This window comes from Talpa occidentalis, unplaced genomic scaffold, assembly GCF_014898055.3.
Source record: "Talpa occidentalis isolate TD23 unplaced genomic scaffold, MPIMG_talOcc4v2.1 talOcc4.9, whole genome shotgun sequence".
Classification (NCBI taxonomy): domain Eukaryota; kingdom Metazoa; phylum Chordata; class Mammalia; order Eulipotyphla; family Talpidae; genus Talpa; species Talpa occidentalis.
Window position 1 is genome coordinate 101,922,371 of NW_023605305.1, and position 222,063 is coordinate 102,144,433.

At 35.3% G+C, this 222,063-nt stretch overlaps 1 protein-coding gene and 1 long non-coding RNA gene across 3 annotated transcripts; one reads left to right on the forward strand and one right to left on the reverse strand.

The window, feature by feature from the left end:
* Positions 1 to 13,377: 13,377 nt before the first annotated feature.
* On the reverse strand, positions 13,378 to 193,680 carry OLFM3 (olfactomedin 3). 2 transcript variants are annotated; one of them, XM_054691848.1, is made up of 6 exons: positions 193,294 to 193,680; positions 46,727 to 46,873; positions 40,044 to 40,199; positions 35,420 to 35,639; positions 15,690 to 15,796; positions 13,378 to 14,692 (listed from the first exon to the last, which is right to left on the reverse strand). In XM_054691848.1, exons 1-6 carry the CDS (start codon positions 193,360 to 193,362, stop codon positions 14,015 to 14,017), a joined length of 1,377 nt encoding a protein of 458 aa, XP_054547823.1. In that variant the 5' UTR covers positions 193,363 to 193,680; the 3' UTR covers positions 13,378 to 14,014. The 2 variants fall into 2 exon arrangements, with proteins under 2 accessions (XP_054547823.1, XP_037354242.1); XM_037498345.2 differs by lacking the exon at positions 193,294 to 193,680 and adding an exon at positions 56,957 to 57,314.
* On the forward strand, positions 69,684 to 74,892 carry LOC129145220 (uncharacterized). Its single transcript, XR_008550445.1, has 3 exons — positions 69,684 to 69,712; positions 73,493 to 73,713; positions 74,847 to 74,892. It is a non-coding gene; the product is annotated as an uncharacterized LOC129145220 (long non-coding RNA).
* Positions 193,681 to 222,063: the final 28,383 nt, after the last annotated feature.

Here is a 222,063-nt window from a genome sequence, read left to right on the forward strand (position 1 = left end):
CTATAATTTGCCCCAAATTATTTCCATCACAAGAAAGTAGGATACAAAAAATAAAACCAGAAAATTGTATTTTATTTGTGCTTGAGTTTCCCATGAGTCACGAAGAATTAAAATTGCCACTGCTCAAATCACACACAGAAGTGAGATTTGGGGGAAAAAACACAGATACTAAGAGATGGTTGAGCCTCACTATAAAGAACAATCTGCCTGGGATTTCAGCATTTATTTTGACCTCCACTCCTAACTCATTGTGTAACCATAGGCAAGTGAGTTAATCTTTTTGTGACTTCATTTAAGCCTTTGTCAAATGGAAATAATAACACCTACTTCATGGGAGTATTTGGAAGTTTAATTAAATTAGTGCTTTGAGCTTCTTAGATGAAAGTTGCTATAGAAATGCAAAGTGCAATTATTGAAGTCATTTTTCCTTTTCCTGTATGGAACATGATGATTGAAATACATTTATTTTAATTGGAAAATTGACTAATTGCCTAAAGAAACCCTTTCTCATGACATGTGATACTTGGTACAATAGGTCAAGCCTCTTTATAATAAATTGGATCATAATCTAATTCTTTACTTAACAAAGACAAATTAATCTGTGGCAAAAAATTGGTTATTTGAAGTCATTCATATGTAAAAATTGTAATATTTTGAAGTAATAGCTGTGTAATCAGACTTATAGTCTGGTCCATAAATGTAGTATCACCATACCACCATCTATAAGGTTGATTTAATTCCTTGGCTCTTTTTCTGATGAATTGATTAATTTTTGCTTTTGGTGCAAAACAAGTAGTATTTCAGTAAGGAGGAGGCCAACTTTCTGAAGAGAGGATGTTTTCACCAGAGAGTTTGTGTATCTATATTCATGGATATAACCATAAGCAGATCATAGCATAGGATAAGGTCAAGGGTTGAGATCAAGTCAAGGTACTGAAAGGCTTCAGTATTATAAAATCACCTAGAGGAGTAGTGTGGAGAGAATGATGATGAGTCCATAAAATTTTGGAAAAGGGAGTAAGATCTGAGGGTCTGTAGTGAGAACTGATGACAACAGATTGAAAACTAAACCGTGGAACTGTCGGAACAAATGGACAGTACATGGCAATGCAGAGCAGAGAGGTCCCAAGCTACTTCCAGGCCAAGGTGGATGATAGTCATTGGGGGAGGAAATAGCCCTCTTGGGAGAGGAGAAATCGTGACCTTCAGAGAGAACCAGGTTTCCATGAGACTCAGCACAGGTTCTCGGCACTGATTGTGACCTCCAGTCTCCTCAGAAATGAAGCAATGCTTCTGTTTGACTCTATTTCAGACCAATTAATTCATGCTCTTAGAGGGTACGTACAGAGAACAGAATGAAAAAGCAAACAAAACCTCAACATCTTTGCAAGAAGTTGAGCTAGGTTTAAGAACTGGTACACATGCCAGTGAAGGGAACACTGAGAGCAGAGGTTAGAAAGGTAGATTGTGTTTTGACAGATTTTGGGTTCTAGAGCATACTCTGAGTGGGAGTCAGACATTGAAAGCAGATGTGCGTTACAGTGACTTATGCATCCAGGCTTCTTGGACTTGAACAGGTTAGACTTGATGACCACAGCTGAGAATCATGGACAGTGGGGTGGGGCACTGGCAGTTCTTGTCATGAGCAGTCTGGCGTGCCTTTTACTCTACCATTAAACCAAAGGAGGGTGGGGAGATGTGGACTTCTAGTGAGTCTGAGACCTGGGACATGACGGTGAGGGAAATCAGACGTGGGGGACTGTCATGTCCAGCATGCAGTAAATCTTTATTGTCTTAGTGCTCATTATATACTATTTTAATTGCAGCAGGTGTAACATCAAAGCATACCATATAATGATAACATGTATGAATTATTAGTCTACTTTCTTACAATTATCTATTTACTTCAGACAGTAGGGTACCAGGTGGTTAGTTCTCACGCACATAATCTTATCGCCCCCTAGTCAGAGCCTGGGAAGTTCGCTCATTATTTTTGTTAGGCTCAAACTGTGGAGATGTACGCAAGTCACTTCCAGGCTCTCAACACCAAGTCCTGTCACCCAGAGGTTTTCCTCTGAGACGCATGCATTTTCACATGCCTTAGGGACTCGGGTCAAGGCCCTTCTGCTCACTGCTCAGGGTCTCTCCATTTGTTATTCTCAGACTGGAGATGTAGAAGCGTGACTCCACACAGGTGACTTTCCAGGCTCTCAACACCAAGTCCTGTCACTCAGAGGTTTTCCTCCAAGATGCATGTGTTTTCACATGCCTTAGGGACTCGGGTCAAGGCCCTTCTGCTCACTATGCGGATGGCCACCTCCAACAGGGAGGGAAACATTTTATTCTTAGCAAGCAGTGTTCTCATTTAGCCCCAGCCAGTGTTGAGTGGTGATAAGTACAACCCAAAATCTAGATTATCTTTTTAATATTTGCTTTATTATTTTTTGGCACAGATGCCCAGAATATCAACCTTGTTGTCTATCTCTGTTTTCTTTAAAATAGCATTAATTAATATAACTCATAAGGAATTGTGAATTTTTGTCTCAGTGTCATTTCGGATGCTTAGCAAGCTTGTATCTCATGCAGGTGAGCTTTGACTTACAAGGATTCAGTACTAGCTAGTTTATACATGACATTCAATAAATGTGAAATCATCTCGACACAGGCTGCCTGTTAATGACTGGAAAGACAGAAGCAGATATCTCTGCTGAGAGCTAAAACACAGCATGATTCTTCAGAGGACTCTGGCCACTTGAATATTTGTAAGTTGCTGGTAAGATGAGGCATCTTACAACTGCTGTGGCTGTGAGGATCTAAGTTATCAAAATGAAAACTCCGCATCAACCTGAATTGAGCATTCTATATGGCTTGATTTAAGAATTTGGAAAGTCAATAAAGTGAACATAGAATTTTTATGCAGAGGATAGCTTTTTCAAATTTTTATTATTTCCTTTTTATACTATAGTAATTCAGTGATGTTTAGGGAAATAGAACTTACACAGAATGGAAACGTTGGCAAATGGCCCAATACATCTAATTTAATCAGAATCAATGCCTATGTCATACACAGCACTACAAACTTTATACCCACTTTATTCAGCTGTATTCTGTTCCCCTAGACCATTACATCACTCCACAAGGCATTCCTTTTATTTTTCTGGCTGAAGCTGTGGGCGTAGGCAAAGCGCCACAGGATGTTCTGGGAAGGCTCTAACGGCAAGTTACTTATGACTGCAACAGATGTTGATGATTTTTAGGGAAATGCTGACTTTATATTGTGAATCTCTATTCCTCTTAGGGAAAAATAAGGAATTTCTAACTGCCTGCTAGCTATAAGAACAGAAGGGCTAAACAGCCTAGCCATAAAAGTGAAACACTAAAGTTCTGACAAGGAAAAAAAATGAAGACATCTCAGTTTTCATTAAAAGCTTACTTTTATAATATTTATTTTATTTATTTTATTGAAATTCATTTTTCAATAGTCTACTATTTGGTAGTGACTCCACAGATTATTATTGAAGGAAGAGATAAAAATTAAACCCTAAATTCTCAAAAATTTGTTTTATTAAAAAAAAGACTGGCTATAGAATTGAAAGCAAATATTAACTGATCTTCCACATTGTTGTCAGCCTAGCATTGTTATTGTGATTGCTATTGTTTGTTATAGTAGTAGTTGTAGAAAGTCTTGTAATAAGCATATGATTTCAGTGTTATCTCTTCAGACTTAAGAAATTGAAGCAATTGACTTGTATTATTGCAGAATCAGGACTTGGACTTTCTTTTATCCAGTCATTTAACCACTGTGTTTAAAACAAACATTTAATCTTTTTATATTAAAAATATAAATATAGGGGCCTCCCTGGTGGCAAAAGAGGTTAAGCACTGCACTATGAAGCAAACTGCAGCCTCTGCAGCACGAGTTCGATCACTGACCGGCCAGGGAGCTAACCCACATGGTGCAGCAGACCTCTCCTGACTCACCCGCTGCTCCCCTCAGCAGTGTATTTCAGTCAATCTACCTGTTCTGTTCCCCACTCTGTCTCTGGTGAATCAATCCTCTCACCTCCTGCCCCTCTGACCTGTACCCCAGCTCTTGTATGCGTAAATAAATCTTTAAAAATTATATAAATATAAAAGGTCCAAAGTGATTCAAAGACTCTGGAAGAAATAAGCATCTAAACAACATCAGTTGAGATACACAATTTGGATCTCTAACTGAGATCATTATTGATTTTATTAAACGATTGCTTCCTTCCTTCATTTATTCAATAGTTATTTATTAGGCAACTACTACATCCAGATACTACATTAGTCACTGCACATAGCAATACAAGACAGCAATGAGAACTGCCATAATGGAATTTGCTTACTGTTTGGCAGTGTAATAAAATTAGAGAAAATAAATAGATTCAGGGATGTGAAATTGAATTTTGCAGGTGACTCTGACCAAGATCCTTTAAAAGAGTGATCAGCATCTACATCTTGTTCTTAGAAGTCCCTAAGCCTTTAATTTCCCACAGTAATTTGTACCTAGTTTATCAAGTAGATTTACTTGGCATTTCATAGTTTACCATAACTATTTGTTGAGTAAAGGAATGGACAGTCTCAGCTCAGAATCAATTTGTATATAACCTAAATTTCTTGTTTCCCTGCTGAAAGCTTTACTTTGTCTTCTTGCATTACCTGGTTTCTTTCCTTCCTTTCTTCATTGCATATTCTCATTTGAAATGACCTTCTTTGTTTTGTTAGAACTGAAATATTAGGGTTTAAGAAGCTTTCACTGGACATAAGAAGCTTCAGAATCAGCCTGAAGAAAGCCACAGGGAGATTAAGGGTCCCAAGGAGAATTTTCAGTGTAGTCCAAACAGATTTATACTGCAATAAATATTCTAGTCTCCTTGGGGATTCATTAGAAGAGGCTTTCCATCTATTTCTTAGAACCACAAGAAATTATATCATTCCTCCACAGTAATATGCCCGTTGTGAGTTGACGCAGTGAAATGGTTCAAGTATGGGTTTATTTGAGGTAGTTTTATAGCATCATTAGTCAGTTTCTGACAGATATTGGTCTAACAACACAGTTCACACATACTTGGAAAAGTGATTAATTGGAATATAGGGTCAAGGGCAAGGTTTTATGTCTATTTGTTTTATAAATAGGTGAATTAGTCCTTTGAAAATCATTTCGCCAAAATCACTGTATATGCCTGTATAGAATGTTTCCTTGAAAATTACTCTGACTCCGATTTTCTTTTGCTTTTTTGATGCTGAAACTTCCTATGGGATTATTTGGACTGAGAGGTCTTTCTGTTGGGCCAAGTAACATAAGTAAAGATTTTGATAAGAGAGGAAAAAGGACATTTAGAATATGTATGTTATATTAGAGAAAAGAAGAATTGAATTATACATGTAGACTAAGAAGAGGACTTTATGATCAGACTTGAGGAATTATGTTGAGTAATAATGAGAAATAAAGTTGTCAACATCAGATGAATTTAGGCAGAGCAACCTGAAATTAATGTAAGGGGAAACAGAAAATCATGGTTTGCTAAAGAAAGGGAGAGTCAAAATAGTTTATTAAAGTAGATCTGATGAAAGAATGGAGGTTAGATTTTGTAAAGATTGGGGAAAGATATTTGCCACCAGCATTTTACTGTATGTTCTGCAGATAGGTGATAATTAGATCTTATATCACGTGTAGCAATGAAATAAGTTAGTAAGATGGAGGAAAAATTCTTTGGAAAGAAAGGAAAACATTATATGTATATAATTTTTAAGAGATTTATTTATTTATGCATACAAAAACTAGGGTACAGGCCAGAGGTGTGGGGGTGAGAGGATTTACCAGAGATAGAGTGGGAAACAAAACAGGCAAATTGACTGAAATACCCTGCTGAGGGGAGCAGGTGAGTCAGGAGAGGTCTGGTGAACCATGTGGGCAGCTCCCTGGCCAGGGATCAAACTCGTGTTTCAGTGGCTGCAGCTAGCTTCATAGATTACGTCTTAACCCCTTGTGCCACCAGGGAGATCCATATAAATAAATTTTAATGGTGTTTGGACATGGAGAATGAAAGCAATGGAAGAGTTAAATATCTCTAGGGAAGTAGTGAAATTAATGATGAAATATAATGGCTGATCAAGCCAAGAACATAGAGAACTTATAATTAACCAGGAGATGCTATGCTAATGTAGATGTCACATATCCCTAGAGACTCCAAGTCCCCGGTTAGACGCAGGCAAGGAAACAGATCTTTATAGTACAAGAGTTGTGACTGATGCAAGTAGAAAATAAAACGAGTACAAAAAGGGGACACGTAGCACAACTGAGGGAATAGTTAGAAAAGTTTCCTAGAAAAAGATCTCAGCTTGCCATTGAAACCTGAAAAGAACTGACAGATATGAAAGTTAATAGAAACAGTGCCATAGGGAGCAGGAGTAGCAGGGAAAAATGAGGAGGAATAAAACCTAAGTATTTGTTGACTAGGGATGATAGAGGTTTTTGTGTATTGTCTGTATTGTGGAGAGTAGACTTCATCCCCTAAGGAAGAGCGGTGTAAGAAAGATTAGTTCTTTTATGAATGTCTGCCTTTTAATCGATGAAACATTTGCATTTAGTATCGCTTAGATAGCTAGAAATTCTGAACTTGGAGACATGAAATGAATTTGAAAATCGTTCAATAATACTTGCCACGAGAGAGAACGAGTTCTTAAAAGGAGTGTGAAGAAATGTAGAGAACCTAATAAGCGATCGGGGAAAAATATAATAAATTAAAAAACAAAATTAACAGGTAACTGTAAATCAGAGATGCTCTGCAGGGAAGAAGGAGAGTGTGGGATCAAAATAGGGGTGGAAAGAGCACAGGGACTATGGGGATGGTTCATGGGTGAATTGGTGGGAATTATAAGGGGTCTACACCTGAGAGGAGAAAGCATGCGTTGTACAAAAAGGAAGAATGATGTAAAATATATATAAAATAATAATAAAAAAAACCTGAGTGTGAAGATGGCATTATGGAGAGGGGACTCCCCTGTTAGGTAGCAAGTTAAAGAGTCAAGCGGCAGAGGACGATATGAAATGTTTGTTTGTTCCTTTAAGATACTCTTGGAAATTCTCTAGAAAATACCTGAAAACTTTTTGAGACTGAATTCGTCAACTCTCCTTTTGAGCTCCCCTCTCCCTGTGGTATTTTCCTAAGCTATGCAAGCATCTGAGTCCCAGTTCATGCACAGCCTTTATTGATATTTTAGATTTAAAAAGTTAGAGCTGAAAGAAACCTTGAGGACCATCTCATTGAGTGACTTTTATAATTATTTTTTATAACAATAAACATGTTTTCTGACCATGAAAGCTTAACATAGAAGCATTTTAAAAGTGGATAAAAGTGAGGTGGTTTTTATTGGAGGTAGTAAGTGAAAGTTTGCAGTTTATTATCCCACCTAAATTAGATTGCTCTCTTGCTTCATGGTGGATTCCGAGGACCCCAACAGAAACCATGAGCTCCAAAGGTCTGGTTTTGAAGACTATGATTAAACTCAATACTTTCATTTATATAAACCAAGAATATTGCTCAAGACTTGTAGTTAGATCTAAGTTTAGAACAAGTATCCTGCCTTCTGGAAGAGATGCTTATCCTATAGGAACAACTAATGTTACTTAGAAGGTGTTATCAGATGAATTTACTTAAAATCATTGTGAGATTAGTGAAAATTAGGTATCTTGTTGATGTTAACCCTTCAAAACATTGGAAGGGGGTTAAGAAATGAAGGGAAAATGACTCCTCTGCCCTAACCTGGAAGCACATGCCTGTTGGAAAAAAAAAAAAAAATGTAAGTTCTGCCAAAAACAAAGTGTATTTTATTTTTTAAAAAGATTTATTTATTTATTTATGCAAGAACTGGGGTACAGTCCAGAGGCACAGGAGGGCGAGAGAATTCACCAGAGGCAGAGCAGGGAGCAGAACAGGCAGACGGACCTAAAACACTGCTGAGGGGAGCAGCGGGCAAGACAGGAAAGGTCTGCTGCGCCAAAGTGTATTTTAAAGAGAAGTGTGTATATGCAGAAGACAAAAGGCAAAATAGGGTACCTAAAATAAAGTGAGTGAAAATTAAGTGCTTTTTCCCTTTACAAAATAGGTGGTAAGGAAAGAAATATGCAAATAATTATGGTAGCCCTATAAATAAAATTTATTGTATATAATTCTGAAATGAAAATTACTGTATCATGGAGAAACCTGCTCACTCAAGACAGTAAATTAAACCCAGTTTAAGCTCCTTGACACTTTCTGTATTTAGAATTTTAGTAAGAGAAAGACATTTATTTCCATAAAATAAATTTGGAAAAGTTAATTACTGATACTATTATCCATATGGAACAAAGTTTTTTTTTAAAGATTCATTTATCCATGCATACAAGAGCTGGGGTACAGGCCAGAGATGCGGGGGCTGAGAGGATCCACCGGAGACAGAGTGGGGAACAGAACAGGCAGATTGACTGAAATTTACTGCTGAGGGGAGCAGCAGGCGAGACAGGGGAGGTCTACTGCACCATGTGGGTAGCTCCCTGGCTGGCTGGGGATTGAACTCGTGCTGCAGAGGCTGCGGATTGCTTCACAGTGTGGTGCTTAAACCCCTGAGCCACCAGGGAGGCCCAATATGGAACAGTTTTTAGTGCCTTTAGATGTGACCTTACCATTCAATCCTGTGCTTCCGTGGTTGCTAACATTTTGCTATGGGATTTGTCTGTGTGGACAGTATGTTAGGGTACATAGAAAATACACATTGCCCTACTCTTGAGAAATCTGCACTAACTTGGAGGAAATCAGTAATTTTGCTGTGATAACTTTGACAACATAACATCAATACTTTGGGAACACAAATAATGGCATAGGCTTCAGAAATGACATGATGAAGAATGAATTTTAGGTGATGGAATAGATATTAAATGAAAGAGAATAAAGCGTTAGTCTTGATGTGAATTGTGAGGGAGGGTATAAATCTTATCCTTTAACCTGACTTGGAAAGTGGTGGATTTTCTTGGTTAGGGAACATTTCATAAAGCCACAGCTGATGTAAGTAACCTTTGTTTAAAGCAAAAGGGAAAAACTGATGATATAGGAGAAATGCTACTTAGTATAGCCCTAGAAGTATATCTTTGAACTCTAAGGTCAAAACAAAATATAAGAAAATTATGCCCTTCGAAATATTGATCCATTGATTTCTAGGAACAGAAAGGAAGATACCATTTTTTTTATTTGATCAGATTGTAATAATGCATTCATTGAATTTACCAAAGCAAACTGCTTATTAGAGACCTCCCTCCCTTAAATATTCCCTCTAAGTATCACCTCCTACCCCTGCTTCCCCTAGCAGCACCCAGTTAGTTACTCTGTATAATACAGATGCACAACATTTAGTACAAACAAAACTTATTTTTCATTAATATTTTTGTTGCTGATTGTTCCAATGAGAATGTAAACACATAAAAACTATGTTGCAATAAAAATCTTCTAGCAATTAGTTTTGCTCAAGGATTATTTTTTGAATAAACAAGAAAATAATGCAGTCTTATTTCATTGGAAATTCCATCAGCAGCATGTGAATTAGTGACATGAATTCATGTGAAATGAAGAATGGTAGACAAAGATATGACTGGGTATGTATTACTGAGATCAGCAGCATGATAAATTTCTCTAACAAGCTAAACATAAAACAAGTAACACTTTTTTAGTCAGCTTATTTCTCACTCCGTTTTCAAGACCTTGTCATATAAAATTTCTTTTCTGGAAATGTCTGCTGATATGTACTATTTCTGAATCTAAATTGTGGTAGGAAAAGCTATACCATAACTATATTTAGTTATTTTTAAAAATGGTGCAAACTCTTTTTGGGCAGACTATACTTAGGTGGTGATATAATTTGGTACTGAACAACACAGATGTGTGTGCTTTACCAGGAAACTTCCTGCAGCACTAAAATATTCCTGAGGATTCTGCCATATTCACCATATTGCTTTACATCTCTAGCTAGGAATAATGTTTTAAGATGGTTATAGTTATGAAAGGTAATATCTATTCTTGGCAAGGCACAACTCTATGTCCTTTGATAGTATGCTCAAATCACACTTAATATTGATTTATACTTGTAAAACTTATTTGGCAATTAATGAGCTGAGTTCCAAAGGGTATAAGTTTTCTGCCTATCAGTTTGACATTTTAGAGGAAAATCAGATTCCAAACAAGAGTAAAATTCCTCTAAACCTGATGGAATACTTTAACCAAAAAAGATAATTTGAAGATGTGAGTCAGATAAATCAGCTTAGTAAAATCAGTTTAGGGGAAATTTCTTGCTGATTGGTTAAATAATAGAGGAAATAGTTTTCATTCTTCATTTGAGAGCTTGTTATCAATTGAGTCATTATTACACTAGGAATAATGGTTGTTCTTCTATAAGTTCGTGTTCTCATATTTTCTTCTAGTGCAGATTTTAACAGTTCAACAGAACATATTCAGCCCAAGACCTTCTCTGAAGTGTCACTAATTATGGCAAATTATTTCCAATAGATTTATGCTGAGCTTTCTTAGTTTTAGAAACCATTCTATAATCTTGATTTCTTATGGATACAGCTTAGGGAACTGTATGATCTTAGTGCCTCTGGGCCTTTCTTGGAAAAACTGCTTCTAGCTATGAACAGTTGGAGATTAAGGATTTGTACAGCATCTGCATTTTCTCTTAATTGAGGTAACTCTGGTTTATACCACTGTGTGTAATTCAGAACATCTGTATTTTATGAATAATCTCTGCCTATACTGTTAGGTAGATCTCTTTATAGGCCTCTTCTCATGGCCCACTGATGTGATGTTTGAGAAGCCAGTGTATGCTTTGCCTGTAAATGCCCATTCTTTTACGAGGTCTAGGGTCTCAGGTTATACATTTAGTCAAGGTTATAACCTTACCTACCTTGTGAAGTCAGCAAGATGCCATCTTTTACTCTGTTTTCAAAAATCACCCATATTTTAAAAAGACTTGGCTTTTAGAGACTATAATGTCTATGTTTCATATCTGTATTAACTTGAAGGAATGCTTTTAATTTTGCTACCAATGCATTAAAATTTAGTATTTATAGAAACAATTGTAATCCTGAGTGCTAAAGAGGTTAGATAGGGTTGTGTATTTTTTTTGAAAATACATTCTTTAAGGAGAATAAAGTTGAAGAATTATTATATGTAAACCTTACCTTAGCAGGAAAATAACTGGTATGTTTTTAGGTAGTACAGTTTTCTGTTCGAAAAGTTTTTCCTTACAAGTTTGGTTGTGATTTTTTTAGTAAGAAATTAACATTTTCTGAAGATATCATTTCATCAGAGAATACTAAGATATTAAAGAGCATAGTGATAAAGTATATATAGTGATATACTTTGTGCGTATAGTGGTAAAGCAGCAAAGGTACTGAACTTTGATAATATTATCAATAATATAAGTATCTGACATTGTTTTCTCTTTTATCTCTACATGTTAGTGATGAATCAGAATACTATAATTTTGTGAATTTATAGACGTAAGTTTACATGCAAGTAGTAAGTGTTATGAATTATGTACCACAAATACTAATAACAAATGATCAGAAACTGATCATATGGGGATTTGTTCAAGATCTGGTTAATTCAGAAACACCAGTTGCACAATTCACGTAGATGAAAACTCTGAGTTTGAATTTCTTTACTGATTGGATTATGTGTATGATTTTGAAATAGTATTTCCCTCATAAAATTTATTTGACATTTAAAAAAACAGTAATTAGAGTAAGTTCTTATTTATTTCAGGCACAAAACTGATAATAATTTACTAAGAAAAATGCTCTTAAACTGTAAATGTTTAATGCAAATCACATTTTTAAACTCAGGTTACCCCCACTTCTAGCGACAATAATAAAATCTGTGCCTGCAGTAGCAGGTCATACACTATAAATTGGATGTGGTGATGAAACCTTACATAGAAAACAATAAAGTGCTTTACAAGCTGCACATTTCACAAAAAAGCTTTGATCATCCAGGTTTTGAATGTATATTATACCATAGTACATCATTTTTTTTAAAAAACAGGTAATGAAGACTCAGATATCCATTAAAGGCCATCTACTTAAAAATTCATTCACTTCTGAAATAGACTTTCTTTCTTCATACAAACTCTTGATATACAAAGTATTGACTGATTGTTTAGTGGTGTGTGTACAATGACAAGTGAAACCCCTAAGTTTTCTAATTCTTAAAAGCAGAAGAAAACTTATATAAACATTTGAAAAGAAAAGACAACATTGCAAAAGGACCCAGGTTGGTCATGAACTCATGCTAACTTTTTGTAGGCAAAAATGATAACAATCTGTAACAATCTCAAGATTGGGTTATTTAATCCTACAATTTTGACAATGAGATATTGGAGAATGATGGGATATTTGAAAAGAATTACTCTTAAATGTTAGCATTTCTTTACACAATGTTATCTGAATTATTATATCCTTACTTTACAAAGAAAATTATGATATTCTGTATATGTGTGAAACTAAACATTTATAACAATTTAAGTTATATATCATTTATTATAGAATATACTTTGTAAATTGTAAAATCAACCCCTAATTGTGTCTGTAAAACTGTCTTAGGTATTTTTAATACATGGAAAGTACATCCAAACTCAATGACACTTTTTATATATATTGATTATATTTTTAGAATTATTAACATAAAATATTTTTAAAGCTCTTTTTTGCTACATTGTTTCTATGCACAAAATGAATCCACTGACAAAGACTTGTCATCCCATCTGTTTTGCAAATTGACTACATGTACATTACACCATGTGAATAAGTCCATTCCCCTTCATTTTCTTTTGCACAAATCTTGCTGTTAAATCTCTAGAGCTCATAATAGAAATCTAAATGACATTAAGAAATTTTCTTTTTAAAAAAATTTTATATGTGCTTCCTGTACTTCTAGAGTCCTGGTACAAGGAATCACATTATTGCAAGGTGTGTGTGCAGTGTAAGTTAAAACATTAATATAGTTTTGAAGAGCACAATTTTGTTTGACTATATTATAAATGAGTAGAGTCAACTCAAATCCAATATTTTGTGACTTTGCTGCATCTTTGCAACCAACTGTGTGGATTGCTTTTAGTGGAATGAACATAATATCTCATCTATATTGAATCTGTTTTAGCATTCAGTGTCAGTGGTTCAGTAAACTTGGGGTAAAATAAAGATTCTTTGTAAGGGATCTGGCTTGATTTTCTTTTTAGTTCATAATGTTCTTTAAAAGGGTAAGTTGAGAAGATACTTTCTTTTTGACCACACTTGAAAGTTGACTTATAATAATTACTGAGATTAAACTTCAGTGTATTTTATAAAAAATATTACTTGCTTTCACAGAAGTGAAGAGATACAATTGCACAATGGTGGTTACAATGATAGAAATCCATATCGCCAATAAAATGTTAGCAAGAGATTTAAAAATGACTGTACAGCACCGCATAGGAGAATTGTATAACAGCAAAATGATTAATATTACTTTTCAATATAAATAAAATCCTTAAATCTTTTGTAGAAATAAATGGGGGGAAAGTGCTTTGTTTCCCTACTTCCTACCAAAATATTTCCTGATATGGAGCAAAAGACAGTAAAAAATGACAGTTAAAAAAAAAGACATTCATGCATTTAAGCCACCATTAGTCTCTGACTCTAATATAAGGCAGATCATTAATCTTTTGCAAAACTATGACTTTAGCCACTTAAGCTCTTTTTAGTGCTTTTCATGACAAGGACATGATAGGCCTTGTAAATTTAGGAATTAAGATGTGTTTCGGACAGGTTCATTTAGACAGGCTCAGCTGTTTTTTTGAAACAACCACTTTGCAATAAAAAAATGCTTTGGAGAAATGATGTAATAAAGAAAAAACAGAAGGGGTCCTATAGAGTTTATCATAAGAGACACTATTTAGATCAATGAAAACAAATTACATTTGCTTATGTGTCATCCTCCGTCTTAATGATGTGGAAAAGGGTGACATTGAACAAGACCTGGTGACCATTGTTCCAGGCGTAAAGAGCTCTATCTCTTGCATTGTAGTCAAGCATGGATATGTGAAAGTATTGGTTATGAAAGGGAATGTCCGTATATTCATATGTGGAGGTTTTGGTAGAATAGGAATAATACACCTTGGCTCCAGTTAAGTGGGAGTTGGTGACATAGAGGGTCCCACAGATCATGAAAGATTCCCCTGCACTTCTTTTGGGATAGCCAGTGCTCCAGCTCTTCATCACCTCCAGGGTATCTTGGTTCAGTTGACTGATGACAATATTGCCCTCATTCTGGTTAGTTGCATACACAGCCCACAGTCCGATTTCATCAGCCATTAGGTCGATGTCAGAGAATCCACCCCATGTGTAGGGGTAAACGTTGTGAAAGCCAGCATACTCCAGGCTTCGTTGGGCAAGCACTCTCCCCATGTCGAAGCTGTATTTGATGATGATGTTACTCTGATACTTGTTAAAATAGAGTGAGCCATTGTAGACAACATGGTTAGTTCCTGCCCATTTGAAAGGGAGGTTGTATGTCCTCGATTCAGCTCCACTGACAAAGTCTGCAATTGATTTGTACTCACGGACAATTTTATTGTTAGTGTAACTGTCCATGTACCAGACCTGAGAAGAAAGACAGAATAAATGGAGTGACTGAATGCTGTACTTTTCTAAGAGTTCCTAAATAAAGACAGTGAGAGTCAGCACATTTATATCACTGTTCTCAGGCTCTGGAAGCCACATTATCTGACTGCTGACCTGCTGCTATGTGATAGGACTGCCAGCTTTTACAAAAATAGTGGCATGGTCTATGTAAGAAAGGAAACAACTGAATGGACTGCCTTGAAATGGATTTTCTTTGTGTCCTTTTTAAATTTATTTTTAACTTTTGACCATTTGGTATCAATCACTGGGTAAACCAAATATATATCAAAGTAAATCACATCACTTTATTCAGTTACCTGATAAATCAATGAGGTTAATGATAACTGCAAAAAATAGCACTTTCAGCAAATATATTCCACCCTTGCTCGGAAAATGTATGGTTAATTTTACATGTTCAATTTAGTCTCCTTTATGGATACTATAGAACCTTCTAGCAAAACTTGCTCATTGGATCAGTTTTAGGTACAACTACCTTTTAATGAAAACATATTACTAATTAAGGCACAAATCACATTTGGATATAATCTTAATGTATGTAAGTTTTGTAATAAAACATAAGTGGAGTTTATGATAATTTTCCAGTGTACTGATTTGTATAATACAGACATTGCCAATTTATGAAATTATTCCCCAAAAGATTCAGTTATTAATGCAGAGACTTACTTGTAACTTGCCCTTTTGAAGCATAAAATAAGACTAATCCCAGAATAGTTAGACTTAATATACTGGTGAAATGTATCTGTGTGTGTGTGTGTGTGTGTGTGTGTATTAGAACATAGTAACAAATAAGTTTGCCATATATCTGTAAATGTTATGTTATCATACTGAAAGATTTGCAAATGATGTAACACTTTGGAAGTTGAAACTAATACCCTGAGGATAATAAATAGTCCAGGAGACTTAAAGTGTAAATAAAATATAATTATAAGCAAAGTGGTTTGTGGAAGCAACATACTCTGTTATTTTTTTCAGAAGCTAAAGGATCTGTCATCCAGGCACCAAACCGAGTTCCAGATGTCTTGACTGTAATTGGGCCCGTGATTTTCATCAATTTGCCACATGCTGAAATTAGAGAAACATAAACATGTTGGGCGAACATGGCCAATGATTCCTACACACATATCACACTAATAGCAAAGAAAGAGATCCTAAAACAAAGCAAATCTGTGGGATTAATTGCGCATATTCTAAATGATTCACAGTGGGCGCATTGAACTATAATTTGTACCATGAATAGCTGCTCTTTCAATGCTCTAAGACTAAAGTATGGAATTATAAAATGGGAAATGATTTGTACAATCTGCAAAGAAATAAGTGAGAGAAGTCATCATCATTATACCAATTCAGCAGCTGCTTCTCCTAAGTAAAGAAATGTGAAAAATTAAAGAAATTGCCCAGTACTTGTTTTACCTGGTCACCAGCTCCCCATCTCCCAACCTTCTTCAACCCCCATACTTCCAGACTTTGGTGAATTTATACAAGTTAGGTAGGAATCTGTAAGGTGGCCAGTGTGTACTGGTATATGAGTAGCTTCTGTGAAAATATAGAAAACTAACAATTCAACTGCAGTCTACCTGCAGAGACAGAATTTTGAAAGGTCAACAGGGTCTGATAGAGCAACAGGAGGCCCAAGGAAAAATGCCTTAACTTAACCCCTTGGTCCCTGTAGTCACATGCAGTGAAAGAGGTAGTCAACCAATTGTTAGAATAAATGATAGAAAAATCAATGGTTATTTTGAAAAATTGTAATATTTCATCACCTCAGCTGTGCATAAGATTTTAGGAAAACCTTGATTTCATAAATGTCAAAAGTTAAACTGAGAAGAACCCAGGCATTTTGTAAGATTTTTTAAAAGCATAATGTGTAAGTGATTTATTCTCCCCATTGTGAAAGGCAAGGTGAGTCACTATAAATGCTGACCATTGGTCTGAACAAAGGAATATTCTTTCTTGTCCATTTATATCTATTTTCATTTCTTAAAAATTTTTGGCCTATTTCATGTTTTTCCATCCTCCTTTGCCTGTCCTTTAAATTGACAGACTTCTGGGTAATTCCTGTTAGTTCCTGTGTGTTTGGAAGGGAAAGAACAGATTCCACAAAGCAAATCAAGGACAAAACTAATTTTAGCTTGGAGCTTATTTTTGGCCCATTTTTCTTTATATAAGTTCCTCAAGAATAATTTGTAACTGGCAGAATACTAAGCTATGCAGTTAGGAAGATGATGAATGATATAATTATGTTTTGTACCATTACTTCAGTGATAAATACAAATTTAGTAATCTAACATTTCACAAAACCTGAATTTAATACATTTTTTCTCCTTTATGGAAGAAATTAGATGTGATGGCATCTTTATATATGGAATTACTTTATAATTTCCTTGAATCTGATAAACTGGTTTAATAATTCTGAAAACTTTATAGCATTTTCTACATTGAATAGCAGTACCTTAGGTTAAATGTATTTAGAATATGTCAGCTCTGCTTTGTATAAACACATGAACAATATATGAACCAAGTAGTATCATTTGAACTAGAAAAATGTTAATGTATTCTGGGTGGATCTAGTTGGGTATATTTTTGTGAATGCACAATAAGTGAAGATAATATGATCTTTCATACATATTTCTAAAATCATAGGCAGTGATAAATGCATGCAAATTTCAAATACAAATGTATTGAAATAAATAGAAAGACATCCTGACCCCTGAAAACACCATAAAACAAATATGTGATTTTTTTCTTAGGTCTGAAAAATAAATTCTTAATTGAACAAAATATAAATAATAAAATTAGATAGAATATGAAAAGTAATCCAAGTTTAAGATGATGAGATAATACATACTTTCATTTCCCTTCTTGCCCAAAATGTCATTACAATGGTAAAGAATTATTTTTGCAGGACTCTGCCAGTTTGTTTTCTGTGGTTATTTATATTTCATACCAAGTATCTTTCCTTCACTTTCTTAATGTCAGTTGTTCTGTCTGTGTGAAGGAAACATCTCTATATTATAGTATATTAATTTTACAAACATTTACTCTGAGATTTCACTCAATGGACTTTTAAATTCAATGTAAACCATTTTTGAAATATGCAAGTGATAGTATGTGAGCTCTGGTTTTAAAGAAAGGTATTTTCAAATTGATTCTCTAGCCAGGTCAGATCCTCTGAACATTTATGAAGTCACGTTTTGCATTTTTTTTCATTCTCCTCTGTGTGTTCCCCTCTTTGTCATTTTCCTCCATGTCTGTTATCCATCAGCTTTCTCACCTTTTCCACGGTGGCTCACAATATGCAAGGTCAGCCCTTGTCTTCCTCTCACCACTCTGGATTTGCCTTTGTTCTGCTACAACTTTCTATCCCAGAGCTTCATTGAGTAAATTAGTTTTTGTAGTATTAATCTAAGGAGCACACTTTGAAATGAAGGATTAATGAACTAAAGTATTAGCAATTTAAAAATAGTATTTTCATCTAAAATGAGTGCTACAGCTTATCTGAAATAGTATATTGACAAGGTTTGTTGGACTCTGTGCCAATCAATATGATGAAAACAAAAACTAGAGCTGTGATAATTATGTATGGATATGTCCTTTACTCTTTGTTGAGTCATGGATAAGGTGTTTTGCATAAAGTTCTTCCATATTAGGTGATCATGGTGAGTGGTCTACTGGCTAATTGATACTTTCCACTTACCTTGTTTGGTGAGAGTACTTGATTCTTACTCCAGTTAAGTCTATCTAGAAGGCACACCCTTAAAAGAAGAGCTTTGGGATTTGGACTTCAGACAATGGTGTTTTATTCACTCATTCATTTATTCACTGATTCAGTTAAGACTTAGTGAGCACAAGCACTATTTTTTGGAAATAGAATTGCTATGGTGAGTACAACAGGACACCTTTTTTTTTTTTTCTGGTGAAGCTAATGTTTTGATGGGAGGAGGGGATAAGTAAATAAGAATGCAAGCTAAATGTATCAGGGAGGAATAAATTTAACTCAGATATTAGATAGGTCAATTTGATGAAGTATGATTGGGAGTGGCATTAGATTGAGTAGGGAAAACCTTTCAGAGGGTGATGTGTAGTCTGAGATCTGATTGATGAGTAAGTCATGGACTGTAAATTTATGGGAAGGACATTCCCAGTGGATCAACCAGGGCATCTTTTAGTCACTGGGGCAGGTTAAAAAGAGTCTGACTACCTAGATTTGAATCCTGATCTATCATACTTTCTAGGATTCTGAAATAACTTTTAGTCTCTCAGTATCTCATGGGTAATGAGATTAATAATATTTATCTCACAGGGTTATGGGGAAGATTAAATGAAGAACATAGGCTAAGTGTTAAGAATGGTGTTTGATACATAATTAAGCATTTACTAAATATTATCTATTGTTGTTGTTCTTGCAAAGGCCCTAATACTAGATGGACATGCTTGGTGAGTGAAGAGAACATAAATAAAAAGATAGAAAAGCAGTCATTGAATGCAGTGGGGGGCGGAGCAACATGGCGGCGAGGAGACGCTGCGAGTAAGATCTCCCATTAAAAAAAGTGAATAGGGAGGAAAAGCGGCAGGTCCCAGTGAGAACTGGGACACGGAAGATAAACGGGTGACGCCAGCAAACTGCCCAAAGAAGAAAGTGGCCATAAAAGAGGACTAGAAGGGAGGGAAGCCCAGAACCCTGCTCCCCTCCCCCGCCCACAGAGGCGGCACTCTCCGACCGGCAGAGAGGAGGAAACAACAAACCAAAACGGCCAACAAGAACAAAGGACACAGCAAGCAGGACTGTGAGTGGAAAGGAACTATTGCAGCCACCACACCCCGTGAACGGGAGCTGAGGCGAACCCTGCAGGATCCACCGCGGCGGTGAGCGAACGGCTCCGGGCGCCATTAGAGAAGAACAAAGACCCCGGGAGACACGCACACAGCCCGGGCTGCCGGTAAGCCTGCGCGGGAAACGCGGCGCGCCTAGCGCGCTTGAAAAGCAAGTGCAGACCGGGATCGCGGCTGCCCAGGTCCCCGCGCCTGCGACCTAGGCTTGCGGGGAGACGACCTAGGCTTGCGGGGAGACGCACGGAGGTCCTCACTGAGGTGAAGGTCCCTCCCTGAGTAAGCAGGAACCAGGCGCCCAGGCACGGGAGCCGGGTGCAAAAGGCGCCATTCCCGCGCCACTGAACTGGGCTACAGCCCGCGTCCTGGACCTGAGGGCTTTGAACTGAGACCCGGGGCACGAAAATTCAGGGCGTGGGTTCTCCACGAAGGTGGGGCACAAGGCAGACACAGCACCCCAAAGCTGTTGAGGTGTACCCTACCATTCCCGCTCTGTTCTCTGTCCCACGGGGTGGGGGGAGGCGAAAAACAGCCCCCCAAGGACAATAGGAGAGATCTCTGGCGCCACCTAGCGACCAGGAAAAAAAAAAGTCACTAACACCCTATAAAACAGGACATTTCTTAAGTCTGCTTGAAAAGGGCAGAAGGTTTCTGGAGGACCCAGTGGCCAGCCGGGAAGTTATTCCACGCCAGGCCCCTTCCGACCAGCAGTCTGAGCCCACAGAGGGAGCAGGCACCCACGTCCGGGGCAGACCGGGTGCGCAGAAGAGTGTGCCTGAAACCGGAGGCGCAGGGACTGCATCCCGCTTCGCCATTTGAGAACAGGGACATTTCTTCAGTAAAAACTGCCTAAAACCAGCAGAAAGCTCCCCCAGAAGACAGAGATGGCTCCTGGAAGAGCCAGAGGGGAGCGGAGAAGTTCACCCAAGATGTCAGTCAGTCCGAGCAACACAGTGTCCCAACGCATACGACAAATTAGAAAACAGACAGTAGGGAGTAGAAGAACCACACGCAACCTAACAACTCCTCAGGAAAGAAGCACACCACAAAAAGAAAACCACTCCCCAGATTGCAACGACAGCAACTTGGAAGAACTTCTGAGCCTTCCAGAAAGAGAATTTAAAATTGCCATGATTAAAAAAGTGATAGATCAGAAGAAGGAAATTGAGTCCCTAAAGAGGGAAGTAAGAGAAATGCGGGAGATCAAAGAATTAATGGAGGAACTAAAGAACTCTGGGAAAAGCAATGAAAGCAGAATAGATGAAATGGAAGAACGAATAAGTAATCTTGAAGACACAGAAATAAAAAGAACCAAAACAGAAAAGGAAAGAGAAGTACGAAGGAAAAAGAATGAAGAAAGACTTCGGGAACTATCTGACTCCATGAGGAAAGGAAATATAAGAGTTATAGGAATTCCAGAAGGAGAGGAGAGAGATGTAGGAACAGAGAAAATATTCATGGATATAATTGAAGAGAACTTCCCAAATGAGAAGAAGGAGCTGAAAATTGATATACAAGAAGCAAGAAGAACACCAAACTTCCACGACGAAAGGAAAAACACAGCAAGACACATAATAGTAAAGCTCCCAAGAATCCAGGACAAGGAAAAAATAATGAAGCTGACAAGAGGGAAGAAACAGATAACATTCAAAGGAAAACCAATCAGGCTGACATCAGACTTCTCTGAAGAAACACTACGGGCAAGGAGAGAGTGGAGGGACATAGTCAACAGACTCCAAGAAAACAGATGCCAACCAAGAATACTCTATCCTGCAAAGCTCTCTTTCCTCCATGAAGAAAGAATATGGACCTTCCCAGACAAAGAGAAACTCCGGAATTTCATTGCGACTAAACCCCCACTCCAAAAAATACTACAAGGAATCCTAAAGCCAGAACCTCAGAGGGACGAATAACAATGAAAGAAGACCAAAAAAAAAAAAAAAAAGTTATTAAAAGAATAAATAAATAAAATCAAAGGAAAGACAAACATAATGGCAAATACAGATGCTAACATATCAATATTAACTCTAAATGTAAATGGACTAAACTCTTCAATAAAAAGACACAGAGTTGCAGCCTGGATTAAGAAACAAAACCCAACCTTTTGCTGTCTCCAGGAAACACATTTAGCTACAAAAGATAAAAATAGGCTCAAAGTCAAAGGATGGAAAACAATCCTACAAGCAAATGGGCCAAAAAAGAAAGCAGGAACAGCTATACTTATATCAGATAAAACAGACTTCAAACTCAAAAAAATAAAAAGAGACCCAATGGTCACTACATTATGATTAAGGGGACAATACTTCAAGAAGAAATAACACTCATTAACATATACTCACCAAACGAAAGAGCACCAAAATATATCAGACAACTGTTGTCCTCTCTGAAAACAGACATCAGAGAAAACACATATGTAGTGGGAGACTTCAACACACCACTATCAACAATGGATAGATCAACAAGACAAAAAATAAGTAAAGAAACTAAAGCTCTAAATAAGGACCTAGAGCATTTGGGCTTAACAGACATCTATAGAACACTAAACCCAAAAAAAACGGAGTACACATTTTTCTCAAGCGCACACGGATCATTCTCCAGGATCGATCACATACTGGGGCACAAGACAAACATCAACAGATACACCAAGATTGAAATCATACCAACCATCTTTTCTGACCACGAAGGCATCAAACTAGAAATAAATCATAAAAAGAAGGCAAGGAACTATCCTACCTCATGGAGATTAAAAGCCACACTACTGGAAGACCACTGGACTAACGAGGAGATCAAAGAAGAAATTAAAAAATTCTTTGAATTGAATGACAAGGAGGACACCAATATCCTAAATGTATGGGATGCAGCAAAAGCAGTAATAAGAGGAAAATATATAGCAATAGAAGCTCACATCAAAAAACAAGAAAGAACTCAAAGAAACAACCTAATCTCGAAGCTCAAAGATCTAGAAAAAGAACAACAAAAAAACCCCAGAACCAGTAGAAGAAAAGAAATAATAAAAACCAAAGCAGAAATAAATGAAATTGAAACTAAAAAAACAATCCAAAAGATCAATGAAACCAAGAGCTGGTTCTTTGAAAAAATAAATAAAATAGACAAACCCCTAGCCAGGCTCACAAAGGAAAAAAGGGAGAAAGCACAAATACACAGAATCATAAATGAAAGAGGAGAAATCACAACGGACACAGCAGAAATCAAAAGAATAATCAGTAACTACTATGAACAGTTATATGGAAACAAGTTCAACAATCTAGAGGAGATGGACAAATTCCTACAACTCTACAATCACCCAAAGCTAGATAAAGAAGAAATAGAACACCTAAACAGACCAATTACAAGCAGCGAAATTGAAATGGTAATTAAAAACCTCCCCAAAAACAAAAGCCCAGGACCTGATGGATTTACAAATGAATTCTACCAAACATTCAGAGACGAATTAGTGCCTATCCTTCACAAACTCTTCCAAAAAATTGAGAAGGAAGGGACAATACCAAACACGTTCTATGAAGCCAATATTACACTAACACCAAAACCGAATAAGGACAACACAAAAAGGAAAACTATAGGCCAATCTCCCTAATGAACACTGATGCAAAAATCCTCAATAAAATTTTAGCTATCAGAATCCAACAATGTATCCATAAGATAATTCACCACGACCAAGTTGGATTCATTCCAGGGGCACAAGGATGGTTTAACATCCGAAAATCAATCAACGTTATCCAACACATCAACAAAACGAAATATAAAAACCATATGATAATATCAATAGATGCTGAGAAAGCTTTCGACAAAGTGCAACACCCATTCATGATAAAAGCCCTTGAAATTCTTGGGATACAAGGAACATACCTCAACATCATAAAGGCCATCTATGACAAGCCAACAGCCAGTATCATTCTCAATGGTGAAAAGCTGAAAGCAATTCCATTAAGATCTGGAACAAGACAAGGATGTCCACTCTCACCACTGCTTTTCAATATAATACTGGAAGTCCTAGCCAGAGCAATAAGACAAGAGAAAGACATCCAAGGCATCCAAATAGGAAAAGAAGAAGTCAAACTATCACTATTTGCAGATGATATGATAATATACATAGAGAACCCCAAAATCTCCACAGAAAAACTAATTCAACTCATCAATCAATTCAGTAAAGTGGCAGGATACAAAATCAACACGCAAAAGTCAGTAGCCTTCCTATACACAAACAATAAATCTGAAGAAGAAGAAATCAAAAAACCACCCCTTTTATTATCGAAACAAAAAAATCAAATATTTGGGAATAAATCTAACAAAAGAGGTAAAGGACCTATACAAAGAAAACTATAAAACACTGTTAAAAGAAATAGAAGAAGACACAAAGAAATGGAAAGACATCCCCTGCTCATGGATTGGAAGAATAAACATTATTAAAATGGCCATCCTACCAAAAGCAATATACAGATTCAATGCTATTCCAATCAAAATCTCAATGGCATTCTTCAAAGAAATAGAACAATTATTGATGAAATTCATATGGAATCACCAAAAACCCCGAATAGCCAAAGCTCTACTGAAAAAAAAGAAGGAAATGGAGGCATCACACTCCCAGACTTCAAACTATACTACAAAGCCATAATCATCAAAACTGCATGGTATTGGAACAAGAACAGACATACAGACCAATGGAATCGAATAGAAAATCCAGAAATAAACCCACAGATTTATGGTCAACTAATCTTTGACAAAGGAGCAAAGACTATGCATTGGAGCAAAGAAAGTTTGTTCAATAAATGGTGCTGGGAAAACTGGGTCGCTACATGCAAAAGAATGAAGCTTGACCACTACCTCACACCATACACAAAAATCAACTCAAAATGGATTAAAGAACTAGACATAAGACCTGAAACCATAAAATACATAGAAGGAAATATAGGCGAAACACTACATGATTTGCACATCAAAGACATCTTTACAGACACATCACCCAAAGCAGTGATAGTGAAGAGAAAGATAAACAGCTGGGACTACATCAAATTAAAGAGCTTCTGCACAGCAAAAGAGACAATAACAAAAACAAAGAGAAACCCCACCAACTGGGAGAACATTTTTGCACCCAACACTAATGATAAAGGACTGATCACAAAAATCTGCAAAGAGCTGATGAGACTCAGCAACAACAAAGAAAATAATCCAGTCAAAAAATGGGCAGAAGAGCTAAAAAGAAACTTCTCTGAAGAGGAAATGAAAATGGCCAACAGACATATGAAAAAATGTTCAACATCACTTGTAATCAGGGAAATGCAAATCAAAACTACCATGAGATACCATCTCACACCAGTGAGAATGGCACATATTAAAAAAACTAGCAACAACAAATGTTGGCGAGGATGTGGAGAAAAAGGAACTCTTGTGCACTGTTGGTGGGAGTGCAAACTGGTCCAACCACTATGGAGAGCTGTGTGGAGATTTCTGGACCTACTAAACATAGAGCTTCCATATGATCCAGCAATTCCACTCCTAGGTATTTACCCAAAGGACACAGAAACATCAATTCCAAAGAGCACCTGCACTCCTATGTTTATAGCAGCACTGTTTACAATAGCTAAGCTTTGGAAACAACCCAAATGCCCAAAAATAGATGACTGGATCAAGAAGATGTGGTACATATATACCATGGAATATTACTCAGCATTCAAAAAAGATAAACACATGCAATTTGCAGCAACATGGATGGCACTGGAAGGGATCATGCTCAGCGAAATAAGCCAAAAAGAAAAAGAAAAATACCGGATGGTCTCACTCATAGCAGGAATCTAGAAAACTTAAATAAGGGACCAGGAAAATGAATATAAGAAATGAAAATCAAAATCAACAAAAAAACTATGAACCAGAGACACTTTTTGGGGGTGGGGGGCGGGAGGGAAGGATTGGGGTCAGAATGGGGCGTTTGCAATTGTATGGGGAATATAAAAATAAAATTTAATATTTAAAAAAAAAAAAATGAACAAAGATGTAAAAAATATATATAAATAAAAAAAAAAGAAGGAAAAAAAAAAAAAAAAAAAAAAAAAGAAAAGCAGTCATTGTGTCTGAGTATACCTGGAAAAGCAGAAGATAGTGAAAGCTTTGTAAAATCAGTGAGTATTGGAGTTTATTCTAGGTATGAGGGAAAACTATTGGAGAATTTTAAGAATATTGGGAAGTGAGAGAATTGGAGCCACATTTTTAAAAAGATCACTGGTGCAACTATGTGGAAAATTATTTGTAGGGAAGATAAAGTGTAGGCAGATAGACCAGCTCAAAGGTTGTCATTCTGGTCCAGATGAGAGATGATGGAAGCTGTGATGGAGATAGAGAAAAGTAGATAGATTTGGGTTATGTTTTTGGCATAAACTTAATAAGACTAAATTTTGAATTAGATATTAGGATGAAAAGAAGAATCAAATAAAATCTCAAATAAAAATAATATAGAACACTATCCAGATATTTGGCTTGTTCAGCTGGGAAGATTGTGGTCATTCACTTGGGTGACATTATTGAGGAAGGAATGGGTTTGGCAGGAAAAAATATCAAGAATTCAGCTCATTATTTTAAGTTGTCTATGTGTCTTTTATATGTCCAGAAGACAGTAGAAAAATCTAGAGAGCAAAACCACTTCTGAGACACAGCTTTAACGGTTCTGCACATAATCATGGCAGTGAAAGTCAGAGGCTAAGTATTGCCTTAGAGACAGAGGACAACACAGAGCAGGGAAAAGCATCCAGAACAGAGCTCTGAGGTATCACAGTTACTTATAGGACCCAGCAAAAGAACCCAATAAGAAACTAAGGAAGGGATAGATGAGTAGTATGGTTGTAAGAAATAAAAATAATTTTTAAAAAGGTTGTTTATAGAAGAATGAAGTACCGACCTGTGGGGAATATTACTAAGATACCTGGCAAGATAAAATTCCAAAAGTGATCGTGGAATTTGGCAGTGTGACATCACTGGTCATCACAGAATCGAGATCAGAAGCAAGATAAGAGTTGATGTAGAGACCATAAAACAAAGCAGCAATTACAGGCGATACTTTCAAGGAAAGAAAGCAGGGATAGTAATATGGAGAAATACAGCATTTTAAGATATTTGTATTGTGCTGCTGATGTTGTTTAAGTGAGGCTTGTGTGCCTTTTGGAATAATCTAGAAGATAGGGAGAAAATGATTAAGTGAAAGAGAAGAACTAAAGGGACCTTAGGAGGAAACTGTAGTTTAATTTGTGCAGTCATCTTGACTAATCATGCTTCTAATTATTCTTCCAAAGCATGTTTTTCCTTTGTTCTCACAGTTTTCCAGCATATTTCCAAGGAAATGTTCTTTGTGTAGTATATTCCATTCAGGTTAGAATGCTGAAGTGGATCCGTTTCCTAATTCAAGCTGCAGCATTAAATCATATATTGGATAATGCGCTTATTCTCTGGAGTGAAGTTTCCTCATGTCTAAAATGGAAGTTCTGAAACTTGACATTTTGTTATTCTAAGTACAGGAACAGTGAATGGATATGGTGTTAGCAAACTTTTGTATGCTGACATGGAGAAGGGATATTTATTGTGGTAAAATAAATACACACCATCAAGATGGTCAGGTAATATCATCACCTACTCTTACTGTTGAGATGCAAAAAAAGAAGATAAAGGGCTTTTAAATATAGTTATTGAATCCCTAAGCTAACATTTGTCTTATCAAATGAAATTAGTAAAATTACACTTGCAGGAATCTATAAAAAATGGCTGCATTTTCAAGTATAATTTTGGGGGTCTTGATAGTAAATAGAAGCAGGTATTCTCAGATCTGGGTGGAGCACAGACATTGTAAAAATAAAGTGAAATAAACAACGAAACTCATTTCTCTGACTTAACTCCCCCACACTAGCTTCTGTTCAAATAAATCTTTATCTTTCTCACTTTACTTTTACTTTCTATGAGGACAAAGGAAACCAGACAGGAAGGATAATTTCCCCAAATGCCTGGAAGACAAATGTTCCTGCAAAAGTGGATGGCAAAGAAGGAAGCTAAGAGTCTTGCTTCATTGATTTTCTCCTGCTATGCTCTTCTGTCTTCAGCAAGACACATGAAATTATTAGCATTTTTTAATATATTTCATGTGTATGGCTCAGTATATTCACAAAATATACTGAATAGACAGTTGAGGAAAGTGGCCCTGTTATTTCTCTAATGACTTATTAGACATTGTATTTTTTGTGAACAGTCATAATCCATATTTATCAATCAGTAACTCAGGAAAAGATACCATTTAAGATTCAGCAGGAGGATAAGTTTTTGAATAAATGAAGCATAAAAACCATCTGTCTTCTCTTTCATTTATTTCTGTAATCTATAATTGTACTTTGTAATATCTTGAACTAACAGTTTCTGGATTTGAATCCTAAGGCCATGCCCATATAAGTAAATTAAATGGACTAGTGAATGTGTTTATGACAGAATGTGATTTCTTTTTACTTAAGGCCATTGAAGAACTCATGTAGCAAGAAGTAACTATGGTTTGATCTTTAAAGTCTGTCTACTAAAGCTATGAAAAGTAAATTATCTCTATCATACAATTGATAATAAAATCTTGTTTTTTAATATTTACCAACAATACTGTTTAGGGAAAGGTAAAGCTAAGGATGGACATAATAGATGTATTGTGTGGGGCACCAGAAAGGGTTTTTGGGAGGTGTCTGGTAAATGAGAGCAAGAATAGTAGGAGTCTAAGTGTACCCATTTCTCAAAATTAATATAATTTTACTTTTAAATTATTTTTAAAGAAATCCTTCAACTTTTTTTCTGGGATAAAGGTTATATTATAAACATATCTTAAGTTGAAGCCCATTTAACATCCAAACTGAAAGGAGCAGAAGTAATTGTATTATGAAATCACAAATATTTTGGCAATTCTTGCTTGCCTTTGAAAACACAGGTTTTATGTTCTCAAAAAACTTGTGACTTAGCTGTAATTTAGAAAATGTGGGACATAAAAATAAAACATAAATGATGAATGAATTTATCATAAACTATACCAAATACCCCCAAATGCTAATATAACTAGAATGCCAGGGTTCCAGAGAAACAAATCATCGTCACTTGCATGGATGCTGGAGAAAGTACCATTCTATATTACAATCTAGAATTTTAGGGAAAGAAGGTCTGTCTTTAATATGTGACTTATTTGAAGATCTTCTCAATTTTATTTGAGGGAGTGTTCTTATAGATTTCCCTTACTTTGCCAAGTTAAGTCTAACTCCCAGACACCCAGTTTGACTTATTTATAAATTCCTGTTTTTATTGACATTTTCAGTACTTCTTGCTTTAAGTGCTAAGTAGAGCAAAATATCGGGTATTTTGGAATGAAAATAGTGCCATTGAAGAAAGAACAGATGGCAACAAAAAATGTAAAAAAAAATGTGATTTTGTTGCCTTTTTCCCCAAAAGACTTTTGATTTTGTAAGAAATAGATGTGTCACATTTGAAATGCATTGATTCATTCCTTGAAAGCAACAGTTTTTTATTTTAAAAATAATATTTGTTTTCAAAGACTCAATCAACACTAATGCTTAACTATTATATTTCAGGTATTTTATGACAGCCTGCAAGGATTCAACTGGAAAACCATGGTCCCTGACCTCTCAGAGCAGAGATAACACACCTAAAAGAAGGTAAGATTTTTTTTAAAGGAAGCAAATGTGCGTTTTTTGTACAATGTGCAACATGAGGTAGCCAAATGGGGTTCTGTAAGAGACCATAGCAGGGGACCCAACCACATTAAGGAGCAATCAGAGAAGACTCCACAGAAAAGTTGGCGTCTGGTGTGTGAAATGGGAAATCATTGAAATTCGAATAGGTGTGAAGGGGAGCAAGATTGTTCCATGAAAGATGTAAAATGTGCACAAATCAAGGAATAGGAAGATTAGAATAGCTAAAGCTTAGGGCACTGAAGAATTGGACTGAAGCCATGTCATCAGGACAGACTATGCAAAGTTACTTAGATTGAAGCTTAAAGGAAAGTCACTTAAACACATGTATAATAAGATTAGCATTTCCTTTGAAGATGATTACTCTGAATACCTAGTGTGGTGCAGGCATAGCTTCAGGTCAGGGGAGTGGTTAAGAGGCCACTGTGGTAATGTAACCAAGAGATGATGTTCTGGATTAGAGTGGTTGGAACTGAGGATGCAGGAAGGCAGTGGTGTTGCAAGATCTGTGAGAGAGGCAGGGAAAGGTTGTGATTGCATGTGAATGAGGTTCAGGGAAGAATCAAAAATGATTCTCTGGCTTGTTTCTATAGCCATTGACTAGATGTTGGTTCTAGTCACTGATCTCAATGAGGTGTCCAGAGCATTTCTCTATTATTTTATATACCCACCAAAAAATGCCTTGTGTGGGGAAGAAATCTTATGCATTGGGTTTGAGTTTGTTGCTTCTAGGGAGAGTGGTAGGAGAGGAAGGTGATCGGGCTGTGGCACTGATGCTTTGTTGAGGGCACATTTACATCTGGAAGTGTCAAATTGTCCTCTCAAAATGAGTTATGCAAATAATAGAAAATTGATAAAAGTCTAACAAAAAAGAGTTTCCACCAATATGTACCTTTGACAAATTAATTGAAACTCTCTGAGCATCATTTTTCAATAAATTGCCAATAATAACGCTCACTCAGCACAGTGTTCTTACAGTGATTAGAACGAACATGTGTAACAGCTGCCCTAGCGCCTGTCAAGCAACAGGCTCTCACTCTCAATGCAGATATTTTGTTTGTCCCCACTGAAATGCCAGCTTTTTGGCAGTAGAGGGAGACTGTCTGTTGCTCACCTTTGCATCCCCATCCACTACCAGGCAAGATGCCAGCATACACTGGGGACTCAAACATATTTGTTGAATAAACAAATAACTGCTGCTACATAGAGAATTGGTTTGTTTTAAAAACTAGGTTGGCATAAACATGGTAAAGACAGTCATCCTAGTTTTTTGACTTGTGACCTCAAGTTTTGAACACAATTGAGCTTTCTGTTAAACAGGAACCCTTGAAACTCTGTTCCTAGAAAGATGCATCTTTTGCCTCACTAGATGGCACCAAACCATTGTCCTAAGATTGAACTAATGGGGGTGCAGATGGGGGATGTCACAGGATCTGAAAGCTGGAAAGACTATTGGTGATCTCAGGCAGCATGTGAAAACTTTTCAAATTCTCACATGCATGTGGTTTTATTGTGCGTGTCTAGGAATGTGATGTGATTTAATTAAGCACAGGGGATTTTATATAGTCTCTCATAGGAGAACATTAAGCATTTAGGAAAGAGCTTTACTGTACCTCATTCATGCCACTGAGGTACATTGCTGTTGAAGCAGTTTTTTTTTCTAATTTCTGTTTCCTCCAAAACTTTAATTTTCTGGTAGAAATAAGCTGAATGTTGCCCTTGTGATCATTGATGTGTGATTTCATTGGTGCCTTCTTTACTCTTGGGGTATAACTTAGACCTTGCAGGCAGTGAGACTACTTTGTTTTCTGGTGTCTTAAAATTCATGTGATGTATATATTGTGACATTTTCTCCTGACAGTAAATCTGCTGAAAAGGTGAGTGGGAATACATTGATCAGTGTTACAATTTTATTTTCCTTGTCTGCTAATTGGTCATGTGTGTTAAAAAACCTTTGTGAAGAGTGAAATGGCATCGATGAGTTTGTCTTTTTGCTACCATTACTGCATTGCTGTTGCCTTAACCTGTGTCCTTGGCTAGACGCAAGCTTGTAGCAACTGGGCCCTTTAGGAACATTGAACTCCTGATATGATTTTTTTTCTGTATATCTTCTGCTGACAGTCCTAATGTTGATTAGCATCTCTATTCTGTGTCCTGATATTTTGCTATTTGGATACTTACTTATGAGATAAAAATCGACATAGAATTAAAAAGTGTTCTCAGAAATAATTGGGTCTGATCCATACCACTCCCAGGAAGTATACACACTTAAAGTGTTAACAACTCAGAGTGGTGTAACTCAATATAGTGCAATCACTATAACTTAGTTTCACACTCACTCAAAACTGTATGCTTATATTTTCTTCTGCAAGTATGTATTTGTGTGTGTGTGTGTGTATGTGTGTATAATGTGCATATATATCTTCAATGCCTCCTTTCAAACTGGAGTAATTATTTTAATGGAAAATATAAAAGAGCCATTTATTTATTGCTTCAGGGATCACATGATTATATTCTTTACTATATTGGTGCTGTTGGTCTCACCAGAACAGACAATTCTAAACTACAATTTTGACATCGTAATTAAGTCTTGTGGTCCAATTGATAATTATCCTCTCTACCTCACTAAGTGAGCAGGAAAATGAGGGCTGCTAATAATCTATGAATGAGTTTATGTGATATGAGAACTGTTTTTTAATATTTTCTAAGGTACTATCAATTAACTTTAGCAACCCTGTCATTAAGTAAGAAAGTTGAATTCTAATCTTATTGCTGTTTGATATTTGTGTTGGTCACTGGATTTTATGTTTTTGATTAGTTAAAATAAAAATCAGGGTTAAGGCAGTTTACTTGACAATCACATTGTTTCTAACTTTGTGATCCATGGAGGGGAAATTAACAAAAAGAGGTTGATGTAAAAAAAATATGTAATGTGGATCACAGCACTAAGACCAAAGGATGGCATGGAAGATTATCCAGGTTTCAGTAAAAGGAATAGGGTAAATCTGTGTCCATTTATTTTATTTTTTAAAGATTTATTTTTATTTATACAAGAACTGGGGTACAGGCCAGAGGTATGGGGGGTGAGAGGATTCACCAGAGACAGAGTGGGGAGCAGAGCAGGCAGACAGACTGAAGATACTGCTGAGGGTAGCAGCGAGCGAGACAGGAGAGGTCTGCTGCACCATGTGGGTATCTCCCTGGCTGGCCAGAAATTGATCCCGTGCTGCAGAGCCTGCAGATAGCTTCATAGCGCTGTGCTCAACCTGCTGTGCCACCCTGGAAGCCCAGCCTATGTCCATTTATATTAACTCTCTTTGTTCCCAAAAATATTTTTAATATTGGAATTGGTTATATGGGAGAATTATATGTGGACTACGAATAAACAAACTTGGGTTTATGAAAGAGCTGGAGAAGTGTAAAACTACTTAATTCTGCAGACATTATTTCCAGGTAAGTGAACTTGGAGGTGAAAGTTCATTTTTAAAATTGAGCCACCTTTAACAGTTTTCTATGCTAATCTTTAAAAATATAACTGGTACTCTTTAAGGTTTAAGGTATTTACTAGCTAGACCAATTCTATTGCCTGTCCCTGCTTTAATAGAGCCAATTTGTAATTAGCCAGATGCCTGGTCTCAGCATACAAAGCCTACAGCTCAGGTTCATTGTAAGATACTGGAAATGACAGAATGAATTGATTCTCTGAATGTTCCTCTACCACAAAGGGAACTCTTCCAAAGTAAATCAAAGCCTTATACAGGCCAGTCCTATGTACTGTTGTTTGTAGAGAATCTTTAACCAGTCATTTCTTAAACTCATAGAATATGCATTTGGATACTTCTTTGTAACTCCAAAGTAACTTAAATAGGAGGAGGGCACTCAAACAATTCTTGGTTTACAAATTTTTCTTGTCTTATTTGGTGGAAGCATCTCTGGCAAGCTATGTAACTAATACATACAACAAACTAAAGGTGTTTCTTGATTTAAAAAGAATAAAACAGTAAAATTTCTTTTTACTAATATTGAGCTCCTGAATAGTATCAATAAACTGCACAACCTGAGTTATAAAATCAAAGCATATAAGAGATACGGTATTTAAGTACTATATAAAAAAAAAAAAAACAACTCTTCTTCTGCTTATTCTTAATTGATCCTATGTCATCTTGACTAAAATATGTGGCTAATAGAGAGCATTTTTAAAAAACAAATAAAACAAATTGTTCTCTACTACTTGAAATAGTTAATATTATATTACTCTATTGAAAGTTTAGAAATCATCACTATGCTTCTTACTCGGCAAATATTTATTGAGTAATTTTTTTTAGGGACTTTTGTAGGCATTGGGAGATATGAGGTTTAGAGTGATCATCATAAACATTGTTATTGTTCTTTTGGAATAAAAGTTTAGCAAGAGAGAGACATCCAATTACAGGTGCAATGACAATGAAGCACAAAAAGTCCAATCACTGGGGAAACATCAGATTTGGGGAACACCTAGTAGGAACATTCAGAACACAAAGAGAGGGCAGTGAAAGATTCTGGAAAAACTTGGCATTGAAACTGAGGCCTGAAGAATGACTAGGGGGTTCTCACATGTGACAGGTGACAGTGCAGTGATAGAGAAAGAGAAAACAGTGCAAAGAGAGTTTTCAGGAGAAGGAGCAAATGGCATCTCAATATGGCGGCGCTGGGGTAAGAGATTGCAAAGTACGTGTTACAGAGTATGTGAGGAGAGAAGTGGCAGGACCTAAAACAAGTAGGGAGGCCACATGGAGGGGTCCACATTAGCTATGGATACTTGGAATTCATAGGCTACTTTAAGCAGAGCAAAACAAGTTAAGCTTTGTAGTTCAAAACCTCCCTTTAATGATAATGTGGACAATGGGTAGAGAGGACCAAGAATATTTGGAATCTTCTGGAGTCATGATTGTTAGGAGACTATTTACAGGTGAAAAACTGGATCTTGCCTGTGGAAGAATAGGGAGCTGAGGCTATCTATGAGTTTAGCCTTAGGGTTTGCAGTATTGCCTTCTGATTAATTTTGTTGGGTTCTCTTGGAAACCTCTGGAGTAGGGAAGTAAGGCCTCTAATATGGCTACACCCTGCATTACTTTCAAGCTGTGATTACTGGATGCAGCCTTTTTGTATGTAAGTTCATATTTTATCATTTGAATTGTTTGTAAAATACGTTGTCTTTAAAATGTTCTTGTAAGCCATTCAAATTTTAAATGTTTACATTTCTTTCTTAGAAATTCTTTTATTTTTTCAAATTCTTTCCTGCTCTACCCAGTTCATGTCCTATTCCAGAGAATTTTTTCCTTTCCTTGAGAGAACACTTTTGTGTTATTAAGAGAACCACTTTTGTGGTTATTAAGTTGCCCTCTTTGTCATGCCACATCATGTCAACAACTAAAAAACTGTTGCTAAATGGACTTACAGCCCCCAAGCACCTTATTTGATTCTTTACCATTTATTTGTTTTGCATTGTGACAAACAGTGATGGCTTCTGTTTAATAATTAGCACAAGGAGGCTATGCAAGCATTTGAAAACTGATTGCGTTGAAGCACATATTTTAGCAATCAAGATCTAGAGTCTACAACCTGTGTGATATGTTGGCTCCTTACAGAGCAGGCAGTATCTATTTAAGTGCCTCCTTTGCATTTCTTGAATCAATCCAAGCTGCTGCTGGTCACTTTGCATAGTAGAGGAATTGTTTTGGCTTACTTTAATCCTTACTATTTCACATTTCGTTCCAGGGTAATTCTTTTGCCCTAGCCTCTTTCTTCACTACCAAAAAATCTCTACTTGCTTAGCAATTATTGACCATTATCTGTTATCCATCCACAATAAAACTGAATTTCCATGAATAATGTCAACAGAATTGACTGAATTTTCCAACTACTTCTTGCAAGTCACCAATGGTAACAGGATGCTCAGAATATCAGGCCACTTGTTCAAATGACACCGAGTACTCATGCATGCTTAGGTCATTAAGAAACAATTTACACTTAGAGAGTAGGTACTGGGTTTTCTTTGATTAGGTATTTATGACTCTTTGCAAAACTTAAGAATGCAGTTTTTATTGGAACTACTTAAAAATATAACTTAAATAAATGAAATTGTTCTACTCACTTAGCTTTTTCATGCAGTCACGAAGTCTGGTTTCCAAACTGAGCACCCTTTGGTGGAGTTCCTCATAGTCGTAGGCACCTATTTCTTCCTGAATCCCAGTGAGAACAGCAGATAGGTTGCGGATTTCCTCCTTGAACTGGGTGATCAGCTTGGCATCTGTTTTGTACTGTTCCAGCACAGGGATCAAGGGCAGAAGCTCATCCATCTTCTCCTTCAACTCCTGTGAAGAGCAGCCAATCATTGCTGAGAGTTATTTAACCAAGAGGCTATGTTCTTTTTTAATATACTACTTAAAGGAGATTATTAAAACTGACTCCAAATTCCTTGATGATTTTTGTTTTGAAATTAGTTATTTTGCAAGAACGTAAGTAGTCATGATCATTACTTTAAATCCACTTATCTCAGCATTTCAATGTAAGGACCTCTCTTTAAATGGTTTCATGCTTTCCTACAAAACAAATGGATAGTTATCATAATTAGAATGACTTCTTATGGTAGTAATTATGGATTTATGTCATATCTCTCTGGTAGCTTTTTATGAAGTGAACAATACATTATTTAGTGACGAAGTATAAGCAGGATTCATTTTCTAATAATGAATTATTAGATTAGGTTAAATATCCTATGCCTGTGCAGTTCAGTCTAGTTACCCACTTACTGGTTATTCACATTATAGGAGGACTTATAGAAATATTTGGATTCTGGAACAGCTTTCCCCTAATGGAATTTTTCCAATGATGGCTTTCTACCTTTCTGTCCTTCCATTGTACCTAAGACACTCCTTGTTCTTTTTAATATCCATCTTAGCACAGCATCATTAGGAAAGTAAGTTCAGCAAGTATAATAAATCATGCAAAGCTTCTCAAAGCTCAAAGAAATGTATGTTGCTGTTTACCATTTTGAATTATTACTCATAGTCTGACTCCATTTGCCTTAGCATAGATAATTTAGAATTCTTTATGTAAGGCAGAACAGCTTACCCGTGCGGGAAATTAACTCTTCCAGGGACAAAGGTGCTCACTGTTTATGTTCCAAAAGAGTCAGTTAAACAGAATCGTCTGAAACGGAAATGTTCATTTTCATCTAGAGAACAAGAGGTGTATGTTGCAGGTTGTGCCTCACCCCTGCATCGCAGAACGAAGTCACACCTGCAACTTCACTTTCAGTTTCTAGACATGTCACCTTTTCTTCTTTTCCTTTAACGTGGTTAGTGAAAATATTTTATGTTTGATTCAGTTGGAATTTATTGCAGATGATATCACTTTTGGAAAGAGCTGTTGCATGATGATCATTTGAGATCCATAGGTGCTGTCAGAAACCATGCTGTACACTAATTTAAGGAACTAGAAATTGCATTTTAAAATTACATTTAGAAGATGTTATTACTATGGGTGCATTAAAATAGCAGGAACTCCCATTGCTGCCCTGATTTATGGGCTTATGTTTCTTGTGAGGAAATTTCCACTCACTCTGAATTTGTCTATATGTCCATGTTGAGTGGGAGGGTAAAGAGAGTCTGAATAATGAGGAAGATTCATAAATATCACAGTCATAAGATGGAATTGCAGAGCTTTGCTCATTTTGGTGGCTCATTTTGAAATAAACTTATTAGTTTGAGCATCTTGTGGCATCCCTAAAGGAAGACACAATTGCTTCATTAGGATTTTAATGAGAAGAGTTCTGTTGGTACCGTTTGCTGCATATTATAGGAGCCATTATAATGAAGAGTTTTCATTTGACTGAGGGAATACTGAAAAGAGAGCAATGTAATGTCAAAATTTTGGTGGCATTTTCACCCATGGACTTAGAAATAACTAGACATTTGTATTTTTGAACCTTTTTAAAATTTCATAATTAGATTATTAGCAGCCGATTGTGAAACTCTGAGTACTTAGCAGTGGAAAGTCTAACCAAAAAAAATGTGAAACACTTCAAAAGTTAAAGTAGAACAGCGTGGATCTGTGTTTGCTAATGCCTTTTAGAATTTCATGTTTTGCTGTGTTGCTCTTACAGCAAATGGTGTGGCTAGACTGTGTCCCCCATTAATGATCTCTTCACATAACAATAATAGCCCCAAGAATGAGGACTAGAACAAGATTTTCATCTTAAAGAGTAGAAGATAAAACCTATTTAGTGCTTTGAAAAGTTGGAAATGGTGTATCAGAGGAGATTTTCTTCTGATTTGAAAGTATTCTTTGATGTAAAACTCACTTCTGGAGTGTTCCATTTATTCTTCTTAACTGTGGCACCTTAGTGCCTAGAGCAAAGTCGGATTCACGGTCATAGTCACTGAATAACTAATTCAACATATGTTAAGCATCTTATTAGTATTATTTTTAATTCAGAAAGCTAACATCTGGAGGGAAAATGCAACATTGGTATTTGGAAATAAACTTATTAGTTTCTAATAAGCTAGAGCTGGACTTTGTATGGGGGAATATAAAAATAAAATTTATTATTTAAATTAAAAAAAATAAATAAATACATGACCTGGACAAATTGTTCAACCTCTTTGTGTATCAGTTTTCTCATCTGGATGATGGGTATAAAAAATACCTTCTAGGATTATTGTTAGTTTTGTTAATATACAATATATTTAAAGTTCTAGGAACTACACATTGAATATATGTAATTCTTAAGGAGAATAATGTTATAATCATTATTGCTATTTGGATTTTGACATTTAATTTCAGTATCTAGTTAGACTACATGAATTACATTTCTTTTTTTTAATCATTATAGGGTGCTGCCTGAAAATTAGATTTTCTTGTAGAGAGCCTGGGTGCTATTAGGAAAACTTACAGAATAGGCAAATTATACCCTTGAGTTTCCCTCAGATCAGTATCTTTTCTGTTTGTTTCCTGTATTCACCAGGCTATCCCATATGCACATTTTGTCATGTGTTCCTGGCTCTGCCAGCCCTGGCACCCTCAAGCTGCCCATTGGCATCCCAGAGTTCCATATCATCCAACTGAGCTTGAGTGATTTTCACTTTGCACCAGACCCCCTGAGCTCCTTTCCTTCTGTCCCTCTTCCTTTTTGGTCATGCTCCCCAGGCACCTCCTTTGTTGATGGCCCCAGGATCAGACTGTCACAGAATTGCCTGTAGTCCATATCCTTAGCCTGAATGTTGAAAACTGACGTTGAAACCTTTGTGTGTCAGTCACCTCTATGCTTTAGTGTGTGTTTGTTTCTTAACAGGGGAGGATGTGAGTCTAAATGTCTTTCTTAAGTATTGTCTAATATTAGAATTATTCCCCTGATGTTCTCCACACAAAATCGATCAATCTTCCCTTTGTGCTGCTTGGTGCTGTTTATGTCTTTAGTTACTATCAATTTTATCTGTTGTCTTTCATAGAAGAGAGGTGATGTATTATGTATCAGCAGATGACCCAATGCATGTACAACAGTACATTCTCAAAAGTATTACTTAAAATTAATTTGCTTTCTAGTCTTAAATTCTTCTCTATTATCACTCCCCACCCCCAAATTCCCTATTCTTCCGGTTTACTCATTCTGTCATTTGGATAATCCCTAACATTTATCCTATCTTCTATGTCTTGCTCTAATTTGTTCTAATTTTTTAGCCTCCTGAGCTTGTTTGAGTCTTTCTTCACCATATAATTACTGGGTCATCTTTTTAGTCCAATTTCTCATCAATACCCTCAAGTTGTTACTCTCTGTTACTTCTGGTGTCTTTCTTATAGAACTTAAAACTGGTCCATGGAAGACTGTTTTCTATACCTCTTCTCTGCACCAGTGAAGAAAATTACAAAACCATGAAAATTTCTGCCATAGGAACATGCTGTGAGGAGACCTTGCTGCATGTCACTACATCTCTTGCTTCACCATTTATGTGAAGAGCACTTCTCCTGCTTGACCTTACTTTCAGACCCACTCCTACTCCACTTGCAGTGATTCTCACTTCCAGTTGGCAGGGAAAACAGAGGCTATTATGTTTATAAAACCACAGTGCAGTTTATAAACTGCTAAGACTTTGTAACATAGACATTTTTAATAAAGGTTTAAATAGCATTGTCATAGTCAGATTTTCTCTATGACATTGTCATCATTTATAACATCATGTCATCAACATCATTTATATCTTGATAGCATACTTAAAAGCACTTTCTTCATTGTCAGTGTGTCTAGAGAATTGCCAATAAACAACTGAAGGTCTTAAAAAAACTATAAAATTATAAGACCCTCCTTTTACAATGCTATTAGTAATGGTATTATTTGCCTTTTTTAATAATTTAGATTAATATTATTTATTTTTCGCATTAGCAGGGTACACATTTATCAAAAAATTTTATTAACTTGACTTATTCATTTTCCATGATTTTATCCCCTTGTTATAGAAATTCAAACGCTTGTAAATCTATCTATCTGAAACCTCCGCCTAGCTATAGGAGGGTGAGGCTCTTTTTATAGCAAGCATTCCATGCATTCCAAATACCAGCTAATGGTCAATTCCAGTGGAAAGATGATTGACGTCCCCGATGAGTCTTTAACATTGCATGCATGGGCCAAGGCATAGTTATTTCTAGCTGAGTGCCACACTGGCTGTCCATTGCACTCAATGTCTCATTTGGATTGACAAGATTGTAGAAGTCAAACCTACTTGAAAATGCTTGGTCATTAGTGTCTTCCGATCATCTTCAATCTGCCGAAACTTGGCCTTCAGCCCTTTCATTTGGGTTTCCATTTTTAGAACATATTGGAAATCTCTCTGAGTTCTCAAATTTAAGACTTCAATAGACTGGGACATGTTCTGAACCTGTTAAACATGAACATTGACTATACATTATTGTCTATTTACAGGTATATTCATTCACTACTGAAGCAGTAAAAATGACATTAAGAACTAGCAGTGCCAAATCCACAACTGCATTTCTACACATTTTTTTAGTAGTAGGACAATTCTTCATGATAAATATCCACAAAATTCAGCAAGAGAAAATTACACCTAGGCAGAAAATAATAAAAGGGGCATTCTAGCATTAAAACTGACTGACTCTAAATAGGAATCTAATAAATAAGAAAAATGAATTCTTAAAATAGATTTTTCATTCCCAGGTTTTTTAAGCTTACAATGCCCCAATTTGTTAAATGTGAAAACAAATAGTTTCTGTGTACAAATCTGACATATTAAAGAGCTGGGATGCCTAGCAATTATGGATAATAGTGAGTATTCAGCATACTTAGAGATCATTCGTTCTAGTGCATTTTTTTTCAAAATGCATCTCTGAAGTAATCCCAGGGGTGAGAGACCCAATTGGTTAAGACTGGTGGTAATAGTTCTGGGATACCTTCTAACTCAGGGAACATACTGGAGATCTAAAAATGGCAACTGTAGCAAGTGTTTGGCATGTGAGCAATATGGGTATCTTAAGCTGATGGCACTGGCCCAGGTTTGTTTAGTCTCAGGCTACTTAGTAGGAAGCGGGTGACCTCTACAGGCATCTTGAAATGAGGAAAGAAAGGAAGTTTTAATGTTTGTGGCAGCAAAAACCTGAAAACAAAGTGAAAACTAATAATTATAGGAGAACTCATAAATAAGTCAAGGAATGGAATGTGAATAAACAGCTACAGAGAATAAAATGGATGTCTATACCTCTGGTACTTAAAATATTGTCTGCAGAGCAAAAACTTTGGCACCACCTGGGAGCTTGTCAGAAATGCAGAATCTTGGAGCCCATTACAGAGTTACTGAATCAGAGTCTGTATTTTATCAAGATCCCCAGTTGATTCCTATGTTGATTAAATTTTAAGAAGTAATGTTCAACACAGAGGGATTTCCACGAGAAAACAAACAAATGAGAAAAGTAAATGGAATTGTCTTTATATAGTTAGATCTTTTTATTCTAGATCAAATCTCTCTCCCACACACACACATATGCACATAATTACATGTACATAATTACATGTAAAAGAAAATGGAGTATATAAACAAAAAATAAGGGAGAAATGTAGGAAAGGATCAGGAGAATATATTAGGCGGCTAATACTAGTTTTCTGGTGTGGAGTAAAGTGTGGTTGAGAACTAATAAAATAAATATTATAGAATGGGGTGCCTAGTAAGTTAATTTTTTTTTTGTGGGACCCTCACCGGCGACCGGGGAACGAACTGGCGCTGCAGAGGCTGCAGGCAGCCTCACAGCCCAGTGCTCAACCACTGTGCCACCAGGGGAGGCCCGTAAGTTAATGTTTTAATCCATTTGCAGAATCATATTTTATTTGCATAATTGATACATGAAGTTATGGGCACCAAAAAAATAGTTGTAGAATTTCAGGTGAGGTTTACTGTTTTGTATACTTTTATGTGTTACTGCATTTATGTTTGAACAAATATTGCTTATGGAATAAGTAAGGAGTTATTTTCATTACAAAAACTGTGAGTTACAAATAAGAAAGGGTTGATTTATTTAGAGACAAATTTTTGTCATCAGGTAAAGTCATGAAGCTTAGTGAGCCAGCTTGCTGTAAAGAGTCCATTGTTGATATATTCAGAACTGGGACAAGCAGAAAAGGCAGAGAACTCTGTCTTGGCTTCTCTTAGTTCCTCTACTTTTTCTGTCAGAGTAGATCACATTTTCCTGTTTCATTTTTTGCTGTCTTGATCCATAGTCCTGCCCTTTACAAATCCTGTCTTTTCAGGAGATATTGCTTTCTAGCTTATATTAAAACTAATTGTGTAAAGTGTATGATTGGTGGGGGCAGGGAATTGCTTTTATTAGCAAGACCTTATGAGAATAATTGCTTGATAAGTATCTCTTTGGGTAAAATTATCTTAGTCTTCCAAGAGAATAGAATAATAGGTAATTTATATTTTAATATTTTAAAGACAGTTTCCTTCACCTGTCACTAGCTAGGCTATAACACTCCATGACTTCCACATACTTCTTTACTTACTTTCAGACTTTCAAAAAGTTTTATTAGGGAAAAAAAAACTTTTAACAGCACAAAATTATTGAGACAACACCGAAAGCATGGTAACAACATCTTAGATAAATGCAGTGCTTTAAAATAATTTTCAATTTCATTATCGTTATGTATGAATAAAGAAAAGCTAAGTGTGTTAAAGAAACTGTGTGTTTGAATATGGCATTTGTCTATGAAGACAACCATCACTGGCATGGCCAACATACTCTGGTAGGAATTCTATGTAGAAGGGAGAGTGTGTAATTAGAAAATGATAGGCAGGTGAAATATTCTGGATAAAATTAAAACAGCCTCCCTTTAATTTTGTCACTGACTTACTCTATCAAGCTCATTTTCAACCTTATTTGTGATGTGGGAAAAGACATTGGATTCTTGCTGAGACTCGGTTGTGACTTTTCTTTTTAAAGATTTGTTTTATTTATGCATACAAGAGCTGGGGTATAGGACAGAGGTGCATGGGAGAGTGAAAGGATTCACCAGAGATGGAGCGGGGAGCAGAACAGGCAGGTTGTCTGAAATACACTGCTGAGGGGAGCAATGGGCAAGGCAAGAGAGGTCTGCTGTGACATGTGGGTCAGCTCCCTACCTGGGGATTGAACTTATGCTGCAGTGACTGCTGATAGCTTCATAGTGCTGAGATTTAACCCCTTGTGCCACCAGGGAGGGCCCTGGTTGTGGCTTTCTAAAAGCAGAAGCCCACATAATTGTAAGAACTGCATTTGGGGTAATGGCTAGAGATGGGGGAGTCTAATTGGCAAGGATTTGGCTCTGGGCTGCCTTTTGCTTTTCTTGATAGCTGCACTGTGCATTGTTTAGTTTCTCACAGATTATAGAGACCCACTGAGAACCACTGTCCTGATGATACCAGAGACTAAATTCCCAATTACGCTTGTAGGAAGGAGGCCTGTCTGCTGTGGTTCCTCTCATTGTCTCTTTGTCTCTGATGCTTTACAACTCAGCTTGGTTCTTTGTGTAAAGAAAATATCTGAGCCCTTTCTGAGCTTCAACACAAATTAACTTTTTTGTTAATTTGTTATCCACTCTCATGCTTAAATACTGTGGGAGCTACTTGGGGGAAAAAAGCCCACAGCTCAATATGTTTGTATAACCTTAGGGTTAACAAAAGAAACAGAGATTCCTTTGTTGTAGGGCCTCAAAGAACCTTTAGTATTCAATTGTGTGATGGAAATCTTTAAGTGAAATATCACTGCTTTGTTTTTCAAAATTATTTTATTGGTGAGGATGATGTCAGTATTCTATTTCAAAAAAAAAAAAATCACTTTAGAAATAAGTGTGACCTAGATAATGCGGGTCATCTTCAACTGTGTAGGAAGGCTACATAATTAACACACAAACCTTTTTGGAACTGAACAGTCTTAGTTTGGGCACACTAATACATAAAATATTTTAAAACCAATTATAATTTTTCTAATATTCAGTAACATGGATACTTAAAATGTTTGACAAAGGATTACTTAAATGAGCATGAACACCAGCCATGGCATTCTGGACGACATTAACAACATATTGAGAAAATACAGAGCTGACCTGGTATAGCGCCACAATCTAATGGTTGAGAGTGATTGGTGTTTTGTTTTGTTTTTTTAATCTCAAAAGCACTAGTTTCCTTTTAGGTAAACTTTGAGGGACAACTGTCTGTTGTGATGATTGAATGGAATGGAGGTAGATAAAATAAAGGGGAACTGTTATTATTAATATTCTTACTAACAGCAGTGTTTCCTTGTCATATGACTAAATGAATCCTCTGGTTACGGTGAATAAGCTGCTTTAAGGTTTTGTTCTTGTCTGTCATCTGATATCATTCAACTATATGAAACTACAGGGGTGACAGCAGTGGCTAGCTCAGTCAGTGTAAGGGATGTTTGTGTCAAATATCTTTATTTTTCAGGGAGGTTGGGCAGGGTGGTCATTGCAGTCACCAGTGATACTGACTCCTCTTGGGCCACTTATAGGTGTACGCTCAATTTATTCTTCAGACTCTGTTGGCTTAATTACTACCAAAAGATAAATTTGAAAATTGGTAAATCAAATTTGTGGTGACCTTGATTTTGTTAATAAATTTTATTTGTGTCTTTGGTACTTAGGTATTGATAACCTTTTAAAGGTGTGTTTTTTCTAGAATTTCTTTAAAACATTGATCAAATTGCATATTGGATGCATCAATTTGAATTGATGCATATGAATTGCAATGCTTGCTTTCAACCAACCTCCTTGGTTGTACTTTTTGTGCTTAATTCATCCTTCATCAATTCTTGGTTTTATCATAGTTCTAGACTACATTTCACTTTAGGCTTGTAGAGGATATTATCTATTTCTTTACTTTACTTGAATTTTTTTTAAAAGATTTATTTTTGTATATACAATAGCTGGGGTACAGGCCAGAGGTGTGGGAGGATGAGAGGATTCACCAGAGACAAAACGGTGAGCAGAACAAGCAGTCAGACTGAAAGCACTGCTGAGGGGAGCAGCGGGCATGACAGGAGAGGTCTGCTGCACCATGTGGGTATCTCCCTGGCCGGCAAGGAATTGAATCCACGCTGTAGAGGCTGTGGACAGCTTCACAGTGCTGCTGTGCTCAATCCACTGTGCCACTGGGGAGGCCCCACTTTATTTGAATTTTTACAACTGTTTTTAAGAATTTGAGTTTTTGTGTGGATTTGTGTATGCATTGCTCTACTGAAAGATAGTAACACAAATAAGATTATATCTAAGAACATATTTATCAGTATAGTTGATATAGAAGAAATGTATTTCTGAACAGAAAAGAAGATTGGAACAGAAAGCTAGCAATCTGGGGGGAAATATAATTTAATCAAAAAGCAACATTAGATTTAAAAGATTAAGTCTTTTTACCAATGTAATTAATTTCCCTACTCACCAAACATTATTAAGCTATATATTTGGATTTTTTTATAGAAATAAACAAAATCAAGATTAGAAAATGAGCCCTAAGAATAATCATCATAATTCATATGTCATGATTTCTAACAGTTAAGAGGCATATTAGCTAGACTCATTAACTGAAATGTAAATGACATATGTTTCTGTCTGGGGGATGGATTTGGTGGAGCTGGAAAAATGAGATCTTATATCAAGAGAATTAAAAAGAGAGAGTCAATAGATGATGATAGCTCTTTAGAGAAGGGGGGAAACAGACTAGTCTTGGTATGAAAAATGAAAAATCTCCTTAAAATTTGGAGCATTGATTGACTTCCAAATAATGGATGCAAAGGAAACATTTTCATTACATGGCAGTGGAAGAAAGTTATTATGACTAAGCTTGAAATTGTATAAACTAAAGATCCTGTATTAACTAATTCAGTGCTCTCATTTTTCTAGCTGCTCTTTATTTTTCATAAAAAGTTGCTATTCAATGCCATAATTAGGTAGATGATCATGGAAATTATATCTCACAGAATGAATTGTTGAGCATGATGGGCTTTAAAAAAATGCACCTACTTTCTAATTTATCTTATTATCCCTGATGGTATTTAAAATTCAAACATGTTGTCATACTCCCATCAGTCTGGCTGTCCCAGCTGTCCTATTAGATTCAGATCTCAACATACTGAAAGTCTGAATGAGAATAATTGTTTTTTTTTCTCCCCATACTAAACATTTTTTTCTCCCCATACTAAATGTTAATAACATTTTGTAATCTTTTATCTTTAAAAGAGAATAAATCAAGGGCATTCCACATTTGATTCTAACAGATCTCGCTTAAATAAATTATATGAATAGAATGCTACCCAATGAAATGGAAGAGCTTAATGTTCAAAGGAATAACTTACAGAATGATGATAAATACTTGGAATTATTCATTATCTGTCCAGATAGCTTGCATATTTCATGCCTTTATTTTAACTTCTTTCTACGGTTGTTAATGGGACACAAAAGTATGAGTTCAAAGGGTTTAGTGTGAGATCCTGCAAGTTAAGGCTCATTTTCTGACATTGAAATAAGACTTCATGTGTTTTTTTTCTCTTAAGGAGACTGACTTGGATATTAAGATGTAGTATACAGAGTCAGTCTTAAGAAGCAACAGCTGGGAAAAGTAAGTTATGTACACAAAGCAAAGTGGAAACTTGAGATACTTCTTTCAAGAAACAAGTCTATTTGTAGTCCCCATAGCCTGAGGGGAGTTGGGGGGAAGCAAACATTGCATAAAATGAACAATGATGTAAAAAATATATTAAAAGAAAGAAAAGAAAAAAAAGAAATAAGTCTATTGACAAGGCAGACAAAAATGGGAAGGACCCACACTATTACTGCTTTCCCATTTCCTTTTCAAAGAACAGTACATTTCAATAAAAATCAGCACAGGGGACACAGGACACCTACCTTTTCCAGCAATTGGCGGAGCTGCCTGCTTTTGGCATCCCGGGAACACAGGTTTTGTTCTGGAGCCACCACTGTGCAGATGCATCGTCCATCAGGGTCCTGGGCCGAGCTGTATACTTGCCAGCCTTCTTTAGGACTAATCTGAGTCTGAGGAAATTGATGGCAAATGCCCGTTATAGGATAAAGAGAATGTGGATTCATATCCTTTTCAGCAGACATCTGTTTTTGATCATTAACATTCTGTGTTTTATTCTTTAAAGTTCAAAAAGAAAAAAAAATGATTAAATAATTTCTATAGAAAGCACAGCTTCATTAAAATATACCTTCTTTACCAATGCCCCAAAAGAGAATATTTCTCTTTTGTTAGTTTCCATATTATTAACTTTGTTAACCTACCTCCCCAAGTATGTGTTTTATCATATTTGGATATTTCAGTGCAACTTTAAAGTATTTGATAATCAGATGCTTAGTTATTAGAGTTATCTGATAACTACCTACCTAGTTATCTTAGTCACTCGTAGGAACTTACCATGTAATAAGGCTGAAAATGTATCATGTGAGACTCTAGGGTAAAAATAATTAGAACAAGATTGTTTTGCAAAGGATATAGAGTTCTAGAAGAGTTGGAGTATTTTGGCATAGTCTTCTAAATTACCTTCCTAAATTACTGCTGGGTAATTATCATGTTCGCTCCTTGGAACCTTAAAGTAGCCTTCCAGTTCTTCTGCAACCTACTTCCTATTTATGCTTCTAGTTTACCCCCTTGTACCTTCTTGTATGAAACTTTTCTTTAATCAAATTAGTTTATGTCCTGGATTCAGATCTTAGTATGCTGCTCAACTTGCTACTCTTACTTGGAATACCTCCTTTACAAACCTTGAATTTACTTACCCCATGGTTATTACCTGTTCTGAAGGATTGTCTGTACTATTCATAAAACATGTAATATGTGTTATCTGTTGCCTTAACAATTTAGACAAAGTATTGTCTTTTATATGTCTTATGTCAACAACTAGTTTATATCCTACTACTAGATATTTTAGATATTTCCAATTTGCCATATGAACTACATTTTATGAAAGTACCAAATTAAGTATTTTATTTTTAGTCATTTTTCAGGAAGAACTGTTCTTTGAATATGCAATCTTCATTGCACAACCAGAAATAGTGGTGAATACTGTGTGCACTGTCCAGAGAGGACTCACTTGTTCCTCTAGCTACCAAGAGTATTGGTAGCTTGATGCCAGTTGAGTTCCCCTTTGGGGACTGGTGAGGCTGAAGAATACAGATGCTCAGGGTGAGGCCCTATTCCAAGGGACAGCTCATGTCCATTGGCTTGTTGGTGCAAGAGCACAAAGAAGCACCTTAAGAAGTAAGAACTGGGCCTTCCTGGTGGCCTAGGGGTTAAGTCTCAGTGCTGTCACTGCAATGGCCTGAGTTTAAACCCTGGCTGGGGAGCTGACCCACATGGTGCAGCAAACCTCTCCTGTCTTTGCTTGCTGCTCCCCTCAGCAGTGTATTTCAGCAGATCAACCTGTTCTGTTCCCCACTCTGTGTCTGGTGAATCCTCTCATCCCTGCACCTTGTGCCTCCAATCCAGTTCTTCTATGCAAGAAAAGAAAATAAAGTAAAAACTATTATTTCCATTTCACAGAAGAGAAAATTAGTTAATCTGCTGATCATGCCACTTGGATGTAGTAAGAGAGCTATGTAGGCAGGAAGGGGACGTACTCCAGGGCATCACCAGACCATGGAAAGATCATGAGAGCCACATGTGTCATTCCAAATTTGGGGTAGCCAGATTTTAAAATGTAGAAAGAAGTGAAATTAATTTTAATGATATACTTTATTTAATTCAACATAGCCAAAACACAATCATTTCAACATGCAATTAATATAAAAAGTACTCATGAGAGTACTTTTATTTTTTCTTCTATTTTTGTATTAAATATCTGAAATTAATGTACATTTTATACTCTGTCACATCTCACCTTGAACTAGTTACATATCAAGTACTCTATAGCCACAGGTGCCCTCTTTCTTAAACAACTTAGTTCTAGGGTCCTGCTTTGAATTCCAGTGCTACATAGCCATATTATGACACTAAACATACAGATCATTGTTTTTAAAGGTCAATCATATGGATGATGAAAAAAATGACTTAACAGATTTTACATAGGCAAGCTATTTGGTTTGCATCTTAATTTGTTTTTCCTTAGAAATATCAGTTAAATTAATGTGTCCTCTTCTAGCTAACTGCAGGGATCTGAAATTCTTCAGTTTTCTCTCTGTTTATGATTTCTGGAGTTTCAGATTCAGAATACAGAAAAATGTTTCTTGTATGATCAGGAGAAGAGGGAAATGAATTCAGAGTCTAGAAAATAAGGTATTTAATAAATCAGGCTGGAGGGACAAGGGCAAGGAAAGAGGAGAGAAAGGCTTAAGGTTAGGTGCTGAGATGGTTCTGGAAACAAAGAGGTGAATGGAAGCCATCAGTGAGCTCTCTTGCACAATAGCCAGTGTTATTGAGATGTTCTGTTTGCCTACAGACTGGAGTGCTTTGCTAGGTTGGAAGCAAACTCTCGTAAGGATTAAACCAAGCTGACATCTCTCTTTGCAGATTGGGCATAGTCTGTGAGATCTGTCTCTGGAATTCACAGCAGAGCAGATATACTCTTTTATCAAATCTATCCCTGGCCCCAGCTCATCACATACCCTTAGCTAGCATGTAGTTATTTTTTTTTTTCTTTTCAAGAGCTTTAGTGATAAGTACTACAGAGTACTTATAGGCAACCCAACAAAATCATGGGGCAGATATAAGTTAAAAACTCATAAAGATCATTAAGAGTTCATAGTCTTGGTCTTTGATCTATGATGAAAATCAAATGATGCCAAATCTGTCTTTTTAGTTGCTCTTTTTAGATAGGTCATAGAAGATTCCTATGCTGCCTTTTATTTCAGTGGTGTTGAATTGGCTATCATTTCTTTTTTCATTCTCCTCACCCATTCTTTATAGAATTTTTATCTGACTACCTAATTAGGATAGTAAGTTGGACTTAGAATTATGTATTATTAGAATCGATTAAGATCCTAAAAATTATATTTTTAAACTTTTTGTATTGAAAAAATAGAAAGAGGTGATCTATAGAATGGAGATAGAAATAGCTTAGCAGAGTATTTTCAATGATGTAAATAAAAATTAAGCTGAGTTACAGTACAGGTTTAATATATAGCCACATAGGTCCTGTAGTTTCAGCGATATATTTCTTCTATCATTGGACACAAATCTCAATTATGTTAGAAAATTAAGGCTTGTCCCTAGAATAAATATGACTTTTGGAATAGAGAACAGGAGACACCCAATTATAATATGAAAATATAGGTACAGCAATGTAAACACTGATTATTAAACTTGGCAACATTCATATTGCTGTCCACCTGCTAGGTGTTTGACTAACTAGTGAGGACTTTATCATCATAGGGCAAGGTGTCACTTGTTCTCTGGATGAGGAAAGCAGGAAAGGTGAACTGGGTTTGATGTTCATTTACAATTATCCCTGAAGTGTCAGATTAATAAAAGTAAAGACTCCAGTGTTGTTTGTACTTCCAATTATCTTCTTGTAAGAATCATCGAAAAGAGTCATGACCTTCTCTACTACAGAGTTAGTTTGAATGATCTCAACTATAACAAGTTACCTCTTTGGCAAAAAAAAAAAAAAAAAAAAAAAGTAACTCAAAATAGCAAAAATCTAATATAAAAAAAAAGGGTTCCTGATAGTGCTGTGGGTTTTGATAGAGTCCTGTGTGTTAGGATCAGCTTAAAGCAACCTTTATAAACATGCCTAACACTCTCTCTTAAGGTACCTATACTGGCAGAAAAAAAAAAAAAGGATCAGAATAAAACCATCTAAGACGTCAAGTGGAAGGAGATATGGTTTATAGATTTTAATGGTTTTAAGGTACCCATGAGGAAAAGTTGTTCCTATTTTATCTTCTAGGAGATATTATTCATGTATCAATAAAACTCATGTAATAGCAATAGTGACCGTGTGTGGAACTCTGTTACTTGGCAGCTCACGGTGAGTTATTGCCTTTGATGCACCCCATGGACCAGGTGATGATATTTTGCTCATTATAGATGAGGAAACTGTGACTCAGAGAAGTTAGGAACTTGCTCAAGGTCATAAAAGGGGTAATCAGCAGAATTTGTACTGCCGCAGTCTGATTTCAAAGCCTGAAAGTTTAACCACCACACTGCACCACTGATTATCTGACATTTCCTTTTATTTATGAGGCAGATAGCCTATTGGATTTTCTGAACTACTCTCAAGTCCAGAACTTGGATCTGGAAGGTGTATATTATTTATTGCTAGCCAAACATTGCTAATCACAGTGATTATTGGTACAATTCTCTCGGAAACTTTTGTGTTAATTAGAAGAATTGAATGAACTATTTAGCTGTTTTTAATATAAAAGCCATGAAATACTTATGAGCACTATAAATAGGAGAATTAAAATTATAATTTTGACATCTGGATTCCCAGTTTAGATTCTTCGCTTACAATTTAGTTATAAAGCTGCTGTGTAAGAGTTCTCCTAAAACTTCAGGTGCTTTGTACCAGAAAAGAAGAATCCTAAGAATGGAGGGAGGTAAATATAAAAAGAAATAAAGACATCTTGCATTTCATTAGTTTTTTTGGTCTATAAATTCCCTTCCCTTATATTAGTTTTACTTCTCTTGAATCAACTAACCTTACAATAGACATTCTTCTATTTTACTTATGAGGGAACTAAAACTCAAAAGACTTAAGCATTTTTTTTTTTTACAAATCACCTGGCTGGTAAATGTCATATATTGGATTTATTCCGTTTTTTTAACTTTTACCCTGAGCTCTTTATTCTTATCCTCTGAAGATCACATAGGTAGATGGTCTGTGTCTGTTCCATTGGCCATTATTCAAAAATCTCTACTTTAGGGATGTATCAAGGTATTTATCTAAATAGTTGGAAACAAGTAGCAACTGTCACCCCACAGGAATAGGTAGCAGTAAAGGCACAGCAAGACACATGTGGATATTCTGTGTAAGGCACTGAAATAGTTTCTCAGGACCCAGGCAGAGAGGCAGGTAAAAGGACAAAATTCTGATCCTTTGAAGAGATCAAAATCAGCTGACTGAACATTGCTAGGTCTTATGTCCTATGCTGAGTTGCTGGGCATTTCATAAAAAGTACATGCTGAGGAAAAAAGAAAAAAAAAGGAATCTAGATGGTGAAAGTGGTGTACTTTCAGGTAGAGGAAAATAAAGCAGAAAAAAAATCCATTTATTAAAATCTATTTGATTTAGAGTGGAGATCCTTGAGTGATGAAAACTCCTTATAAATTTTCTGTCTGAGGATAGGTTTGGTCTCAGAGAGTGAAATGTGGTTTAGCATGTTAATGGCTTTAGTTGTAGAGAGAGGAGAGATGTGAGGACAGAAATTAGAGAGATGTTGACAGAACACGCTAAAAGAAGCTGTGTTCTGTAGGATGTGTTAATAAAGATGTCACTGTATAGCATTTTTCTTCCTCTTTCTTATGAAGCAACTTGGAACAGAAATAAAAGGTGCATATTCTCCACTCAAGTATACCTCAGAGCTGTAAAAAAAAAAAAGAAATAACAACAACAAATAAAATAACCAAAGACCTCAGCAAATTTAGGTTGGGTGGTCACTTCTGCTCATACTCTGGTAATCCCAATGACTGAGAATTGAGAAATCAACATACTTGGCCCTAAATCTTCCTCCCAGGGACACTTCTATTTATTCTCCCTGGGTTTCCACTGGAACTCTCCACGGTAGGCCTTTCACTGCCCCTTCCATTGGTGGAAAGCTGAGGGAATGGATCTTAGTTTCTCTTTGTTTTGACCCTCCTTTGGCCCCTCTTCTACTTCAGCTACTTAAATAAGAATAAATCTGCTCTCTTATCCATGTCACAGTTCTACTAAAAAGCAGTTATTGGATTCTCTGTGGCTCTCAAGATTTTCCACTTGTTTCTCTCATTCATCTCCTACTCCTTACTTTGTTTAGTCGTTCTCTCCCAAAATGAATATGGGGAAGAAAAACAGTCCCATAAAACCATGAAGTCAGATAGCTTCATCCAGGACTGAAAGAAGTTGTTTAGTTGAGGATAAGAAACTATAGAACATTGAGAGTTTGTGTCAGGGTATCCTCATATTACAGAACTTTTTTTTGTTATTATTTTAATTTAATTTTATTTTATCTAATTTTACATCATTTTTCATTTATGCACAATGTATGCATTTTTGTCATGGTTATAGTCCCCATACAATACCTACCCTCCATGTTTTCATTCTATTCCCTTCTCTTCCCCCCTGTGATGTGTCTCTGGTTAATAGTTGCTTGTTGATTATGATTTTTACTTTATTATAATTAGTCTTTTTCCTGGTCCTTTCTTTAGGTTTTCTAAATTCCTGCCATGAGTGAGACCATCTGGTATTTTTCTTTTTCTTTCTGGCTAATTTCGCTGAGCATGATCCCTTCCAGCGCCATCCATGTTGCTGCAAATGGCATGAGTTTATCTTTTTTGATTGCTGAGTCATATTCCATTGTGTATATATACCACATCTTCTTGATCCACTCATCTATTTTGGGTTGTTTCCATAGCTTAGCTATTGTAAATAGTGCTGCTATAAACATAGGGGTGCAGGTGCCATATGATCCAGCAATCCCACTCCTGGGTATTTACCCAAAGGACATATTACAGAACTTCTAAGTGACTAATGTACTGAAGTAGCTATTTATGAGGAGAAGGGAGCTAGGACTTTGGAATTGTAGCAAAACAAAGTGCTTAAGCTCTCAGGCCCCTTCAGGGCCTCTTCTCATCACAGTGGTTGGGCTGACTGAGAACAGCTGGTATCTGCTCAAAGTCCTCTGTTTGTTTAATTGCTCTTTTCGGGGTTCTTCCTGGTGTGGAGTCCACAGTGTGGGGGATTTCTCAGAAACTCAGCCTCAAGGGGAAGTTACTCCTGTATTACAGAGAAGTGCCTAAGGCCTGAGAATTCTGAGTTGAAACTTTGCCTCTGCAGACACCAGCATCTCCAGAGGTGGATGGCCCTAAAAAAGAGGGAAGCAAAACAAAAGCAAATAAAGAAAAACAGGGCCAAAGAAGAGCCTAAAGGAATGTTTCATGATGCTAAGAAAGATAAGAGGAGCGTAGTCCCCTGAAAAAGGAGATATATTTAATTTTGTAACAAAAATATCCTAGAAATTTAAAAACCTCTTTCATCTTTGAGATAATCAAAAGTACATACTTGTTTCAGAGATACTGCATTAAACAGATTTTATTGCCATTTAATGGGTAAAACCCTCTCTTTCCTAAATTTGTAGGTCCATTGAAATTATCCTTCTAAAGAAGATTTCATATTTCTATTAATGTATTTTTGGCCATTTTTATATTCCACATCCCACAGTCATACATAAAATTTTAATGTGTTTTTTGGTTTCTTTTTGAGTCCTAGGGCAAGTTAGGGTTAATTAGGCAGTCAGGAACAGTGTAGGTAGGGGTTTGGGGAGAGTTAAGAGGCTTCTGAGATAAGGGAAACAAAAGGTCAGTGCTGCCACTGCAGCCTGGGATCCATTCCTGGCTGGGAGTCTAGGCCTGAAAGCCTGAAATTACGGTATCATTTACAGACACACACACACACTCACTCACTCACTCACAGTTGCACGTTCACTCCATTCATGGTGTCTAAATTGAGAACACAGAGAAAGTTGAGAAGGGCCAGTCTTCCTAACTATTGTAGGGGACTAGGGAGCTTTTAACCCTTCCTTCTAAGACCATTGGAGTTTAGGCCATGGGATGCCACCTGAGCAGGGACAACAGAACCTTCCAGGGCTCAGGAAGGGCAAGGACTGGCAAAAGCAGGTGGGGTGATTCCCAGACCAGAAACTGCAGTAGGTGATTTGCTTCCATCTTGATTTTGTCTTTAACCAGTTGGAGGAAACCTGTTTATTCATTTAGAGATTTGGACTCAGTCTTCTTACTTGCAGGTTGAGGAGGTGTATTAGATTAGTTATATTTCCAATTAGGCTCTTGAGAGCTCTAAGTTTTCTGTGGAGGAATTTTGACTGGGACAAAGGGTTAATTTTGTGGAAAGGGAGTAGGTGGTGGAGCTATATTGAACTTTGTAACAAAGTTACATCATTAATTATTTGATCTATGACTGATTTTACATACCTGATTTCCACTTGAAGTTTCATTCAACAAAGATTTAGTTAGCATGTATTACATAAGATTAAGTTAAAAAAGAAAAGACACTGCTGCCAAAAACATTATAAAAATAACTAATTGGGATGGTTTCTAGGATTTTAAAAACATTTTATGAGCTTAAAAAGAAACACAGATTCCTATATATTTCACTGTGGGACTCCTATGTGAGCAGTTATCGTGAATAATCAAGGCAAGGAAATATGATAGTCTTTCTATAAAGCATACACTTTGGTCAAACATTCAGAAACAACTTTTGCAACCTGATTTTTCCATTTCAGTGAACACTATAGTTTTAACTTTCCAGAATACTCTGTTTCTAGAATTTTTTCCAAAGTCAGGTCATCCAAAGTAACATTTGATTATGTCAAACCATTCATCAACCAGAGAAGTGCTTTATATTTTACAACAGCTTACCAATCACAAAGAAAATGAATTAACTTTAAACTTAAAAGGTAACTAAAATTCCTAAAAAATCATTCACACTTCTGGAAATTTGCTCCAACAACAACAACAGGAAGAAACTAAACCAGTGTCAATAGATCCCAAAATATACATCTCCAAATCAACATACCAAGTTTAACATACAACCCATTCATGGATTTCTTAGTTTAGATTCATTTTCAGAAAGATTTCATTGAACAATCACATTGTTGGAAACCATCCGTACTTGAACATTGAGAAACTTTGGTTCTGTAAATAAATTTGTTTTGCAGTTATTTGTTAATAACATACCATACTTTCTAGCTATAAATCTCTTTTACATCCCTCCTACCATATACATGATGCAGGCAAAAGGGGAATCTCAGTAACAAAGACTCTGAAATACCGAAAGTGCATCAAAGGTGAACACACTAAGCCAGTCAGAGTGCCTCACATGTACTCTGGTGGTGCCTCTAAGTAGTGGGTGAATCTGACAATTATGTAATTAACTTGGTCTGACTCTACTCAGTTAATTGCACATTGATTGATAGCTTAATTGTTAGTAGTAACTGCAAACAGGTCTTGAAAATGTAGGGTTACTTTTCTTTTAGAAATTGCTTTTTTCACATCCACTGGAGTGGTAATCCAGTGGTAAAAAAAGAGAAAGAGAAAAAAGTAAAGTCCCAAATACTAATTGTTTCTATGCATTTTATTTGCTAGCAGGGTAATTAATTTTCCCAGGATATCCCTTCTGTTTGCATCTGTCAATTGCTATTTAAAAAACAGTAACTTAACATTTTTATCTTAAAGGTCTTAAAGTATTGCTGCTTAAACCATGCTTTAAACTATCAGAAAAGTCTATTAAAATGGGGAAAGGGTTAAAAAGCCATTGATTTTAGGGGGATGAAGATGATAAGAGTTAGATTTGTGATAGGTAGTCTTTATAAAAAATTATATGAAGAGATGATTTTATCAAGTTAGTGCTCTTTTGTTCCAGTTACTTACTTCTTTTTGTCAAGCTTTAAGTTGGTGAGGGTTTGTTTTTTTTTTTAAAAACTCATGTTTTAAAAATGTTTTCTCTGACTGAATGCATTGCAGTCACAGAAATGAATTCCAAGGACTATTCTGCTGTAGTAAAACTGGATTAGATAGAATATACTCTGTAACATACCCTGTAGTAAAAGTTGGGGGGACATTACAGATATTAGAAAAGAGACAATAAGAAATGAATCATTTCATTAAGAATCTGTGCAAACCTTAGATTGATATAGTGATATAAACCTTTTCATTCTTAAGAATTTAATGAGTCAAGTATTTCCTTTCACAGCTAAATTTTAGGCAGTCCATTTATTTCTTGATGTGACTTTAAAATGTTCACAAAGAAATATCCAGGACTTAAACTTACCATATAAATATTCTGTCTTTGAAGCAGACTTGTACATAGAGAAGCACAATCTCAGCCTTTGCTATTTACAGAATAAAGCCCACCAGTTTAATGCATTTACTTTCCCAAGATGGCCAAACCCACCCGAGTGACTTACTAAGGTATCAGCCGTCGACAGCCTGGTGGTGTTCAGTCCTACCAAGGATGGGAGCGTTTGGGACATCCAGTTTGAAATCATTGCCATGGTACTAAGCATAGCGCCAAGCTTCAGCAGTGGAGGACTCATTGCTGTGGAGCTAATGAGTTTTCATAGTGACTGATTAAGATCCTGGTGCTGGGCTGGCAGCGGCAGGCGTGACTGCAGCTCGCCACATCTACAGCATGAAAAGAGATCAACTTCCCCAGCTCTAATCACCAGGGAAAGCTCACAGAACCTCTTTCCCCACCCTCATGGGGAATGCCCTGCCCTTCCTTTTCTCACTTACTGGGCATTTTGCTGGATCATCAAAGGAAATATTCTTGCTAGGGCTTGGTTGGTAATTATCAGAGCAGAGGATGGAGGGAGAGAGAAACTTGAGCTTTTCCTGCTCCACTAGTCAGTTATCATCAACAGAGTTCATTTCCTCTGGGGTTTCTGTGAATATAATCAGCTGCTCTTTATCCTTCATAAAAAATACACCTTTAAGTGGAGATCTGCCAAAGTGCACATTTCAAACACCAAACTTAATATCTACAGATTTCTCTGGGCATGGACTAAGTGCTTTTAAGCAGAGCATGAAAACAAAGTCTGCAAAGAATTTCCAAGATGATCAGATATAGAGAGTAAGAGAACTTTTTTTAAAAAACAGTCTTCTAAAATTAGCATTGTTGCCTCTAAAAAAATAGTTAAGGATTAAAGCTACTGCCTGTGGAGAATGTTAACCTAGGTATCTTACCTACCTGTAGATAAACAGAATGGCAGAGAACAGTTTCAGTTGTAGAAATTTCATATTGTTCTCAATTTTGAGAATGAGTGCTTCATAGCTGCTCAGGCACAGGGCAAATTCTTTGAACTTTGTTTCCTTCTTTTAAGGAATGACAGTGATACCCAAAGTCTGTGACTTACTGGACAAGAACATAGGGCTTGGAGTCAGGAATTCTGAGGGTCTAGTTCTCTTCTGGTTAGTTACATGACTGATCAGTAAATTAAAAATCTTTGACTCCAGTTTGTTGGACTCTGTTCTCCAAGCCCCTTCAAACTTTAAAATTCAATAATTTGCTTCTTATTTCATTGGCAAATGTGTATATTGGATTTAGGGCTTATGGGAAAGTTTATTATATTATTTTAATAAATAATGTAAATTTCCCACATACAAATCTCTGGTCCTAAATTAAATAAATCAGAGGCTATTGTCTTCTGTAATATATGTGGTTTAAAATAAAAATGTAGAGAGACATGAAAGGAAATATGACAATGAAAATTAGATGAAAAGGAATCTGTTATAAAAAGGAAACATATTGATTAATTAGGAGAACTCTGAAATGGTTTGTATCTGGAATTTTCCAGCTAATGACAGATATTTTTCTTAAATAGTCCTGCAAGGAGAACAAAGAAATTGTCTCTAATAAAACTGAAGAGATATATATTTGTAAAGGCATGTGTGCCCTTTATCCTCATAAGAATCTTTAACCTGGGGTGAATACTGGGAGAATACTCAAATCGTACTTGCATTTATTTAGCTTGCAATCAAGACTTTTGTCCTTCAGTATATAGTGAAATTTTTCCAGTTAATTCCTATTTTTTTCTAGGACCTGAAAAACCAATATTACTTATTTTCTCTTTAAAAAAAAATCTGTCATATGAGAAACCAGTAAGGATAAAGGCACAGCCATTTATTTATTCAATTTAACACTGAGTAACATCATTTATAGAAGAAACTGTGAAATTTTACATTAGCACCACAAATGTGGCAATAATAAAAAAAGGCGGATTTACAAATTTAATTGTTTGAAAAATACACTTGAAACTCTGACTTTAATAAAGAAGGGGGAAGGAGGGAGAACTGTCTTTTCAAGAGCTTAATTTCCAAAATTGAAAACTATTATACATGCAATTACTGGATAATTAAGATGCAATGTGACAGGTGGTAATTATACTTATTAATGAACTATTAGTCAACAAAATAATAGCATCTTTAGAAGGCTATAGGATTTAATGTCAGGGGAAACCAGTACTCTTATTTGCAAATTAAAAAGAAAGGAGGAAATAAAAATACAATACAAATGGGATGCTTCTTGCAGTTTCCCAGAAATGCAAATAACTACACTAAAGAACTGAAAGAGAACAATAGTGAAAGTTTATTATTTGATGATGTTTATGAACACCATAAAACTATAATGTGTTGTTTTTAGAACAGGTTTAAATGGCAACATTGAAGTAGAAAAGCTCAAATCATAATGATTATTAGTTGTGGGAAATAAAAATAGCTACAATTTGTACAGAGCTAAATAGTTTGCTGTGTTCTCATAATTTAGTGAAGTGATTATCATAATCATTTTCTTTTTAGAAACCGAGTTCTAGTTTGCAAATGGGGGAGGTTGTTTTTGTATGTAGAAGTAACAACCTGTGTTCAGTACCAAAAAAAAAAAAATGATTATGTAAGTCCCTCAAGCTTATAGTAGTGTGAATGACAATGGAATAAGGGGGCAGAGATGAGAGTTGTGATACTAGCAATGACTATTTCCCAGAGCTTCAAGATCATCCAAAGATGTTTGGTGTTTATTTTTATGTCACCCAAAGCTTATAAGCAAAGTGGTGAAGTCTTTTTTTTATTTCAAATTATTACTTTGGCATTTTTATTATACAAAATAGATTGGGATAGATTGGGGTATGTGTGTGTGTGTGTTTGAGGGAAATCAAAACAGGTAACTTAAGGCATATTCTCATAGTTAATGCAAAAGATGGTAAGGTCCAGGAATAAGAAGCGTTCAAAGGGATTCAGAAGAATGGAGTCCATAAAGATTTAAGGCAGAATGGATAGTGTTAGGTGATTGATTAAATATGAGAACTGAGGGAGAGAAAATTACCTGAAGGAATTTCTACCTTTGGGGTTTGATAGTTAATATTGTTTATCAGGATAAAAAATACAAGTGGAAGTATAACTGCAGGGAGAAGGTTAGGTTGATTATCACCTACCACAGGCTGCCTGTGGGAGAGAGAGTCCCTGGATGGCAAAACACTCACACATGAAGTTCAGAGGAGAGTTACTTTACAAGACCAAATAACCATAATGGCGAAGTAAAAATAACGTGTCCTACATAAGGACCAAATGACTAATTTAGAAATACTCAGTCTTAAAACTTCCCACAATTTTGCTTAGATTTTAATTCAAGATAATTTCTAGATTTGACTGCCTATATGTATTTCCTATACATTCTTCTTTATATTGAAGCAGTAGCTGTGATCATTTTGTTATTTTAACATTTAAATACAGAATGTGATCAGCTTTTTTGAGGTGTAGTACCCTATAAATGTTTAGTGGTCTGTCTGGTCTAATCCTTATTTAGGGAATGTTTCCTTGTTGATTTTCTGTTTAGGTGACCTGTCCATGATATAAATAGGGTTTGAAGTCCCTAAGTACTATTATATTGCAACCGATGTTTGTTTTTAGGTTTGTTAATCATAATCTTATATATTTTAGTGCTCCTTTGGTGCATATAAATTGATGGATATTATGTCTTCTTGCCATATTCATTCCTTAATCATTATATAATGTCTGTCCATGTTTTGTTAACTTTCATAGTTGGAAATTTATTTTATCTGATATAAATATGGCTGTCCATGCTTTTTGGAGGGTTTCCATGTGTTTGGAGGATTGTTTTCCAAGAAAAGAAATTAAAATACCAGGAGACAAATAAAAATGAAGACACAACCTACCAGAACATATGGGATAGAGCAAAATCTTTACTAAAAGTGAAGTACATAATAAGAGAGGCATATACAAGAAATAAAAAAGAGCTCAAATAAACAATCTAACATTACACTTTAAGGTATAGAGCTAAAAAAAGAAGAAGAAATGAAACCAAAGCCAGCAAAGGAAAAAATAATAAAAATTAGAGTAGAAATGTATGAAAAATAAGTAAAAACAAACAAACAAACAAACAAACAAACAAACAAAAAAAACAGTCCAAGAGATCAGGGAAACCAAAAACTGGTTCTTTGAAAAAAAATAGACAAATCTTTAGATAGACTCAATAAGAAAAAAAGGGAGAAAACGCTAATAAATCAAATCAGAATTGAAAGAAGTTATAGCAGACATCTCAAAAATACAGAGGATTTTATATCAAAAAATTGCAAAATCTGGAAGAAAGGTACACATTCTTAGAAGGATACAACCTTCCAAGACTGTATCAGGAAGAAGTAGAAAATCTGAACAAACTAATTACAAGCAGTAAGTTGAAACCGTAATCAAGTCTCCCCCAAAACCCAGAGCCAGATTGTTTGACTAGTGTGTTCTACCAAGGATTAAGAAGATGTGATATATGGACATGATAGAATACTACTCAGTTATAAAAGAAGATGAGTTCTTGCCATTTGCAACAACATAGATGGAACTGAAGACAATTGTGCTAAGTAAAATAAGTCAGGAGAAAGATAAATACTAAATGATTTCATTCATATGTAGTATATTGATAAACAAAATAGAGGACTGAAAAAGCTAAGCCAAACCAAACCCTTGAACTATGACAATAAAATTGAAGCTATGGGGGTGGGGGGGGTGGACAAGGTAGGGGTGAGAACAGAAGTCCAGTGATGTATGATAAAAGACTGTTTGCTTTGGTGGTACATGTGGTGTGGTGACATACACCCAAGGATGTGTGACTTGTTTCTCCTAATCATATACAGTGTTGTAAAGTAGTGTTACCACAATAAAGAGTGAAATAAAAAAGAAAACATTCAAAACAGTAAACTTTTAAATAAATTTTTATTATAGTAATATTGGTTTATCTCATATAAGTTTCATGTGTACATTTTAATTCAACATACATATATACTACATCATGAACACCACTAAAATTCATCTCCATCTGCATAATACAACTGACCCCATTACCAGTTTTACCCTGGCTTATTTCACTTAGCATAATACCCTTTAGGTACATCCATGTTGTCACAAATAGGAGTAATTCTGTTTTTATAATAACTGTAATATTCCTGGGCCTCCCCAGTGGCGCAGCAAGTTGAACGCAGTGCTGTGAAGCTGTCTGCAGCCTCTGCAGCGCTGGTTCGATTTCCAGGCGGTCTGGGGAGATGTCCACATGGCATGGCATACCTCTCCTGTCTCACCCACTGCTCCCCTCAGCAGTGCTTTCCATCGTCTGCCTGTTCTGCTCCCTGCTCTGTCTCTGGTGAATCCTCTCACCCTCCCGTGTCTCTGGCCTGTACCCCAGTTCTGGTATAAATAAAAATAAATCTTTTAAAAAAACTGTAATATTCCTATATGTATGCGTGTTCTTTTCATTCTTCCATCAATGGGCACTTAGGTTGTTTCCAGACCTTAACTATTTTAAATAGTTCTGCAGTAAACATAGGAGTGGATATATCTTCTTGAATTAGTACTTTTGTATTCTTTCAATAAATACCCAGAAGTGTAATGTGGTATTTTCACTTTTAATTTGGAGGAATTGTCATACTGTTTTCCACATTGACTGTACCAATTTACATTCCCACCAACAATGTATGAAGGTTTCCTTTTCTTTGTATCCTCACCAACACTTGTTTATTGTCTTTTCTAGATTGGCTGTTTGTTTCTTTGAGTCTCTATTTTCCCACTTGTAAAATAAGGGATAAATGTATATATATGGAAATATTATTTGAAAGTCTGAATGAGAGACTGGGTTTGAAATTGCCCATAACATGTCAGATGCTCCATCGATGGCAGCCCCATCTTTGGTAAGAAATGATATTATTGGGACAGGCCATCAAAGTAGATCAACTAAGGAATAGTATGCCCTGAAAAGGTAGGAAGTTTTATTGTGTTGCACAGGGTAACTGAGTTGGGCTTGGCATATATGCTTTCAACTTATCTAGAGTGAGTAAAGCGAGTAATATAATATCTAGGTAACATGAAGTCATTCTGAATCTCAAAATGAAGTAGTCCAATCTGAAGTAGAAAAAAGGGCTGATGTTCTTGCTTTCTTTTTCACAGAGTAGATGAAGCAATTACAGGATCACTTCATAAGGTTGGAACCACTGATATATTTACCTACTTACTTCACTTATTTTTTTTTTAAAGATTTTATTTTATTTATTTATACAAGCACTGGGCACAGTCAGAAGTGTGGGAGGGTGAGAGAACTCACCAGAGGCAGAGCAGAGAGTAGAGCAGAGCAGGCAGACTGACGAAGTACACTGCTGAGGGGAGCAGCGGGTGGCAGGAGAGGTCTGCGCGCCATGTGGGCCCCTCGCCTGGTGGCTGGGTATCGAACCCGGTATTGTAGAAGCTCCGGGAAGCTTCTCATCCAATGCTCAACCGCTGCGCCACCGGGGAGGCCCCTACCTACTTCACTTCTGCTTACATAGTCAAACTTCTCTCCTGTGCCACAAATAAATTGTGTTTGTAGGTAAGGTCAATCACGGCCCTGTAATCAGTACCTTTCAGACTGTCACACATAAGAATTACCTGTAAAGCCTATTAAGACCCAGACTTCTAGATCCCCACTCTAAGAGTCTGACTTTTTAGCTCTATTAGAGGTCCTAATAGTTTGCATCTCAACCATCTCCCAGGTGATGGTCACTCTGCCATTCTTGGCCTACCTGCTATATAGTGCTCTATAGTGAAACTACTCCCAGACCACTTTCTTAATTTTTCACTTTCTTTCTAAATCAATAATCTTCCTTCTTTAATGGATCTTTCCCAGCATAATAACAAACCCTTATGCCTCTTATTTTAAATGCAAAAAAAAATAACACTTTCTTGATCCTACTCACGCCCCATCTCTTCTATTTTCACCATGCCTTTACAGCATATATTCTTGAACATATTGTTTCCATTCATGCATTTTCAGTTTCACCTTTTCTAATCAAGCTTTTGTACACACTTTCGCACTCCACCAGTGCTACTTTAATCAAGGTTAGTAATGACACCACATTTCTAAAACTAGCAGTCAATTTGTAGTCATCTACTTTCTTGACCTATTAGCAATATTCATCAGGATTTACTTTCTTTTCATTGAAATAATTTCTTCACTTAGCTTCCAGGATACCACCTTCATCTAGTTTTCCTCCAACTTTCTGACCTGTCTTTCTCAGTCTCTTTTGTTGATTCTTCCTCATCTATATGCTAATGACTCTTAAATTCATTTCTTCCTCACAGACCTCTTCTATCATTTCAAACCTGCATATCCAATTATCTACTTGACATCTCCACTTGGATGTTTAATAGACATCTTAAATTGAACATGTTAAAAAATGATCTCTTTATAAGCCTCTCCGATCTCCAACAAATAAAACAAAACATGAGGGAAAAAACACAAATAAAAGACCATATACATGCAGGCATTTTAGAGTCGCCCATTTTAATTCCATAGTTCATTTAGTCAAGTCAAAAAGTTAGGTTTTATCTTTAACTGTTTTTTCCCCCACATCCATCAATTCTATCAGCAGATCTTATAGTCAAAATACATTCAGCATTCAATAGTTTTTCATATCCCTACTGCCAGTACTTGACTCCAAGTCACCATTCTCTCACATCTGAATTATAAAAGCTACCAAATATTGACCTATTATAATTTTAATGCACTTTGAACTTTCCAAGCAAATTGATCCTGTTAACATATGTCAGATTATATTATACTCCTGCCTAAAATTCTTTAATAGATTATCTCACTCAAAAAGTCAAAGCATGAATGGTAAAGTTTTGTATAAACTGAGTTCCTCTTATCTCTCTGATCTCATATAGCTTTCTCCTTTTTTACCTTCACTGGAAGCTCTGTGACCTAACAGTTCCTCCGAGATGCAAAGTGATCTTCCATTTCAGGAATCTTGGACTTGCTCTTCTCTGATGGAATTCTAATCTCCTAAATAACTTGGTACTGTCTATATTGTTGAATTCAAAGATTGCCTTCTCTTCAGGTCATTTCTGACCAAACCATCTCAAATTTTTACTCTCTTTCTCTGGTTACTTCATATTGTCCTTTGCCACTTTACTTTTTTCTTCTTAGAATGTATTGTAAGTTGGCATCCTATATATTCATCTTACTAATTCTGTGTTATCAACTAGATAAAGACAGGGTTATTGCCTGTTTTGTTCTCTGGAATGCCTACAAAGTGCCTAGGATCTTAATATATATTTATTAAATAGTGAATAAATAAATATGAATGTTACTGTTTTGTTCCTTACCTGCCTTCAGTTTAAAAAGTAGACCATTTTCAGTGCAAATTACAATAGAACTTTCTTTGCAATATGAGTAAATGTAGTAGATTACACTTTTCATGTATGTTTTTATGTGTGCTTCATGGATATCTATGGAGTATTGTATGTATATGGATATATATATGGATAATTCATGGAGTTGAAAGGATAGTATAAAATATTGAATGATTGTGCTTATAATTAGAATACTTTTTCCTTTCTAATTTCAGAATTGGAGTGCAAGTACTTTTGGTCTAAGCCAAGAAGTATTGCTTCCAACTCTTGTTCTATCTTTTCTTTGTAAGCCTCAAGTACCTGGATCTACAAATAAATATGGAACCAATCTTCTTATTGCCTTTGAATAATGTTTGCCTCTAATTACACAAGGAAGCTAGAAGAGAGTGTGGGCTATGGAAAGGATGAATTTTAAAAAATCAATTAGAGGGCCTCCCAGGTGGCACAAGGGGTTACAAAGCTATTCGCAGCCAGTGCAGCATGAGTTCGATCCCTGGCCAGGGAGGTGACCCACATGGTGCAGCATACCTCTCCTGACTCTCCTGCTGCTCCCCTCAGCATTGTATTTCAGTCAGTCTGCCTGTTCTGCTCCCAACTCTGACTCTGGTGAGTCCTCTCCCCCAACCCTTTCTGGCCTGTACCCCAGTTCTTGTATTCATAAATAAATAAATCTTTAAAAAATCAGTTAGGGAAGCTTGACACCTGAGTGTTCATTCACCCTATCTCCAGTTCCCATGGCTCTTGACAATCAATTAGGGACTACGATTAACTCTGAGGATTCACTGCTTTGCCATTCTTGCCTTGAGGTTTCAGGGTTGTCTTAAAAGTGTTCACTAAGGAAAGTGAAGTTAGAGTGAAAAACATTAGCAAAGTTCTTTAAAGGAGGGATTTCTGTCTTCTCATCTTTGCCTTCATCTGTGAAGCTGACTGATGGTCCATAAGCCCCGGGGGATCCTCTGTTGGCAGCTGTTGTTGCTACTTCAAAGGAGAAAAATGGATGTGTGTGGGAGGAATATATTTAGGGCAAACATGTTTTTCCCTCTGACTTTCTACTTAAAATTGAAGAAGTAGGAAAATGTAAATCCAGGATTAAGCTAAAGAAAAGGAAGATGCACGGTGGGGCAACAGAGGTACCCTCAAACAATAAAGGAAAGTTGGGATTTTGCCTGAGTGTAACACTACCCTGCTTAGGTCCTGCAACTGGGAAATGATGCTATTAAACTCAACTTCCTATATAGCTCCTTTTATAATATAGTGCCACACTTGGCTTCTGTTCTGGCATTCACACAGATTCCTCACTACTCTCTCATCTGATACTACAAGACTGCCATCTGTGTGACCATCCATTGCCTCAGTTTCTCCTTGTGTAAATTGGGGATAAGAGAACCTAATTCTGTAGGTATTTGTGAAGATGAAATACATGGATACATATAAAGCATTTATCACAAGACCTGACAAACAAGGAGTTGTCAGTGGACATTGAGCAACATTATTCTGGTGTAAAAAATGGAAGAAAAAAGAGAGGAAATTGTAAGTGGGAAAAAAAATTTCATCAAACTTTGGGGTGAATCGCTAATATAAAAGCTTTTACTTAAGAATTTTGAAAATGCAAAGTATTCATCTTCTAATGTGGTTGGTGCTTAGGGATTGAATGCTAAGAATATTCTAGAATAGGATAGAAAATAACACTAATTCCACAGGCAATCCTTGAATAACAGCCTATGAAAATCTGCCTTTCCGACACTGTTTTAAGATTTCTAAGAACTTTACTTGTTTGAACTTGTTTAATCCTCATACAAATCCAATGAAATCAGTATTGTTACTTAACCAGCTTATAGATCAGGAACTGAGGCACTGAGAGGTTAGTTAAGTCAGCTGAGGTCACACAGGTCATAAATGGCAAGGCAATATTTGAACTCTAATAGTCAAGTATTCTAAGTATGGTTTTAACTATTACACACACATATACACACACACCCTCAAAACATTATAGCAAATATTAATGTCACATTTTATGTTTTTCAAATAATTAGGATTACTTGGGTAAAGCATTATAGTTTAGTCATTGTATGTTCTTGATAGATAAATGTTTAAAGCCGAGCACAGATATTAAAAGTAACATGTCTTCATTTGTTGAGTTTATCTCTGAATGTGACTGAGCAAAGTTCTCACCAGGGAGACATTGACTCGGGTAAGTGTTCAGTACCAGCTTCATTTTCTTTGGAATCTATTTTCAAATTTTTCTAATTCACCCACCTCACTAGGACAAACTAAAGTGTTAAATCATTTCCAAAACTTTGCTGGAAGAAATTGTTTAGGAAGAGAAATTTCAAAGAGGTGGGGAAATTACTGGTGATCAGAAAGGGGACTGTTTTAGTGGTAGCATGAAAGAATAAAATTGGATCTTCAAATGTGCAATTTTCTGAAAAGTTGTTGAAAGTTGTTTCATAAAACCTATCTCCCTCATGTAATTTGAAATGTATGTTTAGCAGGAACCAAAAATGTGGTGGTAATAAATAACCTCAGACATCAAAGCATGAAAGAAGATTACATTTGTAGTCTTTTTCTTTTTTAAATCCACATAAGTGGCAGGAGACCTGCAGTTAATTTTTATGTAATGACATTAGTTATACTCGCAGCTCTGTCCACTCATCAGTACATGTAGTCAAGGTTGTTTTGTGATTTCAAAACTCCAGGCAGACAAAAATGGTTCAATGTAAATGTCTAAAAATCTGGATTTGAAACAATTCATATGTATTTTTTCATTGAATATGTCATGAGAATTATGCAGTTTTATAAAAGGACATCAGGAAAACAATGAAGACTAGGTCATTCAAACAAGTGCCTTTATATGAAACTGTCTAAACTCATTACTTCATTCCCTTATCCTTTTTTGTTTCATTGTAATTAAGAAGTACTAGCCTTTTTTAGATGCCATTTTAAAATAGTTTAGTTTTGTGAGTTCTTTATATATATGTGTGTGTATATATATATGTGAGTGTGTGTGTGTGTGTGTGTGTGTATTAGATATTGGTGATGTGTGATTTGCAAATATCTTCCTCCATTCAGAGTTTGCCTTCTCATTTTGATGGTAGTTTCCTTTGCTGTACAGAAGTTTTTTAGTTTCCTGTATTCCCATTTTTTAAATTTTTGCTTTTGTTTCCCTTGTGAAGTGGGTCACCAAATGCATCTCTGTGGTTGATGTCAAGGAGCAGATCACCTATGTTGCCTTATATGCATTTTTTTAGGTCTTACATGCAAGTTTTTAATTCATTTTGAATTAATTTTTGAATGTGGTGTGAAGTAGTAGTTTAATTTCATTTTCATGTGAAAATCCAGTTTTCCCAACATCATTTATTGGAAAAACTTTCCATGATCCATTGCATTCTCTTGGCTTCTTTATGTGGTGACTCAGTTGCCCATATCTATGTGGTTTTATTTCTGGATCTCAGTTCTGTTTCATTGATATAACAGTTTTAGGACAGCACAAATAAAGTGATGTTGAAACAGCTTTCTTTGTGAATACTTAAAGGAGTACAATGATATAGATATATTAATTAGGCAATGGGTAGATAAAGAAAAAATATATAGAGACAAAGAAGGTCTCTTGCTTTTAAGTAATTGATTTTTTCTCAATATTTTTTTGTTCTCCATGTTTTCCAGCTTAATTATGTGTTACTTTCTGTTGTCGGGGAACTACAAGGAGAAATATGCTATTATTCTCTCATTGACCTTTAAAGGCATTAAACATTTATTAATTGCATTCTTTGGGTCAGGAACTGTACTATACTGAAATTTGCAAGATTAATATACTGTAGCCTCATCTTTTGAGTAATTTATCAATCTTGGAAGGTAGCATAATAGAATCAATTATATACATTTGAGATGCATTGTTCGAATCTTATAAATATAGGGATACATGAAAGTGTAAAGAAGGGGATATTAACATCATGTAGTGAAATGGTCTGGAAAGACTTCATTGGAAAAAGATAGTACTTGTGCTACTTTTAGAAGTTCAGCTCTTAATTCCCAATTTCTGACTCACTTGGGGTAAATGGCAATGTAATTTACAATTGGCAACAAAATAAACTTTCAGTTTTAAGGAATTTGGGCTTTTGCTTCAAATCATAGAGCTTCAGCCCTTCCTTTGTCTGTATGCATCTTTTGTCCTAGTACTTTACCTTTTGACATTTTTTGATTAATAAAATGAAATCATGATATTTACCCAAGCCATAATATAGGGCTACTGCGTGTAAAGAGACTGTGAAAAGGAAATGAACATTATTATGAAAACAGCATTTTCCTTGAGAAGGTAGGAAGACAAACAGAAATATCAGAGCTCTTAAAGGACCTTGCATAATCAAGAAAATAGTATTCAGAATTACATGCATCTGTCAACAAGGGGCCATTTAAATTCTAGAATCTACACATAATCAGAGTCACAAAGTATGTGACAAAAATCTTAATTCCGGCATAAAAACTTCTTATCCAGTCTCTGCACAAAGGTCTGTAGATACATTCTAACCTGAGAGGTGTTAAGATATTTGCCGCTATTACAAGCGGATTGTCATTACAATGCATTTTCCCTCTATGCTTTTTCCTTCTCTCTCTTTCCACCTTTCTTTCTCTTTTCCATTCGTTTTCCTTTCCTAGCTCTGTCTCCTTTCCTTTTTTCCCTCCTTCCTCTCTCTTTTTCACTTTCATCAAGCCTAATTGACTCTTTCTAGGTCTCCTGCACTGAAGTAGTATTGGAATATGGTTTATAAGGACTCCCTATCTGATTCTGATGTATCCCCTATTTGTAATTTTTCTTTTAAAGATTTATTTATGCATACAAGAACTGGGGTACAGAGCAGAGGTGCTGGGGGGTGAGAGGATTCATCAGAGACAGAGCGGGGAACAGAACAGGCAGACTGACTGAAATACACTGCTGAGGGGAGCAGTGGGTGAGTCAGTAGAGGTCTGCTGTGCCATGTGGGTAGCTCATTGGCTGGCTAGGGATTGAACTCATGCTTCAGAGGCTGCGGACAGCTTCACAGTGCTGTGCTTAACCCTTTGTGCCACCAGGGAGGCCCCCCTATTTGTAATTTTTGCCTAAGCTATGTGACTGCAATTTTAGCACAGATAATTACAATGCACTGCACTTCATATTTGGGTGTTTTATTTTGATTCATTTAATACTACTTAAAACAAAGTTAGTTTCCTTGTAACATTCAAGCATGCATGCTTAGACTATAATTTACCTCTTACTGCTATTCATAAGGTTTCAACAAGTTATTGGGTATAAAACTGGGGACAGTTATACCTACTGTTCAATAATGGTGGCATATCATTCATTTGAACCTCATTAATAGCCTTCTAGGATTTATTCATAATTATGTCAGTTATAAAAATAAATTTCCTCTCATGTTTTTCCTTTCAACAATGTGTTTATTAATTTCTATCAAAATAGATATATGTTAGTTAACATTTTTATGTAAAATTACATTTAGAATTATTTGAGAAACAAGACTTAATTTGTGGTAAATCATTTATGCATGGAACAGTGATTTATTGATTATATTCTATAAGGTAGATACTGAATGCTGGAGAACAAAGATTAATAAAATTCATTCAAGATCTCATATTCTAGTGAGGCACTGGCAGAAACAATGGAGAATAAACCTGTAACAATTTTAATGTAATATTTTATGTAGTATATACAAAATACAGTGGGACATAAACAGGTTAGCAATTAATTCTTTGTGGATGGCAAGAAAAAACTTCAGGGGACAGAGGATTTATTTGGACTTAGTAGAATTTTCTAAATAAATCAGGAAGGAAAGGACATTCTGCCCTGTGGACAACTTATGAAAATGTATAATGGAGGTCTGAGAGATGACGTGTTATTTAGAGAGCTCTAAGTAGCATACAGTGGGGCCAGTGAAGAGAGCATGATAAAGAGGGGGAAGGGTTCTAGATGTATCAGAGACCAGCAGGTATGTGACATGTCAGGGAGATTAGCTTGCAGGGAAGGGGGTGATACCATTCTTGCTTGTGATTAAGAGGACGACCATTCAGGAAAGATGCAAAAAATACTAAGGTGGTGAATGATACTGGAAAAACAATTAGGAGCTATCTTGGTATGCTGATAGTGTTACAGGGCAAACCCCTCTAAAATGGGTTGCCTGACTGTGGGTCCTCACCCATGCACTTAAAAGGGACTTACACTGCAGGTACACACAAAAGGTTAACAAAGGTTTATTTATAAGGGAAAGAGAAATGAGGAAATGTACAACTCAGGGAGAAAAGAGGGAGATAAAATCTTAAATGTGTCCTACCCATTCTGCCAACCTGGAATCCCGTCACCTGCTGAGACCAAACCTGCCTGGCCAAGAGCATGAGCCAATTGAGCCCTGACCCCACTATTATGGCTGGTTTTATTTACAAACAGAGAAAATGGCTGCTTAACTCCACCCTTAGGTCCTCGCAACTTCCCTTTGAGGATCATGGGATTGGTAGTTCCCAGTGTCTTGATGGAGTGGGGGTGGCATCCACAAAGCCTGTGTGGAATTCGCTCAGGACATCCTTTCCCCCTAACAATAGGAATTAGGAGAAAGCTAGATAAAGGATAAGACATGGGCTAGACATTCTACACAGAACTTCATAATTATTAGATGTGGAGGTAAGAAAGAATCCAAGAGTGACCTTTAAATTTAACAAAACACAATATTATAGAAAAAGTGCTTGAGAACCTGCTTCGTAAACATTCTTAAACATTAAGGTACATATGAATCATTGGGGGATCTTGTTAAAATGTAAATTTAACTTGAGAATTGAGGGCAGAGCTTGAGATCCTGCATTTTTGCCAAGTACCTAGATGAAACATGAGTGGCCTATAGACCATACTTGATTAGAAGTGTCCACCAAAGTCAACTTAGAGAGGGTAAAACTAAGTGAAGGCCCATGTGTTTGGACAAGATGGAGGAGGCACAAACAAACCAAGGAAAGAAAAAACAATGAGCATTGTAAGGAAAGTGAGAATGAGGATTCCCAAACACATCCATGTTTCTTACGAAGAAAGGTGTTCACACCACCAGGAGACAATTGTTAACAGACAACAGACTTTTAAAATTAATCCATGTGTAGGGTAAATGGTTTTCCAGGCTTTTCTGCCCTCCCACCACTAGGATTGCCCTGCCTGATGGGGCACCTGCAGTTGTTATATTGTTGCAAATTGTCTTGTTCACTTCTGTGGGCCATGGGGGGAGTATTTGAGATAGTCAACAAGAGAAGAGAAGCAGGAGAAGAAAGAGAGGAGAGAGGCAGGAGAGAGAAGGGGAGATAGAAGCCAGAGTAGCCCAGAGTGAAGACTTGCCGGGGGCTTAGAGGCCTGTTGGCTGTGTACCTGTTTGCCATATTACATGTACAGCTCAATAAAAGCCTGAGAAAGCCACTGAGGGCTCCAGGACTCTCCTTTACCCATCTGCTGGATCAGAAAACCTGCTCTGAGCCCATCCTGCCTCTACATCACATTAAATGGGTCCTAAAATTTCTTAGAAGTTTAAAAAAGTTCTAGTTGAAATTTTGCATTGTGAAATATCAACACAAAACAAATTATCTTTTAATTGTGAGATTATATTTGCAGCTGTGCATTAATTCAGCACGAACAAAGAATAGGTGAAGTGTGTATGTATTTATGTGATTATTTTTAAAACTGATCGTTGGGTTTCATAGCACAATCCTAAAGAAATGTGCTTTTCCCAAACTTTAAGGACTGCCTTAAATTTTTCAGAACCTCTCTTTATCCCTCTTATTCCTTTGATATTACCATTATTGTCTTTTGAAGAGCCCATTCCATAATTTCTCTCCAATTGTTGGAGTATAAACCTGCCAGCTCCTCTTTAAAAACCCCTTTGCACTTGAAAGAACAGTTCTTTTATAACTCTTCCAGCAATTTCATGAACTTAGGTGTCTTGCAAGATTTTGACTACTTTCCATTATATTTGCATTGAGAGCAATAGATGAAATATCCAAAATCTCAAGGTGGCTCAACATGGATACCACTGTTAGGATATTTTAGGGGATTCATTAAGTAGGTGTTCAAATTCGTGGATCTTTCTGAGTTTTGATAGCTATAGCTGCCTTACTCCGCTTCATGACAGCAGGATTTGGTGAACGCATACTTAGATAACTCAGACTTGACTAAAGACTTAGAACAGATGGTCCCCATGTACTTTGATTTTTGGGATGAAGGTAGAAAAGGGAAAAGAGGATGATGTTTTTACATAACTTTCTTATTTTAGGGAAGCAACCTATTATCTATATCCTGGACAATTGGTGCATTATGTTTCAGCAGCTGTGAAAAATTCCAAACGTGTTAGTTTGCTGTGATTACAAACTTATCTGTCAAGAAAAGGATAATCAGGAAATATCTGGAGTTCTGGATAACATTTGCAGTTGCCAGTGTTAGTCTAATGAACACTCCAAAGAACTCCAAAAGTCCCATGAACACAGTGGGTCAAAGGTAGGTACAAGAAAAACCAAAGATCTGAAAAGTTGACAGCTGAATGAAAACAAAATATAATGCTGTGATGGTGAGTTTGGAGGTAGAATACTTGGATTGTAGTTGTAATTTTCCATTTTAAAGTTAGGAGAATGGCATGCCTCAGTTTCCTTTTCAGCTCTAATTCTCTGATTCTGTGTGCTTAGTGGTAAGAGCATTGACTTTGAAATCCTAAGGATCTGGGCGGAGACCCAGTTCTGTCACTTACTATGTGATTCTGAGTAAGTCCTTCCCCAACCTAATTTTAATAACCTTTAAATTAATGATTATGTTATCTACCGATGAAGTTCATTTGATAAAGAATGCTAAGGACATACATATAATCCAGAAATTTTGGGCTTACTCATTTGTCACATCAAGAGAGATTGCATATCAGAGGAACCATGTTGCATTACACCAAGCACAGGAAGAGGCCAGGTTAAAAATAGAACTTAGGGAAAGGATGGAGTTTAGACATTATTTAAGTGGTACAGAATTTTGATAATGCCAAAAAAAGAGTCAGACTCTAAAGTAAAGGAGTTAACATCAGGCTGGAGTTGAGAAATGGACTCTGGGTTCTGTTCCCTTAAGAACTATACAGTTAAGACAAATGTTGAACATTCTGTCCAAAAACCATTATCTGAAGTTTTGCAGCTGCCCTAAAAAATGGAAACTGCTTCTCAGTGTCAGTGTGACTCAAATTCTCCAGATAAGCGTGGACTATTTCATTGTTAAGTGATCTGATTTCAAATAGCTAAGTTTCTGATAGTCTGTGATTTCAGAGAACAGAGAATCTTGGCACTACATCCTTCAGTGAAATGACAAAAAAGCAATGTGTCCGGGTTGATCTCTTAGGCTGGCATTAATAAAATTAGACAAATATATGAAGTGCCAAATACCTTTACTGTAAGCAGTTACTACTTTACTGTTAGTTTTGCTAGTACTTGCATTTGCTTAAATGTACTTTCACAAATGGACCTTCCCATAATAAAGTTGATTGTTGAGCTAAAGTATCTAGTCTTTAGTCATCAAAAAGCAAAATTTTGAAAACCTAACCAGCTAGTAAAGGTATGTAATTCATTGTCTTAACCTTAGGAATCCTATATTTTTGACAGGGGTCTGGATGCTGCATGCACCTGTTGTCCTTTGAAAATACAGACTTTCTGGCCACACTTCACCAGAAATACCATTCAAAGGTCTAGAAGTGGAACAATATATTTGATACTTTACAAAAAGCTCCTGATTTTTTTAATGCCATGTTTGAATTTATTTCTTTTTTTTTTTTTTTTTTTTTTTTTTTTAAAATTTTTTTTTTTTTTTTTAAATTTTTTTTTTTTTTTTTTTTTTTTTTTTTTATATAGACGCATGTTTTACTTATTTATTTATTTGTTTGTTTTGTTTATACATGCACTGGGTACAGTCAGAAGCGCGGGAGGGTGAGAGAATTCACCAGAGCCAGAGCGGGGAGCAGAGCAGGCAGAAGGACCGAAGTACACTGCTGAGGGGAGCAGCGGGCTGCAGGAGAGGTCTGCGCGCCATGTGGGACCCTCCTCCAGTGAATTTATTTCTGATAGAAGAATGCAGCTTAAGTCACATAAGAAGGCAGAGGAAAATCAATATTACCTAAACACCTAGTTCTGTTCCTACTCTCCCCCTCTCACACTCATGCATTCAAGTACATATGGCCAACTACAAAGATATGCATAAGGAAAGTGCCTGGTAATGCTGCTCTTATCACAAAATTTATTCCAGTAAGATGACTGTGTTGTACAGTGTCCTAGCCAGAACTTTACTGGTAGGTTATAAAATTGAGCCAATCAAAAGCTCCTGATTTTTGAGGTGCAGTCAAATTACAGAAACACTGATATAATGAAACAAGCATGGGGAAGCATCATCGTAATATACATGCTATTCCCAGATGGTTAGGAACAAAAGTTTAATCATATAATAATATAACTCAAAGGTCATCATATCCAGATTTAAGTCAATATTGAAATGCACTTTGTAACATCCTTGAAACATTGATTTTTTTCAACTCAGATATTTTCAGTGTTAGTAAAATCAATCCTATGCAATTAGATGCTTTGATAGTGAACATTTTCAATCACAAGTCCCTGTTATACTCATTTAATGTTTGCTGTCCTATTTGTGCTTCTGATGTATCAACCAAGAAGTCTACTTTTGTTACCTAATGGCTCTTTAATATAAAGCTCCCTAGACTTGTCTTTTTCCAAAAAGAATATGCCTAGAAGTTTTTACTCTTCATCTGATGGCATATCTACTGGACCTCTGCCTTTCTGGGTCTTCTTATCTGACACTGGTCCATATTACTATTATCTTTACAATGTACACTCTGAAATACTCTGGGTTGTTTTGATCAACCTAGATCAGAGAAAAGTAAAAGAGTTTATTAAACAAATGAACATTATCACAACTTAAATATATTATTTTTTCCTTAAGGAATGACAATTCTAACTGACAAAACCCCCCACATTTTCCACTCTAATCCAACAAATGGTATTTCTTAAAGTCAAGTTGCAGAGAACATGGTAATTTTGCATTTTTGATTATATATATATTTATATATATACAATATATATATATAAAACAACCCAAAATCATAAGTACAAAATATATAAAATCATATGAAGTTCAATACACACACACACACACACACCCCTCTCACTGATGAATTCGGTTAAAATTTTCTCATCAGTCCACAGTATAATATATTGTATTTTTAAATCTCACTGAAGAGTCATATGTCAAGGTTTCTCAAATAATGTTGACATCTACAGAGAATTTTGGAATCTAACATTTTGAATCTCTAATCAAGTTGCTGCTTCAGAAGCGTATGGAGACTCAGCAAGAACAGCTGAGACATAACTCAGGCCTCTTCTCTTACTTTAAGACTTTGAATTTTAAGTTCAAACTCAGTTCTGTCCCCTATTAACCTCCTAATAAACTCAAACTTATTGAATTATTTCATACATAATTAGTTAATTGGGCAATTATTTCTCTATAATGTGAATTCATTCACCTTTTCCCACAAATCATTAATATTTTGCACGAAAAATAGCAGATGAAATCAGGAAACTGCAGAGCTATATAGTATTTTACACAATGATTCTTCACCTAATGTCATTTTTCCTGACTTCTTGTGACATGTACTTTATCTCCTTTGCATTGATTCTCCCCATGAGCCTCTTGTCTCTGTAACTCAAAAATCTCAATAGATCCCTCCAACCCTTCCATCTGGCTACCTTCAAAATTTCTTGAAAGTTAAAATCCTACATTTCCTGACATGTTTCCTTATTATTAGAATCTAAGCTATTTTAAAACTGACACAGTTATATTATTTTTGTTAGTTCTCTAACAAATTATATAGGGTTGAAAGACCTGATAGAACTCATTTTCCTATAACCCTTCTTGATTTGTAGTGCTGGACTTCTGTGAAAAAATGATATTTTCCTTAAGAATGTATATTTTACATTTTATTTGCAGGGTGATACATACTGCTTCAGCCAGAACTGGCTGAGGAATGTGGTTTTGGGGGGCTTTGGGGGCTGGGGGCTTTTGAATCTCACTATAGCTCTTCCAGCTTGCACATTTGCAGTCCCCCTCAACGTGAGTGCTAATAAGATGAAGTGATTGTGATAAATTGATGACTCGATTGATGAAATTTTTCTTTTCCAGGAATTGTAAGAAACTCATATTACCACATACAGAGTTTGGTCATAAAAACAATTTCTCAGGATTCATGCATTTCTGTCACCATCTCAGTGACTTCCTGCTAACCTGTTCTACTCAGTCTTATTTAACATGATCTTGTTTTCTGGTCCCAGATCTCCAAAGTTGATTAGTATTTCTGTCTCCTTAGTTTCTGGAACCGTTTTTCCATTGACTTTCTGTGTGGTTTCTTCTTGTTTATTCCATTTTCCCTGCTCCAATTCTAAACCTTTGGAGCCTTCTTCCACAGGCTGATTTCTCAGCAGTGTCTCTGGTTGGAGCAGGCGACATAAGCCAATCTTAAGAGGAGGTTGATGTAGAAAGACACCATCATGGGGGCATCTAATGATATTTTCAATTTAGGGAGCTTACTTTCAAAGTCACTATTACTTCCCACTATATCTGTACCTTTTCAGTCTTTATATCTGCCAAAGCAAATCTATTTACTAGAACATGCCCAATGTGGAATTTAATCGATGCTGCAGAGCCCTAGGCCTTTGCATCTTCTTTTATAAGATTTTTTAAATGTAATTTTATATTCTGGTCAATCCTCCAAGATTTTGATAGTATTCTATATGTGAAAGGATATGATTATAGAAGGTAAAAGGCATATTAATTTTTTGAGAGCAGTGACAGGTCGTTCAGTAGGGTTTTGTTATAATAGTACCATGTATCAACTTCTTACTCAGAAACCATTAGTATCTATTCTGGCATATCTAATAGCCCATAAAATAGCAGTCTGCACAAATCCTGGGAGACAAAAGCCATGGTGCCTGTAGTTCGGGGCTAGTAGCACTCAAATTGACTCAGAATCGGCAAGTTCAAGGACTACTAGGTTAAAGCTATGCCACTCTGAAACATTTCACTCTACTAGATTTTCTCTTAAAAAGAAAATTAAAAAGGTTTTATTAAAGTCTTTAAGAGTTCATAAAACATTTCTAGTTGGTGGAATGTTTATTTGGTGAAAATCTTTATCAGAGATATATAATATGTAGCTCAGCTGTTTACAATTCCATATGTATATTAAAGGGAAAAAGACAATCGTATTTCATCAGCTGGAAGAATCTATCAAAGTCCAGAAGAGTAATGACCATTCATATGTATATTTAAAGTATAGTAATATGAAATAAAATGTCTGTAATTCCAAGAAAATGGTTTCATCATCCAACTATATTTTAGGAAACACCATTCATGTTTGGCAAATACAAATGAATATAATACAATTATTTCTACTTTAAAAATGTAATTTCTCTTGGAAGAAAAAAGCACAGTACTTTTTTCTTTTATCTTAGTAAAATCATTGATTTGCCTTAAAATGTATTTTTTTTTAAGATTTATTTATTCATTTATACAAGCACTGGGTACAGTCAGAAGCGTGGGAGAGTGAGAGAATTCACCAGAGCCAGAACGGGGAACAGAACAGGCAGACTGATGAAATACACTGCTGAGGGGAGCAGCGGGAGCAGCAGGAGAGGTCTGCTGCACAATGTGAGACCCTCGCGGGCCAGCCGGGATCGAACTGGCGCTGCAGGCTGTGGATGGCTTCACAGTGCGGCACTCAACTGCCTGTGCCACCAGGGGAGGCCCTTAAAATGTATTTTTGTGCTGGCATTAAATTGAGTATTATTTCTTTGTTATATTCTGGTTTTTTTTTTAAAGATTTATTTTTTTTTATTTATACAAGAGCTGGGGTACAGGCCAGATGTGTGGGAGTGTGAGAGGATTCACCAGAGACAGAGTGGGAAAGAGAGCAGACAGACTGATGAAATACTGTTGAGGGGAGCAGCGGGTGAGACAGGAGAGGTCTGCCTCGCCATGTGGGTTGCTCTGAGGCCGATGGGGATGGAACTGGCACTGTAGAGGCTATGGACAGCTTCACAGTTCTGCGCTTAACCACCTGCACCACCAGGGAGGCCCCTATTCTGTTTCTATTTTAGCACATAAAATACTTTCAATGTCATTATTCAAATACTGTAATTTGTGTGTTGAGTCAATATATAATGCAATTTTAAAATACATAATATGATGTCCTTTTGCTCACAGTGATTAGTACCTTAATTTAAATGTTTAACTTCATAAAATTATGTTTGTTAAATATTATAGTATACTAGCAATGCAACCTGCACTTTGAAATCTGGCTAATATAATTTTTTAAGAAAGCTATAAAATAACTTGAGGAATTAAAGAACATTTAATAGTACTTAAAATAAACTCAGTAAATTATGCAAATAAGCATTCATCTATTTATGTTAACATTTTATATATGCATTTTGCATTACATTTTTACAAATTAGGTAATCATTGAAATGTTATATGTAATGATCACTTATCATTTATTCAAATATTTGAATTTTTTTATAAATAAACATGGCTCAGTACTGGAATATAGTTTCATTAATTTTAAGTTTTATGTGTGTATGTGATTTACCATATTTATTTGGCTTTACTATGTGTTTCTCTGAGAGAGAACAAGCAAGAATATTGCATTTTAATGAAGTTAGATGAATTTGATGAATTTGAAATTCAGGCAGTTGGCTCTTTGCTCACGTGGTGGTGGTTATTTCCTGGGTGTCACCTCATACTGTCCATGGGGACAGCAGTATGACAGTCCCTCCAAACCAGCACTTTCATTTATAAGTCCTAATTATCAGTTGTATTACCCAGACTTTACAGTACAATTTTAAGGTTCGTTTCTTTTGTTGTACCTATTTTAATAAAAAAAACTATTGGAGATCCATTGAGGTTAAAAACACTCTGAATATAGTAAGATAGCAAAAAATATGAGCCTGATTCTTCCAACATGAAGATTATAGTTACTGATAATTTCTTTTGTGATTTAAAACTAAAGTGTTTTTGCTACCATCATTAGCCTAAAATTGATAGTCTAGATTTTTAATATAAAAACTATGGCAGTGGTCTTAGCACCCATGGAGAGTGCTACCAAAATATCCTGACACTGTTCTGACAGCCACACATGTGGATAAAAGGAATCTAACCTAGATTATAAATAGAATGTTTATATGATATACAAAGAGATATGATCTATGATATATATAAAGGTATATTATATTATAAAGAAATCTATACTAGATTCCCCAGTTATTTTATGTTAGGTAATATTTTCTTCCTTGAAAAAGTGTTAATTTATTTATCCTATCCATCAGTAAACTCTGAGAAGGAACTAATGTGTAGAGACAATCAGATGTGAGTGTACCTCAGCTGGCTCACCTTTATAATACTAGCATTTATGGATAAAGCTGTTGTTGGGATTTTTATGCAATAATTGATCAACTAAAATGCCAGCCTAGTCTCTGAGATATATTAATATTAAGACATACTAGCTGTTACCAATATTAATATTGTTTTTATATTTTTGGGTAAATAATCTCAGGAAATGTAGTCAGTGGATTATCATGAAATTTTTATTTGGTCTATTATAAAACAATTGCTTCACCTTCCCAACATAGTATGGATATTACCTCTATTCCTTAGTCAGGTAAAAGGGCACAATGGTTTGGTAAAGGGTAGATTTATACTTTTATTCATGAATGTAATGTAGTATATACACATGTTGATTTTTAAAGATACACACCACAAACTCCTATAATTTTATAATGCAATAATATAAATAAAGATTTCAGAGGTATCAGCAGTTCCAGAAATGTTGCTCATTGCCTTAAAAGTCTTCTGTCATTCACCAGCAACATTGTGTTCATCTTCCTTCCTCACTATCCTCTTTCACAAAGGGTTTCAGCTATAGTACACTGTGACAATCTCAGAATTCTCATATTTCCTCACTGGCATCACTGAGAGTAGTGTGTGTGTGTGAAATTACTCGTGTTTGAATTAGCTAGAGTCAACACAGTTGTCTTACCATACCAGTACAAGATTTCCAGCTCCTCATAAATTGTATGAAGTCCCTACTCAATTTTCCTACTATTTTTCGTACTTCATTCTTATACACTACAGTGTGAGGTTTGCCCCAGTTACTAAGATTCCAGTTCCTCTGTGTCCTTAGACTCTAGTTCCTTTTTGTAGCATGTTAGTGGATTTATATCTTTTTTATACAGGAAGAATATATAAAGATTATGAATATTTAAGAGTTATTAACAAATAAATTCTTTTTTATTTTAATTTTATTTTTATATTCCCCATACAATTACAACCCCCTTATTTTAATCCCTATCCCTCCTTTTCCCCACCTCCACCCTCCATAGAGTGTCTCTGGTTCATAGTTTGTTGATTTTGATATTTTCTTTCTTATAGTTATTCTTTTTCCTGGTCCCTTATTTAAGTTTTCTAGATTCCTGCTATGAGTGAGACCATCCAGTATTTTTCTTTTTCTTTCTGGCTTATTTCGCTGAGCATGATCCCTTCCAGCGCCATCCATGTTGCTGCAAATTGCATGTGTTTATCTTTTTTGAATGCTGAGTAATATTCCATGGTGTATATGTACCACAGCTTCTTAGTCCAGTCATCTATTTTTGGGCATTTGGGTTGTTTCCAAAGCTTAGCTATTATAAACAGTGCTGCTATAAACATGGGGGTGCAGGTGCTCTTTGGAATTGATGTTTCTGTGTCCTTTGGGTAAATACCTAGGAGTGGAATTGCTGGATCATATGGAAGCTCTATGTTTAGTAGGTCAAGCAATCTCCACACAGCTCTCCATAGTGGTTGGACCAGTTTGCACTCCCACCAGCAATGCAGGAGAGTTCCTTTTTCTCCACACCCTCACCAACATTTGTTGTTGCTAGTTTTTTTTAATATGTGCCATTCTCACTGGTGTAAGATGGTATCTCATGGTAGTTTTGATTTGCATTTCCCTGATTACAAGTGATGTTGAATATTTTTTCATATGCCTGTTGGCCATTTGCATTTCCTCTTCAGAGAAGTTTCTTTCTAGCTCTTCTGCCCATTTTTTGACTGGATTTATGTCTTAAGTCTTAAAAATTTAAGTCAGATTTGAGTTAGATCTTTCTGAAGGTTTTTCAACTTTGACCTTCAAGCACGCTTAGGGTGTGTGTGTGTGTGTGTGTGTGTGTCTTTCTTACAGTAGTTCCCAGTAGAGGTGAAACTCACAAAGATCAGAGTTACCTAGGGAAGGATTTTGTTTATTTATTTATTTTTTTTTAAATACTCTTAGGCTGGGAGCTTTCCTTTCCCTAGATGCTGTGGGAATACACATAAGAAAATGTAATAAAAAATTTTCCTGAGTGCTGCTGATAAATTACCCACTATTCCCCCTTCCTATGGCCTTCTGAGAAACACTTGTTCTTTATTTTATATCTCTTATTCTACTTGGCTAGGGTGCAGTCATATTATTTTATAATTTCTTATTTCTATATTTATCAGTTCACCAAACTTTTTGAGGACTTTCCCCCACCATCTTAATCCTGGAAAAGATAGTACTAAGCACCTGATGTAATTAAATGCTTTTTTACTGATGCATAAAATCAATATATTTTAGGAGCATGTTACTTGTTTCTGAATAGAATAAAGAAATGCATATAATTTTTTTATATTCAAACAGAGAAAGAGCAGTATAAGAATTAAAGTACAAATATTTTGTTTCATAAGATAGCCCCAGACCATAATCTACTTTTACTGCACACAGAATTTTAATAAGGTTAGTTTTCTTGTATTCTAACTCACAGTAACTTGAATAAAACATTTGAGTGGATTTGGTTTTAATCTTCTGCAGAAGGATAAACCATCAGCAGCCAGATCTGAAAGTCTGACAAGCTATAAATAGGCACAAGCCCTAGAATAGACATTTAAAAATAGCTGAAAAATTTAGTGTGTTTAAATTAAACAGCAAAAATCTCCATAGATATCATTAAGGAACAACAAAAGTAAAACAAATGCATATTTACAGCCACTTGCAGTTGTATTCAGAAGGCTAGATGGCTCAGGATGTATTGGGATATAACACATATGCAGATTTTGAACTGTAGATTTGAAAATTTGTTGGGAGAGATTCATTTTTACCATCTTCACTAAACTGAGTGGATGAGCACCAGAGAAACAGCAGAATGAAAACAAAAGTGATGATTATGGTTCCCCTATCTTCCTCCTGTAAGTGAAACCATCCAATATTTTTCTTTTTCCTACTGTCTTATTTCACTGAGAATAATTCCTTTTAGTTCCATCCACATTGCTGTGAATGGCATGAGTTTATCTTTTTGATTGCTGAATAGTATTTCATTGTACATATATACCACATCTTCTTGATCCAGTCATTTATTGCATAAGTGTAAAAAAATAGTAACTACAAAACATGACAAAACAAAAACAGACAATCATAAATCAGAGACATCCTGCAGGGGAGGAGGAGGGAGAGGGATCAGAGGGAGGGAGGGAGGAGCACAGGGGACTGTGGTGATGGTGCATGGTGAATTGGTGGAGGAAATTCTTTTTTTTAAAGATTTATTTATGCACACAAGAACTGGGGTATAGGCCAGAGGCACGGGAGGGTGAGAGAATTCACCAGGGACAGAGTGAGGAGTAGAAGAGGCAGACTGACTGAAATACACTGCTGAGGGGAGCAGCGGGCAGGACAGGAGAGGTCTGCCGTGCCATGTGGGTATCTCCCCGGCCGTCTGGGAATCGAACCCACACTGCAGAGGCTGCAGACAGCTTCACAGCACTGCACTCAACCCGCTGCGCCACCAGGGAGGCCCTGTGGAGGAAATTCTATGGGGACTATACCTGAGGGGGTGGGAGAAAGCAAACATAGTTTAAAATTGAACGATGATGTAAAAAATAAAAAGAAAAATGATTATGGATGGAATGTGGAGAGAATGGTGTGGTGTCACTGTGTCCCATGTTGCAGAGATTTGGGGTAGAAGAAGCTTATTCCAACAAATGCTGTAGAAGCCACTCATTACTTTATTTTATCTCCTTCAGTGCATCAGTAAAGCTAATCATCTAAAGTGTAGACCAAGGGGGAGGCAAGTGCATCAAATGTCCTATTTGCAGAGTTTCACCTTGAAGGGACTCAAAGAAAAGTCAAATGAAGTTACATTATATTTGGGAATATTCGTCTGATAAATACAGAGTTCTGGGTGATTTTGTAATTTTAGGTCTTTCAACAAAGTTTCTTATTCTGTAGTTCATTCAGCTGTATTAAATATATGTCTGCTTGAAGTAAGTGCTATACTTTTCCTTAAAGGGGATTTGTTTTCAAAAATGAAAATTACAGCTTTCTTTTCACCTTTTAAAAATAGAAGTGTCTGCAAAAGCTATTTATCACTCTTCTCTGGGAAGATCTCACTTGTTCTAGTTTAATCTCACTTTTCTCAGAAGTTAGATTTTCCAAGTTAAATGATGATGAATGATAATTATTCTTAATGAAGACTCAACTTGGCATCAACAAGCTAAGCAGCATGGAATGGGATTAAGATGTTGTATCTGATTACTACATGTTAATTAACATTAAAATTTTGTTAATTTTTACAATATAAAAGCCTTGTTCTATCATTTTTCTTTATATATCAACTTGATCAAAGATGATCTCTCATGGGTATCTTAATGGGTATAATGCAAAACAAACAAATAGGTCCCAGAAAATATAGAAAATGTAATGGTTTTCAGAATCTTTTTTTCAAAGCTATTTTCAATTACCACAGGACCACAGCCCCTGATTTGAATGAATATGCCGGTTATATGATCCTAAGACAGTCATATGCTGCTATCAGCTGGAAAGTAGTTACAGTGAAAACTGGAAAAATCTTGAGATTTTCACAAACTAAGAAAACTGCTAAAAAGAGATTATCAAAATATCACTATAAAATATGATGTTTTACTATGAATAAATGTTTAGCACTTTTAGTATGAATGAACTTGAAATAGGACTGAATATCTTCACAGAATGAGATAATGTAAATATGAACAATGACAGCCCCACGTCTACCATGTCAACTGTAAACTCCCCTTCAGGTAATCTGCAGGCAGCTGTTGCTGTGGTTAACTTCTTCTGTAGACCTCCACTGTGTAGAAAAATTCAAATAATATAATAATGATAATAATAGGACAAATATTTATAGAACATCTATCATATGCAGATACCCTATTAGAAATGTTGATACAAACTGTTTAAATAATATATTAATTATATTTTGAACTATCCTTCTGAGAATGTGTATTCATTTATTGGGGTGTTTTGGGAAAATAACAGCTTCAGAAGAATCCTAAAGTCACCTAACATTGTGTTCCTGCTGCTTTATACATCACTATTTTGTACAGGAAACATAGTCTTTGATATGTTAAGTTCAGACTTGGAAAATGACAGACTAATGCCAATACAGGCTTTATTATAAGTAAAAGAAAAAGTATGAATAGAATATTCATATAAGCCATTTGGAGAATGGCTTACCACAAACAGCAAGAGGTTTTAATAATAAATGTCAAATTGGAAACTTTCCAAATTTTTTTGTGTGTTCTGAAAAACTTTATTAGTTTGTCAGTAGTTTACAACTGACCTTAATAAATCTAAAAACAATTCCATAAATATCTGATGTTGAGTCTATACGTTTATGTCTCCCAGGTATTTCTTTTTTTTTTCTATTTTTTATCTATTTATGTGTTGAAAAGGATCGATTCCTAGAGGCAATTGTGTACATTCACATATACACATAAATGTGCACTTGTGTACAGATGAAAATCACAATAGTTTCAAGCTTGTTATGTTCTTAAAAAAGACACACTCAGAGTAACCAGAAATTCCAAAAAGTTCCCTTCATTAAAATAAATAATATTGTGAAACCCTTTTTCTTTCAGATTTCAAAGTTCTCGTGTTTAGTCCTCAGAGTAACTCTCTGAGGTCTTTGGAACCCCGTTTTAATAGAACTAAAAGGAGCTTCAGAAGGGTTGTAGTTTTTCCATGGTTGTGAATAGCACATGTTAGATCTGGTTGTTAGATCTAATTCTTCAAATCCTAATATATTTTTTTTCTCTAGAATGAAAGAATAATGCTGCCTAGTTTGTCGATGCCAAGAATAGAATGAAAGTTACTAGATCTTTTTCAGTTTTCTCTAATAGAAAATGGAGAAAATAATGGTACTCAAAGAGTTACTATTTAAGTTAAAAGACACAATGTTTGTTAAGCATTTAAATTATGCCAGGCCAATGAAACATCAATAGGTATTAACTATTATTGTTATTCTCTCCAATTTACATTTTATTTATAAAAGTAAGCTGTCTCCAAAATCATGATTGAGCAGTGAGAAAGTATCTTGACTTTTAAAAGGTAAAATTCCTTCTCTCATATTTAGGTTTTTTTCCTTTCAAAATTATGTTTATTGAGGTAAAGTAGGCTTACTTTTTTTTTTAAGATTATTTATTTATACAAGCACTGGGTACAGTCAGAAGCGCGGGAGGGTGAGAGAATTCACCAGAGCCAGAGCGGGGAGCAGAACAGGCAGACTGACGAAGCACACTGCTGAGGGGAGCAGCGGGCGAGACAGGAGAGGTCTGTTGCGCCATGTGGGGCCCTCTCTGGTGGCCAGGGTTCGAACCGGCTCTGTAGAGGCTGCGGGCAAGCTTTTCAGCCCAGCCCTCAACCGCTGTGCCACTAGGGGAGGCCTGTAGGTTTACATTTTTGTATCAGTTCCATGGATTACACACATGTATGCTTTCACCTCCTGCCTACCACCAGTACCCCAACTCTCCTTCACCGTGTTCCATTGGGCTCCCTTCCTCCCCTGCACCCACCTCACTGCTTTCCCTCTCTGGTTGCCTCAGTTTGCAGTCAGGTATTAAAACCTTATTAATGGCTTGTTTTTAACTAACCCTGTTATGTTACTCTACATTCCACATATACATGAGACCATTGAGTATTTCTTTCTTGTCCTTCTCACATAATTCTCTTAGCTTCAGCACCTCCTGTTCTTTCCATGTTGTCTCAAATGGCAAGAGTTTCTATTGAAGTGATGCTGCTTTAGAGGATCATGTAGATTTCAGATATACTATTTAGTTTTTCATTTCTTCTTTTCACCCACACTGATTAATATATGCAAGCCATCCTGGAAACATATATCATGCCCCATCTTGATAATCACATAATTTCTATAAGTTGGTAAAAAGGATTTGAAATATATTTTTACTATCAATGGTTGTTTTCATAGTGTTTTTTTTTCTTCCTGTTGACCATGTGGATTTCAAAGATTAATTATATTGTGAACTATTCTGCCACTAGACAGTAAATAGACATATATCAGACTAACCCAGCAGGTAGCCAGGAGAAATTCCAATTAACATTTCCTATACCGAATGCCATCTCAGCCACTAATATGCCCTATTCCACCGGCTATCCAGCTAATACTATCCATATCTAGGCTGGAAGGTTTGGTATAGCTCTTGATCATTTTTGATGGTACTGCCAGCAGCTGTTGCTATGGTTAATTTCTTTCTTAGACCTCCACTTGTCATAAAAATTCAAATAATATAATAATGATAACATTAGGACAGATAGTCATAGAGCACCGATCATATGCAGGTACTCTGTTAGAAATTTTGATACATACAGTTTAATTTGATGATTGCAGAAATTCAGTGAATCAAATGTCATTTGATCTTCTAAAATAAGGAACTTGAGGCTCAGTAATATTAAATATCTCATGCTGGATCACACAGCATAACTGATCATTTTTCCATCTCCATTGTGATACAGCAGGAGGTAGGAATAGAAAGAAAAGGCAGATTTTCTATAAGCCTATCTTTAAGAAATTGGGACAGAGTTCTGGTCTAGTCTCCCCAAATGCCTATGTAGTTTCAACTGGTCAGCCAGTCTATAAAATTTTCCAAGCTGATTTAAGTAATGAGCAGACATTAAATTAAAAGTTATTGCAAAGCTTTAAATCCCAACTTCTTGTATTTGTGGATTAGACTTTCTGAGTCACAGTGACTGTGAATCCCCTCATGACTGACAATTTCATTAAGTAGAATTATTTCTGACCTCATTGTCCTGGGTGAAATCCATTTAAAGAAATTAGCTTATGAAACAAAGTAATTAAATTCAGTATTAATGAAGAAAAATGGAATGACTGTATACACCAGAATTTAAAAAAAAAAGATAATCTTCCTTAGTTTGGAAGGAAATGTACGGAGATGGCATTTGGTGAGCACCTTGTAAAAAGAATGAAAACATAGATTGTATTAGAGCCGTGAAACTATCCTGAATGATACTATAATGATGGATACGTCATTATATATTTGTCAAAACCTATAGGATATACAATACAAATGATGAGCTATAATATAAACTATGGATTTTCATTAATAATAATATATCACTTTTGGCTCATTGATAATTACAAATGCACCATGTTGTGTCAGTCATCTGAGCTGTCATAACAAAATACCACAGTCTGGGTGTCTTAAACAACATAGATGTATTTTCTCACAGTTCTGGAAGGTGAAGCCAGAGATTGGGGTGCCAGCACACTCAGGGGCTGGTGAAAATTCTCACCCTTATTGCAGATGAGTGCTTTTTCACTCTGTCCTCATGCCAGAGACAGTTCTGGCATCTCTTTCTTTTCTTATCAGGCAACTCATTGCATTAAGAGACAGAGCCCTCATGCTAATCTAGCCTCCCAATCAAAGCAGATCTTACTTTGACCAGGCGTCAATACCATGACATTGAATGTAGGGCTTCAGCATATGAACTGAGAGGGACACAAATCACATCATAGCATATACCAATGCAAGATGTCAATAATAAGGATAATTGTACATGTGTATGTGTGTGGTGTATACCTGTGGATACTCTGTACTTTGTCCAACTTTTCTCTAAACCTGAAACCTCTAAAATTTTATTAATTTAGGAATCTAAAATACATATTACAAGGCTCAGAAAGAGTTAAAGGAATAAATATAAGGTGTAAACAAGAAGTGGCAATTTATCATCCCTCTATTGAAATTTATAATATTGTTTTTTTATTCTCTCACTAGGCTATTTGTCCCCATTTTGAAATCATATCAAACCTTTACCCCCTGCCCCCAACCCCCACCCCCAGATTTCTTGTATGGAATGGGAAAATATCAGTTCTTATGCCATATTTCCAATAATATAGCCCAAAATGATCTTGCTAATTATGAAACAGTTACACGAAAAGGCTTTAACACCACCTTTTAAATGAGTGTCACAAACGAGATTTTAGTTGAATAGCAAGATGATTTAACTTTGCTTAAAAACAATTTGTACAAAAACGAGGAAATTATTTACATAAGTGACTGGTTCGCATACGCTAAAGAGAATTTATCAGAAATCTCTGGCAGATTCAGTGTTGCTCTCCTAATTTATTTACTGTACTTCAAATTAAAGGATTTTAGATGTAACACAAGGAGGTTGTAAATATTTAAAAAATGGTGTCTTAGATCAGCAATTCCTGAGGTTTTCTCTGTTTAAAATATATTTTTCCCTTATACTTAAAATGAAGATTGGGATCGTTCATAAATATTCATTTCATGAATATCTTTTCACAACTCTCTCCCTACAGCGGAAGCCACCTGCTTTGAGCAGCCTTAGCGTGCAAAGCATATTAGAGGGAATTGGCAAATGCCAGAGGCACTGGTGCCAAATGTTGGGAACGTTCTCAAGTGCCCTCTTCCATGCAGGAACTCCCAAGGCACCCGGGCAGTGAATACTCCACGAGAGAGGACAGTTGTGGACACTCAGTGATGCTAGACTCTTTAAAACACTTTTTGAAATTCATGTTTACAAAAGCATTTTTATATCCTCAAAAATGAAGAGTGGCTGAAAATTAAATGTTACTTTCAGACATTTAGGGCCATCGATTCAGTAGGTCGACCTCTGTTGTTTTAGCATTTCTTTGTTTTCAATGAAAACGACTGTAACCCTGGCCAAAGTGAAATCTACTTTTATTGTCCAAATTCCAACTTGAATATTTTCACTTTTCTAGCTATCTAAGTAAGTGTTTGTACTTTTCAATTTCCCATTTTTTTCATAGGAATCCCTCTACAAATCTTTTAGGAGACCTCATTGTTTGTCTCAGGATTTCACTGTGGACTGTGACAAACCAATGTAATCACATAATTGTTTTCATCTTACCTTCTCCATGGTAGTATCGTCTAGTGGAATGGACACAGAGTATACAAACACCATGTCTGGTTTCCAGATATAGCTCTGCCTACCCTTTTAGCTGTGAAACTTGGGTCAGAATCATAGTTACTCAATATCTCAAAACAGATTTATTGGTGAATGGATCTCTCACTGTGTAATTTTGAAGAACAAATGAGCTTATCTGTGCAAGTTCTTTGTGAACATTACACTTGTAAGCAAAGATTAATTATTATGTATGTAGATTATAATTTCACTAATAATTGCTAGCCTGAGGCATGTTTATACCTAATTTGTTGACAACTTAAAGCAGTCTAGAATTAAGACAGAATCTTGAAAATGTCAACCCTCCTGTTCATTTAAGATAGACATACAAGATGACACTATCACTATTCTTTAGGGAAAAACTAGATCTCTTCCTTTCCATGAAGGTTCCCCCTCAGTCCTGACATACTTCTTCATACTGGTATTGGACTTGTATTTGTAAGTTGGAGATCCATAGATCAAATGACAGAATATGCATTTTGTTCTGGTTAAAGATGTTCAGATTTTATTGACACCGTTATTGTGTCTTAGAAACCAGTTTTCCAAAGACCGTATTTCCAAAATAGCTACAATAAATAAAACAAAAAGCACCATCAGAAGTTACCTTTGCATATTTTAATGTCTATGAGAAAATGCTGTATGATCATTTTGGAATATGACAAGGAGGAGAGAATGATAAAGAGGTAAATTATTCTGGGATATAGTAGCTTTCAGTGTTATTTTCAATATCAACACTTTTTATTAAATGTGAAGAAGAAATTATTGTATGTATATCTTCCCACAACATGTTCTTGTATTATTGTATGTATATCTTCCCACAACATGTTCTTAGTTTAAATATCTTAAGGAAGCTGGTTACATGGCCCTGAAATACATAGACTTTAATGAAATACATCTTTTTTTCAGATTGTATTTATTCAACACATTTTACTAAAGCTAATTTTTAATATAATTATCAGAAAGTCTTGGAACTGTTCAGATTTCTTCAGAGTTTACTGACTTAGTTTTCTCTATTTGATAATTATGGAACTGGCTTAATGGGTATATGATAGTTGACTCACTTTCACTACAGCTCAGAAGTTGAGAGTATTCCATGGGCATGCTCATAAGCCACATTGGGTACTTCAGTCTTTTCCCACTGGATAACCCTAAGAAGCTACAATTGAACATCAGGACTGTTCTTTCCATGCAAGACAATGAGCCTCTATAAGTTGAAAACTCTTTTGGAAAGCTCTGTAGTTGGATTTTATACTTTAGAAAGAGACAAATGTGGTATTATCTAGAAAAAGAAGCCTAGTTAATAACTTTAATTAAAGGAATGATACAGAAAATTGTTTCATCCAAATTATTAGATCGGTGGTCATGTTTGATTTTTTGCTAAGGCTGGTGTGCAGTAAAGTACCACATACCTGAGCTCTGTCTAGACAGTTCTCCTACAGACCTTGTCAGTGTCAGTGGGAGCAGATATAAGGTTAGCATGTAGAATCTACAAGGCTCATAGATATTCATATACTTTGGCTAGCCCATTAAGCTGGTACACCAGAGGGAAGCAGACTGTAAAAAGGGATATTATTTGTATCCAGTGTCAACTACAATGATGAAGAATGGCTCTAATCTGTAGCATTGAGACTTTAACAATGACTTTAGATTAGAATTTATAGGTAGCATCAGTGGGGGTGATAATAGAGGCAAAATTACATTTTCAGCCAGGGCTCATGCCAGAAGCTATTACCTGTGAGCTACTAGTATACTTAGTAGATCATATTTTTTGAGTCAATCTTTTGAGCCTTGGTCAGAGAATTCTAGGGGACAAGCTTATGATGGTAACAGAAAATCTTACTATAAAGGTTTAGGGAAAAAAAGTTAACCAGAATCCCTGAAAACTAATTCAGAATTAGCCTTGATATATATGTGTGTGCTTTCAGGATCCACTGTAGTTCAGTTAGCAAGCAGTATGTGGACTTCATCATGGACTTGAATCAATTACTAATCATTGTCCCTCGGGGAAATCATATGAGCTACAAAATATATATGGTTTCACCATATTAGTTGATATGTTGATCACAAAGATTGAAAAGTTCTGAGGAATATCACCAAGGGAGGAAAATATAGAAACAGGTTGATTTGGAAAAAGTTAAATTATGCACTCAGTCTATAGGTTCTAACAAAGTTAAAGGAGAGCTATAAAAACATTTCAGGGGTGTTATGGGGTCATGGAGAACTGTGGTTCCATTTTTTTTTTTCTTTTGTCAAGGACTAATGAGAATCCATTTTTGTATAAGACACAAAAAGTCTGACTTAAAGTTTGTTTACAATTACAATATTTTCCTTTAAAAAATCTGTTTTGGGGGGGTATTATATGTGCTGCTGATTATACAACATAGTTAGAATTGTGACCCTCTGACTTTAGTCAGTTTTTTTCTATTTTTGATAATATTTGTGTATAGCATAATGAGAAGCTACTCAAATAATTTCTTGCAATATTTTCACTGTTTTGCTATATCTTAGTTCATCTATTCTTTGTAAAAGATTTGTTTGCTATTTGTAAGATAACATATCTTTTTGGATTTAATGAGCTATTTTGCTATTGATGCAATACATTGGCTCTGCCTCCAAAATCCTTTTTTCCTATCTTTCATCAAGGCAAGAATATTATTAACACATAACAGAAGTAGTTTTATATAAAGGCCTAGATTTAGCTATGGCTTGATTGAATGCCATTTTGATAAACATAATTCTGAATAGCAAATAGTCAAATATTTTCTGTTCCATATTCAGAAAGTATTAACTTACAGAATACTGATACAAAGACTATTAGTAAATGTATTTTCTGAATTTCTCAAATATTCACAGATTCAGCAGTAGCATAAATTTGTCTGAGGCAAACTCCTTAAAAATTAAGTTTCTTCTAAATCACACTCTTATTGAAAGGAAAAATAGTGTAGTGCATGAAAAACTTGGAATACGTTCCCTATCCCCAAGATCTGAGATTATAAAAAGAACAGTTGATACAACAAACATTCAGACCTCCTCCTGTCACAAATCCCATCTGTTTTTCTATACTTCATGCCTAAATATTTAACATTATGTCTAGCCTTCTTGTGAAAACATGAAGAAATTATTAACTATTTCTTCACTGATTACCACTTTAGTCATGGTCCTTAGAAAACTCAATTCTACATAGTATAGTTTCATTATATACAATGTGAGGAAAGCTGGTCAAACAAAACTTTTTTGTATGTGTGTTTGCATTTGCTTTTAAGATATCATTAAGTTTAAGATCCAACATTAAGATTAATAGTGTTTTTTAAGAACTATATTAAACAAATATTAGTTGCAGAATAATATATTTTTCAGAAACATTATGTCCAAAACTAGATGTATGTTAAGCTCAACAAAAATAGTCAATATTATATCTACTCTTAATACTGGTGAATAAATGTGTTTAAGAGTATATGGGTTCTGATTATTCCCATATTTTATATCATTACATATCCAGTATACATATATGTTAGATGAGGAAAAATCAAGCAAACTTCCAACCAAATCTCCTTTCACTTCTTTGTGAACCCTCATGATTACAGTCTACCAATCCTGCAGCCATGACTGCCTCTAAGATGGTATTGATCTGGCACTGTGGGAACTCCTGGAACCTTATCAGGATGACACTGATGTAAGCAGGTAAAGTGTGAGATTCTGGTTATGAGTTTGACATCTGCTGCATTTCCATGCGGATGACAACAATCTAGACTATCTGGACAGTACTAGAGGAACCCGAACAATTAAAGTTGTCTATAGTGAGCAGCCAGATGAAAGTTGACCTATCTCAACAGAGAGAGGACAGTTCCCAAGGACAGTGAAATCCAGGAAAATTTATGAAGAATTTCAGGAGTCCCGCACTCTGAAGGAATCCAGTCACCCCTTCAACAGCAGCACTAGTGAGGATCTTCCCTACATTAATCTCATTGTAGTTCAACTATTGCTCTATGAAAGTTTGAATGGTATAATACCTGATCTTTTTTTTTTTTTTGAATGAGTTAAGTAGTTCATAAATCAACATAGTGCAATGGGTACTGATCATAAGCTGTGACAAAGTCTTCAAAAGAACGTTTGCACTATCTGTATTATGTCTCCATAGAACCATCTTTTGTCTGAACCCACTCACTAGTATTCTGGTTGCCTATAAATTGAACAAGAACTTAAAATACACCAAACCTATGCATTTCCTGGGGAACCAAGAGATTTTCATCTTTTTCTGCCTCCATGTCAATATTATTCTTTTTTTAAATTGATCTTCTTTATGCTCTTTGTTTCCTGAATTTTTAGAAGATGCACATCTTCTAATGCATATAGATATAAGAGACAAAGGAAGAAGCTGAGCCCTTGTCTAAACACATAAGTGAATTCTTGTGAGAGGTAATATAACACTTTAGTTGAATTTTTTAACATTTAGTGAGGTTCCAAAATGTATTTCAAATGTGGGCAAGAAAATATTTCCCTGAGAGTGCATTAAAAAAATGGGAATAATCCTCCTTACTTCCTTAAGATTTGGAATGGGACAGAGAGAGAGAGATAAGGGAAAGAAAATAAAATATTTAGAAATGAAGGATAACTGGTACTCAATTTTAAGTTGTTTATTTTGTGGGGTTGAATCATACCTTTTGGCTCAGATATTATGAAAACGCCCATAAAAGTATTGGGAATGGGAGAAGCTAGATAATAGGTTTGTGGCAAGTGGTGATAATTTTTGTGTCCATCAAATAAAGTCATGGCAATTTACATCTGTTTCAGCCTCAAGGCAGAGAAAGAAAAATTCATTTAAACTAGAAAAAGAAGAAATAGATTCAAGGACTTGGAATGATCTTTAGGATGGTACTTTCTGGATCTTATAGTGGAGGAAAAATTCAGCTGATTTTGGGGTAGTTACTCTCCAAGATAACAACCCCTCCTTCAGTGAACACTAGTTAAAATACTAATATTCTTGTATATTCCCCTGCCAATCATACTGAGCTACCCATGTGTAAATAAAATAAGTGGCAAGTATTATGGAGAAGTCACCTTGAATAACTTCACCTTGAAGGCACCATCTAATTGCGACTGCATGAGAGATCCCAAATAAATGCCACACAGATGAGGCCCATCAACCCACAGAGCTATAGGAGATAATAAAAAGTTATCTTAATTTATTTAGATACTACAATGAATAGACACCAAATTTTGGGGTGATTTGTTACACAGCAATTATAATATACTCCTATACCAGTTTATTAATGAGACTATATTTTCTCTGTGTTGTTGATTTCAAATTCATTTAACAAACATTAAATGTCATATACTATGAAAGAATCTAGGTATAATAAGTAAAATAGCATTTTCTCTAGGGGACTGCAAACACTGTAACCTTGATTATGTAATTTCTTCTTTTAAGAAATTTTGAGAAAATTAATATTTTTTATTTGTTATTGGCACAAATAAGCTACTTTTCTGTAATGTTAATTTAGATTTTGTTTTTCAAATTATCTACAGAAATATTTAAAAAACTCTAATGCAACAGGAAAATATAAATGTAGATTGAATCTTTGTATAACTTCCTTATAGGAGAGGCTTTAATAATCAAGACAGAAAACCATAAAACATGTCATAAGATTTATATATTTGACTCCAAAATGACAATGTTAAAAAATTCTTAATATGTAAATAACACCTAGATTTTTATGCTAACATTTCAAATGATTCAGTATGAGGATTTTTAAGAAATATGGAAATGTAATTCATGGAATATGAGATGGAAATTGGAAATAAACATGATAATATATTTAAACTCACTTATAGGAAAGAGAAAATTTGAAGAAAGTAACTTCTCTCCTTATTAAAATGATAGGATCTAGAACAGTTCTTAAGTTAGTTTAATGTGAGATAATGACAGTCTCTTACAGAGCTTGGTTTACAATGACAGGGAAGAGAAGATATATTAATGGCTAAAACCTTTTGTTAGTTTAGACCTATCTATTAAAATTCTACCAGTCTCACAATTGAATTTATTATAGAGGATAAAAGCATCAGTACATAAGGATGTATGTGCTATTATTATTGCTGCACTCTTTGAAACAGCATTAATATCAATTAGTAATAAAACAAATTACTGTATATCTGTACTATGTACTAGCATGCAGCTATTAATGTGAGTGTTCTATGCTAATCATTGATTTGGAAAAATTCTAATGTTATATATTTTTAAATGGAAAGATCAAAGTTAAGGATAATTGTGGAGTTATTTATTTTTATTGGTTAAAATAGAAGAACTAAAGAGGAAAATGCATATATAGTAAATTTGCATAAGTGTTTGGCTATACTGATCTAGCACAGGAAATTTATATAAAAATAAACATAATTATTAGCATTAATTAAGGGATAAAGATTAGATGGAATGGAAAGGTGATTACCTATTTTCTTTGCATATCTGTAGTATTTCACTGTATTCTATAGTTTTAAATATCTTTTCATATTATTTTAACTAATAATTCTACTTCTCATAATCTATCCTAAGGAAATAATTGTAAATCCAGGGGGAAAGTATATAGCACATATCTTTATCTGTATTACTAATAACACCTAAATTAGAAATGTGACCTAAACCCAAACAGTGGGCTGATTAAATTGTATTGCAATCCTAAATATATTTATGGATATTAAAATTTTCTTTCAAGCAGCTTTGTGTGATCTTAAAAATAGTTATGATACAATACTAAGCAGAAAAGGAGGATAATTTTTGCATGTAAGCAATAATTTTAACACTTAAACATTCTTACATATTGTGTGCGTAACAAATACACACAAAGGAAAGCAATCTGGAAGAAAATTACTAACTGATATAATGAAATGTTTTGATAGGATTAACAAGGATGTTTTCATTTCATTTTAAATTTTTTTTTTCATTTCTTAAATTTTATAAGATCTAGTGATTTTAAAATTTCTCAGTAGAATTCATAGCCAACATGAAAATACGAGAATGTGTTAGGAATTTTGTGAATTGTTTAAATGAAAGGTAGTTGATTATCCTTTCAATCAAGATTAAACTTTGTTTCTGAAATCTACGTAAAAATCATTTTACCTGCTTATGCACTATACCCATTATACAGAAAACAAAATTAAATAAACAATAAAACTTCATAAGGTTTGTTTTCATTTGTGATAGATATACGCTGAATTCTAAAACTCAGTAAAAACAGAAACACTTGATTCATTGCTCAAATGTTAAAAAAACCTTCATTCAAGAATTTGGCAGAATGATAATTCTGTACTAATGAAAAGAGTGACTGGTTCAGTAAAACCAAAACAACTGAAAATATTATCATTGTAGAAATAAATTAATCTTCAAGCAGCAAATATTTCCAACTCCCAGCTGATGGTGTGGGTCTTTCAAGCCTTATTTAATATAATTTTAGCCTACCAAAATATTTGGATACTCTGGAAATTTTATTTAATAAAGCAGCTTCTCTTCCAATGGGTATAACACTGGATTTCACAGTTATGTAGCAAATTTATCTTACTAATTATTCTGAGTGAGCTAATGTTAGCACCCTGCAGGTAGATATTTTGGGGGAGAGTGTATTATTTCCACCCAGTTCTGAGTTAGGAAGAATTTATCAGAGATTTCAAGTTTGGTCTATTGAATCACACTATGAGTCAGTAACAATTTTATAAAATATGCAGTACTTTCCTGTTTGAAATAGGTAGAGCAATTAAATCTTTTGCAGATATTGAAAGAGGAAATTTTAAAATGGTCATTAATGTGGAAAGAAATAACACACTTTATCAAATATCGCATAGAAGGAAGATAGAGATACAGTATGAATAACATGCTAGTTATTGCTAATGAGTACATTAAGATAAAAGCTTATAATAAACTTTATGAAACTGATCAGTCAACATGCATAGCTTTTAGTAAATGTAAGATGAGAGCACAAATAGAACAAAAGAACAAAAATATTGATGAGCTAGGGGGGTGGGGAAAAATATTGATGAGCTTCTGACCACTATTAGAGGAAGCACAGATTTTTAATATTTGGATCAGTTACTTGTATAGAATTCCCATTTTAAATGGGAATGCCTATTTTTCACTTCAATTCACAAGCCCACTCAATATTTTCATGATGTCATAAATAATAAAGACCAGTATTTATATGCATTAGATCATCTACTTTAATGCCAACTTCATTTATGTAAAGCCAATCATGGTGTTTGACTATTAAAGAAAATAGATATTGGTGGTGAAATTGCTGATGAGTATATGCAAAGCTATCTATATTTAATATTCATTACTAATGTGTAAATTTTCAGATTTGGTAGTGGCATTATCTATACTGAAAATCATGTAATGTGATTTCATTGGGTGGTAACTAGAATAATATGGAATTGCCATTTTTTTAAAAGCTATGCATGTTGACTGATCAGTTTCATAATGTTTACTATAATCCTATTTCTCCCCAATTTTAAATGTACCTTTATATTTGCTCTCAACATTTTGTATTTTGTCCCCTCAGTGACTCAGTTATTTATTCATTTTCCTAGTTTCAGTATATTTAATTATTTTAAAATTATTTCATTAAGGTAGCACTGGTTTACAATACTGTATATGATTCAGAAATATAGGATCCCACCTTTTGAGATGTATGTTGCCATGCCACACCCACCACCAAGGCACCCACACAAAGTTCATAGCTCATGCTTCTTATTTCCTAAGTCCCTGCTGAGTGAGAATCAGACTCCATCCTGAATGTCTCTATTTTTTTTATAATAAATGATTCTGTGACTTATTTCTCCTACCAGACTACACAGATGTACCAAATAAGAGATACATTGCTGATTTCAGTTCTGCACCGTTTGGAGAATCCCAGGAGGGGGGTGATGAATTTCTGTGTCTCCTCTCCATCACTTTTCTAATAATTAGCAGGTAAATATAAGAGACCCACAGCAGATAACTCATCAGATTTATTGTTCTATTCAAAATCTTCATAAATATAAGCTTATGAGATATTAAACTGAACAACAGACTTTAATAGAAAGTTGGACATATATCTAACAATCACTCTTTCACGAATCTGTCGTGCAAAATACAACCTTTAGAGGAAAAGTGGTATTTTTTTTTAGATGAAGGAAACTGAAAATTTTTCTTAGAAAAATTTGGTTTACAATATGTTCATATGTATGTCTTTCCTTTTTCCTCCCCTTCTCTTTCTTTCCCATCCTTCTTATTTTATTTCTCTCCATACCTTGTCTCCCCTCCCCTACTCCCGCTCTCTCCTCTTAGTTTTAATATCTATGCCTACTCATGCTTTTCTAATGGAGAAATTTTACTTTGCAAACAAAGTATAGCAACTGTTTGACTGATGTCCAGACCTTCTTTGCTAATACCCATGAGTTGCTCTGGGCATTGTCATGGCCCCAATAAAGAAACCACAGGGATAAATACAACCCGACAACAGAAAACTCTGTTTATAATAATATTAGTCATGCCTGCTCAACCTTTAATTATTTAACATAGTGAAGGTAGTTGTTTTTTGCTATCATTTTCACCCAATATTTTTGGTGATGAATAAGAGAAAAATGGGACTTGAGTTTTTCCAAGTAGATTATTTGGTAGACTGTTCATTCATTCATTCCTACTACTGATAGATTTTTAATCCCTGAATGCTTGATCTCTTTTGTAGTAAAAGAATCTTTAAAGATCTATGTAAATCAATTTTGATTACTAAAGATACTATCAAACAAATGAGGATGAGCACAGCCATCCAATGATTTTAAGTTTGGTATCTATAGTTAATAGAACATAAACCACAGAGACCCAGAAATACACATAAACATGTCAGAAAGGAGATGATTATTCCTAGTTATTATTTGGTATTTTGTAAAACAATCTCTTTTGAGATATTAACAATCTATACTGAGACCTATAGTGGTAGGCATACCTAAAATATCTGGTTTAGTAAACTAGTGTTGATATGTAGAACAGATAATTTAAACTCTTAAAATATATTTGTAGGTAGATTGATTTTTATTACATGCTTTGTAAACTCAAAGAAAATTGCACTCTCTCAGAATGTTGCTTAATAATATACATTTAAAAAAATAGTTTGCAGTATAACAAAAGACTGTTTACATATTTTCCATTGTTACATTTGAATTCTTTTAAAATTCATTTTAAATGTTTCACTTCCCAAAGAGTATAACAGTACTAGAAATTATAAATGTATTTCAGCAACTTAAAGAACTTGTCCCAGAGCAGTGTATTGCTGGCATCTTTAACACAAATCACACGTATAGCTGCCTTTTTCAAGCTTGCCATTAGTATATATGGAAATGTTTTTTCAAAATGGAGCTGGAATATTATATTGGTGTAGCAGCACCTGAGAGATTTCTTTTATTCAGAAAACTCAAGATACAGATGATTTGACCCAGTATTGAGCTGTTTGCTGTTCAAAGAGAGGATGAATATGAATACCAATAGATGTAAATTCCCTGCTTACTTTCAGGTCAGCTGGGGTAGATCGACTAAATAGACTAATGGACACAGGGTTTTTAACATATTTGTCTTTAGGCCTTCTTCTGGTTGTCATTATGCCCTCATACATGCTACCAACATTTATTTTCAACCTCATTTGATCAGATTTATTTCTTCATCAGTTTCACCATAGCCCTAGCTCAATTCTCCTACATACTTAATTGCATGCAATCTATTGTCTTATTTCTGGTGGATTCTGTTACAACCCAACTTTCAGTTCAGTTGCTGGGGATGAATTATGCATATCAGTACATGATGACCAAATTATTTTTTATTCAAAGTAGGATTTTTTTTTAACCTTAGAATCACTTGCTATTCTACTTTGGTAAACTTTAAGGAAATTTTTTATACTAATGTAGATCTCAATTTCATTCTCTGTTCATCATTTTCCCTGAGTCTTTCCCCAGCAATATATATACTAATGATGATTTTTAACAAATTTTTTTCTTGCATTGATAGCTCCTTCCCCTCCTGTTAGGCCCAGCTTTGGACCTTTGATACATAAAGTTACCTCTTAAGGGTGCTGAATTATTTGGAGAGTTTCCTGGAGCTGTGGTTTATAAGGTATATGGTTTCACCATTATTAGTTATTAAGTTAATTCAATGAGTCATTAATAGCTTGGGAAACTGAAATGAAAGAAAATGTCAGATTGAATTTCATTATTCTTACATTTGTAGTGCAGATTTAAGAACTGTGAAATTTTCAGTGCTGTATGTGCATTCTTATGGTAAGGGTATTACTGTGGTTTGTGTTTGAAAAAATTTAAATTCTAGGGCAGGATTTCTCTGGTGAGAGTCATCAAATGAACCCAATCAAAGGTAGATAATAATGCTAAAAAGTAGTAGTAATAATAATAATTAAGAAATTGTAGAAAACATTGTTTAATAGGTTTACTTTTGTAATATAATATAACACACATACACAAACATATGCAATAAATATGCATAAAGATTAAAAATAAATTTATTATTTATTTTACACCTATATAACTAAAATAAAAATTACAAGTAAAATTTTAAAATATAAATTGGTAAAATTTATTTTATTGAGGTAACATTTAAATTTATAACACTATGTAATTTAGCAGTATAAGTTAAACTTCATACACATGGTATTGTACCACATAATAAAATTTAACAATATTAATATGGTATACAAAATTGTTTTCATGACTTTAAACTGACCAGGTTGGGTTTAATAATATGAAGATATATATCATATTTTAATTTTTTCATTGGCATTGATTTTATCTTTTACTTTTGATAACATGATATCATCATTGAATCACTTTTCAGGTCATTGCAGTTATTTTGCACACTTACTATGATACTACTCATCAACTGTTGTAAGTTGGAATATTCTAGAAAGTAGCTGAAGCTTGTTCACGCACAATTTGCATGTTTCTAATTGCCATGGTACAGGACTTTTTAAAAATTTGGCTTATGTACTCTGTCCTCATACGAGGTCTCCATTCTCTGATCACATTTTTCCATTTGAATTCATGAAAAACCTTTGTTTTATATCATTCCTGAACTTCATTTGGCTTTTTCTGAGAACAAATGCAGTAGAAAACAACAAAAATAAGCATAGCAATAAAATCCTGGGGTCAAAATCCTGGATAAATGATGGTCACAGTATGATCCAGAACATGGTTGGATATAATACCTTTCAACTTACCTTTGAAAGAAAGAATATGAAATCTGAAATGTGTCGTAGAACTTTGCAGACTACATTCATGGTACAGTTCAAGAAATTCATGCTGCCAATAATGAAAACTTAACTTAGAGAATATCTCTAATTATTTTGACTGTGGATGTGTGAGTGCATGTGTAAATATGTGTCCCAAATTGCCTGCAGAATAATAATCCATGATAACAAAAATATTGAAAGAAACAAAATGGTAACAAAGTATAAATTAGCATGTTCAATATTAATAATACTATCAGTTATCCAAAAATATATTTGACACTATAAAAATATAAAAAGTAGATAACCACTACAAACACAGGACTACAATTATATCATCGCCTACATAACACTTGCTCAAAAATATTGACTATAAAATTTTATTTTTAAAACTTACTATAATTTCAATAATCTTCATTTACATACATGCACAATGAACTTTGTAACATTATTATTGGGCAGGAGAACACTAATAGCAATGCTAAGTCAACTCCCAAATTTTATTTGTAATTGCCAAATTATAATAACTACTATTAATGATTTTAGTAAGTTAATAGTATATCCTTCATATGAATATGAAAATGAAAACTAACAGAAAATGTATGGAACTGAAAGGTGCATTTTAAAAAATCAGTTTTCATTCATAGGAGTCCACGTGGATATTGAACTATATGTTAGAAAACAAGTATAATATTAGAAATGATTATAAATATTCTAGCACTTAGAGAGGTAAAAAAGATTGTTTTAAATTAAAAAATGCTGGTCAGTTAATTCTGGAACATACAGCTAAAGAAACAGATTGACATAATCCAGATATCCCACCTGATGCAAGAAGAAACATCATCATTTCTAGAAAAAATACTTCTACAGTTATGATCTGGAGTATAGTTTATAAGATCTTAAAGACAAAAACAACTCTCCTGCTTCTAACAACTTTCTGAAATTTCTTTTGAATAAATTAACTGTTAATACATATCAATTGAGTATTGACGTTTAGCTTGAAAAACTATTATGTACTTGAAAGAGAACAAATAATTCTAGCGTTGATTTATTTTTCAGCTTTATTTTTTTTTAAAGATTTATTTATTTTTTTATACAAGCACTGGGTATAGTCAGAAGCGCGGGAGGGTGAGAGAATTCACCAGAGCCAGAGCAGGGAACAGAACAGGCAGACTGACGAAAAACACTGCTGTGGGGAGCAGCAGGTGGCAGGAAAGGTCTGCACTCCATGTGGGACCCTCTCCGGTGGCCGGGGATCGAACTGGCGCTGCAGAGGCTGCAGGCAGCTTTGCAGCCCAGTGCTCAATCTCTGTGCCACCAGGGGAGGCCCTATTTTTCAGCTTTAGATAGGAAAATTTTTCAAAGAAAATATATCACTGTCTCCTAATATTAATAGATATTGGACATTTTTTCATATGCCTCTTGGCCATTTGCATTTCCTCTTCAGAGAAGTTTCTTTTTAGCTCTTCTGCCCATTTTTGGACTGGATTATTTTCTTTGTTGTTGTTGAGTCTCATCAGCTCTTTGCAGATTTTTGTGATCAGTCCTTTATCATTAGTGTTGGGTGCAAAAATGTTCTCCCAGTAGGTGGGGTTTCTCTTTGTTTTTGTTATTGTCTCTTTTGCTGTGCAGAAGCTCTTTAATTTGATGTAGTCTCAGCTGTTTATCTTTGCCTTCACTATCACTGCTTTGGGTGATGTGTCTGTAAAGATGTCTTTGATGTGCAAATCACGTAGTGTTTCGCCTATATTTCCTTCTATATATTTTATGGTTTCAGGTCTTATGTCTAGTTCTTTAATCCATTTTGAGTTGATTTTTGTGTATGGTGTGAGGTAGTGGTCAAGCTTCATTCTTTGCATGTAGCGACCCAGTTTTCCCAGCACCATTTATTGAACAAACTTTCTTTGCTCCAATGCATAGTCTTTGCTCCTTTGTCAAAGATTAGTTGACCATAAATCTGTGGGTTTATTTCTGGATTTTCTATTCGATTCCATTGGTCTGCTACCATGAGATACCATCTTACACCAGTGAGAATGGCACATATTAAAAAAACTAGCAACAACAAATGTTGGCAATGGTGTGGAGAAAAAGGAACTCTTCTGCACTGTTGGTGGGAGTGCAAACTGGTCCAACCACTGTGGAAAGCTGTGTGGAGATTTCTGGACCTACTAAACATAGAGCTTCCATATGATCCAGCAATTCCACTCCTAGGTATTTACCCAAAGGACACAGAAACATCAATTCCAAAGAACACCTGCACCCCTATGTTTATAGCAGCACTGTTTACAATAGCTAAGCTTTGGAAACAACCCAAATGCCCAAAAATAGATGACTGGATCAAGAAGATGTGGCACATATATACCATGGAATATTACTCAGCATTCAAAAAAGATAAACACATGCAATTTGTAGCAACATGGATGGCGCTGGAAGGGATCATGCTCAGCGAAATAAGCCAAAAAGAAAAAGAAAAATACCGGATGGTCTCACTCATAGCAGGAATCTAGAAAACTTAAATAAGGGACCAGGAAAATGAATAACTATAAGAAAGTGAAAATCAAAATCAACAAAAAACTATGAACCAGAGACACTTTTAGGGGGGCGGGGCGGGAGGGGAGGGATTGGGGTCAGAATGGGGGGGCTGCAATTGTATGGGGAATATAACAATAAAAAAAAAATCCTCCCCCCAAAAAAAATACATATTATAATCCATTTCAATAATTAAATGTACTCAGCTTCTAAAAAAAAATAGATATTGGAAATATCCTTAATTTGCTTAAAATATTTTAGAGAAGTTTTTCTATATTTTCTGTTTAGGAAGGATTATTTTAAAATAGTCAACATTTTTAAGCAAGTTTTATGTAGGAGATGATATCAAACTGACTATCTCATTTCCTTTGTCAGAGATTTTAATATTGAGTCATATTCCATTGCTTCCTTAGTGTAATTTTACTTGGAAAAGAGCATATTTACTTCACAAGTAGGATTTTCTCCTTAGGTTTGCAGTTTGGAAATAATGGATCCTTTTCCAAGAGAGAAACATTTCTTAACTATGTAATAACGTTTTCAAGTTATGCCAGGAGATAGGAAAAAAATGACAGAAAAGTAAAAATACAGTTGCTTGGCATTTTCAGATTGCATCATAATTTCAAAGTGACTCTTTATGAACTTGATGAATAGGACATTTCAGGTGGGAAAAATAATGGAAATTCTGTTGGCTTTGGCATTTCTGCATGCTATAAATAAAACAATTCTGTTTCTCTACATCATAAAGCTTCAAGGACCATAAACAAATAAAGTAATAACATTTAAAAATGAACAATGTTAAAATATTTCATGACAGTTCATCTTCTTTAAGTTCTAACCTAAGTTTGAGATTTTATGCTCACTTATTTTGTTTTTTTTTTTTTTTTCAAATATGACCTGAATCAGTACAGGATAAATTGGTAAAATTAACATATGATTGAGAGTCTTGCAAATTTGATTCTGTTTAAGATATGTCATTGGATCCTAATTATAATAGCTTCACTTTGCTTATTATTGGTCAAACATTTAATTTTCACAAAAATGTTCCAAGATTTAGAACATTGAGGCAGTTTAGTGAAGTTAAGCCACTCATCCAAGGTCATATAACTAGTAAGTGGCAGATCCAGGATTTGATTTTTCACTTATTCCAAACACATGCAATAATTAGCAGCTTTACTTGTGAGGTGATTAGAAGTTTTGCAATTACATTGGATGATTAAATGTAATTCTAAATGATACTCAGATCTGACTTCTCAATGTTTAAGTAATTATATTTAATACTGAGTAATTTGGGGAACTAATTTATATCAGCAAATATGATCACTAATAAAAGAGGAAAAAACAGAATTGGATAGTATAGCAGAAAATCATGAGCAGTTAATTCATTTATTCAACATTTATATGTTTGCCATAAAGTATAACAAGTGTAAAGTACCCCTTTTTCTTTGTAAAGTACCCCAAAACCTAGTTTCTTTAAACAACAACCATTTATTATCTCATAGTTTTAATGTATCAGAAATTGGTACATCTCAAATAGGTACCTCTTTCTCAAGGTCTCTCAAAAGGCTATCACTGGGGTTGTGATCACATCTGATGGCTCAGATGGGGTAAGATCTGCTTCTGAGTCCATTCATGTGGTTACTGGCAGTTCACAATTTGTTTAACTGAAGGTGCCATTCCTCACTAGCTGTTGGCTGGAGCTGCCCTCACTTCTTTGTTATGTAGACCTCTCCTTAGGGCAATTCACAACATGGTAAATGTAAGGAAGGGTAAATGTAGTAGAGCTGGTGAAAAAGAGAAGGGCTTGCAAGTCTGCAAACAAAGTCTCCTCATAACTTCATACTGAAAGTGTTAATCTATCACTTTTGCATATGTTGTTCATTAAAAGGGGTCCTATATGGGGTCCACAGTCAAGTAGATAGAATTGCAAGTAGATACCAAGTAGGGAACTTTGTGAGCTTTCAGAAGCTGCATATCACACCAAGCAACATTTTTAATTGCTGGTTAAGATTTAGCATATGAACTGAATTCTGTAAGTTAGCATACCTTTTATCTCATAAGTTTAGAAGAATCTCCCCAAAGGAAATAGTTATTATAACAGTATAGTTTATAATTACAAAAAATAAACAATTTGAATATTCAATAAAAATGGATTGTATAAGCTGCTTATGTTTTTAACATGTAAACTAGATAATATTAACTTAAATATACATTTGTTTATATATTTTACTTAACATTTATATATGATTTTTAGAAATTATTCAACTTTATTCCAGTCATTGTTCTAATGTTAGTTCTTTAGAGAGCATTTCTCTATCATATTATGGTCTTAGAATCCTAAGTTGCAGCATAAAAGTTGAATGGTCATAAGCAATTTAAAATTTCTCATTTGAAATAGGATACTTCCTTACTCTATTTTATTTCTACTGCTTGTTATAGCCTCACATTATATTACCCTTAATTTGCTTATGTGTCTAATATTTCCCTCACCAGAATGTAAACTTCAGGATGGCAGGAAGTTTGTCTGCTTTGTTCATTCCAATGAACCAATCAAAGAGACAAGTCCATGGACATAGATTTAAGAAATATTTACTGAAGAAATTAATGCAGTGTATGCATAGATTGCTATTGGAACATGAAAGAAAAGCACCTAACTAGCCTGGAAGGCTATGGAAAGTTTTATCAGAAAAATTTTGCCAGAGGCAATACTGCTTGAGCTAAGACAAAGTATATTTAGAGGAAAGAAGACCCCGAGTCAATAGATAACAGTCTGTATATATATATATATATATATATATATATATATATATATATATATATTTGATCTTGCCTAGAAGCTCATTATCTGGGTGATGTGGAGAAAACACTCCAAGTGTTGCAATCAGGCTGTAGGAGATAAAGATGGAAAAGCAAGCAAATTGCATGAAATGGCAAGACTGTATTTGGCCTGGGGCAATCATAGTGGTGTCAAAGCTAGATAGTGGAAAAAAGTGAAGCCAGTAAGGAGCTGGTAATATGGAAGAAAATTGTAGGGGAAGAAGCTCAATACAGTAAAAAAACAGTACAGAGAATTGACTGAGAATTGAAGTGTGGAACATATTTGTGGTGGCAAAGTCAGAGTGGGTTATGGATGTGGATGGCTATAGTGGGTTGGGGATAAAGGTTAATAGAACCTAATTTTGAGGACATTCTAAATTATTAACTTTATAGATTTAGTAGAAATTTAGAAATTCCTTTCAGAAGTGGATGCCTGCATTTTAAAAAGTTCTCAAATGTGTTTAAAAATAGAGTGAAATGCAATGGTTGGTCATGGTATTTTTGCATGTTCTGTAGCCTTTCCTTCTTTATATCTTTGGCCACATTCCTATAAATAGCACATTTCAGCAATTCAAATTATTATTATTCTTTAGAACTGAGCATATGGTATGAGATATACAAAGATAAATACTATAAAATATCTTCTTTTAATAAACTGGTTAAAACTAATGCTGATTAATACATGCAAATCACATCAAAAATTTACATTATTTTGGGAGGGGACAATACTATGACTGAGCCACCAATGCTGCCTGCATTAATTTGAATGCACAAAATAAACAGATTTCATACCAGTTGGAAGTATTGGGGAAGGTGTCAGGAAAATTATATTTAAGTAACAGTTTGAGAAATACATAAAATTTCTTCAATAGCATGAAATTAAGTGGAATTTCAGAAGAAAACAAAAACCTGAGTTAAAACAGTAGAGATCATCAAACGTGGCAGGTATTTAGGGAAAAAAATGAGCTGTCTACATGCAGCATGGCATGTCCCTACACATGAGGTTTAGAGAATAGAGTTGAAAAGGTTAGGCAGCGAATCAGACAGCAAGAATAAGAGTATGATCTTGAGTCTCTGAATCATTTCAAGATAACTAATGACATAATTAGCAAAATGTAAAATGGGTATGGAAGTGGACGAGTTGTGTGAAAACCAATTAGGATGCTATTGTAACAGTCTCAAACAGGACAACTAGGAGCCTGAACTAGAATCATGAAAATGTGTGTGGAGGGAGATGTGGATGTGAGAAATATATGATTTGTAAGACCTGATAAATATTTAGTTGTGGGGGCAGCTGGAGAGAAAGACATTAAAGGTAGCTCCTGATTTTTTGGGAGAATGGTGGTACTTTAGTAGAAATAAGAAAGTCAGTGGAAAAGTAAGAGGTGGACTGAGTTTGTTCCTGTCTAATTTAATTTAAAATGCTCCAGGTAAATCAAAGCAAGGAAGTTCAACATGTTATTTAAATCTTGAGTTGGGAATTGAGGAATGAGGCCATAATTTAGGATTTCAAAATGTTTATTTTTTATTTTTTGCAAGATTTATGTATGCATACAAGAACTGGGTGCATAGCCAGAGACAGAGTGGGGAACAGAACAGGCAGATTGACCAAAATGCACTGCTGAGGGGAGCATTGGGCAGGTCAGGAGAGGTCTGCTGCACCATGTGGGTAGCTCCCTGGCCAGGGATCGAACTCATGCTGCAGAAGCTGCAGATAGCTTCATATTGCTGTGCTTAACCTCTTGTGCCACCAAAGAGGCCCAATTTAGGATTTCAGATTCAGGAATCTTCTTCAAAGAAAGTTGAGCAGTGTAAAAATGCTTCTTGTACCAGTGCAGTGAAATAAATATCATGCCTCTGAGTGAATAAAAAACAGATAACAGACAGGCTAAACAAAATATATCTTTGACAAGAGTGATTGCTGTTGGGGGATTGGAAGTGGAAGAGGAGCCTGAATTAGAGACAATCAGGGAATGTTTGGCAAGAAGAGAGGTGAATGTTGACTATATAGAACCTGGAAATCATATGGAGGGAGATTTCAAGGGGGGGTGCATATTAATGATTTGGAGGTTAGTAGCTCTCTGGAGAGAATATTTTCAATATAATATTCATGGACATATATTATAGAAAAGATTCACAGTTATTCCTGATTAAAGAGATAAATTTAGTAGCAAATGAATTTTGAGAAAATAGAGACATCAAGATTTGCACTATTCCACAATTTTATCAGCAATGTAATGGGACAGATGGTATGGAAACTTGAAATACATCTCAGAGAGGAAATGAAGAAATTGAGCATATTTGCCACCCAAAGAAGAAGGAACTATGTACCAGAGAAGAAAGATTGAAGATGGAAATGAAATTAAAAGGAGCTAGGACATTTAGAAAGGACAGTGGTCAAGATTAAAAGAGAAATTTTTATAAGAATACATTGTGCAAAAATGAAAAATGATGTAAAAATATATAAAATTAAATAAAATTCAAAAAAAGAATAAGGTCACGGTTACCAAATATACAATAGTAAGTAGAAATGTCAGAAATCATATATGTTAAGGGCCTGCAGTTGGTTGTCAATAGAAAAATAATTGTAGTAATCAATAGAAAAATAATATCTGTTTAGGGATTTATGCTTAATAGTTTACATGCACTAACTTATTTCATTGTTCTGAGAGCTCTATGGAGTATGTTCAGTAAATACTCTCATTTTAAATATAGGAGACAGGATCTTTAAAGACCGTAACTTGGTCAAAAATCTCAGTAAGAGGAAGATGGTTCTGTGAATCAAACTTAAGACTTTGACTACAAAGTCCTGGCCCACAGTACATCCTGGTGACAGCTTGAGGATACAGGGGTTTCCTAGCAGTCATAAAAATACAATCTGGCAGCTGGCTTGGAAATGTATTATATTTAGATTGGTTTTGTGATTTCTTCCAGCACAGTTTGGTAGCTTTAGGACAGGTTAGATAGAAGAGAATTTCAGGAATTGCAAGACAAATATTGCAAAATGAAAAAGAGGAGGAAAATTATAAGGTAAGCATTGACATGTATTTGAAATGACTGACACTGGGTTCAGTTGGGACAGAAAAGAGAATCTCCCCAAAAAGTAGCTATTTGAATGCAAAGGGAATAATCAAGGACCTGAGAATTACAAGAATATAAGGATAGAGTTAACAGATATAAAAGAATGAAAAATTGTGTTAAGGGAGTTTTAGTTCTTCAAAATATTTCAATGCCAATTTGATAAGCCCAGATGTATGAAAGTTAATTAGATGTCGTTCTGTCTAAGAGAAAAGGTTTAATGTGATTGAAATAGAATGGAAATCAGGGTCACTATAGTCACGAAGCTAAGGGATTGAGGCCAAGGATAAGCAGTAATTGTAGTCAGTGCATGATGTTAACTATTGAGTTGGAAAAATTCATAATGTTGCCTTTAGGAAGGTAGAATGGTCATTCACTGTGTAGTTTTCTTTTGCTATTTTATACTTTATATTTTCAGTGATGCTTAAAATCTACTTTCTTATAGCTCCTGCTGGAATCTATGAATTCTCTCAAAAACAAAACAAAACAATACTTGAAACTATTTTGTGAACTTAAGTTATAGATATTTTAATATATGCCTTTTAAGGGAATTTTGTAGCTAAAAAACTCTTTAAAACAAATCATTGTAATAGATTTGAAAAGATAAAAGTTTTTCACAGTAATAGTTCTTATGTGTTACAATAAATTTTTTCTAGTTATTTTAAAATGATTCTCTGTTATAATAAATAAATATGATTATGTCTTATTTATGAATGTGCTACCAGATGTAACTACATTTTGCTCCACTTTTCTTCTGTAAATTCCTTTATTTTTAACAAGACTCAATACAAGAACAAGGTATCTCTTCTATTTCAATAAAAGCAAGCTTTTTCAAACCTTTTGCTTTCTATAGCAACTGTTATTTTCTAGAGAATATGGGCAATTGTGCAGCAACTTCTCTGTGGATTCAGTAATCATTATAGTTTGCCAAGTTATAGTTCTGTATATTGTATTGTCTACCCCCACACTTGATGAAACAGCTTTGGAGCGTCAAAAAATAAATGGAAGAAGTTAAGAAGAAAAATCCTTGAGTAATGAAGAGGAGAGAGGATATGGTTGGAGTAAACAAGAACACAGCTTCAAAACTAATCATGTCAAGCAGGAGGGAAAAAACGACTTTATTTTAGGATCCAGTCAGAAGTTATTTGTAATATTTAGCTGGATAGGAGAAGAAAAGAATGTTCCATTCCTCATTTCTGAAGATGCAGCTGCTAGCTGCAAATCCTAGTGTGACACACAGCCCCCGATTTTATAGAAAGAATAGCTGAGAAAGGGTTTGCAAATTCTTATAAGTAACATGGAAGATATTGTTGGTATATTTTATCCTTTAATGTGTGCAGAAAAGTTCAATCTGTCTTAGCGCTTGAGTAAATGGTTGACAGGTACACAACAACTACACTACACCAAAGTGTGCAGAGAATTGCCACTAGCTGGTGGCTAGCTATATAATTCAATGATGACAAATGACTTGTTCCTGAAGTTTCTTTTTGAAAGCTGAAAATTGATGGCAAGCAAACCCACGGTAAGTAACTTTCTCCCTATCACTGCAAATAACTTACAATTATGGGAATCAGTCATCTAGAAAAGAGTAAAACTGCTGACATTCATCCTCTTACTTTTTATCTCTGGTCTCCACAACCTTCCCAACTACTACTACCACCATCCAGCCAGTGTCTCAAATGTGTGGTGGACACAGATAAAACCTGTGGTCTTTGCACACAAATGTATATGAAAAATTAATTGCTCTGAGGTTGGGATTACAAATGCTTGTGCAGTAGTAAGGTAAATGGAACCTTTCCAAAGACTTTCAAAAGGTTTTGGGTAATGAGTTTGTGCCAGCAAGGATCTGATGGGTGTGCACATAATGCCGCATGCATTTTGCATATTTCAGCATTTTGTTTTTCACTAATAAGGCTTCAATGAGTTCCTCTTACTCTTCGTGTACACACTTCTACTTTCTATGCCACATTTCCTCCCAGATCATAACATTCTAATGCAACCATGAAGGAAAATGCCTCCAATAATTTTTAAACAGAGAGTAATCTGAAGACAACCAAACATCAATGGATTGCAGTTGACTCCAACTAAGCTTCCCGGAACATCAAAATCTCATTAAAAGCAGCCATTGAATAAAAATATCACTTAAGATACACTCATTGATGGACGCAGGCCAAATGAAATTTAATACTGTGTATCCAGACTGAGTAGGAGAAACTGTTAACTTGTGCCAGTGTTATATTGCCAAAAGAGTTATTTTACTTTAGATCTATTTACTTCTTGGGGGAAGCCTACAATTTGCTCTGTAAGGGTTCCCCTGCAGATTTAAGAAAGCTGTAAAGTAAATTTCTCAGTGGGAAGTGATCATCAAGCTCACAGCCAGTTTCCAGAGAGTAAATAAAGCCTCTGAAACTGTGATTGACTACATCACAAGGAGGAGGCACTATAAAAATTGTGATTGGCTATTAATGGCTGAAATCATAGCTGCAGTCAGTGTTTTCAAGACAGAGTTACTGGCAGCATCCAGGATCTATGACAACACTCAACAATTGGCTAAAAGTTACCTTTAAAGTTTAATGAATAATTCAGAACCAGAAATTACTTGCCTCTATCTTGGAGCAGAGGACCTCAATTCTCAGTAGTGCAACCAGGGAATGATCTATTCTCATCATGTTAGCTTTGTATGGTTCCTTTTCCCTTTACTGTCTGGCTATATCAGTTGTAACCAATGAGAATCAAGGGAAAACTCATAATCCCACATCTCTGCCATTTTGTAAGCAGTGTGGGAATAGATCTGAATTTAGAATACTTTCTCCTTGAGGAGCCGGGGGAGAAATAGCTATCTTTCTGCCCATAAATCGGAGGTGTTTCCCTGACTGATAAGTCAATTCCACAGAAACTGTGGCCTAGGCTCTTTTGAAGAAATGTTTTTTATAGCTACACTTCCTCTTATTACTTTGGAGTTAAATGCACTTTTATCCGATTCCTTATATCATTGTTAAGTTATTGAATTGAAACAAACTACATTTATAAGTGACATGGGTCTAAGTTTAATGCAAACCCTAACAAGAGCGAGAAAACTCAACTACCTGAATACAAAGAAAAGTGTCAGCATTTCTAACTGTGCATTGCCTAGTAAGTATTCTCATAGCTTATCTCATGGATTTTATATTGCAAGGACATCGTCTTGGTAATATGTAAAAAACTGAGACCCAAAGAAATCAAATAATTCTCCATGATGAAAAAAGATAAAGGAAAGCTGGGTCTAAGATGTAGTATACTCTGATGTTAGTCTAATACTTTTCATAATTATAAGTAATGATCCTGCCATATTTTAAAACAAAACTAAAAATATGGAAAAAACATCACTCTTTTAGGTCCCACAAAATTGACAAGCAGAAATGGGATGCTACCTTGATCATTTAAAAATCTGACAGCTAGACTCACATGCTTTACTTCTAACAATCTTTACTGCTATCAGTGACCAGATTGTAAATACGATATATATTGTTTTATATATATATATATAATAAACCATACATACACATACATTTAGAACATGATATCGATGAATAATACATACAAATACATGGCAACATTCATGCATGCATACATATATCTATACTGTTTTTAAATTAAACTAGTATGCACTGAGATATTCAGTATTATTTCTCATATTCACATTTCAAGTTTTTCAAATTTAATTAAGCTCCTTATTTTGAAATAGGAATGTTCAGTTTTCTAACCATTGTCTGTGACAAATAAAAAAATTAAATAGAACTAAAAGATAAATGTGACTATCTGACATGTGATCATAGACTAGTTTTCCCATTATAATAGCAATTGAAGCTTTTAGTTTATTTCTTTTCAATTTTGCCATGAGTTGATTGAGAATCAGTCATAAGCTGATTGAGATATTTAGACCATGACTTCAATTTAGCAGAATTCTCAAAAGAATTTCAAGTTTTTCATCTCCACAGAGAATATAGTTACAATTAACTTCCCTCACCCAACACACACATACCAATCACCCATCAACTATTAGGTTCAATTAGTAGGACTATTTATATATGTCCTAAATGCAAAATTATCCTGATGACATTGCCATTCTACCCAGGTGGTGTAAAATGCAGATAATGGAATATTGGTTTTAAAATCTGCATTACTCCTGCTGACTGCTTGACTTTACTTGACCTTATTTGTGCAAACTGTAAAGGAAAATAACCCCAGTCACTGTGACTTTGATAGTAGTTTCTGTGGTTTTAATTAGCAGAATTGCAGGAGTGACCCAGCCCACCCAGAACACCAGCAGGACTAGCAAAGGGAGGGCGAGGGTCTGGGTAGGGGAGTTCCAGATAGATTTCAAATAACACGTTTTTAAGTGTTCATCTGGAAGTTTTTTTTTTTTCTCGCATCACATATCATTGACATTGCTGCAATGTCAAAGCCTTTTTGGAGCATGTATCTGTGCCTGTTCTAAGGCTACTTTCTAATAAAAAAGGGCAAAAAGTCTTTGATCCATATGGGACATTTTGTGGTTACCTATTTTAAACTAGGAAGGTTCTTTTTGCAAAAAGAGGACAGTTGGAATCTATAGAAAGCTCAGTGTCATTTAAAAGAAATACTTGAAAGCAACTAAACATTTTATAGCTTTTGTCTATGTAGTGAGATTTTCTACATATCTGTCAGCCTCCATGCACATGTTACTGATGCTTTACCTATATGTAGTCCCAAAATATAGTCATTATGAAAAAATGCTAGATTGAAATACAATATTTAATATCTCCAAATTTAATCTACTTAGAATTTGTTTTCCTCACCAAATATGGAGATATACAATCTAACATTCAAATACCATTTGTTTTCATGGCATTGTACATGTTAAAAACTGATTTGCCTGCATAATTTAGTTAACCTTCACACATGCCTTGAGGGAAAACACTTTATGCTCATTTTACATACTGAAAAAAGGAAAAAAAAAGTCTTAGATAGTTTTAGTGATTTGACCAGGAAAGTGATAAAACCCTTCAATAGGAAGAATTAAGTATTCTCTCAATGGCCTTGCTGGTCTTCATTGTGCCATGTGTTGGCACCAGAAAAACATCTGTAAGTACAACAGTGAAAGCAGAATATTGTGAAAAACAGTCTAGAATAAATCAATGAGTAGTGAAAAGAAGGTGTGCTCAGAACTCTTGAATAGTTTCATACCTTTTGTTGGAAGAAGATAGAGAAATAAAACTCAGCCAGTGCAGGTGATTCTCAATGACCACACATGGGTGTATTTTGCTAATCTGTACAGGAGTTTTGTTTGAGACAATGAGACATGACAGAATTTGTGTCTGGAACAGAAAGAGGTGTAATAAGCTGAATGATCATTCCTGAAATGGCAAGTCTATGTCTTAAGCCCGGGAACCTGTTAACTCTAGGCCAGGCATAGCGCCCTTTGAGGAAGAACAGACCATGTCTGATCTTGATGCATATCAACTTTCCTTTTCTTGTTCCTTGCTTCAAAGAAGCTTCAAAACTACAGTTAAACAATCCTCTTCATCATCACTAGGTATTTATTGAGTAACTAGCATGTAAAAACACATTCTGAAAGGACTATAAAATGTGTTTGTTCCTCTTTCTACAAACATCTATCAATAACATGAACTGCAAGACATGTACATGAACGAGACTTAAAATTATGGTCCACTTTCCTGGATTTCACTCTGGTTAGTATTTTATGTATAAAAAAATTAAATTTTTTTTCTTGCCACTATTTTCTTAGATTGTGGACTCCTGAGGGCTTGGGAATTTAAATAATTCTCTTTGTACAAACCCTGAAATAGTACAATGCAGAATTACTGCTTTAAAATTCTTTTTGGTGAGGGAGTGAAGATATCCCTCAATCCCTGACAGAAATCACTGCTATTTCCAAATCACATAACTGCTATTTTAAAAGCTTCTCAAATAGAGAAATTAGTAAAAACTAAGATTCAGTGATGCCTCTGGAAAACTTAGAATTCTTTCGAGCAGTTTTCTTTTAGTTACAATCCAGAAAGAAGATTCTGCTTTCCAGAGTTATTGGCATTGTAATGTTACAATATTTGAAAAGAAAATAGCAAAATGGCACAACGATTCATAATGGTAATATTTTATGAATCTCGTTATTATTTCATGTTTAGCTGCCCTATGAGTAGAGACATTATAAGTCTAGTCAAAGGTTTGCTAGGAAACTCAGTGGGGTATCCTTTGAACAAAAGGGAAGCAAAATCAGTCAGGGGAAGAGATAATCTCCTGTTACTTAAAATAAACAATGTTCTCTTTGGCAAATGGTAAAAGAAAATAGATGAGAAGCATAGCAGAGCATTAGAAAGTGAAGCAGAGAATAGAAAGCAGAGATTGTTTAAGTTACAAACAAAAAATTGATAACAGAAATACCAGGAAAGTATGAATACCAATATTCAAATCTGGAACTGTGGATTAAGGCTTTGTGGCATTGTGTTGTAACGCACGATGACTGGAATTGTGTGGATCTGTGTAGGGTAAATGGTTTTCAGACTTTTCTGCCCTCCCACCATTAGGATTGCCCTGCCTGATGGGGCACCTGCAGTTGTTAGATTGTTGTGTTGTTTACTTCTGTGGGCCATGGTAGGAGTATTGAGATAGGCACCAAGAGAAGCAGTAGAGGAGCAGGAGAGAGGCAGGAGAGAGAAGGGGAGAAAGAAGGCTAGAGAAGGCCAGAGTGAAGACTTGCTGGGGGTTTGGAGACCTACCAGGCTCCTGGCCCCCCGGCACCCCTGCCTGCCAAGAACCTGTTTGCCATACCACATGTAAAGCTCAATAAAAGCTTAAGAAAGCCACCAAGGGCTCCAGGACTCTCCTTTATCCATCTGCCAGATCAGACAACCTGCACTGTGCCCATCCTGCCTCTACAATCTGTTACTTCACCTTGGTAGGGAGAAAAAGGATTTACTTTAAGGGCTCTGATGACATGTCTGCCTATATCACTATAAATGGTACTGTAATACAGTAGAAGGAAAGGAAGTGAAATTAACATGCTCTGGGTTTTTATATTTATACTTGTCATCCAACTTTAACCTCCCAACAGTGCCCCAAGGATGTCAAGGCAGTACCAAATACTAATTGCACACAGTTGTGAACAGACAGTGACAAATAATAGAAACACAGTTACTTTTTTGAGGAGTGACTGCAAAATATATATATAATTCCCAGTTCATAGTGGGGAAGAAATCCAGGCTAAATCAGATTATGGAGTCAGTGCAAAATTACCAATCTGTAAATTGCTAAGAGAAGATTTTCATTTGACTCTGAGCTTTATCTGTCTTCACAAACTGTAGAATAAGATTTCGTATTGACTCTTTCAATGTTCTCCCAAACTTTGAATCTCTAACCTTATTTAACTAGATACTTTCAAAGGATGCTTTATTTGGACGTTTTAGTTGCATTATTATTTTCATATTGAATAATAAGTTATTAACATTAAAAATATCCTAAGTAGTGGCAATGAAACTTTATGAGAACTTTGACGTGCAACTTTATGAGAACTCAGCCAAGAGGTAAAGGGGGCTTATTGAACCCCTCTTGGTTCTGCTTAACAGTCTCTTGACCCACATATTTATCTTAGTTATTGCACTTGCAATGAGCTCTACAGGCATGACCAGACAGCACCTTTCCTTGTGCATCAAATGACTTATGTATGTATGGTGTCTAGGCTTTGGGGCTTCTTCGCAGTTTTATTTTTTTGAATGTTCATAGGCACCTACTCAGACAGTTGGACTTGGATATGATATGTGCAAATATGAAAGTGCAAGTTTAACATTGCAAATCTTAACCAATGGGGGACCTTATACCACAGTGTAAATAGTCCCCCCTCCATCACTTGTATTAATAGTTTGGGCATAGTTAACATGGATTCTTAAAGGGTCTTCAGCAAGATTAAGCGCCAGTTGCCATCTATTTAAACTTCACAACCCTGTGAGTATATTTTATTATTATCATTATATTAAAGATGAGAAAACTGAAGTTTAGAGATGTAAAACAAAATGCCCAAAGTCATAGAGTATCTTAGTGGAGGATATGGGGTTTGAACTCCTATCTCTTTGATTTCAAAGTCTACATTTTTATTCACTGAAGTAGTGCAGTAGTACTGAGTCTGTTAGGTAAAGGGATTTAGGAAGAGGAAGGTGCCCAAAACAAGAGGGAAAAAGGAGCAGAGAGAGAGAAAGAGAGATACAGACAGACAGACAGAGATACAGAAACTATATAAATGAGGTGCATCAAAACTTGTGTTGTCCAATTTGGTATAATTGAACAAAATCCAGATGTTGCCTTCTCTTCATGTTCTCTCATCTGCCACTATCCATGATTCTCTATTTTTTTTTCCCCTGGATAGTTATTAGATCTCCATTATCTATTAAAATGCAAGTACTACCTGTTAGAAAGTCATTATAAATTAAATTCTAATTGGGGCTAGTTATTAGCAATGAAAGCAATAGCATTGAGAGTGGAATCCAGTAGTTAGACACTAAAAACGTAGCTAAAACTAAAATATTTCACTTTCATTTATTTTCTTTAAGGTTTGTCCTATCAGAAACTATTGGGAGTATGACATTTCAAAGCAAAGAATCCATGGAAATTGCCAATTTCTCCTTTCTAGCACATAATGACAATCTGAAGATCAATTCGTAGGAAGGTCTTTGGATTTGACATCTTGAAAGTGTTCAAGGAGCAAAGCACTTTCTGGAGCAACACTCCAAGTTTAGCTTTCTAACTTTAGTAAGGATATAAAGAAATAATTATATATCTAGCTTAGTCATAATTGCACCATCTCTCTCTCATGAAATGCTACAGATTATGTAACTGCAGCTATTGATTTTCCACATCAGACACTTTAATTGAAAGGTTAAGAGGAAGCTGGATCAGCAAAGTTTGAGCTTACTAATTCTGCATTAAATAATTTGGGATTTAAGCTCCCTCAACAGATAAGAGGCCAATAATTTTATAAGAACAATTTCACTTCTAAGAAAAGGAGTATTACTATTACCAATCATATTGAAAGCCTGGACTGAAATGAAACACTTCATATTAAAACTTTAGCTTATGAATAGAGGTGTTCTGGTATTGTTTGTTTTTCCTGATTGTGATGCAGATTACAAAAAGCTCTTTTGCCACTTTACAGCTGATGTGGCTTTGCAAGGACATTGAGATTGACATTGTGGTGTTCAGGTGAATAAGATGTTATCAGGACAGGCTTGCTGTCAACTTCCAGAGGTTACAAATTCAATCCTTAATCCTAAAAATCTTAAATGAAAAACGATAAATACCTATTAGTCAACTGCGAAAAATACTGATACACCAAAATCATTAAAGTAGCAATAGAAAGTAATAACTTCTATCACCATTAGGATTGAATATCATCTGAAAATTCATCACCTGAACAAAAAGTCAACACATTGCTAAATCTAGACATTTTTAATAGGACTGCATTTGAAAATCCAGCTATAATCCTTGAATATTGAGTTAGTTAACACTATATTTATGTGACACATAAATAATTCTAATATTTTTGTCAATATTTCAGGGAGGCTGTACATTAGCTATATCATTTCCTTTTCAAAAAATAATGGAACATTTAGAAAAACTTCAGTAAGTTGCTTAGTCCACATCATGGTGAATTGACATGTAAATGCTCTTAGAATCCTGCAGATCTGCCCCATGGATGCTTCATCATGAAGCTATTTTGATACCTTTGTCTGAATTGAATTTTTCACATCTTGCATCTAGAGCACACTGCTGTACTCAATTTCTTAGGATTTACTGTACTGCTCTTGAAATTGTCTGTTTAAAAGTCAATGTCCTCCAGTTGCCCAGATGCATAATTGACAATGATGACCATGATCTGTACAACTTTGTAGTAAACTATTGCCTCAGTATTGCTTGTTAGATGGCAGTGTCAGGTATCTGTAATAATTGTTAAACTGGACTGAGTCAGAAATTCCATCCTTGACTACCCAGATTTTAAAATACAATTTCAATAGAATTGAATAGAATTCAATAGAATTGCTTTGGGATGTTATTCCGGTGACCCTGACACCATGGGTATCATTTCTAATAAACCTATCATGCTGGAAATCACTCATGGGTAAGACTATGTTGAAAATCACTAAGGGGTAAGACTATACTGAGGCAGGGATCAAATGACAAGACTTATTATTGTGTGGCCATAGCTCAGGGCTGAAAGTCAGCATGGGGCTCCTTCCAGCCTTTATTCTGTTGCAGTGGTGAAAACAATAAAATAGTTTTCAAATGGTCTGAAGAAAAAGCAAGGAAGTTTTATGCACATATGCTTGAGTCCAGATATAAAAACACATTTGATAGAAGGGCAAGATTGGGAAACTCCTTTGTAGAATAGTAATTTATTCTACTGTTCTATAAATAATGTTTGGCAGTTTGGGTAATGTTTGCATTATTCATCACTATGTACTCAACCAGCACACTTCTTTTTCATCTTGACTTTATTAGTCACCTGATGTGCTAAAGCATACATACATACATATATATATATATATATTTTAAGTAAAATCAGCAAACAATAATATTAAGAGTTCCCAAAACTATATATTTACCAACAATACATACATAAACTAGGTTCATAGTATATGGTCTACTCTGTGGATTCTATATAAGAAACACTTGTTGTTAATTGACAGAATGTGTTAGAATACAAAGCACAAAATTCAATTTATAAATATGAGAAATGTGGGTAAATATCAATATTTTACATAAAAATAGACCAGAATGCTGTCACGGTTTTGCAAATAGTTGAATTTTCATGTGTCCTTTATTTAATCAGCCCAAATTATTTTAAAACCATATAAAACTTTATGTAGCTTAGATTTTTGAATACTTGATATGACTAGTCCTTACGCTGTAATTCTCTTAGAATTTGAACTGTCCAAAAGAAGCATTTTTAGAATAACTAAATGATGCTAATAAAGAGGGTTCTGTTTTCTTGAGGTAAATAACAAAGTGCATCTTTGAAACAATGAAACACTTTATCTTCAAATTAATGGCTTATTTTTAAAAGGCTGCTCTTGAAGATCTTAGAGGTAATATAGCAATCATTTTATAAAGTAAAAAATACAATAACCCACCTTTTGTAGAAATAGCTTAAAACCTCTTCTAGAAAACAAGTTGGCAAACATTCAAAACAGGAACAAACTGATGAATGTTAAATGAAGTAATATTTTGCAAGGTGGAATAGTTTTACATACTTAGCTGGAAACTGCATGGTGTTGAGGATATTCCAGCCTTGGCATCATTCCAAGAGTCTTTTTCTATATACTTGCCAATTCATTGGGAACTTTCTATCCTGAAAGTAGATCATTGTTATGTCCTCAGTAAGATGATCCATTGTTGTAAATTAATGCCAGATTTATCTGTGCTATTAAAATTATTATGAGTATTAGCACAGCTATTAATACCACCACTTTGTAGCCTTCAAAGGACTTTCATTTGTATTGCTTCATTTGATTCTTTTAGAAGATCTTAGAGGGATAAAGGACTGCCTATTACCTTTACTATAAACATGGAAAACTGAGTCATAAAGTATGAATTGACCTAGGGAGTTACACAACTAGCAACTGTGATTTGTAGCTCATGACTTTTTCTAATTAAAGAAATGGAGTATTTATTAGGTATTTGTGCTGGGCTGTTACTCTTATCTCCTAATAGTAGTTAGTATATGTGCTATATGTTTTCCATTTTTTCCCCTTTTTCAATTTTTACTGAAGTAGCATTGGTTTATAAGATCACATAGGTTTCAGTACATAGTCGTTGTCCTCCATCAGACTTAGTATATCCGGAATTCAGTTAGCATAATACCCTAGGTCCATCCTGTTGTCACAAATGGCAAGATTTCCTCTTTTTCTTAAAATTCTTTTTATTTATTCATTTTTGCATAGAAGAGCTGGGGTGTAGGCCAGAGGTATGAGGGGTGAGAGGATTCAGCAGAGACAGTGGGGGGCACAACAGGCAGATCTACTGAAATACACTGTTCAGGGGAGCAGTGGGCGAGACAGGAGAGGTCTGCTGTGCTGTTATGTGGGTTAGCTCCCTGGCCAGGCGTGGTTGTGGTGGTAGTGCTGAGATGTAAGCTGTAGGCCACCAGGGAGGTCCAAGATTTCCTCTTTTTTGTAGGTGAATAGACATTGATTTCACTCATGTAGAAGATAAAGAAATAAAACAAGAAAATAAAATAAAACAAGAAGAACCCCTTAGATTATAAGAATGAAATAGCGGTCACTAGAAGGGAAGGGGGAAAGAGGTGGTATGTTGGATAAAAGGGGTCAATTGAATAGTTGATGGTGGAAACTAGACTTTTGGTGGGGATTACAGTGTAGTATATATAGATGATGAATTACAGTGCTGTGTATTCCTGTATTTGTTTCTGTACATTAAAAGGTAAAAGGTATTGAACATAGGATAGAGCAGTCATACCCTGTCATTAAATGTGTTGTTTCCTATGACATTTTTCCCTCAGAAACTATTGATAGGTAAGCTGTTCTTTTCAATCAAGAGCTATGAAAATGTGAGGAGTAATTTGTGAAATAAAATAAGAAATAATAGCTAATATATTGAGAACTTATAATGAGAACTTACACTGTCCAAGCATCTGACATTCAATTATTCATTTACTCCTCATGGAAATTCCAAAATGTAGTTACTGTAATTTCCCCAATTTACAAATGATAAAACTGCAGCTCTCAAAGCAACAGGCTCAAACTAGTAAAGTTATAAAGCCTGAATGTTACTCAGGCTGACTTACAAGCCCTTAATCTTCACTTCAAAAATCACAGGGTCTGATCTAGGCATTTTCTAGATGCCAGGTTGTCTTATGAAGGACACAATGCTTGTTATTTTTTCAGGCATATTTTTGTTTAATGACCGACCTTAACCTGATTATCCCAATGGATGCTAATTTTAAAATTTACACAAGGATATGTTCCTGTGTGACTATTCCTTTGCTTTTGAATTTTTGCTCCTGAATATAAGGTGATTTGGTAGAATTATATAAGCAATTTAAGATTCTCCTGTGGTCATGTCCTTTTAAATCTTTGTATTATAATCTCAACCTAATTACTTATTTTTAAGTTGTGTTTTTGTACTAGATTCTTCAGGTAAATTTCAAAAACACTTCATCATTTCTGAATATTGAACAACCTGGAGATAGGAATGTCTGAAATATATTCTTAGCCTCATCTTGTGAGTGGAGTAATTAAAGCATGGGTAAAATCCATTTAAAGTTTATATAATTAGCAAAGGTTGGGGGAAAGTCCTATTTCAAATCTAACAAATGAAATACATATATATGTGTATATTATGCACATGTAAGTCAATTATCAGAAAGCTCTAAGATTCTTGAAGTTCTTAACTTAATCATCTGAATCTTCTCTACTATCTCTTTGATAGTTTCTTTGATTTTCTAATTCAGTTTATGACCATAAGTACAGCACTTAGACAGCTTTAGTTACTGTGGTTTTGTTCAGGGTATGTTGGGATCATATTAGCTGTTAGTTCTACTCTAGAATATTTTATCCCTTAACATTTAATGCACATTTAAAAAAAAAGTCTACAAATTTTTCTTCCTTTTCTCTACCTCAAGACAAAACTGTAATCATAAAAATTTAGAAAAAATCTATTGCATTTATTTTATTGAGAACACTTGACCTCCCACTTGATCTCTTTTCCACAAATCATTCTCTTTGAGGTCTAATTATTATCCTAAGTATGGTAAACCAATGTTCAAACTAAAAATCATTTCCATTAACCAAAGAAATTATACCAGAAGCAAATGATAAACCTCCATCCACAGTCTTTGATGAGAATGTTTGTACTGAACATATTTAACTTAAAATTCAACCAACTTTGCTAAATTTAAACATAAAAGGACACAATTCTAATAATTTTGCATTGTCCAGTAAAATGGTTATAATTAAGTCTTTGCATGGTAGTGGATATCTAGTATCTTCATTGAAATTCCAGTAGACTTGCAGGGAAGCAAAGCCTACTATTAAAACCAAAGAGGAATGCATAATTTTTTAAGCTTTTCTTTCTACAAATAAGAAATCAATTATAATATCTTTGTTTTAACATCCAATCAATAGTAACAAAGAAAAACTGAGGCAAGAGTGACATGGCAGCCTAATGTGAATTTAAGCTGTGTTATATATGTTCACTCTGTCATTATTTCAGTTTGGACTCTGGAAAATCAACTGCCATTGTATAAATCATATTTGTGTGGTAAGATATTGTATGTCATTGCAAAATATACTTGCTTTTCTCATTACCTGTTACTTGTCATGTTGACAGTTCTGTATAATGTTATAATAGTAAATTGAGTGAAGTAGTTCTGCTTCTACATTCCAAGTCATACTCACAGTGCTAATTCTTGGATCCATAAATTTAATTCCCAGGATAGTTTATTTTAAATTCTTGTAGTTATTTATTTCATCATCAAAATTGTGTCAAGGTAGTATCTCCGATCAGATCCTAGCTCTTTAAGAACAAGAGTCAACCATTATAAATGTGGTACATATTTTTGAAATTTCTGGTATAAATCAAATAAATTGCTAATTTGCTGAGAATTATCAGATATGTAAAATACTCAAGAAGTTTAAAGTAAATTCGTATACTGATTATGTATGGTGTATACAATGTGTGGACTCACAAGGGAATGAAAAAACGTTTTAGAATAGAAAGTTAAGATATGTCATATAAAACATGAAACATTCAGTTTTTCTTCAATGGATGAATCTGAATTTCTTCTGAGTAATGAAGAGAAGGTAGAGAATAAGAACAGGTTATGGGTTTTTACAGAAATGACTTGCTTGGGAAAGGGTAGAATTGTGGTATGTGGTTATAGGTTGCAGAAGAGGAATCATGGAAAATAATCTTACATGGATGGAATGTACTCAGATAGTATAGGGTCTAAATTTTTTCCTTTAAATATTTATAGTTACATTGATCTATATTTTGTAGAAATGCTGAACATCTATACAAAGCCTTATAATCTCCACCTATAATTAGATACCTTCTTGCTTATGTTCAAATTCTATTCTGTAGTTAGTTCTATCATAGTATTTACCACACAGCATATTTTAGCTTTATAATTTATTTTTTAATAACTATTACTTTCAGAGAAGTTTTGGGTTCACAACAAAACTGAGAGGATGATACAGAGATTTCTCATATACCCCATCCCCACACTTAATAGCCTCACCCATTATCAACATCCCCCTCCAACTGGTACATTTGTTAGAACTGATGAATCTATCCATATGTTGACATATTATCACCCAAAGTCCATAGTTTACTCAGGGTATATTTTATGGATTTCACACATGCGTAAAGTCAAGTATCCAACATTATAGAGTAACACAGAGTATTTTCAGTGTTCTAACAATCCACAGTACTCTATCCATTCATCCCTTCCTCCCTTGCCATAGAGTTTTATAAATATAAATATATATATATATATATATATATATATATATATATATATCAAAGTCTGGATTTGAACCCAAGTGCTTATTATTTTAAAATAATGGTGAATATGCCAGATTCTTGCTCATAATAAATAGTTCAATATTCAAAGACAGGATATCTTAATAAAAGTAAACCATAAAATATTAGCTTTTTCTAACAATAGGCTTAAACCATGAAGCCATATATTCAGCCACATTGAGCTAGTTGGTCTATGAAGAGATGGTATTAAATTAGAGGAGATCTCTAATCTTGTCTAACAGGGTAGTATATGCCACAGATAAAATCATGTTTATAGTTCCTCATCTTAAATCTCTTATCTCCAGCAGTATGGTTTAGTAGCCCAAGCCCCTCTGCTATTCTATATTCATATAAGCCTTTGGTTGATCAAGGAAGCCTGGTAGAGCAGAAAGAGCTCTATATTAAGACAGAAGTCTCTGGGGCCCCCCTGGTGGCACCAAGGGGTTAAGCACAGCACTGTGAATCTATCCACAGCCTCTGCAGCAAGAGTTTGATCCCCAACTGGCCAGGGAGCTACCCACATGGTGCAACAGACCTCTCCTGTCTTGCCTGCTGTTCCCCTCAACAGTATATTTCACTCAGTCTGCCTGTTCTGTTCCCCACTCTGTCTCTTGTGAATCCTTTCAGCCCCTGCACCTCTGGCCTGTACCCCAGCTCTTGTATGCATAAATAAATAAATCTTTAAAAAAAAAGAAGTCTCCAGCAAAAGCCTCAGTTCTACAATTAAATCATCTTATGACTATGAACATGTCATCACAAACTGGGACCATGGACTGTGATTTTAAGTTGGTTATCAGATTTACATGAGGGAAAATAAAGAAACTTGTAGAGTAACTGGCACATTGGGAGCATTGTTCCCTCTGGTCATCTCCCTGAGTGTCTTCGCTTACTGAAATAGGAGGGTTAATTGCAACCATTTCTGATGTCTTTATGCATCTATAAGTGTATAAAGATAGACTTTAAGAGGAATTGTTTCCATTTTCATAGTGTAGACGATTGTTTTTCAAACATGGAAGGACATAAAAAATAGAAAGTGAACAAAGTTTCATACCATGAGACTAAAAGAGTTTTCTATCTGTAATGTAATTTTCAAAGGAGGTCCCTTAATTCCAGTATTGCCTTCTGGAAAATGACAACAGCAATAAGAAGAGAATTAGAAAAATCATGTGATCATTTTGTCCATTGATAAGTGAACACCACAGAATTCCTTGGAATTGAAAAGCATTTGAGAGTCACACTTAATCTAAAATCTTTTTTAAATTTTTTGCCTTATTACTAAGGAAAGGTGGCTTTCATTTTTTTTTATATACACCCACTTCAGTTTTTAATAAAAGTAGATAGAAGAACAGAAAATTACAATCTTCTATAACTTTATGCTTATAGAAAGGAATTGTGTAGAAAGGAATTGTGAAAAAAAAGTAGAATCTGCCTGAAATGGTTTGATATAAAATGGAATTTAAAAAATGATTTTGACTTGTCTTTCACATTTTTTTAATGCCACAGAAAGGAACCAGTTTCCTATTAATCTAGAAAAAAAATCTTTTGAAAAATAATCCATTCAAATAATTCTTGGCACTGTGAAGGAAGAATTACCAAATCACTGAATAGTTTCTTTAAGAAAGCCTGTCTGAAAAAGTCAGTCCATCTTTTAAGATTTGGGGAATAATGACCATCTGGTAAGATGGTTAAAGCTGGCAGGTCTATGGAAATTTTTCTTTCAGGACTCTACAGGACTACTTGTCTTTTAAAAAGGCTAGCATGTTATTCACAACCTTGTTTGTTTTAAAATTCAAGTTAATTCAGAGTCTGCAAACTTTGTTAAGAGTAAGTATGTTGAGAACTACTATGACTATATGAGAATCACACTTAATCTAAAATCTTATTTGCTTATTTGCTACATATTAAAGGTTTATAATATAGTATCATTTTTTGGAAAGTAATGCTATGTAATATAAATATAGAGAGGTTAGAAAAAGAGGAAAAAATTATACCAGAGTATTGATCATGGTGATCTTGCAGAGAATAGTATGATTAAATTTTCATTCAATGCTGTATCTTTTTCATTAAAACAAATTTCATTGAAGTAACATTACATTAAACATAAAATTTCAGGTATGCATCATTGAGAATCAAAATGCATATATACTGTATGACGTTCACTGCTGAACATCCAATTCTGTCCTACTCCATGTGAATTTTGCATGAGAACATAATTGTCTTCTAGAAAACAATTGTCTAACTAGAAAAAGATGCCATTAAAAATTAGTAATAGTCCAAATTAAGAGAGTAGGTTGTGAAGAATTTATAAACTTGTAAAGACAGGCTCATTTCTGTGTTTACTATTGTGTTTCGTAGTGCCTGCCTCACAGAAGGGACTTAATAAATATTTCTTAATGAATGAATGAAAACATTAAAGGAAGCTGCCACAACTAATTTTGAGGCTGTCTTTAGAGACTACATGAAATCTTGGCTCACATGGGAACATTTGCATTGTTTGACTAGAATAACATGCCTTAGGCTATTGCCTTGGGAAATAAACATATTCAGAATACTTACAGGTGCAAGCCTTTGGAAATACAGTTATTCAACAGGGGAAAACAAACAAACAAAAACTGTGTTCATTGTGTGTTCTAGAACAGCTCCTTTTGCAGGACTATAGAGATTTATTGTATATGACTCAATACACATTGAATTTGGCAAGATCTACTGGAGAAGAGAAATAGACCCATCCCCCCTCATCTACTTCTGTCTTCCTTTTCTGGGAGAATGTTTTACTGGCAATTTTACCCAGTAACATTTGCAAAGGGTATGTGTTTCCTGTTACATAATTCATAAATACATCTCTACTTTCTAACAGAGAAACCTTGAAAAAATCCATTGAGTTATAGAATCTCAGGTACTCCTGGTGTTTTCCTCTGGCACGAGGATTCTAAGGTATCTTAAGGAATAACTGTGCAGGTACTTATATGTACAACTACAGATTAGCAGCAACTACTATGTTTGAAGGCCTGTTATATGCTTGCCACTATATTCATTTTCTGATTTAGTTAGTTCTAAAAACTCCTAATGGTAGGTAATACTGCATCCATTTTTACCTGGTGAAACTGAGGCTCAGAGATATCAAGTTGATTCCTTTGAGGTCTTTATGGAAATGAATGATCTAAGATTGAGATTCTGATAGTCTGGCTCTAAGCATTAGTGCTTTCATTAGTGGTGTCATTTTGTTTTGCTCTTTAATTATCCATTGTCTTCATGTCCTCACTTGCCAGCAGCCCCTTCTCTATAAAGATCATGCACACTCTGAGAAATTCTGATGGAAATTAGAGTACAGTCCTGAAATGCCAGGGCTCAGGTTGTACTCAGGCTGCCACATGCTTTCTAGCTATGATGTATGGGCCTGAGCTCATTAGTGATGGATTCCAAGTAGCAGCAACTGTGAAGGTAAAACTTCTTAACTAAGCAGATAGTCCATCATCCTGGCACTGTAAAATGTCACAAGCGTTCCCAGTATAATCATCTTTTTCGTTTCTTTGCTACATTTGGATGCATAAAATCAGGGAGCTTTAGAATAATGCCAAGCCCTACCTACCAAAAGAGTAGTCCAAACATGGTGGTATCCTAGAAATCTGCCTCTTGCCTTCCACTGAGCTTTTAATTTTGAAAGTACTAGTTGAGTTGCCATCTTGTTCATTTGAATGCAGAAGAGTAAGTGGGCTGGACTCTTGTTATAGGTTTACCTTTATCTCTGGCCTCTACATACTGCCATACCTCATCCGTCTCTACCCTTCGGGCTCAAGGAGTTTGGCACTTAGCCAGCTGTCAGCTCCTGAGACAGACTAATGAAAGTTAATGGACCTCCAATTCAGGTAATTCACATGAATTAAAAATAACTTAGGAAATCATCTAGAGCTCTAAAATCAAATTTAAAATACAACATGCAGAGGTCATACTAGTACAATTGAATCAGTATGCCACATAAAACAAAGTTTATTTGAAATGCATCTGAAATATCCAAAAAATATTAGCAAATTGGAGAGAATAAAATTTTCCTAGTCTTTGGGGTTTATTATTATTATTTTTATTATTATTTACTGAGGCAACACTGATTTACAACTTGCATTGTGTTTTAGAGATATAGGATCTCCCCATTAGTGTGTTGTTAAACCACATCACACCCACCACCAAAATACCCATATTCCTTGGATATTGCAGTAACCCCAATTATGTATTCTTGCTTTTTTCTAAGTATTCTAAGATCTTATTTCAAAATTGCTTACTAACTATAAGACCATCTAATAAAGAACTTCAACAGAGAATAAGATTATGAGAAATGATCTCATGGTTTCTAATAATTCTGTGAAAAATGTGGGACTCAATATAATACATAGACTATGGAGAAAAATATGCTATTTGTACAAGAAGCACATAAAATTCTATGATGGATGTAAGACAACAGGAAAATCCTTGAATTTCCTGTAAAAGAAGCATAATTTTCTTAATGTTGTAAAAATGTTTAATTTTTTCCTTTGCCACAGATAGAGCTGTGTAGTTAAATCAATTCAGAAGGTCTGTTGGGATCTCTCTAGAAAGTTAAATTTCTAAATTCTACAATTATTTATAAATGGGCATCTTGAATTCATAGACAAAGTCAGTAATGTGAAGTCTTGTCCCTAAGGAATCTATACTTTACCTAGTAGGTAAAGTCAGTACTGAGACCTACAATGTGAGGAAGAATAGAATAGTGGCAACTCGCAAAACACAAAATTCTCTGTGAACTTTCTGAAGGAAAACACCATCTTGTTACAATATGATGATAGAGTAAGGAGACAGATATTTAAATCCTGGTTTTTCTACCTTTGAGTCTGGGTCCTAGGCAGATTAACCCTTTGGAGCTTTAGCTTATTTATCTATAAAATGTTGATAATACAATGAACTTCATAAGAGTTTATCAAGATTTTTCTCATTCTTTCATTCACACACCAGTATGTACTACATTTTTTTTTTAAGTACTTCTTTCTAGATTTTTTTTTTAAATGTTTGTGTAGAACTGGGATGGAGGCCAGAGCTGCAGGGGGGGAAGGGGTTTGAGAAGATTCACCAGAGACAGAAGAGGGAGCAGAACAGGTAGATCTACTGAAATACACTGCTGAGGGGAACAGAGGGTGAGACGGAAGAGGAATGCTGTGCCACTAGTGGTTTATCTCCCTGGCTGGGGATCGAACTAGGTCATAGCAGTGATAGCACTGAGACTTGACCCATAGGCCACCAGGAAGGTCCCTGTACTAAGTATTCACTGTTTGCCTCATTGTACAGCTGTATAATGTACATGTGTGTGTGGCTGGGAAAGAGGTAGAAAGTATGGTAAGCATATAATAAAAAAGGACTTACATGTTTCAGGAGGGCTTTCAAGAAAAAATTAATTCCATTCAAGAAAGATACAGAATCATCCATAGAAGAGGCTGCCATTCAGTCTTTACATATCAGAAAATGAAAGCTCAAGACCTTCAAGTAATTCCCCAAGGGTGTACAATTAGTACATGGCTAAGCCAGTAACCAAGGTTTCTGCATTTTATATGAAATGACCAAGTCTGTGTAGCTCTGAAGGGGGTTTTCAAAGTCAAAGTACTTAAAGGAATCATTAATATCAGGGTACCGTGCATATTGCAGTATCTCAGAACAGTTTATATACATTGGTAATTGGTTTTGTAGCTACCTTTTGTAATTAATGGTGGAATTTAACATCTCAAATAACTTCCAGGCAAAGCATACTTTCAAATGTTAGAAACTAGTAGTAGAAAACAAAACAGTAGAAACTAAAGGTCTCCTAGTTTTAGGTTACTCTTAAGGAGGTTTTGTCTCTAAACCATATCATGGAAAATGAAATCCACTATCTCTGTATTTTAATAATTCATGGTCCACAACAAACTCATATTTTTATCTTACATGAAAACATGGGGTGCCAATAAATCTGCAGAAGACCAAATTTTGTTTATTGCTTAAGACCTTCAAATAATCAACCTTCTTAAAGGGGAGAAACCTATCCTCCTTTCTTTTTTTTTTTAAAGATTTATTTATTTATTTATTTATGTATTTATTTATTTATTTATTTATACAAGCACTGGGTACAGTCAGAAGCGCGGGAGGGTGAGAGAATTCACCAGAGCCAGAGCGGGGAGCAGAGCAGGCAGAAGGACCGAAGTACATTGCTGAGGGGAGCAGCGGGCGGCAGGAGAGGTCTGCGCGCCATGTGGGACCCTCCTCTTCTGGCCGGGGAGCAGCCGGGGATCGAACCAGTGTCGCAGAGGCTGTGGGCAGCCTCACAACCCAGCGCTCAAACGCTGTGCCACCGAGGTGGCCCTATCCACCTTTCTTTTTCCCTTTCAAAATTGCTCTTACAGAGTCTTAAAAGGTATCCCTCAGTTGGTGCCTCTGTTCTTGTCTCCCCTTCTTTGCCTGCAGTATCAGTGCAATAAAGGTTCATGTACTCCTGCACCACTAGCAATCACAAATAGGATATATGATAATTGAGTTGAAGTCATAGTTCACAGAGAAAATGAGATAAAGGTGCTTATAGTCATACCCAGCAGATGCCTGGTTCTTAATGAGAAGTGGTAAAAGATCAAAGAATGATCATGCATATTAGAATCCACAGGTATTTTGACTTGTGCCCCCAATATAGCTTGTGGGGACCTCATCAATAGCATCTTCAAATAATAGCTGGAAATCCATTGGGGTTACCTGAGTTCAGCCTATCTCAGGAAAGTAGTCACAGTAAACTTTCTGTAGCTCTGTAAGCAGCCATATAACCAGACTCAGAAGACCTGGAGCAATTTATCCTTGCCAGAAAGCAACAGGAGGCCTATCACTTGGGGACAAGCTCATCTTCTTGTTCGCACATGGTCAACTAAGGGTAACCTACAGCAATAGAACACTTGTTTTCCACAGGGCATGAATGTTTTAAAGAACTTGGGGAATCTCATGAAAAATCTATGTGGCATGGATTGTTTTACTTATATGAAAGGTGGAGAGAGTGATTTTATTTCCCTGCTGTAAAGCTTTCAAACACCCTGATTTTTGATATTTCTTTTGTGATAATCTTGTAGTCATTATTCATTAGTTGCCATGGTTTGCAAACTTTTCTGTGCATAAGAACCTCCTAGAATCATGTTTACATTGTACTAGTGGGTCTCCCCTTACATTCCGTTTCAGTAAGTCTGTGAAATATGGAGGTGTGCATTTTTAAATAGAATCTGAAGTCAAAATCTTAAATTTTGTTTCTAACTTTGCTTCCTATTAGTTGCATATGCCTGGCAAAACATTTCACCTCTGTGAGTTTCAATTTTATATATATATAGATCAAGTTGGAATAATATTCACAATTTCACAGTATAGCTGAGCAAATAAAAGAATAATATAATAATAGCAGTGAGCATTCAAGGGATTAATAAGTGCTTACTGCATTTTCATCAAGTTATGGGAACTTTATGTGTTATATCTTCCTTATCAAAGCGCAGCCCTCTGAAATGAATACTGTTATTCCTGTTATACAAGTGAAAAATCAGACATACAGAGGTTAATTCATTCTTCCAAAGTCACACAACTAGTACGTGGTAAGCTGGATCCAAACCCAGGTTATCAATCTTCAGATTTGGAACCTATTTTTACTATATTATATTTCATTAATGAAAAAATAGATGGGGCTATTGAAACTCTATATAAATATAATTTTAATAAAATTAAATACAGTTGGCAAATATAGTGACCAGGTGTACTTGGCTTTTTTGGTTATTCCTCATCATAAATATTTGAATCTATTGTTCTGGTTACTATGATTACACAGCAAGTTAATCTAGAACTTAATGACTTAAAACAATCACACTGTGTACAGTTGTTTTTGGTGGCTATAGATCAGACATGTCGATAGGTTACAGGGAGGATGGATTGTTTCTGCTCCATGTCATGGATCTCAGCTAGAAGACTGAAAGATGCGGTATGGAATCCTCTGGATGGTCTTTTACTTGTGATATTGCATAAAATAAAATTCCTTTCAATTTTACTTTAGAATAGTATAAAAACATTTTTTTTCCTCAAAGTAACCCATATTTACAAAGTTCTAGTATTAGTACACTTGTATACTAACTTTCCATAAAATAAATAGGAATCATATGTCAAGATGAGATAGTTAGAGAAAGCATAGCCTGCAAAATCCTTTATGTTCTCATGTTTCTAGGTCTTTTTTCATATTTTTTCCACAGTGTGAAAGCACTGTTTTTCCTTAGAGTATTTCCTACCTATCTCCCAAAATATTTCAAATTATGTTCTCATGTTTCTAGGTCTTTGTTCATATTTTTTCCACAGTGTGAAAGCACTGTTTTTCCTTAGAGTATTTCCTACCTATCTCCCAAAATATTTCAAATGTGGTTGTGTCTTAGAATGCATTTCCTTAGACTCTCCATCCCTCATACGAATGTAAGAACATTTCCTCCATATGTTCACCTCCATATAAGAATTTGAGAAGTATCTACTATATGCTTACTCTTCCCCTTGTTCTTTCAACTACACGGGAAGACTTTACCCTTCAATAGAGGACCTCAAGTGCAACCCTCAAGAGTAGCAATTCAGCTATCATAACTTGTTAGAGGTTCTGTAAATTATCTAGCATGAATAGTGTTTATTCCAATTTTTCCATCACTGCTCAAATCTCAAGCTCCTTATACATTGCTTCCAAAATTGCATTCCTTTCTTTGTGCCATACTGACCTAAACCTGGAACAGATTTCTATCTCCTTCAATTACCCTGAATAACATTAACACAAAACCATATTGACTAGGATCATCGATGAAGGTTTGTGGGGTGTGCGCTCTGCAAAGCACAAAACAGAAGAAATAAAAATGAATATTAGAGAATTTCCTGTCTAAATTTGCATCAGCAATATCCTTTCCTGGGGGAATTTCTTGTTTTGCATGTTGTTCCTTCAGTTTCAGCTTCTTCTTGTCTTCTTAGACATCTCTCTCTACCACCGTCCTTATACACCTCCTGGTTTCCAAATCACTCATTATTTGGTGACATTCTCAGATTTATATTACTTTTCTAGAGAGAGAAATACCTCTATATGTTATTTTACTTTCTTTCTATACTAAATCATGTTCTAGTCTATAAAGTAGAGGAGTTAAAGAGAAAATCCAGATTTCTTTTATTTAAAGGAAAGTGATGACAGTATTTTAAAACAATATTTGATCTAATGTTAAGTGGGTGAATAGATGGATGGAAGGTTGTAAGTATGTATGTATGAACTAATGAATGATCATTTCCCCATTTTCTGTTACTTATATAATTTGAACGTGTGCTTGTATTTTACCATTTTTATTCACTTTAACCCATTTAATAGAATATCTGGGTTGTTTTTGCATTATGATTATGATATTAATCATAGATAATGTTTATTGAGCACCCACAATATATACATACATTAAATGAATGTAGGCAGTACTCACAACCAAACTATGATTCAGAAGCTCTTATTATCCCAATTTACACTGAAGGAAATGAAAAGCAGAGAGGTTCACATCTTGTCCAGTGTTACCCAACTATTAAGTGGTAGACAAGTTGAACATAGTGACTCAGAACACCAGATTTATAATTTCATATACTTATTTCCACATACCTATCCTCACACCTATTTCACACGCATAATTTTATTCTGTATATTCCTGTTCTATTTCCTGGTGACCTGTTTTAGACTCAGTGTTTACCTAACTACTTGACTTTTACATGGTGACTTGACTTTTGCTTGTCCCATTGCCAGCACAAATGTGCTTTAATGCTCTACACAACACAGCCCGTGTTGCTCTTGCTGAAGAAGAACAACTTTAGCCCATTGTATTAAAGGTTATTGAGGTCCCTGCTGAGTTTTCCCACTCATTCAGTTTCTTATATTGCTCCCTAGAATATATTAGAGGCAATTCTTATTAGGTCCACTCTCTCAGTTTCTTACAGCTTCACTCTCAAGATATTTGTAACAAGCTCCCTTGAGACTGGAGAGAATTGGAGTGTCTCCATCAAGTATTCACCTAAATAATCCCACCATGCTGAGAAACAACATATCTGTCACGATAAATCTCAGGTGCCTTGTTTCTCTCTATCTAGAGTAAGTGCCCCATCACCTCGAATCCTTGTTGAGAGACTGAAACTAGAGAAAGGGTACTTCTATTTTTTTTTTCTGTAGCCCTAATTTAAATTTTTAAAAATAAAATATTTTAAGGTAGGCCTTAAACTCTCTGTAATATCTCTACAATGTTTTAAAGAAACCATCAAACAAACAAACCCCCCAAATCTTCTTTAGAATATAACTGTTCAAAACTGACACAAGAATAATCCAGAACTATAGCCAGATAATGAGAATGATATCAACCCATATATTAAATCTCTTAGAATTTTTATTTCTAAGAAACTAATTCATTGGCTTTACAGTTTGTTTATAACATTCTTTGAAAAATAAAGTTGGATGAAAAATCCTGTTCTATAGGGAAGTAAAAACCTAAAGGTAACTTAGAAGGATGTATATACATCTATAGGTAACATAGGTATATGATTCAGAGATACAGGATCACAACTCTTTAGATATGTGTCACCAAATACATTTTTCATTCAGCTGTTCATGTAACAAATGCATTCATACTCATTAGTGGCCAGACACCTTGGGCCTGCACAAATGATTATATATGGTCTGTGCTCTGCAGATCTCACAATAGTATATATAAATCTAAATCACATACTTTAAAACCTTATTGACTAACTTGAGTATATCTTCATGTAGGTGATAATACTTTTAATTCTATTGGAACGGTTGAGGGAGAAGATAAACTCAGGAGACAGAGGATATCTGTCTTCAAATATTTGAAAGGCTGTCACTTAGATAGAGGAATTAACTCACTGTTTGTTGCTTCAGAAGGAATGGTTAACGAGAGGCAGACTTAGCATTATTGCAAAGATTTATGTCAAGTAGACTATTAAGAAAAGATGGGCAAATCTATCAACATAATAAAAAGATCAATGGTTGTCAGGTGTTGGAGGGGGGAAGAGAGTGCTAGGCAGAGCAAGGAGAATTTTTAAGGCAGTGAAAATACCCTGTATGTTATGATGATGGATATATACCATTATATATTCGTTCAAACCAATAGAATGTACCATACCACGAGTGAACTCTAAGGTGAACTGTGGACTTTGGGTGATTATGATGTGTCAATGTAGGTTAATTCTTGGTGAAAAAAAAAAGTACTATTCTAGATATTGATGCTTGATGCTTGATGCTTGATGCTTGTCAGTGGGGAGGGTCCACTGTGCATGAGTGGAGCAAGGGGAAAGTCTATGGAAAATATTTGTACTTCCCTTTTGATTTTGTCATAGACCTAAAGCTACTCCAAAAAAAAAAAAAAAGGCTTTAAAAAGAAATGAAAGTCTTCCTTAAAAAGAAGAAAGCACCCAGTGGTGGAAATTTTCAAGCAAGATTGTAACAGAAGTCCTTTGTTTTTGCTGTTGTTTCATTTTGTACATTGCACTTAAATTACTTTTAGGGAATTTTGGATGATAAAACTTTATAATAACCAGGTGTTAGCATAACTTCTCTTCATATAGTGCTTATCCTTTCTGTTATAAATTTTCATCAGTTTCTTAAATCAGCCACAGAACATTATTCCATAATCTAAGAAAATCATGGTAAAATTAGTAAGAATCAGGCAACTGATTCAGTAAAAAATATATAACCTGCTTTGCATTTTCCTTTCAATTTGATTTAACTTCATAAGCAAATACATATGGATGTAGGAACTTACATGGGCTCAAAGGAATGTGGTAGAAGTATTCTCCCTAATTGTTCTTAAATAAGAAGTTATGGAAAGATGTTTCCAGCCAATAACATAGAATAGTTAATTTGGGCTAATAAAAGACCAGATCAATAAAACATAGTGGGACTTTGGGATTTGCCTTGTTTTTTCACATTTGTTCATTTTTCAGAGGTATAATAAACCTGTACTATTCTCAGCATCCAGAGTGTGTGGACATGTCTGCAGGAGAACATTCCTTTTTAGCTTTGCACTAAGGTCCTTCTCACATTATCTTCTTCTTGAGCTTTGGAAAAAATCTGAATTTTGATTTGAGGGGGTGAGCCTCTACTTCTAATACACAAACAACAATGTAAACCAATGTTACAGCAAAAAAAAAAAAAAAAACAAAAAAAAAAACATTGAAAACATTCTGTCTGTCTATCTGCCTAGCAACCTTTTTGTGCAATAGCAAAATTAGCTATAGTGGAGGCAAACGCAGATCTGTTTGGTGACACATAGCTCTTGACACTCCCCAGATCCCCATCAGTAACCAAGATATCTCTATCTACATTATTTATACATCTATATATTATATTTATGTGCCCATAGCTATATCTTTAACTACAGTTATATCCATATCTGTATATTATCTACCTTATTTTTTAAAGATTTATTTATTTATGCATACAAGAACTGGGGTACAGGCCAGAGGTTCAGGGGGTGAGAGGGCTCACCAGAGACAGAGTGGGGAGCAGAACAGGCAAACTGACTGAAATACACTACTGAGGGGAGCAGTGGGCAAGATAGGAGAGGTCTGCTATGCCATGTGGGTTAGCTCCCTGGCCAGTGATCACACTCATGCTGCAGTGGCTGCCGATAGCTTCATAGTGCTATGACTTAACCTCTTGTGCCACCGGGGAGGCCCTATTATCTATTTTATATTTATCCAAATAGGTCTATCTGGCTATCTAAGCCTAGTAACCGGTGATCTAAAATCGCGGCTATAACAGTGTATTTGATTCTGAATCTATGCTAGGGGCTACATTTGTATCCTGGGAAACAAAAGGCTGTATGTGAAACTCAAAGAGATGACTCATTAAATTCTTCTATGTTTATGGCATCCAAGGTACCCTTCAGTGAGACCATCCTAATAGAAGGAAGTGTATTTTTTCTCATTTTACTTTGAAATCAAAATTGTGAAGGACAGAGATATGCACAGGCTGAAAGTCCAGGTATCTTTGGGCTTGATGGGAGCCTGCCTCTGCAGAGAGATCAGCCACAAGGGCAGAGTTGCTGGAGTGACCGCTGCAGAGCCTGAGGCGTGTCACAGGGAGAGTGACACACAGTATCCCAGACTGTGGCACAGCAGGCATGGTGAGACAGTGGGTTGTCCAGATGGAATCACTGGCTGTCAGAACCTCACTGGAGTCTCCTAGAAATACACCAGTGGGGAGCATTTTCTAAAGGGAGAGCTGAACGATCATGCTTACACTGGTCAGGGAAAGTCAGCTCACGAATGTGACCTTATTCATGTCCACAGATGAGGCTGGTGAGACAATATAATATTAAGTTCTCTATTTTCCTAGTTATCGTCACGAATAATGAGGCTGACAGAATTCAGTACATGCTATTCCAAAATATGACACCTCAGCCTGTACTTTAATCTGAAGGTGTTTGAGAAATGGCATTTGCAGGAAGGACTTCCTGAACTTCACCCAAAGCACATCCTCATGAGGGAGGCCCTTCCATAGCTATACCTGTAGAAGGGAGTGTCCTTAACTCCAAAGACAAAGGAACAATAAGTGGGACTGGAACATACAAGCCTTGCAATGTCTCCTGCAATTTCTACCCCCTACCCCCAAGTTTACACTCTGCTGTCACATTTTGCCCAGTTTTCTACTTTCCTTGCGTCCTTGGATTAAAAACACCCAGTTTTAACTGTTTTCAGGTCCTCATTTCCCTACAAGTTTTCCCACATCACATACAATGTATATTAATTAAGTCTATATGCTTTTCTTCTGTTAATCTGATTTTTGTTACAGAGATCACAGCCTAGAATTTAGAAGAGTGCAGGAAATATACTTTTTCTACCCTGCAAGGGAATAAAAAGGAAAAATATTCAGTAACAAATATTAAAATGTTAGGGGCATTTTGAAAACTTTTAAAAAGTATATATTTCAGAAGTTATATTCTATAAGAGGTAAAGAAATGCTTAAGTTAAAATATATATAATATGCTAAAATGGAAGCACATCTTCGATTTAAAGGATGCTGAGGCATTTATGTCAGTGGCTTCTTCAAATAGCTTACCAGGTTCAGGCTATTAGAGTTTTCAGTGAAGAAGACCCTTCAAAAGGTACCAATAAAGCTAAGGTAAAACACATTGTAATATAAATAATACCATATTTTTATTCATCCTCTCATTTATTATCCACAGTAGCACTTTCAAGAAAATATTTTCATCCTGGTTTTGTAGCTAAAGATGTCAGTTCATAGGGACTTTCTTTCAACTTAAGAATTTGTGTTCCACTGACAACTGCCTAGTTAAGAGCATATAAACCCAGAGTATATAAAATCATTTTATGGTAATAGACTATCTGGAGTGTTATAGAAAATATTATATTCTTTCTCTTAGAAATATAACAAACATGCACATATGCAAAATTCGAATATTCTTTTAGAAATGTTTCTGATGCATATGTAGGGATACCCTACATGTCTAAAGACTCTAGAATAAGAAACTCAGGTTAAAAGTTAGTGGTATAGTAGGGTGATATCATAATTAGATTCAATAATTAGAGTTTTATAAAAAGCAAAATAATAACAAAAATGATTTAAACCTTTTCCCACCCCTGATCCCAGCCCTAAATCAAATTTAATTTTGCAATTGAAATCTTTATAACTTGAGTTTATGATTGATAATTTCACACTGGGGCAAGCCAGTTTTTTATATAGTTCTTATTTTCCATATATGCGTCCCCATGACATATCTTTCTATGCTTCTAGAGTGATAATCCACATGATAACTGCATGTCCTTTACAGTTTTATTGTTTTATGGACCTGCTACCATTTTCCAATTACTCCTAGACAATTGCCTCTCATAATTGGCAGCCATAGGGTGAGCTGTTCTCTGATGCATATGGTGCAACTTAAAGTCTCTTAAATTATATTCCTCCCACAGTTAATGAAAAAATTACTGGAAAGTGGTCTTTGAGTAATAGCCTTGCATGAGAAGAATAAACACTTCCACTCTTGCTTTGTGCTTTGGAAAACACCAGAAAAAAATATCTAGAATGAACTTTCTTCTTTTAGCAATTTGCCATAAATTCCTCCTTGGTTTGTAACAGTGATTACTGTAAGCACAATAAAGAACTCTGATTGTTATACAGCACCTTAGGATGAAAATGATCTTTTGATGTCTGAGTTCAGAACACACAGGACTGACAAAACCCTCAAGTTTCTAGTCTTGCAACCCCTAATAAGACACTGGAATGGTGTGATGATCTGGTCGTTGGGTGTGTCATCTTCACTAGGCTACACCAATTATCCAATCTGACATCAATCTACATGCTTCTATGAAGATATTTTGCAGATGTGATCATAGTTCATAATCAACTCACTTGAGTAAGGGAGGTCATTCCAATAATCTGGGTAAGCCTGAATAAGTCAACTGAAAGATCTTAATAGTGCAGAAGCTTACCTGAGAAAAGAAGAAATTTCAACTGTGGATAGCAGCTTCAGCCCATGTTGTGTGTCCAGTCCATCTTTCCTGGTGGTCTGTCCTGTAAATTTTGGTCTGCCTAGTGAGGCTCATAGTTTTGTAAGATCATTCTTTCTGATACATTTTTTGTATGCATATCTATTGTTTCTGCTGCTTTGTTTAGATGCTCACTGACACTTATACATGAAAATATCAGTTGAAGCAAAGCAATAACTTCTGGTATCTCTTTAGTCCCTTAGGAAATATATAGCTCAATATAGGATTAAGTTCAATTTAGAGAGGAATGTGATGAATCCCTTGTAGATTTCAAAACATTAAATAGGTCTGGATTAGAAAGCTACTATTCTATTCTAGATATGTACTATTTCCTATTCTCATTTTGCTAATTAATCACTTAGTTATAATAATTTTTTAAATAAAAATATGTGGATGTGTCTATATAGTTATATACCATCCATTACCTATAAATATTTATACAGGGCCTCCCTGGTGGAGCAAAGGGGTTAAGATGCAACAAATGAAGCTATTTGCAGCCACTGCAGCATGAGTTCAATTCGCGGCCAGGGAGCTACCCACATGACACAGAAGACCTTTTCTGACTCCCCCGCTAAGCAGTGTATTTCAGTTAGTCTGCCTGTTCTGTTCCCGACTTTGTCTCTGGTGAATCCCCTCACCCCCCACACCTCTGGCCTGTACCCTAGTTCTTATATGCATAAATAAATCTTTCAAAAAATAAATATTTATACTTGTGTGTGTATATATATATGCATGTATATACACACATACACACATACATATGGTTAATAGAATTCTAGAAATAAAATCCATTTGTATCCTGTTACTATCTCAAGCTTCTGATTAAAGAATTGCAGGCAGAAAGTTATCTGGAGGTTGGCAAAGCATGCTCCTAAAGTAATTGACAGATACTGACCAGCATAGGTATGTAAGGGAATCAGAGATCAGAGAAAATTATCAGCATCATTTGTCATAAGAAATTCAAATTAAATGAAATACCATTGTATACCTAGTAGAATGTCTAAAATTATAGAGATTGGCCATACCAAGTACCAGCAAGAATGTGGAAGAACTGGAACTCTCATATACAGCTGGTGAACATGTAAAAAGGAAAAAGCACCTTGGAAAACAGTATGGTAGTTTAAAAAAATAAACATACAGATTATTGTCTAGCTATTCCACTCTTAGGTATTTATCAAAGAGAAATGAAAACATATATCCAATACAAAGGCATGGCTGTTCACAACAGTTTTGCTTTTTTCCTTAATTTTTTGTAGGGATAACATCACATTATAATATTATGTAACTTTCAGGTTCATCATTGAGAATCAACAGGTGTATATACTACATTAATGTCACCACTAAGAGTCTAAACCTATCTTTTACCATGTCATTGACCCAAGTTTATCATTTTACCCCAACTTTTCCTCTTTCCTTCTGGTAACTTCTAGTTGGTATTATAATCAGAAAGTACTTTTGTTTTATTGTGTTCCTATACCACATGTGAGTGAAATATTATGGTATTTGTAATTTTCTGTCTGGCTTATTTCATTGACATAATTCCCTCTAGATCAATCCATGTTATTGTGAATATCAGAATTTCAACATTTTTTTCATTTCATTATTTTTTAATGTCGAAAGAGTCATAAACTTGCAGAAAAATGCAGGTACAGTCTAAGTTTTTTGTTGGCATTTAACTTTAGTGTTTTTCATTGAAAATTAACATTGGTTTACAACATTGTATAATTTAAAGGTATAAGAGTTCAGCTTTTTAAAATTGAATAGTATTCCACTGTGTATATGTATTGCACATTTTAATTCATTAGTCAATTGATGGTCATGTAGGTAATTTCTAGCTCTTGTTATAGGAAATACTGCTGCAGTATACATGGGGGACTCATATAGCCCTTTGAATTCATGTTTTTATATTTTTGTGGTAAATACTCAGAAGCGGGATAACTGGATTTTATGGAATCACGATTTTAATTTTTTGAGAACTCTCCACAGTTTCCCATAAAGGATGCACTAATTTTTATTTCCACCAACAGTGTATCCTCCACATTCTCTCTAAAACATGTTGTTTCTTGTCTTATGGACATTGGATAATATATCTTGCACATATAGGTATCTTGTTATTTTGATTAGCGTTTTTCCAATAATAAGAGATGATGAATGTATTTTCATGTGCCTATTGACCATATATATAGACAAATCCCCCAAACTACAGTTAAAAACTACTAGATGAATAGTAAAGCTAGTAAAGTCACAGCCTACAAAATCAATATACAAAAATCTATACTGTTTCTACAGGCAAATAATGAGTTAGCAGAAAGACAAATAGGGAGAACATCCCATTTATACTTGCATCAAAAAAAATAAATATTATGGAATAAATTTAGACAAAGTGAAAGACCTATACATGGAAAACCACAAACACTGTTAAGAGAAAAAGAAGCAGAGCAGCACAATGACATGGAAAGGTATTTTATACTAATGGACTGGAAAAATTCACATCATTAATATGACTTTTACCTTAAGCAATATACAGGCTTACTGTAATCATTATCAAAATCCCAATACCATTCATTACAGGAAATAACAAACAAAAATATTAGACTTATTTGGAAGTACAAAATGCCCCAAATAACAAAAACACTCTGGAAAAATAAAACAAAAATAGAAGAATGCTTCCCAACTTCAAACTGTACTACAAAGTGGCAATGATTAAAACAGCTTGGTATTAGAGTAACACGCTCAGATAAATGGAACAGGATTAAAATACCAGAAATAGAACCATACACATCCTGCAACTGATTTGTGACAAAGAAGCCAAGAGTTGCAATGGAGCAAGGAAAGTCTATTTAGCAAACTGTGTTGGGAAAACTGGAAAACTACATGCAAAAAATAAAACTAACTACTACCTTACCTGAAGCCACATGTAAAAATCAGTTCAAAATGTATTAAATTCTTAGAGGTAAGACCTAAAGCCATGAAATACATAGAAGAAAACATAGACAATATGTTCCTGGAAATCAGCTTTGGAGATATACAGAGACTTGATTCCAGCAGCAGGGAAAACAAATGAAAAAATAAACAAGCAGGATTCTATCAAATTAAAAAGCCTCTGCACAGTGAAACAAACTTGCATCAACAATGAAAAAATACCATCCCCATTAGTGACTGGGAGAAGATATTTGTACATTATATATCTGACAAGGGGTTAATAGCTAAAGTAAACAAAGAACTCAGAAATTCAACAATTAAAAAAAAACTGATTTAAAAATGAGCAGATAGAAGAGCTTTATTTGTAATGGTCAATAACTGCAAATGATATAAATATTCATCAAAAGGTGAATGGATGAAGAAGAAATTTTGGTATGCCCATATAATGGAATACTACTTAATAATAAAAGGGAATGAGCTATTGGTAAAACACAGTAAGATGAATGAATCTGAATATATTAGTCCTCAGTGAAAAAGCCAGGAAAAATGTCATATAGTATGACTCTATTTATATAAAATTCTAGAAAATATAAGCTATAGTTATAAAGAGCAGATAAGTTATTTAGGGAGTGGATCAGAGTGGGGTTGGAAGGAGGAAATTTGGAGAAGTTATATATATTCTTGATTATGTATATAATTATGTATTCAAAATCTTTAACTTGATCTTGGTGATAATTTTGTGGGTGAATATACATGTCAACCCTTATACAGCTTATAAAACTGTATACTTTATATTCTCCTGTCCTCTCCATGCTTGATGATCTTTTTGGTTTTTCTTCAACAAACCAGCAAGATTATCAAACCTATTTAACTTTCTTTTCTTGGGACACAACAATTTTGTTTCCTTCACGTTTCTGCTCAAATGGCATTATAAAAGAGTCCTAGCCTGACCTGGCAAATATATAAAATCATAGACCAACAGAATCTTTTTGTCCTTTATCTTCACCTGGATGACTTTCTTAACTTACCATCCCTGCTGCTAGGGATAACATGTAATTGTATGTCTTCTGAATTTACTAGTTCTGTCTACTAGTGTCTCCTCTATAGGAACAAGGGCTTTGTCTGGTTTGTTCATTGTTATATCCCTTAGAATGGGATCAAGCTCAGAAAAATAACTGATATTTGTTAACTGAACAAATAGATGAATTCCAGATCTACCACTTACTGAGGCATGGACAACTTACGTAAAAGCTCTATGTTACAATTTGTTTGTATTTATCCACCAGAAACAAAAACAAAAAAAAACAAATTTGGTATTGTATTTTAGGTTAAATGACAGTATCTGTTTTGGTAATACTTTAGTTTATAATAAGTTATATTACTACAATAGTCTAACCAGAAACTGCTTAGATTGGGATAGTTTTCTAGCACCCTAACTGTCCTTATCTAAGGTGACTAAGATAAAATTCAGTAAATGACCACCACAAACATATATTTTGGAAGATCAAATGAGACAAGCAAATGAATTTTGATTAATAATTTTAAGTGCTCTTTGAGAATTTATAATTTTCCCACCATTTAGTCTGTTTATCCATGCAGCAGGATACACAAGGAAGCTGAAGGAGTAACCAACATTATTTTGGTAAAATACTATTTTGTAAAATACTATAATGAAAAACAATGGTTTCTATCCTATATCAATGTTCCAGGTATGTAGAAAGAACTCAGACTTCATAATAAAAGAGACTAACTTAATGAATCATTCATGATTAGTTGGAACTAATCATCAGAATGATCAGACATTGGCAGGAGTTTCTGCAAGGAAAGGAAATGATCTACTGTTCATAAGTGCCTGAAAATTCTGTTTCTCTTTTCCCCTCAACACTTAGTCATTCTTTGCAGTCATTTATCTTGAATAAGCCAAAAAAAGAAAAGGTCAGCCAGATTCAAGACTTCAAAGTTGCCATTTCTTTAGCAAACATGCTCTATTCTTGATAGATTTTGAAATATTCTGCATCTATAAAGGATTCATTCAGAATTGTAAATTACATGATCTTCCAATCTTCAAAGTAAGGGCACATTTTTAGCTTGAGTCAGCAAAACCATTCAGAGCCAGCTTTCTTTGTCACATAGAGTAAAAGGATTATTTTTGCTGAAACAAATATCTAAATTTTATAGAGACAATAACGTTTTATTTTTCTATCATATAGAGAGGGCAGATTGTAAACTGGGAGTTTTTGATCGGGATCATTTGCCTTTTTATATAAACCTTAGATATGTAAATATTTAAATTTCTTCAAATGAACTAAAAAGATTTTAACTATGAATTTTCAATATTTGTAGTTTTAAAAATTTTAACTTTCTACCTGGATTTCTTTATTAAAAATCATTGTTTAAACAGTACCCTTGCTGTTTATCCCTATACTAACTGATCTGTCTGAGGAAAATAGTCCATCTTTCAGGGCTTAGCTCAAGAATGACTGTCTGTTTTACCCTTCCTGCCTTTTGCTAGATTTTCTTACCTATTGGTACTTTGGACTAATTTATAGAATTCTTGAGTTACTTAATTTTTCTTTTTTTAGTTACCTAGTATTCAATTCTTCTCTGTTTTAGGGCTCAATACTTTGAAATAACACAAACTTTGTTGTGAGTAGATGGTAATGATTACTACATTTAGTGTTTACAGGGGGAAAAAACAGTTTTTGACATCTCTAAGGAGTACAATAAGAGAAGAATGTAGGAGCTGCTGAATCATAAATATATGCACAACCAAACTCCTTACTCAAAAAACTTGCAGTCTAATAATTAAAGCACTAAACTGAGTAAAATATAGAGAGAAGATAATGATCCTTGCATTTAACTGTTAGTATTTGTCCCTCTGTTCGTTTTTTTGTTCGCACTTTGGGTTGGCTCTTTGGACTATTAGTAGCAATAGCAGTAGTAATAGCAATCCCATTCTGTCTTTCTAAAAACACTGCACTTGAAAATTACAAAGACTTTGGGCATCACAGCAGAATTGCTAGTCTCTTTCTCTCATAGTCTGAGCTACATAACCCAATAAGACATCACTTCAAAACATGTTTAGCCTAAATAGTTCTTGAAATACCTACTCTAAATTGAAAAGTACTTAATAGTGAAATGCATACTAGATTTCTAAGACACAGTATTAAGAAATAAAAAGTTTCTCTATATTTTAATGACATGTTGAATCAGCATTTTGGATATATTCTCCATAAAACAGAGATAAAATTAATTTCATCCATTTAATTTTTTGATGTGCCTGCTAGAAAATGTCAAATGCATATGTGACGTATTAGATTTGATGTCAGTACTATACAAATGGGCAGGTATTTGATATCTAGTGTTTGATACTGGATATTAGCACTCTAGTAATCCAGAACAGGGGTTGGCAAACTATGGTTTGTGGACCAAATTTGACATATCAGCTGTTTTTGGAAATAATTTTAAAGGCACACAGTCACATTTATTTGTTCACACATGTGTTCATGACTTCTTGCTACCATGCAGAGGTGAGTAATGGCAATAGATTCTGTATGACTTGTAAAGCCTAAGGAAGTAGGATCAAAACAAGGGTGGTGGGAATTTTACAGGAACTGTAACCAAGATGAAAATGCATACATTGTACAAAAATGAAAAATGATGTAAAATATATAAAATAAATTTTTAAAAGAAATAAAAAAAGATATAAACAGAAAAAAATAAATAAATAAAAGGAAGGTCTTTTAATGTACTATAAAAAAATCTTTTCTATCTGGCCCATTCCAGAAAAAAATACCAATTCTGCCTCTAAACTATTACTCTTTCATGATATCTCTGCCTATTCTTTTGTGTCTCTTCTCGCTCTTCTTGCTGTGATTAGTCAAACATCTGTGTAATATTTAGTCTGAATTCTAGCAGTAAATATTTTGTTATTTATTGAATTTTAACGGGTCCTATTGGTCAGAGCATTTTGCCAGGCCATTTCACTTGATCTACAAATCAGGTAATGAACCCAGCCCAGTAAGTGCTCAACCCTGGGCCAAATGTCAGCCTAACATTTTTTACTCTTCATAAACATCTATAAGCAGGCAGAATAGGACACAGTGCCTAGAAGACACTGTCACCTTAGGACACTTTCCAACATAGGAAAGATAACTAAGATAGTGACAAATATGGTACATGTAATGAGATACAACTAGTTTGGGTTCACAGCTTCACAGTGCAGCGCTCAACCGCCTGCACCACCAGGGAGGCCCAAAATACATACTCTTACATAAATTTAAAGTGACCTTTGGATTATCCATGTACAATTATTTTAATGATGCCACATTTCTTTTATAATTAAGAACTGACCAAATTACCTACCCATTTGTATAGAGTTGCTGCCAAAAAGCAAATTGCTTCTCTAGCTTATGTTACAAAATTACATTACTTTGTCAACTTTCATTGTACAAGATAGACTTCAAATTTAGATGTAGGAAGGTGTAATTTCTTCTATGTGTAATTTTTATTTTAGAGATAATATGAGTAAGTGTGCAAAATTTGATAGTATGGATGGTTATATATGACTATTGTAAAATCACTCCATTTCTGGAAAGATGAAATCTGTTTCTTGCTTGGAAAGAATATGTACTTTAAGATATTTTAAATTAGGTTTAAGTGTTTCATTTAATTCTAAAACATCCCTTAACAAGTTTAGAGCTTCACTAAATGACTTCTTACCTTGAATGTCAGTAGTGACTTGCACGAAAGCAGCCATTTTATTGTAAATATTTTCAACTGTATTGTCTACCCAACAATAAGACAAATGAAACGAAAGGTAATGATAGCATTTCTAAAGCTTATTTATTAATAATTTGACTCCTTCGTGGGGAAGACCACCCTCTTTTATTCCAACCTAAAGGAGAACACAATAAATGATCTTTTCCAATTATCTCAGAAATTTAAGTTATAGCTATTTTCAAGGTTGTTCCCTTATGGGAGTTGTCACCTTTTGAATCAGAATACACAGTATAATGGGGACAGGTGACTTGACCTTATACCAACTTCAAATTTGAATGCTGGAAATGACAGCGTTAAGGAAGGCTGAGCTGACCATACATCCTGCTTCATTTTGCGTAAAACAAATGCTGTTTGGTTACCAAATGTTTTTGGCAGACTGAATATTGTAGAGAGTTCTCCACATGGCTCATTTGACATGCTAAAATTCTATATTGCAATTGTAGCTGATAAATAAAATGCTTAATTGTTTTGCAGCAGTGGTTCCTATATCACCACTCTGAAGTCAAAGGGGGAAAGAAGTGTGTGGATCAAAGCAGGATTCAGGAATCTCTAGGTTTGAAGCCACCCTAACCATTCTGGAACTGGAAAATTGTGACTAACCAAGTTATAAGAAATAATCTCTTACCCAGAATAATACTGCAGGAACTATTCCTTAAGCTGTGATACTAACTCTTTCATTCTTTGTACAGTAAGTTCTAATGAATTTCCATGCCTACTTAATATCTGCTTTTTAACTTGCCTCTGCTATTTTTTTTGGAATCATTAATGTTTCTCACAAAGTCATTATTATATTTGACTTCTATGCACAGTTTTTACTACTCATGATCATCCCCTATTTCTTACATCATTTCTTTATATTTTTGGTTTCAAAGAAAATTTTCCCTCTGACTCTTTCTCTAACTATTCCATCATCCTTGCTGGATACTTCTCCTAATTGGAGTACCATAGGTTTTGGTCTTTTATATTTCACATATCTGTATCTATACCTATATTTGGATAATCTCATTTCCCAATGTTTTCAATATGTTTATGTATTTATTTATTCATTTAAAAAATTATTTATTTATGCATACAAGAGCTGGGGTGTAGACCAGAAGTGTGGGGGTTGGGGTGAGAGGATTCACCAGAGACAGAGTGGGGAGCAGAACAGAAAGATCTACTGAAATACACTTCTGAGGGGAGCAGCAGACATGACAGGAGAGGTCTGCTGTGCCATGTGGGTCAGTTACCTGGCCAGGGATTGAACTCGTACCTCAGTGGCCAGAAATAATTTCATAGTTCTGAGACTTAACCCCTTGCACACCAGGGAGGCCCCCATGTTTATGTATTTATGTCTCTCAAATTTATATCCTCAGTCTTAAACTATATACATACATATATCTAATAGGCTCTTAAATATTCTCAGTTTCCTTAGGTACTACAAATTCAGCTTTCATGCTTTTTCATTATCAATGGCTTGAAAGGCAATTCCTATTCTTGTATCTTTATCTCAGTGAAGGTCATCACCATCCATCATCAAGCTACAAATCAGAGTTACTAAACTTTTGCATCTCTCAGTTTTCATGTTACCTTTCACCAAATTCTGTCAATTTTACTTCCTGGTTCTTCTTTGCATCTGCTTTTTCTCAATCCAACACAATCACAGTTTTACAAAACACCTTTTCAGGATTTTTCTTGGAATTTTCTCTGTTTCTTGTCTTTCTCCATTCCAGTCTAAACTCCACAGTAATCTTACTAAAACAAAATCTTCTTGAAATCTTTTTTTTAGCTCTTTGATTACAGAATGGAATTAAAGCTCTCTTATATGCCATATGAAGATTTACAATCTGGTCTCGACATACTAAGTTACCCCAATCTCATCACTTACTTCAATTCATATAACAACCATTTGTTCAGCTTCAGCACACTTTCCACTGGGTCCTCAAACAACAGTTGTTTCAAAACCTATGCCTTACTTCATATTGCTCTCCTGTTGGTGATACTCCACCCTTCCCTTCTCTTCTTAGGAAACAGCTATTTATCTGACAATATTTGAACTTTTATTTTCCCCTTACATAACACCTCTGCCTGAGCTCTATTTTCTTTGGGCTAGTGAACCTCTTCAAATTAAAAATAAATTTGGGGAGCCTCCCTGGTGGCGCAAGGTGCTAAGACACAATCTATGAAGCTATCCACAGCCTCTGCAGCACAGAATTCCATCCCTGGCCAGGGAGCTACCCACATGGCACAGCAGACCTCAGTATTTCAGTGGATCTTCCTGTTCTGATCCCCCACTTTGTCTCTGGTGAATCCTCTCACCCCTCCCATACCTCTGGCTTATACACCATTTCTTGTATGCATAAATGAATAAATCTTAACAAAATAAATAAATTTGGGTAGTCTACAGGAGGAAACTTACTTATTGTTCCTAGGCTAATTAAAATTAATGGACGATCTTAGTATTGTGAATGGCCCTTTGTAATTCTTCTAATGTCTATTTTAGTCATTTAGTAAAAAAAGAGCATATAATTACAATTGGGCAGATTTTCTCAAACACAGTCTGTATACTTTATAGGAAATGGAGGTAAAAGAGAAGACATTCTTTTACACCTTTTTAGGTCTTTGATTATTTTTATCATTACCTATTCATAACCCCATATGTTGTACTGTACTAATGGGTTATAGCTCTCTCTTGCACATTGGATGCTAAGCTCCTGCAAGGCAGAGATTATCCATCCTGGAACATATGGCTATCAAAGAAAAATTTGGTTATAGTTAAAAAATTCAGCTAAGACAATTTGATTATAATATCAAAGAAGATTCCCTGGAAGAAAAACCTCAGGAATGCTAGTCTCAGTGTTTCTTTTGGATCCATAAATTCTCTCCTGCCATGATACATATAGATATTCCTCTCCCCCACTAATCAATTGTCTGTCATATAATTGGTGTTCAGTGTTCATTGATAGGCTGAATAAAACCAATTCACAGTCATTTTTTTTAATGACATTGGGGTGGGCTACTGTGAAGGACACAGTTTGGGATTCCAAATTTTCTATATGTTTATAATTTAATTGTAGTAGGTGGAGATGGTGTCATGAACATCTTTTTAAAAAATTCCTTTGTTCATTAGCAAAACTCATGCTAATCTATTCACCTTTTACTTGATTTTTAATTAGTGTCATTATAGCCTCTCTTAAACCTACTTGTGGTGGTGTTCTGGATTAGGGCATGTTGATTGAACTGTCAAGAAACTGTAATGTCTCAATATTTCTTGGACCAAATCAAGAGAAATGAAACTGGAGATTGTAAAGGAGAAGTGATGTCTGGAATTCTGACCTGGATAAAGGGTAATATTTATTGTAGCAGAAATTATTAGATCAAACTCATATTAAGGATGGTCAGTTAGTCCATGAATTTGGCTTTTTTTTATTTTCTTTTTTTTTTCCATGAATTTGTTTTTGAACATATTAAAGTTCAGGTTCTTTTGAGATATCTATAAGGAGATGCCACATAGGTGCTACAAATATTGGCTTAGAGCTCAGGGTCCATTAAATATGAATTAGTTTCCTATCTAGCTAATTTAAAAAGTGGTATGCCATTTGAATTAATTTATTGGAAAATGATTACTATCAAAAATTTATGGGATTTTTCCAGTGGTGTGGTACAATGATAGCTAAAACAAATCCATCTTCTTAAGAGGTCACAGCCTAGTCAAACACACACACACACACATACACATATATAAATATATATATATATTTAGCTCTTTAATCAAAGAGCTAAAAAAAGATTTCAAGAAGATTTTGTTTTAGTAAGATTACCGTGGTAGCACTGTGGAGTTTAGACTGGAATGGAGAAAGACATTTATATATATATATAATATTTATATTTACATATTAATATATTATTAATATATTATATTAATATATATATAAAATATATATATACACACAGACACACAAATATACATACATATGAAAAATATGCAGGTAGTTATTTAGACATATTATAAATGCTATACTAGAGTTATAAACCAAATGCCATGAGACCATATAGGAGAAAGAAAATGATTCTGTTGAATGGATGAGTCTAGAGTATAAGAATGAGAAACTGTAACACAAATTAGGAAATTTTATCTGACGCTTCAGAGAATATTGATTAATGCAATTCCTTGAGTTAAAAGAATGGATAAATTCTCAGAGGCATTAAATTTCATGTCTGAGGATCACCAGATGGTCTTTTTAGGAAGAATACAGTTGGATGAGTGACACTTTTCCTGCATCTCTAATTGCTAGGAATAGTAACCTTTGAAAACACTATTCCTCTATTTCTAATAATCTTACATTTTGTAATTTAACTAATTATCTCATGATAGTAAAATTAGATAAATTTCTAGACTCAATTATTTCCCTTGTGGGTATAATTAATGTATTTGCAAATATTTTTTGGTGTTAGACAGTCTGGTTGCATCCAAAACAAAATAAAATGAAACATGTAGGTAAACATTCAAAGGATGGTTCCAGAATAAATTAATGCCTGATAAAAACAAGGTAGTTTATAACTAATTCCAAGTCATGTCAGACTTGGAATTTCTACTCAAAGTTTAGTGAGTAAAGCCTCTCACTTCATATATATTTTTAAAGATTTATTTGTTTATTTGTGCAAGCACTGGGTACAGTCAGAAGCACGGGAGGGTGAGAGAATTCACCAGAGCCAGGACAGGGAACAGAACATGAAGACTGACAAAAGCAGTCCCCTCAGACTGCTGAGGGGAGCAGCGGGTGAGACAGGAGAGGTCTGTTGTGCCATGTGGGACCCTCGCTGGTGCCCAGGGATCGAACTGGCACTACAGAGGCTGCAGGCAGATTCACAGCCCAGCGCTCAACCGCTGCGCCACCAGGGGAGGCCCTCACTTGGTATTTTGAATATTGAAAACCAAAGATGTTTAAAGAACATTTAGACTGAATGCTCATGTCGTATGTTCCATGAGAGAGTCAGAGACACTGAAGATCAAAAGTTAAGTAGATGAAGAAACACAATAAGGATAGTATGAAAGTTACAGAAAAATTCTAAAGATGAGTGAAGAGTATCTTTACCTTCATGTTAATCACAAAGAAGAATTTATAGATAAAAATAAAAGAATCCAACCCAGCCTTCTGTTAAAGATTACCTTAAAAGATTTAATTGTTGGGGGGCGGAGCAACATGGCGGCGAGGAGACGCTGCGAGTAAGATCTCCCATTAAAAAAAGTTAATAGGGAGGAAAAGCGGCAGGTCCCAGTGAGAACCGGGACACGGAAGATAAACGGGTGACGCCAGCAAACTACCCAAAGAAGAAAGTTGCCATAAAAGGGGACCAGAAGGGAGGGAAGCGCAGAACCCTGCTCCCCTCCCCCGCCCACAGAGGCGGCACTCTCCCACCGACAGAGAGGAGGAAAACAACAAACCAAAACGGCCCACAAGAACAAACGACGCAGCAAGCGGGACTGTGAGTGGAAAGGAACTATTGCAGCCACCACACCCTGTGAACGGGAGCTGAGGAGAACCTGCAGGATCTGCCGCAGCAGTGAGCGAACGGCTCCGGGCGCCATTAGAGAAGAACAAAGACCCCGGGAGATGCGCACACAGCCCGGGCTGCCAGTAAGCTGGCGCGGGAAAGCGGCGCGCTTGGGGCGCTTGAAAAGCAAGTGCAGACCAGGATCGCAGCTGCCCAGGTCCCCGCGCCTGCGACCTAGGCTTGCGGGGAGACGACCTAGGCTTGCGGGGAGACGCGCTGAGGCCCTCACGGGGGTGAAAGTCCCTCCCTGAGTGAGCAGGAACCAGGCGCCCAGGCACGGGAGCCGGGTGCAAAAGGCGCCATTCCCGCGCCACTGAACTGGGCTACAGCCCGCGTCCTGGACCTGAGGGCTTTGAACTGAGACCCGGGGCACGAAATTTGGGCCGTGGGTTCTCCACGACGGTGGGGCACAAGGCAGACACAGCACCCCAAAGCTGTTGAGGTTTACCCTACCATTCCCGCTCTGTTCCCTGTCCCACAGGGTGGGGGGGCGAAAAACAGCCCCCCAAGGACAATAGGAGAGATCTCTGGCGCCACCTAGCGACCAGAAAAAAAAAGTCACTAACACCCCATAGAACAGGAAATTTCTTAAGACCGCTTGAAAAGGGCAGAAGGCTTCTGGAGGACCCAGTGGCCAGCCGGGAAGTTAGCCCACGCCAGGCCCCTTCTGACAGGCAGTCTGAGCCCACAGAGGGAGCAGGCACCCAAGTCCGGGGCAGACCGGGTGCACAGAAGAGTGTGCCTGAAACCGGAGGCGCAGGGACTGCATCCCGCTTCGCCATTTTAGAATAGGGACATTTCTTCTTCAGTAAAAACTGCCTAAAACCAGCAAAAAGCTGCCCCAGAAGCCAGAGATGGCTCCTGGAAGAGCCAGAGGGGAGTGGAGAAGTTCACCCAAGATGCCACCCAGTCCGAGCAACACAGTGTCCCAATGCATACGACAAATTAGAAAACAGACAGTAGGGAGTAGAAGAACCACACGCAACCTAACAACTCCTCAGGAAAGAAGCACACCACAAAAAGAAAACCACTCCCCAGATTGCAACGACAGCAACTTGGAAGAACTTCTGAGCCTTTCAGAAAGAGAATTTAAAATTGCCATGATTAAAAAAGTGATAGATCAGAAGAAGGAAATTGAGTCCCTAAAGAGGGAAAACAATGGTCAGAAGAATGAAATTGAGTCCCTAAAGAGGGAAGTAAAAGAAATGCAGGAGATCAAAGAATTAATGGAGGAACTAAAGAACTCTGGGAAAAGCAATGAAAGCAGGATAGATGAAATGGAAGAGCGAATAAGTAATCTTGAAGACACAGAAATAAAAAGAACCAAAACAGAAAAGGAAAGAGAAGTACGAAGGAAAAAGAATGAAGAAAGACTTCGGGAATTATCTGACTCCATGAGGAAAGGAAATATAAGAGTTATAGGAATTCCAGAAGGAGAGGAGAGAGATGTAGGAACAGAGAAAATATTCATGGATATAATTGAAGAGAACTTCCCAAATGCGAAGAAGGAGCTGAAAATTGATATACAAGAAGCAAGAAGAACACCAAACTTCCACGACGAAAGGAAAAACACAGCAAGACACATAATAGTAAAGCTCCCAAGAATCCAGGACAAGGAAAAAATAATGAAGCTGACAAGAGGGAAGAGACAGATAACATTCAAAGGAAAACCAATCAGGCTGACATCAGACTTCTCTGAAGAAACACTACGGGCAAGGAGAGAGTGGAGGGACATAGTCAACAGACTCCAAGAAAACAGATGCCAACCAAGAATACTCTATCCTGCAAAGCTCTCTTTCCTCCATGAAGAAAGAATATGGACCTTCCCAGACAAAGAGAAACTCCGGAATTTCATTAAGACTAAACCCCCACTCCAAAAAATACTACAAGGAATCCTAAAGCCAGAACCTCAGAGGGACGAATAACAACGAAAGAAGACCAAAAAAAAAAAAAAGTTATTAAAAGAATAAATAAATAAAATCAAAGGATAGACAAACACAATGGCAAATACCAATGCTAACATATCAATATTAACTCTAAATGTAAATGGACTAAACTCTTCAATAAAAAGACACAGAGTAGCAGCCTGGATTAAGAAACAAAACCCAACCTTTTGCTGTCTCCAGGAAACACATTTAGCTACAAAAGATAAAAATAGGCTCAAAGTCAAAGGATGGAAAACAATCCTACAAGCAAATGGGCCAAAAAAGAAAGCAGGAACAGCTATACTTATATCAGATAAAACAGACTTCAAACTCAAAAAAATAAAAAGAGACCCCAATGGTCACTACATTATGATCGAGGGGACAATACTTCAAGAAGAAATAACACTCATTAACATATACTCACCAAACGAAAGAGCACCAAAATATATCAGACAACTGTTGTCCTCTCTGAAAACAGACATCAGAGAAAACACATACGTAGTGGGAGACTTCAACACACCACTATCAACAATGGATAGATCAACAAGACAAAAAATAAGTAAAGAAACTAAAGCTCTAAATAAGGACCTAGAGCATTTGGGCTTAACAGACATCTATAGAACACTAAACCCCAAAAAAACGGAGTACACATTTTTCTCAAGCGCACATGGATCATTCTCCAGGATCGATCACATACTGGGGCACAAGACAAACATCAACAGATACACCAAGATTGAAATCACACCAACCATCTTTTCTGACCACGAAGGCATCAAACTAGAAATAAACCATAAAAAGAAGGCAAGGAACTATCCTACCTCATGGAGATTAAAAACCACACTACTGGACTAATGAGGAGATCAAAGAAGACATTAAAAAATTCTTTGAATTGAATGACAAGGAGGACACCAATATCCTAAATGTATGGGATGCAGCAAAAGCAGTAATAAGAGGAAAATATATAGCAATAGAAGCTCACATCAAGAAACAAGAAAGAACTCAAAGAAACAACCTAATCTCGAAGCTCAAAGATCTAGAAAAAGAACAACAAAAAAACCCCAAAACCAGTAGAAGAAAGAAATAATAAAAACCAAAGCAGAAATAAATGAAATTGAAACTAAAAAAACAATCCAAAAGATCAATGAAACCAAGAGCTGGTTCTTTGAAAAAATAAATAAAATAGACAAACCCCTAGCCAGGCTCACAAAGGAAAAAAGGGAGAAAGCACAAATAAACAGGATCATAAATGAAAGAGGAGAAATCACAACGGACACAGCAGAAATCAAAAGAATAATCAGTAACTACTATGAACAGTTATATGGAAACAAGTTCAACAATCTAGAGGAGATGGACAAATTCCTACAACTCTACAATCACCCAAAGCTAGATAAAGAAGAAATAGAACACCTAAACAGACCAATTACAATTAGCGAAATTGAAATGGTAATCAAAAACCTCCCCAAAAACAAAAGCCCAGGACCTGATGGATTTACAAATGAATTCTACCAAACATTCAGAGACGAATTAGTGCCTATCCTTCACAAACTCTTCCAAAAAATTGAGAAGGAAGGGACAATACCAAACACGTTCTATGAAGCCAATATTATACTAATACCAAAACCGAATGAGGACAACACAAAAAGGAAAACTACAGGCCAATCTCCCTAATGAACACTGATGCAAAAATCCTCAATAAAATTTTAGCTATCAGAATCCAACAATGTGTCCATAAGATAATTCACCACGACCAAGTTGGATTCATTCCAGGGACACAGGATGGTTTAACATCCGAAAATCAATCAACGTTATCCAACACATCAACAAAAAGAAATATAAAAACCATATGATAATATCAATAGATGCTGAGAAAGCTTTCGACAAAGTGCAACACCCATTCATGATAAAAGCCCTTGAAATTCTTGGGATACAAGGAACATACCTCAACATCATAAAGGCCATCTATGACAAGCCAACAGCCAGTATCATTCTCAATGGTGAAAAGCTGAAAGCAATTCCATTAAGATCTGGAACAAGACAAGGATGTCCACTCTCACCACTGCTTTTCAATATAATACTGGAAGTCCTAGCCAGAGCAATAAGACAAGAGAAAGACATCCAAGGAATCCAAATAGGAAAAGAAGAAGTCAAACTATCACTATTTGCAGATGATATGATAATATACATAGAGAACCCCAAAATCTCCACAGAAAAACTAATTCAACTCATCAATCAATTCAGTAAAGTGGCAGGATACAAAATCAACACGCAAAAGTCAGTAGCCTTCCTATACACAAACAACAAATCTGAAGAAGAAGAAATCAAAAAAACCATCCCTTTTATTATCGAAACAAAAAAAATCAAATATTTGGGAATAAATCTAACAAAAGAGGTAAAGGACCTATACAAAGAAAACTATAAAACACTGTTAAAAGAAATAGAAGAAGACACAAAGAAATGGAAAGACATCCCCTGCTCATGGATTGGAAGAATAAACATTATTAAAATGGCCATCCTACCAAAAGCAATATACAGATTCAATGCTATTCCAATCAAAATTTCAATGTCATTCTTCAAAGAAATAGAACAATTATTGATGAAATTCATATGGAATCACCAAAAACCCCGAATAGCCAAAGATCTACTGAAAAAAAAAAGAAGGGAATGGAGGCATCACACTCCCAGACTTCAAACTCTACTACAAAGCCATAATCATCAAAACTGCATGGTATTGGAACAAGAACAGACATACAGACCAATGGAATCGAATAGAAAATCCAGAAATAAACCCACAGATTTATGGTCAACTAATCTTTGACAAAGGAGCAAAGACTATGCATTGGAGCAAAGAAAGTTTGTTCAATAAATGGTGCTGGGAAAACTGGGTCGCTACATGCAAAAGAATGAAGCTTGACCACTACCTCACACCATACACAAAAACCAACTCAAAATGGATTAAAGAACTAGACATAAGACCTGAAACCATAAAATACATAGAAGGAAATATAGGCGAAACACTACGGGATTTGCACATCAAAGACATCTTTACAGACACATCACCCAAAGCAGTGATAGTGAAGGCAAAGATAAACAGCTGGGACTACATCAAATTAAAGAGCTTCTGCACAGCAAAAGAGACAATAACAAAAACAAAGAGAAACCCCACCAACTGGGAGAACATTTTTGCACCCAACACTAATGATAAAGGACTGATCACAAAAATCTGCAAAGAGCTGATGAGACTCAACAACAACAAAGAAAATAATCCAGTCAAAAAATGGGCAGAAGAGCTAAAAAGAAACTTCTCTGAAGAGGAAATGCAAATGGCCAACAGGCATATGAAAAAATGTTCAACATCACTTGTCATCAGGGAAATGCAAATCAAAACTACCATGAGATACCATCTTACACCAGTGAGAATGGCACATATTAAAAAAACTAGCAACAACAAATGTTGGCGAGGGTGTGGAGAAAAAGGAACTCTCCTGCACTGTTGGTGGGAGTGCAAACTGGTCCAACCACTGTGGAGAGCTGTGTGGAGATTTCTGGACCTACTAAACATAGAGCTTCCATATGATCCAGCAATTCCACTCCTAGGTATTTACCCAAAGGACACAGAAACATCCATTCCAAAGAGCACCTGCACCCCTATGTTTATAGCAGCACTGTTTACAATAGCTAAGCTTTGGAAACAACCCAAATGCCCAAAAATAGATGACTGGATCAAGAAGATGTGGTACATATATACCATGGAATATTACTCAGCATTCAAAAAAGATAAACACATGCAATTTGCAGCAACATGGATGGCGCTGGAAGGGATCATGCTCAGCGAAATAAGCCAGAAAGAAAAAGAAAAATACCGGATGGTCTCACTCATAGCAGGAATCTAGAAAACTTAAATAAGAGACCAGGAAAATGAATAAAGAAAGTGAAAATCAAAATCAACAAAAAACTATGAACCAGAGACACTTTTTGGGGGGTGGGGGGCGGGAGGGGAAGGATTGGGGTCAGAATGGGGCGTTTGCAATTGTATGGGGGAATATAAAAATACAAAAAAAGATTTAATTGTTATTCATTTTATTGTCAAATGTGACTGAAATAATAAAATATCCAACTACCTATTGCATCAAAGAATGGCTACAGAGTTCAAACAATAGTTAATAAAGTTATGTGTACATTTTCTTTCTTTGAAATTTAAGAAAATGTTAAACACTATATTTTACATAAGTGAGGTTTCTGTGTGGAAGCTGAATAATTAGGAAGTGTAAGGATCCATTGTCACTTAAAAGGCTGAAAACTATTAAAATGGAAAAATCACCCCTTCCAAGCATCATTTATAAAGATATGGTAAGAAAGTAAGAATGAAAATTAGAGAAATTTTAGAAAAAACTTTCTTCTTATGTTTAATTCAGGAAATATTCCAGGGGATAGAAATGATGGAAACATAATCCATATAACCAACAGAGCAAAATGTGAGTGCACAGCAGGAAGGAATGCCGCAGCTATGGGATTAAGCAATTATTTATGTAGCAAATGAATAAACCTTAGACACGTTACTGCAATCAGGAGAAAGCATTGGTAGGTGAATGGTTTAGATAAACTTTTCTGTCTCTAACTCTGAGCATTGCAGTAGCCTACGCAATTTAACTGAATCATTGAAACTTTAAAAGTGTGACGAAAAAGCATACTTTGAGCTTTCCTTAATACTGACAATTTGAATAACATGCTGATTTTATCTGTTAATCATTATCTTGAAAATTCTTACTGAATTTCAAATTCAGTAATCATTGCAGTTTTGGTATGATGATATACTCTTTCATTTATGTATCCTGCCATAATGAATTAAATTTTTCATAGTGTTTCTTTACTATACCATCGAGTGTTTGATATACCTGTGATATTTTTGGTTCTATTTTACTCAGAGAAAATAGGTTAATATAGAGCTCATGGTTTTCCCAATTTGGACAATTTATTAGTGTTAAAGATTATTTCACCAATTCAGAGTTACTTTTAAAATAATACATTGGGCCTCCCTGGTGGCGCAAGCGGTTAAGCACCACACTATGAAGCAAGCCGCATCCTCTGCAGCACTAGTTCGATCCCCGGCCGGCCAGGGAGCAACCCACATGGTGAGGCAGAACTCTCCTGTCTCACCCACTGCTCCCCTCAGTAGTGTATTTCAGTCAGTCTGCCTGTTCTTCCCCACTCTGTCTTTGGTGAATCCTCACACCCCCCGCATCTCTGGCCTGTACCCCAGCTCTTGTATGCATAAATAAATAAATCTTTAAAAAAATAATACATTGTAGATTTGTGGGCAAAAAAGTGTAAAGATTAGATGTATCTCTAGTTGTCTTCAGGGCATATAGTTTTTAAATCATCATAGCTTTAGAATATGGCCATATTTTCTCTCTCTGAGAAAGCGATGACTGTTGGGTTTGGGGAAGACAGAGTGAACTGCATATTCTAGTGATTTGAGGATGGAATTTTAGATAACACAGCTACAATTTTTCTATTAAAATATGGTCCCTGGAGGTATACTGGATTCCCTAAGAGCTGCATTTGTCTAAGGCTACAATGTATGTAGACATATCATTTATACTGCTTTCTCCTTCAGCAGGATTATATAAATAAATTCTCTTTACTATTATATATGCTAGAGGTTAAAAATATGAAGTTGAACGAGATAGGTCTCAGACCTCAAAATACATGCTTCTAAATTTCCAGTGCATTCTTCCTGTCTCCCCTCATCCCATTTTTTCCCTTTCCTTTTAAAACTGCAGAATTTGGAGGCATAATGGTAAGAAAGGAATGGCCCAAATAGGGTGCAGTGCTCACCATGAATAATAACAAAAATGGGTTTCCTTTACCAAGCATTTCTCTATACCAAGCACTATACTAAGATTATGAAACATTCACAGCAGTCCTGTAAAACAGGTATATAAACATCATCATTTGTTAATGCAGAAAATTAGAATTAGAGAGATCAACTGATTTGCCCAAAATTGGATTTCAATTAAAAGTTGTCTTCATTGTGTTGCAATAGAAATCAGACATTTTAAAAGGTTGTTGAGGGACATTGAAGGGGAGATAAATCTTGGATGAGTTTATATGGATGCTAAGTTAGGATTTTATAGGGTAGCATTAACCTCTGTAGTTTCTTGGAATTCAGAATCTGGTCTTCGGTTTTTTAAGCACAGAAATTTAATCTTGTTAGTCTTAGACTTGACTGAACTTTTGTTTGCTTATAGATGTTAAGCAAATTCATAAAAAATTGACATATGTAATAAAAATGCAAATTTATAATTTCCCATGAGAAAAGCGACAAGTGCATTGGATGTTTGCATGGAACTGACTAGTAATTATCAGAAGTTGCTTGAAGCAAAGGAAATCATAAGAAAAAGACTAAGTTACAGAATTCATCTCACTCCTTCCAACTCTTTATAGAGGGTAGCAAGTACAGGTGTTTCTACTGTAACATGACATTAGAATTCGTGAAAATCCCAGTATTCTGTAAAACTGCAACTAAGTAACAGGATTTTTATGAGAAATGGGGTTAAACTACCCCAAATCTATGTAATCATGTGTGCAGAGTATAAACAAAAACAGTTGTTTCTGGAAGAGATTACTTGGAATTTGCACCCTAAGACACTAAAAATGCCAAAATCAAATGAGTGTCACTGCTCCCTTGTAGACCTGGAGCAATGCAGATGGAAGTATAACTCAGCATCATTGTGGTGCTCTTTAGCTGGGCACAGCTGTGACTGCAACCTGCCAGGAGCAGAGTGCAAGGTTGGCAATGGTTCTAATACTGGGGAAAGTGACCTGGAAACAGGGGCCCGTTATTACACTGTCATGGTTCTTGCTCCATGCACATACACACACAATAATCATTTATAAAGCAACAGGACTTTTCTGTTATATTAACATAACTTCTGTAAGATCTATCTGGTGTTCTAGAAGATGTGTGGTAGCACCAGTTTCCTCAATGATTCTCCTTTTCTGTTTATGTATGACTGGCAATGCTCCATTTCATTGGCACATCTTAAGCTATGTAGTATCTTCAACAGGGTATATCTACAGATGGAAGGAAATTAGAATTATCTAGAGTCCTGGAGCTCTGTTAGTCTGATAGAGGAAACCACATGAGAGCATCCTTAACCCACATCAACCTGTCTTTACTTGAACTCTTATAGAGATGGAGGCTCACTGTCTCCTAAGATTGCCCATTCTTCATTCTACTTACAAAAATCTTGCGATTTCATACTTCTAAACTTTTGAGTATGTAGAGAAGACAATGTATTTAAACAAATCTTAAGTTCAAGAGTAAGTTGACTGGAAAGAAAAAAATTATTCTAATTATTGGATGATACAATGAATTATTTTTTGGTTAATATATGTAGAATGTTCATTTTCTCCAGGAGACATCTTTTTGGATGTGACAGTTTTTCATAGAAGGACTCTTTTAAAGAACTGGCAAAAGAGGATTAAATTTTCTCTGATGTGTATTTTTATAAGATCAAAGACATTTGTAAATTTCTCAAGCAGTTAATGAAAATTTTTTGTGAAGAACTTAAAAGAGAAGCTATGTTACAATTAAAAAAAAATTGCATGTAATTTGTAAATAGAGGAATTGAAGACCAGTAAGCCAAATGCTCTAAATCTTTTCTTAATTACAGTAACATTCAAGATGGATATTTCCTTTAGTAATTCATTAAATTTTTGCCTCCAGTATTTGCCTTATTGACCCTATACATACCAAGTATCAAGTTTGCTTATCAAAAAAACCAAAGTGATAAGAAATAATTATTCTTAACACTAGACATCTTTGCTGAAAATGGAAGCCTTTAAAATACTTGAATCCTATAAATAAAATGAAGTTAAAGACAAAAGAAAACACATTTTCCTAATGACACTTGTCTCTAACAGACTAAAGAACTGTGTAATAAGAAGACATTAATGTTGTTGCTATGATTTATAATCTTGCAGTGTTTCACAATAGAGGAGGTAAAGATTTAATGCAGACAGTGAGAGGTGACCATATGTTAGTAAAAAGCAAATTCCCATAATAGGTTTCAAGGTAAAATAACCTATATATTTTCATGACTGAAAGATATAACTTATAAAGTGATCCAGGATACTGGGCATAAAATTTCACACAGAGGTAAGTTTTAGAGCTAGTATGTTAAAAATTCTAAAGTAAGAAAATTATGTAGCAATGCCTACATGGAGGAGCTAAGAAGTTCTGAGAAGATCAAGGGTTCAAATACTTAGTTTCCTTTCATCTCTCCTGATCTCATTTAAACTCTAATAACATCACTTTCATCTATGAATATCCCTATTAATATCTTAAAGAATAAAATATTCAAATTACCCACTTCTTTGTTTGAGCACCACTTCTGCCTTCTAGTAATAGGTTTGGAAGTGTTTTCTAATGTTAAATAAAAAGTTTACAGTTTGTCACTTCTCATTATTTATCAGTCTGTTATTTTTTATGGAGGGAATAATGTTGGAAGTAACGGTGGTTAGAACGACCAGGATTGGAGTTTGTAGAGATTCACCTGTCATTGTCAAAAATGTATAGAAATTGAATGGATGTTATACAATCACCTCCCCCTTTTAAATCTGTAATATCTAGTGAAGTGCCTTCATTTTACTAGGGACTTTCATAAAAATTACTAATGTGAGTCATGGTTGATAAATTTGGATGTTATTTGTATATTTATTTATTTTAAATATTTATTTATTTATGCATACAAGAACTGGGGTATAGGCCAGGGGTGTGGGCAGTGAGAGGATTCACCAGAGACAGAGTGGGGAGCAGAACAGGTGGATTTACTGAAATACACTGCTGAGTGGAGCAGGGGGCAAGATAGGAGAAGTCTCTGGGTAGCTCCCTGGCTGGCCAGGGATCGAACTCCTGCTGCAGAGGCTGCAGATAGCTTCACAGTACTGTGCTTAACCCCTTGCACCACTAGGGAGGCCTATTTGTATATTTATTTAATCTTTTAATATTTATTTTGAGATTTACATCCTTATTTTTGTTTGAGAGGAAGAGGATCTCCCCCTTCAGGTGGTGTTGCTACACCACACCCACCACCAAGTGATTGTAACTTGTGATTTTCACTTTTAAGCAAAAAGTTGAAATGCTTGCTTAAAATATGGAAAAGTTTGCTATTTTCACCTCATAATCACAGAGGAAGGAACTTGGAAATTTTGCTGTTCACTTGTTGAAAACTGATCATTTCCACAAACACTGATTTAATTCTGAAAGGAAATAAAATTCCATACAGAAGCCTCATTATGCCAATCTAAAATGGAAATGCATTTTTATTTTAAACAGGCTTGTGGAAACCAATGAAAGAAAATAGAAACTGGATAAGATGAAAGGCAAAGCTGCAAGGGACCTAGTGTTTTGCTATATCCTCCTATCATTTACATGAGTATGTCTGTTTATATGTATAAGGTATAAAGAAACATTTCTGAGATAGCAAATTAGTACAAGAAACTCAAATCTACATTAGTACAAATCTACATTCTGGCTCAAAGGAAGATGATCATTCAAAACCTGTTTAAATTGTTATGAGGATTAAAAGCTGAGAAAATTGCACAGACAGCAACTCTTTTAAAGACAGCAGCATTTGCTTAAAGGCCATTAAAAGACATCAGGAAAATACAAAAGTAGCAAGTGAAATTTCCTTAGTACTCAGGAAATAGTGCTTTTGTTATTTGTGGGCAGAAAGGTATCTTCAAATCTCCTGAGTAAATGCATAAAAGTTCAATGTACACACACACACCCAGAAAAAGAGAGAGAGAGGCTAATATAACTAGCACTTACCACTTCGGGGCAGAAAAAGATCAAGAGAAGGATGAAATTTGTAGAATAAAAATGTGGACCGGTGAACATGGCAAAGATTTTAAGGGGAGGCAAAAAAAGTGATATTTCTGGAGAATTAGCTATTAAATCATGCATATTTATTATAGTCAGACTTGGCAGTACAATTTCTGGTAAAAGCATGTCAGAGGTTTCAATATAAAATTTCGATTAGAAGCGGTTATTGTGTAAAATTAGCAATCCAGATCTTTGAACATCCACATCATCTGGCAGACACATACAAGCCCAGATGTCCTATATCTTTATGCAGAGTTTAGAGTCACTGACATAAAACTGAAAACCATAACTATCTCACTTGGGGAAAGCTAAGATAATTGGTCATAGCTTTAACTTTATCATTATTTCAAATAACACAGCCTATTAATCTATTTTAAACCTACTCCTAGAACCACAAGCTATACAGATGAGGCATATATTTTCAACTTGCCCCTCCAGGTCAACTGTCTATCCATCTCTTCCTGGAATGTGTTCGGGAGAGAGGGCACTGATCATTGACTTCTGCTGCAATTTGGCCAGTGGGAGGTACTGGTAGGACATGACAAGGAAGAGTGAAGTCCATATATTTATTCCCCTGATGTTCTGCCTTTACTCTCAATCCTAGTTTATTTTGGGTAAACTTGTCTCATAGGAATGTATCTTTCCAACTAGGAAACCACTAAAAACCATCTTCCTTTTTGGTTTGGGTTAGTAATTGCTTTCTTCTGCCGTTAATCCCAAGGCAGTGCACTATTGCCCGTTGACATCCCTTCAGCTTCTCATATTTTGGGAAGTGAACTTTTCACTTAAGTTTCTTGTTGAATTTTTCATCTCATTCTTTCCAGGATAATGATTGATGGGCATCCACTTAAAGGTAAAAGACTTATTTTATGAAGAAATATTTTCATGTGATGTACTGATCTATGTGAAAATGCAAAACATGACAGAAAATGTAAAACATGACAGAAAACCAATTTTTCAGAGCAAGGGAACAGAGAATAAGCCTTGATATTCTACTTTACACTTAACAAAGCCTCTATAGCTCTCTACTGAGATCTTGACTGACATTATCTTATTTTCATTTAACACACTGATATGAGGTCTTAATTTTGGAGAGAGCTTTTGAAATTTAAGGGATCTATCTATATTCAAAAAAAATTCCCTTTTTATCACTAACCTCATTTGAGTTTAATACATTTCTTATATCTGATAATTGGATGAAATTCACATATAAAATAAAAGTTCCCAAAGGGAAAATATTCTAAAAGTTTATTATGGAAATGAAGGTTAATTTAGTTGCTCCATTACCATTTTATTTCTCCATGTCTCTGGTTGTTTAGTCTATGTCATGTTTGCTTATTAACATCGACCAGTTGCTACTCATATTGGAGTTCCTTCAGCCTCAAACTATCCCATTACTGAGTTCTTCCATCCCCCTCAAATTAGTACATCAAATTGGACCAATCTCTGATTGACTGCAGTCTGCTGGGAAGAATGTTCTATGATTGAATAAACTCCACTAATGTGTGCACAAAAAGTAATAGCTTTTTATTATATTTGGATTTAATTTTAGTTTTTAAAAATGACTTTATTTAATTCTTCATCTAGAATGAGACTTGGATTTGTTTAGTGGAATTTTAGTTGGGGTCATCAAGGAGCCAAGGGAAATCAGGAGCACAGAGATCGGAAATTAAGAATGGGAAAACTCCTGTTTGAGATATTTGTACTGTCGTCTGTCTTTGTATTGACTTTGCTGTCTCTATTTCAAAGTTTACAGATTCTCTGGGGTTTTGGATTGCTCTCTTGGCAATGGCATTAGTGGGAATGATATTTGTGTGGCAGGACTATTTGTATTGTTTTTTCACTTACCTGGATTGCACACAAACTAAGCTCTGTCTTACATTTTTTTATTACTCTTATAAAGAACCAGGCTCAATGACCTCTACAAGAAGGTACTCAGTAAAGGGTTGGGTGAAAGAACATAGTCTTTGTTCTTCATTAAACAATCCATTTTCTTCCTGTATTAGCAGGCTTCAATAATACGCATCCGATTCTGACACAGTATGTGGAATTTTCTATTTCTAGGTCCAGCAATCCATAATGTCATCCCTGAACATAAATCTTTTTTGAATTTCCTTCTAATTTGTTTTTCCATGCTTTGGGTTGCCTTTTTCTATAGAGCATGACTAGGACATATCTCTGTGAATGTCAGAAATGACAGTGTCAGTTTCAGAATCATGGAAATAAGTGAGTGAAAGATATGAGAAAGTTCTGGGAAAGAAAGTGGCATTTCTAGATGGAGAATTAAATAAAAATGTGAGCTCATATTTCAGGGAGGACAATCTGGAGGGTTAGATGACACATGAGTCCCCCTTGTGTACTTTTCAGATGTAGTCATAACAGACTACATTTACACAATTTCATTTAAAAATGTTCTTGCTATTTATTTATATCAGGTATCATTATGAAAAAATATTGGGGGAGAAGTGGAGAGAAAATGAAGACAAAGGGCTTTGTTTAAATAATACTCCTACTAAATATTTTTTTCTTTTTTTCTTTTCCATCTATCCCTCCTTTCTTTCGTCTTTCTTTTGTCCCTTTTACCTCCCTCCCTTCTTATTTTTTCCCCTTCCCTACTTCTTTTCTGATTTCTCTTCCTTCTTCAACAAACATTTACTTCCTATTGCACATTCTGTAGGACTGAGGATAGAAATAATGAAGGCAAGGCTCTGATTAATGTCTTTAAAATTCTCAGTCTACTGGGGAAGCATAAATACTTTTGTATTTACACTGACTTTTTTAATGATTTTTCCAAATGCAAGGGGAGAAAGGGAGTTCTTCCATTAGAAGAAATATATATATGCATAAATATATATAAATACTTATATAAGACATGTTTATACATGTAAACATAAGGTGGCATCACAGCATCATTTTGTGAATATTAAAGGACATTACTGCTGGGCAAATATGCTGATTGATGGACATGAACAATGTACAGGCAGAATATAAATGTCTTGGTATGCATGTAAAGGAGTTAAAATTTTGTTCTAAGGCCTCCCCTGGTGGCGCAGCAGTTGAGCGCTGGGCTGTGAAGCTGCCCACAGCTTCTGCAGTGCCTGTTCAATCCCCCACCACTGGTGAGGGTCCCACTTGGCATGACAGACCTCTCCTGCCACGCCCGCTGCTCCCCTCAGCAGTGTATTTCATTAGTCTGCCTGTTCTGTTCCCCACTCTGGCTCTGGTGAATTTTCTCACCCTCCCGCGCTTCTGACTGTACACAGTGCTTGTATAAATAAAAATAAATAAATCTTTTAAAAAATAAAATAAATTTTGTTCTAAGTTAATGAAAATGATTTGAAGATTTTAAGTAGGATTCTGAAATTACTACATTTTCAGATATTGTCAGAAAATGTATGCTAAGAGCAGTGTTGAGGAAATGCTTGGAGAATATAGCATGGACACAGGTAGGGTCAGTTATTCTGGCGAGAGGAAATAAGGTACTGTATTAGAGCTGTGAAGGGAGTGGAAGGGCAGAGACAAGTTCAGTTAATAGCTGCAGATGTAACAGGTGCTGGTGATGACTTGAGTGTGGGATTAAAGGGGAGGCATTGGGATAACCCCTGCATTAGTATCTGGGAGGACCCTAGGCTATTTTTTTTTACTGTTTTTTACCAAATGTGAAAAGTTATATAGAAAATGGTTTTTAAGACTTCAGAGTGGTGGAATCTCATTTTCAAATATTTTCCCCTCCTGGTGGTAAAATCATTTCAGTATATATGATTAGAGAATAGCCACACCTGTTGACAGACATTTTATGGCCAGACTGAATTTTTAATAATATACAACAAAGCAAAATTTTCATCATGAAGTTCAGAAAACTTGGTTGAATCAAAACAAAACTTCTTTGCATTCAAATTAAATAAGTAATTTAATTGGAGTATACTTTTCATTATTATTATTAAGATATTTTTGAGGCCCAAGTAGACCAGCCTTTAGTGTGAACTGAAGATATCCAAAAGATACTAGAATTGACAAAAAATATCTGTTTGATAATGTCACTTTTTGTATTTTTGCATTTATTCTAAAGCAAGTCATTAAGGATATGAGTATTAAAAAAAATGAAGTATGATATTTGTGTGGCAGATTGCTAAATTTGTCTTTAGTTTTTAAAACAATGTTTGAGTTCTTATATATTGAGTTTTTTTTTCTCTTTGTGGATCTATAACAGTGTGGCATAACTAATATTTTTAAGTTTATTGTTCAATTTCTTTCAAGTCCCTGACATTTCATGTTACTGCTTTCATATTTCTTTGAGCAGGTAATGGTAAATTGGCACCTACTTTTCCTTGGGCAGATTGGCAGATAGAAATCCCAGGAGAGGACAGTGCTGTGATATTTCCAGGATATGATAAAACCTCAGCTTATATTGGCAATTGTACCTGTGTGAATACCAAATATCTTTATGGTAATGACGTGAGCTCCGCTATTCTTCATGCATTTCAGTGGCAATATCAGAAAATTAGTGCTTTGATCTTGACATTAAAAATGTGTGCATTTTGCTACCTGAATAATATTTCCCAGTGGATTATAATGTCTGGCTGAAATGTTTATTGTTTTCCTTTGGCTAATTCTTGAAATTGAACTTTAGGTTGTTGGTCTGGAAAACATTTTAGAGATGACTGAATCCAACCTCTTCAATTTTCAGATGAGGTCACTGAGTTGCAGAGAGCTCTTTGGAGGTATTTGTCTGGTCAATATCAGCAGCCCTGGCAAGAGGTTCAGGGCTCTGAATAACAATCCAATAGTTTTGCCAGGTTGAGTCCTTGCTATAAAACATCTACATCTATTAGAAATAGGAAGCTCTACATTCGGGTTTATTAAATTTATTTTCTAGAATCATCTCTATGCTGAAAAGCTTAGATTGCTCTCACTTGAAAACAAGCTGTATGGAATACTAATTTAAACTAAAAGTGAGTTTACATCTCTGTCAGTCTTAGTTCCTTCTACAGCTGTTGATTGAGAAGCTACTTGTGCCGTCTCTGGGGTACTATAAAGAAAGAAAAGATTTAATTTATGATGTTGGACTGTACATGAAGGAATATAACACAGGCCAAATGACTCTAAAAGATTAGACTGTTTAAATGTTACAGCAAAAATGAAACTGAAGTGGTCTGGGTCCATGCAATGAAAAACTAATTCCATCTGGGAAGAGGGAAACCATGAAGATCAAGTAGGTTTTGAAAGCTCACAAGTAGAAATAGTGGTCTTCTAGGCAAAATAAATGTCATAAAGCAAAGGATTAGAGACTCTAGATTTTTTGAGTAGTGCATCTTTTGATAGGCAAAAAGCATCAAGGGAAACGAGATAAGTAACAGTGAAGGAACTTACATCACATACTACTTTTTTTCTGAAGAAAATTTGGGGTTATTGAAGATTTTGATAAAAGGAGCAGGTGGAAAATAAACTTGGTTTGATTTAATGTTTTCCTAGGGGGTTTGAAATCATGCCTAAACTACCCATCCTTACAAAAGATCACTGTAGTCCAAGTTGGGTTTGTTTTTTTTTTCCAAATTCCTTTTTGCTCAGCCTCAAGATCTAGTTTATTGCACATGGATATGATGTTTTTCTTGACCCTTTGACAGCTTTTCTCATTTCTATAACTCTGTTGTGCAGATATTTTTACCCACTGCTAGGTTTATATTTTATGCCTTGTTTCTAATGGCTGGCATTTTACTCATTAATGGTTTGTGAAATAAATTCATTCATGAATACATGATTAATGAGTGTATAAGTGGGTCTTCTAGGGTACTGAGCATTCATGTACAATGTATATTATTTAAAATTAGTCTGCTCATAGCTAACTGTTTTAGGAACCATAAGCCAACTGTAAATATTTTAGCACCATTTACCATTTCTATAATTTCAGAGTTACAGGGGTAGAACCCTAAGGGTTCAGACACCTCATTTGCACAATCATTATCTTTACATTCTTTGGTTTTGGACATTACAGCAGTGGTTCTTCTTTCATCATTTTATTTTTATTTCACTTTAAAGATGCTATAAATTTCCTCTTTTCCAGGTGATAAGATGATATGTCACTGTAAAGATGTTATCAATTTCTTTTTTTCCAGGTGTAATATCCTGTTAATGTGTTATTGTGCTTCCGTGGTGTTTGGTTTGGTTTGGTTTTTTTAGGCAAGTTGCTGCTTTAATCAAATTCTGACAGTGTCGATTAATCGGCTAACTCTACCTAACCTGCCTCTTCCTCATGTTGGTGCTCTGAACCAGAAACCTCTTGATGTAGTTTTTAAATGTTACCTTGGTTGCTATTTATCTATCTACTTTTAGATTCACTCTATGCCCACACCTAGATTATAAGTGCATGAAGCAGAGACTGTACTCATGTGCTCTTGAAGCTTGTTTTCTGGAAGGTGTAGGATAGATAGGAAATGAGATATAACTCTGTTCTTCATGGTCCCTCGTTCTTCCTTTTGTAAAAGGAAATTCAATAATAGAACTTCATGTTTTTGCTGTTTATATGGTTGATATCACCAGTGAGGACATCAGAGAAGCTCTTGCTCAGTTCTTACAATACAGCATGTCTAGTGAGTTAAGTATGACTTTAACTTAAGCAATAGGAAGCCAGTATGAGGTTTTCGTTATATGCTATTTGGAGACAAGTACTTTATAGATAACAGAAAAATGTGTAATCCTTTCTGCTTAACAGGAAGCAAATTATTTCAATTATCTAAATTCACTCCATAGCCAGCTTTCTCCCAGGCAAATGGTAGTTGTTTGGGGACAATGATAAGGATATTGTCAGATAATATTTATATTAACATTTTAAGTGGCACAGTAGCATACTGACTTAGTCCCATGGCTAGAAAGTAATTATCAGGCTAAGTCATAGACATGCTTTTAGTTTTTAAAATGAATTTAAGCTTATCTGTGCAGTGGTGCTTTTTCAAATATGGAACTACAAGCAATAACCTTTGGACATTAAATAGTAAATGGTAAAAACATTTTTAAAAGGTTTTCTGTTTTTGAAATCTATCATGTGGGATATTTGTAGAGGAGTTCAAATTATATTAAAATAATTTGCTGTTTTACAAGAGAACTGTTTTTCTGGTGGTTTTCTGTTTTGCAATTAGTTTTTTCTGCCAAATTATCTGTGTTTCTCGAGGATTAAGATAGGTCCAATTTAGTCCACAAAATGACATTTAGACTAGCAAGTGACCATTGCCATAGAAAATGCGGATCACTAATTATCAATGCTTGTAAAAACAACAAATAAAAAAGATTTCCTAAGAGACTATTTCTGCACAGATGGAAGTTATCAAAAAGAAATAGCAAAATTAGGAAGAAAGCAGCAGAATATATATAGCTGGTTGCATAGATTACTATCTTCAGGAAAGACTAAGAGAACAGGAGAAATAGTATAGCGTATCATACAGAGGTTTTAGAAGTGAAGGTAAATTGATAAATAAAAATGAGAGTAAAATAGAAGCAATGAAGGAAGGAAAGTTCAGGAGTAGTTGCAAACCTTAAGGATTTGCTACAAGTTATCAAAAGTGTAGCTGTAGTTTAGTGGACATTATTCAATTCCAATGGGTCACTTAAAATTTAATAAAGCATTTTTGGGAAGCGGGGGAGAAGTAGGATTAGGGTCAGAATAAGGGGGTGGGAATTGTATGGGGAATATAACCAAAATGAAAATGTATACATTGTGCAAAAATGAAAAAATGTAAGAATTATATAAAATAAAATAATTAAAAAATTAATGAGGCGAGACAACAGAAAAAAAATGAGTAAAACACAAAAGTACCCCAATACTAAGACACAATGAAGTCAATTTGTAATTATTGATTTGTCTTTGTTTAGCTTGCTCATTAGCCTTTTAAAATAAACTTACATAATATATAATTAGATGATTGCAAATTACTCTTCTTTGTGGTTAGAGTCCACTTAAGGAACTCTGACCTGGCATTATTTGCAGGAGAATTACATGTATCCAGGTGGGCTGAAGTGACCATCTGGTCACTGGATTGATTCCCAGGGTTGGACAGATGATAGTTGATTTCTAGCTTCACCCACGCATTTTCCACCTTCAAAAAGCCCAAATGGAGAGAATTTATGTAATTGGTAACAAAAAAAGAGGCAATTACACACAACAAAATATTAACATTAATAAAGAATTGCTATCAGGCTGCAATTGGCATTAGTGCCTTTATCTCCCCTGTCTTACTGTCTTCCAGATACTTCCAGAAAATAATATCTCCTACTTCTCACAACAATCTTAAGAGACAGGTTACATTTACCTGAATTTATATGTAAATGAGCCAGGGCTTATAGAACATACGTAGATTTCAAGGTTTCACAACTAAGAAAGAGAAGCTCTTGATCAAATTCAATTCTATATTGTGAGTTTTTCACCCCTACGCTATAGTGCATTAGCACCTGGGTGTTGGTGGAGGTCAAGTGAAGGCTATCGCAGATTGAGGTTAAATTATATTCCCCAAATTATGTAGTTTTGTAAAAAAAAAAAACTGGGAAATTAATAAAATTTGTCCCCAAATTTAAAATATATAAATATTATTTTTGAAGCCATTGCCATCTGCTGCATTCCAAGATAACTTTTCCTTCCCCTCTTTATTGAGGATCTCAAAAATCTTTACCTAGCCCCTAGCAGATTTACCAAAATACCGGATGGTCTCACTCATAGCAGGAATTTAGAAAACCTAAATAAGGGACCAGGAAAAAGGCCAATTAATACAGAGTAAAAATCAAAATCAACAAGCAACTATAAACCAGAGACACACTATGGGGCAGGGGGTTGGCAGGGAGAGGAAGGATTAGGGTCAAAATAAGGGGGGGGTGCAATTGTATGGGCAATATAACCAAAATGAAAATGCATGCATTGTGCAAAAATGAAAAATGATGTAAGAATTATATAAAATAAAATATTAAAATATATATATACTTTAGTAGGAACAATGCAATGAGGAAGAAGGACCTTTGGTAATATAATTCCCTATTTTGTGGACAACTTGGTATGACATATTGTTATAATCAAGCAACCTTCCCTGAATCATTTGCTCTCAACTATGCTTTCAATAAAAATTGGATAATAGTAAACTAGAAATTTTACTCTCTGGAAATCTCAATGGTAGTTATACAAGCTATGTGTATTAACTACTCTGCTAGGGATAAAATTAACATCTTTTATTAAAAAGGAAGAATCCAAAAGGATTTGTAATTAAATAATATTCTTTTGGGGGTTTTAATCAACCATGTCTTTCATTGTAACAGTTGGGAAAAGTTCTCAGATGATCCGCTAACTGATTTTGTACTATTCTGGCATCTTTAATTAATCTTTCAATTCTTTAAAATATTCTACTTTACTAAAGAGTGGGGCTACAATCAAATGAAATTTATATCTGTTTGTATTTCTCTTATCCTTGAACATGTACTAAGATTCTGGATAAATACCAAATGGGGTGTAAATACAAAAAGAGCATAGAAAGTTGAAATTAACTAAACTCATAGCATCTTCGGGACCTGAATTGAATGTTCAGTGTGTTCAGCAATGTCTTATTAAAATTCATTTTAGAATTGGAAGGGACTTTAGGGGCCATTTGTGCATCCAATTCCATCCTACTTTATGCAAAAGAATTTTTAACAACAATAAGCAATGTTCAAAAGATCATGGATGATATGTGAGTGAGTTAAAAATTAAACCCATAGAATTTCTTCCTTCCATGCCTCATTTGTCAATTCTCATGGTAAATCATTGTTTGTCATTAAAAAAAAAAAGCTCTTAATCTATTACCACATACATAGTCTTTTATGTTGTGAAGGGTCTTTGATTGTCTTCTTTTTCTCCTTTCATCCCTAATAAATAAATACTTTAATTTTAAGCACTATTTCAATAGATAACTTGAGGGAAGGGGCCAGGCACAGGTAAAACATTTATGAAAAGAATGTGTCTTTTCTCTGTCCTCTTTGGTTTATATGATATAGTGGAAGTCATGTAAAATTGAATAACATAAAGTAGATGAATAATAAGGGTACAGATTTAGCCACATAGTTAAGAAGTAGGATATATTGCACAAGCAATATTTTTAACACTAATTTACTGAAAAACAAACTACCATTTATTTAGCATTTACTGAAGACTAGACAGTGAACTTGGTGTTTCAAGTTGTTATTTAACCCTTATGAAGGAAGTATTATTATCCCCATTATATTACTGAGAAATGAGTGATTTAGACACATGCTTCAACCAATACAATAATTTATTATGAATTCAATCAAGAAAAGTTAGTGTTTGGACATGTAATAATCATTATACTGTTAAAGATATTTTCTTTGCATAAAAGGAAAATAGGAAAAACTAAGAAATGAAGGAAAGCCTTTTTTTAGGATAAGCAGAGTTTTCATTGTGATTTTAAATCAGCATTTAACTGACAGGACAATTTGAAAATCATCTCATATGTTTTTACAATGAGTTTTAAAGATCTCTGTATTTAAATTATTATATAATTTCAGAATAGTCAAGCCACACTTTAAAATATTTTATAATTCATGTTGCATTTTTGTAATTACCACGATTAGTTCGGATAGTGGAAGTTTTACCCTAGCAGTCACCATCTGAAACATTCCCTCTTTCACACTCAGATACTCATGTGTATGTGTGCAAACACATAGGCAAATGCTTTAATTTTCCCATTTCCAGAATCTTAGTTCAACTTCAGTGTTGACTCCATCATAATGTTAAACTGTAGCAGAGGAAATGAAAATTTCACAAACATCTTTTTTTTCCTGCTTTACTCACATAAAAATTTTTTTTCCCTTCTTTTACATTTGTTGGATAATCAGAAAGCCACTATATAAGGAGACATATGCAGCTATGTCTTAGACATAGGCTACAGCAGAAATAAAATGCTAAGGATAGCTAACTACAGATGTCTTTCTGTTAACATAGTACATGGAAACAAGATTTTTTTTTTGGGCCTCATGATTTTTGCAAAAAGTAAAAATGAGTCTAATATCCCTTACGTGTTTGGTGGAGCTGAAGCAATATGTTTTCTTGGACATGGAAATATGGCTATTTGGAAAGAGTAGTCCCCCACATCAGTCAGCAATACCATTTTCTTATATTGCTTTGAAACTTTTTCAAGAGAATTTTAGGTTAGAGTTTTGGTCCAATCTAGTTAAAATATACAGTCCCATCTGCTATCAGCTCTGCCTTTCTTTCTTGGTTATATCACATCACATCTACTACTCACTAAGTTGTCCATGCGTAATATATGACCATTCAGGATGAATCTGATCCAGAATGAGAGGGGAAAGAGTAATACATCTTTTCACTTTCTATTACCATCTATGTTGAATGCCCACCAGCTAGTTCATGGCCTTGTGAATTTTCTATATCAGGAGAGATTTGGACTGACTAAACCTTTTCATAGAGTTAGTGAAAAAATAGCTAGTTCCTGGAGAAAATTCAGGCTTGTCTTTCAACATACATGAAAGATTCATTATTGATTTAATGCAGACAGTAACATGTGAAAAACTCACAATCAATCATTAGTGACATTCCCTCATGTCTACTCCCTTCTCAGAAAAGTTCTTTTACCTTCTTACATTTATTGAAATCTTGTTCTCCCCTGAGATCACAGCTGTCTCTAAAGCACTTTCGAGCCTGCTGCCACACACCTCTGTCACTAAGCCCGGCAGTGGAAAAGTTGCCTCTTTGTCCCTAGTTGCAGTTTTCAAGACATTCTTCTTCTTTTCTCTCTACCTATAATATATCCCCACTCTTGGCTGATGGCCATGCTTCTGATTTCACTGAGAAAATAACAACAATGACAGGAGTGCTTCCCTGTACTTCTACTCCCCTCCATAAACTTTGTTTTCCCTCCTGTTCCTGTAGAGGAATTCTCTCTCTTCCTATTTAAAACTAACCTTTCACAGATTATTTCAGTCAGCATTTATAGCATGGTGTTATTTCTCCTGTTTTATGCATTTATGCAAAACAAATCCCTGAAATCATACTCCCTTCTAGGTATACCCCATTTCTCTCCTTAACAAAGGTCCTCGAATGTCTTCTTAAATAGCTTTTTGGCCATACTTTATTGAATCCATTAGGAAGACATCTACCAAAATCATTTATCGGTGTTATCAATCATTTTTATTTATAAAGATAATGACTAAAGTTCATATTCATATTAGTCATCACAGATGAGTGAAACTATCTGAATTTTAGGGTTTAAAGCATACAAATTTAAGGGTTTAAAACAAAATAAGTGTAGTATCTTACAATTTTGGAGGCAAACATCTGAGATAAATCTAAGAGGAAGTGTCAGTAGGACTGTATTTCTTTTTGAAGTGTCTGAAAAACTCTATTTCCTGACTTTCTAACTTCCAGAGAAAGCCTGCATTCCTTGGCTTTTGACCCCTATTCCATCTTTGAAGTACCTCTCTCTAATCTCTGCTCTGTCATCCAATCTTCTTCTGACTTTGACTATCTAGTGTTCCTCTTATAAGGGTCCATCAGAAAACCTGGAAACATTCTCTCTCTTCAAGGTTCTTAATTTAGTCATATATACAAATTCCATTGGCCATATAAGTCAACATTTCTGCAGTTTCTGGGGCATTAGGATGTGGGGGAACACAATTTTCTATAACAAAGTCCATAGACTTTTAAATATCATATTGGGCAAATAAAGAATTACAATTCAGCAGTAGAAAATATCTTCGGAAGTTATAACACAATTTATAAAGAAACTTTCTAATAATTAGTTTTGATTAAGCATAATCTAATACCTACACTCTTGTCTTGCTTTCTAACATTAGAAACCTGTGGACAGAAGCTAGTTAATGATGTATCAATTTTATAATAGAGAAGAGGAGATGCCTGGTGTCTTTCATGAAGAATTAAAATAGACGCCCTTTATATTTTCTGTAATGCTCAGAGTCCTTTACTCTCATTAGACAGATTGTAGAAAACAATATTATTCATTCATTTGTTCTTTAATAAATCTTCAAAAATTAATGAAAGAGGATACAAATAAATGCTGAACATGCTGCAATGCTTAGAATATGTTTTTAGATTTACTTTTGTGTCAATATACCCATGACTGAATTGCAATGATTTTCTTAATGATATTAACTTTGTTTTTACCTAGTATAGTAAAGGAAGCCTAGAATTTAGCTTTAATATTAGCAACTAGAAGGTCTTTTAGCAGAAGAAAGGGAGATGAAAGAGTGATGAACTACATTTTAGAAGATAAAGATGCTCCCTTTTAGGGTGACCTCCAAATAAAAGAATATGTGGTTCTCTCATTTTATATATCAGGAAACAGAAACCAAAAAAAATTGTTGAGTTACCCAAAATGATGCCACTAGATATTTTGCACAGTTGGTATTGTGCTTTTACTTTCTTAACTCCTAATTTAATACTCTGTCTAAACCACTACAAAATTTCCAATTTCCTAATTACTATACAATTTTCTCTGCTTTGACATGGGTTCATTCTTCCTTTATCTTTGTTTTATATGTTAAATTAGTATTTGGTTGAGTTCCATGAGAAGTATCTTTCCAAAATAAATAACTATGTCCAAATAGACAAAATATAATCATGTTTCCATTGCTTCTCTATCTGCAAAATAAAGACACAAGTAAAAAAGGAAAAATAATTTTACAGATTTTTTAATGTTTTTTTCTTTCCTCCTCTTTCTTCTTACTATGTGACTTTAGAGATTAGTTGAGCTGTATTAAATACCTGTTGTAAAAGTGAATGACAACATTTAGAATAGACTGGTAACCAGGTCTCAGATTAATGCATATAGTTGTGTGTGTGTGTGTGTGTGTGTGTGTGTGTGTGTGTATGTATGGTGTTTTTAAAGGCCAATCAGTTTCACTTGAAATGCTTAAATGTACATTGGCAAATGTATGCATCATGTGTGTAGTTTCAGTGTATTCCCAATGTGTAAGATATTTTTTTTAATATTTATTTATTTATTTATACAAGCACTGGGTACAGTCAGAAGTGCGGGAGGGTGAGAGAATTCACCAGAGCCAGAGCGGGGAGCAGAGCAGGCAGAAGGACTGAAGTATCCTGCTGAGGGGAGCAGCGGGCGGCAGGAGAGGTCTGCGCGCCATGTGGGACCCTCCTCCAGTGGCCGGGGAACAGCCAGGGATTGAACTGGCGCTGCAGAGGCTGCGGGCAGCTTCGCAACCCAGGGCTCAACTGCTGTGCCACCGGGGAGGCCCCCAATGTGTAAGATATTTATCTCCCTGTGATCCTTAATTTTCCTTCACTTCCATGCTACATATAAACTTATTATAATTTCATGACTTCTTCAATTCTTATTCCATTTTTATTTCAGAAAAGGTATTTAAATTTGGAGCCTTTTCTTGCTTTGACTCACAGGGAAGTCGTGATGCATTGGCACCACTAAGGCACACACACCATAAGTAAATTATTGATTGATTCCTTTGACTTGAATTTCTGATATTTACAAGATACAATTGCAATAAAGCTAACTCCATTCTACCTATGTTTTCTTTTAATCTTTAACATTTTCTATATGATAGTATTGGACTCATATAATATTACAGTGCAAATATGAAGTCAATGTTGCATTTCTTTCTATGGTACTATTATAAAAGTATATAGTAAAATAATAATTCAACAGAATATTTTCAATCCTTTCAAAAAATCTCAGTTCCTAAAAAGAGATGGAAAATTATAGATACTATAGTGATTTATCAAATAAGACTAAGACATTACTTAAAACAATTATAATCAAAACAAATTATAAATTAATAAAATGTTCACTCTAATAACCTATGAAAATAAAATAGGCATGTACACATATAACGAATAAGGAGATAGACTAACTTAGCCACCAAGTATCATAAAACATACCAAGTAATTCACAGGAGTTTTAAGTTGCATCCCAGAGTCACCAAAAGTCAAAAATAGCACTAAGGATCATGTGATAGGATAGGAAAATAATAAAAATTTGTAAAGGGCAATCTTGTCATATTCTTCAAGATAAATAAACTGATACAAAAGTTCTAAGCCTTGAAAACAAGGTTCTTAAAATCTCTCACATCTCTGCTCTAATATCTGATAGTGGCAGGAACCAAAATCAAAGATTGTATTCATGCATCATTTGACCCAGGATTTTAAATTTTTAGATGCTCCTAGACTTATTTTTTCCTTCATATCTTCATTTATTCATTCAACAAATACTCTTTATCACATGCTAGTTGCTACATGGGAAAAGATAAAATAATGGCCAAACACAGAGCCTGACCTCAGCTGTATTACAATTTACTGGGAGAGACACAATATAATAAATGTCCAGTTAAGAAAAAAAGAACATGGTAAGTGTAAAAAAAAAAAGTGGTTGGAATAAAAGTGTTTTGCAAATGTGGAGGAGAAAGAAATCTAATTCAGTGGGTTCAATGAACACCTATTCTATGAAAATCTGTGCCAGTGGCTATAGATGCAAAAATAAATACAACATGAGTCTCTTCTTACAGAACTTGTTATTTATCAAGCTATCTCTGCCTGGGGCCTAAGGAGTGTCAGGGAAGAATTTATGGAAGAAATGACATTTGAGTTGCGTCTTAAAATATGGGTGAAATTTTGACATATGGGGAAGAGGGAAAGAACTTTCCAGGGAGAGGCAAAACCATGAATGCAACAGCATCTGTGTTCCTCTTTCTGAACTTATTTTTATTCTTTTGAGAGCTTGGCATTAGAATAGCAGAAGGCATATATGCTTTACTACACCTTGTTTGTAAAGCAAAAAAAATAAATGTTCTTAGAAATCTATTTTTATTGTTTCAGGGTTTTTTTTAGTATTTTTATTAGCATCATTCAAATTACTTCATGTTACTTATAGAGATGGTCTTCTGTTGCCACTGTATCTTGGACCCCTTCTCTTCAAGAGGTCTTATAGGTAGCAGAAGTAAATTAAACCCCAGTATTGGCAAGTATTTTTGAAATAATACAGTTCTTAAATAATAGTTGTTCATGAGTAAGGTCTATAGTAGTTAATTATGTAGTTACTCTTATGTATTTTTGCCTTTCATGTTATCCAAGTGGGTTGAAGTGAGATATGACAGAATCAGGGCATGAGGTACTCAGGTGGATTTGCTTTATATGAGCAACATCATCAGAGATGTTATTAAGTCTCTAATTAGTGGTTAGACTTTGTAGAAGAGCAGGAAAACCAGTACAAACAGAAAACTGAGAAAAGCAATCCAAGAAGGAAGAACAGAGAAATTATGTTCATAAACGTGGTCATTTCTCCATGACAACTGTAGTTTGAGTTTTTGTGTCCAGTTCACATGTTTATGTCCTGAAGGCCAGTGTTAATGGTATTAGGTCACAGGACCTTTCAGAGGTAATTAGAGTGGAGACTGCATGAGTAGCACTGAGGATCTTACATAAAAGTTCCCAGAGAAATAGCTCACTCTTTCCAACAAATAAGGATATCAAACTCTGCATTCTGCAAGAGGGCCCTCACTAAAACTGGGACATGAGGGTGCCTTGATCTTGAACTTCTAAGTGTCTAGAGCTGTGAAAAATACACTTGTGATGTTGGCAAACTACCCATTTGGTCTTATTTCATCAGAGCTGCCTGAAGGGACTAAGACAATAGCCCTCTGCCCTGAACAATTTTATTTTATTTTTTTAAAGATTTATTTATTTATTTATACAAGCACTGGGTACAGTCAGAAGCGCGGGAGGGTGAAAGAATTCACCAGAGCCAGAGGGGAGATCAGAGCAGGCAGAAGGACCGAAATACACTGTTGAGGGGAGCAGCGGGCGGCAGGAGAAGTCTGCGTGCTATGTGGGTCTCTTGCTGGCGGCCAGGGATCGAACCGGTGCTGCAGAGGCTGTGGGCAGCTTCGCAACCCAACGCTCAACCACTGCACCACCTGAACAATTTTAGATTAAGCAATTTGAGTAAATATATTTTATTTTTTATTTTTTGAAGATTTATTTATGCATACAAGTGCTGGGGTACAGGCCAGAGATGCGGGGGATGAGAGGATTCACCAAAGACAGAGTGGGGAGCAGAACAGACAGACTGGCTGAAATACACTGCTGAGGGGAGCAGTGGGGCGAGTCAGGATAGGTCTGCTGCTCCATGTGTGCTGCTCTCTGGCTGGCTGGGGATCAAACTCGTGCTGCAGAGGCTGGGGATTGCTTCATAGTGTTGTGCTTAACCCCTTATGCCCCCAGGGAGGTTCGAGTAAATATATTTTAAACCTTCTTTCTTTAATACTTTTAGTTTTACTTTTTAATTCATATTATCTTTTTTTTTTTTTTTTTATTGAGGTGGCATTGGTTTCAGAGGTCTAGGATCACACCTCTTCAGATGTATGTCACCACACCACATACACCACCAAGGGGATGTCAACTACTTTATCACACCATTAAAAATTCTTTTATTGATGTGGTTTGATTCTGCTGTAATTGAGCTATCCTTTAGGTCTCTTTCTTCCTAGCAAATTTGTAAGTATATAAGCATGATGACAATTTTTTAAAAAGATTTATTTTTATTTACTTATGCACACAAGAACAGGGGTACAGGCCAGAGGTATGGAGGGTGGGGGGTGAGAGGATTTAGCAGAGACAGAGTGGGGAACAGAACAGGCAGATTGACTGAAATACACTGCTGAGGGGAGCAGTGGGTGAGACAGGAGAAGTCTGCTATACCATGAGGGTTAGCTCCCTGGCCAGGGATGGAACTTACGCAGCCATGGCTGGGGATAGCTTGATAGTGCTGAGACTTTAACCCCTGCGCCACTAGGGAAGTGTTGAAATTAGAATAGATATATGGAAATTAGAGCTTTTGCCAAAATTATGAACAAAATTACTAATTATTTTGTATGGCATTTACTTTATTGAAAGCTGAGCAGTGGGAACACCGAGATTGAAGGATCATTAGAGTCCCCCCCACAAACACACACTTAAATGTTTTATTATTCACTCTATGAGTCCTTAATATAGGCTTCTCAACAGACTTTGGATTTGGTCATAGGTTGATTAATGTGAGTGGAATATTTGCATAGAACTTTATGGCTTAAAATAGATTTTTAATTTATATCATCAATCACTATTTAAGTTCCATTGCTATGATATTTATTCCATAGCTATGAAACCTGAGCTTCAGAGAATTTAGGCCAGAAGCTGTACAGTGAGCATTTAAAACAGGTACTTGTGATGTCATAACTAGCTGCCTCCTTACATTGCCCTTAGTTTTGCATACAGTTTTTAAAACTGTATCTGAAAATTTTCATGATAATATTAACTTCATATGATAATCTTTCAAGGCTTTTAATTGATCAGTGGCATAGACTGAGTGGATTGATGATCAATTTTAGGTGGAATGAAATATTCAAAAACCACCATTTCAACCTCATGTTTTTTTTTTTGTTTTTTTTTTTTTTATAAATTTTATTGTTATATTCCCCATACAATTGCAGCCCCCCCATTCTGACCCCAATCCCTCCCCTCCCGCCCCTGCCCCCCTAAAAGAGTCTCTGGTTCATAGTTTTTTGTTGATTTTGATTTTCACTTTCTTATAGTTATTCATTTTCCTGGTCTCTTATTTAAGTTTTCTAGATTCCTGCTATGAGTGAGACCATCCGGTATTTTTCTTTTTCTTTTTGGCTTATTTCGCTGAGCATGATCCCTTCCAGCGCCATCCATGTTGCTGCAAATTGCATGTGTTTATCTTTTTTGAATGCTGAGTAATATTCCATGGTATATATGTACCACATCTTCTTGATCCAGTCATCTATTTTTGGGCATTTGGGTTGTTTCCAAAGCTTAGCTATTGTAAACAGTGCTGCTATAAACATAGGGGTGCAGGTGTTCTTTGGAATTGATGTTTCTGTGTCCTTTGGGTAAATACCTAGGAGTGGAATTGCTGGATCATATGGAAGCTCTATGTTTAGTAGGTCCAGAAATCTCCACACAGCTTTCCACATTGTCAACCTCATGTTTTTTATTTAAATCTGGTTCTAGGAAATGAGTGTTTAAATAGCTTTTGATGTTACTGTTTTAATGTCATTTTGAAATAATTTGTTCACATATATGCACACACACACATTCATACAAATGCAGGGATGATCTAAAGGCACAGTCATCTCACCTAATCTACCAAAGCAACTGTCTGGTTTGTATTTCTTTTCCCTTCTCATAATTTCCAAATAATTATTTTTGTAAACAAAATGATAGTAAATTAATATTTAAGTAAATGGAATGCCAAGTCTTTTCTTTTAAGCTGTCATTTTGCCATTCTCATTTTCCTTTATATATTTTCTTTTTTAAAAAAAAAAGATTATTTATGCATACAAGAACTGGGGTACAGGTAGGGGGGTGAGAGGATTCACCAGAGAAGAGTGGGGAACAGCACAGGCAGATCAACTAAAATACACAGCTGAGGGGATCAGCAGGTGAGACAGGAGAGGTCTGCTGCACCTATGTGGGTAGCTCCCTGGCTGGGGATTAAACTTGTGCTGCAGAGGCTGCGGATAGCTTCATAATGCTTTACTTAACCCCTTGCGCCACCAGGGAGGCACCCTTTATATATTTTCTTAGCACAAAAAATTGAGGTATTTCTAGTAATTTCCAGTCTAAAACCTTTAAGGATATTCCTGCTTGGAAAGAGTGAGCAATGAATATGCAGGGCTTTTTATAAGCAGTCCTCTCAGATCGCTCCTGTATCTCTTTAGCACACCAGCAATTCCTTTCATATGGGAAATGAGTTTTCACTTTACTTTTCACTTGAGAATTTTTCATTAAATAAAAGATTTACAGCAAAAACAAGAAACATGTTGGCTGTCAGCCCCACTAGATTAATAAGCAGTCTTGTTCAAGAAGCAGTGTGTGACAGGTGAATGGCGAGAAGGCTGAGTACATGGATCATGAAGGCAGAAACCAGAGGGAAGGAAAAGGTGGTACATGAAGAACTACAAAATTGAAGCTTCCAAATGCCAAACACCAAAAAAAAAAAAAAACAAAACCAAAAACCTAGCCTCATAATATAACCCTCAGTTCTCATCAAGTTTATGATCTCAGAATCTATACCTATGAAATAATCTGCTAATTTTATTTTATTTTTTTAAAGATTTATGTATTTATACATACAGGAATTGGGGTAAAGGCCAGAGTTGTGGGAGGGTGAGAGGATTCACCAGACAGAGTGGGAAACAGAACAGGCAGATTAACTGAGGGGAGCAGGGGGCGAGTCAGGAGAGGTAGAGGTCTGATGCACCATGTAGGTAGCTCCCTGGTGGGTGATTGAGCCTGTGCTACAGTGGCTGCAGCTAGCTTCATAGGTTGTGTCTTAACCCCTTGTGCCACTAGGGAGGCCCAATCCGCTAATTTTAAAGAGTGATCAAATATTAAACTGTTTCATCATCCATTCTGGCTGCTGCAACAAGTTGCCATGGACCAGGTACAAATTGCCACGGACTAGGTACAATTCTGGATGCCTGACGTTCAGAATGAGAGCATCAGCGCTGCCAGCTAAAGGCCCTCTTTCAGAAAGCGGATTTCTCCTGTGTCCTTATTTGTTGGGAAGAGTGAGCTCTTTCTCTGGGGCCTCTTATGAAAGAACCCTAGTGCCACTTGTAAGGACTCCATCCTCATGATCTGATCCTCTCCCAAGATCCCACCTCTCATACCATAACATTGGGCATTAGATAGATTTAAATTGAGTGAAGGGGGACATAAACATGTAGACCATAGCACAGAGTTCTGGAGTTTAAACAAACAAGTTTTAAGAACATATAAGGTGGGGCCTTCCTGGTGGTGCAAGGGGTTTAGCTTCAGCACTATGAAGCTGTCCTCAGCTACTGCAGCACGAGTTCCATCCTAGCCAGGGAGGTGACCCACATGGCGAGCAGACCTCTCCTGTCTTGCCCGCTGCTCCCCTCAGCAGTGTTTTTCAGTCAGTCTGCCTGTTCTGCTCCCCATTTTGTCTCTGGTGAATCCTTTTGCCCCCCCCCCATTCCCCGCACCTCTGGCCTGTACCCCAGTTCTTGTATGCATGAATAAATAAATCTTTTTTTTTAAAAAGAACATATAGGCCCTCATTTTATAGGGGAAGACATGAAGATCACAGTCTTCCCAAAGTCATTTATATATGTATATAGTCAGGGATGAGAATTTAGGGACCCTGAATTCTGCCCCATATAGTCCCCACTCTTGTGCTACTTTCCTCCCAGCAGCACATCCATCAGCTGTCACAGCAGTCATTTTTGAAAGAGAACACTTGCAAATAACAAGGAAAAATAATTTTTAAAGAAAAATAAAGGAAAGTGGTACCCTTATAAACTTTTCAAGTTGCCATGAGAAAGAATATTTACATTCTCCAAAATAAAAATGTAATTGTGGTAAGGAGATAGGTTAAAATGAGAATAGCAAGTCATTTGCTCTTTCAAAACATAAATGGGCTGCCTTGAACTTTTCACTTTTTACCATATCAGGGCTGACTGGTACGTAATTATAGGGTCTTTCCAAATGCCATCCATCCATATTTTCTGTTCTAATTTGAATTGATCCAGTTCTAAAGAGAATTTCTCTGGCAGATAGGAGACACAGAAGAAGGTAAATTTTTTAGGTGAATTTTAAAGCAAATGGATAGTGATCTCAGTTTCTTTCTCTTGCTTTTTTAAAAATCAGTTTCACTTTAAAATTGTAAGAACAAGAACTTCAGCTAGATTTACATACAAAAGCCATCTCTCACCAATTTAGGTCTTTGATGATTTTTAGTAACACCAAAACACAAGTCACTTACACATATTATATTATGAAGCATATTATATTAATATTATATTATATTACAAAATTTTCCTAGTTCTCATCATATCTAATAACTTTAAAGCAATTCTCTTTCTACTAAATTTTTATTTAGGTAAAATTGGCTTATAACACTTTATGATTCAGAGGTACAGGTTCACACCTCTTCAGATGTATGTTACCACACCACACCCACCATCAAGACTCCCACAGTCCTCCACAAAAGCATCTGTCTTATTTAAGGCAAAAGTTCTAACTGGCCAGCTTGTTAACAGAAAGAACAGTTTGGTGTTGAAGATTATTGCTGAATCATTGTTATATTTTATGCTTGTAGTATGAGCAAGTACTGTGGTGATAAGTTTATTAATGTATTTCTAGGTAAGAAAATAATGGCTCCTATCTCAAACTAAACTTACCAGGGCATTTTGCAATACATTTATCCTACAAGTATAATAACTGCTTTAAAGTTCAACAGTCATTGCAATGTGTCACTATGTCCCTACTGCCTCTTTTAAACTTGTTCCCTAAGTGTCTGACTCTGGTGTAAATCTTCTGTTTGAAACCTACACAGTCACATTTATATTCTCTTTTCTTCGTAGTTCAGCATTGCAGAGCAGAGAAATTCATGGTTCTGATTCACAGGGATTACGATATTGCTATAATGTTCAAACAGTATCTGCTAAAAATCTTGAAAAGAAGAAGAGGTGTACTCTTGTGCTATCAAGGTCATTACTGAACTCTATGCATTCAGTTTAAAAGCACAGAGATGCCACCTAGCAGCCACCCTCAGGAATTTCCTACACAGAAACAGTCCTTTCTGTATGAATCTGAGCAATAATTGAATTCCTACAAGCTTTCAGTCTCTTAAAATTTACTTATTGAATGAATGATGATTTGGCATATTGCCCATAGTGAAGACACTCCATTACAAATGAAATTAATTCATATCTCTTAAAATAGGCAACGTGATATATTCATGAGTTTTCTAAATGGAACTGGAAGCTTGTTAATTAGATTTTAATTGAGAAAATATAATTTTCCTAATTTTACTGAGAGGAAAATTGATAATCTATCAATGTAAAAATACAAATAATTAATTAGTGGTGAATTGCGTTCCTTTGCTGAAAGAAAATACTAATGTTGCCAATATTCTGATCCATTAACTGAGAGAAAAAGTAAGTGCATGCTGAAAATAATTCATCCTATGAATATAGAATTTTTTTTTAATTAAGGAGTAAACTTGACTTTCAGTTAACTTATTTTACCATAAGATGGCGATGCTTAAGCACTATAAAATGGCATGTAATAAGTTTCAATCTCAAGAAAGATGATCATAAACATATAGCCTTCCATGAAATGGAATTGATAGTGTTGTTAGAAAGTCTTTTTGTCTTTAAACAAATTAATGTTTAATGAATGCTTTCTAAGATTTAGATTTCTAATATTTGACAATGACAATCCTGTCCCTTACAAAAATCTATTCAATTTTGAGAACTCTTCAATTTTGCCTATTTGGGTGTATCCATGTATGATTATACATACTTTTTCTATAAACACAAAGTATAATAATATAAAATGCTTACCTAAATTTATTTATAAGTTTGATCATTAAATTTATCATTCATAATATAGTAGTATGTTAAAAAATAGTCAACTATTTAGGATTTCCATAAACTTAAGTGTTATCATTTAAAATAATTACTTATTTGCCCAAAACCTGTGTGTACTATATATTGGGATTTTAATTTTCCAAACTTACTTACATTATGAATGCTAATTTTATTTTCTAAACACTTACATAGTTGGTACAACAGTAAATAGAAATTGAAAAAAATTAGTAGTTCATAACCTAATTGTCTTAGCTTGAAAATCGTGCCATTTGTGATGGGGACAATATATTTTGAAGACAATAGTTTGATAAAAATATGCAAAAGAAGCTTTTATTCACTTTTTATAACAAAGTTTTGTTGATTTTGTCCAGAAACTTTCCGCGATGTTAAAATTACTTGTGTGACTATTTTTATATTCTCTATAAAGTCTATGTGATGTAAAACAAAATACCATCTTCTGTTCTTTGCACATTGTATTGCAGTATCTAGATGCTGAAAAGGACTGTTTGAAAAGTTAATGTATGCCTTTCCTTCCCAGGATTTCTCCTTAGTTGTACCAAATAGCCACTGTTAAGTCTGACAAAAAGTCTTATATTGTTGAATACAGAAATAAACTTATCAATAGTAGAAAAGATCATATTGGCTTATTTTGGAGGATTTACCTCCATATTTAACAGAAGCTCTTCTTGGTTTTTATTTATCTAACTTGGGTGCAAGAAGTGAAGATATTTATGCATTAAAAATATCAGACAAGTCAAATTGCATGCAATTGTTAATAAAAATCTACATTTTTGAATTTATTTTAAAGAATAAAAAATAGTGACATTCAGTCAAATTTTTTTCCTTCTGTGACTTACTAATTAGTATTGCTCTTTAAAATTGAGATATATAGTGTTTTCAAAAGTTGTAACCAACATAACATACTGAGATTGGTGGTGGAATGTGTCACCATAGATGCAGAGACCAAAAAAGAAAGTAAAAGATTTACAAATTATAAGAAAAAAATTAGCAGTTACCTAGATGTGCAGTCAAAATGCTTTCAAACTACCCTTTAGTATGTAAAATAGCCCATTAATATCATTAAGATGTATGAAGATTTCACAGTGACACTCTCAGCACCACCATACCTTTAAAGTGAAATGATTTTTATTCTCATCAGGTAACTCTAAATAGGAAAAGTACATAGAAATTATAATAAGTATATATGACATGAGTCAAAGCTTTCAGTGTATACTTCTTAAGCCTAAAAACATTGAGTCAGCCACAGTATTAGGTTATGACTGGTTTCATCTTAGTTCTATTTGATTATGAAAGACACTTAATTTCTCTACATACAGATGATGTAAAGCTTTTAAAGCAACTATACTATATTGCAAAATACAGCTTAAAACGGTTTTGTAACAAGGCATCATTTTTCCAGTTGTGTCAAATTGCTCTTGACCAGTTAAATAAGTAAGATAACAAAGGAATTGCATCTCTTACTCTTTGGACCAGGTAGATGCCTTGTCTCTTACTCCAGATAAATACCACGCTCTAGAATGCTGAACAAATTACCACCAATTACCTCACTTTATCTCACACACTGCTCAAAATATTTCTCTATATTTTTCTACCTTTTAAAAAAAAAATCATCAAAAAGCTTAGCGTTCACTTTAATTGCCAGTACTGGATCATTTTCAGAGTTCAACAGCTAGAAGAAAAACTCATCCTTCCTAATGCCCTGCTTACTTTCCTGGGGTTCTCACTTTCTGTTTCTTAACCCTGCTCATCAGAACTTCCTCAGGGCCCCCCTAATTTTCTTAATAACAGGAAGAAAGCAAATAAACACAGGCCCCCTCAGCAAAGCCTCTCAGCAAAGGGCTGAGAGTAGAGCTCTGCTGCTCTGCCTGTGTGTGTTACAAGCAGCATCCCAAATGTTTTGGACACAAACCGCAGCACGTCGGCGACGGGTGTATTATTGACCAAGATCTGCTGGAAAAAACGCTTCTGTGCTTTCAACAAAGGAACAGCTCCCCATTTGCATCTCCTCATACATGTTTACAAATGGTATTGTTTCACCTGCTAACTCCTTTGCATTACCCATCTGACTTCAGAAGACAACATAAACACTTGGATATAGAATAAGCTAAATTCCCCAGAGAGCCGCATAGCCGGCTGCCCAAGCACATTATATTTGCTCCTGGTCCCTCCCCCCTCTCTCCCCAAGACTCTACCTTGAGGAGCTGCTCCTCCGGTAGTTCACCTTGCTATTTCCAAGCAGTGGGGGTACGCCAGGCACCACAAGATAGCTAGAAGAGCTCTCTCTCGTGCTGCCTTTTAATTTTTTTTTGCATCTTTATTTGCATTTTTGGGTCTGTTTGCTCCATATTGCACATTCATTTCAAACAAGAGTTAAAATATTGCTCCTACCTTGGAAGGATCTAATCCAGCGAGCAAAGACAGCAGCAGGAGATTGAGTAGGTTGGATGTCGCCTGCATTCTGATCTGGGTTTTTTTCCTCCTCTTTACTCTCTTTTATGGAGCCACTCCACTCTCACTGCAGAGACCTTTTCCTCGTCAGTTGCACTTTCCGCCTGCCAGTCAGAGCAGAGTGGAGACGCAGGCGGTAACAGGAGCCGTAACAGTAGCAGCAGCAGCCGCCCTGGGGGGCGATCATTCTGCAGGCATTCTCAGAGCTGGGAGTCGCGAGCTGAGAGGATGGGCTGGGCTGCAGTGGGCGCTGACCGAGGCTGAAGTGCCTCCAACCCGTGCGCCCCAGTTCACCCTCTCTCCTGCTGCTATCTAGCCAACCCACCTCAAAAGTTTTGACCCAAGAAAAAAGATAAAGGAAATAACTGTGCACAGAGGTGTGGAGACCTGGACAACGGATATGACATCACTACAGCTCCTGGGGGTTTGGGGGGATATTTTGCGGGGAATTTGTTATCCAAACAAGAATTGACTCTTAGGCTCCAATTCAGCATTTGCTGGCAACTTGAGCTGCAGAGAAGTAAAGAGTCAGCTAGATACGGGATTATGAAACAAATAGTGCCTAGAACCTTCTGCTGTCATTGACAGAGGTCTTGATGTGTATTTAGTGCTTTAAACAAAGTTTGCAATGGAGAAGGGGAAATTATTTTCTGTCCAAGGCGTATAGCCTGTAGTTGTTATATATGGATATATGCACTGTCATTTAGTGAAAGCCTATGGAAATTTTCTATTTAGTTAAGTATTAATGGGTATTTGTGTGTCTTGGAGTTTGGTGATCTGAAAAGGCTATGCATAAATAAATGCAAAGGCTTTCCCTTTTTTTTTTTTTCTTTAGTTATAAATGGAATTTTCCATTAGTGACCTCCGCAAATGAAATCTCTCCCCCTCATACAGCCATACTCAGAAATATAATTTCCCTGTCAATCTGACTTGTGTTTTTGCTGGAAGAAGAATTCAGTGATGGATGGATAGAGGGATGGGAATGTGATCATTTTTAAACTTCCAAATATTTCTGTTTTCTAGAGCTAAAGAGACAAAATACCTTCATCACAAGAGTAAAGAGAAAAGGACAAAGTAGGTCTCTCATGCACTCTGCATGGTTTAGCTAACCTCCAGCAACTTTATCTGAAGCTGGAAAAAGTATGTGCGCTCAGTAAGGTGAAAAGCTGGGGAGGCTTTAGCAACCACTCTGAAACTTACCTCTGAGATAGTCATGCCTTTCAATATTCCTTGACCCAGGTTTTCTGTTGATTTTTCAGGAAATGATATAACTTCTGCATTATATGTGAACTGGAAATATGGGCATTGCATCTACTTAAAAAAAAGATTATTCATTTGGGACGCATGTTACATGTTTAAATACCTTCTGGAATTTCAGATAGTGGCTATCTAAAACATGATAATTTAATATTTTAATGAGTTTATCTTAAGTGTAATTGCCATTCTAAATTTGTATGTGAACTCAAGTTCATAATAAAGCTGTTACTATATGAATGATAAAAATTTTTGAGTAGAATCTATAGCACTCTTTTAGTGAAAATGCTTTATTTTTAATATTACATATCACAATTAGGATTCAAAAACTTTTGAAAGTTATGACCCTAGGGATTTGCATTACGTTGTACCTATTTTTGTCCTCATATTAAAAATGATTGCATATATGTCTGATTACTTGAGATCTTTTCCTCTATAAAACAAATAACAAGAAGGAAAAAATGAAAAATTGCTTTTAGAGAGATGGATGCATAGAGAAGTGATTGTACAATAACTGAAAGAAGGTAGAATTATTTGGGGACTGTTTGCTTAATGGTAATTCTAACAATTATAACCAAATTGGTAAATGCCATTTTTATGAGAAAACAAACTTACTTTTGAGTTAATAGATAAAATTACAGTTATGTCTGACATTCCTTGGAATGACATTCTAGAACATACTTGAGATGAAGTCCTTTTTCTTTTTTCAGATTTACTTCTTAATCTCTGTCTTCCTATCTGTACACTATCTATATCTATTTATGTTTGTTTCTTTCTTTGATAACTTATTTCCTCAATAATTCATACATAAAAATTTGAAAATTTTATCCTTTATCAATTTTTAAACCTTTTAAATCACTGAACAATTTGTAAAAGAATTAGTCAAAGTGCTTTAGTAGCTGGATGGTTATAATAGTGCATCTTTATTATCTACACTCAGTACAACATAATTGCTTATTTGTTTTTTTTTACATGTGCTTTTTTTTTCTCTTTTCAGAATATTTTCAATCCTTTCTTCCCATCTGCGCATCTCAGCAGGCAGTATAGCATGCTTATTTGTGAATGTGAAGTTTGCTTAACAGACACACAAAATATAATATGAAAACATATTATAATATAAAAATATAATATGAACTAGCCATTTCAATTTTATTACTTCAAGATCAGAAGATAATCTTTTAATAATTTTTTTCTGGGAATATAAATTATTCTGATCTCATACATGGTTCACAATATTAATGACTAGACCAAAACTCCTGCATAGGCATATTTTTTCCTTTACGTTTCCATATTTCTTTTTTCATGGCACTAAAAGATCATTTATAACAGAGAATTAATAAGAAGACAAATTCCATGAAACTTTATGGAAAAAAAATGTGTCAGAAGATGATAATACTTAGAAATCCAGTGTAAGTAATGTAGGGTAATTATGTTACAAATGAAAACAGATGATCTTAGCATACTTACAACATACTTGCCACAAGAGAAGCTTAGTCATTTGTAGGGAACAATCAAGTTTATTAATAAATCAAAAAGTCTAATTGCTTCTCAGCCTTTTGGCTAAGAAAGTACCTATCTGTTCTTATCTATTAAAATCCTATTGAACCTCACATGGAAAAACAAAAGCTGAAACTAAACAATACAAATTCACCAATACCCTACTACATTCTATCTTTTAAAATACAACAAAATAAAATTGATAGTTTCTCTTAAACATAAATCAATTGCTTTAGTAAATCTTTTTTTTTTTTGCAGTAATGCTCTCTTATAGTTCCATGTAATCAATTCAACACAGTTAGACCACATCATCTTATCTGTATGTAACAAGTGACATAGCATTTCTCCTTGTAAGAAAAAAAGTCCATGAAGCTCTTTGTAGCTTGTGTCCCCATCAGCTATTCAAAGGAGGGCTATGTGAAGAAAATGACATATCTAATTTTGTTTTCAGTCATTTCTGATTTGTTACTGTATTTTAAGTTTGTAATTGGAACTTAGAGCAAAATAATAAAATGTGATGTATTGCATGCATTTAGAAATATTGCATTTTTCAATACATATATAAGAAAATATTTGATATTTATGTCTCTAATTAAAGTTGGCCTTCAATGACTACAATGGGCACAAAATTGCTTTGAAGTTTATGAGACACACAAACTTTAACCAATGTCTAGAGATGTATGCAGAAATAACATTTATATGAATTTGTGTACATATGCAACACCTAGAATAAAGAATGTAACTTTTTATATATTTATGCTCAGTATTACAAAGATAAATTCTTAACTATATAGTGGTAATTTTGTTAGCTGACTGTTTTAGGTATGTTAGCCTTCTTTTGATAAAAGAGTGTATGATATGCTTATATCATGTATTTTGTACTCTTTGACGTATCTAGAGATGTTCCATAATGTTTAAAAAAAAATTGCTGTACCTATTTTTGTCACTTGTTATTTAACCCTGATAGATTTAGTTATTTTAGAAAAAAAAAATAAAAAGTTATCCAGCAGATAATATTAACCCTTGAGAGAAATTTCACTTTTCACTAAACAATGAGAATAGTCTTTGATTCACTTCTTTTTTTTTTTTTAAGATTTATTTTTATTTATTTATACAAGCACTGGGTACAGTCAGAAGCATGGGAGGGTGAGAGAATTCACCAGAGCCAGAGCGGGGAGCAGAGCAGGCAGAAGGACTGAAGTACACTGCTGAGGGGAGCAGCAGGCGGCAGGAGAGGTCTGCGCGCCATGTGGGACCCTCCTCTGGTGGCTGGGGAGCAGCCGGGGATTGAACCGGTGCTGCAGAGGCTGCGGGCAGCTTCGCAACCCAGCGCTCAACCGCTGCGCCACCGGGGAGGCCCTTGATTCACTTCTTTAACCTGTCACACTTTTATTTTTCCTTTCTTTGCTCCTCTCCCATCCCCTCCCATCCTCTCTCTAGACTTTTTCTCCTTTGCATCCTTTTAATCCATTTCTATCTAGATCCCCTACCTCTCCTAACTAGCTTATCTGAAATAACACCCCCCAAATGATTTTTTTGTTATTATTGTTGTTATTTTTGTTGTTATTATTGTTGTTATTTTTCATTAGGTTGTTCATTTAAGCTCTACTTCCATTACAAGTCTGTGTGTTTGGTGTTTGTGGTCAAAAACAATCATATAGAATAGTGCCTGGCACCTTCTATTCACTTAATAATAATTGAATGAATGGATGAATTTTCAACCCTGACTCCATCATGCATGATATTTATGTACCTCAAGTGTGTTGGGTGTCACTAGCTTGATTACCCATAGTTATCTCAAACTAAATACTTCAAGTGAATATTTTTCCCAAATTATTTTAGTTTGTAGCACAGTTTTCTTCCCATTGCAAAATAAGAAGTATGGAAATAGACTTATTTCTTACTCATCTTTATCCCTACTTTCAATCCATTAAAGTTACTGTTTGCTTTTTTCTCTATAATGTCTGTAAATCCACCCCACTTCTCTGTGTATACCTATATCAAGACCTCATTTTACATCATCTGACGTTTTACAGTTGTTCCCTTCCACTGACTTCACCAGTTTTTCTTTAGCTTCTTTCAATCTGCAATTTATTATCCACATAAGACCTGAGGTGATTGATTTAAAGACTAATTTGTCCATGTTGCTGCTCAGATAAAGACCTTCAGTGAATCCCTATTTTCTAAAAGATCTGTTGAAGACCCCTTAAAATGGCTTACCCCAAGCCCTGCACATGTCTCCTCTCTTCCTTTCCAGTCTCTTATCTATCATGTCTCGCAATTTGAAATTAATTATCCAGGGAAATTTTAATATTTGTAGTTCACTTATGATCATTCTCCTTTGCCATAAATAACTTATTTTCCCTGGGGAAAAAGCCCTATTTTTATTTTAAATTTCATTTTAAATGTCATCTCATTTAGAAATCCTTTCCTGGGGAACACACATGTCTCTTCTCAGTTTGTTTCATAAAATTTTGTGCATACATTTGTCATTGTATTTATCACACTTAGTTATAACAACCTAATTTTGTTTCTCTTTAATTGGTTGTAAATTTCTTGAGGATGTTTAGGCTATCAATTTGTGCTTAATTAACCCTTCTGAAATTTAGTGGCTTAAAGCAAAAATATATCATTGAGTCTCATGTTTCTGCAATTTTCACTTGAGGTTTCTAATGCAGTTTCAGTCAGTTGGAGACAATAATCACCTTAGAGGTAGACTTGGGTAAATAAAAGATGACTAATTTGCTTGCAGTGCATTCTACCTGTCACCTACGAGCTCTGGTAGAGGTGTTGACTAGGTTACCTCCTTGTCATCATTCTATGTGGCTTATGTTTGTTTAACTTGGTAGTTAGATACTAAGACCCAAGAGCTAGCAGTCTAAAAGACCTAGGCAGTACCTTCAAAGATTCTTATGGCATAGTCTCAGAAGTTCCAAGAATCGATTTTGTTGCATTTTTTTTGTCCAAGCAAGTAACTAAAACCAGCTCTGATTTAAGGGTGAAATGATTAGATTCCATCTCTACTATAAGAAAAGGTATGTACATGCAAGAAGGGATTATTTTACGTGTTCAAAATCCATATGGTGTCCCTGCTAATCACTAATCTATCTGAGCTAAGATTTTAAAGATGGATTTTGATTTGAATATAGTTTAGTAGGGATCAAGAAAAATTTTCCAGTTAGGAAGAATTATCATTTAGGAACAAACACCTGTATTAAAAAGAACTTTACTTTTACTAATGTGAGACTAGAAAATTTGAAGCTGTTCTCTCACCGAGAATAACTGGAAGAATCAGGAAAATGTAAATACAACTACTTGAAGGCATATCAGTATTTCAGGTAATGGCAAAGTAGGAAGCAATGACCTAGAGAGTAAAGAAATAGAAGAAAGCCTTGCATTTAGGACTACTTTTCTTTCAGCTTATCTGCCACCTTCAGAAGAGGTTAGCTGGAAGCTACAAAACTTATCAATACTTTTGGTAGCCTCACAGAGTTAGGGGAACACAAATAGGAATCCCAGGTTCTGCCACCAATGCCCCATACTTCAGTCCCTCACTCTGTGCCCTTACTTATCTCCTGTCCTTACTTTGGGTTGATATCTTGATGTATAAAATCCCTATAAGTAAGGGTGAACCCAAAATAGAACCGCCTTCACAAGCACACTTTTTATTTATTTTTTATTTTTTATTTTTTTGCATTGAAGAACAATGGATTGGTGGGAGGTGAGAGGACTCAACCAGACACAGAGTGAGGGCCAGAACAGGCAGATCTATTGACAGAAACTGCTAGGAGGAGCAGTGGGCCAGACAGGAGAGGTCTACTGGAGCCTTATGTGGGTTAGTTCCCTTGTCAAGGATCTAACTCAGGCTTTAGTGGTGATAGCACTGAGACTTAACCCCAAGGCTACCAGAGAGGCCCTTCACAGGCATTTTCATGGCCTGCTTTATCTCCATCTGTGACACTGTAGGAAGTTGAGCTGTAATTCATAACCACAGACCCCAGAGAAAGATCACTGCTCTTTGGTTCTCTACAAAACTCAGGTATTTACTTTTTTCTGTACTTATTTCAAGGACAACTTGTTGGAATTCCATGCCTCATTAGTTAGTAGATAATTATGGGAAAATTGAGATTTCAATCTCGGGGGTAAAATCATATGTAAATAATAAAAATAATGAAACATTTATCTTAAATCTGTTGTGTTTATTTGGGGAAGAGCGTGACAAATATTTGTTGTGCATATCAGGTGGAATTTGAGTTAGTAGAAAGGCATAGGGTAAGAAACAATCTACATTGTAAATCAAAATATAGTATTTGAGAGAGGGATAAAACACACGAGTTGTATATATGTATAGAGAAATTCTGTAGTCCATGACTTATAATAGCCAAATTATGCAGCTGAAGAGATCTCAGCATCTTATTTTAGCTTTTGATTGTATTACGTAAAATCTTATTCTAATTAAATTTTCTAATAAAATCTTCATTCCAATTAAACAGACTTTTCTTTTTGCTAGTGGGATGGTAGAAACATTTCATTTGATTACACACTGTTAAAACAATAAAAATGAAAATATATGAAGATGTTCAACTTCACTAGGAAAGAAAGATTAACATTAAAAGCAATTTCATAGCACTAAATTTGGAAAAAAATGAAAAAGTATGAAAATATTAAAATGTTGACTAGGATGTTGGAAAATGTGGTGCTTATATATTGCTAATAGAAATGCAACTTGGAGAATGAACAGGACAATGATAAAATAATGTGAAGTTCGAAATGTATGTAGCCTGTGATTCAAAACTTCTATGCTCTGTAGGTGCCATTGAGAATGTGTCACGTGTGTGTAAGAAATAGTTCAAATGCTCTGTGCACAAGTGCTGATAACAGGGAAACCAGAGAAACTGCCTAAATGGCTCTCATTAGAAAAGTAAGAAATAAAATATATCCATTCCTAAAATAAATGATTTCATTAAAATACATCAACATAAGAGGATAAAATAACACTGAAAACATATCAAACATGATGAAATTTTATATAAACATGACAAAATTAATATCAGTAATTTTATAGACACTAATTAATATGAAAAATAAATAAATGTTTTGTAAAGTAAAATGACTATATTAATGATTGTAGGTGCCTCTGGGAATAGAGCAAATTATAAAGATGTCAGCAAGTTTAGTAATGTTTTATTTATTTTTCAGATGGTATATAGTTTTACAAATATTAACTGTAAAATATTAACATGTTAACACTGGGTGTGAACTTGTATACATTTTTTAGCATTTCCAAAATAAATGTGTGGAGAAAATGGGATTAAATTTTTGTGTATTAAGAAAAATTAGTAAGAGCAGAGAGCCTCAGGGCATGATCTTCTTTTATAATAGTCTTATAAAATTTCGTGACTACTGCAGGTAAAAACACATAGCAATCATCTTACTTTCAAGTAATTAGAATTTCTAGGCATTATGAGTACCAGCTTTTCACTTAGAAATAACATTTTATGTGGTAAAATCTCACACCCAGGGTTGCTAAAGGACAGTACTGTGCTAATAATACTTTAAGTGACAAGATGCACAGAAACACCTTAGAAAAAGTAGATTCCATGATCCTATTTTGTATTCCAAAGACCTATTTTCAGGCTGTGGTGTGAAGGATGCGGTGGGGGGGTCATGGCAACTTTCCAGTTTGTTCTTCAGCATTAAGTGTTAGGCAGTGACTCTTTTGTCTAAGACCAGTGAGTCCTTCAGACAAGATACTCATCAAATGGGAAACAAGAATAAATGGTTTAAGGAATAAAAACAGAGATGGAAGAAAATACGACAGTGATATTTTCAATTGAAATGAACTGCAAATAGTCATTTCCTCAGTAGCCTCTTCTATTTTTTGTTTCTTGGATTTCGTTGGTGAATTCTTGGAATTTAGCTTGTCATTCCACTTTGAAGTACTATAGCATCAGTTAAGAATTTCTCTTTCAATGTTATACATTAAAGAAAAAAAACCTGATTCCTAGAGGGGATATTCAAAATATATATTAAATGTAAGGCACAGACTACTGAAGCTTCAGTTGTTTTTCCTGCAAATCTCCTGGAGGTGGAAGGAAGGGTAGAAGTCCAAGCAAATGTACTGAGGCAGCCCTATCTCTAGAGTAACATGTAGGGAAACCTGAATTTTTTTGCCATTATATATTGTTAGTATTTAAGATTTTGTATGTATAATATTTACAAATGTGCATTACTTTATATGTATTGCTCTTATGCCTTTAATCACTTTATACAAACAGTTGGTCAGCTATTGAACAGTGGTCGGAGCATGCATAGAACTTGGTCATACTTAACAAGTAGGACTTCCAAGTTTCGAGTGCCAAAACACAAACCTGCATTGCTCTGAGGTTCAGAAAACAGCCGACTAAGAGGCATGAGCAAAAGGGCCAGCTATAGAGCACCCAGATTTCTTGCCAGCATTTCAACAACTAATGGGCCTTCCCATTGCACTTTCTGTTCTTTATTGAGACAAATATGGTAAGTACTGCTCATGCCCATGTCCCTGGATTTCAAGGAGGAAGGATTCTACTAGAGAAGCATGTCTGTCCTTTCTGCCTCCATTTATTTACTGATCTATGGGAGGAAGAGTGGATTATCTATCTACTGAGTTTGGGAGATGACACCATTCATGATTACTGAAATTCCTTCTTCTCTTTGAGATATGCCTGACATTCATGGGTATTCCTGTGTATATTTTATTTGGGTCAAACCTCAGATACTTTAAACTTAAGCACCAAAAGAATCAACTGAGGAGCAATATGCAGTTAATAAATCAGCCTGTAAAATGTACTGATATAATTGTAGATTTTTGCAGAAATGGGGCATATAATATTGTTACATGATTCAGCTTAATGAAGAAAACACTATTATCCCTGACTCCAGTGAGAAGATGATTTTCCCCACCAAAACCTACATCTTCAACAAAATAGAGGGAACAGTAAGAGCCACTAGGAAATACATAGATGTGCTATTATGTAAAGGCAACTTTTCTATATAAAGGCAACCAGGGGTATCGATTTCAAAGAGTGTGCTGGAAAAAAGCAATAGTCAACTCCTCTGCCTTCTGAAATCCCAACAATAATTATAAGTGAGATGGAGAATTATTTGCGATTATCTCTAACCATGATGCAAAGACATCTTACAGTGCATTCTTACATGGAATTAGAATATTAGGGTAAACAGTGAAAATGATCTGTAAAATCTGTGGAGAAAAGAAAGAAGAAAATCAATATATAACAATGCTTAAATAACCAAAATGAATAGTCAATGATGAAATTGAGTTTGGGAATTTTATGTAACTTAGAATGTTTTTATAAGCCCCACATTACACACACACACACACACACACACACACACAAAGTTATTCTGAGGTTTTAAAACTAATTTTACTATAAATTTTCCATGGGGACACAGACTGAGAGTAAAATTATGTCCTAATTCTACTAATAAATTTCTCCATTGTCTCCTTAATTCTATAGTAAAAGAATAAGGTCGCACATAGATTTTACTCATTTACTTTTTTACACAAAGGTTATATGTGACATCATCTATAGTATAAAAACAAAAACCCAAATCATGCCAAATATTTCATCAGAAATACTTACATGAGGAATAGGTTGGACAATCTACTTAAAAAAGAGCTGACGGAATAAGAGATAATTTATAATTCAATTCTTACCAGGCATTTCTAGTACCTGTGCCTCTCCTTTATTTCTTTTCTTGCAGCTTCTATTTTTGCCTTTAAAAATTCTATCCCAGACCTACCTTAGTGTAAGAAAAGGGATGTGATGTTTTAAATGGAGTAACCATAATGTCAACTGATAGAAGGTAAAGAGAAATGAGAGGAAGGAAAAATGTACTGAGGAAGTTACCTTCCACATTTTTGTGTCCATTCATATGTGAAGGAATGTAAATGGTGCCAAAAATTCAAGAAACTCCCCTGATTCCTTTTCCAACTATTTCAGACATCAACTTGGTCTTTCTGAACACACAGTTTACAAAAACATGGAGTCTACTGTCATGTTCAAGCAATGAACCTTATTTATACTAACTATATAATTTAAATAAGTATATTGGATTAGTTATTGAAACTAGGTGAATGGGGGTCTCTCTGGTGGCCTAGGAGTTAAGTCTTAGTGATATCACCACTACCACCCAAGTTCCATCCTTGGCCAGGGAGCTAACTCACATGGCACAGTAGACATCTCCTGTCTCACCGGCTGCTCCCCTCCACAATATATTTCAGTAAATCTGCCTGTTCTGCTCCCCACTCTGTCTGTTCTGAATCCTCTCACTCCCCCCCACCCCTGCATCTCTGCCCTACACCCCAGTTCTATGCCAAAAAAAAAAAAAAAAAGAAAAGGAAGGAAACTAGGTGAATGATAAAAATTTGAGTATAGGAAGTTCTTACTTTGCTGGGTAGTGTGTAGTGGTAAACATAAAATGCAAGCTAAGTATGTGAAAAGCAATTCCAATAATTACTAGGAAAAATTACTATTATTCTATGGACTTTAAGTATTTTTTGTCAAAATAATACACTTTCTCTGTAGGTTGTAGATATATAAATAAAAATATAGTAAAAATAATATGTACTTAGTACATTGTAACTCAAAAAAAACATTGAAAATTAGTGTTTTATGTCTGTAAAAGAAGTTATCAAATATGGGGTCCTCCCTGATGGCACAAGGGTTTAAGTCTCAGCATTATGAAACTATCTGCAGCCACTGCACCTTAGCTCTGTATGCATAAATAAAATAAATCTTTAAAAAAGTATCAAATATACTGAACAGTGCTTGTCTCCTCTGATATAAATGCTAGAGAGCATGCATCTTTTTTTGTGTCTGAGAGGATTGTCTTATTCCAGTCTAAGTTTGAAACAACTTCCCAAAACTATTTTGAACTTTGCACATTCTGTGTTCTGAAATCTCTCTCAGAGCTCCTTTAATGTGAAGTATTTTGATGTCACTTCTGCTAGAAGTCTTCTTTGTTGCAATTGCTTTTTATGTCTGTAAACTCACCGTCACTAAGTTTGTGTGTCTGCTTTTCTTGCTTCTTGAACTCAGGTAGTATCAATATTCCCACAGTCAGGTGTTTCTCTTTTCCCTCCATTTACCTGGATTTGAATTACAGTCCAACATGATCACTTTTCATTTCTTTGCACATTTCCCCCTTTATTGATTACGACCCTTTTGTAAAATGTCTTCCAAATGGATCACTGGGAAGAAAGAATGCAACATAACTGCACTTTTTACTGTGAAATAAATAATAGATAAACAGTGCCTGGTCATTGATAGAATTTGAAAGGTGATTTGATTGATCACTAATCATTGTATACATCCATTATTTACATAGTAATTTGTGGGATGAAATGCTGGGATTAAGTTGTACTTTAAGCATTTTTTTAAAGATTTATTTATTTTTATTTTTATTTATTTATTTTATTTATTTATACAAGCACTGGGTACAGTCAGAAGCACGGGAGGGTGAGAGAATTCACCAGAGCTAGAGCGGGGAGCAGAGCAGGCAGAAGGACCGAAGTACACTGCTGAGGGGAGCAGCGGGCAGCAGGAGAGGTCTGTGCGCTATGTGGGACCCTCCTCCGGTGGCCAGGGAGCAGCCAGGGATCGAACCGGTCCTGCAGAGGCTGCGGGCAGCTTCGCAACCCAGCGCTCAACCGCTGCACCACTGGGGAGGCCCTTAAGTTGTACTTTAAAGCTCAAAAGCTATTATAATACTCAAAAGCTATTACAAAAGGGTCAATGAAATGTGAACCATATTGTTGGAGACTGATGTTATTTAATTAAACCATAAGATTAAAAAAAGGGGGGGCACATAGAACCATGCCAACCAGAACCATCTCTATTGTGCCTGTTGCTTGAAAATGAAAATTCATAAATAACTCATTTAGAGATATGAGTAAGCATATTCAAATATATGAATATATACTCTGGGTAAGGAACAGGTAGAGAGGATTGCATGGTTGATGATGAATGATGACTGGATATTTGGTTATGGGTATGGTGTGATATACACAGTTATTGAGGTAAAAAGCTGTATACCTGAAAATGAAACAATGTTGAAAATCAATATCACCTCAATAAAAAACAAAAGAAAAAAAATAAAGTATTGCTTTAAAATTTCACATACACACATACACTCATACACTCACACATGGGAGCAGTAAAAATGACATTGTTGAAGGACAACCCTTTCCCTAAACATTTTCCTCTTTCTCCCCCACCTTCATTTTATCAAGTAAGAGTGAGTCTTTGATAAATAAGAGTTTTATTAGCATAATGATATGCCAAATTTAAGCCTACTAATATAATGAAGTTTGTTTCCCTCATATACATCCCACTTTCAAATAAGTTAGAGCCAGCCCTTAAAATTGGAACTTCCAGCAACCTTAAAAACATATAGCATGCATTCTTTTTTTTTAATTTTTTAAATGTTTTTTTTTTTTTTAAAGATTTATTTATTTATACAAGCACTGGGTACAGTCAGAAGCACAGGAGGGTGAGAGAATTCACCAAAGCCAGAGTGGGGAGCAGAACAGGCAGACTGACGAAATACACTGCTGAGGGGAGCAGCAGGCATGGCAGGAGAGGTCTATCATGGCATGTGGGACCCTCGCTGGCAGCCAGGGATTGAACCAGCGCTGTAGAGGCTGTGGGTAGCTTCGCAGCCCAGCGCTCAACTGCTGCACCACCAGGGGAAGCCCAGCATTGCATTCTTAATGATGATACTGTCTCCACGGTGGGAAGAAAAGATTTTTGGGGGAGAAGGAAAAATTTTAGATGGTACAATATTATGGGGCTTTCCAAATATTATTTCTAATGACCAAACATTATTTCTAATATTTAATTTTGGTCATTAAGATGAATTGAGGGCCTCCCCTGGTGTCGCAGCGGTAGAGCGCTGGGTTGCAAAGCTGCCTGCAGCCTCTGCAGCACCGGTTCAATCCCTGGCCCTCGGCGAGGGTCCTGCATGGTGTGCAGACCTCTCCTGCCGCCCGCTGCTCCCCTCAGCAGTGTATTTCATCAGTCTGTCTGTTCTGTTCCCCGCTCTGGTGAATTCTCTCACCCTCCCACACTTTTGACTATACCCAGTACTTATATAAATAAATCAATCAATCTTAAAAAAAAAAAAAAAGATGAAGTGAATTAAAATTAAATTTTTAAAAAAGATTTATTTGTTTATACATACAAGAACTGGGGTATAGGTCAGAGTTTTGGGGGGATGAGAGGACTCACCAGAGACAGAGGAGACAGAGTGGGGAGCAGAACAGGCAGATCAACCAAAATACACTGCTGAGGGGAGCAGCAGGCCAGACAGGAGAGGTCTGCTGCACCATGTGGGTCACCTCCCTGGCTGGGGATCGAACTCATACTGCGGTGGCTGGGATGAGCTTCATAGGTTGTGTCTTAACCCCTTACGCCACCAGGAAGGCCCCTGAAATTAAATTAATTTTTCATGGAGAGGCAAAAAAGAAAAAGTTGAGAAACTGTTATCTGTAGTCAAGCTTTCAACCCTGTGGGTCTTGTAGGCATTTTAGGGATATAGCTGGAGGAAGGCTGGAGTGAGTTTTAAAAGGACCAATGTAGATTAAGGAAAAACAAGTAAAAAATGCATCCATAGTCATATTTTGAAATCTGTCATGTAAACATGATTGAGAGAATAAAAAATTGTTGGTACAATTTTTGGATGCTTAAGTGTTTCAATGATTAATTAATAGAAATATCATTGCTATTTCTAACAATCAACTATACCTGCAAACTTTATCAGACATCTTGTGCATTAATTGAAACAGCAAATAAAATCACCAAATATTTGAAATCCTATTTTGTATAAAGTCTTACATTGTAAATGAGCAAAATCCTAACATTTAAGAACTGTACTCATGTTGAGGAAACAGATATTAATGTATGTAAAACTAAATAGCATGTAAAGATATATATCACCCAATGCTTTGCAAGTTAGATATTTCAACACATTTTTGGTTCATGTAGACTCTGAGTTCAGAGGTATAAAATTTTTTAAATACTGAATAGTCTGGCCTTTAAAATATGTATAATATAGGAATAATAGTTTAAAAAGGCACCAAAAATTTAAGTAAGCTGATATTTAAAGAATATATTTGTATATGCTTTTCTAAAAAGATCACCTTGAGCATTTTATTCAAAATAGCTATTTTAATGAGGTATAGGCTAGTAAATGATATTTCTAATGTCTAAAGTCATGGCTTTCAAATAAATGTAAAGTAAATATGTGTTGAAGATTTTATTTAACTCATTAATTAATAAGGGAATCAGAAAAAAGTTATAACTGGTTCAAAGGAGAATCCACAGAGCAGACACATTCACAGACCATTAGAAATCCTGAAATGAATTTGCTTAATAAATGCAAACTGGCTTCTTCCACAGTGGGGAAATGAAATCAATTGAACCTCCACCAGAGAGGTTTTATATTTTTATGAACAGGAATTATTTGCATAGCTATCAATTTTCTACAAATTAATTTCTCTCTCTCTCCAGAGTTGTAAAATTGCCTGGGCTAAACAATGAAGGGCAAAGATAACCTAGAAGGTTGACTAGAAATCTTTCCTAATATTTCTTTACAGGGCAATCTGGAAGTTGCCTTTTAAATTTAAAAAGCTTAATCTAAATCCTAAGTGTCCTGTAGTTTACAAACTGATTTTTAAGTGTTCTAAATTAGATGCTGAATTGTGTTTTAGAATAAATTCCCCCAGACATGCCCTATAAGAGGCAGGGCCTGACAACTCTTAAAAAGGTCTTCCAGCTGCCTGCTGGGTGAAATAGATGTCTAATCTCAGACACTAAGATCCAAGAGTGGTTAAACAACAATAACTTCAAAAAGCTTATTCAACATCTTTTAAAGTTTATGTAAATCCTAATAAACTGGACATAGTCTGCTCCTTTACATTATGCGATGTACAATGTTACGATGTTTTCACTTGAGCAAACTACTTGGAGAAATCAGCCCTTTTCAGTTTTTAACATACCCTTAAAATAAACAAATTTAAAATGACCCCAAAAAATGCATGTAAACATTTAAAAAAAATCTGCTTGGAGACTGGCACCAGAAGTATACAAGTGACAATAGCAAAATAGAGACAAATTGGACTATATCAAAATTTTAAATGTCCATAAAAGTACACTCTCCAGTGAGTGAAAAAGAAAAATCATCAAATGGGAGAATATATTAGCAAATTATGATGCTGAAAAGAGATTAATGTTCAGAACATAGATAGAAATCCTATGACTTAACAACAACAAAAACCACGCAAAAAAAAAAAAAAAAAAAAAAAGGGCCAAAGGCCTGAGTAGCCATTTCTCCAAAGAAGATAAACAATGATCACTCAACATATGAAAAGATGATCTACATCATTAATCATTAAAATCAGGAAAATAAATCCCTATGAAATACCACTTCATATACATTATAATAACTATTTTTTTAAAATTACAAATGATTTGAGGATATGGAGAAATTGGAATCCTGGTGTTATTAATAGGAACATAAAATGATATAACATTTTGGAAAACAGTATGACAGTTCATCAAAAATTGAAACAGAATTACAACATGATCTTGAAATTCTACTCCTGGGTGCAGTCCCCAAAGAATTAAAATCAGGGACTCATGCAAATACTGGTATATCAGTGTTCACAGCAAGCATTATTCATGATAGATAAAATATGAAAACAATCCAAATGTCTTTAACCAAATAATGTCAATAAAATGTGGTATATACAGAGTGAAATCGTATTCAACCTTAAAAAATGCCTCTAAAATGCAAAAAAAAAAAAAAAAAAAAAGGCAGTTTCCCCTATCAGTAAAACAGGGTTACAAAAGTTTTTACAGTTTTTATTTGCATTATTCTATTTGCTATCCTTTGTTAAGTGCTACCTTCAGGTTTAGAGTCAAATCAAATGAACTTTCATATTCAGTGTTGTATATTTGGGAACCTCAGATAAAGGCAAACTGGTAATAGACTTCCAGTCAAGATTTGCTCTTATTAGGGACTGATCCAAAGCAAACAGTGAAGTATATCAGCTCTTCCCTGTGAGAATGGCTATTATCAAAAAGACAAGAAATAATAAGCATTGGTAAAGATACGGAAGAAAGAAATTCTGCTTATACTGTGGGTAAAAATGTAAATTGGTGCAGACACCATAGAAAAAACTGTATAGTGCCTCTCAAAAAATTAAGAATAGAAATTCCAACTGATCCCAGCTATAGATCTCTGCCTGGAAAATACAAAAACACAAAAGAGATACACACAGCATAATTCACAAAAGCCAAGCGCTGTAAAGAGCCAAACTATTCCTGGACAGACAAATGTACAAAGGAGATGTGGTTTATATACTCAGTGGAATAATACTTAGCTATAAAGATGAAATTTTGTTGTTTGTAATTACATGGGTAGACCTAGACGGTATTATGCTTAGTGAAAAATTCACACTGAACACCATATGATTTAACTTACGTGGGGTATATAGAGAAACCAAATGAATATACTAAATAAAAGTGTACTTTTATTTTTAAGTCCAATTATTGGTTTCCAGAGGAAAGGGGGAAAATACAAGCATAAATCTGGTAAAAGGAGACAATTGTATAGTGAAGTGTAGAATTGGACACTTTAGTGGTGAACCTAATATCATATATTCAGATGTTGGTTTTCTATGATGCACATTTGAAGTTTATATAATGGTATAATGTAATGGTACCTCAATTAGAGTGAGAGGAGGACAAAGTGGGAGACAAGGCACAATAGATTATGATGAAGGACTAGGGGTACCTTGGTGTTGGGTGTGGTGTGGAAACATACACCTGGAAGGTATGATCCTATACCTCTATAGCCTGTCCAGATTGGTAACCAATGATAACTAAATAAAATTAATTTTAAAATATGTCCTTGTAATATATCATACTTTGAATAACATAATTTTGGGGGTTGTATGACCAAAAAAAAACCTGTCAGGTGTCAGAAGATACTCAGAAACTAGAGCTATTAATTCTTTACTTACAAATACTAATTTTAGCAAATAAAGTTCAGTCAGAATCAGAGAACCAGATCAGAGCCAGTCTTAATTAGAGGGATCAATTCTTAATACAGAAATTCTTCCTTCCTCTAAAATAATTTGAATTGTTTTTTAAATTGGAACCTTAATGTTCTATACTTCAAGATTCTTAAATTCTTTAGCAATTACCTTTGCATATGAATTGACTATTAATGCAATAAAACCCTATTTCTAAAGCAGGAAGAAGCAACACTAATGCATTTTTTTCCTTTTGGTAAATGAGATTCCTAACATATTTGCTATTCCAGACCTGTCATTTTTAATTTGATACCTGGGGAAATACTGGAATAAAGCATCACTCAACTTTGATTAAGACCTTGATCTCAGGTACCAGATAATAGCCAACATTGCTGTGCACAGTTTAAATCTTATAAAACCAATGTAATTTTATCATAAGGCAGGATACTGGACCTGGAAAAGAAAATAAAAAACACAAATCTTAATTTAGCTGAGATTTTGAATTGGAACAAAGGCATTAGCTTAGGAAAAAAGTAATCCAAATTAAATCCTGTGCAGGAAAATCAATCCATGGAGTCACCAAATGACATATTTCACCCATCCACTTTGTACAATCCAACAACTATGTCCTCCTCCAACCCACAGTTGCCCCTTATCCAGATTTTTACAAGAAAATCTTACATATTAATATTTTGAAAGTGCTTAAGGGTGGCAAAAGAGTTGTCAGTTTGGTAAGTATCCTGAGATTTGTCTTAGGGATGGCATGAAAATTCATGGATTTTTTTTAATGGGCCATGGGGCTTAATATCCTGTCCCTTTGTAATTAGTCAGACATGAGAGCAATGTGAACTGTAAATTTTTTAGGTTAAAGAGGCTATGCTGTGAGTTCATGGTTAATTAGCTGTAATGTTTAGCAAATCCACAAATTTGGGTTCAGCGAAGAAATTATCATTTGTATAATCATAATTGAGCATTTAATGGGAATGCAGAAATCTTTCCAAGACACAAATCTGGTCCTTTTGAAAATCCTTCAGTTGCTCCCCATTCAATTCAAAAGTATAAATTCTTTAGCATGGTACACATGAGGGGTTTATCTTGTACCCAGCATTCCTCTCTAGAGTCAACTCTAGTAATTGTTAGGTGAAAATAATCTACTTCTCTTGACTTGTAACTTTTCCAAAATGGTCTGTGCTTCCCATAACATTACTTTACACAAGCAGCAAATTCTTCTTTGAATATCTGTTCCTAACTTGTGCATTTGGTTTCACTTTGCAATTTCCTTCCTTCCCCATCTCCTGTAGGCTAAATTTCACATTTCTCTACGTTTCTATTATATCCTAAGCTCATTTCTATCATGGCTTTATCACAATGAATTGTAATCCCATATCTGCGTCTCCACTTTTTTCACTAAACACTGAACACTGAACAGGTAACTTTTACATCCTTTCCTCTAACATTCGACATAATGCTCAAAGTAAGTAAGCACAGAATCAAAGATGAATGAGTGAATGTGTCTTCATTTACACCATCAAACAACCCTTCAGGGTAGGTAGTTTTATTCTTATTTACATTTAAGGAAACAGATTGAGAGGAACTATTGTTCTTTTTGTTACCTAAGGAGATATAACCAAATGAGTGGCAGAACTAGAACCTGACTTAAGCCTTCTGACTTCAAATAAAGCCACCACCTGAATAATTCCTTCAAATTTGTGCCCAGGGGCCGCCCTGGTGGCCTAGGGGTTAAGTCTCAGTGCTATCACCACTACAGCTTGAGTTTGACCCCTGGCCAGGGAGCTAACCATATATGGTGCAGCAGCCCTCTCCTGTCTCACCCACTGCTCCCCTAGGCAGTGTATTTCAGTAAATCTGCCTCTTTGGCTCCCCCCTCTGTCTCTGGTGAATCCTCTTACCATCCTCCCCAACCCCCCACCTCTGGCCTACAATCCAGTGTGTGTGTGTATACATTTGCATATATATATATATATATATATATATATATATAAATATATATATCTCCAAATAAATTAGACTTGTGTAAATTTCCCATTACTTAGTTTTTGCTATTCAAAGAGCATTGGTTATCGAATGAAACCTAGTTCTGTTATTTGTGTTTGGTGTGTAAAAATTGTGTGAAAAAATATAGTTTATTCCTTAGAAATATCACCAAACATTGGCCATAACTCAGGCGGAGGCGACTCAATTATATAGTGACTGCACTTGTCTGCATTAATATACAGGTAGCTAAAAATACATTTTTTAAAAAAAATTTGCTGTTATTTAATTTTGTCAAGATGGGCTCTCATGCTGGTTATGACTGCGTTTGCTTTTTTCGTCTAGTAACACAATGGCAATAATTTTAGATCAGACACGTAGCCCTCTTTCCATGTTTCACTTATTACGTAATATAGGCCATGAAGAGATGTGGTGGAAAAAATGCTATTTTAAATATTGGCTTGAATTTGAACAATTATTCAGGAAAAACAACATGAGAACAACCTGTCCCATCCTCCCCCCTTTGTGATTTTATTGAGCTTTTTGGTTAAGATAGAGAGAGGCAAGGTGAGACTGTGATAAGAGAGGTTGAGAGCTATGTTATTCTACATAAAAAAAAAAAAAAGATATTTTTAGTTTTTACCTAGTGCTCAGAAGGAGGAGATTAGTTGTGAGTGGGGGATTGAAGCTGAAAGAAAAACTAAAGGAAGGACAAAAGAAGATGGAAAAATTATTTTCTTAGAGAGAGTGAAGGAAACTTCAACAATCTATCACAATGACAGGGTCTGAGAGATTAGCAGCAGAGGGGAGAGTGATATGAAGTCAGTGGACTGAACTAAGCATGAAATACAATTATATTAAAAATTTTTATGCATATGTTATATATAATGAAGAAGAAATTAAATGTTATAATTTTCACCTTATAAAGCCTGAAACATTCAGTGAACTATCTGTTACACTACACAGCATTTGCTAATGAGGCTTTGGTAGTGACATTAATTTTTGTTTTTTGTAATTTTTTAAATGTCTTTGGGCAAAAGTCATTAGCGAAAGCAGCACACAGCATCATAGGAATCAAACAATAAAAAATACTGAGTCAAGGTAGCAGAAATTTGCAGTGATTAAGGGAGACACAGGAGAATAATACCCCTCCAACTTATCCCATACTGCATTCCACATCCAGGGTTTTGTAGAAGTATTGGGAAGAGTACTTGATGTTGGTTTGGAGGGGTGTTGGGTTCAGAGAAGGATTCTTGGGTTCCCTCTGAGAAAAGTTTCATCCTCTTGCACCTCCCCAGTGGCACAGCGGGCTGAGTGCAGTGCTGTGAAGCTGTCTGCAGCCTCTGCACTGCAGGTTCGATTCCTGGCCAGCCAGGGAGATTCCCACATGGCGAGGCAGATCTCTCCTGCCTCATCCGCTGCTCCCCTCAGCAGTGTACTTTGGTCCTTCTGCCTGTTCTGCTCCCTGCTTTGTCTCTGGTGAATTCTCTCACCCTCCCGCACCTTGGCCTGTGCCATAGCTCTTGTATAAATAAATAAAAAAAATTTAAAAAAAAGTTTCATTCTCTTTCAGTGGCACAGGTGAATTTCCTGATGAGGCAGATGTTTAGTTCTATTCAAAAGGGCAGGTAAAAAGGGAAGGGAAGGGAAGGTGCTTTCACAGACACAAGCAGGCAGAAAGAGCTGCCCCTGAAAGAGACAGGTTTGTTGAGAGAGTACAGCATAGTCACAGGTGGGCATGCTTGGGAGGAGAGCTGCCTCTGCTGCTTTGCAAGAGAGGTCGGTGAAGAGAAGCACCTGCATAGGCACAGGTGGGCAGGAGAGCTGCCTCTTGCACTAACATAGTCTTCTCTTAGGGAGGAGTTCATTCTTTTGTGGGATTGCTAATTGCTATTAAATTAATTATTATTTTTACATATTTATTTTATTTATTTTTATGCATACAAGGGCTGGAGTGTAGGCCAGAGGTGGGGGGTGAGAGAATTCACCCGAGACAGAATGAGGAGTAGAACAAGAGGATCTACTGAAATACACTTTTGAGAGGAGCAGCGGGCAAAGACAGAAGAGGTCTCCCGTGCCATGTGCGTTAGCTCACTGGCCAGGGAATTGAACTCATGCTGCTGCAAAAGCTGGCGATAGCTTGATAGCACTGAGACTTAACCCCTGCACCCCCGGGGAGGCCCTATTAAATTAATTATTTCTAGGCATGGTGCCTAAGGACTTTTTTCTATACTTGGTCTGATCTTTTATATTATAACAACAAAAAATTAACATAAAAGACCACAGCCAATCAGATTATTGGGATAAAATTATACCTGCTGACAATTACATATATAGTCTGTTAGTAATTAGACAATAAATCTGAATATAAAACCAACATGTTACTGTGCTACTTTAAATGTTTAAACATTTTAACAGAATTATCAGAGATAGAGAATAACAAATATTGCCTTGGAAATATTTTAATCAAATGGTTTAACTTTTGCTTTACTTTTTAAATTAGCATTTGTTTTTATAACATGCTGTCAGGTGGCCAGAAATATTTAATGGAGCTTTCAATTACATTTAAATGTTAATTTATGAATGACAAATCTTTTAAAGATTCAGTTGGTTATTCTAATTATCATTGTTAAAAATGTTATGACTAGATAACTTTCTTATCTTTCTGGCTGTTTATCCCTAAAGTTTTGTGCCCAAATTAACAATCCAGTGGCTATAAGGTTAATTTCAAGAAGCATGTGCACATTTTTGAAGGAAAACAAATGTATTTCTTTATGCCTACTCAAAATATATAGCAATATAAAATCTTATACCTCACAATTTACTTTTATTCTATAGCATTTGTTAGCCCTTAAAGAAATTCTGATTTTTGACTTATTCAATTTGTCTTTCACATTACTAAATAACTTATTAAAAAAATGACTAGAATGCAATCTGGCTATCATATTAAAAGCCTTTCTTACAAAGAAGAGAAAAATAATACAATTTTTCATCTATTCATATGTTTAGTAAAGCTACAATTAAAACAAAACACAAATTATAAACTTCTTCCAAAATGTTTTTATTCCCTAGAAAACTATTTTGAACTTTTCATTGTATTTTTGCTTATTAACAATTTCCAGAGTACATTGTTTCACAAATCCCAAATTAAAGAAATAGTGCAGTATTACTACTTTAAATTATCTGCTATGATTTCATTGAAAATTGTTTTCCCCCCTATAGTGTTACAAATAACAGAAGAGAACTTCAGTTCCTATTATAATCTTATTTAATTTGTACCATACGATCAAATTCAACAATACTGTATTTTTTATTAGATTTAGTTTTTATTAGATTTAGTGTCTGTTCAATAGTAGTCTTCAACAGTTATTATAAATAATGGTATAGCAGTGAATACCTAACAGATGAAAGCATTGTCCTCAATAAACCGCAGATTTGCTAAGTAACATAATAGACAATTTGTTAAATGAACGAAATGTATGTTGTGGCAATTAGAGGTGTTAAGATTTGTTATTCATGTGACTGGAACTATGTAGGGTGAAAACATTTGAATAGATAGGAAGATTTAGGGAGACAGTCCATGGAGGTGATATAAGTAAATGGAAATAAAAAAACCCACAAAAACCAGATATTTTAAGGATGTTTTAAAGTGAAAAATAAACCATTTACACAAAAATTGTGTCAATATCTAGCTAGCTAGTGAGAGACATGTCAGAGAAGGAGAAAAAAGACACAGTGAAGGAGAGAAAAAGACACTGATGAAAAAAGCAGAATATCACTACAGTATGGAAGACCATACATGGCACACTAAGAAATTTGGAACGTTCCTTTAGGCATTTTAGAACAGGTATAAAAACAGTATGGAGGAGATGGAGGAATCTTGAAGACAAAAATAGTTGTAGTAGTTGAGGTATGAAGTTCTGGCCCAGGCTAGACACACCAAAAACTGAAACGCAAAGACAGGTGTGAGAGATCATGTGCTCTTCCCTCTCCTGTTTTGACCCCTGTATCACCCCCTTCCCTGCTCTATGCCTCAGATCTATGGTCAGCTTGCAAGTTTTATCTGATTTAACTTACTTTAAGGAGATACATAAAAGCAACCTAAAATATTACACAGAATATACAATATTTTAACCCATGTAGACATCAAAGACCAAATACAAAATTTTAATTGTGGAAATATGGTTATTCTATGATTGAATCTTGACTCATGAAAATGGAAAATTTTCATCTAATAAGGGAAATATTTTGCAGAGAAGAAAAATAACTGCATGCCTTAAACTCTTATTTACCTAATTTGGAAGGCATTCTCAAATATCTGATCATAAAAATAATGAGCCTGGGGCCTCTCCTGGTGGTGCAGCGGTTGAGCCCTGGGTTGCGAAGCTGCCCACAGCCTCTGCAGCACCGGTTCGATCCCTGGTGGCCGGGCAAGAGTCCCACATGGCGTGCAGACCTCCCTTGCCGCCCACTGCTCCCCTCAGCAGTGTACTTCGTCAGTCTGCCTGTTCTGTTCCCTGTTCTGGCTCTGGTGAATTCTTTCACCTTCCCGCACTTCTGACTGTACCCAGTGCTTGTATAAATTAAAAAAACAAACAAACAAACAAAAAAAAACCAGAAAAAAAAAATAATGGGCCTCTTTTGTATATATGCAATCTGGAGTAGCAGTAAAATAACTTAGAATTTTACTGACCAAGTCACTAAAATCTTAATTTAATGCTGATTTTAGATTTGATATTACTCTCTTCCCATAACAATCATATGGAACTTGGTCAACTATGATATATAGAAGTAATTAGAAGATTTAAAGTGGCAGAAAAACAGTATTTTTCTTCTTTGGGTGAAAACTGTTTCACATATTGTTGTTTTTTTTTTTTTTTTTTTTTTTTTAATAATAAATTTTATTGTTATATTCCCCATACAATTGCAGCCCCCCCATTCTGACCCCAAGCCATCCCCTCCCACCCCCGCCCCCTAAAAGTGTCTCTGGTTCATAGTTTTTTGTTGATTTTGATTTTCACTTTCTTATAGTTATTCATTTTCCTGGTCCCTTATTTAAGTTTTCTAGATTCCTGCTATGAGTGAGACCATCCGGTATTTTTCTTTTTCTTTTTGGCTTATTTGGCTGAGCATGATCCCTTCCAGCGCCATCCATGTTGCTGCAAATTGCATGTGTTTATCTTTTTTGAATGCTGAGTAATATTCCATGGTATATATGTACCACATCTTCTTGATCCAGTCATCTATTTTTGGGCATTTGGGTTGTTTCCAAAGCTTAGCTATTGTAAACAGTGCTGCTATAAACATAGGGGTGCAGGTGTTCTTTGGAATTGATGTTTCTGTGTCCTTTGGGTAAATACCTAGGAGTGGAATTGCTGGATCATATGGAAGCTCTATGTTTAGTAGGTCCAGAAATCTCCATACAGCTTTCCACAGTGGTTGGACCAGTTTGCACTCCCACAACAGTGCAGAAGAGTTCCTTTTTCTCCACACCCTCGCCAACATTTGTTGTTGCTAGTTTTTTTAATATGTGCCATTCTCACTGGTGTAAGATGGTATCTCATGGTAGTTTTGATTTGCATTTCCCTGATGACAAGTGATGTTGAACATTTTTTCATATGCCTGTTGGCCATTTGCATTTCCTCTTCAGAGATGTTTCTTTTAAGCTCTTCTGCCCATTTTTTGACTGGATTATTTTCTTTGTTGTTGTTGAGTCTCATCAGCTCTTTGCAGATTTTTGTGATCAGTCCTTTATCATTAGTGTTGGTGTGCAAAAATGTTCTCCAGTTGGTGGGGTTTCTCTTTGTTTTTGTTATTGTCTCTTTTGCTGTGCAAAAGCTCTTTAATTTGATGTAGTCCCAGCTGTTTATCTTTGCCTTCACTATCACTGCTTTGGGTGATGTGTCTGTAAAGATGTCTTTGATGTGCATATCACGTAGTGTTTCGCCTATATTTCCTTCTATATATTTTATGGTTTCAGGTCTTATGTCTAGTTCTTTAATCCATTTTGAGTTGATTTTTGTGTATGGTGTGAGGTAGTGGTCAAGCTTCATTCTTTTGCATGTAGCGACCCAGTTTTCCCAGCACCATTTATTGAACAAACTTTCTTTGCTCCAATGCATATTCTTTGCTCCTTTGTCAAAGATTAGTTGACCATAAATCTGTGGGTTTATTTCTGGATTTTCTATTCGATTCCATTGGTCTGTATGTCTGTTCTTGTTCCAATACCATGCAGTTTTGATGATTATGGCTTTGTAGTATAGTTTGAAGTCTGGGAGTGTGATGCCTCCATTCCCTTCTTTTTTTTTCAGGAGAGCTTTGGCTATTCGGGGTTTTTGGTGATTCCATATGAATTTCATCAATAATTGTTCTATTTCTTTGAAGAATGACATTGAAATTTTGATTGGAATAGCATTGAATCTGTATATTGCTTTGGTAGGATGGCCATTTTAATAATGTTTATTCTTCCAATCCATGAGCAGGGGATGTCTCTCCATTTCTTTGTGTCTTCTTCTATTTCTTTTAACAGTGTTTTATAGTTTTCTTGTATAGGTCCTTTACCTCTTTTGTTAGATTTATTCCCAAATATTTGATTTTTTTTGTTTCAATAACAAAAGGGATGGTCTTTTTTGATTTCTTCTTCTTCAGATTTATTGTTTGTGTATAGGAAGGCTACTGACTTTTGCGTGTTGATTTTGTATCCTGCCACTTTACTGAACTGATTGATGAGTTGAATTAGCTTTTCTGTGGAGTTGGGGTTCTCTATGTATAATATCATATCGTCTGCAAATAGTGATAGTTTGACTTCTTCTTTTCCTATTTGGATTCCTTGGATGTCTTTCTCCTGTCTTATTGCCCTGGCTAGGACTTCCAGTATTATATTGAAAAGCAATGGTGAGAGTGGACATCCTTGTCTTGTTCCAGATCTTAATGGAATGCTTTCAGCTTTTCACCATTGAGAATGATACTGGCTGTTGGCTTGTCATAGATGGCCTTTATGATGTTGAGGTATGTTCCTTGTATCCCCAGAATTTCAAGGGCTTTTATCATGAATGGGTGTTGCACTTTGTCGAAAGCTTTCTCAGCATCTATTGATATTATCATATTGTTTTTTATATTCTTTTGTTGATGTTGGATAACGTTGATTGATTTTCGGATGTTTAAACCATCCTTGTGCCCCTGGAATGAATCCAACTTGGTCGTGGTGAATTATCTTATGGATACATTGTTGGATTCTGATAGCTAAAATTTTATTGAGGATTTTTGCATCAGTGTTCATTAGGGAGATTGGCCTGTAGTTTTCCTTTTTTGTGTTGTCCTTGTTCGGTTTTGGTATTAGTGTAATGTTGGCTTCATAAAACGTGTTTGGTATTGTCCCTTCCTTCTCAATTTTTTGGAAGAGTTTGTGAAGGATAGGCACTAATTCGTCTCTGAATGTTTGGTAGAATTCATTTGTAAATCCATCAGGTCCTGGGCTTTTGTTTTGGGGAGGTTTTTGATTACATTTTCAATTTCGCTAATTGTAATTGGTCTGTTTAGGTGTTCTATTTCTTCTTTATCTAGCTTTGGGTGATGTGTAGAGTTGTAGGAATTTGTCCATCTCCTCTAGATTGTTAAACTGTTTCATATAACTGTTCATAGTAGTTACTGATTATTCTTTGATTTCTGCTGTGTCCGTTGTGATTTCTCCTCTTTCATTGATGATCCTGTTTATTGTGCTTTCTCCCTTTTTCCTTTGTGAGCCTGGCTAGGGGTTTGTCTATTTTATTGATTTTTTTCAAAAAACCAGCTCTTGGTTTCATTGATCTTTTGGATTGTTTTTTTAGTTTCAATTTCATTTATTTCTGCTTTGGTTTTTATTATTTCTTTCTTCTACTGGTTTTGGGGTTTTTTGTTGTTCTTTTTCTAGATCTTTGAGCTTCGAGATGAGGTGTTTCTTTGCGTTCTTCTTGTTTCTTGATGTGAGCTTCTATTGCTATATATTTTCCTCTTATTACTGCTTTTGCTGCATCCCATACATTTAGGATATTGGTCCCTCCTTTGTCGTTCAATTCAAAAAAATTTTAATTTCTTCTTTTTGATCCTCATTAGTCCAATGGTCTTCCAGTAGTGTGGTTTTTAATCTCCATGAGGTAGGAAAGTTCCTTGCCTTCTTTTTTATGATTTATTTCTAGTTTGATGCCTTCATGGTCAGAAAAGATGGTTGATATGATTTCAATCTTGGTGTATCTGTTGATGTTTGCTTGTGCCCAGTATGTGATCGATCCTGGAGAATGATCCGTGTCGCGCTTTGAGAAAAATGTGTACTCCGTTTTTTTGGGGTTTAGTGTTCTATAGATGTCTGTTAAGCCTAATTGCTCTAGGTCCTTATTTAGAGCTTTGGTTTCTTTACTTATTTTTGTTCTTGTTGATCTATCCATTGTTGATAGTGGTGGTTTGAAGTCTCCCACTACGTATGTGTTTTTCTCTGATGTCTGTTTTCAGAGAGGGACAACAGTTGTCTGATATATTTTGGTGCTCCTTCGTTTGGTGAGTATATGTTATGGTGTTATTTCTTCTTGAAGTATTGTCCCCTTGATCATAATGTAGTGACCATTGGGGTCTCTTTTTTATCTTTTGAGTTTGAAATCTGTTTTATCTGATATAAGTATAGCTGTTCCTGCTTTCTTTTTTGGTCCATTTGCTTGTAGGATTGTTTTCCATCCTTTAACTTTGAGCCTATTTTATCTTTTGTAGCTAAATGTGTTTCCTGGAGACAGCAAAAGTTGGGTTTTATTTCTTAATCCAGGCTGCCACTCTGTGTCTTTTTATTGAAGAGTTTAGTCCATTTACATTAGAGTTAATATTGATATGTTAACATCTGTTAT

Coding starts and splice junctions, on each gene's coding strand:
- OLFM3 (XM_037498345.2), bottom strand. CDS start 57,085: ATGAGTCCTCCACTGCTGAAGCTTGGCGCTATGCTTAGTACCATGGCA. Junction 46,874..56,956: donor TGTCGACGGCTGATACCTTA/GTAAGTCACTCG, acceptor CAATTTCCTCAG/ACTCAGATTAGTCCTAAAGA. Junction 15,797..35,419: donor TGACTGCATGAAAAAGCTAA/GTGAGTAGAACA, acceptor CTCTAATTTCAG/CATGTGGCAAATTGATGAAA.